Source organism: Notamacropus eugenii, chromosome 4 (assembly GCF_028372415.1).
Source record: "Notamacropus eugenii isolate mMacEug1 chromosome 4, mMacEug1.pri_v2, whole genome shotgun sequence".
NCBI lineage: Eukaryota > Metazoa > Chordata > Mammalia > Diprotodontia > Macropodidae > Notamacropus > Notamacropus eugenii.
In genome coordinates, this window is record NC_092875.1 from 78,814,496 (window position 1) to 79,043,828 (window position 229,333).

The 229,333-nt window shown below is 39.5% G+C and overlaps 1 protein-coding gene across 14 annotated transcripts; it reads right to left on the reverse strand.

Moving 5' to 3' along the window:
* Window positions 1-62,833: 62,833 nt before the first annotated feature.
* On the reverse strand, window positions 62,834-190,978 carry SMARCA4 (SWI/SNF related BAF chromatin remodeling complex subunit ATPase 4). 14 transcript variants are annotated; one of them, XM_072602333.1, is made up of 36 exons: window positions 190,546-190,596; window positions 173,836-174,095; window positions 169,803-169,953; window positions 151,740-151,872; window positions 150,849-151,253; window positions 150,389-150,487; window positions 125,490-125,748; window positions 124,832-124,958; window positions 123,641-123,814; window positions 122,935-123,108; window positions 122,645-122,812; window positions 122,473-122,523; window positions 121,636-121,766; window positions 121,313-121,370; window positions 108,421-108,539; window positions 107,426-107,576; window positions 106,360-106,523; window positions 97,517-97,583; window positions 96,626-96,736; window positions 93,114-93,356; window positions 91,074-91,187; window positions 89,535-89,642; window positions 88,730-88,816; window positions 88,049-88,095; window positions 86,348-86,514; window positions 84,862-85,025; window positions 83,391-83,618; window positions 83,022-83,117; window positions 82,663-82,740; window positions 81,490-81,717; window positions 79,079-79,332; window positions 66,924-67,032; window positions 66,367-66,468; window positions 65,737-65,869; window positions 65,101-65,240; window positions 62,834-63,350 (listed from the first exon to the last, which is right to left on the reverse strand). In XM_072602333.1, the coding sequence occupies exons 3-36, from the start codon at window positions 169,827-169,829 to the stop codon at window positions 63,318-63,320; spliced, it is 4,749 nt and encodes a 1,582-aa protein (XP_072458434.1). In that variant the 5' UTR covers window positions 169,830-169,953; window positions 173,836-174,095; window positions 190,546-190,596; the 3' UTR covers window positions 62,834-63,317. The 14 variants fall into 14 exon arrangements, with proteins under 14 accessions (XP_072458434.1, XP_072458433.1, XP_072458425.1 ...); XM_072602332.1 differs by lacking the exon at window positions 190,546-190,596 and adding an exon at window positions 190,009-190,165; XM_072602324.1 differs by lacking the exon at window positions 169,803-169,953 and having other exon boundaries at window positions 173,836-174,092; window positions 190,546-190,978.
* Window positions 190,979-229,333: the final 38,355 nt, after the last annotated feature.

The following is a 229,333-nucleotide window of genomic DNA, read 5'->3' on the forward strand; positions in this document are numbered from 1 at the left end:
GGGGGCATGGGGAGTAAATGTTTGTTGAGTTGAATGGACAGCCACACTCTCACTTATGAATGCCTTTTTTCTTCTAGGCTGGAGAAAGAGTTTAATAGTACAGAGTGTATTTTAGTTTCTATTTCCATAAATGGCAAACAGTAAGGAGATGAAGTTAATTCCTCCCCAAGAGTTGATTCATTCAGCTCTTCCTCCCTTTCATTCAGTGTGCCCGGAGCTACTACAATCCTAAAGTGGTTTTGATTTCATTTCCGTCACTTAAGAAGCATCTCAGGATCAAAAAAAAAAAAAAAAAAGTAACCCCAGAGCATGCTCCTCCCCCTTGCGCCTCTCAGAGCATTTGTTCCACATCTCCCTATTGTACTCATCACACGATCCTGTGGATTATAGCTCTTTTTGCTAGAGTCTTAACCCTCTACTAGAGTTCAACCTCAATGAAGGCAGCAGTTTTGTCGCATTTGTTTTGGACCTTGCCTGGCATTTAGTACAGTGCTTAACACATAGTGGACGTTTATTATTTTCTTTTTGAGTGAATGAAAAGTAATGGCAAACTTAAGGCAAAGTAGTTACAGTGCAGATTCCCAGCCTTTGGCATTGCTTCTCCTTTTCCTTTGCGCAAGAATCAGGCTAAGAAAAAAAATGGAAGACAAGTAGATAAGCTTTGTTAAAAGGATTTAGTTTATCTTCTTTATCCCCTCAGTGTGAAGGATTTGGAAGGGAGAAGGGGGGATAGTGTCAGGATTGCCAAAAAGATAAAGAAAAGAGAGTCCTTGATGCATTTTTTTAATGAACAGAAGAATCCAAAAAGAAGGAAACACAAGCAGGATAGTTTGAAAAGTTATGTGTTGATTTTATTATATACTTAAAAGTAAAAGCAAAGTGTATGTGATAGAGATTTGCAGTATCATATATAAAATCCTTTTCTGTTTCACTTGGTGTTTGTTGAATTGGCAATGAAAAATAAGTAAATAAAGATTAAATCTAAAAGTGTTGCTTTCACTTGGTAGAAAGGAAAGTATACTGGTTCATAGGATAGGAGACCCGAGAGCTACTGGCAACTCGTGATGTGTGACCTTGGGTGAGTCACAACCTCTCAGCATAGTCGTAAAATCTGTCCTTCCTTACCTCACAGAATTGCGTTACAGCACTAAGAGCACTGGATTTGTCAAGCATCAAAAGACTTGCCTCAAATCCCAGCTCTGCTTCTCAGTGATTTGGAGCAGGCACCAACTTTGAGCCTCTGTTTCATCATTAGGGGTTTGGATGAGATGATCTCTAAAGTCATTTGGAGCTTTAAATTTCTAGGATTTGATCTCCTGAGGTCCAAGTGAGATAACTGTCATGAAAGCCTTTTATCCCAAAGCATTATACAAGTTCAAAGGATTAATGTGATCTTGTTGATTATATAGGATCAAAAAATTAATTCAAGTCCCTATGTCAATGGTTCTTCATAATGTGTACTTCACAGACCTGATGTTACTGACTGCAAAGGGTCCAAGATACATGTATGTTCCCCAAACATTATCATTTTGATCTTTTTTTTTTAGCTCCAGAAAAATTTGAAGCATGAATAATGAGTTTCCATATTCAAATTTTATGTGGTGCATATATCAATGCTTAGTTTGATAATGATACACATAGATCCAGTCCAGACGTTTCAATTAGCTTTGCTCACAATACCTGAGTTAGCCAGTAAGTGGCTATTTACTTGAACCCTCATCTCTCTATGGGTTGCACATGCAGAATATGCTCCCCCCTTTTTCAGCAGACTGCAAAACTCACTCCCACCCACACTCCTACACTCATACACACCACTGGTTTGTGATCATTTTTACCTTTTCTTTTTCATCACTGCAGTACTGACCCAAAAGCACCCTGACCTCTTGCATAGTGCTACATTTTTACAATGTTACCATTTTCTAGGTTCTAGTCTTAAAGAGGAGATGGTAATAAAATATTAAAATAGAGAAATTATTATAATTTCCCTAAGAGTGATTCATTCTTTTGGTTTCTCATCTTCTTATAGTCATTAAATCTGACACACAGTGAAGAGTTCACTGCAGTTTTAATATATGTGTTAATATCCTCTCATACTGGTGGGTTGGGTACGCCTTTGGCAGCAATTACCTCAGGTTCTAGGATAACCTGTAGGCGTCTTCTTCCAAAACTCTCATGACACACACACATACCCTCCCCACAGTGGTATACATACCACTAATAATCAGTCATGGGAATAAAGCAAGGAGGCTCACCCTCCCCACTATTATTTGATATAGTTCTGGAAATGCTTGCAAAAGAAATAAGATGAAAGAAAGGCATAAAAATAGATAAAAAAGAGATAAAAACTACAGTAATTGGCTGATGACATGATGGTATACTTGGAAAATTCTAGAAAACCATCAAAAATACTAACTGGGACAATATCTTCAGTAAAGTTGTAGGCTTCAAAATAAACTCTCAAAATCAACTGCATTTCTATATAATTGTAACAAAATCCAAAAAACAATAAAAGAAAGTAAAATTCCATTCCAAACAACACAAAATCCATAAAATATCTGGGGATAGATCTACCAATGCACACAAAAGACTTGTTTATTTTCAATTACAAAGTGCTACTTAAAGAGATAAAGAATAACTTAAAATAGTAGAAGGAATATTCAGTGCTCATGGCTAGGCCATGCCAATATAATAAAAATGAAAATACTACCAAAGTTAGTTCACACTTTTAATGCAATGCAAATGAAATTATCAAGGGGATAGTTTCTATAACTCTAGAATAATAACAAAATTCATTTGGAAAAACAAAAGATCTAGAATATCAAGGAAAATGATGAAAAGGAGTGGAAACAAAGGGAGAATAGTACTCCGGACTTCATACTATATTATAAAACAAAGGTCATCGGAACTACCTGTTATTGTTTACAAAATACGGAGATAGATCAATGGAACAGACTAAACAGAGGAGAATCAGAAACAATAGAACTCATTAACCCACTGCTTGATAAATTGGAAAACAAATTACTTAGGAAAGAACTCCTTATTTAATAAAAATCGACTGGTGAAACTGGAAAGCAGTATTGCAGAAATTAGGCTTAGACTGACACCTTATATCATATTCCATAATATAATCTAATATATAGATACATGACTTTAATATTAATGACTATACTATTTTTAAAAATTAGAAGAGAAGCAAATTATAAACCTCTCACAGTTATGGGTAGGAAATATATTCTTACCCAAACAAGAGATAGAGGCAGTTACAAAACTGAATCATGAATGATGTATTTCCACATTCAAATTTTATGTGATCCCATGAGGCATTGATGCTTGGTTTCATCATGTTACACACTGATCCAGTCAAGGTGATAAAAAAGATAAATTAGATGACTTTTATTACATGACACAAAAAAGCTTCTGCACAAGCAAAATTAATGCACACAGGATAAGAAGGGAAGATACATTGTTGGTGGAGCTATGGAAGGGTACAGACATTTTGGAAATCAATTTTAAATTATGCAAATAAAGTGATTAAACCAGAGACTCCATTACTGGAATTATACTCTAAGGAAGCCATTGATAAGAAGAAAGTCCCCATATATACCAAAATATTTATAACTACTTTTTGTGATTGTCAAGAACTGGAAGCAAAGTAGTTGTCCATCAGTTAGGGAGTGGTTAAACAATAGTTTGTGAAAGCAATGAAATATTACTGTACTGAAAGAAATTGTGTATATGATGTATATATACAGGGAAGTATGGAAAGATCTATATGAACAGATTTGGAGTGAAGTAAGCAGAGCCAAGAAAACAACAATGTACTACAACAATGTAAATCCAAAGAATAACCACACAGACAAAAATATGATATAATAAAATGAATATAATATAAAATTAACATAAGAAAATTTTAGAGATCAAACATAACTCTCATGAAGAAATATAAGAAGATACTCCCAACTTCATGGAGGTGGGAGGTCTACAAAATGTTATACATTGCATATGTTTTTGGACTTTTGCAATATATTGATCAATTGTGCTGGGGACTTTTCCTCTTCTTTTATTGTCTTTAAAAAATAGTATTTATTATATGGGATGACTCTCTGGGAAGGGGCGGGGAAGGATTACTGGGGATAATCATGATGATATAACAAACAAGAAGACAGCAATGAAAACTTACTTCAAAATAATAAAAATTAAAGGAAAAAAACCACAGCCATCCAGTAGATGCATCTTGCTCTTAGCAAAAACAGTAGCTATAAAACATTACCACCAAAACCCCATGGTGCACTGTCCCATAAATTCACACAGTTTATTGTGGGGAGGAGAGTAGATACAAACTTAGAATATGATGGTAGCTGTTGATAATGTTTAATATAAAATTTTGGAATAATCTCTTTGTTCTCTCTGAAGTAAACTCAGAGAGTGCCTCTTCCTATGTCAGCAAAAGCCAGCCAAGGCCGACTCTACACTCCTTAAGGAGACCTTTAACCTAAGACACTATATCTTGAATAATGGGACTTTCCTTTGATCTATAGACATATACTATGTTATGGCGTATTAATGATAAAGAAAATATAGACATCTTAGATCATAATTTCTATTGAACATTGTTTACCCTTTCCTATGTCAATTATCTGTTTAAGGGAGGAAGCCTGCCACTTACTAGTGGTGGGGTTTCTTTCCTTATCACCGAGACATATGCTTACCCAGCTTGGAATCTCAAGGCCTGACTAACATTGCTTTGTTAATTGTCCTGTCTTACTGAATTTATGATTTGCTTAATTAGGAGAGTTTCTTTCTCATGGCAAAATGTACTTAAGACAGATGATTTCTGTACTAGATAGTCAGTCACCTCTGACTCCATAGCGCTATGTAACTGTTTTCTTTATGGGGAATTGATTAATTAATTAAATCATAAAATGTATGCATTTAGCCATGTTGCCTTTTCTCTAACCAAGTTTTCAGGTCAACACTGTGTTTGTCCTTTGTTTTCCAAGAGGACCATAACATCAAGATGATGACATGGCTTGCAGTTGACTTTGATTTGAGTGAGGGAGGGCTGTGCAAGGTCACCAACCTCACTTTCTTCTCCTGAGCCATCTGGGTGCAGTGGTCTGATATTCTGAAGCACACATAAAGGGAACAAATGTAGTCAAAACTGTTCTCTGAGTACATACTGTCTGCTGAGCTCATCTTCTCTCCACAGTTTAACTCAGTTACCAGACTGGCCCTTTCAGTTCCAAAACTGGTTTCCTTGGCCCCTCTCTTAAATACTTGCTTGGCCTCTCTGGCTGCCTTTAAATGACAACTAAAATTTCACCTTCTCCAGGAGGCCTTCTCCAGCCCCTGCTAATTCTAGTGCCTTCCCTTTGTTAATTATTTCCAATTTATTGCACTTGCTTTGTATGTATTTGTTGGCATGTTATCTCTGTGTAAAGTAATTTGGAAATATATTCAACAAGATTGAAGTCACCCGATTGGTAACGGGTTTGTTTCAAGTTTTAGATTGGTAAACTTTTGTATTAGTAATGTCAAGCAATTTTTCATAATTTGGATGTTAGAGTGTGAAATGAGAGAAACTAAAAAGTCAGTGGAAAAATTGTTTCCCTATTAACCTTGTCTTACAATGCTTTGTAATGGCCATTTAGAAAACTGGGAATTTTCACCTTGGCCTATAGTTAAGAGGAAGTTGCAGCTAAAACAATTTGGTTTTTACTTATGAAAATTATGAGATCGTTAACTAAGATATTTGGGTTATTTTTAACGCTGAAACTGAAAGCTGGTCATTGATTACTGCGTGTATGAAAAGGAGGGGATGAGGTGAAAGCCTGATCCAGATGAGTTCTGCCCATTCAGAGCAGTCCTCAGGGCTAGTCAAAAGGCACAGTCCACAGCAACTCTAAGGGTAGATGGGGTGAATAAGTGGCCCCTTCTCTGGGATCTCTGTCCATCTTCCATATTTTATAAACTGTCAGAAAAGGTTGTTTGGGTTTTGGAGTTCCTAAACAATGAACTTGGCTTGCTGAGAATTTGCAAATATATAGAATTGGCTTTTATACCAGCACAAATTTAAATTTGAGATGAAAGTAAATTTTCATTCAACCTGGGATTAGTGAAAAGTGCTGTCTGAGGTAAAAGCCCTTGGTACTATAAGTGATTTTGAGTTGTCTGATGGATCATAATAATCCATCCATAATCAATAGTCAATAATTCATCATCTGAGAGAAATGTCACAAGCTACTCAGATAATATGATATCGGTAGAGGTCTTCAGCTGGAAGAGTTGAGAGGACAATTCTAGCCTCAGTTTAAGATGGGATCCTCCTGATTCAGTTTCCCCATTATGTTCCTTTGAAGAGGAATGTTACCCATCTGGCTATTCCTGAGTCGGGCTATGAGGTGGAATTGATGAATCATGTCACTGCTTTATTCATTCATAGCAAATTTCTTTAATCAGAGCAAATGTTCAGTAAAGTAGTACTCGGGCTTGTCATCTGTCTGCTGGCATAGTCATGTAAATTATTACCCCAAAGACTAAGGCTGGTATAATAAAATGTATGTTTAACATCTGAGCTATTCAGCCTAAAATAATATTCCTTTCCATATCCTAGACAATTTAGTAATTAGGTATTGCTCTTAATTACTGAAATTAAATCAGAAACCTCTTCAGTTTGGTTTGGGAAAGGGAATTTCAGTGCAATCAGTTTTCTTAGAGGGAAACCTATTTGGCTTAGTCTTTTGTTATAATTGGAGTAAAAATCAGTCTCTGACAATTTCATTTGTGTAACTACTGAACTCAAGGGTGGAAAGCTTCTACCTGCAAAAGTGTTATTACTTCCCAGTAGCATCTGATCCTCCTAAAGGAACTGGAGTCAAAGTGGAAACTTTTGAGAAAGTAACAAGATCAGATAACCCTGTATGTCCAATGTAAATGATTATAATGGGGCTCTAGCTTTCTCTTTGTCTTCTCCCATCATGACATCGCTTTTCTCCCTATATTTGGGCCCTACATCTTGAACTTTCTTGTCAGATTTCTGCTTTCTAAACTACTGACCATTCACTTACAGTTGGTAGCAAAGAGTGGGTACCAGGCTATGTCCACCCATTGTCCCCTGGATGCAGTCTGTGGTCTATTCCAGTCAACCTCCTCCCTAGGAACTCCTCCAGACAGGGACAGTTTTACTGCCCTAACCAGCAGGAAGCCAGTTCAGAAGCCAAGATCTTTGCCCCTCACCCCAAAAGGTTTCTGATCCCTTTTGTTTGAGGGTAGAATGATGGGGTGATGAGACCTAAACCCTGAATCTTCCCACACTGGGAAAAGTCTTTGCCTTGAACTTTCCCATACTGGTGTTTTCCTGGGTCATATGGCTTACTTAGATACTGAATAATCCCTTTAACTCCCCTTTCACTGTGGTTCTCAGACTCAGTCCACACCACTTAACTCATTGCATTATCTACACCTGGCCAACCTCCTCCCCCCACCTACTCCTTAATCCTGTCCAGATCTTCTCACAGTCTTTATTGTATATAAGTAGCAATCCCATCCTCTAGGAATCTTACCCGCCTAACTGTTGTTATAATAAAACCTTGCTGCTCTGACTGAAAGAAGGCTGGGGTGGTTGAATTCTTTCAAGGCAGGCTCCCTCTACCTTTGCATTTCTCAGTTCCCAGCACCCCAAACCACAACAGTGCCACTTAGCTTAATAAATGTTTGTTCATTGATTGACTGATTATTGATTGAAAGAGAAACTTTCTCTCTGTATCTGTAATTAGAAATTGTCTCTGCACCTTGCTGGTTGAGTAGCTCCCCTTCAAAGCAACATAGCCAAGGAGGAAGAGGACAGAGAAATCCCCTTTGTCTTCTCAGAAAGAAATTCTCTCTCAGGAGCTAGAGCCCTCCTCCACTTCTGGCTCAAACTAATGAACTCTGCCACGGTTTAGGTAAATTAAAACCTTGAAAAAGTGTGTCCAAGTTTTTGTTTATCTAAGGAAGTTATTCCCCAACATTTTTAGTCTATAGGAGTAAGAGGTTAGTGAGGTATAGCTTAATTTTTACCAATAGTTTAACACCTTGTTATCACACTAAAGCCTTATCATCTTTGACTAAATCCTCCTAATACATCAACCAAGCTTGGGAGATCCCATCTCTCCCTTCCCTTCCCCATAGAATTAAAGTAATCAGGAAAACAAACAACCCTTTTTTTTTAACACAGGTCAGAGAGATAGGTTTTGCTATCTCTCCTTTTTCCTTATCTGTGTGGCTGGGGAAAGTCTCTGTAAACCTTCCAGGCTCATAAAGCTTGGGGTTGGGAGCTTTTGTTCTTTTCCTTAGGAATGAAGGAATTCAGATCAAACAAAAAGTCTTTCCAGCTGATCAGTCTGATTATTGCAAAATTTGGAGTAGTTCTGATCTTGATACCTTCCCTCAACTCCTACCTGCCTGAGAAGTTCCAAAGGCATGAGGCCAAAAACATAGCCTATGGTAGTCTTAGTCTTATCAGTTTATCTTAGTTTTATCATCTCTGTTAGATTGGGTATAGTATGACCTCAGGGCAAGTAAAAGTAGAATTTCTTCCACCTTGTACTCCTGAATTATAGACAGAAATTGCTTTATTTTTTTAAAAAAAATTATTTATTTATTTAACTTTTAACATTCATTTTCACAAAATTTTGGGTTCCACATTTTCTCCCCTTTTGTCCCCTCCCCGCACCCCAAAACACCGAGCATTCTAATTGCCCCTATCACCAATCTGCTCTCTCTTCTATCATCCCTCTCTGCCCTTGTCTCCATCTTCTCTTTTGTCCTGTAGGGCCAAATAACTTTCTATACCCCTTTACCTGTATTTCTTATTTCCTAGTGGCAAGAACAGTACTCAACAGTTGTTCCTAAAACTTTGAGTTCCAACTTCTTTTCCTCCCTCCCTCTCCACCCCCTCCCTTTGGAAGGCAAGCAATTCAATATAGGCCAAATCTGTGTAGTCATTTTGCAAATGACTTCCATAATAGTCGTGTTGTATAAGACTAACTATATTTCCCTCCATCCTATCCTGTCCCCCATTACTTCTATTCTGTCTTTTGATCCTGTCCCTCCCCATGAGTGTTAACCTCAGATTGCTCCCTCCTCCCCATGCCCTCCCTTCCATCATCCTCCCACCCTGCTTATCCCCTTATCCTCCACTTTCCTGTATTGTAAGATAGGTTTTTATACCAAAATGAGTGTGCATTTTATTCCATCCTTTAGTGGAATGTGATGAGAGTAATCTTCATGTTTTTCTCTCACCTCCCCTCTTTTTCCCTCCACTAATAAGTCTTTTGCTTGCCTCTTTTATGAGAGATAATTTGCCCCATTCCATTTCTCCCTTTCTCCTCCCCATATATTTCTCTCTCACTGCTTGATTTCATTTTTGTAAGATATGACCCCACCCTCTTCAACTCACTCTGTGCACTCTGTCTCTATGAGTGTGTGCATGTGCATATGTGTGTGTGTGTAATCCCACCCAGTACCCAGATACTGAATAGTTTCAAGAGCTACAAATATTGTCTTTCCATGTAGGAATGTAAACAGTTCATCTTTTGTAAGTCTCTTATGACTTCTCTTTGCTGTTTACCTTTTCATGCTTCTCTTCATTCTTGTGTTTGAAAGTCAAATTTTCTTTTCAGCTCTGGTCTTTTCATCAAGAATGCTTGAAAGTCCTCTATTTCATTGAAAGACCGATTTTTCCCCTGAAGTATTATACTCAGTTTTGCTGGGTAGGTGATTCTTGGTTTTAGTCCTAGTTCCTTTGACTTCTGGAATATCCTATTCCACGCCCTTCGATCCCTTAATGTAGAAGCTGCTAGATCTTGTGTTATCCTGATTGTACTTCCACAGTACTTGAATTGTTTCTTTCTAGGTGCTTGCAATATTTCTCCTTGACCTGGGAACTCTGAAATTTGGCCACAATGTTCCTAGGAGTTTCTCTTTTTGGATCTCTTTCAGGTGGTGATCTGTGGATTCCTTGAATGCTTATTTTGCCCTGTGGTTCTAGAATCTCAGGGCAGTTTTCCTTGATAATTTCATGAAAGATGATGTCTGGGCTGTTTTTTTGATCATGGCTTTCAGGTAGGCCCATAATTTTTAAATTGTCTCTCCTGGATCTATTTTCCAGGTCAGTTGTTTTTCCAATGAGGTATTACACATTATCTTCCATTTTTTCATTCTTTTGGTTTTGTTTTGTGATTTCTTGGTTTCTCATAAAGTCATTAGCCTCCATCTGTTCCATTCTAATTTTGAAAGAACTATTTTCTTCAGTGAGCTTTTGAACCTCCTTTTCCATTTGGCTAATTCTGCTTTTGAAAGCATTCTTCTCCTCCTTGGCTTTTTGAACCTCTTTTGCCAATTGAGTTAGCCTATTTTTCAAGGTGTTATTTTCCTCAGCATTTTTTTGGGTCTCCTTTAGCAGGGTGTTTAATTGTTTTTCATGCTTTGCTTGCATGTCTCTCATTTGTCTTCCCAGTTTTTCCTCCACCTCTCTAACTTGATTTTCAAAATTCTTTTTGAGCTCTTCCATGGCCTGAGCCCATTGAGTGGGCTGGGATACAGAAGCCTTGACTTCTGTGTCTTTCCCTGATGGTAAGCATTGTTATTCCTCATCAGAAAGGAAGGGAGGAAATACCTGTTCACCAAGAAAGTAACCTTCTATAGTCTTATTTTTTTTTCCCTTTTCTGAGCATTTTCCCAGCCAGTGACTTGACTTCTGAATATTCTCTTCACACCCACTTCACCTCTGGATCCTCCCAGCCTGTGCTTGGGGTCTGAGATTCAAATGCTGCTTCCCAGCCTCAGGGCTTTGGACAGGATCGGGGGCAGCTATTCAGTGTGAGATTAAGTTCAGGTGTTCAGGTGGGGGCAGAGCCGCCTCATGGGCTCAGTTCCCTCAGGGGGTTTATGCAGAGACCTTCAACAATGGATCCAGGCTCCTGCCTGCTTGGGGAGCCTCTGTCTGCTCCCTCCTCAGCTGCTGCCTCCCGAGGGGGCTTGAGTTATGGGGGCACCTCACTCCCCTCTCGACCCGCCAGAGAGACTCTCTCACCGACCCTTGTCACCTGTGAGTGCAGGGACCTGCGCGGCCGCTGGAGATTCCGTCCCTGAAGCCTGCTCGGATCTACTCCTCTCGGTGCCTGTGCGGCCAAGGAGGGCTGGGCTCTGGGTCTGCAGTGCGAGGACCTTTTGCGAGAGGTTTTCAGGCTCTCTGTAACAGAAATCTCGTCTGCTCCATTGTTCTGTGGCTTCTGCTGCTCCAGAATTTGTCGGAAGTTCTTTTTTACAGATATTTTATGGGTGGTGGGTTCGGAGCTAGTGTATGTGTGTCTATCTACTCCGCCATCTTGGCTCCGCCTAGACAGAAATTTCTAGGAACCATGAGGGCAAAGCAAAATTCCCCACAGCTTATGAGTATTTCAAAGGATTTTTTCCTGGACTTTCAGAATGAAATATCAATTTTTATTTTGCTTTTAAGATGAAAATTAATTTAAGTGAAATTAATTTTTAAAATTTTGTTAAATTTATCTTCTTTTGTGTCATGTATTTTCTCAACCTTTTGTTGTGATTTAGTTGTTTTGATCTTGTCCAACTCTCTATGACCCCATTTGGGGTTTTCTTGTCAAAGATGCTGGAGTTGTTTGCCATTTCCTTCTCCAGCTCATTTTACAGATGGAGACACTGAGGCAAACAGGATTAAGTGACTTGCCCAGGGTCACACATAAGTGTCTGATGCTATATTTGAACTGTGGTCTTTCTGTCTCTAGGTCTGGTGCTCCACATACTTTGCTACGTAGCTAGCATTTTTTTCTCAACCTATCAATACTAAGAATGCATTGAAAAGGGGTCTTCATTTTTAAGAAAGGTTGGGAATCATTGCCCTTGCACTATTTTTATTGAAAAAAGACTTAGTGGGCAGCTAGGAGGTAGATATAGTATATAGAATGCTAGTCTTAGAGTCAAGTAGACCTGAGTTCACGTTTGACCTCCGAGACTTACTTGCTGTGTGACTCTGTGGTAAGTCACTTAACCTCAGGTTCCTTGTCTGTAAAATGGTGAAAATGATATCATTTTCCATAAAAAGTAGTTATGGAGATCAAATGAGATAGCATATATAAAGTGCTTCCCAAATTTTAAAGCTTTCGATAAATATTAACTTTTATTAATTGTTGTTAATTAAAATAATTAATAAAATAATTAAATTAATAATTAAAATTCAAAATTGTTAATAATTGAGAATAATGTCTTCATTTCTTTATAGAAAAGTTTTAAAATTTAAAGTTACTTTTGGGAAAAGCACAGTATTTGAGTTCCTCCATCAGATGACTAAATTTAATTATTTAACTTTAATTAAATTGTTTGATAGTAGACTGTGTGACTATCTTAACCTGGTTGTTTTTTTAATTTTGTTTTGTTTTGTTTTAAGTCCTGTACTTTGTTGGGACCCAACCTTGGAATTCCTGCCCTGGAACTGAGTCTCCTTGACTGATGACTGAATGAGTGTGAAATTACCTAGGCCACCATACCTAGCTGGCCCCAGATCAGAGACACCAGGTTTCATTTCACACCTAATGATGTACCCAGGTCAACTGGCCACATGCACTTCTGCTACATCCCTTCTTCTACCCAATGAACTTCGAGATTTTCTCCAAGCTTCAAGGAAGTTAATCCATTTAGCTTTGGAGCTATTGACCTAGGATTGAGATTTGATTGAGTGACTGAGTGATAGTAGAGTGATAGATTTGCCTAGCCTGGCCCCATCAGTCTTCCAGTTAGGCTGTCTTACCAAATGGTTTATTACCTCCTTGCCCACTCATATGCTGTAAGTATTTCAGTTGGGCCCTCTGTATCTTGCCACTAGAGCCAGTTGGCTCTGAAGGACAAAGTGAGGCTGGTCACTTTGCACCACCCTCCTTCACTTAAATCCAAATCCCTTACAAGTCATGGCATCTTCTTCCTGATGTCATGGTCCTCTTCAAGAACGAAGGATGAACCACACAACAGTGTTTAATAACTGGCTTAGGTGGGAGTTTGGGAGGCCTGGAATTTGTGCATAACACACTTTTGAGTTTAATCTGAATTATAAACATTTTCTTCATCACTTCCTTAAGTTTAGACAATCAACAAAACAATGTCAAGTCCTAATTTATGTTTGCCCTTTTCTGAGGTGTAAATGTTCACACTGATAATTTAACAATCAGTGGGGCTGATTCCAGCACCCTGTCCATGCACACTCCTTCCCTACCTCTTAACTATAGACACAGTAATCAAATCAATGCTACCATAGCTCCTGAAAAGGGCATATCAAATGACTGCCCTATGTATCAATTACTCTGTCTTGTGACTTCCCAGACCAAAACTCCCTTCCCTGACTACCAAATCCCTCAGTGTTGTTTCCCCTTTAGAATGTAAATTCCCTAATTGAAGGGGACTGGAGGAGGGGCAGGTGGAAGGTAGAGAATGTAAAACAAAGGTAGAGCCTGAAAACAAAATCGAATTAAAAAGATAATTTACAACATTTAATCCCCAGCATTTAGTACAGTAAGCACTTAATCAATTTTTTATTCATTTATTCACTCACTAAAATTTATATAAAATAAATATTTGTTGAGCAAATGGAAAAATGAATGATCATATCTACACAATGAACTCCTAGGATGTCAGGAAACTAAGGAAGTTTTCTTTTTCTTGTTAAAAAATGTTTTATTAATACTATTTAGAAATAAACATTATCCTCATTTCACAATTATCCCCCCCATTCCACCCTTGTAAAAAAAAGTACAATTAGTCAAACAGAATGACACATAAATTAATTGTGGAATATGAAGAAGGGAGAGGTGAGAGGGAATGAGTAAACCTTACTCTAATCAGTGTGATTAATCTAATCTAATCAGCATGTGCCTCAGTCTGTACCTCTAGTACACTATCTCTTGACCTGCTTTTGCAGAGAGGTAGTTACATCATCAGACCTCTGTAGTTGATGATCAATGCATTGATATTAGTTCTGATGCCTTTTAATGTTATTTTCCGTTATATTATTGTGGTTATTGTTCTCTTAGTTTTGTTCACGGTTCTCTATCAGTTCATACAAATCTTCTCAAGTTTCTCTGAATTCTTATTCATCAGTCCTTACACATAATAATATCCCATTACATTCATATTCCACAATTTATTTTTTAGTTAAGTCTTTTGTTATTGTTATTATTCCTATTAATTTATTTTTATTTTCACTTTCCACATTCACTTCACACAAGATTTTGAGTTCCAAATTTTCTTCCCATCTCTCACCTCCCCTCACCCCAATGTACATTCTGATTACCCTTTCCCCCAATCTGCCCTCCCTTCTTTCACCACCCCCCTTTTCTTATCCCCATCTCTTCTATTTTCCTATAAGGCAAGATAGATTTCTATACCCCATTGCCTATGTATCTTGTTTCACAGTTTCATGTAAAAACAATTTGTAACATTTGTTTTTAAAACTTTGAGTTCCACATTCTCTTCCTTCCGTCCTCTCTACCCACCCTAATTGAGAAAGTAAGCAATTTGTGTAGGTTATTGTCCCGGCCTAATTGCCATGGGCTGCCCAAGTCTTCTTACCTTAGTCCAGGTCTTCGGTGGCCAGGCAGATAAATGTATCGAGAGAAGAGACTTTCCAGAGTCAAACAAGGGTTAGGCTTTATTCAGGGTCTTGGTTACATGTCCATAGGCATGTGAGTTCTCCCCCTGGAGAAAGAAACCCCCCCTCCTCTTTTTTTTTTTTTTTTGTTGGTTAAGAAATGTGACTTTTTTTATTGAAATGATAGATACTATAGTTGTCCTTTCTCCTGAATGCATCTTGTAGAAACTGCTAGTTTCCATACTCTCTTGTGTAAATGTGTATCTTACTCTGCAAATAGCCTCTCTCTAAATATATATATACTCAAATATATATCCATATATGTAACTACATTGTACAGCACTATACATAGTGAGATTTCCTATATGTAACTATTTTCCATATACCATTGTGCCATTTTTATATATCCTATTATCCTGTACTAGAACAATATGGGGATTTGTATACCCATCTGATGATCCAAAGAAAACAGGAGACCCTTCCTATTGGCCTGAGGATCACTGCATATACTGGAAATAAGCCTAACATGGAGTTAACATAAAAGTATGCAACTCAAAATTGAGGACTCCTTAGAAATTGATCAATAACTACTATAATAAATTATTTAGAATTAGTTGATGCAACTTTCATGGATACCTCTTTCAAGTAAGATTATAAAAACAATGAACAATGAAGATGAGCAGAATATCTCAATCTCAATCTTTGGCTCAAAAGGTGCTAGATTTCCCTATTAGAAAAACCTGCTGCATACCCCAGAGTCAAGCATAATGGAACCCCTAAGTAGCTAAGCAGCTGATGAGGCTTGACTATTTGTAGATCCTTCTATTATCTTCATTAAATGGTGCAAGCTTTGTAGGGAGTGTGTCAAGATTTTTCTTTCCCCAGAGGATTGGGGAAATCTCATGATGATACAGAAAAAAATCTCAACTTATTCAAATCTGCATCTCCACTCTGTGATTATACATCTTGTCTTCTACGTAGCAGTGAAAATGATGGGGTGCTTGGGTAGCTGTGCTTGGACCCCAATTCCAAGACCACATTTCTCCCTAGCCTCAAAACACTATCCCTGACAGTTTCTTCCCAGCCCAAGGACACTATACCTGGCAATTACTCATGAGTGAACCCCAGAAAAACTTCTCTCTCTCCCTGGTATGGTAACAAACTGCACCTGTAGGAATTATTTTGAACTGGCTTTGTACTAGCTCATAAAGATATTCAGTACCCACTGGACTACCAACTCCCTACTTCATTATAGACAACCTGGACTTCTCATAATGTGTATCCTAGCCTTAAGAAACATGTATACTCCCTACATCTATCTTGTCAAACAAGACATTGATTGGTGGCAGACTTGGCAATCCTCAGTGGGCCCTAATCACTAGTTAACTTAGTGACATAGTAGACCTAAAAACCATACCTCCCTGTAGCCCTGTCTTGGGCTTTTCCTAGTGAACTCTGGGTAAAACACCTGTGCAGTAGATACATAAAGTACATATTCTTTTAAGAACTAACCACTCCTTACCACTCCCTAATCCTGACCTGAATCACCTAATTAGCATATTTGGCAAATGTTTTACTATAGTTTATCCTATATAAACTTCAACTTGTACCCCCTTAAGGTTGCATGTTCCTTAAGAACTTTTTGCCCATTGAAAAGTGTAAAAATAAATCTTTGCCAATTCCGTTCCAGACAACCCTGTCCAGTATTCCAGTCCTTTAGGGGTACCCAAATGCCCCTCAAAACCACATCAAAAAAAGCATTAGATTTGGACTTAGACTCTCTTGGTTTAAATTCTCTAGTTTATTATTTACTATCTATGCAAACTTAGGGAAGTCACACAGTCTCTATTTCAGTCATCTCATTAGTAAAATGAGAATGGAAAAGTTCAGAATAGACTGGATCCCCTTCAACTCACAAACTGTATAGCTGTATATAGAAGGGAAACATGCCACTAATGCTATAGGATGATATGTCATTTAGCGGTATAATTAATCTGTTTCCTACTGGTCCAATGTGACATAGAGTCTTTGCTAGATAATGCACTACTGGTTATGCAGCTGCTGCTGCTGCTGGAAGGTAGTCTGCTAGTCATCTGATCTCTCCTAGGCTTCACTAGTTACATGATTGTGGAGCTTCCCTCACTTTCCAGTTTTAGGTCAAGTCCTTAGCTGAGGCACTACCTCTACCCCCACTTTCACTGTTCATTCATGCTTACCTTTTTATTTTTCTCTATGGTGTTTTTTATTTTTTTTTTTATTTTTTTTTTTTTATTTTGTAATGTTTAACAATCACTGCCATACAATTGTGATTTTATCCCTCCCACCTACCCCCCATTCCCCGCCTCCCTCCCCACGACTGCATACAATTCTGTATAGATTCTACATATACTTTCCTATTGAGTATATTTTCACTATAGCCCCCTCCTCTTTAAGGAGCAAGGATCACACAGTGAGAGTAGGGAAGTGGAAGAGGGGAGGGACCCCCAAGAGGGACACCCCCCCAGGCTTTCCTGCCCCCACTTAAGCTCTCCCAGCCACATAGTCCGCACATGGATACCGTGCATGCTCTCAGCCCCTAGCTAATCAACAAAAAGGTGTGCTCAGACCATGGACCAGTCTCAAGGGTGGGATGCTCTCCCCAGCAAGTTTCCACTGAGAAGAGGTGGAGAAACAAGAAAGCTCGAGTCTCACTCCTCACTTCCCAGCTGTTCCCTGGGGGGCCTCTTGAGAGCTTGCAATCAAGAAGCCCTCATTTTTACCTGCCCAAAACCATTCACATGAGAACTGAGCTTATACCCCAACATCTCCCCTTTTTTGTTTTGCTCAGAGAGCACGTGATCCTAGAGCGAATAGTGGCTGGTGGCTAAGTGGGTTAGGGAGGCCTTTAACATGTGGATACCTCACGACAAGAACTTCATTTACACAGAAACCTGCTGCTAGCACAACTGACAAAGAGAGGCATCTCCCCATCACAGGGAATCAGGTTTGTTTCCAACAAAGCAAAGATGGAACTAAATGGCTGAATTTAAAGGATTACAACAAGAGGAAGTGCAATCACGAATTCCAAAGCATAATCTATGAGAGGTGGTGCAGTGCTGGCGCCTATCACTCGACCACCCCCCCAGGCATGCAAAATGGACTACACAGCCGAGCCTGTGGAGTTCAGGTGAAAGTCTGTCACCCCTGTGCGTCCTGGATCCATGATGTCAAAGTCCTCCTTCAGCCACTGGGAGGAGTTGCTTTGATGGATAGCGGGCGGCAACATATCAGTCTGCTCAACGAGGACTGGCCATGATGGATTTGGCAGGAGCACCCAGTACTATGGCAGCGTGGCAGTGGTTGGAATCGGTGCTGCTCCTCCTCTGGGCAACAAGGTCAAGGCTGTCAGCAATAGACTCAGGTGGTGCATGGTCCTTTTCCAGGGTCTCTGGCTCGTAGCTTCTGGTGTCTCCGTCATCTCCAATGCTGGTTTCCACCTGTGGATCCTTCTGATGGGGATCCACATATCCCCTTTTCCTGTGGAGATACAAACATACCCTGGACCCCATATTAGTATCTTATATGGACCTTGCCATTTCCCTGAGGCCATATCCTTTACCATGGCCCATGTGTCCTTATTTCCAGCCTGGGTATCACTTTCCTTCCAGGGTTTTCATGGAATAGTCACAAAATGTCTCATAGCTGGAGCAGTGTGCGAATTTTTTGAGAGATGCAAAAAATTGTGTGTATATACAGCTATGTCGAGCTCTGATTGTGTTAGGCGACCTCTTCCCCTTTTTTGTTTAGCAAGGATTGCCCTTATGGTGAAGTTGGCCCTTTCCACTATGGCCTGGCCTTGTGGATTATAGGGGATTCTTGTAACATGTCAAATCCCTAGAACGTGGAGGAAGTGTGCAAAGATTTGAGAAGTATAGGCAGGACCGTTATCTGTCATAATTTCTAAGAGTAAACCTGAAACAGAAAAACAATGCCAAAGATGTTGAATTACTTTAGCACTTGATTCACCTGGCTGCAAAGTTGCCATAAGGAATCTGGCCCTTAAGATGGGTGACATCCATTTGCCAAATTTCACTGGGTGCCAAACCACGAGGATTGACACCCTGGTCTGGAGGTGGGTAGAATGGGATGCATTGGAGACAACTCTTAACAATTCTTCTGGCTTGTTCTTGGGTTATCTCATATAATTTGCAAAGGACTTCTGTGGCTAAATGGAACCTATCATGAGCCTTTTGGGCCCTTTTCTGCGGTTCCGTAGTGTACCCTACTAGGTATAGTGAATTGTCTGCTACCTGTTTTCCTTCAAAAATTGGTCCTGTGCCATCAGTATGTGAGCGCACATGTAAAACATAGAAGGGGTGTATTCTGTTATTAATTGTGGTCAAAAGCCACTTACACTGTGAAAAGACATTGGACCAATAATCTATAATAGAGTCCTTGATCCATGAAATTAATAAGGATGCATACTGACTGTCAGTAATGATATTGATGGGTATGTCATTATATATTTGGAGAGCTTGGACTACGGCTTCCAACTTGTTCTGTTGTGTAGAGGTGTAGGGTGTGTTAACTATATGTATCTCTTGAGTAGCTGAATTATAAATGGATGCCTTGTGATGTTTTGTGGCATCTGTAAAAATGTTAGGCCCCTCTACTGGGTTTAGTGAGTACCTTTTTATTAGTGCTGGGGCCCACTGCAACAGCTCTTTGAATAGGAAAGTCGATTTGGTTTCACCTGGGCCCACTGGAGTATAGTGGCCCAGGAAACATGATTCTGAGCTAACTCTTCTACATCCTTAGTGGTGAGTGTAGCATAGAGAATTGGCTGTTTTTGGTATATGTGGGTAGCTCTTTTCACTGCCTCTAGTGCTAGCCATCCTACAAATTCCCATTTGTTTAATAAACTGCTTTCTGTTTTACTTAGATACACCCACTTTAGGGGCTTCTGTTTTTGATGTATGATGGCATAGGGAGGTGTAGTGGAGATAATAGATACCTCCACATCCTTTTCTGGGTCCCATCGGAATGTGATGGACTCTAAAAATTGTTTCTTTATTGCCTCTAAGGCCTTGGCTGCTTAAGGAGTCAATGTTCGAGGGGAATTTAAAGCAGAGTCTCCTGTCAGTAGTGAATATAGAGGTTGCATGAGAGGTGGGGGTATGGGCACCTTTGATCTTATCCATTGGATAGCACCTACCAGTTTCTGAACATCATTAAGTGTTTGGATCTTTATATCACATTTTGGGGGTTCCAACCGAATGATAGTGCCTTGTATTTGATATCCCAGATGTTTGTAACTGGGTCCTCTCTGTATTTTTTCAGGTGCGATGACTAATCCTATTCCTCGAAGATTCCTTTCTACTGCTTGGAAACACTTCTCCAGTTCCTTAAGCTGGGATGCAGCTATAAGGATGTCATCCATATAATGGATGATTTTGCATTGGTATTGCTGCCTGGGGCTCTCTAATGCTTGATTAACATACCATTGATAGATGGTGGGGCTGCAACTCATGCCTTGGGGCAGTACCTTCCACTGATACCTCTTTGCAAGTCCTTCATTATTAGGGTGAGGTACTGTAAAAGCAAACCAGGGACAATCTATTTTGTTTAAAGGGATGGAAAAAAAACAATCCTGAATGTCAATGATTATAAGTGACCAGACATCCGGGATGGCATTAGGAGAAGGGAGACCTGGTTGCAGGGCTCCCATGGGCATGAGAGACTGATTTACCTTCCTTAGGTCTGTGAGGAACCTGAATTTTCCAAATTTTTTCTTTATTACAAACACAGGAGCATTCCAGGGTTCAAGTCCCTGTTTGGGCACCAACTGTCCCAGCCTAATTGCCGTGGGCTGCCCAAGTCTTCTTATCTTAGTCCAGGTCTTCGGTGGCCAGGCAGATAAATGTATCGAGAGAAGAGACTTTCCAGAGTCAAACAAGGGTTAGGCTTTATTCAGGGTCTTGGTTACATGTCCATATGCAGGTGAGTTCTCCCCCTGGAGAAAGAAACCCCCCCTCCTCTTTAAGGAGCAAGGATCACACAGTGAGAGTAGGGAAGTGGAAGAGGGGAGGGACCCCCAAGAGGGACCCCCCCTCAGTCTTTCCTGCCCCCACTTAAGCTCTCCCAGCCACATAGTCTGCACATGGATACCATGCATGCTCTCAGCCCCTAGCTAATCAACAAAAAGGTGTGCTCAGACCACGGACCAGTCTCAAGGGTGGGATGCTCTCCCCAGCAAGTTTCCACTGAGAAGAAGTGGAGAAACAAGAAAGCTCGAGTCTCACTCCTCATTTCCTAGCTGTTCCCTGGGGGGCCTCGTGAGAGCTTGCAATCAAGAAGCCCTCATATTTACCTGCCCAAAACCGTTCACATGAGAACTGAGCTTACACCCCAACAGGTTATACATGTGTAATCATGCAAAAGATTTTCATAGCTGTCATGTTATGAAAGACTATCACTTTCCCTCCATCCTGTCCACTATCTCATTTATTCTATTCTCTGCTTTGACTCTGTCCCTCCTCAAAAGTGTTTGTTTCTGATTACCCCCTCCTCTTATTTGCCCTCCCTTCTATCAACACCCCCCCCCATCCCCTTCCCCCTACTTTCCTATAAGGTAAGATAGATTTTCCTACCCAGTTGAGTGCGTATGTTATTCGACCTTAAGCCAAATCTGATTAAAGTTTCGTCATTCCCTCTCACCTCTCCCTTCTCCATATTTCACAATTTATTTAGTCATTGATCATATCTGGGCACCCATTCTGTTTTTGCTTTCCTTTCTGGTACCACAAAAAGTACCACTATAAATGTTTTATAAATATTTAGGCATTTGTGAGAGCTTTCCCTCTATTATTGATCTACGTGGGGCAAATGCTCAATGTTTTATTGTTGGGTCAAAAGGATATGACTAGTCTTAGTCATTTTTCTAGTACAATTTCAAATTGTTTTCTAGAACAGTTGAACTGATTCACATCTGTGCCAGTACAGTATGAGTGTACTTATCTTCCCATGGCCCCTCCAACATTAACTAGATCTTTCTTTTATCACCTATGCCAATTGGATGGCATAACCTCAGAATTGCTTTAATTTACATTTCTCTTCTTGGGGATTAATGATTTGGACTTTTTTCACCACTGTTGTTGTTTTTTTTTGTAATTTATTTGCATTTTATCTCTTGAATTTGTTCCTACTCTATGACCACTGATTTCCTGGAGATAGGCTCTTGGTTTTATATTTTTCTATCAATTCCCTATGTATCTTAAATATTGAATCTTTATCAGCAGTATTTTATGCAATTATGATAGGAAGATTAGCTTTCAAATGAGTAGAATTACTGGGAGTGGGACTATGGACTTATTAGGGAGAGGGGCAGCAGCTATGGCTGCCTTATTTCCATCAGGCCTTCATGTGACCCTAAGTGCATGAGGTTTATTTCTTAATGTTTATTCTTTCCTGATCTTAGGTGGTTGAGTATTTAAAGATGTAATGGACCAAGTCATGACCTTGTAAACTTTGCAAGATTGGAAAAGTCATCAAAAGTACTCTCACCTACTAAAGTCTTTAGCAAAGGGTAGCTGTTGAATCCAGTGAGAAGGTAGTCCTGAGGAATTAACTCAGGACCAGCAATCAATTGACCTGTCAGCTGAACTATTAGGAGCTAGCCCAGCTGAGCAAGACAATGACTGATCCACAATCAATGCTACTTCCTGAAGAGAATTTGATAGAGTCTTCTAAAAAGTAAAAGGACTTCCAAAGCCATGTATTCCAAAATAGTTCTTGTCTTTCCATCATCCCTCCATGTTTTGCCTCAGTGTACCTTTGTGCTTCAAGCTTGATATACCTTCTCAGGAAACATCCCTTTGTAAAAGCAAATTGATGTCAAGTAATTAATCATTTAAGGGAACACACCGGATGTGGGCTCATGAATATAGTATTATTATCCCCAGTCCCTCAGGCTTACTCAGTATTAGAACTCTGATGGCAACTGTAGGCAATTGTTTCCTGGGCCCCAACTGGCCAATTTCATCATGATATACCTTCCCAGGTGACAATTTTTCTTCTTATACCAAGTAGGTTTTTTAGGACAGAAGACAGTTGTTGCTTTTTGTCAGTTACAGCTCTGACCACAGTCCATCAGGAAAGTGTCCATGTGCCCTCTGAGATATTCTGACCTGCATTAGAGGAGGAAATTAGACAAAACTTTATTAGCTAAGCCCTTATAGTACCCTTCATCATGTACTGTCTTGCTCATATATTACTCACTGTATAAAAATTGCAACTTTGACAATTTACTTTTGACACAGAGACACTGTTTCGTTCTCCTCCTGCTGTCTTTGCATGTGAATTAATGGCTTTAGTTTCTCCCTAAGCCTGAGTCTTTCTTAGTGAAGAATTAGACCCATGTTCAGCCCAGAAGCTTATGAGGAGTAGGGGATGTATAATTATTCATTGAATGAATGAATCCATGTAATTTGGTGGCAAATTTAAAAGATCTTTGTTACCCAGATTGGTGTAATGTAATCCCAAAGGCAGTGGCGGGCCACTTTCATTCTTGCTGATGAACCACTTGCTTTGTTCTGGTTTTCACATCTACAATTATCCAAGAAACACACAATGTGCTTGGCCTGAATCAGCCTTGGCTGGTTCAGCAAAAGCCAGGCTAACTGTGAGTGAAGTAATCCGACCTTTGGCTGTATAAAGAATGGGAAATACTCAGTAATTTCAACTGTCCTGAAGATCGCAAAGGGAGCTGGGCCTCTCGGAATACAGATCTGAATTTATTTGGCTTTCTCTTCATCATTTTCATAAAAATAAGAGGTTATCTCCTGCATGAATTGGAGAGAAACCTCCTTTCTGTAACTCAACCCATCTGTGGAGATTAGAAAGTAAAATGTTGTCTCCTCCTTATCTCATCATTTGTCAGTTTATATTTATAATGCAAATGATCAAAATATGGATTATTAAATGTCCGATAAATTAAAATCCAACAATGAAAAAACTCCAGCTCTGCTGTTCCCACCATTCTCTTCCAAAAAATTAGGTCAGAAACCAGAATGGGAAATAACTTAAGGACTTCCAGGGGAACAATCATGATAGCTTAGCTTCTCCTCTGATGTAAGAGCCTACAAAAAAAAGAGACATTTTTGGGGGCAGCTAGGTGGCACAGTGGTTTGAACCTGAGTTCAAATCCAGTCTCAGGCACTTACTAGTTGTATGACCTTGGGCAAGTCACTTAACCCACGACTGCCAAAAAAAGAAAAGAAAAAAAGAAGTATTTTGAAGTACAGCAAAGAGATAGTTATATCTTTGCATAAATTTTCCCTGCCTCCACCTAACATGCCTAGAATACACTTCTTCCTCAACTCATTTTAGAATTCTTAGCTATCTTCAAATCCCAGATCAAAGGCTCACTTCTGCATGATTCCTATCTTGTGTTCCCTTCTTCTCTCCATCTACACAGCTACTGGTGCCTTCTGTGCTAAACGCACCTAAAAAAAATTAACTTATGTTTCTTTCATGTATATTTTTGTCTTTTCATATGTAAGTTCTCTCTTCTCTCACTCCAAAGAAAGGCACACTCCTTCAGGGAAGGGACTAGGTTCATCTCTGTTTTTGTGTCTCCCAAGACCTGGCACATAACAGGCTATTAATAAATGTTTGTTGATTAATTAAAGAATAGTTCAGTCATGAATCCATCCCTCATATTAGCCCTGCTGAAACCCAGCTGTGTTGTCTTACTTATACGTGTTATCTCTCTAGCATCTTGACCGGTTGCTCTGCACATAACAGGCATTCAAAGTAAATATTTGTCGGTCTGAAGTATAATCTTCCCAGAATGTTGATTATTTTAAAGAAGTGATCAGTGTCTTTGAAATATACTGAAAGAATTAGATGTAGATTAAATAACTGGGTCTTGAAAAGTCAGAGTGGCAAATACCCTTTTTTGGTGAGAATGGATGAAGGTGGGATTTGCTTTGGAAGAAACCACTTTGAAAATCAGCTTTTGACTTGGTAATTGAGAAAACCAAATAAGGTTTATCCAGTCAGTTTGCGCTATGTTTACTTTTATGATATGTTACCAATTTAGAGACTCAAAACCGGTAGTGGATGTTATTCCTATGCTGGTGATAGTAACCTAGTTATTATTCATTTTGCATTTTATGTGCTAATTATTTTAATTATATGATTTCTTATTTGTTGTTCAGTTTTTTCAGTCATGCCTAATTCTTTGTGACCCCACTTAGGGTTTTCTTGACAAAAATACTGGAGTGGTTTGCTATTTCCTTCTCAAGCTCATTTTACAGATGAAGAAACTGAGGCAAACAGGGTTAAGAGACTTGCCCAGGGTCACACAGCTAGTAAGTGTCTGAGGCTGGATTTGGATTCGTCTTCCTGACTCTAGGCCCTGTGCTATATACATTGTGCCACCCAGTTCTGTGATTTCTTATTATATCTATTATTTTATATTTAGAGCAATTAATTGGCTAATTAATTAGACAGTTTTTGAGTATCTACTCTGTGCCTAGGCATGTGATGGACTATGCTGTTGGGGAAAGGAATGTGAATACAGTACATGTGTCCCTGTCCTCTCCATAAAACATAATTGGTATTTTCTCCAGGGAGAGAGAATGAAGGCTGAACATGTTGGCAATAGTTTTTATAGCTTATGCAGAGGGTGCATTGGTTATCTGTCCTCTACACCATCAGCTTTATGTACCATACCAGTACAGGATGTGGTGTAAGGGTGTTCAGGAAAGACTGGTGTGAGGGCTTCTGAGCCCCTTTCGGGGTTGCTTTCCACCTTTGGTATCCACCTGCCACTCAACTCTAACCTTGTGGCTCCAAGAATCTGTACCATGTGCAGTGGCCCCACTGGGGTAATTTGTTTTGGCAGAGGAGCTAATCCAGGTTGAAGGTAACCAATGATGAGTTGGGGGGGTGTCTATCCCAAATATGTGAGGGATGTGATGTGAACAACTTGTGCCAATGGACCATGAAGGAAATGGAAGCAGGTGCTGTGGGTACTTGGAGCTTGGATAGACATTGAAGATGCCAAAGTCATCCACTTCGTCCCAAGGCATTGCCAGGCATCTTAACTTTTATCTTGCCACTGGACTCCAAAGATGTCAAAGAGAGAATGAGACCAATTGAGGTCAATGACTTCACACAACTCTGTCTCACTTAAATTCAATTAATGCATGAGTCAAAAGACAGCACCCATACCATTTTACCATTTTGAAAGTCTATGAAGTTACTGTGCTGACTTCATTGTTGTATGCCTGAAGATTCTGAAGATCACCTGGCAAGAGAAGTTTCTGGATATTGAAGTGTTTTCTCAAGCTGAACTGCCAAATACTCAAACTCTACCATAGGGTGTAAATCTGATGCGCTGGTCTTGTTCGAATGCCTAATATATGTTGGCCTAAAAGATTTTATAGAGAGAGCACACAAGGCAAGTGCTCATGTGGATGTCAGAAGAAGTGCTACAACGACATTCTCAATGTTTCTCTAAAGAACTTTGGAATCAGTTGTGAGACATGGGAGACACTGGCACAGGACCTTCCAGCATGGCATGCCTGTGTCAAAGAAGGTACTATACTCTTTGAGCAAAGCAGAATTGCAGTAGCTCCAATGAAATGTGAGATGCACAAAGTTAGAGCTGTCTTTACTCCAAATGTTCATGTGGACTATTTGTGCCTGATCAGTGATAGAACCTTCTGAGCTCATATTGTTCTGATCAGACACAGACACACTGTACCTTGACCCCAATGATGTTATTTTGGTCCTCTTTGAGCACAAAGGACAACAACCACTAACAGGTCCAGGATAGAGGGACTGACTTTCTAGGGACCCTGCTTGAGTGCTTTCCCCTTCCAGGCACAGCTTCAATCTATCTATCAATATATATCTATATTTGAACCTGAGTTCAAATCTCACCTCAGACATTTGACACTCACTGGCTGTGTGAACTTGGGCAAGTCACAATCACAGTTGCCTCTTCCTGGGTCACCTCCAGTCATCCTGATGAATATCTGGTCCCTGGATTCACATGGTTCTGGAGGAGAAGTGAGGCTGGTGACCTGCACAGCCCTTCCTCACTCAAAACAAAGTCAAGTGCAGGTCATGTCATTATTTCTCTGATAGCATGATCTTCTTTGGCAACAAAGGATGAACACACACATATAACACACACACACACACACATATATATTTATATATATATAAAATTTATTTTTTAGTTCTCAACATCCAGTTCCACAAGAATTTAAATTCAAACTTTTTTTCTTATCTCTCCCCACTGCCCACCAAAGGACAACATACACCCCATCCATCCCTTCCTCCAATCTGTCCTCCCTTCTTTTACCGCTTTTCTTTCAACCCCTTCCCCTCTATTTTCCTGTAGGGCAAAATAGATTTCTATACCCCATTGCCTGTACATCTTATTTTCCAGTTTCATGCTAAAACAATTTTTAGCATTCATTATTCAAGCTTTGAGTTCCATATTCTCTCCCTCCCTCCCTCCCCACCCACGCTCATTGAGAAAACAAACAATTCAACATAGGTCATACATGTGTAGCCATGCTACACTTTCATAATAGTTATGTTATAATATAATATAACATGATAGCCACTTTGATAATAGTTAGGCTGAGAAAGACTTACCACATTTCTCCCTGTCCTATCCTGCCCTCCATTTATTCCATTTTCTCCCTTGATCTGTCCTCCTACAATAATGTTTGCTTCTGATTGTCCCTTTCCCAAATTTGCCATCCCTTCTATTATCTTCCCTCTCCTGTCCCCTTCCTCCCTGCCTTCTTGCAGGGTAAAATAGATTTCCATATCCAATTGAGTGTGTGTTATTCCCTCCTTAAGCCAAATCCCATGAGAGTAAGGCTCACTTATTTTTTTCATCTCCCTTATCTTCCCCACCATTGTAAAATCTCTTTCTTACCTCTTTTATGTGAGATGATTTGCTATGTTATAATTCTCCCTTTCTCTTATTCCTAGTATATTCCACTCAATAGTAAATTTTATTTTTTAGGTATTCTCCCTTCATAGTCATCTCACCCTGTGCCCTCTGTCTACGTATACACACACACACACACACACACACACACACACACACACACACACACACACACACAAAAACAACACAAACACATATACATACCTACACATATATAACATGCATATATACATATGTATACATACCCATACACACCTACATATACATATATATATATTCCCTCTAACTACCCTAATACTGAAAAAGGTCTCATGAGTTATAAATAACATATTTCAATGTAGAAATGTTAAGCAGTTCAACTTTAATGAGTTTCTTAAGGCTTCTCTTTCCTCTTTATCTTTTCATGTTTCTCTTGATTCTTGATTTGAAAGTCAAATTTTCAGTTCAGTTCTTTTCAACAAGAGTGCTTGGAAGACTTCTATTTCATTGAAATTCCATTTTTTTCCCCTGAAGTATTATACTCAGTTTTGCTGGGTAGGTGATTCTTACTTTTACCCCTGTCTCGAGGGCACAACCAAGATGGTTAAGTAAAAGGACAGACCTTCTCTAGCTCTACACTTATAGCCCATAAAATACCTGTAAAAAATGACTCCAAACAAATTCTAGAGCAGCAAAAGCCACAAAACAACAGAGTGAAATAGATTTCCAGCCCAAGACAGCATGGAAGGCTGACAGGAAAGGTCTATTGCACCAGGCTCGGAGCATGCAGCTCAGCCTTGGCTGCACCTGCCTAGCAAGGACAGAACTGGAGCAAGCTTAAGTGTAGGGAATCCTGGGTATCAGCTGTGGTTCCTGGATTTCTCAACCCACAAGCACCAAAGACAACTTTGGAGGTCAGTGAGAAAGCTCTTTCACTTGGTTGAGAAGGGAGCAGGGTCTGGTCCTAACCCCAGGCCCAAGGTGGTGGCAGCCACTGTGGCAGCAAGGTCTATTTTTGGAGCCCTCTGCCTAAAGACCCTGGGGGATTGATTTTAAGCTGTCGATCTGGGTCTCAATTCTAAGTGGCAGCCCTGGGGTCAGGAAGAGGACTGGTGTGATGGAGCTGGTAGTGACTATGGATAGGGAACCCTACTTGCAGTTCCAGGGCAGAAAAAAATTGTAGTTTCTTCCAGACCAGAGCACAGGTCAGGAGAGGAGTAAACTCCTCTTCCTTGATTGTGCCACCTTGGAACAACTGAGAATTCACAGGTCCCTAGAATATACTCTCCACTTGATAAAGGACTCAAAAGTCAAGTACCTGGCTGGAAAAATGCTCAAAAAAAGAGAAATAAATGAGACTACTGAAGGTTACTTTCTTGGTGAAAAGGTATTTTTTTCCATCCTTTTGGATGAGGAAGAATAAAGCATACCATCAGAGGAAGACATCAAAGTCAAGACTTCTTCATCCAAAATCTCCAAAATAAATTTGCAATAGTTTCAGGCTATGGAAGAGCTCTAAAGAGATTTTGAAAATTAAGTAAGAGAGGTGGAAGAAAAATTGGAAAGAGAAATGAGAGCAATGCAAGAAAATCATGAAAAGCCAGTCAACATCTTGCTAAAGGAGACCCCCCAAAAATGCAGAAGAAAATAACACGTTTAAAAATATACTAACCCAGATGGCAAAAGAGGTCCAAAAAGCCAATGAGGAGAAGAATGCTTTAAAAAGCAGAATTAGCCAAATGGAAAAGGAGGTTCAAAAGCTCACTGAAGAAAATAGTTCTTTAAAATTTAGAATGGAGCAGATGGAAGCTAATGACTTTATGAGAAACCAAGAAATTACAAAACAAAACCAAAAAAAAAGAAAAGTAGAAGACAATGTGAAATATCTCACTGGAAAAACAACTGACTTGGAAAATAAATCCTAAAGAGACAATTTAACCCTATCTTCTTTGACCTCTGGAATATCATTTTCCAAGCCTTTTGATCTCTTAGTGTAGAAGCTGCTAAATCCTGTGTTATCCTGATTGTGTTTCCACAATACTTGAATTGTTTCTTTCTGGCTGCTTGTAATATTTTCTCCTTGACCTGGAAACTCTGGAATTTGGCTACAATACTCCTAGGAGTTTTCCTTTTGGGATCTCTTTTAGGAGGTGATCAGTGAATTCTTTCCATTTCTATTTTACCCCCTGGTTCTAGAATATCAGGGCCTTTTTCCTTGAAAATTTCTTGGAAGATTATGTCTAGGCTCTTTTTTTCATCATAGTTTTCAGGTAGACCAGCAATTTTTAAATTATCTCTGCATCTGTTCTCTGAGATATCTTTAGGGACCTGTAAATTCTCAGTTGTTCCAAGGTGGCACAATCAAGAGAAAGGAGCTTACTCCTCTCCTGGCCTGGGCTCTGGTCTGTGAGCAGCCACAAGCACTCTTTTCTTCCCTGGAACTGTGAGTAGGATTCCCTTTCCACATCCTCCACCAGCTTTACCATGCCAATGCTCCTCCTCACCCCAGGACTGTCACTGAGGACTGAGACCCAGATCTGCTGCTTAATTCCTCTATAGACTGAGGGCTCCAAAAGTGGAGGCTACTGCCACCCTGAGGCCAGGGCTGGGGCCTGACTGGGCTCCCCTCTCACTCAGGAGAAAGAGCTTTCTTACTGACCTTTGAAGCTGTCTTTGGCATTTGCGGGTTGAGAAATGTGGAAACTGCAACAGCTACCTGTGTTTCAGCACCCTGAAACCTGCTCCAGTTCTGTCTGTGCTGCGTGGCCCACATTGCGCTGTGCTCTGCTCTGAGCTTGGTGTGATAGACCTTTCCTATTGGCCTTCCAGGCTGTCTTGGGCTGGAAATCTCTTTCACTCTGTTGTTTTGTGACTTCCGCTGCTTTAGAATTTGTTTAGAGCCATTTTTACAGGTATTTTATGGGCTATGCGGGGAGACCTAGAGCAGGTCTGTCCTTCTACTCTGCCATCTTTGTTCCACCCGCTGTCCATCCTTCTTGAAGGGGACCATGACATCAGGGGGGTGATGCTATGCCATGAAAGTGAGTTGGATTTAAGTGAGGCAAGGCTGTGCAAAGTCACCAGCCTCACTTTCTCCTCTGGAGCCATCTAGGTCCAGTGGCTAAATATACATCAGGACAACTAGAGATGACCCCAGATGCAAGGGGAGACCTTGACCTTTTCCAGCTAAGGTCTTTGACAGCTCTCAATTTGATTCTGGCTTTGGTCATTGTTTGGACCCTGATTGGCTGAGAGTAAATGTAAATAGTAATTGCTTCTGTTTTGGCCAGAAATCCTGAGAGTCTTCTCCGCCCAGATTGATTTTTTTTTGACTAGGTAAAGAGGACTGTGCCTCATTTCTTATTAAGCCTTAATCACTGAATGGGCTTTGCCTAGGACAGTACTGTAAGTGTGGAGGAATGAAAGGTCCCTGGAGGAGGGAAAGAGGAGAGGAGAATCTTGATTGTTTATGGGGCTAAGTGTAGGTCCTCTGTTTTTCTGTTGGGTTAAATATACCTGTCCTACATTTATTTAATAGTTTGCTAACCTGTGAACATACACAGAAACTAACAGACCTTTACTTTATGGAGGCCAAGATGTATCAAAATTGAATATTCTCAGAAGAAACCCTGTGAGCGAACAAAACAAGCTGTTGTTGTTCCCAACCGAAATGGGATTTTGAGAGAAGTTCCCTAGATGGAATCCAGTCCATGTACACATACACACACACACACACACACACACACACACACACACTCACTCACTCACATGCAAGGAAAAGCATAATGCCTTGCTCCAGGATCAGTATTTCAGAAATCTCCATCCTAGACATGCTTCAGTAGATATTCTTTTGGTGTTGGTCTGGCCCTAAACAGAAACTCCAATCTATAACCTCATAGTCAAAGTTCTAACGATGAAAACTCTCTAAACATGGTAGGCTCAGTCTCCCTGCCGCATCCTAGAAACCTTACCAATTTGACAGGAGCTATCAGAACTTGTTCGTGCAGGTGTGGCCTTCAAGAACCCACAGTTATGTCAATGAGGCATCCAAAGGGGGGAACTTGGTAAAAGTTCTATAGGAGGATCTACCAAGTAAGTATGTAATGAAATACAAAGGCACAGTCTCAGAGTCCTGGGAAAAATACCACCCTTTGTTTACCCATCCCATAAAAAAATAAATCTCAGGTATATACTTACTGCTCACTATTGCAGCCTTGGTGCCAATTTCATTGTTTTGGGGAAAGTTGATATTGAGAAGTTAAGAGGCCTACATCACTAACCAGGAAATGCTGCCTCTTCATCACCCTGCCCCCACCCCCTTCCCAGTGAGTTTTGGTCCTTACCTAGGGAACTATTAATTTGTGTCAACCTTTGTTATTAGACCTTCGCTGCTGCTGAATCTCCCCTAGGGCAAAGGATCTAGTCCTTGGATTAGAGAAACTATTTTAAAAAATAAATTTATTATTCATTGTTAATACTCATTTAAAAAAATTTTGAGTTCTGAATTCTCTCCCTCCCTCCTGTCCCTCCCTCCCTCATTGAGAAGGCAATCATCAATTACACATGTGAAATCAAGCAAAACATATTTTCATACTAATCATGTTGCAGAAAGAAAAGTGCAAGAAAAATAAAGTTTCACCATGTTTTGGATGAGTTGAACTCACCCTGGTGTTTGTCCTCCTTTGGATTAGAAAGAGCAAGTATTTGTCAGGGATTATCAAGTGCTTGTTTCTTCCATTTACTTGCTAAGTGGGAAAGAAGGCAAAACATGAATAATAATGGATAAGTTTAAAAAACAAAAAAACTAAAATTAGTTTTGGGCTCCTCCCTCTTCCTACATACTCTTACAGAATACCTTAAAGAGTCTGATTCTGACAGTTTTTGGTTAAAATGAGTCAACCACCAAGTCTTTATTTGAATGTTGTTCTGGAGAGACAAGAAGATTTGTAGATGGGCCCCTCTGATGTCAAAGAATTTAGTTTTGTGAGAAGAGTCGTAGGAAACAAGGTCACAGCTGGAGTGTTATGTTCTGTCCTGGACAAGACATTTTACTGAAATGGACGGACCGAGACAAGCACAGGCAAGAGTCAATTGAGAATTTGGGAGCATCTTTATTAGCCGGCGGCTGTCCTCAAAAGAGGCAGCCCTGAACAAAGGTGTGTGTGCCTTTTAAGCATCTTAGCACCTCCCGGTACAGCCTTGCGGTTCCAATAGCACACATTTTTCACAGAACAGTTTTGACAGGGGTTCCTAGGTGCTGCTAGGCAAGGGCGCACAACAGAGAGGGGGGTCCAAGCAGCTGCCAGGCAAAGGGGTACAACAGAGAGGTGGGCCCAAGCAGCTGCCAGGCAAAGGGGTACAACAGAAATGGGGGCCCAGGCAGCTGCTAGGCAAAGGGGTACAACAGAAATGGGGGCCCAGGCAGCTGCCAGGCAAATGGGTACAACAGAGAGTGGCTGCTAGGCGAAGGGGCACAACAGAAAGTGGCTACTAGGCCCAACCCTGCCTAGAAACTCAACAGACATTATCTTGACCCAGGGGCTCTGGGGGGGGGGGGGGGAGGGAATAATAATGTCCACTTCATTACGAAGGACAAAGACAAGCTGTGTTGCGTTTACAGCAGGGTAAACGGGAATGGTAGAGAGGGCCCTGGTTATGGTGTTCTATCAGCCTGATAATGAGCTGGGGAGGGGTAGGACCCCAGCTTTGCACTTGGAAAGGTCACTTCCTCTCCCATGTGGTTTCCAGAACTATCCCATTCCCCCCTGCCTTGAACATCAAGGCATGAGGAAATAGGAAGGACAGGGTCAAGCACAAGTGCTTATGAGAAATACGATTAGGTCAGCCAGTTGCAGTCTTTTACAGTATCAAAGGACAGACTGAGAAAAGAGCACCCAGCCAGGCAGGGGCTACTGACAGCTAGTTTTCCCCTATCTGTTTTTTTCCTCAGAGTTTATGCAACTTGAGTGAGCACATACAACAAAGCCCAGAGTCTTCTGTATTATTTCTTGCTCCCTTTATCCTTTATCGCTTCTGTTTCCCCAGAGGCAAAGGTTTGAGAAGGGGAGCTATTAAGGTCTTATATCAGCTAAGGCTGGGCTGGTACTCTATGTGGTGGAAGTCCCCCTACCTCCCTCCTTTCCATGCATTTTTTTTTTTCCTCTCTACAGATTAAAAAATAAAACATACCAATAACTGTGAAAGGCAACTCCACCTTTCCATTCCAATCACGAATCAACTTGTTCTCTTTCCAAGCTGGGAAGAAATACAACTCCCAAGGTCTTTAGCAACTTAGGACCCCTCCCAAGGCAGTCAAGTCAAGCCTTCCCAGGACTGTTAAACCAGGATTCGTTGAAAGAACTGTGAATGCTTGTCCTAGAGGAGAGATTTAGGATTGTTGTAGCTGTCTTCATGTCCAGTCACATGGAAGACAGGTTAGATGTGTTCTTCTGGAAACCAGAGGGCACAGCTAAAAGCAATGGGTGGAAGGTAGTTTTTTAGTCATTTTTCAGTTGGGTTTTCTTGGCAAAGATACTGGAATGGTTTGCCATTTCTTTCTCCAGCTCATTTTACAGATGAAGAAACCAAGGCAAACATGGTGAAGTGACTTACTCAGGGTTACCCAACTAGTGTCTGTGGCTGGATTTGAACTCAGGAAGATGAGTCTTCCTGACTCCAGGCATCACTTAGCTACTTGTAGAAGGTAGAGAGAATCCAATTTGTGGTTCAATATAAGGCAAAACTTCCTAATAATTAGAACAATTAAAATTCAATAAACATTTATTAAACATCTACTATGTGCAACACTTGGAATAAAAAAGACTGGAGAAAAAAAATGTCCTCAGACAGCTTTCCTCTTATAAGATGGAAACTGGGAAACACAAACTAATTTGAAGAGGAAGAGAATGCTAATGGAGTTGAAAGTAGATCAGAAAAGGCTTCCTGTAGCAAATAACCCCTAAAACTTAGCAGAAGTTGAGGATCCTAAGGGAGTGGGGGAATGAGGAGAGGGTACATTCCAGGCATGGAAGACAGCCTGTGCAGAGACACAGATATGATCTGTTGGGAGTTCAGGAAATATTTAGAAGGATGGTTCACAGAGGTGTTGTAGAGAGGATTTCTGTTCAGGTAATAAGTTGAACGAAATTCTCTCTAAGGTCTCTTACAGCTCTCTGAGATTCTGAGACTCTTGAGAGTAATATAAGACATTAGGGCTAAATTGTGTGGCACAGACTAGGTACTACAGGAGGGCAGAAAAAGAAAGGATCAGTATGAAATGGACTAGTCACGGTGGTCTTCTTTGGGGAAAATGAGACTTGCAGGCCTTGAAGGTAGGATTTGTATTGGCAGAGAGCACAAATTAAAAACTATAGATGAGGGACTGAGCCTGGTGTGGGTCGGATATAGTAATGATTCTGGCAAGTCTGTGATCTCAGGGTGTATCAAGAGTCTTAGTGTCCAGAATGACAAAGATTTGGGGGGAGCTTTAACCTCTCTGAGAAAAGGAATTAAGTTTGTTCCATTTAGAGCCAGAAGACAGAACTTGGGATAATGGAGGGAAGTTGTATACAAGCATATATGTATATATACAAATATAGGTATACACACATACATATGTGTGTATTATACATATGTAAAGGAGGTATTAAAGAGTCTCCTAAAACCTCACAACAAGGTGCAAAAAGCTCTTCAAAAGTTTGAGAAGATTATAGGAACCTGGTCATTAGATAGAAGCAACTGACACAAGTCCATTCAAGACAACAGAAGGCAAGGTTGAGGAAGTAGATACATCTATACTAGGCAGATGAGGATACAGACGGGTTCCTTACCTTCCTCTCAAGACAGGAAACTGTCAAGGAGTATGATCCATGGCCACAGAGAAGAGAGCTGGCAATGGACTCAAGAGAAATCTGGCTGTGGTAGTTGAGAGCTGAACTTTGTGAAGACTCCACTAAGTAGAAAATGACTTCAAGATTCCGTAGTACCAAAGGAGAGAAAGCGTTGGCCACACATGGTTGCTATATGTTGTCTTATGTTACCATTTCTTCCAAGTTGAACCTATTCTTTTCACAGTCAAGTCAACAAGTATTGATTAAGGACTTACAATGTACTAAATCAGGGGTGGGGAATCTGAGACCTTGAGGCCACATGTGGCCCTTTAGGTCCTCAAGTGTGGCCCTTTGAATTGGATTTAATCAAAGGGTCACACCTGAGGACTTAGAGGGTCACATGTGGCCTCAAGACCTCAGGTTCCCTACCCCTGTATAAACACTAGGCTAAGCTGTGGAAATACAAATAAGAGTAAGAAGAAAGACCATCCCTGCCCTCAAGGAGATTACATTACTTTTTTTAAAAAAATTGTTTTTTATTTTTTCTAATTACATGTAAAGATAACTTCCAACATTAATTTTTGGAAAGATTTTGAGTTCCAAATTTTTCTCCTTCCCTCTCCTCAAGATGATAAGCAATCTGATATGGGTTATACTTGTGTAATTATGGAAAACATATTTCTACATTAATCATGTTGTCAGGGAAAAACCAGGAGAAAGAAAAAACCAAAAGCAAAAAAAGAAAATAGTATGCTTTGATCTGCATTCAGACTCCATCAGTTCTTTCTCTGGATATGGATAGCATTTTCTATCATGAGTCTTTTGTGATAGTCTTGGATTATTGTATAACTGAGAAGAGCTAAGTCAGTCACAGTTGATCATCACACAATGTTACTGTTACTATGTACAATGTTCTCCTGGTTGCACTCACTTTATTCAGCCTCAGTTCATATGTCTTTTCAGGTGTTTCAGCAGTCCACCTGCTCATCATTTCTTATAGCACAATAGTATCCCATTGCATTCATATACCACAACTTGTTTAGCCATTTCCCAATCGATGGGCAAGGGAGTTTACATTCTAATAAGGGAAGATGGCACATAAAAGGGAGCCGAAAATCCAGGTGTTGGTAGTGGGAAGGGAGAAGTTCAGAGAGTTAGGAGCAGATGCAGGAGAGGAGTGAAGGAGTGAAGGTGGCTGGCCAAGGCACTTTCTCAAAATGGAGGTTCTGGAAGAAATTCAGCACCCAGGAGTTGAGCTCCCTGCTCAACCCTGCCTGCCTTCCTCCCTTCGTGGTGGGTAACAGGAAGAATGGCTCCTTCTCTCCCTTCCATTTTCTTTCTCCCAGAAGTCCTTCAAAAACATAGTCCCAGAAATCTGGAGACAGATTTTTGGCACAAGAAATAGAGTTCTAGACCTGGAATCAGGAAGACCTGATTTTGAAACTGGCCTCAGATACTACCTAGCTGTGTGACCTTGAGCAAGTCACTTAATCTCAGTTTTCTCATCTGTAGAATAGGAATAATAATACCACCTACAGTCCAAGATGGTTTCATGGGAGGAAAATGAGATAATATTTGTAAAGTACTTTGAAAATGTCAAAGCATTATATAAATGCTAGTTATCATTAACATCTAAATTTAAGCATTTTATCAATTGGCAAATGCTGAGATGGAGTCTGCTTGAATTCTTCTCACCATATAAGCACTTCCAATACAGGTGCCATATAAACACACAGGTGTATTCACACATATAAACAGATATATGTCAAATCAACAAGTATTTATTAAGTCATTGCTAGGTTCCAGATACCATGCTAAATGCTAGGGATACAAAGAAAGGCAAAAACAGCCCCTGCCTGCAAGGATCTTCCATTGTAATGGGAAGAGAGCATACAAACTGCTACGTACAAATCTATGTCTGTCTATATCCATGACTGTGTCTGTGACTCTCTCTCTCTCTCTCTCTCTCTCTCTCTCTCTCTCTCTCTCTCTCTCTCTCTCTCTCTCTCTCTCCATGTATAGATATCTATATCATCTATCTATCTGTCTGTCTGTCTGTCTGTCTGTCTGTCTGTCTATCTATCTATCTTTACAAACAGGGCAGCCAGGAGGATGAGTGGATAGAGTTCCTGGGGTTGGTGTCAGGAAGACTCATCTTCCTGAGTTCAAATCTGATCTCAGACACTTCCTAGCTGTGTGACACTGGGCAAGTCACTTAACCCTGTTTGCCTCAGTTTCCTCATCTGTAAAATGAACAGGAGAAGGAAATGGCAAACCACTCCAGTATCTCTGTCAAGAAAACCCCAAATAGGGTCATGAAGAGTTGGACACAACTGAGAAAACAAAACATCACATCTCTGTAAACATGATTTTAACTTGGTTCAACAAGAATTCTTTTTCTTGAAAAGGCAAGGAATGTATTTGAGTTGGAGCTCAGATGCTACTTGGGAGGTAGTAGGGCCCCCCACCCCCACCTTCTTCCTTTTTGCGTCAGAGACAACAGACCAACTCAGTCAAGGACAGAGATGTCAGTGCCTTTTGCCAAGGGCATTGACTAGAATGATCTTCTCTGGATAAAGCTGTGTGTTAGCAGGGATACAAATTCTGCCTGTGGGAGGCTGGGCAATGAACAGAAGCTAATTTCTTTCAGAAATGGTATCTCAGGGCCTCAGAGTTACCTTTTGACTCAAGTCAGGCATGATCCCTCAGGAAGCATCAAGAAGGCAAGATTTAGACTCTGCCAGTGAATCTTTTTTGCCAAATCAGAAATTTCCTGGGTTTCCCATTATGTGGCTCCTGCTCTTGGAGACTGAAATTGACAGATGCAGTTTACACCATAACTGCCTTCTTGTCTGGTGTGTTTTTACTTTTCCATTTTCTTGATGTTCTGTTGGTATGTGGAGGTTGGGGAAGGAGGGAATGTAGCATAACTAATTCCTGTATATTTTTTCTTTTTTAAATTAAACTAAATTTTCTTTTAATGAACAAAAATCTATTTTCTCTCCCTTCTAACTGCCCTGGAAAATAAAATCAGAACAAAACCCTTGTAATAAATTGGCAGAATCAAGGAAAAGAAATCCGCATACAGGCCATGTCTGAAAATACATACGTTTTCTGTCTTTAGCTTATCACCTCTCCACTGGGAGGTAAGTGGCATTCTGTGTCTTCGGATCCCTGGATGCATCTATTGATCATAAATGAGAAGAGAGGGGAAGAGAAGAAAAGGGAGAGAAGCAAGAGATTTGAACAGGGATTTGGGGGCAACAGATCTGTGAAAAATCTAGTGCATGGGTATGATAGATTAAATATTTCTTTAAGGGATGGAGTACTGGACTTGAAAATTTCAACCTGACTGAACTGGCCTCCAACCTGTGGATAGCCAGAGACAAGCAGACCAGGCTAAGCACAAGAGAGTCAGGCAGGAAGCAAACAGAAGTTTAAATTCAAAGTAAGGGAAACAGCTTCCAAGAAAGGAGGTAGACCAGACACATGTGTGGGGGCCCTGCCCCTAGTGGAGGGACCCAAGGCCGTGGGGATGAACCTTGATGTATATATTTGTGGCTAGCCAAAGAGTCAAACAGCGTAGTGTAGCAACAGTGGTGAGACACAGCAGCTATAGTGAGTTTGTATGGAAACAAGAAGTCCGTTCATAGTCAGACTTCATGTCTGGTCCTGTTGGTGCCCAGGGACCGAGCTCAATTGTTTTCATACCAAACTGGAAAAGAGGGTGTCTCCTAGTATCTTGACAAAAGAAAGACCTGAGTACAAATCCAGCCTTAGGCATTTACTAGCTTCTGGACCCTAGGCAAGTCATTTAACCTCTTTTAGCTTTAGTTTCTCCACCTATAAAATGGGTATCTACAGTAATAATAAATAAATCAGGAAAGGGGGGAGGGGAAGGAAGAAAGGATAGAATATAGAACTCAAAATTTTTAAAATGTATAAAATTGTTTTAATATGTAATTGGGGAAAATAAAATATTATATTAAAATGTAATAAATAATAAGAACTCACATTTAATTTATATAGCATTTATTATGAGTCAGGCATTCTGCTAAGCATTTCACATCTATTATCTCATTTGATTTTCACAACAACCCTGGGAGGGAGCCACTATTATTATTATCTCCATTTCAGAGGAAACTGAGGCAAACCGAAGGTAAGTAACTTATCTAGGTTGACACCCTTCGTCAGTGTCTGAAACTGGGTCTTCCTTTCTGACTACTGCCTAGCTGCCAACTTTACAGGGTGGTCACCATGATCAAATGAGATAATATAAGTGAGATTATTTGTGCATGCTGTATAAATATTAACTCATTATTATTTCTCACCTCTATCCTTGCAAATAATACTCTTCCTCTGGATGGGCCATTCAGATCAGGGGACAAGAGCCAGAGGGAGCCAGGGAACAGCTTTTGCTGCTGAAAGTTAGATGCTTATTCCATATATTATCTCCTCTGGTAATTCCTCCTCCTCTACTAGTGACTGGAGGAGTTGAGACCAGGAATCTGAAGATGCTGTGAAGGTCAGTCAGTGAACAAACATCATTAAGTGCCTTCTATGTGCTAGGCTCTGTGCTAAACCCTGGAGATAGAACCGAAGACAAAAAAACAAAACAAAACAAAACAAAACCAAACCACTCCCTGCCCTCAAGCAGTTTACAGTATAAAAAGTAAAGACAAAACTGAAAGCCTCAGCAGTTGATAAGAAGGCCTCTCTGAGACCTCCCTGCCTTTCTCTCCTGCCTGCTTTCTTTCTTATTTACAAAGATTAGGTGGGATCCCATGAGAGGAATTTTTTGTTCTTCTGACATTCCAAAAAGGGAAGCTGGGAGAAAATTTGGGAGATAGTGGCCTTGATTTTTCCACGAGAGAAGTACTTAACAATTGCCTCACAACTTTGCTATGCTTATAAACTGTCTGGCTTCACAAAGTGGATTGTACACAAAGTGTAACAACATAGACTTAAAGGGTTGTGATTGAGGAGAGGTCCTCGTAGTGGGGTAGTAGCTAGTAGGAGTTACAGGAATCATTTCCCATTTCTTACATCTAGATTTTAGAACTTAGAGTCTTCTCTCTGGTCCAGCCCCTTTCCAGGCCAAAGCTTGGTGGGTTTGGGTGTCTTGTGCACTAGCACAGAGATATCTCACTGGGTAATTCCATAGTCAGAGTGGCAACGAATTTCCTACAGAACTTTCCAGGTGACTCCTTCTTCCTGGGCAGTTCTGCTTGGGTTCAATGGAACAATATGCCTCCTCCAGGATAAGCTGGTACCTAAAAATCTCATCTTCATGCATATGGATGCAGGTTCTGATACTCTACACCTCTTTCCTCTGATTGGAGGGCTTGAGGTAAAGAAAGCAACAAACTCCCAAAATCTTGTTTTGTGAATGAAGGTCTCAGAATGTTCCAGATAACTTCATTCTCAACTCCACAGAACATCATACTCCTGCCCAGGTAACTCCTTTATGACTTCCCACCCTGATCTACTTCCTTTTGTGTGTCTCCTCCTATTAGATTATAAACTCCTCTGTATCCTAAAGAGAGCAAAGAAAAAGGGAAAGGACTACCCATGCAAAAATATTTATAGCAGCTTTTTTTGTGGTGACCAAGAATTGGAAATTGAAGGGATGCCCATCAACTGGGGAATGGCTGAACAAGTTGTGATATATGAATATCAAGGTATTCTATTGTGCTATAAGAAATGATGAACAGGAAGACTTCAGAAAAACCTGGAAAGACTTATATGAACTGATGCTGAGTGAGGGGAGCAGAACCAGGAAAACACTGTATACAGTAACCACAATATTGTATGATGAATAACTGTGAATGACTTAGCTACCCTGATCAGTACAATGATCTGAGACAATTTCACAGACTCATGATGAAAAATCCTATCCACCTCCAGAAAGAGAACCGATGAACTCTGAATGCAGATCAAAACATACTGTTTTTCGCTTTATTTATCTTGCCTTTTTTTGGTGACATGGCTAATACAGAAATATGTTTTGCATGATTTCACATGTATAATGGTTATCATATTGCATGCTTCCTCCATGAGTGAGAGGGGACTGGGCAGAAGAAGAGAATTTGAAACTCTAAATAAAAAAGAATATAAAAGATAAATTTAAAAAAATTTTAATACAATGATCCAAGACAATTCTCAAGGACCTATGATGAAAAGCGCTATCCACCTTCAGAGAAAGATGCAGATTGAAGCATACTTTTTTAAAACTTTATTTTTATTGAGTTTTTTGTCTGTCTCCTTTGACAACATGACTAATATGGAAATATTTTGCATGATTGCACATGTAGAACTTACATCAATTTGCTTACCACATCAGAGGGGGAAAAGAAAAGGAGGGAGAGAATTTGGAACTCAAAATTTTAAGAAATAAATGTTCAAAATTATTTTTACATGTATTGGGAAAAAATAAAACATTATTTGAAAAAAATTTACAAAACAACAACAACCAGTGGATTTAGATGAGAAATGTTTCTTTTTTATCTTATTTAATATTTTATTTTTTCCACAATTACATGTAAAAACATTTTAAAACTTTTTTTCAAGTTTCAAGTTCCAAATTCTCTCCCTCCTTTTCCTCCCCTCCCATTGAGAAGACAAGCAATTTAACATAGATTATACATGTGTAGTAATGCAAAACACATTTCCATGTAAATCATTCTGTGAAAGAAAACACAGACAAAAAAAAAACCAGGAAAAATAAAGAAAAAGTATCTTTGACCTATATTCAGGCACTATCAACAGTTCTCTCTCTGGACATGGTCAGCACCTCTCATAAGTCCTACAGAATTGTCTTGGCTCACTTTATTGCTGAGAATAGCTAGTTTATTCATAGTAGATCATCATTGCTATTACTATGAACAATGTTCTCCTAGTTCTGCTCATTTCACTTTGCATCAGTTTATGTAAGTCTTTCCATGTTTTTCTGAAAGCATCCTGCTCATCATTTCTTAAAATACAATCATATTCCATCATAATCATATACAATAAATTGTTCAACTATTTCATAATTGATGGACATCTCAATTTTCAATTCCTTGCCACCACAAAAAGAGCTGCTATAAATATTTTTGTACATGTAGGTCCTTTTCCTTTTTTAAAATATCTTTGGGATACAGACCTAGTAGTGGTATTGCTTGGTGAAAGGGTATGCATGGTTTCATAGGCCTTTGGACATAGTTGCAAATTGTTCTCCAGAATTGTTGAATTAGTATACAACTTTACCAATAGTTCATTAGTGTTTTAATTTCTCCACATTTCCTCCAACATTTTCCTTTTCTGTCACATTAGCCAATTTGACAGATGTGAAGTAGTAGCTCAAAGTTGTTTTAATTTGCATTTCCTCTCATCAATAGTGATTTAGAGCATTTTTACAGGACTATAAATAGCTTTGATTACTTTGAAAACTTCCTGTTCATATCCTTTGGCCATTTATCAATTGAGGAATATTTCTTATTTCTATAAATTTGGCTCAGTTTTCTATATGTTTGATAAATGAAATTTTTATCAGAGAAACTCATAAAAAATTTTTTCTTCATAATAATTACCAACTATTTACCTCCGTCCTATTTTTCTTCTGTTTATCCTGTTCTCTCTCCATTTACTCTGTCCATTCTTGAAAGTGTTTTGCTGATAAAAAAAAATGTTTCTAATGAATTATTTTGAAAATTATGTATTTCCTCAGAAATAATTTTTTTAAAAAGTTCCTTGAGGGAAGGAACTTTTTCTGTTTCTTATGTGTATTCCCAGGTCTTAGCAGAGTTCCTGGCACAGGGTAGGCACTTAATCAATGTTTATTGAGTTGAATTAAATTGGATCATGCTTGCAGAAACTGGGGGAAAAAAGGAAATACTTTTCTTTTTCTTTTTGTGAACTTGAGAAACATCAACAAACATTAGCATTTCCTTATACAAAGGCAGTGCTTTATCGGCTCTAGGCATCCAGATGTCCTTCTCCTGATTCCCAGGGCATTGCTGCATTCCCTTAGGACTCTAGAGGGGTTGAAAGGTATTCCAGTGCCCATCCCCACCCTTGTATTTTCCACTATGATTATCAGTTGATATCAGTCTTAAATAGTTTTTAGAAAAAATATTTACTAAGGTGTGCAGTAAGAACAATTGGTACAAATATCGCCCCAAAAGCCTTTGCCCCACTTTCTCACCAGGACATATAGCGTTTAAGACAGGGGTAGGGAAGCTGCGGCCTTGAGGCCACACATGACCTTCTAGGTCCTTGGGTGCGGCCTATTGACTGAGTTCAAGTTTGATGGAACAAATTCTTTTATTAAGGGGATTTGTTCTATGAAGTTTGGCTTCAGTAAGAAGACTGCTCTCGAGGACCTAGAGCACCACATGTGGCCTCAAGGCTGCAGGTTCCCCACCCCTGGTCCAAGAAAAAGGAGCCTCAAGCTTATTATGGAGGTAAAGGGAGAACTCACAGCTCTGGACAGATCTTTGCCTGCAGTCCTGAAAATTCTCTCTTTGAGAACATGTAGCTCTTCTTTGGGGTTCTTTCTAGATCCTTGGAATCTTTTCCTCATAGCATCCACTTTGGTCTTCCAATGCAGAAACTACTGACAGCCCATGATGCCCCATAGTTGGAAGATGGGAAAATGACAAGTCCGGAATCCTCCTACCCCTTTGAAATGGAAAGATCATCTGGTCAAGGTCAATTCCTTTTCAGGGATTTGGCTGGAAAGTTCTCTTTTGGGCTGCCACTAGTTCCCATCACCAATTCTGTCTAGCCTGGGAGGGCATGACCAAGTTACTCAGACAATCCAGACAGACAGTTGATCTAAAAGAGGTATCCAGTCCATATTTACAGTTCACACCTAATAGACAACCGATACATGTTCTCAGTTGATAAATATGTCAAGGTGTGGCATCTCGTCATTTATTTTAAGTGGTTTGGGGTTATTGTCTAGGCTGACCCCACCCGTATACAAAGAATGGAAAAAGAAAATTGTATGTGAAACAGTGAATGCTATTTGTAGTTTGTGTGTGTGTTTTAAAGCATATATTAAATTTAACTCTACTCTGCTTGTCTTTGTCCCCTTCTGAACTGTCTTCTTTCTTGTGTGTATTTTTAAATGTTTTATTGATGCTCTTTTCTGATTTTTTCATTATCACAATCATTGCCCCCCAATTACGCTCAGAGCACTCCCTTATTTCCCCCAGCCCAGTAAATGCCTTTCCATGTAACAAATTAATATGATCAAATAAAACAAATCCACATGAACTATGCCAGGTCTTTTAGTCTTCTACCTCTTTATCTAGTGATGAGAGGCATGGTTCCTCATCAGTCCTCTGGAGTTATTATTCACAGCTGAACTGAGCAGAGTTCTTGGGTTCCTAAGCAATACTTTTAAACAATGAGCTGAATAAGAAATCGTCACCTGAGGCATTTCACCAGAGAAATTGGAACCAATGAGAGGTCATGTATGTGGTGAAGGTGATGCACTGATCAAAGTATGGCCAAATCACTCATCATCATCATTGTCATCATCATCATCATCGTTGTCGTCATCATCATCATCATCATCATCATCATCCTATATTTTCAAAACTCTTTACAATACCTTATCTTTTAGACAGGGTTCCACTCTAATTCCACATAAGAGTTCATCAGAACTCCTTCTTCCACCTTCTTTTATACATTCCATCCCACTCAGAAACAGAGGTTCTCTTCCTAGTCTTGGTTGACAATTTTTGAAGGAAAGAACCTTCTCTTTTCAGTCAGTCTCCTACATCTCTTATTTATTAAACAAAACCTTGGCCTGTCCTGTTCCATTCAGACAGTTAATCTTTATTACTTTCTTCCTTATTGGTATCTCATCTACAAAGCTTTCTTTACTGGTGACTAAGATAGTTGTTAGAGCAATGCCCTCAAGTCAGGACTGCTGAATGTTGGTAAGCATTCCAGATGGATGCCTGCTCCTTCCCCAAGATGAAAGGGGAAAATAGGGCTACTTTGATTGAGACAAAATTAGGGTAATATTTGGTCTTTGTTAAATAAATATCCTCAAATGGCAAATTTAAAAGCAGTCCTTGAAAGAAGAAACATAAACTTTTAATTAATACCTTAATAAGTGTTTAAATGAACTATTAATCAGAGAAATAAAAATTAAAGCAATTATGAGATACCAGATACAATTAATCAACCAATCAACAAGATTTATTAAGTACCTATTATATGGCAGGTATTATGCTAGGTCCTGGGGACAGAAAGACAAAAATGAGACATATACTTCTGAAGGAGTTATGTATGGATAGTGTGATCTTTTTGGAAAGCAGTATGGTAATATATTAGAAGTACTACAAAAGTCTTCATAGCCTTCAACTGTGTAATTCCAACACTAGGACTGGATCTCAAGGATGATGTCAAGGGAAAAAATGACTTTTCTCTACAAAAATATTAATAACAGATTTATTTGTATAATACTCTGTAATAAAGTTTGCTCATTTTGAGCCCATGGGACAATAAGGTCCACATGGTCCCTTTCTTTTATTGCTTTAGGGAGTTCAGTTTTGAGAAAAATTATGAGTTCAGTCACAATCTCTCTTTGAGGCCCCTTTAGGGAAATTCTTAATATTTCAGCAGAGGTTGAACTTTCTGCCTAACTTCACAATTACAAATATCTCTAGTTAACCCCTGACTTCTTAGTGATCAAGGAAAAATTCCATTTACTGAAAACAGTTTTGTAATGAAACAGCAGACTATATTATAATGTCTATACACAAGAATAAGGAGGGGAAATTGGAGAAAGAGCCAACTTTTTTCTCAGGATTTCTATCAGTCCAGGGCATCTGCTCCAAGATGCCAGTAGAACCCATGACTCTCCCTGACTTCCCTTCTCTGCCACATCTCAGGCCCTCAGAGGTGTACCAGAACACCATACTTGCTCCAGCTTCCATGCTTCCAGAACCTCAGATTCAGTCTGATTTTCAAGATTGCTCATTATTTTACATTAATTCCTTATGGTACAACCAAGTCTCTCACACAATGGCTTTGATTGGTTCAAGAAGGTGTACAGGTCCTGTTTATACTTGATGGACAGACTCAATGAAGAAGTGCTCTCACCTAACAATGGCAATTATTTTTAAGTGGGTAGAATAACCAAGTACTATGAGAGAGAGACAGAGAAAAAGACAGACAGAGAGAGAGAAGTCATGGTTTAAAAATGTTTGAACAAATTATGGCTTACAAATGGATGAGATATTAATGTGCAGCTTTGAGTTGTGCTAAGTTTTATAGGGATGGGGAACCTATGACCTCTAGGACAGCTGTGACTCTCTAGTGGCCGCACTTGAGGATCTAGAGGGCCATGTGTGTCCTTGAGGCCACAGGTTCCCCAGCCCTGTAAAACTGTGCCAGACTTATCTTGATTTGTGCTTCACATCTTTCCTTTAACAATTTTCATACTACTTTTGCTCCCATTGGGACAGGGATTCTAGACCTTCTTTGTGCCCTAGTCTGCTTTGGAAGCTGAGTGAAGCTGATGGATCCCTTGTCAGAATTTTAATTAATAGATTTACTAATAAACAAACTTATCAGTGTTTAAGTGAAAGGAATGCTTTCAGTTAGAGTTTAGTGAAAATCAAAGCATATTTTTTTTTCCATTGGAGTTTGCAGACCCCTTGGAAATATGTTCGCAGACCCCAGATCAAGAATCCCTGCATTACAGCAATTGAAAAACTAAAGAAATGTATCTTGGTTTGATTACTCTGTCAACCACAAGGCTTCTGAAATGTTTTTCTCTTTTTATACACGTAGGTACAGGGACAACCCTTCTTCCTAGGGGAATTCTCTGAGTTTCTAGGCCACACTGATTTGCTAAGACTTTGTAATTTTCTTGTTGTTGTGAGCTGCGGGTTAGGCAGAAAGGAATGAGGTTGACTGAGGGATGAAGCTTGGGAAATGCTCAGAAACATGGCCTGGAAGGAGACTGCCCCAGGAATTAGTCTGAACACTTACTAGATCTTGTTGCCATTTTACTATAATCTAGATTTGCCTTAAATCCAAATAATAACTAGAAGTAGAGATAATGGGAGGAAGTCAGGATTTATACAAAGCTCAGAGGGGATTTGAGGTCTTCAGGCCTTATCTACAATGAGCAGTTGAATTCCCTGAGGTTCCTAGGAAATCATTCACATTCCTGCCTTGAGGGAAAATATCAGATGGGATGGATATCACCAGCTGAGGGCTCTGTCCTTGGCTTTGTTGAGTTCAAGATTTTTTTTTTATTTTGTTTTATCAGTGATTTCGCTGAAGGCATAGATGGCAGGGTTGTTGCTGCGTTTGTCCTTCGTTGCTGAAAAAGAGCATGACATCAGAGAAATGATGACATAACTTTCCCTTGACTTTGTTTTGAGTGAAGGAGGCCTGTGCAGGTCACCAACCTCACTTCTCCCCCGGAGCCATATGGATCCGGGGACCAGATATTCATCAGGATGACTGGAGATGGCCCAGAATGCAATGGGAAATCTTGGCCCTTGTAGGCCAATGCCTATTCGGTACTCACCTAGGGTGAGGTAACCAAATGGCAGGGTTATAATAACCTTGCTGATGGCCCAAAGCTGGAAGGGACAGCTAGTATTTTGGACAGTAGGATCAGGATGAGACTAATGCCAACAATTTGGTAGTTCTTGGATGACTCAATCAGGATGTACAAGGATCAGCTGAAGGAATGGGGAATGTTTAACTTGGAGAAGACACTGAGGCTGTCTTCTGATATTTAAAGGTCTATCATGTGAAAGAGGGAACAAATTTATTCTGTGTGCTCTGTGGGGGCAGAATTAGGATAAGCAAAAGGAAGATGCAATTAGGATTGATGGATGTAAGAGAAAATTCCCTAACACCTGGAACTACATGAAAGTTTAAAAATCAGTCTTGTTACCTCATGGTCACAACTCTCATGTCTATTTGGAGAGTTCATACACAGTGATAGGAAGTGAAATCTAGGCTCAGTCATCCACTTGGAGAAGTGAATTCTTCATTACTGGGGTGGGAGGGTCTTCAAGAGAAAGCTAAAAGGTGACTTGTAGGGTATGCTTTTAGAGCTGATCCCTAGACTAGATGACTTATGAGGTTCCTTTCAGCTAAAAGATTCTATAATTTTATAGGAAACAGTCACCTTTTTATAGTCGCTATCCTTATTTAGGCAGTTAGGTGATGCAGTGGATAGAGTACTGGGCCTGGAGTCAGGATGACTCATCTTTGTGAGTTCAAATCCAGCCCCAGACACTTACTAGCTGTATGATCCTGGACAAGTCACTTAATGTCATTTGCCTCAGTTTTCTCATCTGTAAAATGAGCCAGAGAAGAAGTTGACAAATCACTCCAGTGTCTTTGCCAAGAAAACCCCAAATAGAGTTATGAAGAGTTGAATACAATGGGGAAAAAAATCCTCCTTTGGACATTTTCTAGTTAATTACTATTCATGGAGCTTCTCAAAGACATTTCCAGAAGTTTTTGTGTATTAGCAAGAGCAGGTGCTACAAGACCTGTTGAGGACTTGCTCTGTTTTTCTCTTTGTACCTTTATCCAGAATGTAGCAAGAAGAAGGGATTTTCTTCTTTTGTTTCCCTACCAAAGAGTGACAATGGCTACTTATTGCAGAAGCACCTGACAGGGGTCACCATATGCTTACACCCACGTCCATAGAGAGGAGGTTAAGGACTCTGTTTCTGAACACTCAGATCTCCTTTGTAGAGGAGTATAGGGGATTTTTGATTCCTCAGGCAACATGATGCCAGAATCCAGCCTTCGAGCAAAGATTCACTGGGTAGCCTCAGCTTGGAGAGTCTTCTTGTGGTTAATCACAAATTCTACCTCCTCCCCACCCGTGTTGGGTGAAGGAGCTGAGAAGTCAGCTCCTACCTAGCTATGTTAAGTCCTCTGATGTTCCTGGCCTACTTTCTCTGTCCTCTCATGCCCCATGGTAGCTCTGTTTAATTGTTAACAACATTCCTTCACATTAGACTCATGTCTTTCTCCCTGAATGACTATCTATATTTTGTGTATATGTCAGGCTCCACTCCTACCCTTTCCCCACCAAAAGAATATAAGCTCCTTGAGGGCAGGAATGGGTTCATTTTTGTCTTTGTGCCCCCAGTGCCTAACACACCACATAGCACGTAGTAGATATATAATAAATGCTTGTTGACTTGAATTAAATTAAATAAGAAAATTCGATAGTTGTTTCCTTTCTTAAAAAAAAGAATGGCCAGGTGATATTAAAATCACCAAAGAGATTTTCTGGCAAAGGCAGCAAACTGAATGGGCTTTTCGAGGTCTGCTTCCCCTTCCCCCTTTCTTACTGGACTTTGATCTAAATTAAATAAACACATTTGATTGTGTCAGCTCTCATGAGTCTGTATTTGAAAGAACTTTTGTCACATTGTTCATGTTGTCGATTGGTTATAATCAGCCATAGGCAGATGAGGCAGGTGCCCACCTGGTGTGGTGTGATGTGGTAGGTAGGAGGAGGCTCCCTCCCAGCCCACCCTCTTGCCCCGTATGTCTCTGTTCGTATCATCCTGCAATGCTCAAAATTCCCATCATTAGAGATTCTCCGCAGGTGATTGCCTATGGTATTCCCTGTGCCTTCTTTTAAAAACCAAATACTCCTGAGAGGTGTCCCAAATTAAGATGTTAACAAGGTCTCCAATGGGGAGGAAATCTTCTTCGGAAATAAGATGGCCTGGGAGCAGTAGGTGAGTGGGAAGAGACAGGGCTGAAAGAGTGGGAGAAGGGAGAAGACAGAAGAAAAGGGAGAAGGCGAAGAGGAAGAAGATAAGGTGAAGGAAAGTGAGGAAAGAGGAGTTAGTAAAAAGACATAACTGTCTTCGATTATCTAGAGAAGTTACTAGAAGCTGCGGGTGGGAAATGTTGGAAAGGCAGGTATCTTAATATGGCTTTTGGAGGAATGAGCTCTCCGTCACTACTGGAGGCCTTCAGGTGGAAGCCAGAGAGCCCCTTGTCAGGGATGTTGTCGACTGAACTGAACCAGTCTCTGACCTGTGGATGGCTGTAGCTGAACAGAGCAGGTTAGAGATGAGAGTCAGGAATCAAACAGAAGTGAGGGACAAAGCTTTTAAGCAAGGAGGGGACCTAGACACATGTGCCTGGGGCCTGCCCCTAGTGGAGCGACCTGTAGTGCTGCCAAATCTCAATACTTGTACTGATGGCTGCAAGGTGAACTGTCGCCCTGATGAGGAGGGTGACAGGAATAATGTGACAAGTTTGATTCATAGTAGGGCTTCACGACCAGAATATGGATATGAGCTCAGAGAACACTTGGTGATGGTCAAAGTGATACAATAATTATATGAAACAATTCTGGGATTTTGCGTGACTGAGATTATCCTGAAGTGAGCTCAAAGGATTGTTGTTATGCCAAGCTCAGGGAACCGCCTGCTTGCTGGGCCTTAACTCTGGAAAACAGGGTGTCTTCTAATTGCTTGACAATGTCCAGGTGATTCTTGCCCATCTCTGAATTGGACTGGATGCCCAGCCTGCCAAAGTCCTTTCTAGTTTGGAGACTGAGATTCAGAGTTCAAAGGAGAAGGAGAGAAAGGAAAGGCAGGAGGAGAAGGAAGTAGAAAGAGGAGGAGAGAGAGGAGGATGAGAAGGGGTGAGGAGAGGGTACAAGAGTCAAAGAGAAGAAGAAGAGATATTAGGTAGGAAGAGATGACTTGATGAATCCTTTCTAAGGTAGTATAACCCAGGTAGAGAAAGGGCTCAGAAATCTGAGCAGAATCAGCAAAGAAAGCCCAGAGGGTTCATAGTTCAGCTATGTACCTGCCCCAGGGGTCTGCTTTGCTCCATTCCTAACAGCACCAAGGAATTAAAATCCTATCATGACTGTTTAGCCGTATCAGTACCATAGGGTTCCCTGATCCTGTAGAACAGACCCCCTAGAGAAGGAGTTAACATGGTACCTCCTAGCCAGGGGAGCTTGCTTGGCTATGTCATCTATTTGTGTCCAGAGTACACCTTGTGTGTTTACCCAAAAAAGACAGACATGGGTACCTAACACCACTGAACACAGTCTGTTGGCATTTAAAGAAGATTTCAGTTGGTGTTCTCCAGGGAGAATTTAAAGTCCATGTAATCATGATCTCAGACAAAGTTAAAGGTAAGATAGATGTAATCCAAAGTGAAAAATAGAGAAACTATACTATGTGTAGGCAATATTATTCATTATTGCTTTAGGCCTTTTAAAATATCTAGATGGTATAAAATAATTGAGTGTAAACCTGCCCAAAAAGACACAGCAAATATGTGACCATAAACATAAAGCATTTTATACAAATAAACTCAGATCTAAATAATTGAAGTAATATTACTGTTCATTCATTGTAAAGTCAATATATTTTTTAAAATGACAATTTTACCTAACTAATCTATTTAGTCAATGTCATTCCAATGATGTTACTAAGGAATTATTTTACTGAGTTAGAAAAAATAATACCAAAGTTCATTTGGAAGAGCAAAAGGTCAGAAACCTCAAAGAAACCAGGAAAACAAGATTCTGTAAAGGAAGTAAATTCAGCAGTATCAGACCTTAAACTGTATTGTAAAGGAGAGCATTGTTGAAACATAAAAAGGATAATTTTGATTATGTTAAATTAACATTTTCTTGTATAAATAAAACCTATGTAGTCAAGAACAGTAGGAATGCAGAAAATCAGGAAAAACTTTCATGGACAATCTTCCAGATAGGATGTGATGGGGTTTGGCATATTGTTGTAGTATGGGAAATAATGAGCTGGTTGATTTAGAAAAATATGGAAAGACTGGGACTTATGAAGGAAAATGTTATCCACCTTCAGAGAAACGGATGATAGGAGGAAGTAAACATTGTACGGTTTTACGTATATGAGGATGAGTGTATATGTGTATACATGTGTATGGTTATAGACATCTATGTATGCGTGTGTATATCCATGCTTAATTGTAGCCTTTTTTAGGGTGGTGGGGGAGAGAGGGGAAAGCAAAGTAAAAAGTACCCAGCAGAGAATGAAAGAAAACCAAAGAGGAAGCAAAGAAAAGCTGGTCAGCTTTGAAAACCATGTGTAGTATCTATTTTATAGGTTTTCTTGAAATAGAACTTGATTGCTTTATGTTGAATCCTCTCTTATGGTCTGTTGTGTACATGGCAATTTTTTTTTCTTTTCTCATTTTATATTTAAGTTTAAAATAAAATAATTTATACCCACCCCCCTAAAAAAGAAATGAATTTAAAATCCAACAGAATCCTCCCAACTCATCTCTGAAGAAACCACAAAGCTGTGACCCCCTCTCCCAACTGGTCTTACAGACACCTGGAAGGAGACTTTTCTATATGGCGGCCTCAGTCCGTCTTTAGTATGAGTGGTATCCACTAAAGGGTCTTCCTAATCCGATGGCAACTCACTTTCAGCTTTGTCACTAATGTATTATTGTATGGTCTTGACTATGATATTTTTCCTCACTGTGTCCTGGTTTCCTTTTCTGTGAAATAAGCACCTTCCAGTCTCCAAACTAGGAGTCAGCCTTTGCATACTTACCGGTATTAATAGAAGCATATTGTCCCAAATAAATAATGGACAGTGCTACCGTACTCTACCCTCATCAGGACACATCTGGAGCCATATTTAAGGAAAGACGTCAACAAGGATGTTCTACGGAGGGTCACCAGCATGAGGATGTTTAGAGGAGATTTATGGAGGGATATAAATCTTCAAGTATTTTGAAAGGCTGATACAGGAAAAACATGTGGAGACTACCTTCCATAGGGTTATTATAAGGAGGCAAGTTTGTGGAAAAACTTCCATATGACGAGACTGAGGCCAATCTAACTCCCTGAGATTCCCCGTTTAGTGACTGAGTCAGAAAAAGCTTCCCACTCTTTGGTCTATGTGAGAGCGTGGAGAAATAGTTTCTAATGTTTTGATGGAACATAGCCAAAGTCAACTCTTCCTCTTTGGGAACAGTTCTGTTGACGACATGCACGTGGAAACAAACAACGTGATTGTGTAGGTAACCTGGAGACAGGCCTTCAAGCCCTGACTGTTTTCTGCTTTGTGTTTCTTTCCCTAAGCACAGGTGACCAAACCATAATCCCTGGAAGGATGTTTCTAGCCTTGCTGGCTACCTTCTGAGCTTGAGAGTTTGGGAGTGCCATACTGCTGCACCTCCTTGCCAAGAAAAGTCATCAGAGGTGAATGTCAGAGGTGTTGCTAAGGATGCACTGGTGAAATAAGGGATGCTATTGATGATGAAGGTGTCCTCAGGGAAGGGGGATGAGACAGGGATACATATCATTAGGATATGTAGCAAGGATTTCCTAGAAAACTCTGGGACCCTCCAATACCTTGGGTTCCTATGGGGTTTCAGGTAATTATAATTATTCAAATAATGACTCAGACATTCTTTGTTCACAGGTCAGGAAGAAATCAGACATCAAAGAGTAATGCATTTAATGAAGACAAAATAGTAAGATGGCACAAAAGATAGAGTCATTTAAAGGTGTCACTCTCCTATCCCTAGAGCTCAAGCCCCCAGATCACACCACAGGAGGAGCTGCAAACAGCTGTATCCCTGACAGATTTATAGCTTCTTTGGCAGGTCTGAGAGCAGAGACATTCAAAATCTCTGCAGAATACAATGGCTGGAACTTGGAATCCCCCCCTTTTTTTTTTTGTGGGGAGGATGGGAGGGAGGTGATCAAATCTGGTATAGACTTGATCACTACAATCAATAAATAATCCTTGAGTTTTTCCCTAATTGCTTACTAAGGAAAGTTCAAACTGTCTCTGGCATTCAAGGCCTTCCATAATCTGGAACCACTTTACCTTTCTAAGTCATTTTATCTCAGTCCCTTCCACACACTTTCTGCTGTAGTCAAACTGAACAACTCTGGTCTCCCAAGTGACCACTGGGTTCTCCTGTCTCTGAGCCTTTGCTCATACTCTTCCCTCTGCCTGGAACACCCTCCTTCCTTTCTATTAAATTCCTACACATTCTTTAAAGCTCAATTCCATTTAATTATCCAATTTCCATTCTTGGCTTTATCTCTCATGGTTGGGAATTACCTTCCCTTTTGTACTTTACATGGAATTTTTTTTTCCTTTTGGGCAATTAGGGTCATAGGTTTATAGACTTAGTCTGGAAGGAGCCGAGCCTTCCAGAAGTCAGTAAGTCCAACCTTCCCATTTTGTAGATGAGAAAACAGCCTTTCTCAAATGCACCTATCATGTCAGTGTAGTTATCTGTATTTGTGTCTTCCCCTCCTACATCCTCGTCACCTGAAGATCAGATAAAAGAACTGGGAATGTTTAGTTTGGAAAAGAGAAGACTCAGAAGACACAAGCCATCTGTCTTTATCAAGAGCAGGAGAGATTAGATCTATGCAAAGTAGACAAATTAGACTGGATATCAGGAAAACCTTGCTAACACTTTGAACTGTCCAGCAGTGGCCTGGACTACCCCTGGAGGTGGTAGATTCCCCCTCTTTGAAGTATTCAAGGAGAAGCTGAAGGACCACTCTTTGGGTAGATTATCATATTGGTATAGGTACAGTGTAGGTAAAAGCATCTTTTTTTGCATGGATTGTAAAAGAACTTTCCAATTCTTTGGTTTTGTGAGCTCTGGGGCTGGAATCTCAGGTCCTGTTTTCAAAACCCTCCTCTGTGTGACTGGACAAATCACTTAACTTCCCTGTGCCTCAGTCTCCTCCTCTGTAAAATGAAAGATTAGGGTTTGATGACTTTGATGGATCCTTTTTGCCCAGGACCCTGAAGGCTCTGCCAGAGGAACACAGGCTGTGGAAGATTCTACCAAGCTGGAAGGGCTATGGGACCTGGCTGAGCAGAACAACCCATTTATGTCTGTCCTCCAAGGAGTGGGCCAGCTTGTCTCAGAAAGGCTTATTCCTAGACCCTTCGCTTCATGGTGATATTTTTTATCCAAAGCAACTCAGGAAACCAGACTCAGAAACTGCATATTAATAAAAGAGAGGAACTGGGCCCCCACCTGGATGAATTTGGGGATCTTTAAAGTATTAGAATGTATTCCAGCGTGAAGCATGGGATCCTTCCTTCAGGAGATGCTTAGTAATAAATGTATGAGTTTAGTTGGGTCAAGGACAAAGAGGCTTCCTTCAATGTCACTGAACACACTGTTTGGATAAAAAGAAAACTTTACCAGTGAATTGGGCTACAGCCAAGGTGTACCCTGCAGATGCTTCTGGTGCAGGGGACTTCCACTCTGGGGTGTGTGTGTGGAGGGGTAGGAATGGACATCAGAAGCTTGTCAAGTGGGTATGGGAATATTTGGTAAAAACTATGTCATCCTGTTGAAATATTCCAACAGTGAAAATGACAACAAATAGCTAGCATTTACATATATATGTATGCACACATATATGTATATGTATACATATACATACATGTGTGTATATATATATGTATAGATATCCTTTAAGGATGGTAAAGCATTTTGCAAGGTAGTTTGGTGGTTTAGTAGATAGACTGCCTCAGTTGGAATTGGGAAGACAGATTCAAATCTGAACTCAGGTACTTAGTAGCTGTGTGACCCTGGGTAAGTCACTTAATCCGTTTGCCTCAGTTTCCTCATCTGTAAAAATGGGGTTGATAGCACCCCTCCCCCCAGGGTTGTTGTGACGATCAAATGAGATAATATTTGCAAAGTGCTACATAAATGCCAGGTATTATTATTTCATTTGAGCCAAAAAAATAAAAAATAAAAACCCTGGGAGGTAGGTACTATTATTGTCCTTTTACAGATGAGGAAACTGAGGTAAACAGGTTAAGTGACTTGCCCAGGGTCACACAGCTAATAAATGTCTGAGGTAGGATTTGAACTCAGGTCCTCCAGATTCCAACTCAGACCCTCTATCTACCGTGCCACCTATCTACTAAATAGAAGTGCTAGTTTGAGGGGAAAACGTGTCTCAAAGGTTTTAATAGCTTACAACTTCACTAAGATTATATTATGTACTGGATAAAGTTTTCTTTATGAAAAATGATTTACTCACTTTATTTTTCTGCATGCACATGGGTGGTAAACTCTAGATTTCCTTTCACATTGAATCGAGGATGAAGGAGAGTTTACTGAAAGGTAAGGCGCACCCAGCTGGGGAGAAATAAACCATCAGTCCCCTTCATTAGGCATTGCTTTGCGCCTCTGATTCTGTGCTAGGTGCTGTCCTAAGAGCTGAGCAACGGAATGATGCAAAATGCACTGGCCCCAGGGAGTCAGTCACCCTTGACTGGGAGCCCTAGGTGTGGGGAGGATGTCTCTTCAAGCCCATTTGACACCAGCTTCCACTAAACTAACCTGTCTGCTGGACCTGTGCCCATGTTTACATATCCCCAGATCTCTCTCCCTGAAACCTTTCTCCCAAATCACACACCAAGCTGGTGAATGTTCCAGCAGAGCCCACAACAAGAGTGGTTCGCTTCCCCTTAACGCTCTGATCCTTCAACGTTACCAGAAACCTGGTCAGCTCTCCCGGGAAGACATCATGCCCCCTGGCCATCTCCAATTCTCAGGGCTTCTTGTTTCAACACCCTGCTCTGCCCTCTCCTCCCCCGCCAACACACGGTCACATACACCACACTCATACAACATTATTATTCAATGCCCGTGCACTAGAGCACACAGCTTGGAGGAGGGAGAACCTTCTTTGCTTTCCACTGCCAAGTCCTGGCTCAGAAACCTCTCCACCTTCTGCAACAGCTTGCTCCATCCTCTCAGATCGGTCAGTCCAGTGGTCTGTCTCTATTATCTCCTGGACCCTGGCCACTCTCCCTCCTTTCTCAGAGTTCAGTACCTTGACCCCCAGCCTCTGGCTGAGGTGAAGTTCAGGTTACCCATTTGAACCTTGGGCAACAGTTTTCTTGCTAAATTCTGAACTTTGTCTCCATAACCACAGTAAAGGTAAGATAAAAAAGGGAGCAGTCAGACAGGTGGGGTTGAAGACAGACGCAGATAGAAAAGGAAAGAAGGGGACAAAGAAAAAGAAAGATTAAATAGGTGAGAGGAGAGAAGTGAGAGGAGAGAGACAGAGACAGAGATAGAGACAGACAGAGACAGAAAGACAGAGAGAGAGGCCCATCTCAGGGAAACCAAGGGAGTAAAGAATGTAGTGGAAACCGGGAGAGGGTGACTAACAGTGCAGAAGGATGAAAGAGCCTATGGGAAAAGCCATAGAAGGTTCAGTGGTGATCCTTGAGACATCAGTAGTGTTTGAGAGGCCCAATGTCTGGAAGACCTTGAGAGACATTCAGGAGTAGGTAGGTAGTAAGCAAGTGGAGACAGCTGGTGTAGACTTTTTAGGAGTTTATGAAAGGGATGAAGAGATAGGATAATAGTTTGAGGAGATACAGAGTCAATGAATCTTTTAAAAAAAATAGGGGAGACATGAGCATTAAGATTATAAGCAACTAAGCAAGAATCTTTTGAGAAATATTGAAGATGAAACACAGGAGGATCACTCATTGATTGAACAAAATCCTGGAGGAGACAGGAGTTGGGAAAACACAAGTGGAGTGGATTCTTCCATCTTGATCTACTTTCCTTGCAACATTAGATCAGAAATTCAGTTGGGACCTTGCCCTCTACCTTCCTTGCCTACTTAGCCAATGTCCAATCACTGCTTGAAGACCCTTAAAGGGGTCTCCCCCCTACTCCTGAACTCTGTTAGCTCTGATTATTAGCAAAGTTTTTAGGGCATGAAAATAGCTTCCTTATAGCTCCCAGATTTGGCCCATGAATCCAAGCCCAGTTCCTCTTCTACAAGACAACTCTACGTATTTGAGAATAGCTACCATGATTGAAGGAAAGAGTATTTAAGTCCAAAGACACTTGTGTCTTGGTTAAACGTACACAGGCAAGGTTGCTTGTGTGGAGCCATGCTTACGTCACATGGTATTCTCAGCCCCATCTTTGTACAGATTGCTGAGCAACCTGCATCCTAGATATAGGATGCTGTGATTTGGATATGGACTGCTGGCTGTTTCTGCCTTATACATACTCTCTTCTACTGAGATAATGAAAAAGGTTTTAGGCTTTGATTGGCCCGAAATAGGGGAGAGTCAGGGAACTGAATGGTCCCATTTGCTATATTCTGTGAAAACAGGAAATGCCAGATTCTAGTATCTGAAGTGAAGATGTGCCTAACAGATTCAGACTTGGAATGAAAGCTGTGAATTTGCCAGACAGAGCTTAGGGGAAGCAAGCTGTGCTGGCCAGGGTGGATTGTGTGTCTCTCAGGCCTCCTCACTCCACAACAAAGTGATAAGGAGCTGAGAAAGGGGCAAGAGTGAATTTATCAACACCTCATCAAAAGTGAATTTGCCAAAATGCCTGCTTCTCTCAGTTCTGTCCTATTTACCGCTGCCGGAGGGAATGGGTAGCTTTCATGGATTTTTAGATGGAAACATGCACTTTTTTTTATTTCACTGAAACTTGGATGGGATTTGGGTAGGAAAAGTAGCATTTTTATGGAATGTTTACAATTTTTAAAAATGAGGTTGTATTGATAATGCACATTTTGTTTTAGTATAATCAAGTGCCTAATTGAATGTGATTAAAGTAGATCCTTCTCACCCATTAATGGGCCTGGAAAGATTTGTAGGAAGACCCACACCTTTGGTTAAGGAGGCACTGGTGCTCATGGTGGCATGTTTGCCCAGGTTCTGGATAAGGGACAAAGCTCTTGTGCCTTCCCAGTCACCAGTGGAGTCAAACAGGGCTGTGTGTTTGCTGCCATGCTTTTTAGCATGATGTTTTCAGCCATATTGACAAATGCTTTCAGTGAGGATGAACATGGCATCAAGGTCAACTACCGTACTGATGGTAAGTTCTTCAATTTGAAAAGGCTACAAGCCAAGACCAAAGTGGAGGGAGTGTTGGTGCATGATTTTCTGTTTGTAGATGATTGTGCATTCAATGCAGCCTCTGAAGCTGAGATGCAACAAGGTATGGATCAATTCTCTGCTGCCTGTGCTAATTTTGGCCTAATAATTAACACTAGAAAAACACGGGTGCTCCATCAGCCATCACCACACCATCCATACATGGAACCATCAGTTACAACAAATGGAGAAGTTTTGAGTGCTGTGGATAAGTTCACTTACCATGGTAGTGTACTTTCCAGGGATGTACACATTGACAATGAAGTTGATGCATGCATTGCCAGAGCTAGCTCAGTGTTTGGGAGGCTCTGAAGAAAGGTTTGGGAGAAAAGAAGTATTAGACTGACTACCAAACTGAAGGTCTACAGAGCCATTGCGCTGACGTCATTGCTATATGCTTATGAAACATGGACAGTCTACCAGCGCCATGCCAGGAAACTGAATCACTTCCATTTGAACTGTCTTAGGAAGACTCTGAGGATCACCTGGCAGGATAAGGTACCAGACAGAAGTCCTTGCTCGAGCTGAACTGCCAAGCATTCAAACTATGCTTCAGAGAGTGCAACTCCGATGGGCTGGCCACGTTGTTCGAATGCAAAATATACACTTGCCAAAAAGAACTTGCATGGGGCAGGCGGATCACATGGTGGCCAGAAGAAGATACAAGGACACTCTCAAGGTCTCTCAAGAACTTTGGATTTGATTGTGCAACATGGGAGACACAGGCGCAGGACCATTCAGCATGGCATGCCCACACAAGAAAAGGTGCTGTGCTCTTTGAGCAAAGCAGAATTGAGACAGCACAAAGTAAACACAGGATGCACAAATTTGGGATATCCACCCAAAATATTCAGACTATCTGTGCCCAACCTATGGTAGAGCATTCCGAGCTCATGTTGGTCTGATTAGTCACAGTCTGACACACTGAAATTTCACTTTACAATGGTGAAGTCATTTTGGTCCTCTTCAAAGATGAATAACAACCAACAGGTGCTCAAGGGTTGTGATGCCCTCTGGCTCTAAAAAGTATATAAATACTGTGACGTGAGGTTTTGCTTTGGGACTCACTCATTGGAAGAAGGCTATTTGGCCAGATGAGATTTTGGGTAGCCGTTGAGTCCCAGATGTTGGTGCTTCCCTCTCTGGTAACTACAGTCAGACAGTTGGACGCCTGTCTGTTGGTCTATTTCTCTTCTTATATTGGTGAATGATATGCTTGATTAAAGGAGATTGTTAACCCCTCAAAAGTTGCCTTTCCTTTTAGAAAAGCAGATCAAAGAACTTGTGATAGTAGGCCCTCTTGTGTATGTCGGGGTGCTTGCTTTTACAGAGGTCAAGTACACCAGCCATCTAAGGAACACCGTTGAGTGCTTTCAATGCTGCCAAGAGTGAGACAATGGGGTCAGCCATTCATACAAATACAAAAATAGTCTTGAAATAAAGTGCAATGTTTGTTGGTCCCTGCTCTGGTGTCTACCCTGGGGACATTCATCACATTTAATGCGGGAAGATATGATGCTGAACTTGGGATCCGAAGGCCCAAGTTCAAATCCTGCCTTGTTCACTAGCTGTGTGACCCCAGTTAAGTTACTTGGGTCCTCTCAGTCTTTCCTCAGCTGTATAACAGGGATAATGACAGAGCCTAGCTTGCTGCTGGGAAGACTGAATGAAGTAACCTGGAGTAAGGAGCTCCAGCAAATCCTTAATCCAGATATAATGCCTGCTAGTAGCATTTAGTAGCTATGGAAGGTTATTTTTGTCTTTCCCACTGTAATTAATACCTTTGTTAGCCTTTTTCATATGTATATGATAAAGAGTATTTATATATATAGCACTTTTAAGGATTGCAAAGTCCTTTAAATGTGATATTTCATTTGATCTTGAAACAACCTGAGGTGGCTATTAATCCCATTTTACAAATGAGGAAACTGAGGCAAACAGAAGTTAAGTGATGTGCCCAGGGTCGCACAGCTAAAGTGTTTAAGATAGGATTTGAGTTTAGGTCTTCCTGACTCTAAGTCTAGCACTCTATCCATCACACTATCTAGCTGCCAAGGTCAATGCTGTTATGTCGCCACATCAGCTCAATCCATTTAAGTGCTAAGTGGTCACCACGTGTCAGATGCTACGCTGAAAGACCAGAGCTCACAGTAATATCAAAGTCCATTCCTTACAACCCTGGGAGGTCATGTATTTATCACCACCATTTCACCTATGATTCAGAGGGCACAAGGTGTCTGTAAAGACTAGAACCCAGGTCTCCTGAATCAGTCCTTCACCACTTCTAAGATCCTTTTCTTCTGCTTGCCTTAAGTATGAACATTCCCAAGGTCTTCCAACCAATCCTTCTAAGATCTGGTTTCAAGTCTTACTCCCTGTCCTGGGCATCCTTCTCTGAACAAACTCTAGCTTGTCAATGCTATGACAAGGACAGTCACCTTCCTAAAGGTCAAGGACCACTGAACAAAGACCAGCGGGGGAGGGATGCCAGAAGAGAATGCTGGTCTACAGTTGGTTCTCAGCTGAGGTTCTAGAATGGGAAAAGGGAGGTGGATCCGTGGAGATCTAGATGTCAGCTCCTTTGATTGGGGTAAAGGGATTAAGTTCAGAAAAGGCTGATGTGTGAAAACCCTCAAAGAGAACTGTCCCAATAGCTTGTTGCGAAGCTTGAGAAATGAGATGACTTTGTAAAGGTCAGTCCTGACTACCTGCCTAAATCCAAACTCCTCCATCCAGATATGCACAGCCATCCTTTCTATCCTTAATACCTGGGGCTTGGCACTGTCCTCATTCCTAGTCTAGCAACTATGTGTGCCTCATGAAGCATGACTCCTTGTGACCATTATTACAAAGGGGGCAATGAAGGGAACATGTCAAGTACAGCCCCATTTTTCACTACCAGTTTTGAGTGGGCAGAAGTGTCCTGGATCAATATATCTGGATGGAGGTTCCAGGATCTTAAAGGATGTTGAGTCTACAGCAAGAAAATATATCCCGAAAGGCTGACTTCTGAGTTCGAAACCCTTGATCTTATGACTCTCCCAAGACCTAAAGTTGGTAGGTAAATACCAGTTGGAGGGTGGGGAGAGATCCTAAGAAGCTGCTTCTCTACTTTGGGAAGGGCCAAAGTGACCAATGCTTTGGATTGAAGGGCACTACACTGGACATAGAACAGTCACCTGTGTGGTCAAATGGAGACTTGATGACCATGTGCTTACAGGAAGTAGAGAAGATTCTCACTCAGGCAGAGGTTGGACTCCCATCAGGCATTGCTGGGCCAGGAATATTATCCTCCTGGTCAGGCAGTGGGTCTCCCTCCAAGCTCAAGGTCTTCAGCTTGTGACTAAGACCTCAGGAAGTATGGCTTGTTTTTCACATTAGGAACCAGGCTGGGGACCATGGAGCAGAGTGGAGGGGGTGGTTCTCATAAATCATCAGAAACTGGAGAGTTACAGAAATGATCACAACACGTGAATATTGTGAAGATAATAAGTTCACCAGAGAGTCTTTTTTATTTAATTTATTACTGTCTGAAATCCAGTGACGCTGACACACACACACTCACGAGGGCCAGTGTCCCCGGTGGACAGGTGGCACCTGGTGACTTTGACCTGTTGAATAAAATACAGTACTAGTAGTGGACGGCTACACACATGCATCCACAGTTTAAACTACAGTGATTCAATACTGCAAATGAAACAGTACTGCCAGAAAAAGAAAAATAGATATCAAGTGTTCCCCAATTCATAATTCTTTTTTTTCCTTTTTAAACAGTTAATGCTGTTACAAACGCTACTGATGTCAGGACAAGGCAAGACACAAACAGTCCTACATCTTCTCTGCAGTATAAATATGGGAAATTTTTATACAGTTTACTGAAGTCGGATACTACATTTGTTGCTACCCGTTACAGCTAAAGGAAGAGGGACTCTTGGGGTCTACACCGTGGAATGTCCGGCTTAGTCTTCTTCACTCCCACTTCCAGAACGGTCCTAAAAAGGAAGGCACAAAGAAGGCTGGGTGAGAGCACAGGCGTGCCAGCAAGGAGGCGCGGGAGGCTCATGCTACTGCATCATTCCTGTGGTTGGAAGGGACCTGAATGTTATCTAATCCCATGTCTTCATTTAAAGAGTGGTCAGGATTCAGATCCAGGCTCTGTGACTACACGTCAGTGCTCTTGTCATTAAACGAGATGCCACCGCACCAGCCTATCCATCAAGGGAAATGGGCCAGGTTATGTCTTCATAGCATCAATTCTCTGTCACTATCAAACCCAATGGTAGGAAACACTTGGCTAATCCCTGCTGAAGGGTACAAATGCTTGTTTGAGCTCAGGCACCCTGAGATGATCACCTCAGATACCAGACAGGAGTTCACAAAGGTAGGTGTCTTACACCTCTGTGGCATGGGCCATCATATTTAGCACGCATATTCATGGGAGGCAGAAATACAGAGGCTAGACTAAAAACTGGTTGTGCATTAGGACATAACCACAGATTGGATAATTAGGAACCTAATTGTCTGCTAATCACCATTCCCTGAAGATCAGTTGAAGTTCAGGTCTGTGACATATACATGCTAAGGTCCAGCACCTGAGATTCTTATCCTAAAAGCTTCCTTATTCAACAGGGGTTGCTACCTTCATCAGAGGCTCTTGGCTCTTCTCAGCGACCTAGTCTCGGCTTGACACAATAATCAGCTGCTTTAGCTCTTAAGGTTTGTATTTTAAAGACCCTTTGCATGTAATGACATCATCAGCATGGATAATGCAAACTAGGAGGACATAACAGGAAATCTTAGCCTGGAATAGTGGGGAAGGTAGGAAACTTACTCTGTAGGAACTGAAAAGAGGGACAAAGAGGCTTAAATAAGAATAAATCAAGAAAAAACTAGGGGATGTTGACATCAGTGAGGTTCATCATAGCTGCCTCTGCTCATCTTTGCCAGAAATGGTCCTAGGACCAGCTCCAATCAGGTGTCCCAATATGGTAATGTGGGGTAGTCCATTACCTTGGGAATGGGGCTTACTGCATTCTTTGTATTTATATGAGCACTGTCTGGCAAATGAGGAGGTGGTAGAGGAGAGAAGACATGCAGGAGGCCAGTGGCCCTTGCTCCTCCTCACTACAGAGCTCTGTGCTTACTGTAGTCATTCTAAGCTCCAGGCACAGAAGATGCCACAGCTTTGCTGCTGCCCTATGTGATGATGTCCAAGGCCCTTTCCAGTTGTAAGATCCTACACTACAGAATGTGAAAGTTACTCCTGTTTAGTAACCACAGCCCATACTAGGAAGGGCCCAGATTCTTACTCATAATAAATGTTTGTCGAAGGGGGAGGGAATCTTGTTTATAGGATAACTTTAAATTTTAGGTACTTGATTTTCACCCCTGTTAAAAGTGGCCTATTATCAGCATTTACTTTCCACCCCTCTCTCTTACTGCCTGTTCATGTCCTTGGGAAAGTGGTCCTCAGTTTCGTTGCTTGTAAAGTGACAGGGAGGACTAGGTGACCTGAAAGGTTTCTTCTGGCTTTAACCCATGAGCCAGTAATGAGTTTGAATATGAGTTTGAAAAGAGTGCAGCTGAGAGGAAAAGGCTTCAGTGGAAGCATCACCAAAGTGGGGTCTGGCTGACTCTTGGGGGCCCCTGCTGTGTCTATCTCATGGCTAGGCTAGACAGAACTCTACAAGTTTTATCTTTTGGAAATAAGCTCCTCCCCCCGCAGTTCCCTCCTGCCTTTACCTCCTCCTGTTCTTCTTCACTGTCATCGTCGCTCACTACTGGTTTGGCCCGGGATCCCCGACTGGGGCGCCTTCGGCCCTTTAACCGCTCTTGGGCTTTCTCTTTTCGGCCAAGTTTAATCTTCACTTTGACTGAGCGAGCTGAAAAGGTAGAGAGAGAGTGTGAGATTGTGGGGGTTAGGGTTAGGGCTGGGCTCTGAGGAGGACCAAAGGGGAGAGAATGGCTCTGGGCTTGGGGGTCACCGAGTGCCTCTTGCGCTCACATCTTTCCCCAGTTTTCAGTCATCCCTGAATCCTTCTCTGGGATTCCTCTTCCTCTCTGGGCCTCACCCACCTCCTGATATAGATAACGTGGTAGCAAATGGGCCTGCAAGACACATGGTACCCCAAGCAACCTCCCTAGGACCCCCAACTTGGTGCCAAGCTATATCAGAAAAGAGGAGAGCCTGTGCTCCCCATAGCTAGTGACACAGGACATGGAATCTAATGTGGCTCATCCCTGTGCAGACACCAACTGCTCTCCAGGTTTCTCCCTCTGCAGAAGGAGTGCCTGTCTCTCTGTTTTCCCAGGAGCAATTCAAGTTTCTCTTAGGAAGCTGTCACCCCTAGGTCCCAGGAGGCCTCAGGGAAGACTTACACTCAGATTCAGATCCTTCCTCTTCTCCTTCTTCTTCCTCTTCACTTTCTTCTCCTTCGCTATCATCCTCTTTCTCAATTTTCTGTCTCACACTTGTGAAAACAGACTGGAGGACGATTGAATCTTCATAGATCTAAGGGAAGTTTGGAAGATGGGAAAGACAATGAGCCTGAGACTGAACAAATCTAGATGAAGTCACAACATCCATCAACACGGCGGTGTTGGGGAAGAGGAAATAACATTATAAAAGAATTCATGGGGGAGGGGACACAACTGGGAATATGTATTTGTAAAGAGAATTCTCCTACTGTATGTGGACGTATTTGATTTACAGACAGCTTTTTAGAAGCATATCCACCATGTGAAGTGAGTCACTTCAGTAGTATGAAAGCTATTTTCTGAGAGATCAGTGGCAAATGGCCTAGATTTAATGAGTGGGGTCCTCTCTCTTGGGCATAGATAACATCAGCCCTACAGATGACCAAGAGACCAAAAAGAAAAGTGTTAAAAACACTGCCATGGTTGGCCTCAATTGTTGGCAGACGGAGGGAAGAAGGCAGTTTTGGCATCTGAAACTGGGGGTGGGCTCTCCTAGCTGTCCCCTTCTGGGGAGTTGTGCTGGGTCCTTACCAGGGAGCCTTCTAGGTTGAAAGTCTGGGCATTCTGACACAGCAGCATTACATCCTTCTCTAGATCATTGAGGCTTCGGTACTTGTGGTTCCGGATCCGTTCCTGGGAAAGAAGGGAGTGGGGATAGGGTCAGGTAGTATATAATAAAAAGATTTAAACTATAGAAAATCACCCCTTTCCCAAGGATTGTCCTATATACAATCTACTCTATTAAAAGATTAACTGTCCTGTTGAAAAACTTAGTCATGCTAGTATTTCATAGGGTTTAAACTGGGTCTCATCCCAGCATGTTCCATAGTACTATGTTCTACATGATTGTCAGCCATGGGAAGAAACAAACCTCCATTCAATTCAGACCATTCTGAAGTCTTTGCCCATCAGGCTGAGATCCCCTGAAGTGACCTTGCACGATCCAAGATATAAAGGTTTGCTAGTCAAACAAGCAGCATGAGCAAGACTGGGGGATAGGGATAAGCATGACATCCACACAGGCCATTTTTAAAATGTTTCATTAAGAAGCCTGAGAACTTCTAGCCCACAAAGAAGGCAATGCTTACCTTTATTTTCTTGAAGTCCACAGGTTTTCGGATGAGCTCATAGTACTCTGGCAGCTCTTTGCGGGAAGGAAGCTGAATGAATACCTCGCTCAGCTGGCGTCCACTACTACTACAAAACAAGGGGACACACACCCACCAAGCATGAACTATGGGCACAGTCAGGCACCCACCCCAAAGCTGGCCTTCCCCCTCCCCACCAGAGCCCCTCCTGGGGAGCACAAGCTCCACAAAACAAACAAAAGGATCACCATGATACCAGGGGTTTCACAGGTGTGGCCTATGTGAACCAGAGGGGAAGGGGAGGCAGGACCTGAGCTCAGTCAATAGCACTAAAGCAGAGAAGAGAATATGGCAGAAACCTGATGCTGCTGGAGGAAAAATAAAGTATGTCCGTATATTCTGAAGTCATTGGGGCAAGAGACAGTGGGATGGGCCACAGAGTGGGAAAAGAGGAAATATGTACACTCGGGCATATTAGCCCTCTCACAGATTATGATTTTAAGACAACACAGGCAGAGTTCATTTTGTTTGAATTTGGAATATTAAATAAAAAGTATATGATTTATTCAAACAAAAATTAGAAACTCAATAATGCATTTAGCTTTTGAATATTTTTATTTTTTGTTACAAACGAAGGTACCAGTGGCTAGACTTCCACAGAACTGAATATCTTGCAGTTTCTGTCAGTTTAGGAGAAGCAGGCAAACAACAAAGTGTTAACATAGGACACCATTAGAGTAAAACAAGGCAGTTTTGCATTCTAAGGGCACTGGATCCTGTCCAGCATCAGGAAGGCTACAGCAAGCGCTCAGTTCCACAGAAGGCATGGATTTTCATAATACACTAACTTTCCAAACTCACTGATTACACCCAGGCTCCTCAGAGTCACTTTATAAGATGCTAGCAGCAGCTACTTCTGAAGCTTTTCCCTGGACTTCGAGTAAATTGAAGGTATGCCCAGACTGAGACAAATTCCTCTACTGTTTCGTGTTTTTATTTCTTGACTTAAGAGGAACTTACTTCCCAACACAGACAAATTGCTTTCATTTGCTTCAGTTACAGGTGAGAAACAAAAAGAATCAGAAGCTACATGTAGTACAAAGGCCCTGCTTACACACACTATGCCAAGCAGTACACCCAGGCCAATTATTTGAAGAGGTATGGCTTCTTGCAAAATCTGTCAGCCTTTCCTAGCCTCAGTTTCCCTTACCAGTAAAACAGTCCTTTCCAAATAATAACAGCAGCCATGCTTTAAGGTTCCTAAGGTGGTGCACATATTTTATCTCACTTCATCCTCACAACAAGCATATGGGGCAAATACGATCTATCTCATTGTGCAGACGGGAAAACTGAGGAAGAGAGCAGTTAAGTGACTTGTCCAGTGTCACACACCTGAACACAGGTTTTCCTGACTCAGTCTAGCTTCCTGGTCACTGTGCTAAGGCTTCCTCTCTAAGGCTGCAATGACTTACATGTGAAATTCACAAGAGTAGGAAGAACATAAGAGAGGGGCTGGTTGACTGCTGATGCTGCCATACTTTGTCCCTTCTTTGGGCCTCAGTTTCTTCCTCTGTGAAATGAGGAAGGTGGACTAAGTGATTTGCAGTGATTTAGCTTACGTGTGTTGCCCTTCCTTACTGCTCCAAATCTTGGAAATGAGATTTACAGCAGCTTGTATTGACAATAAAAATCTTTACATTTCTTCATAAAATCTTAGAAAAAAAATGATTTTTTTCGACGTAGTTTGTTTCTGATACAACAATCATTCCCCAACAAAAACCCTCCTCCCACATAGAACCATCTCTTACAAAAGAGAGATTAAAAAAACAAAAACGCAGTTAAATCAAACTGCCCGATTAGTGACTGAGTGGCCGAGTATGTCCATCCCGTCCCGGTGGTGAGCAAGTTAACGTGTCTGAGCTTCAGTCAGAGGTAACTGATGTGGGTTATTACTGCAGGTGTTTGAATCTGGACCCCCTTCTAGAGTGGTCTTCGTTGTTCACTTGACTGTAGTCCTCGTGTAACATTGCTCTCCTGGGTCCACTCTCTTTACTAGGAATCAGTTCACATAAATCTTTCTCTGAATCACTCACATTCTTCGTTACTTACAATGCAACAGTACTGTCCACTAAGTTCATATACCATTTACAGCAGCATGTTAACAAAATTCTTTCCATTCTGTAATAAATTCTTTCATGTGATTGTCTTTTGTACATAAACTGAAATAACTTACATTTATAGAATGCTTTAAAAGGTTCACATACCTACATTTTCTTGCATTTGATCTTCAGACCAAGAAAGTTGGTCTGAGGCTTGAGGGTGAGTGTTACTGTGAGTTCCAGCCCATCCACTCTGGGGCTGAAGGTCCTCATTTGTAAACTAAGAGGTCTGGCAAGGGGATCTCTTCATGTTCCCTTCTAGTTCTCAAAATCTAGGAGCCTTTTCCGTCCGTTAGATGACAAAAGTGGAGAGGGTGAAGAGTTCAGTGATGACCTTACTGTACAATAAGGTCAAGAACAGAATGCAAACCCAAGTCTTCTGTGGCCAAGTCCTCTCTTTTCCACTGGAGTCATACTGCCTTAAATTCTCAGCAAACAGTCGCTTTTGTCTGGGCTCTCTGGCCAGAGGGCATCATCTGATTCAGAGGAAGCCACTGCTTTAGACAATGCAGGGCATTCTGTGGCTGAACATCCTGTCTAGTGTTCCTTAGACTTATAGTTTAGTATCCTCAACTATTAATTGCTTCCTAAAGATGCTGGAAGCCTTCTCCAGTGCCTCTCTGCCCTACCGGACTGTCCTGTCATCTAGGTGTTGTAAGCTTGTCATCTTTTGTGCCTGCTTCTGAGTTAGCAGCTACAGAAAGAGCAGGGGCCCCACGGTGCCACATTCCTTGGCTCATTTGTCAAGTTTCCGACTCATATGCCATAAGGACATGTACAAAGGCCACAATAGGCTTCCTGCCCAACAGGGACCCTGACTTGCTTTACATTTCCTACATCTTCAGTTAACAAGGCCAGGGCTTCATCAGGCCTTGGTCTAGTAGACAATCCCGTGTTTTTCAGTCAGTATGTTCTGTAGTGATCAAAGCTCCTATGAGAAAACAGAAAAGCTGGGCTGTTCCTGAAATACGCTCTGGCTTCTTTATCCCCGGGTCTGTCCATGAGCAGTTTGCTGGTACTTCCAATTGTCTTAAGAAGGTTCATGCTTCCAGTCTGAAAGATATTTGGTTAGAGATCGCCACCTTCTGGTCTCAGTCTTATGTAGTTTAGCCGTATTTTCAGCTGCTAACAATGGTTTGCTAGCAGACAATATGACTCTTGCAATAGCTCAGAACAAGGGCTGCTGGATCCCTGGGGAAGGGCGAGAAGGGAATCCTGCCTTCAAAGGGGGCAGCTGCTATGACTCTTCATGAGTTGTAGCTGTTTGGCTGAAGATGATGTTGATGTCACAGGAGATGGAAGGAGAATTAGACCATACTGAACTTCAATAAGGTCCTTTTCACTTTTGGCCAAGAAGGATTTTTTAATGTTTGTAGAACATTTCTTACACGTGAGGACAAGTCTGGCCATTTTAACAATATGGTGCATTTGGAAATGGCTCTTCCATAGTTCAACAGTTATAAGTCATGTTGTTTTGGGCTAGTGTGGAGAAGCTTCTACACATTATACACTGCTCGTCATTCTGCTGCAGGGAGAAATAAGAAACAAAAATAAAGAGCAGTTTAGTGGGCTGCTTCCAATACTACACTACCTCAAAGACAACTGTTCAGTGACTGCTGGACTGCCTGGCGGGCCCCAGGCCCCAGCCTAGCCACAAAGGAGGTGGCAGGTGGGCTGCAGAGGGAGGCAGCTTTGCTACAAAACATCAGATCATTAGGAATAGGTTGTGGAAATGAGTTAAGATAGAATTGGATGATTCTGAATTCAGATAAATGTAAAGTCTTACCTTCCAATAGCGAAGGGCACTTTCAGGATCTATGTGGAATTCCAGGTCACAGGCTCAGGAAGTAGCTGTTTTCAACTTCTTTTCAACTCTACCCCCTTAAGACTTGCTCTCATGCTTCTCTGTCCTGCATATTTTTGGCAGGGCAGGGCAGGGTAGTAAGCTCCTGATTCCTAATCTCTACAGGAAATGCATGGAGGACTGGATGCTGAGGCCAGCGTCCCCTACATCCCAAGGAGCTGCTCCAACCCCTTCTAGCTTTGGGACCAAGGGCAAGTCATTTCCTCTTCCTGAGCCTCAGTTTCAGCTGTAAAAATGGAGGTAATGATACTGGCTCCTGCTGCTGTGTGTCCACAGGAACCCATCTCAGTCAGTCCCTAACTCAAGGGCAGGTTGATGAGGTCCATGAGCCATCAAGGCAGACCACAGTGCCCCTTGGAGGTGCATGGGGTTTGTTTATGTCTATGAGAGAGTACACTCAGGATACAGAAAAGAAAGATAATACTCTGAGACAACAGAGAATCTTGAATTGAAACCTGCCGGTTGCACAAGCGCATACCTGACCTTTCCACATTCAAAATGATATCCCACAGTGTTTCATCTTAAAGGTTTTATTCATCACGGGTAGGAAGAAACAAACATTACATTTCCCCCTCTGTTTCTCTCCCCCACCCCAGAAAAGTGTAAATAGAAGCCTGGATTCTCCAAGGCCAAGCAGGTAGGGCCTATAAAGATGGCCTAGGCTGGGTGATTAGGTCATATGCTCTCTGAGAACCAGCCCAGCTGAAGTAAAGGGAAGCTTCAAACCAGAGTTGGCCAGCACGATGGACTTTTTTGGCCATGGTTAACTCATTAAACCTTTTTACTAAGGTGTGGAAGTGGCTACGACCTGCCTTAGGAGCAGGACTATCCACAGGGAGGGAATCGGAAATCCTTCAAGTTGCCTCTTGCCCCTGCAGTCCTTGGGGCTTCACATTGATATTATGCATGCAGGTAAACAACAGGACAGAGAATGAGAATATTAGCCTGCCCAGAAACCAATCAACACTAGAACAAAAAGAACAGGGAAACTCCCAGAACTGCCAGCCTAGGTTTCTTCCTCAGATACTTCTATATGAAGTTATCCTGTGTTCCTCAAAAGTGTATCCAATTGGTCCCTTCTGGGGCAACTAGGTGGTACAGTGGATAGAGCACCAGTGCAAGAGTCAGGAGGACCTTAGTTCAAATCTCACCTCAGACACTTGACACTCACTAGCTGTGTGACCTTGGGCAAGTCACTTAACCCCAACTGCCTCATCCTGGGTCACCTCCAGTCATCCTGATGAATATCTGGTCGCTGGATTCAGATGGCTCTGGAGGAGAAGTGAGGCTGGTGACCTGCACAGCCCTCCCTCACTCAAAACAAAGTCAAGTGCAAGCCATGTCATCAGTTCTCTGATGGCATGGTCTTCTTCGGCAATGAAGGACGAACACACACACATCCAATTGGTACATGATAATACACCCAGCTAAAAAAGCATTGAAGTAGAAGCCTTGAGACACACTGCTGCCAAGGACCATGATCACTAACTGCAGAGCATCTTGTTACTAGGAGTTTGGCTCCTTTCTCCTTCTGCTTTGACAACAACAGGAAAGGAGGCAGACAGTGGTTAGAATCATAAAGGCTGTAGATCATCTAATAAACCTGAATCTAAATACTCGTTTACTTGACTTGATACTCAAAAGGGGGTTCTCAGGATAGCTGATAAACTAACAGAGGAACTAAGCCACATCTATACTGACATTTTCATTGTAAGTTAAATTGGAAGATACAATCAGAAAAGGCAGTGGGATAGTCATTTAGCAAGGAAGGACAAACGGATAGCCCAAGTGCTACACTACTCTGTGTGTGTGTGTGTTCGTCCTTCGTTGCCAAAGAAGATCATGCCATCAGAGAAATGATGACATGACTTGCACTTGACTTTGTTTTGAGTTAGGGAGGGCTGTGCAGGTCACCAGCCTCACTTCTCCTCCAGAGTCATCTGAATCCAGCGACCAGATATTCATCAGGATGACTGGAGGTGACCCAGGATGAGGCAGTTGGGGTTAAGTGACTTGCCCAAGGTCACACAGCTAGTGAGTGTCAAGTGTCTGAGGTGAGATTTGAACTAAGGTCCTCCTGACTCTTGCACTGGTGCTCTATCCACTGTACCACCTAGCTGCCTCATACTACTCTCTAGAAAATGTCAGAAGAACCAGAGGATGTAGAACCTCAATGGAGTAATTATACAAAGGTATGGATAAAAATCACACATGATAAAGAGGCATGGAAGGATGAATGGAGACCTATGCCCTGGGAGGAAATGTCTACACAGATGGGCTCATAGAGCCACCAACATAAGCAATCCCTGAAATCCTTTCCCTGGCCCTGGGGAAAACTTTCAAAACCCAGAAATCCATATAACCAAAATTCAGTGATTACCATGTATTAGGTATACACACTACTAATCTTACTAAGTGTCCCTCTCTCCAGGTCACTCCCTTACCACATACCTTTGATAGCTTTCATGATAGCTTGGGATAAAATATAAATTCCTTAACCTGGCATTAAAGAACTCCCACAATCTGATTCCAAGTAATCAGTGAGCAGAACTAAGGCCAATATGCAGAAGATCAGGCATGTAGGTTTCATATCAACGTTAAGAAAGAATTTATATATAAAAAAAAATGAAATAGGTTACTATGGGAGGCCTTCAAACATAGGCCAAATGATGACTTGAATGGTATGTAATAGTAGTAACAACAACAACATATTATTATGTAAGGAAATGGTAGAGACAATGTAATATCATGGCTGGCTGTAAAAATTTTGTGCTACTACCTTATGAACACCTAGAAAAATGTGACCTAGTGGCAAGAATTATACACCAGAAGCTCTTAGGAACTACAGATGTGGATCTCAAAATAACCTAGGGAACTCAATCAATACACTATATTGTAGACTATTATCAGAGATTGAACTACTGTCCAAAATCACCTGGAGAGAAGTTAAGGAACAACTTTTAAGATAGACCTCATCACACTGGATATTCAAGTTCCAAACGCTATAGAACAAGAGGCTTTCAAAGCCTAGAGATACGGGCAAAGAGAGATGGAAATCACATGGAACAGGATGAGGTATATATCATCCTATCTTTTCTGCTATACTGAGGATACTTTTAGTAGGTATAGGAAGGATTAGCTTATATCCAAGTATAAAAAGTACATCTGAACAAAAGTTCAAAAGGATACTGATGGACAGTAACTTTTCCCAGGACCATTTAAAAAAAATTTCATCAAAAACGGTAAGACCAATAAAAATAATTGAATAGTATACATATTTACACAAATTATCCCAAGTAGGCTTCACTACAACTCTAGATTTCCTTCTGAAAATGTGAACCCAACTTTAAGCTCAGAGTTCAAGTGATTTGTACCTGATCATGGTGGCAGAGGCTGGTTTTGACTTGTCTCCCCAACTCCCTAGTTCAGTGCTCTAACAACTAGACCACCCTATGGGAATGTCACCCACCTAGCATCCAAGGCATGCTTTGCCCGTAGTAGGTAGGTGCTTAGATGTTTGCAGAACTGAATTCCTGACACCAAATCCTAACCATCTTTTCAGATCTTATTTGAATCCCTTCTCCTTGGTGAAGGCATCTTAGCCTCAAACAATTTCTGCCACTCATTCACTGGTGATAAAGAGATACTGTTTTTACCCTCCTTGGCACAAAGTACCCTCTTGCCTTTGTACCTCCTGCCCCATACACCAGGCTGTCCTACCAGTGCAGGGCTACCTAGCAGCTCCAAGGGAAGTTCTCAGGCAATGAAACAAAACCATGATTAGTACTGAGACTTGTCTGCAAACCTCTCCAAGTCCCCTCAGATGTTAGCGATTTCCAAGTACTCTCCTGAAACAGTACATGTTCTAAATACAGTCTTACCGAGGGACTTAAATAACAATAATGTAACTCCCACATTTTACGTATGAAGTAAAGGAGCCCAGAAAGGGGAAGGGCCTGAGACTTCACAGAAAGTTAATGGAAGACCTGGGACTGAAATCAAGCCAACACATGCCCAGCTCAGGGCTCCAGCTGTGGCACTTTACTGTTTACACTTTCCTCACAAGCTGATGAGGAAAGCAGTACAAACGTTATCATCTCCACTACCATTGTAGATTGAGAGTGTAAGCCATCCTCTCTTTGTAGATGATTCCTTGATCTAGCCTTCATCTGTCTTCCACATTCTAGTTCTGTAACATGATTGCAGGGCCTGAAGGCATGTATCTCAAATTCAATCGGAGTCCATTTTGGACACATCTGCCCCCAAGACATTCCATTTTCTCAACTTTCTGACATCTGCTTCTTTCTAGTCACCCTGTGGTTTACATCATAAAGAATGATCCTGGACTCTTCTCCCTCCTCATATCCAATCAGGAAACAAGTCCGGTCCATTTTACCACTATAAGATTTCTTGCACCAGTCTCCTTTTTTATGCTTACACAATCATCACCAGAGTTCAGGCATTTCAATTCTTGGCTGGACTACTGCAAATGGCCAGAATTCTAATTGGTTTCCCTGCCTCCTCTCTCCCTCTTTTAGTTATCCTTGACAGCTGCCAAAGCAATATTCTTAAAGTAAGGTATGATCATGTCACTGCACTGTGTACTCAACTTCAGGGGCTCCTTTCTGCTTGGAAGATAAAGTATCTAACTCCTTTGTTTAAAACCCTTCACAATCTGACTCTAGCCTGTGTTTCTAGCCTTCTCCTTCACTCACTTTACGTTCTAACCTATGTTATGTTCTAGCTTGCCTGTGTTGCATCATCCAACTCTGGATCTTTGTATATGCTCCTTGCCCTTCCCCAGCATGGATTCCCTTATGTCTGATTCATATGATCCATTGGTTCCAGGCTTCTCACAAGAAGCCTTTCCTAATCTCCCCAATTTTTAAGGCCTTCCTTACCACATGTGTATGCACATGTATATGTATGTGCAAAGACACACACCCACCCCTCCATATGCTGTGCTTTTTAATCTGTGTACATTTTCCACTCTACCCAATGGGCTCCCTGAAAGTAGAAGCTTGCTTTTCTTTTTGTATTCCTAGCCAGCCCTAGCATGTACTTATGATGCTGAATGAATGAATGGATATATGTTGGGGGAAAGTGGGGGAAGATGTGTGTCCCTTCCTCTGGCACAATATAGACTGCACTCTGTCTGTGCCTTCTCCTCCCTCAGGTTCTACTTCCACAGAGGAGCTCCTGAGTAGTCCAGACAATGTCCTTTTGGCCTCATTACATTCTGTGAGCACCAGTACAGCACCAAGGCTGTCCACATTTGCTGAGTTTGCTATGAGGAACCCTCACTTTGCTTCTCTCCTAATCATTAATTTCTATCTCTAACTTAATTTCCAATAATAACTCTTACGCCAGTTCTTGACCCTTGGTCATGATTCTACTTATGATCAGCATATTTCTGCACTTACAAGGAAACTGAGGCTCAGAAAAGGCAAAGTGATTTGCCTAAGAATCCACACCTTCCAACTCTCAGAAAATACTTGTTCCCAATACCCCAGTGACATCTCCCTTGGCACACACTCCCTATAGTGATTATTTCTAATGTGCATATTCCACAAAGACAGGCACCATTCAGCACACTTGTCAGTGTCCCAGGTCCCCTGAGCACATTTGAGTACACAGTAAGTGTTCTACCAATGTTTGCCAATTAAAAGGTGGCTACCAGGGGAAAATAACAAGAACCCAATACACCCAATAATAATCATGAAAGATAAAGATGGAATAGATTAGTTTCACCATCAAAAAACCAATTCCCGAAAGGTCAATGGGCCTAAGGAGGCATAGCAGAGAAAAGAGTTGTTACATGGGGCTGCTCCAGCCCAGGGAAGATTGTTTGTGTCCTAATCACAGACTCTCTGAAATGGCTAAGATCTCACTGTCTAGCCCAACCTATCCTGGAGCAGGAGTCTTCTCTACAGCTTCTCCTTAAGGAATTTTTCTAAGCAAAAGAATGAGATCAGGGAGGCAGCTCATTCCACCTCTGGTCAGCACTCATCACTAGGAAGGTCTGCCACACACTAAGCCAAAACTCTGCTTCTGAACAACCTCTCCCACTGCTCTTAGTCCTGTTCATTCTGTCCATCTCATTTTGACAATGAGCCAAGACACTTAGAGATAACTACTGTGAGTATGGGGAAAGTACATTCAAGGCCACCTGCTCCAACCACTCACTTCACTCTCCTAAATAGAAACACTGCTCTGGTGAGCACTTCTGAAGGAACCAACACTCTAGGGTTGGCAGCTGTGTTTTACTGAATTTTGAATTTCAATGAAAAACATTCTCTAACATCATCCCTCTTTACTGTGCTTCTGCACAGTGTCCTCCAAGTAAAGAAGGTAAGATTCTGCTTCCAGTCACTATCTGTAAACCTCAACCCCTGGGCTTTTTGGATTTACTGAAAACAGACATACAAGAGGCCAGTTCTTCCATTTGGTTCCATGGGTATTTGAAAGAAGCCTACAAAGGCACACTGTGAGCCCGACACTTCTCATCTTCCCAGAAAGAGGCATTCAATGGGCATAGCTTGGGAGCATGAAAAGCCAGGAGGTTCCCCCTCTCTTTCACTGCTTCTTTCCCTAGCAGAGATCCCTACATAGGAACCGTTGACCTCACTGGATTGAATTCCATTGGAGATGACAAGAGGTATGGATGCAGAGGAGGTGTGCTACAGTAGAAAGTGCTGGATGTGGAGTTATGAAACCTGAGTCTAGATCAAAACTCTCTGACACTTCCTAGTGGTGTGACCCTTAGCAAATCACTTCATCTCTGCAAGCCCCAGTTTAGTTCTCTTTAAACCAGTGACAATACTTATACTGTTTGATTTACAGGATTATTGTGAGAAAAGAGCTTTGTAAATTTTAAAGCCATAAAGAAATGCACACTATTATTACTGTTATTATTAGTTTTGCCAAATGTAAATGTTTGGAGTAATATGTCCATTGTAAGATGGCAGCCAGGGTCTCTCAATGATAATATTCTGTAGTGATATAATAATGTCTAGACTTCTGCAACTTTCCCTCACCTGTCACATCTTACAAAATCTGTTAAAAATTATGGAAGGTAAACCCACACAAGAATTTATCAAATGACATTTTGTTTCAATAGGGTAGCATGGACTCAGTTTACAGTATATATCCTGTAGTTATGCTGTCAAATCTGGCCAAAGGAAAGTAACAGAATAGAAAATGCTAATCAATCAAAACCAAATGAGAGAACCTTGTCTTTGCTTAAGAATAGAGCCTATTTGAACTTTCATTGCATATTATTTTTTTACTTTTAAAACTGCCATTTCTTGGGGCCTATTCCCTCCACCTTTTTAGCTATCATTTTGCTGGTGTTTGGGGATTGTAAATGGTGCTCAAGACATCAGAAAAAGGCACCTCCTTCTGAGGCTGCTGTGCCTGGCCAAGCAGTCAAATGGGGCTAAAGCAAGGTAAGAATTTTTCCTATTGTACTTTCCAGTTTTACACAGAATCCTAAGCCCCTCCAAATGTGGATAATACACCTCCTCTAATCCAGAGGTATGCTTCAACTGAAAATCCAAGGATACACCATACCACCCTAGAAATAACTCAATGCAATGGGTCTCAAATGAGGAGGGCCTGTAACCACCTAGGGAAAACATGAAATTGAAAGGCTGCAGATATGTAGCAAATCAAAGCCTAATTGGTCCCCTGGCCTCCCTCCACAAAGTTTGCCAGAAAACTAAGGAGGCAGCAAAGAGCTACATACAAAAGGGAAAAGCTTGTCCTGGTGCATAGCAGGGAGTGGTTTTGGCAACCAGATGTGAGAGGGAAGATGCCTAGTAAAAGGGCCTGTTCAGCGTTACACCATTTAGAATCTGTGTGCCTGTCTCAAGAAGGGGTACATAATGTAGACTTTTAACTACTGTGCATAAATCAGAATAGCAATCTGGACATTGAGACTTTCCCTTCTATCCTATTTTTTTTGGCAATATCAAGGAAGCACAGAGAAAATAATTGTCCTTCAGCACAAGTGAAGACACTCTGTCTTAGCTGTGAAACCCACTGGGCTCAGGCTACACCCCATCCTCCAGCTCACAGCCAAGCCACCAGTCACGGAGTGAAGGGGCTGCTCTGTCCCTTTCTTCACTTACCTGTCTTTGTATTTGATCACAGCATCCACAATCTTCTTCATCTTCTTGGTGAGGTTTGGTGGGTTGGGGGAGAGTTTTTCAGCAGGGGGTCTGCCACGTTTCTTTTGCTTTTTGCTATCATCATCCTTGTCACGGCTGCGAGTGCTGGTCGTTGGTGTTGAAGAGCCAGCATCACTGTCCCGTTTGCGCTTCCGAGATGACTTCTTCTGCCGGACTTCTTCCTCGATTTCCTCCAGTGTACCTTCCTCTATGGCCTTCAAGGTCAGTGGTAGTAAAACAGAACAACCACCATCCAGATTATTTAGGGAGAGGAATACAACAGAAACAACAACTCATTCATACACAAAAGCTAAGGGAAGGGAGGGCAAACTCTATGCCATATACCCCAAATCTGGCTCAATTTGCTTGCTGTGCTATCTAAACATTGCTATACTTGCTCTTTTTAATTTAATGAGTGCTACAAATGAAAATACCCTGTGGACAATTTCACCCTTGAAGGAGAAGTAACACTGGACTGCTAAGAGTCAGGAGACTGAGCTAAGCTCAAATCAGCTCCTCGAGTCCAAGTTTTCTTATTGGTAAAATGAGGGGGTTGGAACAGATGAACTCTGAGGTCCCCTTCCAGCTCTAAGACTATGGGTTTGAAGAATCTCTGTTAATGGACATTTCCTGCTCAGGAAGACAGGGGACTTCATGGCCCTTCAGCAGAGGCCTCTCCAGGAGGTGGTAGCCTACTTCCTCAGGATTTCCTTATAAGACAGTTTCCTTGTTAAGAGCTGAATTTGTTTCTCAGGGTTTGCCACTGCACCTAGCAGTCATGCAGCAGATCCTCAGGCTTGTCTATGGGAAAGTGGTTTCTCTTTGCAGTGACTTTCATCACAGCTCTAGGCCTCTTGAGCTCAGATGCTTCAGAGATATAAGCTGCTTCACCTTCATTTCATACCCACTGTTCTAACCTAACAGGCTTGTTTAATCGTTCTCTGCATCTGAAATCTTTTGAAGCTATAAATATGGGTGTACGCACTTCTGCAAAGCAATAGCCAACAACAACTCAGAGTTATTTGGAAATGAAATATAGCAAGGCTGTGATCTGGTGGGACAGGTGAGCTGGGCGGTTCTCTCATTACATGATCACATCATCTGCCTGCCCCTGCTTCTTGGATATCAAATCAGATCCACTTCAAAACCATTTGTTTCCTCTGATCTTTTTTTTGGGGGACAGTATTTGCACAGAAATCAACAGCTGCAACATAGTTCTCTGTGAGCCCTGGGTTCTTAACATGTAAATGGAATTCATCAGCTGAAAGAGTGAGAGAGAGAGAGATGTTCTGACTAGGGAGCTCCTTCTGGCTGACTTTATGACCAAAAGTGGGGCCACACTCTGATGTTGGGTTTCTTTAAAAATCATTTTTTTATTGAATTTTTGGTTTTTACATCATTCCCAATGTCCAATATTTCCTTTCATTCTGCCTTCTCTAGTAAGCCATCTCTTTTAACAAAGAATAAAGGAGAAAGAAAAGTAGGTGAGTAAAAGTAGTCAACATGTCAATTGAATATGCAGTACATGCGATTGCACGCCCATAGTAGCTTACTCTAAAGAAGGTTAAGAGGAACATTTTCTCATTTCTTTGGATCATAGACTTAAGAGCTGAAAGGCACCATGGAGCCCACCCCATTCAATCTACTCTCTTACAGATGATAAAACTGGGGCCAAGAGAAGTTAAATTGTCTTGCCCAGGGTTACATAGCTAGGAAGCATCTTAGGCAGAACTTGAACTCAGGGTTTTCTGATTCTGAGCCCACTGTACAGGGCTGGCATTAGAATCCAGTCTTCTGGTCTCTCTAGTCATAGTACAGATTTTAATTTATTAAACTCATTAGACTTTTTATTATTTAAAGCAGGATAAACTAGTTTACTGTCTCATGTATAAGCCACTTTAATAACAGAAAGGTGGCATTCTGAACAAAATATGCATAGAAAAAAGGACAGAGCCAGTATATAAATTTGTCAACTTTTCATTACTGTCCAGCTGAGGACACTTCTTCCTAGAGAGAAATATACTTAGATAAACTCATTAGTTTTTACATCCTCAGAGAACATCTGTTAGGCAACACAAATCAAGGTGGCGCTTGTGGAGAATATTACAGGTATGACATAATCAAGGGAACCTACTTCTGCAAAGAAACTACATTTGTATTAACATCTGTGCCACTTAAGCCTCACTGACACTGAAATAAAAATAAACTTGAGTAAGGACTGCTGGAAGCTAGTCAGATTTCAGATAAAATTCTCACTCAAGACTGTAACCCACTGGGCAGGAGACTAGTTTCTCAGCATAGACTAAGGTCCCCCAGGACACTAACAAGGGTACTCTGAAAAAAAATCAGTGCAGAATGAAGCCATCACCTACAGTATATACCTTGAGCCACTGCTTCTCGGTCAGTGAGTCGCTGTAGTCGACTTCTTTACGGTGGCGGGAGCCTCGCCCAAACATCTTTTCTTCTTCTTCCTCACAAGTCAGCCTCTCAACTTCGGCATCATCCTTAATGATCCAAGATGGAAGCTCATCTTCTTCCATCAGGCGTGGCTTTCTTTTGGGGTTTCGAGCTTCCTCTCGCCTACGATCCAAATCCATGCGCTAGGATACAGTAAGAGGAAGTCAGGGGCCAATGGGAAAATCAAGAGCAAGGGGGTAACTGACTATTTCTATTCCTGCTACAAAGTCCTTGGGTGATAGTGAGATGAAGTATCCCAATATGCATCCTAATCAGCTACCCAAGTTGTGTATTTTAGCTAGAGAGGCTTTCCATAAGTACTAAGGAAGAAACTACAGCTCATGAAGTAGCTTTATCCCTATTCCAGCATGGAACACAGTCAGGTGCGGATGCAGTTGGACAGTTTTACTCTAACGCACCATCCTGTTGCTATGTTCCAGAACAAGCCTCTGGCTCACTCCATGGATGCAAGGACACCAGGGCTTTAACTTTCCTTGAAGAAACACATCATTTTGTTCTTCCAGGGGCTAAGCTGACAAGGTAGCACAGGTGGGCCTAGGAGCTATGTTTGGATAAGGTTATATAGTCACCACTTCCATTCTGAGAGAAGATGGAGTTAAGAAATCCACAACTATTGAAGCAGTAAGCAAATTCTATTTTACTATCTCTTCTTCAAACCCATTAGCCTTTAATGGACTGAATTCTCCCTGCAAGAGAGCCATTCAGGTTCAGCAAGTCAACATAATGAAGTGAAGACCACAATTACTGCTCTGTTCAGCACAAGACAACACCAACAGGAGAGATGAAAGTCTAATTCTGGTTTACCCCTCAGACTCCAACTCTTTATCAAGAATGATGGGGCTCATTGTCTCTCCAATCAAATCCTGGGATCTGCCTAATAATATTAGTATTTTACTAAAAATTAACTGTTACAAAACAATCTTGTAGATGCATACAAACCATTAAAAGCATCCTTTTAATATTCATATTCTTTGTGTCTCCTAGTGAAGCTCCTCTCAGCAGAAAATATGACATTGCCTATGACCCTCTCTATTGGCTGTAACTACCCCACTATCTTTGATGCTCACCATGAAAAGATCAAACTCCTCTTCATGTCGGGCGATCATCTGATTAACGGTCTCATCATCTGGAACTTCATCTTCTTCCTACAAGATTTTAAATACTTAATTCCACTGTGGAGACTCTAAAAGGAGCTGAAGTGAGTGGATTTCAACACCGACAGTCTTTACCACCTGAGAGCTATTCGGTGGTCCATGGGAAATGAGGTTGAGGTTTCAGTCCAGTTTCCAGTGGACAAGTATCCACATGGCAACAGAAAGCACACACATACACACACACGCACATCGTCAGACCTGGCCCTTTGCTGGCCACCTCAGCACAGAAGCCAAGGATTGAATGGGCATGGAGACTGAACTACCCCTCTCACCTTTAGAGGTGGTTCCTCCAAGTCAGGGTTGAGGCACATTGGCGGAGGGGCAGTGTGGGCGAAGCTTGCACTGCCGCTGCCCGTGCTGTGTCTGCTCTGTGGATAAATAGAGGACTTCAGTCTCCAGGGCTGTCAATCCGGCATCTTTCACCAGCACTAAAAGTCACTTTAAAGAAAAGCAAGTACTCATCCTCTTTCCTTTCAGCCCACACTCCCTTTATTCCAGGGATGTAAAAAACATAAGAGAGCAAAAAAAAAAAAAAAAAAAAAAAAAAGGAAAAAAGGAAAAAAGGAAAAAAAGGAAAGGCATCCATGCATTCACCATTCACACTTGGAAAGAGAGAGGGCAGGGTCTGTCTGGCCTCTTACCTCATCCTGTTCCTCGTGCTCTAGGATCGCCTGGAGGAAAGCTCTTCTCTCATGGCTGGAGGATTTCTGGTCAAACATACCAGCCTGGATAACCTTCTGGTCAACATTAAGCTTGTATTTGGCTGCAGCCAAGATCTTCTCCTCCACACTATTAACTGTGCAAAGACGGAGGACCCGGACTTCATTTTGCTGCCCAATACGATGGGCACGGTCCTGCGCTTGTAAGTCCTAAAAGAGGAAGTTGTTTGTCATTTCAATTCAAATTTCTCTAAGAAAAAAATTAGGTTCTTAAATGTCACTTAGAAGGCTGGGCCTTTGTGAAAAGACATGCCTGGGATGAGAGATACCCCCAAAGCCAAGCATGAAGTTGCCTAAAAAGCTTTTGCTATTAGAGGAAATTATATCACTAGAGAGAGAAGCTCAATTAACAGGCCAGTTTTGCTGATGGTTTTTAGTAGAGCAACTGGGAAAATCAGCTCATTCTTCTAGGAATCATAGATGAATGGAGCTTCTGAGGCCAGGGCCGTTACCAACTCTGGAAGAGGCCCTAGAAGGAGGACATACCACCTCAGTTTTCCTTCTACCTGCCTTGAGATTCAAGGCTATGGGAAGAAGGGTCAGATTTTATTACTTTGTTCTTGGGAAGATCTGTTTTTCACCATAAACATTTTCTTTCATGGTTGCCTCGTGAATATAGCAAAAGCAACAAATATTTACTGAGCATTTCCCATGTGCATGACACAATGCTAGGCATACCTTCAGTACAAATGAGAACACTGGCTTCTAGCGCTGGTGAGCTATCAACAGCACATGACCCAGGATAGTTTCTTGCTTAATCTGTCTCTGGGTTTTATCTGGACACACAAGTAAGGAACAAAGTGAGCAGAAGTAGATAAATAGTCAGCAACTAAGTTAGATGAGGAAAGCAGTCCTTAAGTCTCCACGAGGGAGGGCGCACACTTTGCATTTATGTGTCCTTGGCGGAAAAAATGAAAGACAAGTCCCTTGTGGTGACTTTTTTCTCTTTAGCTGAGTTAGTAACCTCTCATTTTGCATAGAATGAGAGCCTGAGAAAAGCAGCTGTTTTCAGGTGGAAAAGAGGGAGGTAACATGCCTTCTATATCAGACTACACCTCAGTGCTCATGGAATGAGCCATACTTTGGTTTATCTGTGAATACTGATAACATGTCTGTGCTTCTAGAGGACTGGCATAAGAAGGGATCACAAGAGGCCAGTCAGCTCAGCTACTTGTCTCCAACTGAATTCATACTTACACCATCCAAACAGATGGTTTAAATCACCTCTAGAGAAAGAGATTCCATAGGTTCCTTTTGTAGTTCACGTGTCAAACCACTCAGAATAACTGAGATAGGAAGGAAGTTAGTATTTTAACTTAAGATGGGGGGACAGCTTTTTCTTGCTTGTGGAATCTATCAAGAGTCCTTTCATTTAGCTCCATTTTTCTTTTACCTGGTGAGGATTCCAGTCACTGTCAAAAATTATCACAGTATCTGCAGACTGGAGGTTCAGCCCAAGACCCCCGGCCCGAGTACTCAGGAGAAAAATGAAATACTCAGAGCCTGGTTCATTGAAGGTTTTCAGCAACATACCACGGTCTTCAGCTTTCGTGGTTCCTGATGAGCACCAAAGAAGAAAAAGGTTAGGAGTTTTGATATCATCTAAGAGTTAGAAGTCTAAATAAAATGACCAGCCCAGGAAGAAATAAGCACCTTGCCCAGCTTCATACATAAATTTTGTAAAGTTCTTTATATAAATCAAGTTCTCAACATGGTTATGGGGTCATTTTAATCAAAGTTAATATTTACTTAAGGAGATGTGTACAACATATGAAGAACAAACACTTTTAAATTCAGCTCAATTAACTTTATTTTTATTTTTTATTTTTTAACATTTTTCACAAAAACAAAAAAGCCCTAAACAACTGCCTTTAGTGATTAGGTAAGAGTGTGACTAGAAACACTGCCCCCAATACTCAGTGGTGTGTGCAGGTTATGGGGCATGGTCCTTTGTATGAGGCATAGTAACTATGGGCAAGACTGACCCTTCCCCCCCAAAAAAAGGATTCAGATATGTACCCTATGAAAGAAGATATCAGTGACCAACCAGGCCACCTCAGAGTGCCAGGTGTGAATGAAGTACTAAATTACTGTTTTCACTAACCTGAGAAATAAAGGCAGGTAGCTTGGGCTGTGGAGTCCTATATAATAACTGAGGCAACTTCTTGCTTTGCAAAGAGAAACATTTCTAAGGGTAAGAATACAAAAATCATGTTTCTCTGGCTCCAGTGAATAGTAAACCACTTGCTTTGTAGCAATCCTCTTGGGTAGAAAGGAAAGGCTCTCTAGACAGGGGAATGCAAGTACTCTACCCAAGGAACTGCCATGACCATTTCATTTCTTACATTCATAGCTAAGTAATCTGCATTGCAGGAATAGAAGAGAGCTTTCCAGGCCTCTCTGGTCAGTCTCAACTGTGATCAAAGGAGCTCTCAGCAAGATTCAGGTTATTTCAAGTCATCAAATGCAAATTAAACACTTCCTGCCAACCTTCTGGATGTAATGAAATAGCCAGGAACCTTAACTACCAACTAAGCTTGGATTCAGTCACTGAACAATGGCTAATCTGAATTGGCCCCAACAGGGAAGAGGGCCAGCAGGCATTTCACCTCCACCCTGGTTTAAGCACTTGACAGGAAGGCAGCAGAATACTGGGACTACAGCTGGACCTAGGTTTAAAATATGCTTCTAAGAGTCTGAGGTCCTATGAACCAGTTTTATCATCTATGAAATAGAAAAATCATCCTCTGAAATCTTTGCTTCCTTCACAGGGTTTTGTGAGGATTAATTAGGAAGCGGAAATGCTTTCAGTAACTCAGGGAAAGGAATAACTAAATTATAAGACAGTTTTCAAACAAAAAGTTCTCTGTTAAACTCACCATCAAGCCTGAGGTATTTAAAGCCACGATATGCAAAGTAATCTTCCATGATGGTCATGAGAGAGGTCATTTGGCAGAAGAGCAGCACTTTATGGTTGGTGGCTCGGAGCTTGGGAAGAATTCGATCCAGGAGCTCAAATTTTCCAGAAGCTCGGTATAAATCTAGGCTGGTATGCAAAAAAACAAAAAAACACATGGTATGTGAAAAAGAAGATGCTGAGACAGTATAAGGAGGGAGATTTTTATGACTCCAAGCTAAAACACTGGAAAAGTGGCAAGTAGGTCAAAAATGAGAAAAAAAGACTTATATGTACAGAAATATTTAAAGGAGCACTTCATGTGGTGGCAAAGAACTGGAAACAAAATCGATGGCCATCATTTGGGAAAAGGCTACAAAGTAATGGAACGGAATTTCATTGTGCCAAAAGAAGGGAAGAACATTATGGATTAAGAGGATATAACTACACACACATATATAACACACACATATAGTTAGAGGAAGTGTTGAAGAATAAAATGAACAAAACCAAGCCAAATGATACCCAGGAGGATCATAATAAGGAGGAAACTACTTGGATGTAAAACAACTGATGATGAAAGACTCTCTCCTCCTCTTGGCAGAAAGTTGCTGGACTAAAGGTACAGCATCAGGTATGGCTAATGTATTCATTTGTTTTGCTTGCCTATGAATATTTGTTAAAGATAGACCTCTTACCAGGTGGTACTGGTAGACATGAAAAAAGATGTATAAAGCATTTTAGACAATGAACAGAAGAAAATGCAAGAGGGGGAACATAAATAGAGCAATTTTGTTACTGTCTGGTTGAAGTTAACACATACATAAATATATACAAAAACCTCTGTAGCAAGTTCAGTTTTTTATACGGTACTCTTCCCTTTTCTTCTATGTATCATAAAATGTTTGCTTTTGTTGAGGATTGTTAAGTTTATTATAAAATATATTAAGAAAACCCTCAAACTCCAAATCCAAACAAGAGAGGAGAGGGGTGGATTTCAAAGTATTCCTGAATTTTTTTTTTTTGTGGCAGCAAAGAACTGGAAACAAAGTAAAGGCCCATTGATCAGGGAACAATTTGTTTAAATGGTAGTTGGTGAAAGTATTGAAATACTACTCATCTGCAAGAAGTAGGAACTGATTTAATGCAAAGTAAGCAGAAACAAAAATACAATATATCCAATAACAACGTAAATGGAAAAGTACAAAAAAATAAACAAACAAACAAACAAAAAGAAATGTAGTGATATGTATCATTATAATGATGACTTAGCTTGGCTCCAGAGATCAGAAAATGCACCTCTATCCCTTCTTTGTAAGGGTAGGGGACGATGGGTGTGGAATACTGTATATCCTATGGGATCTGGATGATATCATGATTGGTTTTGTCAAGATGTTTTTTTCTTTCTTTTTTAACCTACTACAAAGGTGGCTTGCTAGGTAGAGGAAGGGAAAGGCCATATTCAGAAATAAAAGTGAGGTAAAAACAAAAGACATTAATAAAATTAAAATGTATATATAATGGTAGATTATATTCATAATAATAAAGATGACATCAAGTAAAATTATGTGCATTTTGTTCTAATACATAAAGGTTGGAGATTTTTAAACAAAGGCACATTATAAAAAGCCCATCTCCATCTGGATCCTCAAAATGAGAAATCTCAAGTCAGTGCTGCTCTTACCCTTGCACAATGCCTCCAGTAAATCCCAAATGCTCAGAAAATGACTCCTGCAAACAAAACAGGACAATTATTTACGTCCAAGAGATTTAGAAGTGCTAAATCAGTGCTATCAAACTTAATAAGAAACGGATCCTTGTGGGCTAAGAACTCAGAAAAACACAGATTCATATTAACTACATTGTACTGTATTTTTATTTTGTTAAACATTTCCCAATTACATCTTAATCTGGTTGGGGCTTCACTGAGTTTTGGAGTATTCAGTCCCAAGTCTAACACTTCCATTTCACTATACACTCCACAACTGTTTCTGGGATGTGAAAGCCCAGAGACTGGCTATTTAATCAAAGTTTTGCAGTTGTGAAAAGCAAGTCTTTTTGATAACTCCGGATAGGAAATTGCACAAAAATGAACAAGACGTGGTGGCTTTTGTCTTTTTAACAGTACTTGTGCATCTCTGTGAAATGACAAGGCGGCATATTTGGGCAACACAGGAATAATTACTTGTTTGTTTGCACCAAATACCTAAGGGTTCATCATTTTGACATGATGGGATCATGAAGACCCATGTCTGAGCCCATCCTGAGTACTAAGAAAAAGCTCTCCTAACTGGAAGCGGGAGTTCTACTGTAACCTGGTTAACTCATTCTCCCTCTGACAGGGACTCCTTGGCATCTGCCTCACCTCTATGTGCTGGAACATGTAAGGATGGTTGCAGATCTTCCTCAGCTGCATGATGGTGTTCATCAGTGTCTTGGTGCCACCCTTGCCCTAGGATAACAGAAGATTTCTCAGTCAGAACCCTGCTCTAAGCCACAGGATCAGCTCAGAGAGAACCCTGTGAAAAGGGACCCATGGGCTCTCCTCATTAGCTGACAGATGACTGATTCACTCTGAATACCAAGGCATTACAAAGGGTTATTTTTCACTTTGCCACATGGGAAAAAAACGTTCTCACATACTCCACTGATAAGGATTTAAGGATTTATTTGAGCTCTCTCGACTTCATATTCAGATAAAGCAGGTGAGGAGACACAATATCTCTGTTCTGAAAGATAGGCTGGCAAGGTAAGGTACACACAACTCATCAAAAGGCAGAAAGACATGAGTGAGGAAATGTTTAAGAACCTCGCAGACAAATGCTCCCAAGGAGATTATGGGGAACTATGTTCAAATACAGGATCAGCACCTGCTAGGGAGGACTAAAAAGTGCAGTGTCACAAACTCTCATGTACTGAACCATGCTGGTCATTATCACAATGATTAATTTTAAAATGCTTGGTAGACACTAGTTTAATGCCCTTCGAGGCAAGCCAAGTCAAAAATAGTCAAAATGGCCAGGAAATTTGTCAGTTAAAGTGCCCAAAATGTTATATTCCAAATAAAACTGAAAGCAAGTAAGAGAAATGAATCCCAATCAACTTTCAGGCTCAAGTCTCTGAATCCCTGGTGGAGAGGGAGGAAGGATGGGCGAGGTTCTGTGCCAGACCTTCTTGTCCTTCTCTGAGCCATCCGTCAAGAGCACGCCCTTGGCCTGCATGTGCCGGTAGAGGACTCGCTGCAGTGCAGACATATCGCACTTGATCACATATTCCACCTGGAAAGTCACAAAAGACACCACTTATGGAAAGCAGTTGTTTTGATAAGGCAACAAGATATTCTTAGATATTCGGTACCCAGAATCCCCCTTTCTCATGGCAGGGCACAGTGAGGAAGACAGTGGGATAAAAATGCAGACTGAAATTAAGGGTCTGGCTGGGAAGAGAACCTGCTAGGCCTGAGACCTCTAGCACCCTTGGCTTGTTACCACTAAGTCCTGTTTTCTAGAAGGGTTATCATGAAAGAAAGAGAAAATTCAGTTATTAAGTACCTACTATGTAGCAGATACTGTGGTGGGTGCTTGGGAGAGAATGCTGAAAAAATGATAGTCCCTGACCTTAAAGAACTCGTAATTCAGTGGCGGTGGGGGGTTGGGAGTGGGGAAAAGGTGGGGAATGGACAACTAGGGGAGATGATATTCACAAGTAAACAGAGGATAAAATGTGATCTGAGCAAAGGAGATATCCAGGCCAAATGCTTTAGAAAATGCGGAGGGGGAAAGGGGAGAGAAGAATGGAGAAAAAGAGAACCAGGAAAGGCTTAATGGAAAGAGTAGCACTGAAACTGGGCCTTGAAGGAATCAATAAAAAATTAACAAGTCTTTATTAAATGGCTACTATGAGCCAGACACTGGGATAGGTGCTGGGCATATGAAAGACAAGGCACTTATTTATGTTCTATTAGAGGAAATAATATACATACATATAAATACAAAACAATGGGGTGGGGATGGGATGTCATGAGGAACACCAGGAAGTCTTGTGCAGGAGGCAGCCCTTGAACCAAGCTTTGGAGGCCGAGGGTTCTGAGAGGTGGAGGTGAGGATGGATTTCTGAAAGCAGAGATGAGGAGGGGGAACAGCATATTCTAGATACTGACTCATGCACAAATGGCTGAAGGCAGGAGAGGCCTGGGGGATGCTGGAGAACAGGTAGTAGTCCATTGGCAAGGATGACAAATATGAGAGTAAGTCTGGAAAGGTGCATCTGAAATCAACTGGTGGAGCTCCAGGGTCAGTGTTTTAGCACAGTGGCTATGAGTAACATGGTCAGTCCTATGCCTCATGCATTTTGACAGAGGTGGGTAGGATGAACTAACAAAGCAAGAAGGCTGTTTCAATTGTCCAGGAGAGAAGTGATAAGAACTTGAACAAAGGAGGGGCTGTGTGAGCAGAAAGGGTAGCAGTGTGAGAGGTGCAAAGTTGTGACCTGGACTCAGCGAATGATTGGTTGTGGAGAATAAGGGAAGAGTCAAAAATGATTCTACAAGTTGAGTGGGAGGTAAGCTTAAAAGAACATGCCAAATTACATCCTGGACACACTGAATCTGGGATATGAGTAGGACACTCAGGCATATCCCAAGACCAGAGTAGGGTCAAGGGAGACATTGACAAGGTGGGCTCAAAATACCTAAAGATACCTATACACACCTTTTCAGGTAACTGGGCTTCAACTTCTTTCTTTAACCGTCTGAGCAGGAAAGGACGTAGCACTTTGTGTAAACGTCGGATAATCAGAATAGTTTCTTCTTCATTCAGGTCTACCTATTTTTTACCAATTAACACAAGAAAAACAAAACCATTATCTTTGAGGAGATGGAATTTTTGCTAAAATGCAAACACAGAAATCAATCAATCAATCAGCATGTCAGGCAGCATGCTAGATGTTGGGGATAAAAAGATAAAAGCTTTTGTTTTTGTCCTCAAGGAGTTTACCTTCTACAGGAGCATACAATATTCACACAAATAGAAATATATATGAAAATACCATCTAACTTGGCAGAGAGGCACCAGAAGCTTAGGGGGACAGGAAGATAGGCTTGAGTAAATGAGAAGCTAACCAAAGCAAACAATTTCAAGAGATGGAGGTGAGGAATACATTTCAAGTACAGGGCAGACACAACCCAAACTAGAGATGGAGATGAGCAGCGGGATGCTGTGTGAGTGCAAGAAGGCTAGTTTGGCTGTTTGGACTATGCAGGGTTGCTTGTGGAAGGGCTTAAACAGCCAACAGAAGGGTCTGCATTTAGGTAATAGGGGCCTTGGGAGTTTACTGAGCAGCTTGGTGACATGGCTAGACCTCTGCTTTAAGAATCATTTTGACAGATATGTGCAGACAAACTGGAAAAAGGGAGAGCCTGGAGGTGGGAAGACCAGTTAGGAAGCTATTGCAATAATCATCCAGTTAAGAGTGGATACAGGTCTGCTAAACGGATGAGGCTTTATAAGTGAAGAAGGGAATGGATCTGAGGACTATTGTAGAAATGGAATCGACAACACCTGGCAAGTGACTGGAGATGTGGGGTGAAGGACAGCAGAGAACTGATGACTTGAAGGTTGTGATCCTGTGCAACTGGAAGGACAGTGGTGTCCTTGAATGAAATAGGTGTAGTTTGAAAGAAGGTTGAGTTTTAAGAAAAAGATAGTAAGTCTGAGCTTTAGGCACATCATGACACCCCAAGACTGGAATTCAGAAGAGAGACTAGGACAGGAGAGAGAAAGACCTGGAAGTCAGCTGCATGATATTTGAAACCATAGGAGCTAATAAAGTCACCAAGAGAGTGTAGGGTGAGTAGAGTGAGAAGAGAAGGTGGTTCAGGGCAGGTTGCCCTAAGAAAACATTAATATTTATTCAATAGTCATATAAGATCACTTTTCATAGCTCTTAATCCTTTAAAACTACTAAGAAAACTAATTCATCACTGGAGGCAGAGTGGTAATGAACAAGTCAGGCGAAATCTGTATTCAAATTCTGCCTATGTTACTGATTAGTTATAAGTTATTTAACAGTTCTAAGTATTATGTTTCTTATCAATGAAACAGGGATAGCACCTACTTCACAGGATTGTGAGGGTGAAATGAAATAATGTATATGATTCATTTGGCAAAACACAAAGCAATATACAAATGCCAACCACTGTTATTATTATTCTAGAACTTGTACAATTCACCTTTTATGAGCACTTGCAATAAAGTATCTCTTCTTAGCTGGCTGACACAGAAAGGGAGTTCCAAGTCGGCCAACGGTGGTTGTGTGACTCTTGGCCAGCACCTTACCATCTCAAGCTGTTACTGAGGCCCTTCCTTTCCAAAGAGCTTTTGTTTATGTGAGTGATATCAACTGACATTTGCCATATGGAGGGTCAAGAGTCTCAGCAGTAAAAAACTTTTTCCCCACTGAACCCCTGGCAGGATCTGTTTCCTAGCCCCCACCCAAGAACCTTTGCTCTATATTTTACTCCACTACACTATCAAGATACTGTACTCTGCACATACAGGAATTTTATCTACTATTAACACAATAAATAACCTTTCTACTTCCTAGCAGCTTATGTTATGTCACTTGATAAACTGACAGATTGTACCTTGAACTGGCAGTTTTTGTCTTTTTTGACTTTGACGAGTTCCCACCTAATAGCAGTGGCTCTCCATGCACAGCCTGCATGGGACTCCTGGCTTGGGCATACTTACTTTTTCTCCTGTCATGGCAAAGGGAGCGTTGAACCACTGCTCAAATGTACTGCAGCTCTTGAAGATGGTCGGGAGGAGGAAATTGAGCAGTGCCCATAGCTCAGGTAGCTTGTTTTGCAGGGGCGTCCCTGTCAGCAGCAGGCGCCGTGGGGCTACGTAGTGTGTGTTCAGGACCTGTGTTAGCTTACAGTGGTGATTCTTCATCCTGTGACCTTCATCTACAATCATGTACTTCCAGCGAATCTGCAGATGAGACAGCAAACCAATTTAGGAAAAAGGAACTACCTGACTGTTGAAATTTAGGAAATGTCCTCAGGAGAGACAGTTTTATCCTGAAGATACAAGTGAACGTTTTCTGTGCTAAATCTCATTCAACTGTAACCAATCCCCACAAAGGAATGCATTTTTCCTTACTTCTTGCCACGGTAAGACAACCAGTACAAGGTAACAGAACATCACCCTACCTCCCCACCTCCCCTCTCTCTAGCCAATCTGATTTACTAGCATGGTATAAACACTCACTCCTGAGTAGATGATTTCCATTCCTGTGTCTCCAAGTCTGCCCTTTGCTGTGTGTCCTAGACCTGTGCACCTGCCTGTCAGCTCACACTCAGCATGTGTGAACCTCAACACACACCCTTCTCCCCAAACCTGGTTCTCTCCTCCTGACTTTACAGATGTTTCTATCTGGGGCACCACCACTGACTCTTCCTCACATTTTCACAATCTTGTGGTTATCTTTGACACTTCTTTAAACACGTTGTTCATCCTCTATCTCTTCCTCTTATACCCAATCAGGCACCATGAGGTTTTTTAAATTTTGTCCTTTATTCTCAGCAGCTAGAATAGCACCACACACATGGTAGGTAGTTAATATAATGCTTGCTATACTGGACTAGAAACCTCCTTCCCCTCTACCCACCTGTCACCTACCATCTCCAGTTACAGCGCCTTATGGGTCTTCTCACTTCTGCCCTTCCCCTATACTCCAACCTCATCTGCAAACTCCTACCACAGCAATTTCTGATGCAAAGATCTGCTAATGTCATGCATATGTGCTAAAATCTTAAGTTGCTCCTATGGATCGCTAGTAGCTTTCTCCCCGAGAGACATTTCCCATCTTACGGCCTGCTCATCATCTATTCTGTGGGCTGAATCATCATTTCATGATTCATGGCTTCATGAGCATGAAGCCATGTTCACTTCACTCCTACCAAGTACTAGACTTGGACTCCTCCACCCACTTTTCTAGCTATTATTATTCGAATGCCAAAAGTATGTCTGACTAAAAGACTATTTTATGGAGAACTCACAAGGCAAATGCTCACATGTAGAAGCAACACAAAGACACTTCCAAGACTTCTCTTAAGAACTCTGGAATTGATTGTGTGACATGGGAGAGACTGGCACAGGATTGCCCAGCATGGTATGCCCTTATCAGAGAAGGCTCTATGAGCAAAGCAGAATTGAAGTAGAGAATCCATCCCAAATGTTCACATGGACTATTTGTGCCCAACCTGTGGTAGAGCATTCCAAGCTTGTACTGGGCTGATCAACCACAGTTGGATGTACTGTAACTTGACTCTAACATAATGATGTCATTTTGGTTCTCTGCAAAAATGAAGGACAACAACCACCAATTATTACTATGGATTGTTTTCCCCAATTAGAAAGAAAACTCCTTGAGGGTAGGGACTATCTTTCTTGCATTTGTAGCCCAAGTGCTTAGCACAGTGCCTAGTACATAATAAGCACTTAATAAATGCAAACTCTTCTTCCTGGTCCTGATGTCCCTTCAGCTTTATCTCATATGACTTCCTGTCATACATGCTAAATACTTCAATTCAATTCAATAAACATGGAGACATAAAGATAAACATGAAAGAGTCCCTGTTAACAAAGCAAGCAACCTCTTGCCTGCTGAACACAAGGAGTCCTCTCACATTTCTTCGCCTCTGCCTGTACTATTACCCTACTTTGTTTTCTTCCCCACTTAAATTCCTAATAACCCCTTAAAACCCAACTCAAATACTACCTTCTTGTTCATTGTGGGTTGAGGGGGGGGGGGGGGGGTCACATCTTACCCAAATCTGGCATCTCTCCCAGAATACTGCACAGTGCACTGTACACACACGGTGCTCAGGTGCTCAATAAGCACTTGATATGTTGTCTCAGGCCTAGCCATAGACAAACAGAGTAGATCACCTATGCGGTGATTTTAAGAGCATTTGCTTCTCAGACATCATCTTGAGTGAAGTCATCTGAATAAGATGCCAGAGTGACATTTACAACTAGCATCATTCATAAGGGATACATGATTTCTCTAATGGTGGGGTGTTCACTATTCTGTACACAATGCATCTCTCAACAACTTAACATATATTTGAGAACTTTTGTGGAGGACACAGACTGTAAATTCAGGAAGAGTCTGTGGATAACAAACATCTTGACCTGATTCTGACACTCAAAAAGGTCCATTTGGCTTTCTCCCACTCAGAGCATGGGATTTAGATATAGGAGTGGAAGAAACCTTAGAAATCAACTATTCCAATCCCCTACTCTATAGTAGGGTTTATGAGAATAAATTATAATACATTAAGACATGGAGGAGTCAAGTGACGCCCCACCTAAGTTTGGATCAGTTTCACATGAAGGATGGGAATCCTCTTTCATTACACTAATACCCTGGAGATGAATAACCACTAATATCTCCTGGAGTATTAATTTACCTCTTTGGTGAGAGGTAGGAGGTACTGATAGGGAAGACTGAAAAGCTCCAATTATGACTATGACCCACATTTATCTAATGTTTTAAAGTTTACAGAGCACTTTCCTTTAACATCCTGTTGAAGACAAATATTATCCTCCTTTATATAGGAGCAGTCCAGGGCTCTTAAAACAATGCCATGCTACCTCTTTGGACACTGCCACAATTTTCCTGAGGATTTGCTTACAATTTCTAAAGAAGGTTGAAACACAGATTAAAAGATCATAGTATCAGATCTACAACTAGATGAACCTCAAAATAATCTAGTCTGATCTCTTCATTTTAAAACTAGGAAATTAAGGTTGACTGATTTATCAAACCAGTGATCTTCCCATTGTACTAAGCTGGGAATATTAAGAGAAAGCAGAGAGTGAAGAAGGTTTCTGCAAGCTAAATAACTAGGCTGGGTAGGTCCAACTCTTCTGGCTTTTGTTTTTTCTACTGTGTATCATCACAGAAGTGGACAGAATGATAGTGTGAGGACACAGAATCAGGAAGGGGCCTTGAAATCTGAGCTCTAATCAAGGCACGGCTGCTTACTTCTTGTATGACTGTAACAACACTATTATTTCTCTTATGCAAAGCAGTTTCCAAGCTTCTGACCATGGTAAAGTATGCTTTAAGATAACTGCTTAGGAAATACTTGGAAGTAAGACAGAGAATGATCAGTTATTAACATTTTTGTCAGCTATTTCACGACTAGTCTGGGTTTGCAATTGAAGAAATACAGTGACAAAAATCTTACCTTGGCAAGAATGTGCTTATCTTTTATAATATATTCATAAGTAGTTAGCAAGACATTGAATTTTCCACTCCGAAGTTGAGGTACAAAAGCTCGTCTTGCAGCTGGAGAGCCCTAGGGAAAGGAAAGCAGAAGCTGCTTAGTGGGGTGCACAGAAGAATCAGTAGGGTAATTCTAACTAATAGGGAGAGTAAGTAGATACAACAGGTGTCAGCTGTACTGTCTTGATAAAGAATAAAACACAGACTGTCCAAACAAGTACACACCTGCACCTGACTTTGAAAGGAGTAGCTCATACTGAATTACTACCCTCCAACCTAAAGCTTCCCCCACAAGCTAGTCCAGGGTCAGAGCTCCAGATCATACTCTTGCCCCAGGAGGCCTCTGGCATGTGAAGAACCAGCTTGGGAGGCTGGTGAACTTGAGTATGCAAATAATCAACCTAAAATGTTGAAGGACCTGAAGGGAAAGGAATGATTTTGAAAATGTTTCCATTTTGCTTCTTCCTACTCAGGATATAACATTTAGACTCAGCAGGAAGAAATCACAGACATCACATAATTCAATCTCCTCATTTTGAAGGGAAGGAAAGTACAATGCAAAGTGTGAGTAGCTTCCTCAAAGTCACAGAGAACAAAGGTTGTAAAATCAAGATCTGAACCCACGGTATCAGATGCCAAATCTAGGGCTCCTTTCACCAGACTCTGTTGACAGTTCTTGGCTCCGAACATATAATGACTTCTAACATATGTGTGTATGTGTGTATATGTGTATGCACACACACATATATGTATATGTGTACATATATAAAACACATATAAAGACTTTTCATTCCTTTGCCTTAAAGTATTTTATGAGCAAGAAGAACTTTTGAAAGAATAAGCTATAACTTACCTTGTAGGAGACCTTCACCACAGAAGGAGCCCACTTATCAAATTCATATGCCCAATTTGACAGAGTTCTAGGGAAAAAAAAGGAAAAGAACTATCAAATCACATTTCTCTAATAAATTATCCAAATCTACAATATTCACAAGCAGTATGCCCAGACCTGTGTTAGGTACTATGAGGGAGGCAGTACAATCCACAAAGGTCATCACAGTGGCTAAGGAGTTCAGAGGCTAGCTGGAGAGGAACAACCAATGGACACATCAAACAACAGCAAAACAATTCATGCCAGTAGATAGTAAAAAGTGCTGCACTGGAATAGAGGAATTCAAGGTAGAGGAGATCAATGAGGGCTGAACAGTGAAGGATTCCTAAGAAGAAACAGGATGTGAGCCAGGTCTTACTGGAGACAGGGCATCTGGACAGGCAAGAACCAAGTCATGTCATGAATGAATGTAGCATGCTTACTGTCTGTGAAAAGACTGGCCTGACTTTCCTGATAGAAGAGCTGTTCTGAGGGAGTAGTGAGAAGTAAAGACGGAAAGGGCAAAGGAACACCAGAACATGGCAGGGAATCAAAAGCTGGGCAGAGGAACAGAAGACTCGACTCTGTTTGACAGTAGTTCTCAGGATGAATTGGAATGACTAAAGTCTAAAGTAAGGGAAGACAGGAGGTTTGTACAGTAAACCACATGAGAAGTGATACTTTTTTAACTTTATGCCTGGACTACAATGGTGAGGGCAAGAAAAACCACAGGCAAGGTTTCAAAAGAAGAATTGACAGGACTTAGTGACTAATGGGATATAGAGGAAGAAGGGACAAGGCAAGAATGACAAGTTTGGTGCCTAGGAGTATGTCTGGAAAGAAAACAGGTTTTGGAAAAGACAAGTTTATTATTGGACCTACCTTGTTTGTCCTTCTAGCTCACCTTTCAAGTACAGTACACTAGACACATCACCTGTCCTGCTGCTTCCCTTAGTAACCTCAATGATATCTGTTGGTAATATTTATTGATGACAACAGCTTGGCTGCTGCATTTTAAGAACCAAGGCCCTTTCCATCTGACTGGCAGCTGAATCCTCTTACATGTTATCTTTTTCCATTAGAATGTAAGCTCTCTGAGAGTGGGGACTCTCTTGGGTTCTTATCTGTAGCATAGTACTCAGTGCACAGTAAACATTTAACGAATACTTTTATTTTCTTCTCACTCATTCATTCACCCCTAATCACCCCCCACCCCCCAGTCCCTAGTTTACTATCTACCTAGTCCCTGCTCCCTTCTACTGTGCCCAATTCTCTTAAAATAAGAGGCCATATTTGGATAGTACCCTTTAAGGTTTCCAAAGGCTTTCCTCAAAATAATCCTGTTAAGTAGGAAGTAACAAGAATTATTTCCATTTTGCAATTAGGAAAACTGGGGCTGAAAGTTAAGTAATCTGCGCAAGGTCACACAGCTAGTAAATATCAGAACCTGAACTTGAACTCTGGTTTCCTTGGTCTTAAATCCAGTGGTCTTTCCATTTTACCTTTTGCATCTCATTAACAAACTCATCCTGGATCTTTCTTAAAAAACAATATTTAATAAGAATTTATAACATGCTATCTCATTTGATCTCTCACAACAATCCTGTAATGTATGTCATGTTACCTGACTTACTGTACAGATGAGGAAACTGAGGCTAAGAGACTTGCCAAGGATCAAACACTAAGTATCTGAGAAGAGATCTGAAACCAGGTCTTCCTGAATAAAAGACCAGTGACCTACCCACTATGGCACTTTTCATAATAGCAAACAACTGAAGAAAGAGTTGCTGGATTGTGCTATAAATAATAAGATAAATTCAGAAAAGTATTGGCAAGCTCTTGTACCAACAAATACAAAATTAAGGAAAATGAAGAAAGTATTTACATAAAGACAACAGCATAAATGCAAAGATCAACAAAACAATGAACATGGATGCTGTGAAATTGTAATGACCATGTTTACTCCCAAGGAAGAATGTACACCCTTCCCTTCTTCGCCAAAGCTGCGAATAGGCTAGGGAACACTACATGCTGCTATAGTACTTGGATGATATTTTGTTTAGTTCTGTTGAAAAAAATTCCTCTGAGAAAGGAAAGAGCAAGAGATAAACCAGCAAATGTAAATGATATAAAACTAAAATACAGCAATAAAAACTTTACAAAGGGATAATCTGAAGAGGAGGGTTAATCAGCACGGTTATAGAGGACACAGGCAGAGGGTCAGCTTTCGAGGAGCAGAAAGGTATCTCGCAGACTAGAAGCAAGCATCACACGGTAGAAGTAGATCAGGTCAGAGTTCCTTACTGCTGCATTGAAATCCTACTTTCTGACTCACTCTCTGTCACTATCTTTACCAATATCTGTTTCAAAACTTTTTTTTCCTTAAACCATCTAAAAGAGTGGGGTCAAACTCAAACAGAAACAGTATTGACTTAGGAAATCACAAATTGATATTATGTATGCAGTATTATATTTGTATTTATTTTGTCAAACATTTTCCAATTGCATTTTAATGTGGTTTAAGCAGGACTTCCGGGTTTTGCTGCAAATTTCACACCCCTGATCTACAACACTGTTCCTATTTCCTCTCTGCAGAGGACCTTGACTGGAGATGCTAAAAGGTGGGGGTGGGGAGGGAGTATAATCCAAGTATGGTGGAACAGCTTATACAAAAGCAAGGTGACGAGAGAGACAGTGTTACGTGTGAGGAACAGCAAGGATACAGAAAGAAACTAATATACTTTATGAAGAAAACTAAGCCACACATAAGGAAGGCCATCCTTTGAGCTCATCTAAAGGTTCAAGCTGCATGATCAAGAATGCTGGCATTCCTTTCAGGCCACACCCTCTAATTCATCCATCTCTCCCTTCACCTCACTCATCCTAAATGTATTCTTTCTCCCTTTCCTAACTGCTTCTCGACCACTCCTCCCAGCTTTCCTAGTAAATCACTTCTGCTCTGGTCTAACTTTACTCTCATTAAAGTCTGACCCTATAATTAACTGGTTCAATTTTACACTCTCCTCTATCTTTGAATCCTTTGCTCTGCTGTTCTATTCTAACTCACTTTTTCCCAAACTCTCACCTATTTCTTCTCCACTTCTACTACTACTGAATGCTGGAGGAAGTCATGTAACTGCAATTACTTGGTCCACTACAAATTTTTTATTCCTTCTCAAATGGACCTTCACAGCTAAATGGAAATCCTTTTATTCTTCCCTGATAAAAGTCACCCTCCCTGAAGTATAGATTCCAAACCTTCCAAGCCCATCTAAAGTCTTTCCCTGACACAGAGACCCCCACCTCAATTTTACAGAGAAAAAAGGCCCTAGATCTTGAACTTGCTCTTTGCCTCAATTCCTATCTCTTCTGCTTCTCTCCCCATCCTGTTTTCTTCTGCTCCAGGGACAGGGGAAGGGCAGGCCCTATGTATGGGCCCTTGATAACATCTCTTTCCACTTCTCCATCCCAGCCTCCTCCTATTTATCGATCTCTTTTAACCCACTAGCTCCTGTCTGGATGCTTATAAACATACTATTGTCCTGTGCCTCCACCTCTTTCCATAGCCCAGATCCTAGCCTCATAAATGGGAGCCCTTTACTTCCTGCTCACCACTTGGCAAACTAGATTCTGATTCTACTATGCAAGGGTGACTAGTGAATTTTTAGCTGCTAAATACAATGGCTCTTTCTCAGATGTGCTTCTTGAGCTCTTTGAAGCGTTCTCCACTTCTAACCATACCCTCTCCTCTTGGATATTCTTTATCTTCACATCACCACATATGTACCCTTCTAATTCAAGTCCTCACTACTGCTTGACTGGTTTGTTACAATGATGATGATGCTAATAAAAATAACCGCTAACAAAGAGCCTGAAGGTTTGCAAATTTCCTTACACATCTCATTTGATCTTCACAACAATCCCTATGAGGTAGGAGCTATGACTACTCCCATTTTACAGATGAGGAAACTGAGACTGAAAGGGCTACGTGATTTCCTACACATTATTCCTAGTCACACATTCTTTAATTTTGTGACACTGGCATCCCTGCTATTCCATGAACAAGACACTCCATCTCTGGCTATCTGCCATGCCTGGAATGCTCTCCCTTCTCATTTCCACATATTGCCCTCTCTGGCTTCTTCTAAGTTCCAAATCCCATCTTCTACAGGAAGCCTTTGCCAACCCCTCTTAATTCTAATGCCTTCCCATTTATCCTCCAGGGTTTTCCACATAGACAATGAGGTTGATGCTCATACTGCCAGAGGTAGCTCAGCTTTGGGAGGCTCCAAAAGAAGAGTGTGGGAGAGTAGAGGTATCAGGCTGCTTACCAGCTTACCAAACTGAAGGCCTAAAAAACCACCATGATGACTACACTGCTTCATGCCTGTGAAATATGGACTGCTTCCATTTGGATTATCCTGGGAAGATCCTAAAGATTACTTGGCATGATAAGGTACCAGACACAGAGGTCTTCTCTAAAGCTGAACTGAGAAGCATTCAAACTCTACTGCAGAGAGTGCAACTCCAGATGGGCTGGTCACATAGCTCTAAGGCCAAAAGACTATTTTATGGAGAGGACTCGCACAAAGTAAATGCTGGTGATGAGAAGAAGCAGTATACAGACACACTCAAGGTATCTCTGACTGTAAAACATGGGAAATGCTAGCAGAGGAGCATCCAGCATGGCATGCCTGCATCAAAAAAGGTGCTGTATTCTATAAGCAAAGCAGAATTGTAGAAGTACAAAGGAAATGTGAGCTGCACAAATCCAGAGCCACTCTAAAAGTTTTAACAGACCACTCGCACCTAATCTGTGGTAGTTAATGCCTTCCAAACTCATATTGGTCTGATCAGCAACAGCTGAACACACCATACCAGACTCCAACATTGTGACGTCATTGGTCTTCTTCAAAAATGAAAGATGAACAGAGCCTTTGGCACTGAAAAACCCTTCGCCGTCTGGCTCTAATTTATCTTTTCCTAATTTCATATAACCCTCAGCGCATATTCAACATTCTAGCCAAAATGCCCTCCCCCTGACTTCCTCCTGGCCAGGGACTCAATGACAATTTCCTTTAATGCCTAGCACAGAACAGATATTTGATGAGGTCCTGTTGAAATAAACTGAGGAGAAAAAATGGGAACTCCCAGGCCATATACTCTGATATTCGCACTTAAGTAGAAAGCATCTTTGTTGAGAGAATGGATGGCGCTTGGGGTATACAAGACAGGAATACAGTTCTTTATTAGTAGAAACTAATGAAACTGATGTTCAATGTTGCAAAATGAATCTTTTTATACTACCAAATGGACTTTAAAAATGAAGGAAAAAACAAACATCTATAAAAATTTCTACAAAATAAATTTAGAGTTACAGAGGTAATAAAAGTATCTACTTCATATCCCCATAATTCATCTTGAAGTAATGGATACCCATTTTCCCCAGCTTTAATATGACTTGTTTCCTGCAGGTTCATAAATTGCTTAAAATTTGGAGTACGTTTTCCCAAAGAGATAAGATTAAAGATTAGCAAATATCTAGGCTAGCCTAAAAAAAAGCCCATTTTATCATACACACACATTCACATATGCATGTATGTGAAACAATATTTACAGCAGCCTCAAGTTCTAGCTGCTGGCCCTTCAAACTTGACAACCATAACCCACTTCTTATGACTCAAATGAAGACAAATGTATGGCCCAAAGAAATCTAAAAAACACTGCTGGAGATTACGAAGAACTTTGGTCAAAAGGGCTTTAAATTGGAAAACAGAGGGTGAGGGATAAAATAGCTGTTAAACAGACCAATACAGATAACACAGTGAGTAATGAGTATGACACAGGGGGAAAAAGTATCCATAGAGGGGACATAGGAAGTAACAACATCCAAGATGAGGAACAGTAATAAACCTATGGTCTCAGATGTCCATTTACAAATGTAAAAACTATGGGTCAATTAAAAAATTCAACTACAATTCTTAATAAGAGAAGAGAAATCTGACCTCAAAGACATCACTTAGACTTGTTAGGAGGGAGACTAATGAATGCAACATGGACATGGAAGAAGGAACCTTGCTCAAAAGGACAAGAAAAAGTTGTATGTAAAAATGCCAAATCTTTTCTCATATAGTGGCCCTAAGCTGTTCAGCTTCCAAATCAAGTTTCTCTGAGTCCCTGTCTTCAATGGCATGGAATGAAAGAGTTGTCCTAATTTCCATTTCTTCTAATTCTCCTCTTGAACCATTTAAAAATATTTTTTGAATATTCTTATGTTGATTACTTTCACAAAGAATTCTTTCATTAGAAAATCTCCATTCTCTGGACTCAGTGCTTGGCTCTCAGACTTTCTTTCCACCACAACACCTGCTTTCATACCATTAAGACTTCTCCATCCAGTTCCTCAGTTTACCTAGTCCCTATACTTCTCCCCTCTACTCCAATTACACAGAGGTAGTTATATTCCTGATCTTGACATCACTCACAACTGTTCTACTTCCATGTTCATTATCTGATCATATATATTTTTTTTAATCATTCCATCTTTCCTTGTGTCTCACAGCCTGTGTCCCTCTTCTTTATCTTCCTTGTGACCCCAAAACCTCCATCTCTCAATTTTCTCCCCAAGGCCATCATCACTGAACTGGTTACACTCTTGTGTTCCCCATCTCGGGGAACCAGTTCAGCTCCATCTACACTTCCCCATACTCTTGAATCCCATGTTCCTTTGTGCTATTGCCAATGATTCTGAACCAAAAAATAATCCTCTCTCATTATTATGATTACTCTCAATATTCTCCTCCCTTGCTCCTATTCAAATGCTGCTGAATAGAGGTGGAGAAAATTACAAAATCATGCACAAAGAGTTCACTACAAATTTATGTTACATAATTTCAACTGGGCACCCAATGAAGTAAGGTAATCCTTTTACGCCTCCCTATTGGTTCACTTTCTCAGTGATCCCAGCAGTTATTTCAAACCTTTTCATTCCTTCTCAAGTCTCCATCACTCTCCTCCCTCCATTCTCTCAGGATCCCCTTAATAAAAGGATTTGTTCTATAAAACTTAGACTCAGTCAAAATGCCATACCCCAGGACCTAGAAGGCCATATGTAGCCTCAAGTTGGCAGATTACCATCCCTGATCTAAATCATACTCACACTCAGGGACCAAGGATATCCCCCAAGGCTCTGTCTTGAATCTTCTTTCTCCTTCCTCTATACTGTCGTTTAGTCATCCCATCAATTCCCAAGGATTCAATTATTATCTCTATGCAGATGCTTCCAAGATCTATATATCCAGATCTATTCTCTTTTTAGTCCTGTATCACCAAAGCCCTTTAGGACTTCTTTAACTATATAGGTACCTCAAACTCAACAAGTCCAAAAACAATCTCATCTTTTCCTCTAAACTCTTTCTCCCAATTTTCCTTTTACAATAGAGGGGAATATCATCCATTACCCACAATCAAAACGCTTCAGTATCAGCTTTGACTCCTTACTTGCCTTAACTCCACATATACAGTCTTGTTTCTACCTTCACAACATCTCTCCTTTGAGTCCCTTTTCTTTCCAGTCTTGCAACCAACACTAACTACCCTGGTATAAGCCCTCATCACCCCAAGCCTTGACTATACTGCAATATCCTTCTGAATGGTGCCCCTGCCTCAAGTCTCTCTCCATTCCTTTCCCAGTAGCCACCAAGGTCACTTTCCTAAAGTACAGGTCAGGCCATGCTAGTCTGACTACATCCATAAACATTAATGGCATTTTATTACCTCGAGGATCCAATATCACCTTCAATATCCTAGCCTTGTCCTATCTTTCTAAGCTTCTTAATACTTTATTCTGCTGCATGAATTCTATGATTCAGCTATAACAGCCTACCTTCTAGTCTTTGAACATAATACTCTATCTCTCAACTATGTGCTTTAGCATCGATTGACTTTTCCTGGTCTGTCTGTCCCAAGCACCTGCAGCTACTAGAGCATCTGCTCTGAAATTACCCTCCATTTACTCTGTATAGAACTTGTACTCACATGATGTCAACACGAGCTCCTTGAGGACAAGGTCAATTTTTCCCCCTCTCATTCTATCAGTAGCACTTAGAACAACAATGGGGGCTACCTTAGACCACAGTTAACATACTGTGTTCAGCTTGCAATGTCATAGTTCAATAATTAGACAATAACATAATTAGTAATTGGCAAAGAGACAGTAATTAGTTCGAACAAATACAGAAAAGATAAGCAGGGCTTTGAGGGCTCTGGCGTGAGGTTATGACACATAAAAGTTAGTTGAAAGAACTAGGAATGATTAGCTTGAAGAAGAGACCATGGGGAAAGAACAGAGATGGGAGATAAAGAAAATAGAAGACTACAATAAGGCTCCACTGTCTTGTTTTATTGGAAGAAAGTTGTGAATGACCATTAACTTATTAAAGCAAGAGACATTATCTTGCTACAAAATAGTACCCTTCTCTTTTCTTCTTAGGTCTATTTTGTAGGACAGTCACTAGGATTTATATGAGCTGCATGCTAATAAAACACTATCTTTTCTATACTACAGAGGTGTTAATGATATACCCAAAATTATCTTTCCTATAATGTTGATGAAGTTACATCTTTTCCATCTATATTCTCTCACTAAGACCCTGGTAAGCAATGGAATAGATGTCTATGAATGCCAGCCACAGTTAGGGGCTTAGTATATAGTTAAAGAAAAAAGGTCCTCCCACCCACCTTAATCTGGTCTTGCCTTACTGTCATTTTATTTTGGACACTAAGCTAAATACAATCCCAGGGAGCTTTTACTTCTGCAAACTTACGAAAGAGGTACTATGATGAGGAAAGGTCCATTGATACGCTTGTGTTCCATGAGGTATGTAATTAAAGCAATTGTCTGGATAGTTTTGCCAAGGCCCATTTCGTCTGCCAGGATTCCATTCAGATTATTATTATATAAGGACACCAGCCACTCCAAACCCTTAATCTAAAAAGGACAAAAATGCGAACATAGGTAAGTAACATTAAGTTGATGAAAGAGAAAAATTTACTCTGAAAAGTATCTCAAATGACAGAGTCCCCTTTTTAAGAGTACATTAATGAAGTAGGAAGTAGGTAATAAGTTGGTCAAATAATAATGAATCACCTTCCAACTTATTTAACATAGAATAACACACGACTCTTTAGAGATTCTGGGAATTTTGAGAAAAAAGATACAAAAAAGTATAATTATTTTTAAATGGAATATGATATCTTGCTCATGGAAATTTGGGATCTCATCAAAACAAAAAAATAATTCCTGCAACTTACATTCTACAGGGAGGAATAAACATTTTCATATCTAAGTGAAAGATAATTTGAGGTGAAAGAGAATACTAACAATTATCAGGTTCAAGAAAAACTTTCTGTAGGAGGCAAGACCTCAAGGAATACAAGGGCTATAAGTGGGAGAGATGAGAAAGTGCATGGCAGACATGGAGGACACAGTTAAAAGGCATTTAAAAGGAACTGACAGACTCTCTATCTCTCAGCAAACTATCTTATGTAATGAATAAAGAAAACTTAGCCTACAATTAGTCTAACAAGAGGCATGTGCAACATAAGGTGCCCACTATTCTGTCTCTCTCTTGGAAGAAAAAAAACATTTTATCATGTGTCCACCAGGTCACTGCATTCCATTTATAACTATTTTAGCAGCTTAAAAAGTAATCATGGTGCTTTTGGCTAAAGAGAAAAATTATTTGTATCTAACATCTACTTGGGAGATGATGATAAGTATGGCATTTTTCAACTGCTGTTAATGAACCCACTTTTAAGGATATATGTTAGAAAAGCAAGAACCCCACTTAACTGATACTTGGAAAGGTGTATTTCAATTCTTTCTCTTACCTGGTATTGTTTGAGTACACCATTCACCATGAGTGTAGACTGTTTGTCCACCCTTTCAGTGACTGCATGGGCCACAGCATAATATGACTGCAGACCACGAGCAAGGGCCTGGGAGACACCATACTCATCATCAACATCTTGTTTGGCATTCCTATGGTTTCATAAAAAAAAAGTCAGGGAAGAGATGCTTGATCTTTGTAATAAATATTCTATCAAAACAAATTTCTTTGGTTATGGTAATACTAGACTACACCATTGTTTTGTAATTTAGAAAATTAGATGCCTCAGTATGGCACCGTGGCAAGAGCTATGGGCTAACAGCCAGACAACCTAAGTTCCTTCTCTACTACCTTACTATGTCTCCTGAGACAAAGCACTTCTTCTCCAGTTTGCTCAATTGTCACAGGAGCAAGTTTTGGATAAAGAGATCACTTAAGGTCCATTCTAAAGCCTCTAATCTAACTGTTTTGTAAATTCTTGGGCTCTCAGGGTTTTGAAATATGATGCAGCAGGTCAAGGACAAGCCTAAAGTAAGTTTAAGACTTAATTCCACCAACTGCTACCAGCTCACTTTGGCATAACTATCTTTCAGTTTCTCCATTTGTAAAACAATGACTCATCACCAGTATTGAGGCTAAATCCACAAACTAAATATGGGAAATAGCCCAATGTCTCCAATTTTAAAAAATTCACTTCTAGGTAGAAGTCAAAGAAACGTGGGGGCTTTCATGTAAAAGGAAACGAACCTATAGTGAAGAGTTTCTGCAAAAAATCTCTACAGAAACAAATGGATCTGACTTTGGTTTGCACGTAAAATTTTCCAGGACTATTACTTGAGATTGTACTTATGTCCTGTGATGGAAGGTCAGAAATTGCTGGGCTTCCCTAGGGTCTGGTACAAGTTAACTATGAATCCAAAAAGATGACTTATTAGGCAAGATCTCCATTCACACTCCTATCATGCTTCTCAGAGAGTGGTAAAGGGTGCCTCTTACTCAATAATATGTCTTGCATCCACTTCAGAGACATCATCACTATCTGGATCTGGGATCTTTTTCTTTTCATCCACAGGGAGGGTGGGCTGTGCTGGTTGTGGCTGCTCTTCTTCTTCTTCCTATCAATTCAACAAAAGTCCCTCTTAGTGAGAAGCCATTTACAGCATGTGTGTATATAGACATTAAGAACATGCTATGGTTTCTGTAATGGCCACCAGCTCTACAAAAAAGAATTCTCTAAGAGATCTGTGCTCTAGGACACAAGAGTGGTGGACTACAGTTCTCAATACTCAGTACTTAAGTGAGAATTCTGTCACTCAAAAACTCACTTTAAAGTGGTAGTGTGTTCTTTTCATCCCTTCTGAATAATTTTAAACTTGGTATTATTCTGAAGTTGACAAACACCGACAAACATGAGCATTTACTCCCAAACGCAAAGAAAAACAAAGATGATATAAATGAAATTGCAAATTTTATCATCTACAATTTTTTATGTGTGATAAAATCCAACAATTTAAGTTTTAAAGTTGTCCAGCATATCTTTGTGATTTTTCTGAACTTCTTTCTATGCATTAAAAAAAGCTTCAATAATCTTCTTTTCTTTCTTTAAATTTGGCACCACTATCATTAGTTTTGTTTTCCTTGCCAAATCCCAACCTTCTGAAATTAAAACAAAAAAGCCTTGTAACAAGTAAGCATAGGCTGAGAAAAATGAACTCATGGACTGACCATGTGTCATGATTTAGGTTTCATCATTCTGCATCTTGAGGCCACCATGTATTTGTAGGTCAGGAAAACACAGACACACAGACACACACACTTTTAATGACTACTGAGAGCTAAGATTTCTTCCTTTGAGAAATGCTTGTTTCTAGGCTTTGAATTTTTGCCTATTGGGAAATGCTCTTCTTATATATTTGAACTGGTCCTTTAAATATATCTTGAGAATCAGGGCTTTATCAGAAAAAATTTCTGCAAAAACTTTTCTCTCAGTTAACTGTTTTCCTTCTAATTTTAAATATGCTTGTTTTGTCTGTGTAGAAAACACAACTGTTGATCTTATGTCCTATGAATGTTCTTCTTCCTTGTTTCATCAAAACTCTTTCTCTAACCATGGTTGTGAAAGGAATCTCTTTCCTTTCCTCTTCCTCTAATTTGTTGAAGATATGATCTTTTACATCTAGATAAATGGAACCAACATGAGATACTGGCAAAAACCTAACTTCTGCCAGACTGCTGACCAGTTTTTGTTAAATACTGAATCCTTACTGTAGTAAATGGGGTCTCTGGAGTTGACTTAAAACTTGTAACATAATGTTCATTTGGTTTTGGATTTTGTGCACCAAATCTACTACAGTAATAACCTTTCCTACTATTTAACAATACCAAGTAGCTTTGATGATTATAGCTTTGTAGTACACCTAAAGAGCTGGAAATTCTAGGCATCTTTCCTTCACATTTTTTTCATTTTTGATCTTTTGTTACTTTAGAATTCATGATTTTTTCTAGCTCTATATAGTAATATTTTGGCAGTTTGATTGGTATGGCACTGAATAAGGTAATTTGGGTAGTAATGTGATTTTATTATGTTGGCATGGATCAAACACAAGTAATTATTTTTAAGTTATTTGTGTTTGTTTTTATTTCTATCATAAGTGTCTTATTAGTTGTATTCATATAGTACCGGCGTGTGTTTTGTCATGTAGACTCTCAAATATTTTATATATTTTGCAATTATTTTGAATAAATTTCCTTCTAGGTTTAGTTGGTAATTTACAGAAACACTGATGCTTTATGTGAATTTTATATCCTGCTACTGGGTTACTGTTTTAATTAATGCTTAAGTTGAATTTCTAGGGTTATCTAAGCAGACTATCATATACAAAGAGCCGTATTTTTTTTCCTCTTTGCCTATGCTTATTTTTTGTGGGGGTAGGTTCTTGCTATATTCAGCAAGTATTTCAATCATCATATTAAATAACAGTGCTGAATTGGCATCCTTATTTTAACCCTAATTTTACTGGAAAGGCCTCTTGCATTTCTCTATTACGTAGATATACCTTATTATATTAAGGAAAAGTCCATTTATTCCTAGGCTTTCAGTGTTTTTAACAAAAATGAATGCTGTATTTTTGTCAAATGCCTTCTCTACATGTACTGAAACAAACATAACAATTTTTATTGTAATTAATATAATCCCTTATGTTTGTAGTTTTCATGACACTGAACAAAGCCTGGCTCTCTAGTACAAACTCAACTTGGTCATACGGTAAAATCTTTTTAATATGTTGCTAAGGCATTTCTAATAACATATTTAATATTTTGTGTGTTGCTCTTCAATAAGGATACTGATCAAGAATTTTCTTTTTACATTTTGTTCTTCTATGTAAGTATTGAGTTCATATTTGGGTTGGGCAGCTACGTGATGTAATGGATAGAGTGCCAGGCCTGGAGTCAGGAAGACTCATCTTCTTGAGTTCAAATCTGGTCTTAGGCACTAGCTGTGTGACTCAGGACAAGTCACTTATCCTATTTACCTCAGTTTCCTCATCAGTAAGATGACCTAGATAAGGAAATAGTAAACTACTCTGGCATCTTTGCCAAAAAAAACAAAACAAAACCAGATACGGTCACAGAGAGTCATACATGAAGGAAATAACCAAACTACTAGCACTCTTTTTGTGTAAAGAAAGAAACGGGAAGGATCTTTTCTTTGGCCATTTTTGCAAATATGTATATACATAATTTTCTTGGAAGATTTAATTTGTTGTTATTGTTGAACTGTTTTACAGTCACTCTTCATAACCCCATTAGGGATGTTCTTGGCAAAGATAAAAGTTTGTTATTGCCTTCTCCAGTTGATTTTACAGATGAGAAACTGAAGCAAACAGGGTTTAGTAATTTGCCCAGGATCATAGAGAAAGTAAGTGTTTAAGGTTGAATCTGACCACAGGAAGTTGAGTTTTCTTGACTCCAGGCCTGACACTTTATTCACTGTACCACCTAGCTGCCCTACTGTTTAACAGAATGTATGTATAAATCCAGCTATTTCTGGTTGTTTTTTTTAATTTGAGTTAATTTTGTTTTTGAGCTTGTGTTATTTAAATTCTTTATTTTTTGTTCTGTTAACCTGGGCATGTTACATTATTATTAATATTCAAAATGTTCTGTTGCTACATAGTAGGGGGCAAAGTAGTTTATAATTAGTTCCCTTATTCTTCATTTGTTGAGAATTAAAACTTTTTTGTTATTGATATTGGCAACCGTATTTCCTCTCTTCAAAAGTCAATTAGTTAACTAGTCTTTATTGTTTGTTTTTTTAATTTAGGGGGAAACTCCCAATCTCCTAGCATTCATTTGTTAAGCTCTTCTTTGAGTTTCAGAATTCCTACTTTGGTGCTTATAGTTGTGGTTTTCACAAAATCTTTTGCTTTCTTAGTTTTCTTAGTTGCTTATCTAATTCACTGATTTGTTCCTTCTCAATTTTTCAGGATCTATTAAGTATGAGTACTATTTGTTCTTTAAAAGTTTGATACAAACTCCCTTATGAATATCAGGGTCAGGCATTTTTTCTTTGGTATTTCCTTTAAAGTGAGGTCTATATTCTTTTCTGAGACTGGACAATTTAAGATCTCTATCTGGTCTTCTGATAGTTTTGAATACATTTTTCAATTCCTCTCATTCTTTTGTGTTCTCAGTTTTGTTAGCAAATAACTGCACAGTAAGTTATCATTAATATTTTTATTTCTTCTGGCTTTGCTGTCATTTTACCTTGTGCTATTTTACTGATTTTTGCTCTCTTTTTAATCAGATTAAAGAGTTCATTGATTTCATTAGTCTTTTCAAAGAACCAGCTTTTAGTTTTATCAATCATTTCTATGGGTTTTTTTTCCTGTCCAACTTAACTACTTCCTCTCTAATTTTTTGTCTCTTCTTTTGTGTTTTCTTTTTTAGGTTGTTTATTTTCTCATTTTAAAAATGTATGTTAGGTTAATCTCCCCTTTATTTTGTTATTGTATGATTTTAAATATATGATTTCACCCTGAGGACTACTTTAACTCCACCTCAGAAATTTTGGTATGCTGTTTCTTTGTAATTTCCCTTTATATAGTAACTTCTATGGTTTGTTCTTGGACTCACTCATTATTTAAGATCTCATTATTAAACCTCCATTTGGGTCTGTATCATTTGCTTGTGGTCCTGGAACCAGTTTCTATTCTTGTTGCACTATAGACTATTTCTGCTTTTATGGTACACAGAAACATGTATATTCTTTCACTGTTCCATTTAGGAGACACCTGAAGTCTTTTGATTCTAGTTTCTAAAGAAATTTGTTCAGAACTACAGTTTGCCTTTCATCTGTTAAGATTTATCCAAAACTGATAACGTGATGCTGAAGTCTCCTGTCACTATGTCTTCTCATAGGTCAGATAGTTTCCTTTGTGAATCTGGATGCTAAGACATTTGAAGTGTGTTAAATTTATGACTGATATTAGTTTACTGTCTATGGTTCCTTTTCATGTAACAGTTTCTTTGTTTACTCCTTATTACTTTTTGAATGTTTCTTTTTGCTTTATTTAGAGTATTAACAACTCCTGTTTTTCTGGATTGACTTGTTGCATAGAAAATTGTTTTAATCCTCTCATTTATTTTGCTAACCCCTTGCTTTGACCTTGGTGTACCACTCATTCCTCTCTAGCCTCCATGTACCCTCTCATGTTGCAATGTAATCCCATGAAAGAAGGATTCACCTGTAGGCAGGGTGATGTTCATAATACCCCCATCTGCCCCTTAACTGGTACCTCACTCAGATTTCCACCTTTACTTGTTTCCTTGTGTACATACAGAAAGAAGGATCTTACTGGTCTTTCTATTGCCATTCTGTTGCTTCTGCTGTCATTTCAGTTGTCTGAAGTGTTCAAGAAGCAAAATCAATTTCTTCAGTACTAGTTTTCATTCTAAAATATATTAAACTCTTCTTTTTTAATGAATGTCCATCTTTTGTTCTGGTTAAATTCAGATTTGCAGGATAAGTCACCTAAACATCCTGAGTTCCAAAGCACTATGGAATATATTATTCCAGTCCCTCCTCCTTCTTATAGCTGGTGAATAAGAGTCCTGTGTTATCTGAACATCCTTTGTATTTGAAGGTTTTTCACCTGATGCCTTGCAGAACTTGCATAGGTTAGGTCCTTGATACATAGTAGTCAATAAATATAGCAATCTACTGTTTGATAAACCCAAGGACCCCAGTTTCTGGGATAAGAACTCACTGTCTGAAAAAAACTGCTAGGGAAACTGGTTAACAGTGTGGCAAAAACTGGGCATACAACAATGCCTGACACCGTACACAAGAATAAAGTCCAATAAGTGATATTAGATATGATTGAGGCATAAAGGCTGATACTATAAACAAATTAGGAGAGCAAGGAATAGTGTATGCGTCAGATTTATGGAGAAATTTATGAGCAAACAAGAGATAGAGAACATATGAAGTGCAAAATGGATAATTCTTATTACATTTAATTGAAAGGTTTTTGCACAAACAAACCCAATGCAACCAAGATAAGGAGGGAAGCAGAAAACTGGGAAAGAATTTTTGCAACTAATGTCTGTGATAAAGGCCTCATTTCTAAAATATATAGAGAACTGAGTCAAATGTACAAGAATACAAGTCATTCCCCAATTGATAAATGGTCCAAGGATATGAGTGGGCATTTTTCAGAGGAAGAAACTAAAGCTATCTACACTCACATGAAAAAATGCACTAAATCACTAATGATTAGAGAGATGCAAATCAAAACAACTCTGAGGTACCACATCACACCTATCAGATTAGCTAACATAACAAAACAGGAAGATGATAAATGCTGGAGAAGATGTGGGAGAATTAGAACACTAATTCATTGTTGGTGGAGCTGTGAGTTGATCCAACCATGTACAAAAATATTTATAGCAGCTCTCTTTGTGGCGGCCAAGAATTGTTGGATGGTCATCAATTGGGGAATGGCTGAACAAGTTGTGGTATACAAATGTAACGCAATACTATTGTGCTATAAGAAATGAGGAACAGAAAGACTTCAGAGAGGCCTGGAAGGACTTATACGAAATGATGCTGAGTGAAATGAGCAGAACCAGGAGAACATTGTACACTGTAACAACCACAGTGTGTGAGGAATTTTTCTGGTAGACTTAGCCCTTCACAGCAATGCAAGAACCTAAAACATTCCTGAAAAGATTCTTGGGGCAAAATGCCATCCATATTCAGAGAAAGAACTATGGAACTGGAATGCAGAATGAAGCAGAACATTTTCTCTTGTATTATGTTTTGTTTCAGTTTGTTTTTTTCTCATAGTTTCCCCCATTCATTTTAATTCTTCTATGCAACATGACTGATGTGAAAATCTGCTTAATAAGAATGTATGTATGAGAAACCATATAAGATTGCATGCCATCTCAGGGAAATTGGGGAAAGAGGGGGAGAAAATCTAAGACATTTGGAAGTGATTGCAGAAAACTGAAAACAAATAAATTAATAATAAAGAACAAAATAAATAAAAGAACTTGTCTCTTAAATGAACTGTTAAATTTAACTACTCCGTGTTTTGGAGTTTGTAGCCTTGGGGTTTTTTTTTCCTGGAAGCAATCTGTGAATTCTTTCCACTGGAATTTCATTTCCTACATTCAGAAGATCCAGGTGATTTTCTTCATCATGGTGTTAAGTTCTTGATTTGTGGGTTTTTTTCGTTTATTTTTGGTGGGAAAAGAGGTTTCCTGTTGTATCCTTCTAGGAGAACTATGATCCTTAGGTTGTTTCTATGCAACCTGTCCTTGAGATCCCTACATTTTGCTGGCATACTAAGCATATTTTCTTTTAATGTTCTTGTTTTTTGCTTCTCTTCTAGGTTTTCCTCCATTTCTGTGCATTTACATTTCTAATCTATTTTCTCTTTTGCTTCTTTGGTGAGGCCTGACAGAGTAGATTTCAGTTTTCTATTCTGTTTATTATTTTTGAAGGGCAGAGCACCTCTCATAATTCTCATTTCTCTTTTATAACACTGAAGAACAGCATCAAGTACTGGATAATTTTCTTTTTATACTATTTATTCATAGATGCCTGAATCTGCTTATTAACTGGAAGCTATATTTTCTTCTGTTGTTACTATTTTTCCTGCTGATTCATCTGCGTTCGGGATTTTTAAGCTTCCTTTTTCCTGAAATCATGGTACTTTCAGAGTCTTCTCCCCACAACTTATTTTCCTTATCACCCACTTCCGGACGCCATCCGTTCTGATTGTGGTTTTCTTAGTAGCTAGATCTTCAAGTATCTTGGCTTCTTCCCACACTGGGTAATTCACTGGCCTCTACCTTCTTCCCAACTGACTTATGGGTAGTCAGAAACGACCCCATGTGGATGCTGCACTCTCTCCTTCAGGCTTGGTGAGGTGCTGCAGAGATCCACATACAGGATGTGCTGTTCTGGTTACCAATTCCACTACCTCTATCCCTTACGTTTTCTGGCCCAATACTGGCAGTTTAGAACGTGCTTTCCCTGGCACCAGCAGTTCAAAATCTGCAAGTGCTGATGGTTCCAGGATGCAGCCCCTACCATGCTTTCACTTCTAAAAGTAAATATGAAAGAAAAGGTAAATGACAAACACTGGAGGTAATGTTGGAAAACTGGAACAATGATGCAGTTAGTGGAGTTGTAAACTTGTCTAATCATTCTGAAGAACAATTTGGAACCTTGCCCAAAGGGCTATAAAACTGTGCATATTCTTTAATCCAGCAATATCACTACTAGGTCTGTATCCCAAAGAAATTTTTTAAAAAAGGAAAATGACCTACATGTACAAAAAGACATATAGGAACTCTTTTTGTGGCAGTAAAGAATTGGAAATAGAAGGGATGCCCATCAATTAGGAAATGGCTGAACAAGTTGTGATATATAATTGTGATACAATACTCTGCTGTAAGAAATAACAAGTAGTATGCTTTTAGAAAAAGCTATCTAGACTTCACACGAACTGACGCAAAGTGAAGGGAAGCAGAAGAAAACTCTACACTGTAACAGCAATATTATACAATGATGAGTGTGAATGATTTAGTTATTCTCAGCAATACATTGATTCAAGACAATGCTGAAGGACTTAGAAAAATTGTTATCCACTTCCAGTCAAAAAACTGACAGGAGTCTGAATAAAGATTAAAGCATACTCTCTCAAAACTTTTTTTGGTCTGTTTTCTTCCACAATATAACTATTACAAAAATGTTTCGTATGACTGCACACATATGACCTATATCATTCTATATCATACTGCTTGCCATCTCAATGAGTGGAATGTGGAGAGGAGAGTTTTTGGAACTCAAATTTAAAAAACAAATGTTGAAAACTGTTTTTACATATAACTGGGAGAAGAAAAAACGGTGGTGCTTAAGCTGGCTGTCAAGCCCTATGCAAAGGTGAGTAAAGGTCTCAATGGCACTGGAAAAAAAGGAGGAGGGAACAGGATACAGGGGTAGGTTGATGCAACCCTGTGTTGTATCCACGGGTCAGTTAGGGCAGCTTTGCTACTGGTAACATGGGAGGCAGGGGAGAGGTACTGAATGAGATCAGGGTCAGTTCCTGGGCTCTAAAAAATTTATTTTAAAAACATTCTTTTGGATTCTGATCATCCCAGATCACGGGAACAGCTGAAGTTGCTTTATCTTTCAGGCATAATTTCTGGTTTGGAGAGTCTGAGAGATCATGGGGATCAGAAAGAATGTCTGGTCTGCCATCCTGTTGCCCATGTGAACCAGAGGTCTCACTGATCTGCTCCTTCCTCTTTTGCTGATAAGGCATTTAAAGACATAAATTTCCCTCAGTACTGCTTTGGCTATATCTCAAAATTTTGGCATGTTGTCTTATTTTCTTTGATTTCTTATTCAGTGAACCAATTCTTTAGGATTAAATTATTTAACCTCCATGTAAGTTTGAGTTGCGTTTTAGAAGGCCCTTCAAAAAATTATGTTTCTATTAAATTTTAGTCCATAAAGGATGTGTTCAAATTTTTTGTTTTCCTCAATCTTTGTATGAAATTTTTATACTCTAGGGACATGGTTAATTTTTACAAAGGTGCCACAAACAGGTAAGGAAATCCATCAGACTTAAAGCTTTTCTAAAAGTTTACTCTGTTCCTTAATATTTTTTTCTTAAAATAAGAATCTTTTTGTGAGATTTCTATGTCTCAAAGGGTTGCATTATGATTCCCATTGTATTTCTGTTTTCCTTTTAAATCAATTATCTTTTTCTTTACTTAGATGCCATGTTATCTGGAGCATAAAATATTAAGTACTGATACTATTTCTTTACTTATGATACCTATAAATACAATGGAGTTTCATGGTTTATCCTTTCAGTCTCTATTTTTATTTTTGCCTTCTCTAAAGTAATGTTTTGTATTCACTTGAAGCATCACAAATTCTTCTCCAGCCCCTTGGTTTAATTGTAAGAACTTTTAATGTTTCAAATATGTTTCTTGTAAGCATTTTGTTGAATTCTGCTTCCTCATCTATTCTGTTACCCTATTCCATTTTAGGAGTGAATTAAACCCATTTATGTTCATGGTTATCATTATGTATTTCTCTCCATCATATGCTCTTATAATTTTCCGTTTCCTTACAAAGAAGGTGGTGAAAGAGAAGGAATATGATAAACCCTAGTGATTTATAATTGAAGCAATGTGCTTCTGTTTCACTCTTCCCCTTTTTCTCTCTCACAAATGGCAATCCCATTGGTTCTTACCCCTCTTTCTTTTATTTTCCCTTTCATAATCTACCCTCCGAAGCTTACATTCATTTTCCCTGGGACTCTTTCTTTCCTAATACTATCCTTTATGTTAAAACCCATTCACTCTTCTCCACATCTCTATTTCTTTTCAGAGTTTAACATATTTCTACACAAAGCTATACACATGTGTGTTTTCAATCCTCCTTACCTTTTCTGTCTGATTCAGAGATAACAGTGGTATTCACATTGGCGCCCACTTACACTAGCATTTCCTCTGTGCTTGTATCCTCTTCTTGCTTACTCCAATTATAAGAAGATGATAAATTACAGTGTATTTTTTTTCCTTTTCTTTCTTCTCAAGGCCACCAAAACAATACAAAGACACCCTCAGGTCCTGTTTATCTTCTCTTTGTAACTTTTGAAGACATTAAAGTTTTGAAAACATACTGTTTCTTCTCCTTCTCTTAAAATATAACCACTTCATGTTTCTCTTGATTTCTCATTTCATTCTGCTCTATTCTGTTCCATTCTGTTCTTTTCATTAGGAGTGCTTGAATGCCCTCAACTCCATTAAAAATCCATTATTTCTCTCTACAGGATTATTGTAAGATTAAGTTATTTTGCACTGTAAGCCTTTATATTTTGCTTTTAGAATATCATATCAAAAGACATCCTCTCCTTTATGGCAGTAGATTTCAATTCTAATATGATCCTGACTGATTCCTTGGTACTTAAACTCTTTCATTGTGGAAGCTTGAAATATTGAATGGTAAATGGAGATAGAAGTTCTTCTGTATTTCAGTGCAGGCCTTGCACATAGGCTGTTGTGTCCCCTAAGTGAACCTGGACCTTGAAGACATGATAAATCCCATACAAACATGGAACATCTGGTGCCTTGAGAACCTAGCCAGTTCTCCAAGGATGAACATCACATATGTACTCCATTATGAGGTTTGGCTACCCTCTCGATGGACAATGTATGGGATAGTTGGCAATTAGTCTCTTTGTTGGCAATCAGCCTTCTTTGTTTGGAAGGGTTTACTAGGTCTCTGTTCTGAGGAGAACTTTGGAACCTCACCTATGGAGAGGATGCTCTGCTTGGAACCCCTCACTCCCAATTCAGACCCTGAAAGCTATTATCCCAGGACTCCCCAGCTGAGAAAATTCAGGAGTTGGTGCCTCCCTGGATTGGTGATGTTTTTCTATTTCCTCTTATATCTATATTAATATTGCTACTATTATATTAGTATTAGGATATATTAATTATTGTTGCTATAGCTCTAAATTGTCCATGCATTTGCCTTCCCTATAAATCAATTAAAATATCCAGCTTCTTCTCAAGTGTGTCTTACTGTAGGTGTGAATCCAAACCATAAATTTCCTTAATCATACAAATATATATATATATATATATATATATATATATATATTGACCTAGAAGCTCTGGATTTTGTTTTCATTTAGGAGCTTCTTTCAGGAGGCATTCTGTTATAATGGATCTGGATAGTTTTCATTTATCATTTGTTTAAAATGGTATCATAGGTTTTTTTTTGGTCTTGGTTTTCACAAACTCCAATGATTTTTAGTTTATCCCTCCTTGACCTGAAGATACCTTCCATTTTCTTCTATTTTTCCAGCTGCTGATTTTTTTCTAAGATCTCTTGTCTCATGGAGTTACTGATTTCTGTTTGATCCATTTTAATTTTCAAGGAGTTCATTATTTGGGTAAGGTTTTTCACCTTTCTGCTGTAAACTGTTTGCTTCTCCTTATAATTTTTTATTCCAAAGCTCTTAATTTGTAATTCATGTTAAAAATTCCTTTCTTCATTTCATCTATCTAGTCGTATAGTTCTTGTGATCAAGCCATTTCTTCCTCTGAGAGACTCTGCTTCTATTTGTTAAAGAGTTATTCTCTTTAGAGTTGGACTTTTGGTTGTCTTGAAACGCACAAAATTTCTTTATCACAGTTGGTATCTTGTTTTGTTTATTACCTCTACCCTCAGTTCCTGAACTGGGATTTTGGGCTAGGGGATTTCTCCCCTCCTCCACTTTTGGATGGGGTAGTTAGGGTCTTTTGGGTCTAGATCTCAGTTACCCAAGCTGTGTCCTTAACATTCAATACACCTCATATCTACCCTCTTTAGTATAGAAAAATTTCAGGCATTCCAGAATAGTTCAAATTGAGAGACTGGATGTTTAGGGATTTCTGGAGAGTCATGGACTTCTGGAGCCCCATACACAATGTTACAGTATGGGCACTGACAGCTCCTAGCCCATGGCTGTAATCTGAGTAGTGTGAGTTTTCAACTGCCCTGGAGCTTTCTTATCTAAGTCTTCTGGTCTTCCTGCCCCTGAGTACAGAGCACTGCAAGATTTAGATACTCCTGGAACATTTCTGATCTATACTGGCAGACTACCATCTCGTGTGCCTATATTCACAACTGGCTCTTCTGGAAGGACCACTTTTCTATAGCTTCTGATTGTCTTTTTGTATAAACCGAGGCCAGATAAAGACAATTACTATAGCTTCTTTTTGGATTTCTTGACCATTATTTGGTCAGGGTACTATTTCTAGGTCTTTGCTGTAGTAAATGCATGAGAGTTAAGCTTCTTTGTGACCATTCACTCAGCCATCTTAAACTGAAGCTTAATGTATTGAACTTTAAAGCCAAATCTCTCCACAAAAGAAAAGCAGGTTCTAGCTTTCTATACTTTTTCCCCCAAAAAACTTAAATTTTGTTTAAAATTTGTTTAAATGTTGTTTTCCAGAAAACACTGTGGCTTCAGTTCTAATGCCAATCGGTTATTCAACCATTCCTTAAGTTTAATGACTGAATGTAGCAAAGAATTGTGGCAAACTCTCTGGTAATAACATCCTTCAAAATTTCAAAGAGAGTGGTCCTTAAATGACAGGCACTGTTTGTCACCAGGCCAATACTTACATTTTCCTGTCTGTCCTGCTCTAGCTTCCACTCCCTGCTGGTAAAGTCCCTGAAACCTAGAGATTGCTCACTATCAAAATGAAACAGTAAGGCAGAACTTTTGTAAATGTCAGTTCTACAATCCAACAATTATTTTAAAGAGCCAACAGATTTAAGTTTTAAGGAACTAATTCTTACCTCGTCCTCCTCTTCTGAACCACTCTCTTCACTGTCAGATCTTGGTGCTACTTCATATCTAAACAGGGAAAAACGTTCATGTTATTATACACACACACACACATATATAGATGAAGATATCTATCTATCTATCTATCTATCTATCTATCTATCTATCTATAGATAGATAGATATAGATATAGATATCTTATTACAAATATTAAGATAAACTGATTCAGGTACTTATGGTATTTATGAATGTGAACAAAACATCTTATTAGAATAAGAGCGATAAAACAACTCAAGGACTAGTGAGTGCTATATAGATCTGTCTTCTTACATACCCTGGATTCATCTCAAGCCACGCCTCCAACTGTCCTGCTTTGGGGGCATCTGTGCCAGTGAGGATTTTCCCACTTTCTACATGGATCACTTTCACAGGGAGATCACTCATCTGACTGGTTTCATCCAAAGGCTGAAAAAAACAAAACATAAAATTTTGAGTTTCCACATCCACCTTAAAATATCCAGAAGTGACAAACTGAACTTGAGTAATTTTATTCTGAAATATTCTTTCCACATCCAACTTTTTAACAAATATTTTGTTTCTAATTTTCTATTAATTATTCTATTGTTATTAAAATATAAAGTATATTTATAGAACTTCCTATCACCTATATACAACCTACTCAATTTCTGAAATACTACTGTCAAACTTCCTCAAATTACACTTATTTCTAAGAAATGCTTATAAATGTCCCCACTGTTTACTGCAGAGCCAGTCTTCATGACAAGGCCAGACAAAGTAAATTCTGAAAAGGTACCCACCCTTTGAGTTGACTGTAAGTGTTCTCTAAGATTAACAAAGTCCATAATAGCCACTTTACTTATTGCTTAATTTATTACTATTGCTAAAGTATGAAAAAACTACTTTGGTTACTATTTATAGCATTTTCCTCTAGTCTCCCCAAAAAATGGAAAAGAGGGATTTTTTTTTTTACCGCAGCAAAATGCTGACAAATATTTTTCTAATGAAAAATTTAATATCATTATATGTTTAACAAAATATATTGTTTTATTAAAGAATTAGGTTAGGTCAAGTTATTTTTTGTAAAAATAAAATAGACCCAACTTTCCAATGTTGGCTGATAACTCAATTTTCTAAAAATCTATTTCCTAACCTCGCCATCTGGTCCAATTGCAGGTGTTTGTCCTTCTGCATTCTCTGCCTTCTGGAATGAAAAGAATAAAATTGATTATAAAGCACTGCTGAGGATTCAGGAAAAACAAATACCTGAAAATAAAATATAACCAAAATAACAAATAGAAAAATTGATACAAGGTCTATTTTACCTTCTTTTTCTTTTTCTTCTTTTTTTCCTTGGCAACCTGTGCAGCCTTGTGTTGTCGGACCAATTCTGTAAGGTTAGCCACATATTCATCTGTCTGCTGAAGGAGGTATGCTAGGCGCTTATCTTTCTTCTGGTCAATAAGCTTCCTATATCCTTCTTCATCTTCAGCCTACAGAAATTATAAGTTAGCTACTCTGAGCTGCATTTGCAAAAAGAAAGACTCCATTATGACTGAAAATGGTAACATAAGCCAAAGAGACTCCACTCCCTTTCCCCACCCAAGACTTTTACCATCAGTCTTCGCATCCTCTCCTTCTCAATTCGCTCGTTCTCTTTCTTCTGCTCCCGCTCAGTATTGGCATGGTATGTAGCCACTGCTTTTGTAAGTTTTTGGATTTTGCCAGTGACAGATCGATGGTACTCTTTGAAATCCTTGGCATGTTGAAGAATGCTATTGAGGTATTCCTGAAATATGAGACCAGGATGTTTAAAATTCTACAGAAATTCTCAGACTCTGACTTATTCAAGTTAGGCAGAGAATAAAGTGATAATAACTAACATAAGGTGAGTGAACCTTTGCACCAGGCACCAATATCTGGGGAGTGTGCTTCTTATTCCCAGGGCACTGATGCTGGGAATATGGAAGTAAGGAAGAGGTTGTACACAGGAAGAGTAAAGGAGGAAGCACCTATCACATCTTATTGCCTGACCTCAGGCCATTATCTTCCAAGAGCCCACTAATGTTATACCCTTCTCTCTCTCAAGACTACACCTGAGTGGGCTAAGCTGGCTATCCACACCACAGAGAATTCAGTAATTTAGAGTTATGACTATAACACAAACCAATATTTCCTTTTCAGGGCAGCTTATTTAGAAATTTTCATTTCTCTGAATAAGTTTCAATAACTGCCAAGATGCTTGAGTAGGACACATAAAGCAGTGGTGCTGATCCAAGGAAACACATACAAGGAGATACGGGATTGTTTCTAAGATTCACCTGGTGCTTTTGCCGGCGCTTCCGCTCTTGTTCAATCTTTTGCTGCTTCTCCAGTTTCTCTGTTATTCTAGCCTCACGAAGGGACTGCCGCTTACTGCGTTTGTAAGCCTTGGCATTCAGTGCAGTTTCCAGGGCCGTGTCTCTTCTCATGCATACCACAACTTCCTGACGTAGCTTTTAAATAAGTGCCCATTTTAAAAAAATTAGATACAGTAAGTAAATACATAATAGTCATAATTATACATTACATAATAGTCACAATGCCACCAAAGATTGGAAATATTATTTTTTCACTCCTAAAGCATCAAATTTAAGTTTAGATAGGCTCCTGGTAAATAATTAAAAAGATTACAAATATAAATTAGGAGCACAGTATGTGTACTCAAATGAGAAAACAATCTTAATTAGGATGCCAATTTGTTTTTAGCACCACACAATTTTTTATTACTTATATCACATTTCTGAAATATTATAAAAAAATAGAGAGATCTAGAACCAATTTTTAGACTTCATCTCTGTCCTAAATCTGACATTACAGGGGAAATGGTGTAACTGCTCTTCACCAATAAAGAATATTTCTAGAGTGAATGCTAAAAGAAAAGAAGAGTCAATACAGCTAACAGCTGAGCATGTGTGTTGGGGGCATGTTTTAAAAGGTTAATTATCATTGTTTTATTTCACTGTAACGCCAATAATCTACATGCAACTATTGCCTTTACTTGCAACATGAATTGAGTTTTGGTTTGGTTTTTTTTTTTTTTTTTTTACTGTAGGGGGATTTAGAGGGAGAAGGAAGGTAGACATAGTGTTGAGTCACCACCACTACCCACCCAAAAAACAAGAGGGTCACTGAATCATTTTTTAAATGCACAAAAGATAAAGGAAGAAAATTCACAAGGAAACAGGAGAAGCAGGACAGTTTTGAAAGTAATATGATTAATTTGTTAAATACTTTAAAAAACCCAAATTGTATGTAATAGAGTTTCATGGTTTCACATACATAACCCTTTTTCTGTTCTACTTTGTATATGGAAATGTTCTTTTGGAGGGAGTTTGTTGAATTCAGTATTTTTAAAAAGTTTAATGCAATAACTTGCCCTCTTTCCTCCTCTCCCCTTAAATTCAGGTTCACTCAACACTGACACAATGGCTCAGTCTCAGGAATGTTTCATTTCTGGGGTCTGTCCCTACCTGTCTCTGGAAGTTTAGCAGTCTGAGTGCTTTGAGTTCAATGGTTGCTTTTGTTCTCAAGTCTCCAGCTAGGGACCCAGGAAGGTTTTCAAGCTCCTGAATTCGATGGGCGATCCGGGCCTGTAATCTGTTGAGGAGAAACCAACCCATTTACATATGGAGTGAAGACATAAAAATTATTTTTGCTATCAATATTTACTCTTGCTCAAATAATCTAAAAAAGGATTTTCCAAAAATACAGTTCCTTAAATTTTGCCCTTACTGAGTGCAAAAAATGCTTTAGAAAAACATGTTGTACTATGAATGGATTGGCACAACATAGTTCACTTTAGAAGGACTCAAATATACCATCAAATTATGGCTTTGGAAACAAAATTACATAAAGTAAAAGCCTTATATACTATAGCACGGTTTGCTCTTAAGATGGTTATATAAGATCAGTTAAGAGGAATTTCTTCAATATGCTACTTTAATACTGAAGTGTTCAGTGCTCTAACATTGGAACTCTTCTGACTGCAAAAAGCATAGATTTCCCAAGATAATGCCACTGCAAAATAGAGTATTGTGTAAGATAATACTAAAGACTCAGAAATTAACATTTTCATAGCTTGGTAAAGATAAATACAACCCTGAAGAATGAAAACCAAAGGAGGCTTACCTATACTCTCTCTCCTGCAAAATCTCTACTGGATCAAGTCCTCTTGGCTTCTGGATTGGAGTGATTCGATTCTGTTTCTGATGGAGTTGAACCATAGGGGCAGGCTGGGCTGGCTGCCCAGGGGACTGTGTCTGTGGTGGCATGACAGGAGAAGCTGCAGGAGGTACTGCAGGGGGTGCTGGTGAAGGGCGCCCAGTTGGCTGGGGAGGAATCAGTTTCTGAGGTGTGCTAGTAGGGGCTGCAGCATTTGCCATGGGTCCTATTTAAGAGTCAAAATAGAAAAAAATGAACTATTTGTGACTATTTTCATAACCTAAAAATCTTTAAATGCAACTAAAACAAAAAATGTGATTAAAATCCAAATATATAACAATCTAAATTTATACTGAAAGGAAAAAATAAAAATTGTAATAAAACAGTAACAAATTTATGTTAATAAATTTCTATTTTTGTTATGATCCTTCAATGGATCTGTGTGATCTAAGTGGGTGCAAACAATACTGACTACAACCCTCCCATGGCAGTTTCTCATTTTGTGAAACTCTTGTCCAAAACTTCATAGAATCCTCTTCAAAATGGTAATTCAACATATTTGGGCTTTGCTGTAGGTTTCTCTCTTTTCCTCTTTATTAGCAGAACTGCATTTTTTTTTCTTTTTTTTTTTTTTATTTTGTAATGTTTAACAATCACTGCCATACAATTGTGATTTTATTCCCCCCACCTACCCCCCCCCTCCCCACGACTGCATACAATTCTGTATAGATTCTACATATACTTTCCTATTGAGTATATTTTCACTATAGTCATGCTATGTAGTCAGACTAAGATAAATGAAAGAAATCGTATAACAAATCAGAACATGATACACAAACACATACACATACACAAACATGATCTGCTACAATATGTGAGTGACTTCCATATTTCTCTCTCTGAGTGTGGCAGGCATTTTGCCTTGAGATCCTCCATTGGGATTTTTTTTTTTTTGGTAAGAAGTTCTTGTGTTATTACAAAAATCTAAGTCTACCAGAAAAAACTCTCACACACTGTGGTTGTTGCTGTGCATAAAGTTCTCCTGGTTCTGCTCCTTTCACTCAGCATCAGGTCATATAAGTCCTTCCAGGCCTCTCTGAAGTCTTCTTGTTCATCATTTCTTATGGCACAATAGTACTCCATTACATTCATATACCATAATTTTTCAGCCATTCCCCAATTGATGGACATCCCCTTGACTTCCAGTTTTTGGCAACTACATAGAGTGCTGCTATAAATATTTTTGTACATGTGGGACCCTTTCCCATTTTTATGATCTCTTGGGGATATAGTCCTAGTAGCGATATTGCTGGGTCAAAGGGTATGCACATTTTTGTAGCCCTTTGGGCATAGTTCCAAATTGCTCTCCAGAATGGTTGGATGCGCTCGCAGCTCCACCAACAATGAATTAGTGTTCCAACTTTCCCACATCCTCTCCAGCATTTATCATTTTCTTGTTCTGTCATGTTTGCCAATCTTATAGGTGTGATGTGGTACCTCAGAGTTGTTTTGATTTGCATCTCTCTAACCAATAGTGATTTAGAGCATAGAGATAGCTTTAATTTCTTCCTCTGAAAATTGCCTGTTCATATCCTTTGACCATTTATCAATTGGGGAATGACTTGTATGATTATACATTTGGATCAGTTCTCTATATATTCTAGAAATGAGGCCTTTATCCCCAAGCTTAGTTGTAAAAATTCTTTCCCAATTTACTACATCCCTCCGGATTTTGGTTGCATTGGGTTTGGTTGTGCAAAAACTTCTCAGTTTAATGTAATCAAAGTTATCCATTTTGCATTTCATAATGCATTCTATCTCTCCTTTAGTAAAGAATTCTTCCCTTCTCCATAGATCTGATAAATACACTATTCCTTGCTTCTCCAGTTTATTCATGGTATCAATCTTTATACCTAAATCATGTACCCATTTGGACTTTATTCTTGTGTACGGTGTCAGGTATGGCTCTATGCCTAATTTCCGCCACACTGTTATCCAGTTTTCCCAGCAATTTTTGTCAAACAATGAGTTCTTATCCCAGAAGCTGGGGTCCTTGGGTTTATCAAACAGAAGGTTGCTATATTCCTTGCCTACTGCATCTTGAGTGCCAAGTCTATTCCACTTGTCTACCTCTCTGTTTCTTAGCCAATACCAAGTGGTTTTGATAATTGCTGCTTTATAGTACAGTTTGAGGTCTGGTAGCGCTAGGCCACCTTCCCAAGCATTTCTTTTCATTAGTCGCTTTGATATTCTGGACCTTTTGTTTTTCCAAATGAATTTTGATATTATTTTGTCCAGCTCTAGAAAGTAATTGTCTGATAGTTTAATTGGTATGGCACTAAATAAGTATATTAATTTGGGTAGAATTGTCATTTTTATTATATTAGCACGGCCTACCCATGAGCAACTAATGTTTTTCCACTTACTTAAATCTGACTTTATTTGTGCAAAAAGTGTCTTGTAATTGTGTTCATATAATCCCTGGGTTTGTTTTGGCAGGTAGACTCCTAAGTATTTTATACTGTCTACCCTAACTTTAAATGGGATTTCTCTTTCTATCTCTTGCTGTTGGACTTTGTTGCTAATATATAGGAATGCAGAAGATTTGTGTGGGTTTATTTTGTACCCTGCAACTTTGCCAAAGTTGTTTATTAATTCTAGTAATTTTTTACTTGAATCTCTGGGATTCTCTAGGTAAATCATCATATCATCTGCAAAGAGTGATAACTTAGTTTCTTCTTTGGCTATTTTAATTCCTTGGATATCTTTATCTTGTCTAATTGCTACAGCTAACATTTCTAGTACCATATTAAATAATAGTGGTGATAATGGACAACCTTGTTTCACCCCTGATCTTATTGGGAATGCATCTAGCTTATCCCCATTGCATATAATGCTTGCTGAAGGTTTTAGATAGATACTGCTTATTATTTTATGGAAAGTTCCCTTTATTCCTACATTCTCCAATGTTTTTAGTAGGAATGGATGTTGTATTTTGTCAAAAGCTTTTTCTGCATCTATTGAGATAATCATGTGGTTTTTGTTAGCTTTGTTGTTGATGTGATCGATAATGCTAATAGTTTTCCTAATATTGAACCAGCCCTGTAGTCCTGGTATGAATCCTACCTGATCATAATGTATTAATCTCGTGATAAGATGCTGTATTCGTTTTGCTAGAATCTTATTTAAAATTTTTGCATCTATATTCATTAGGGAAATTGGTCTATAATTTTCTTTCTCTGTTTTGTCTCTTCCTGGTTTGGGTATCAAAACCATATTTGTATCATAGAAAGAATTTGGGAGGACTCCTTCTTCCCCAATTTTCAAGAATAGTGTATGTAGTATTGGAATTAACTGTTCTTTAAATGTTTGATAGAATTCACTTGTGAATCCATCTGGCCCTGGAGATTTTTTCCTAGGGAGTTCATTGATGGCTTGTTCAATTTCTTTTTCTGAGATGGGGTTGTTTAAGTATTCAACTTCCTCTTCTGTTAATCTGGGCAATTTGTATTTTTTAAAATATTCATCCATCTCATTTAGATTATCGAATTTGTGGGCATAAAGTTGGGCAAAGTAGTTTCTAATTATTGTTTTAATTTCCTCCTCATTGGAGGTGAGTTCACCCCTTTCATTTTTAATATTAGTAATTTGGTTTTCTTCTTTCTTTTTTTTAATCAGATTGACCAAAGGTTTATCAATTTTATTAGTTTTTTCATAAAACCAACTATTGGTTTTATTTATTAATTCAATAGTTTTCTTAATTTCAATTTTATTAATCTCTCCTTTGGTTTTCAGTATTTCTAATTTGGTATTTACTTGGGGATTTTCAATTTGTTCTTTTTCTAGCTTTTTCAACTGCAAGCCTAAGTCATTGATCTCCTCTTTCTCTATTTTATTTATGTAAGCATTCAGAGATATAAAACTTCCCCTAATAACTGCTTTTGCAGTATCCCATAAGTTTTGGTATGTTGTCTCACTATTGTCATTCTCTCGAATGAAATTGTTGATTGTTTCTATGATTTCTTCTTTAACCCAACCCTTCTTTAGAATTAGATTATTTAGTTTCCAATTGATTTTTGGTTTCTCTTTCCATGGCCTTTTATTACATGTAATTTTTAATGCATTATGATCTGAAAAGGATGCATTGATTATCTCTACCTTTCTGCACTGGATTGTGAGATTTTTATGTCCTAGTACATGGTCAATTTTTGTAAATGTTCCATGTACCGCTGAGAAAAAAGTATATTCCTTTCTATTCCCATTTAATTTTCTCCAAAGATCTATCATATCTACCTTATCCAGAGTTTTATTTACCTCCTTAACCTCTTTCTTGTTTATTTTGAGGTTGGATTTATCGAGTTCAGAGAGGGGGAGGTTGAGGTCCCCCACTAGTATAGTTTTGCTATCAATTTCTTCCTTCAACTCCCCCAACCTCTCCTCTAAGAATCTGGATGCTATACCACTTGGAGCATACATGTTTAGTAATGATATTGCTTCATTGTCTATGGTGCCTTTTAGCAGGATATAGTTTCCATCCTTATCCCTTTTGATTAGATCTATTTCTGCTTTTGCTTTGTCTGAAATTAGGATTGCTACTCCTGCCTTTCTTACATGAGCTGAAGCACAATATATTCTGCTCCATCCTTTGACCTTTATCCTATGTGTATCCCCCCGTTTCAAATGTGTTTCTTGTAAGCAGCATATTGTTGGATTATGGCTTTTAATCCATTCTGCTATCCATCTCCGTTTTATGGGAGAGTTCATTCCATTCACATTCACAGTTATGATTACAATCTGTGTATTTCCCTCCAACCTCTTTCCCACCATTTGTGCTTTTAGCTCTCCTGTCTCCCTTCCCCTCCTCAATAGTATTCACTTTTCTCCCCCTCCTCCTGCAGCCTTCCCCTCCTTCTTTTAGCCCCCCTCCCTTTTACTCCCCTTTACTCTTATTGCTTCTTTCCTCCCTTTTAGCCATCCTCCCCTTTCTTCCCCCTTCCCCTCCTACTACCTATAGAGCTAGTTAGGATTATCTACTTAAGATTATTGTTCCCTCCTTTGAACAAATCAGATGAGAGTACCTCTCAAACAATGCTCATCTCCCTCCCCTCCTTCCCTCTACTATAGTTTTGTACTTCTTCCTGTGATATAATTTGCCATTTTCTGCTTCCCCCTTTCCACACCTCCTATTACATTCCCTTCTCATACTTAAATCATATTTTTGACATGACATCATTTACTTTATGCCCGTTCCCTCTACATATATCCCTTTTATCATAATAGCTGCACAGTTCTCAAGATTAACAGGTATCATCTTCCCTTATAGGGAGGTAAACAGTTTGCCCTAATTGAGTAGCAAGTTTTTGTTTTTGTTTTTTCCCCTCTGTTTACCTTTTTATGATTCTCTGGAGACCTGCATTTGAAGATCAAATTGTCTATTGAGTTCTGGTGTTTTGGTCAGGAAGCTCTGGAAATCCCTTATTTCGTTGAATGACTTTCTCCTTGCCTGAAATGTTATGCTGAACTTTGCTGGGTAGTTGATCCTTGGTTGAAGTCCCAACTCCTTTGCCTTACGGAATATTGGGTTCCAATTCTTTCGATCTTTTAATGTAGAAGCTGCAAGGTCCTGTGTGATCCTGACTGTGTGTCCTTGATATTTGAATTGTTTCTTTCTGGCTGCTTGTAGTATTTTCTCCTTCACTTGATAGCTCTGGAATTTGGCAATATATTTCTTGGGGTTTTGAGTTTGGGATCTCTTTCGGGAGGGGAACGGTGGATTCTTTCAATGACTATTTTGCCCTCTGAGTCTAGTACTTCTGGACAGTTTTCCTTGATGATTTCCTGGAAGATATTGTCCAGACTCTTTTCTTCATCATGGGTTTCTGGCAGGCCAATAATTCTTAGATTTTCTCTCCTGGATCTATTTTCCAGGTCAGTTGTTTTTCCAATTAAATATTTTACATTTTCTTCTATCTTTTCATTCTTTAGATTTTGTTTGACTGATTCTTGTTGCCTCATTGAGTCATTAGTTTCTACTTGCCCAATTCTAATCTTCATCGTAGTGTTTTCTTCAGTTAGCTTTTCCATCTCCTTTTCCATCTGACCAATTTTTCCCTTAAAGGAGCTATTTTCTCCATTTAATTTTTGTACTTCTTTTTCCAATCGACCAATTTTCCCAGTTAGGTTTTGGGTTTCCTTTTCCATCTGATCAATTTTCCCAATTAGGTTTTGGGTTTCCTTTTCCATTTGATTAGCTCTTCCTTTTAGGGAATTATTCTCTCCAGTTAATTTTTGAACTTCCTTTTCCATTTCTTCAATTTTCTTTTTCAGGGTGATGTTCTCATCAGTGAATTCTTTTTTTATAGTTTTAAAATCATTGGCCAGTTTTTCTTTTATATCCTTCTTCAGACGTTCCAGGTAATCTAGTTGTGCTTGCGAGAAATTCATAGTCCCATCTGAGGTTTCAGATGGAAGTACAGTCTCAGCTCTAACCTCTTTGGTGTTTGTGTTTTGGTCCTTATCCCCATAGAAAGATTCTATGGTTTTTTCACTTTTCGTCTGCTTTTTCCGATTCATGATGTTGGCTGAGTGTTGTAGCTTTTGGTTCTTTCAGTCAGAAGGTACAGATCTTTAAGTTGAGCTGATGTGTGTCTGGGCTAAAAGCAGGCTTTTGTTTTTTGTTTCCCCGATCAACCCTGGGGTGAGCTTGTTAGGTGTGTGGGAGGTGTGGTCTGGTCTCAGGCTATCTCCTCAGCTGACTTGAGGCAAAGGCAAGGTCAGGGGATGGTAATCCCAGCTTCCCTATTGTCTTCCCTTTTCCCCTGGAGGGCTGGGGCACGCCTAGAAGCTAACGCGTGTTCCCGCCCCTCCTGGGGCTCGTCTCCCGGCTCTGAGGCTTGCCTGGGTCTCAGTGCGAATTTTCTCTGCCCTGGGTCGTCTGTCCCTCCAGATCGCCTCCACCACAGTAGGAAGAATCCCCCTTTGCCACTTTTCCAGCCTCTGGTGTTATGAGACCACCCGCCCCCTTCTGCTGTTCCCGCTGATCCAGGATTAATCTGGGGAAGAATTTTATGGTTCCCTCAGGGTCATCAGGGGGGAGGAGAGAGCACTTACTGATCACTCTGCCATCCCAGTTCCTGGAAGTTCAAGTAGTGACCCACCGAAGTCCGTCTTCAGGCTGAAGATTTCAAGGGCTGCTGCGCTGATGTCTGGCACTCAGCGGCTCTCACCCGCTCGGCCTGGCTTATCTCCTGCTCCGCTGGTCTCGCCCGCCACTCTCGGGCTCCTCTGGTCCCCTCCGCCCTGCCGCACTGACTGCGCTGCGCTGTGCGCCGGGGTCTTACCCCCGCGGAACAGATCCCTCCCGTGGACCCTCCGGTCCAGCCTGGGCTCCGAATCCGTCAAAGTCCGTCACCCACTGGATTTTACACCTCCAAAGTCTGGTCAGACTCTCCCCCCAGAGATATCCAGAGGAGTTTTTCCAGGAGCTTAGGTGAGTCGTTGCTTTCACTCCGCCATCTTGGCTCCGCCCCCTCCAGAACTGCATTTTCAGCAATCAATTTGACAAGCCATTCACTTGAACCTAAATCTGGTTCCTATAATGGCTGAGCTCCCTAAACATGCAAAGAGTATTCATGAAGTTAACATCAATAATCACAAATTCCCAATAAAATGGAAGAGGAGGAATAATCTCTTCAATAAAATAAGCTGTGGATCAACAGGTAGTTTCTAATTGTACTTTTGATTAGCATGGAGCGCCCCTCTCCCCACCACTCTGGCTGAGATGGCCCTTGTTTTAAGCAGCACCAAATGCTTGCAAAATGTTTTATATGATCTTATTTGGTTCCTACAACAACTCTTTAAGGTAGCTATTTCATATTATATTTCACACATTGGGAAACAGATTCAGGGAGATTAATGTCACATTGCTCAGGGTCACATTACTAGGAGTGGAGGTAGGATATACAGAATATGGATCTTCTTGACTCCAAGACCTCACTTTATTCATCAGAGACACTGCCTTTTACAGTATAATCTTGACTATATAATTATTACAGAGAGATGCAGAGGCAGTAGTTTAAAACATTACATACATACTTAATGAACCAATCAGCTCAATCTATGAAAACAAAAAAATCAGACTAGGGTCTTCAACAGTAACAACAATAAGGGTTTTGTTTTGTATTTTTTAAATGCCTGTACCTTAGAAGACAGTTTCCAAAATGGGAGGGTAGTGGCATTTACTCCTTATCATGAGCAGTGACTCAGTAAAGTTTGTGTACACATGAGAGAAAATAAGCCTGTAAAACTAACTTGGGCCATCCTCTTGGAATTGCACCTCGTCTTACTGTCAGTTTTAATGCAGATTCATTAAGGATTGAGACAATTTTACTTGTTTCTTTGAAAGAAACATCTTGACTCCAAAAGCACTGTGGGATTATATAGTAAGGTCACTACTGCACATGTAACACAACAGTAGGATGAGCAAAAAAAGGGTTCCTTCCTCTCATTCTCTTGCCAGTGTGGAGATTTCAGAGGGGCATGTGAACTCTCCAGTCAGTGTATCTCATCTTCATCACAAGACCACCCCATTTTATTTTCCAGGTAGACATCTCTTTTTTTGCCACTTCTTTCGTGCAATTTTTGGTTGATAATAAATAGATTCTAATCATGACTAAAAAACAATAACAATGTTTTCTTCTAATCCTGCTGTTGTGGGTCTGCCTTACTATCCATACTTCTATGTATCCTTTATACGTGGCATTTTTTTTTAACAATACGTTAATATCTCATTTTTCTCAGTTACTGGACATGTAGATTGTTTTCAATTTTTCACTGCTTCAACGGGATGTGAACATTTTTGTATTTCTTAAAAGCCAGGGCTTTCTCTCATTCTGCCCTTTGTATCCCTTAGAAATATATTTAGGATATGGTCCAGCAGAAGGATCTTTGTACAAGGGAATGATCAATTTTGTAGCTTAATCTAAACTGATGTAAGTGAGAGAAGCCTATTAGACAGATGATGGATTAGGATTCAGCAAGAAGTGAATTTAACTTTTGCCTAAGACATACAGCTGCGTCAGGGGGAACACTCTTCAGTTTCCTCATCTGTAAAATGGGGATTGTAACAATACCTACATCATGGGGATTTGGTAAAGGTGAAAAAGAGCATTGTAAATTTTAAAGTACTATATAAAATGTGGTATATTATTATGTCACCTGAGTAATGATGAAAAAGTAGAAAGATAGATTTAGATTTGATGTAAAGAGAAAATTTTTTTAAACAAGAAATATCCTAAAGTAAAGCAGATGCCTCATGAGGTAATGAGTTGCCTCTCACCAGAGGATTTAACCAAAGACTACACAACCATTTGTCTGGCATGTGGAAAAGGAGATCACTTCTTCCTTTTGCAAAGTTTGGAATGTTTGGGCTTCTGAGGTCTGTTCAACTGGATACCACTCTATTGGTTCACATGAAATAGACAAAGATTTTGTTAAGACCTTTAGCTCACTTTCTGGGAAAAAGACAGAAAAGAACTGCCTGGGACAAGAAGGCACAGAAGGATTCTCAGATACATCAAATGGAGGAAGCGCCTATACTGACGAGGTCGTGGATCCATTGTGCTATTACTACTCATTATGACACTGCTCTTCCAAAATGCGTAGATCACTGGTTTACAAGCCAAGAAATAATATCATTGAGTCCCTGATATCCCACAGGCCATTAACAAAGAATTCTATCATTCTTAGTTATTTTTGCAAATTTAGTAAAATTAATCAAGATTTCTCTAATTATTGGTGAGTGTGAACAATATGAACAATTTTTCAAGTGGTAATTAACAATTTATGCTTTCTCCTTTGAATGCTATTCATAAAATCAACTCACCTTGGATAAGATAAGCTATAACTAGGAAAAAAAAACTTTGCATCAAATATCTCCAATCATCTCTTAGATATATTTCTATATTGAAGCTATATAGGCAATAAACACGAATATGTAAGACCAAGAGCCATTTCCCAACAGATAAATGGACAAAGTATATGAATAAACAAGTCATAAAGTAATAACTGGACACTACTTAATAACTACATTAAAGACTGCTCTAAATCACAAAAAATAAAAGGAATGTAAATCTCTGAGGTTCCACCTCACACCTAGCAAAGACAACAAAGTAAAATGACAAAGACTGACAATCAGTGTTGGAGGGCAGTGAAAAGATAAGTACATTAATACCCACTGCTGGTGGAGCTAAGATCTGGTCCAACCGTTCTTGAAAACAACTTAGAATTATGCCAAAAAACAATCAAAAATTTTGACCCCAAAATACTACTGCTAGGTATATACCCTAAGGGGGCTAAAGACAGAAACAAAGGTCTCGTTTATAGCATTAATTACTGAAGAGAAATGAAAACATAAGAAATACCTGTCAAGTGGGGAAACAAACTGAAGTATACAACTATAATGGAATATTACTTTGCCATAAGAAATTAACAAAGCAGCAAGAAACCAATATACACACTGACAAAAATAATTTAAGGGAACAGATCAAAAAGAAAATCTCTTTCAGTTTCGACGATCCTATGAATTCTGGGTCATTAATAAGGAATAAGACTGATCCAGAAGAACCAAGAAAATGCATCTTCTTTCCTCCTTTGCAGAGGTGGGGAACTATGCTGTGGGATACTGCCAACACTATGAGAATCTGCTGGTTGTTTTATTTTTTTTATTGTTTTATTATTTGCTAAGAAGAATGGCTCTTGTTAGGTGAGGGATATATGTGCAAATGAAGGTGACAGCTGAGCAATTAAAATGACAATTCTACCTAAATGAATTTATTTATTCAGTGCCATACCAGTGAAACTACCAAAACATTATTTTATGGAGCTAAAAAAAAAAAATAACAATCAATCTGGAAGAACAAAATGTACAGAACATCAAGGGAATTAACAAGAAGAAATGCTAGGGAAGGTGGCCTTGCCATACCAGATCTTAAATTGTATTATAAATCAGCAATCATCAAAACCACTTGGTACTGTCTAAGAAATAGAGGGATAGATCAGTGGAATAGGTTGGGTACACAAGACGCAGTAGCCAGTGACTATGGCAGTCTACTGTTTGATAAACCCAAGGACTCCAGCTTCTGGGGTAAGAACTCATTGTTTGACAAAAACTGCTGGGAAAACTGGAAAACAGTGTGGCAAAAACTGAGCGTACATCAATGCCTCACACCATATACCAGAATAAAGTCCAAATGAGAATATAATCTAGGTATAAAGGCTGATACTATAAACAAATTAGGGGAGCAAGGAATAGTTTGTGAGATTTATGGAGAATGGAGGAATTTATGACCAAACAAGAGATAGAAAACATTATGAAACACAAAATAGATAATTTCGATTACATTAAAAAGAAAAGTTTTTGCATAAACCCAATGCAACCAAGATTAGGAGGGAAAGTGTAAACTGGGAAAGAATCTTTACAACTAGCATCTTGTGATAAGGGTCTCATTTCTATAACATATAGAGAACTGAGTCAAATGTACAAGAATACAAGTCATTCCCCAATTGATAAATGGTCAAAGGATACGAACAGGCATTTTAGAGAAAGAAATTAAAGCTATCTATAATCATATGAAAAAATGTTCTAAATCACTACTGATTAGAAAGATGCAAATCAAAAGAACTCTGAGGTATCACATCACACCTTGGCTAACATGACAAGAGGAAAAGGAAAAATATTTGAAAAGATGTGGGAGAATTGGAATACTATTTCAATATTGGTGGAGCTATGAGTTGATCCAACCATTCCGGAGAGCAATTTGGAACTATGCCCAAAGGGCTATAAAAATGTGCATACCCTTTGACCCAGCAATACAGCTCCAAGGGCTATATGCCAAAGAGATCATAAAAATGGGAAAAGGACCCACATGCACAAAAATATTTACAGCAGCTCTTCTTGTGGTGACCAAGAACTGCAAATCAAGGGGATGCTCATCAATTGGGGAATGGCTGAACAAGCTGTGGTATATGAATGTAATGGAATATTATTGTGCTATAAAGAAATGGCGAACAGGCAGACTTCAGAAAAACCTGGAAAGATTTCTATGAACTGATGTTGAGTGAAGTTAGCAGAGTCAGAAGAACATCATACACAGTAACAGCCATAGTGTATGAGGGCTGTTTAGCCCTTCCCAGCAATGCAAGGACCTAAAACATTTCCAAAGGACTCATGATGCAAAATGAAATCCACATCCAGAGAAAGAACTATGAAGTCAGAATGCAGAATCAAACAGACCATTTCTCTTTTGTCATGTTTTGTTTTTCTCATGGTTTCTCCTATTCGTTTTAATTCTTCTATGCAACATGACTAATGTGAAAATGTGTTTAATAGGAAAGTATGTGTAGAGCTCATAGAAGATTGCATGCCTTCTTGGGGAAGGAAGGGGAGAAAATTTGGAGCTTATGGAAGCGATGGTTGAAAACTGAAAACAAATAAATTAATAAAAATAAAAGAATAATAATAAAAGAATATCAAGAGAATTAATGAAAAGAAACTCAAAGGAAGGTAGCACAGGCATACCAAATTTAAAACTGTATTATAAAGCAGCAATCATCAAAACTATTTGGTACTGGCTAAGAAATAAAAGTGGTGGATCAGTGGAACAGGTTAGGTACATTGGACACAATAGTCAATGACTATAGTAATCTACTATTCGATAAACCCAAAGACTCCAGTTTCTGGGATAAGAACTCACTGTTGTTTGTTTTTTTAAATTAATTTATTTTTAGTTTTTAACATTCACTTCTATAAGATTTTGAGTTTTTAATTTTCTCCCCCTCCTTTTTCCCCCCAAGATGATGCGTGTACAGTCTGATATAAGCTCTTTTTATACATTCATATTACACGTATTTTCGCATTAGAAGAATTAGAACTAATGAGAGGAACCACAAGAACAAAGACACAAAATTAACAAAAGGAAAGCAAATAGTCTGCTTCCATCTACATTCAGACTCCAAAGTTGTTTCTCTGGATGTGATTAGAATTTTCCATCATGAATCTTTTGGAGTTGTCTTACATCTTTACACGCTGACAAGAGCTAAGTCTATCAAAGTCAGTCGTTGCACAGTGTGGCTCTTACTATGTACAATGTTCTTCTGATTCTGTTCATTTCACTCAGCATCAGTTCACATAAGTCTTTTCTGCTTTTTCTCAAGTCTGCCTACTAATCATTTCTTATAGCCCAATAGTATTCCATTAAATTCATATACCACAACTTGTTCAGCCACCCCCCAAATGATGGACATCCCCTCAATTTCCAATTCTTTGCCACCACAAAAAGAGCTTCTGTACAAATATTTTTGTACATGTGGGTCCTTTGGCTCATTTTTATGATCTCTTTGGATACAGAGCTAGAAGTGGTATTGCTGGGTCAAAGGGTATGCATGATTTTATAGCCCTTTGGGCATAAAAGAACTCACTATCTGACAAAAACTGCTGGGAAAACTGGCAAATAGTATTGCACAAACTAGGCATAGTTCAACATCTTACACTGTATACCAAGATAAGGCAAAAAAAAAAAAAGACAAAGACTGAAACGATAAGCAAACTAGGACAGCAAGGAATAGTTTACCTGTCAGATCTATGAAGAAGGGAAGAATTTATGAGCAAATAAGAGATAAAGAACATTAAGAAAACCAAAATGAATAGTTGTGATTACATTAAATTAAAAAGTATTTTCACAAAGCCCTCCCCAAATGAAAGTGACATAAAAATGGATATCAAATAAAATGTAGATTAAAAAAGAAAATTATTCACATCTTTTGCAGAGTAGATAATTATACTTACAGACAGATTTGCATCGGCTCCTTAGAGATTTTGGATGTCAGATATAATACTGACAAAAACTTTCCTGAAACTGGGGTTTTTTGCTTTTCTTTCACTTTAGAAGCAACAGCATTCTGCAGTATAAGATTCTTTTATGTTTTGGATAACAAATCTATCAGTTTTGTCTCCAACAATTTCTTCCATTTATTTAAAAGATATATTTTTCTGCTCTCTACAATGAAGATTATATTATATATTATATTATTATTTTTTGTTGTTATGAGTTTTAAAAACATCAGTCTCACTGGAGCTATTCTATCTGGATCAAACATGTCATTACCCTGATATCCAATTTTCCCAATAATTTATATTGAAGTGATCATTTAGCCAATGCTCTTTAATCCAAGTGTATCAAATACAAACTATACACAGGATACTATTTCTGGATTCATTATTATCTCTCAGCATAGCAGTATGCTGGAATGGGAGGGGCAGCTAGGTAGTACAGTGGATAGAGCACCAGTACAGGAGTCAGGAGGACCTGAGTTCAAATCTCACCTCAGACACTTGACACTCACTAGCTGCGTGACGTTGGGCAGGTCACTTAACCCCAACTGCCTCATCCTGGGTCATCTCCAGTCATCCTGATGAATATCTGGTCACTAATTCAGATGGCTCTGGAGGAGAAGTGAGGCTGGTGACCTGCACAGCCCTCCCTGACTCAAAACAAAGTCAAGTACAAGTCATGTCATCATTTCTTGATGGCATGGTCTTCTTCGGCAACAAAGGACAAACACACACACATGCTGGAATGGGTACCAGATGAAGTCAGGAATACCTGGGTTCAATTTCGACCTCTGACACCTAACATCTATGTGACCGTGGGCAACTCAACATTCTCCCTTAGCCTTAATTTCTTCTAGTAATAAAAATATCTGGATTATATACCTAGCAAGATTATTGTTATGCACAAATGAGATTTTATATATGTGATTTGAGAAATTTATTAAAGCACTATAAAAATCAGTTACTACTACTGTTGTTATTTTTCAATGGTTTCTTTTTATTTTTTTATCTCATACCAGAAATAACTGTTATTTTATTATAGTTTACTTTTAAATCTGGCAGGGAGATTTTCTCTTCAAATTGTTCCCACAAATCTTGATATTCTTTCTCACCTATTTAAAATGATGTTGACCTGATGCTGAATGAAGTGAGAAGAACCAGGAAAACATTGTATATAGTAACAGCAACACTGTGTGATGATCAGCTATGACAGACTAAACTCTTCTTAGCAATACAATGATCCAAGACAATTCCAAAAGACTCATGATGTAAAATGCTCTCCATAACCAGAGGAAGAACTATGGAGTCTGAGTGCAGATTGAAGCACACTAGGTTTCACTTTTTTTGGTTGTTTTTTCTTGTGGCTTGCTTTTCCCTTTTGTTCTGATTCTTCTTTCACAACATGACTAATGTGGAAATATATTTAATGTGATTGTACATGTATAACTATATCAGATTGCTTGCTGTCTTTAGAGAGAGGGTTGGGAGGAAAAGAAAAAAATTTGGAAATCAAAATCTTATAAAAGTGAATGTTCTTGAAAATTATCTTTATATGTAACTGGAAAAAGTACTATGAAATGGGAAAAAGGTAACTGGGAAATATTTCACAAGATAAATAAAATACAACATAAAAAAATAAAATGATGTTCACCAATACTTTTTGTCTTTCTATCAGTGATTTCTGGATATAATTCCCAACAACCCTCCCTCCCCACAAATAAGCCCTGACTTGGAAAAAATATAAGACAAAACTAAATGACACAGTGACTACACTTTAAAGCAGAGGAAGCTTTCACAATCAGTTTCCTAAGGAGTTCTTTTTTTCTCACCTCTTCTCCATTTGCCATCTACTAATCCATACTAATTTGGTAATCATTTTATAAATTTTTCTGTTTTACACTCTTAACAGTAAAAAATGTTCAAACATACTCCCAATGTATGTATATTAATTTATAAATTGTACACAATGCACTACTGTACTAATAATTTTGCTGCACAATTTACACAAAAATAAATTTTAAAGGATGAGATAAAGATGAAATAACATTTGACCACAGAGTTAAACAGGAATGCCAGAAGTTCCTAAGTAAGGGAGTGACATGTTCAAAGATATGCTTTAGGAAAATTACTTCGACAGCTATGTAAAAGATGGATTGAAGAATCAAAATAAGGAGTTTTTTAACTAAGCACCTACAATATGCTAGGCACTGTGATAAGCACTAGGGATGCAGAGAAGGGCAAAAAATAAACAGTTCTTGTGCTCAAGGAGCTGATGTTCTAATGGGGAAAAAAACATGCAAACAACTATACGCACACATACATACATAAAAATAAACTGGAAAGAATATCAGTAGGATAGCACTCTTAAGTGGGGCAGTAGAGTGGTGAGGAAAAAGTTTCTTGCAGAAGGTAGGAATTAAAGCAAGCCAGAGAAGCCAGGAAGCAGAGATGAGAAGGTGGAGTTCTAGGCAAGGGCAACAGCAAAGAAAACTCACAGAAGCTGGGAGATGGGATATGTGAGGAACCAACAGCAAAGAGGTCAATGTCATTGGCTCGTGAAGTATGTGGAGGCAAGTAAGGTGAAAGAAAATTGGAAAGGTAAGAAGGGATCAGGTTATGAAAGACTTTAAAACAGAGGGTTTTATATGTAATTCTGTAGGTAACAGGGAGCCACTGAAGTTTACTCAATTGGGGGTAGGGAGAGGACGAACATGGTCAGATCTCAGCTTTATGAAGATCACTTTGAGAACTTAATGGAGGATACACCAAAGTGGAGAGAGCCGTGAGGGAGGAATGGAAACATTCCAGAAGCCTATTGCAATAGTCCAGGTATAAAGTGATAAGGATTTGCACCAATGTGATGGGTATGGTCAAAGAAGGGGGCGAGCTGGAAGGGACACATACAAGAGATATGGCCAATGTAGGACCAGCAGAATTTGACAACAGACTAGATGTGGGGGTAAGAGACAATGAGGAGCTGAGGAAGACACTTGGGTTTCAAGCCTGAGTGAGTTAGAAGGATGATGGTACCCCTCTTTCCTATTACTATCCATGATTTGCCAAACTCCAATCCAGGATTACATTCACTATTTGCCTCCTATGCTTCTACATTCATGATGTACTGAATGAAGACAGAAGTCACACAACTGTGTTAACTGAGTCCACCATAAATTTGTTATCTAATGTCAACTTGGCCTTCACTACAGCAACACATTTTTTTTACTCCTTTGACCCTGAATCCTTATTACATTCTTCACAAAGGTGGTTTCAGCTTTTGAAAGCCTCCACTACTGCCCTCACCCCTAACAGAGAAACCCATCTCCTATTGTTTAAAAAGTTTATTTAGTATTTTATTATTCTCTATTTACACATAAAAACAATTTCGGACATTTGTTTTTAAAACCTTCTTCTCTCTCTTCCTCCCTCTCCAACCCAAGCAATGTATAATGTGCAGCCACACAAAACATTACCATATTAATCATGTTGTAAATGAAAAAGCCAAGAAATGAAAAGTCAAGAAAAATAAATAAAAATATATTTAATATATTTATATTATTTTACATATATACATATATATGTAAAAATAAAACTTAAAAAATTAAAAAAATAAAGTTAAAAAAATATGCTTCAATCTGTATTCAGACATCAGTTCTTTCTTTAGGGATGGACAGCATTTCATCTCCAATTTTAAAGAGAAAATAAAGCCAGCAGAAGTAAACTCCCTCTTCTCCCCTACATCTTAAAATCCCTTGACATCATCTCCCATTATTTAATTTACTGCAATCTCTGATAAAAGTCATCTTTATCTCACTGACAAGGCCAACTCTACTTGTACCCTTGATCCAACGAACTGTCTCCATGATTTCTCCCTCCTATCTCTGCCTCCTGGCTAAAATCCTTTCACCTACAAGAAGGCTTTCCTCATCTCCCTTAACGCTAGCACCTTCCTTCTATTACTTACCTGCAATTTATCCTGCATATATCTTGTTTGTACATATTTATTTGCATGTTGCCTCCTCTACTAAACTATGAGCTCTTTAACAGAGGGGACTGTCTTGCTTTTCTTTTTTTAATCCAAATACTTAATGAGTGCTTTTTCTAAGTAATTTGAATTATTGGAATAGCCACCTAATTCACCCTTCTTTCTATCTTCCATATAAGAGTAGCTAGCATTTATATGGGGCTTTAAGGTTTACAAAACACTTTACATCTATTACCTTGTTTCATTCTGGTAACAGCCCTGGGAAGTGGATTCTATTATTATCACTCTCATTTTAAAGACAAGAAAACTGAGGCAGACAGTACTTAAGTAACTTATCTAAGGCCACACAGCTAGAAGCTGAGACAAGATTTGAACTCAGATTTTCCTCACTCCAGTACTCCATCCACTGTGTCACCTAGATGCCTTTCTACATATAATGCCAAATTGCAAACAAAAGTACGCCCATGAAACTTTTCTTCTAAATAAGTTCAAGTGGCTTGTAATTACCTAAAGAATCCAATACAGTTTCTCTGTCACATAAATCCTTCACAACCTGGATTTGGCTTATCTTTCCAGGCTTATTACCCATTACTCCTCTGCAAAATGGTCTCCTTACTACTATATGCATGACATTCCATTCCCTAGATGTAGGCCTGTACAGAATGTTCCTCAAGCTTAGAATACACTCTTCTTCCCTTTCTTAACCAGATTCCTTGACCAGATACAAGAGATGATGAAGAGGGAAGAATCAAGGATGATTTGAGAGGATGTAAACTTGAATGACTGGGAAAAGGCAATATAATGAATGGCAAAATGGTAACACCATTCACAAAAATAGAGAAGGTTTATAGAATTTAAGAAGACAGAACAAAAATAGTTAATAGGGTTAAGCAGGGAGGTAGAAAGTGCACTGAGCTATTCCCAACGAGTTTAAATCACCAGGCCTAGATAACTAAAGACTTGGGTAACAGAACTGAACAAGAGTACTAAGTCATTGTCTGTGACATCTGAAAAATTGTAGAAAACTGAAGAGAAACTAAAGGTTTGGAAAAAGACAAACATCCCAACTTTCAAGAAAAGGAAGAGAACAGAGCCTGCAAAAATTATGAGCTAGTGAGCCTAACTTCAATGGCATGCTATTAAAATGATGATTTGTGATATGTTTTTAGCTTTTCTAGCTCCAGAAAGTAATAATAGTTTAGTTAGTATGGCACCAAATAAGTTAACTTGGTTAGCTTTAATATTTTTGTTATATTGGTTCATCCTGTTGCTGTCATTGTCATCTTTCCCTTGTGTCTAACCTTTGTGACCCCTTGGGTCACCAACACAGGGAAGAGTAAGGAGATACATGTGCTTAAGCACTTCCCAACGCCTCAGGTGTTAGGACTTAGGGGGTAAATACAGAGGGATAAATTCTGTAGCAAGTAACAGCAATATGGCTCAGATCCCACGACCAGATCAGAATACTGGTTCCAGCCTCCAGCCCAATATAAACAGAACAAACCCTGAGCATGTACAAAAATATTTATAGCTCTTTATGGGGTAACAAAGTAGGGGAATCTGAGAGGGGTACTCATCAATTAGAGAATGGCTGAAAAAGTTAAGAAATGATTAAAAGGATAGCCTCTGAGAAACCTAGTATGACTTCTATGAAATGATGCAGAGTGAAGTGACTAGAACCAGGAAAACAATTTATACAAAGACAACAATATGGTAAAGAAAAAAACTGAACAAATCAGGGAAATCGGATGAGTGTAATGACCAACCACAATCCCAGAAGACTAATGAAAAAACAGGCTATCCACTTAAGTGAAAGAGAAGTGAAGGACTTACAAGTGTAGAATGAGATGTGGTTTTTCACATGATTAGTGTGGAAATTTGTTTTGCATGACATACATGTTTGTTACAAAGATGTTTTTCTTTTGTTCTCCATGGAGTGTGTGTTTGTGGGGAGTGTTAGAAGTGAATTTTTGCTGACTGTAAAAGATAGTTTTTTAAAAAATTAAGGTACGTAAACATGCAGAATACTACTGTGCCATAAAAAATAACAAAGAGAATAATTTCAAAGAAATCTATGAAGGAGTGAAATGAGCAGAACCAATTCATACAGTAACAACATAATAAAAAGAAACAATTCTGAAAGACTTAAAAACTCTGATCAATGTGATGAATGACCATTTTCCCAGAAGACTAATAATGAAGCAGGTTGCCCAGCTCCTTGACAGAAACCTTGATGATGGACTCAAGATGCAAAATGAAGCATACGTGGGTAACTGATTTTCTTGATTATGCATATTTGTTATAAAGGTTTTGTTTTCCTTTTTTAATGGAGATGGGAGAAAAGATAAAATGCTTATAAATGGAAAAAAAGTATTTAAAAAAAAGAAATAATCACAAAGACAGCATGGAGTTATCAAACTAAAAGCTCTTATCAGACTAAACTCATCCCTTCTTTGAGGAATGGTGACTAAAGGGGTTTATCAAGATAATATCTCTATCTCTTTTTGCTGGGCTGGGTTGGCAATAAGCAGAAAAAACAATTATTTACACACGTTTAAATGCCAACCATAGGGGTTCGCACTCTTGCTAGAGGATACAGGGAACCAATGATGTTTCTCAAGTAGGAAAATGATACCATCAGACTTATGCATTAAGAATATTTGCTACAGTGGGCAACGCCAATCAGGCACCTGTACTAAATAAATTAGGTATAAAGATGGTAAGCCTTGGGAAGCAAGAGAGGATGGTAGTGAACTATCCCAGGCTAGAAATGAAATAAGTCAAAAGTTCAGGAGCAGGACTGGGTCTGTGAGAAGCTCCTTCACTTCCAGGCTCAGTGAGATGGAGAGACTCAATCTTAAAAAATAAAAATAAAAAAAAATTTAAATTAAATCTGGCAGCTATGTAGAAGGAGGATTAAGGTTTTAAAGTGCTTTCCTTAACCACAACCCTGTACAATTAGGCTGTGCCAGTACTGCTATCCCCACTTTACAGACAAGAAAACTGAGGCCCTGATAGATTCAATGATTTAACCCAAGATCACAAAGCTATTAAATGCCTGGTACAGGATCTGAATGCATCTTCCTAACTCCAAGTGCAGCCTTATCTAATATGCTATGTTGCACAACACTGTCCCAAATGTAGACCCACAGTACTAAGCAAAGTGGACCACTCTATCCCCTTGACAGTTTTTTTTTTTCCCAATACAAACTTGGTTTTATCTTTGAAGTAATACAAATTTGTTTCTTAAGTATGAACATATTTAGTACGGTTTGATCTCATTTTTGTTGAGGCTGGCATCCTGTGAATCCCTATAGCCTAGACTGTATGAATCTTTGTCAATATAGTCCAATTTCTTAAGATACCCTTCCCCAAGCAGGTGGTTAGTGGTATAGCTTGGGAATGTGCCATGATTAGAGAGTTCTTTGACAGTTCTTTACTGAAGCTGTGAACAGCATTAGTTCTTCTGGCTACCTTTTTCTATGAATTAACTGTTCTGAGCCCAAAGGCTAACCTTCACATCTAGCCCTATAAATGTTTGTTGCCCTAGATTTCTCTCACTGTTCTAGCCTGCTGAGATTTTTTTTATTCTGCCATTCATTGCTATTTCTCCCCCTACGTTTCCTTTTATCTGACAAAGTTAATGGTTTCTTCTAAGTTGTTGATAAAAATATTTCCTAGCACAGGGACCAAAAACAGATTTTGTCCCTAGAATTCTCTTTCTAGGTTGAAACTGGTCCACTGTTGTTGCTGCATTGTTTTCAGTTGTGTCTGACTCTTCATGAGCCCATTTGTGGTTTTCTTGGCAAAGATACTGGAGTAATGTACCATTTCCTTCTTTAGCTCATTTGACAGATGAGGAATCTGAGGCAAATAGGGTTAAATTACTTGGACTGGGTCACACTGCTAGCGTCTGAGGCCAGATCTGAACTCAGGTATTAATGACTCCAGGCCCAGCACTCTATTCACTGTACCACCTACCTGCCCCACTGACCCATTACTAACTTTTTAAATCTAGTCATTCCACCAGTTCTTAATTTAACTGTATTTTCCTGTAGCTCACAGCTATTTATCTTACCCATAATGACAATAAAATAGATTTTGTCAAGTGCCTTGTTGAAATCCAAATACAACAGGTCCACAAGGTTTTATTTTGATGCTAACATTATTTGATTTTTTGGAGCCATGCTTTCTCTCCCTTGTCATGAACTGACAAGGACAAAATACTGCCTTCTTAGCAGTTTATTTACTATCATAAAACTTCAATTGTCAAGTCCTTGTGAAGGTATGACACTGAACATATAACTGTCCAAAACCTGTCTACAAATGACACCCTTCCTAAAGCAGAACAAAATAAGTCTACCCTCATGCAACTTATGGTATAAGCAGCAGCTGCAGCTACAGAACAAAGTGCTTTCAAAGACACCTTGCAATTTATTCTACTACTCAGAATCTCTAAACTCAGATACAGCCACCATAACTTTAGTATGTAGCCCCACAAGCTAAGGCCCTTTATATCCATCACAATGAAGCAACCATTATTAGTAAAAAGAAAATGTTTTACTCAATTATTCCCTAGAAAGATTAAGAACTTTATAATACAATTTGAGATCTGGTAGGGCTAGGCCACCTTCCCTAGCATTTCTTTTCATTAGTTCCCTTGGACCTTCTGTTCTTCCAGATGAATTTTGATATTATTTTTTCTAGCTCTAGAAAATAACTGTCTGGTAGTTTGATTGGTATGGCACTGAATAAGTAAATTAATTTAGGTAGAATTGTCATTTTTATTATATTAACTCGGCCTACCCACGACAACTGATGCTTTTCCACTTACTTAGACCTGACTTTATTTGTGAGAAAAGTGTTTTGTAATTGTGTTCATATAGTCCCTGGGTTTCTTTTGGCAGATAGACTCCCAGATATTTTATAGTGTCTACTGTAGCTTTACATGGGATTTTTCTTTCTATCTCTTGCTGTTGGGCTTCGTTAGTAATATATAGAAGTGCAGATGATTTATCTGAGTTTATTTCGTATCCTGCAACTCTGCCAAAGTTGTTTGTTATTTCAAGTAGTTTTTTACTTGATTTTCTGGGATTCTCTAATTATATCATCATATCATCTGCAAAGAGTGATAACTTAGTTTCTTCTTTGTCTATTCTAATTCCTTCAACTTCTTTTTCTTCTTTTATTACTACAGCTAGCATTTCTAATACCATACTGAATAACAGTGGTGAAAATGGACATCCTTGCTTCACCCCTGATCTTATTGGAAATGCATCTAGCTTGTCCCCGTTGTATATAATGCTTGCTGGTGGTCTTAGGTAGATACTGCTTATTATTTTATGGAAAAGCTCCATTTATTCCTATGCTTTCCAGTTTTTCAATAGGAATGGGTATTGAGATAATCATGTGGTTTCTGTTAGTTTTGTTGTTATGATCAATAATGCTAATAATTTTTCTAATACTGAACCAGCCCTGCATTTGTGGTATAAATCCTACCTGATCATAATGTATTATTCTCGTGATAAGTTACTGTATTCTTTTTGCTAATATCTTATTTAAAATTTTTGCATCTATATTCATTAGAGAAATTCGTCTATAACTTTCTTTCTTTCTCCGTTTTGACTCTTCCTGGTTTAGGTATCAGAACCATATTTGTATCATAAAAAGAATTTGGGAGGACTTCTTTGGCAATTTTCCCAAATAGTTCATATAGTATTGGAATTAACTGTTTTGATAAATCCATTTGGCCCTGGAGATTTTTTCCTAGAGAGTTCATTTATGGCTTGTCCAATTTCCTTTTCTGAGATGGAGTTATTTCAGTACTCAACTTCCTCTTCTGTTAATCTGGGCAATTTATATTTTTTTAAAATAATCATCCATCTCATTTAGATTGTCGAATTTATGGGCATACAGTTGGGCAAAGTAATTTCTAGTTATTGTTTTATTTCCTCCTCAATGGAGAAACAATGAACAGGAAGACTTCAGAGAAGCCTAGAAAGACATATATGAACTGATGCTTAGTGAAAGGAGCAGAACCAGGAGAACTTTGTACACAGCAACAACCACAGTGTGCAAGGCATTTTTCTGGTAGACTTAGTACTTCATTGAAATGCATGGACTTAAAAAAATTTCCAATGCACTCCAGAGGCAAAACACCTTCCACATCCAGAGAAAGAACTATGAAATTGGATCACAGACAGAAACAGATCATTTTCTTTTGTATTACGTTTTGTTTTATGGTTTCCCCCATTCATTTTAATTCTTCTATGTAACATGTTATTTCAACGTGTAGAACCTACATAACATTGTACACCATCTCAGAGAGGGAAGGGGGGACTAAAGGGGAGGGAGTGGAAAAAAAAATCTAAGATACATGGAAATGACTGTCGAACACTGAAAACAAATAAAATAATTCAATTAAAAAAAAAGACTAAACTTTCTTTTAATTGTTTCTTGACTCTATTTATACCTTCGGATTCAGAGTAACCAATTATCTGGAGAACAGTTCTAATGGACTCTACAAGAGGGATTCTTAATCTTTTTCTGTTTCATGGATGCCTTAGTAACCCTTCTCAGAATTATTTTTAAAAATACAAAATAAAATGCATAGGATCACAATGGAAATCAATTATATTGCAACAACAGGGTTAAGAACTCTTGCTCTAAAAGAAAACCTTACAATACCCTTTCTAGGATAATGTCTCTTTACCTAAGTTGCAAGTTTTGGAGAATCCAAGGAACCAGAAACTTACAATAGTTTTAAAAAAAACAACCAGAATGCAAAAAATACAGAAAGCAAATTCTAGGTCTTTTAGAAACTGCAAAGGCTTAACTACTGGAGAAACTAGCTACATAAAAAAAAATTTCACTTGAGGCTGGTTTCACTCACCACCATTTTTCTTTCTATCCAGTCTACATGCCTCCATTATGCTTATTCTTGCAGTAAAAAATTACAATACAAAGGCTTTGTCAAAAGAAGAACACAAGTGTTACCTTCAGGCCAGGGCTTTGGGGGTCCACCAGGAGGCTGTCCAGGCATTCCTGGGGGAACTCCTGAGGGTCCAGGAGGGGGCATGTTTGGCCCTCCCATACCTGTAAATAGTGGGAAGGAAAGATATTTTAAAACTCTATGTATGGGTAAAGTGGGGGCAGCTTTGTTTCCAAATATATATGTGGGCAGATGACAAAGTAACGAATGCAATGGAGTCATAATTCCTTTAACTCTGTGCTGACAGAGCTCTGTAAGGCATATGAACAAGTACCCTTTAATGAGGTCCACTGGAGGGCACTACTAAAAGGCTGCAGGGATTAGCGGTGAATGGATGATTAAACAAACAGCAAAATAAAGACAGACAGAAGCGCTTTTGTTTATTAATTGTCCCCCTTCCCCCACTGTGGGCCATTCTAGGCTATTCTCCAAATAAGAGAAGCAATACAGGCAGTCAACACTCACCATGAGGTCTGTTATAATTTGGAGGTGCGGGTCCTGGACCAGGCCCAGGTCCAGGTCCTGGTCCTTGTCCTGGTCCTGTTCCAGACACAGAGGGTGGAGGTAGTGTTGGCATTTGCTGCTGCATTCCTGGCATTGGTCTTTTTCCCTGCACTGCCATCTGCAGGTGATCTGGTAAAGGCTGCCCTCTGGCCAGCATTTTATAAGCCATAATTTGAGCTCTGAGCTGATGCAGCTGGTTTTGATTAAAAGGCGTTGGGCCACGGTTTTGTTGTCCTAATGCTTGTGGGTCACTACCATCTAACGGTACCCCACCAGGACCAGATGACATCTGAGGGGCTGAAGATGGGCCATTAGCTGGAACAGGACTTGAGGCATGCTCAGAGCCACCCAGAGGAGAGGGATAACCTATGGAGAAATGAAATGCTAAATTCATTCATTCAATGCTAAATTCAACATTTCTCAAGATATTTAAGAAAAACAGTATTTTTTCTAAAATTCTAAAGTATAGTGGGGGAATGACCTGAGTCATCTTTGACAGTTCCTCTAAAATCTTTAATGCTATAAGCATAAAGACGATATTCTTATACACAGGCTATTATTAAATAATATGAAAAAGGTCATTTCACAGACCAATAATTAGTAATGTTTTAATGAGGAGACACAAAACTCAAAATAGCTGTTGCTCAAAACAACTTTATCTTCTATCCATGTGACAAGGTATGGCTATCAAAACCTATATTCAGAAGGAAAATGACAAGCTGAAAAATCTCTGTCATATCAAAATCATCAAAGAGATCTCACTACAGGGTATATACAGCTTTACTATTGTGAATATATAAACATCAATGGGGGGAAAGGTTGAGGGGAAGGGCCTTATGAGAAAAACAGTACCTTGAGAATGCTGATCCATTGGGCTTGGAGGAGGCCCCATCCCTGCATGTCCCCCAGACCTCATTCCCATCCCTTTCATCTGGTTATATCGTGGATCATCCGACATTCCCTTCTCATGCATGGAATCCATTGGCTATAATTTTAAAAAGCAACAAAGCACCATCTTTGTCAGATAAGTCACTTGATATTAAACTGAATCATTATTACCAACGCACACTTCTGGAAGAGCATGATGTAACAGACTGTATGCAAATCTATGGGTGTTCCAACCACAACAGACTTAATAATTATTTGAAAAAGCATACTACACATCTAATGAGGTAAACAATATAAAGCAATATATGATAAATACCAAATTAGTGGCACAGAGGAAAAAGGCTAGTTTAGAAAGAGACAGGATTACTGAGAAGGTTAAAAAAGAAAGTGGAAGCTGAAATCGGTCTTGAAGGCAGAGCCTAGGAAAGGCATTCCTTCCTGGTAGGGAAAACAGTATAAAGAAGCAGAAAAGATTCACGGGGGCAAGACTACAGGAGAATAATGAAGATCCAACCTCAAACTTTTACTGATGTGATCACAAACAACTCTCTTGGAGCCTCATGCTACTTATATATAAAATGGGAATAATACTTGTGCTTCCTCTTCTTAAAGAATTGTGAGGAATGAGTTTTGTGAAAACCTTAAAGCCCTCCCTGATGTGAACTACGAGACAAGTAAGGTACAAATTATGATGGGCACCAATGTCAGGCTGAGCAAGGTGGACTACTCCATTGTCATGTGGAGCTACTAAAGGTTTCTTGGGGAAGAGGAAAACAGGACAATGAGAGTGGATTAATGGCAACATCTACAAAGTAATGATTGAGAAGACAAATATGGCAGCTGTGTATAGAAGGTTTTGAGGGAGGGAAAAAAATGGAAGCAAAAAGATTAGTAAGACTGTTACTACAAGAACGCTTGTGTAAGATAATAAGGACATTGACTGGGATGGTAGACTTGGTGACATAAAGGAGGACATAGCTTCAATAAATATGGTGACAGAAGACAAAAATGAATACAACCGGAATTAAATTAAAAGGAAAGATAAGGGAGAAACTTGTTTTAAGCATGACTATTGAACCAGATACCACATAGGGCAGGAGATATGACATAAAATGAAAGCATCAGATATATGCAGTAATTTGGGGGAGAAAATAATGGGGAAAAGGAGCAGAAATGATACTTGCAAAAATGATACTTACAGGTTTGGATGTCCATATACTAATGCACAGAATAAAGATAATAATCGAAGTGAGCTAGAAATTGTACCTTGGGGCAACTTCTAGGCATCATATATTTGAAGAGATACAATTCATATTGTATCATATTCACAACTAGAACAAGTAACGGAACAGTAAACATTGTTTAAGAAGATGATAATAGGTAGAAGGGAGGGGAAGTGATTGTACACTAAAATTCTACTCATAAATGTTTGTTAATAGAAAAAAAAAGCTTAAAAAGAGGATATTCACCTGTGTGGGAAATCCACAAAGTTGTAAGGAAGCCTGCATGAACATATGACACACAAAGGAAGAAGAAACGAACATAATACAGTACTGTATTATACTACAGGCCACTAGACCCGTTGCAAGAACTGAATGATACATTCTGTATACATCACAAAACTAACACAGATGTGTTAGTTCACTGTGATGAAGATACTTCAATTACCCAGATATATACTGGCCTTTACCTCTACTAAAAGTATAGCAACTGATAAATTCTTTAATTGAATGTCTTAACATTTCATTTTTCAGAAAAGTGACAGAAAATACAAAGATTACTGGTAATGGTAGACTGGTTTCTGACCAAGAATGAAAGCATCTAGGTTGGGAAAAGTACAACACTGACATTGTAAATGTCAAATGATGACAATTTTTTGGAGACAGTTGCTGTTACCATTGACATGATGCATGAAAGATGCTAGGCAGAGTCTGAAATCTTACACACACAGAGCAAGCAGGCATGCACTCTCTCCTGAAGGAAGATTTTTTAAAAAAAATTCAAAAAGGACAAGGAGGACCCCATGGATTAAGTGAAGCTTAAGAAGGGCAGGAAGCATTCAACAAGGAAATTTTGATGAGATACAACTGATTCTGATGAGGAAGAAGAACTACCAAAATAACCAAATGTGGATAAATAAGGAATTCACCAAAGATTTCCTTTTTAACAAGGAAATATAAAAGAGATAGTAGTGAGGCCAGTTAACAGGATGAACACAAAAAAGTAGTACCAGTGAGACATTAGATTTGAATACCATTTACTACATAAGTTCCAAACTGTTACATAACCTTAATATTAAGAGATCACAAATTTTAAAAGTTTGAAGAGAACCAGATCAGGGAAATTTCATAGCTATTGATAAGAGGAGAATTATTTTTAAAAATTTATTTTTCTCAATCATATATAAAAATTTTTTTCAAATATTCATTTATTAAAATTTTGAATTCCAAAATTTCATCTTCCTCCCCTTGAAAAGGCAAGCAATTTGATACTGACTCTAAGTTATGCAAAGCATATTTCCATATCAGCAATGTTGTGAAAGAAAACAGACCAAAAAACCAAAAACAAATTCAAGAAAATAAAGTAAAAAAATGCTTCAAAATGCATTCAGACTCTCTGGAGGCAAATAGTATTTTTCATTCTAAGTCTTTTGGAATCATCTTGGATCAATATATGGCTCAGAACAGCTAAGTTATTCACTGCTGATCACCGTACAGTATTGCTATTACTATGTACAATGTTCTCCTCACCGCACTATACATCACTTCATATAAGTCTTTCTAGGTTTTTCTGAAACCTTCCTTCTTATCAATAAACATGTTCAGCCACTTCCCAGCTGATGGGCATCACCTCCATTTAAAATTCTTTGCCACTGCTACATACATTTTTGTACATGTGGATCTTTGTCCTTTTTCTTTGATCTCTTTGGGAAAGAGATCTAGTAGTGGCTGTTGTTGGATAAAAAGATACGCACAGTTTTATAGTCCTTTGTGCAGTTCCTAAATTACTCTCTCTAGCATGGTTGGTTCCATTCAAAACTCCACCTGCAGTGCATTAGTGTCCCAATTTTCCTATATCTCCTCCAACACTGATCATTTATTTTGTCACATTAGCCAATCTGATACTGTGAAATGGTACCTCAGAGTTGCTTTAATGTACATTTCTCTTATCAGTACTGATTTAGTATATTTTTTCATATGACCATAACTTTGACTTCTTCTGAAAACCGCCTCTTCATATTCTTTGATAATTTACCAACAAAGAAAGGGGAGAGTTCTTAACCAAAGAAATGTTAGAAGCAATCACAAAAAGTAAAACATATAACTTTGGTTACATGAAACTGAAAAGTATCAGTATGCAGTAAAACAGCAATATTGTAACAATGATCAACTGTGAATGACTTCGCTACTCTGAAGTTTAATTTTTTCACTTTATTTTTCTCGCTTTTTGGGGGGCAATACGGCCAATATGGAAACATTTTACACAATTTCATGTGTATAACTGATATACTGCTTGCCTCCTCAATGAGACAGGAAAGGGCTGTGGACGAGAGAATTTGGAATTCAAAATTTTTTTAAATGTTAAATAATTTTTTGAAAAAGAAATGCAAAGAGAGGGGTGAAGCCAAGATGGCAGAGTAGAAGGACCAACCTGCTGTAATTCTTCCCACAACGCCCATAAAATATCTTTAAAAACGACTGAACAAATCCTAGAGCAGCAAAAGCCCCAAATGACAGAGTGAAACAGATTTCCAGCCCAAGGCAGCCTGGAAGGCCAACAGGAAAGATCTATCGCACTGGGCTCAGAGTGGAGTGTAGCCCATGGAGCCAGCCTTGGGCTCAGCATGGACAAGACCATAACAGGCTTCAGGGTGCAGAATCCTGGGCAGCAGCTGCAGTTCCCAGGTTCCTCAACCCACAAACTCCAGAGACAGCTTCAAAGGTCAGTGAGAAAGCTCTTTCACCTGGGTGAGAAGGGAGCAGGGTCCCATCCTAGTCCCAGCCTCAGGCTAGGCTGGAGGCAGTTGTGGAGAGGGAACCCTACTTGCAGATCCTGGGCAGGAAAGCTTGTGGTTGCTCCCAGACCAGAGCACAGGCCAGGAGAGGAGTAAACACCTCTCTCTTGATTGTGCCACCTTGGAGGAACTGAAAACTTACAGGTCCTTAGAGTATACCCTCCACTTGACAAAGGACTCAACAGTCAAGTAACTAGCTGGGAAAATGCCCAAAAAAGGGGAAAAAATGACTATAGAAGATTACTTTCTTGGTGAATGGATATTTTCCTCCATCCTTTTGGATGAGGAAGAATAAGCATACTGTTAGAGGAAGACATCAAAGTCAAGGCTTCTTGATACAAAACCTCCAAAAAAAATCTGCAATGGTCTCAAGCCATGGAAGAGCTCAAGAGATTTTGAAAAGAGAGATGGAGGAAAAATTGGGAAGAGAAATGAGAGCAATGCAAGAAAATCACGAAAAGTGAAACAACAGCTTGCTAAAGGAGACCCAAAAAAATGCTGAAGAAAATAACACTTTTAAAAATAGACTAACCCAAATGGCAAAGGAGGTCCAAAAAGCCAATGAGGAGAAAAATGCTTTAAAAAGTAAAATTAGCCAAATGGAAAAGGAGATTCAAAAGCTCACTGAAGAAAATAGTTCTTTAAAATTTAGAATGGAACAGAGGGAAGCTAATGACTTTATGAGGAACCAAGCAATTACAAAACAAAATCAAAAAAATGAAAAAATGGAAGATAATGTGAAATATCTCATTGGAAAAACAATTGACCTGGAAAACAGATCCAGGAAAGACAATTTAAACATTATGAGGCTACCTGAAAGCCATGATGAAAAAAAGAGCCTAGACATCATGTTTCATGAAATTATCAAGGAAAACTGCCCTGATATTCTAGAATCAGAGGGTAAAATATTGAAAGAATCCACCAATCACCTCCTGAAAGAGATCTGAAAAGAAGAATTCCTAGGAATACTGCAGCCAGATTCCAGAATTCTCAGGTCAAGGAGAAAATATTGCAAGCAGCTAGAAAGAAATAGAAGACTTTCAAGCATTCCTGATCAAAAGACCAGAGCTGAATAGAAAATCTGACTTTCAAACACAAGAATCAAGAGAAAGTATGAAGAGAAACAAAAATGTTTAATTGTGGCAAATAAAGACAAAAGCCCTTTAATAATATTTCTCTACCATCACTGCTCTATGTGTAGTTAAGTGTGAATATTAATTTTTAAAATTAAGCACAAACAAATGTAATTTCATACTAGGGCTAGGATTTATTTGATAAATTATTAGCAATATTTATTTATATTTTAGGACAAAAATATTTTTCAGTTATGGATAAAGTGGCTAAATTTAGACAGAAAAGGCAAAAATAATGATGACAATATGGCAGTCTGTGCTACCAGGTTGTAGTACACCTAACTTGACAAGTAGAAGAAAATATGTCAAATAATTTTTGCAACATGGATTTACTTCTAATAATGATGATGGTGTGGAAAAACCTTTTTGCTTAATTTGTAATGAAGTTTTGGCTGTGGAGAACATGAAACCAGCCAAACTAAAATGACATCTTAATACCAAGCATGCAGCATATTGCAATAAACCAAAGGAATATTTTGAACAACTTTTAAAATCTTCAAATGCGAAACAATGTTTTGAGAAATTTGCTCATCCACAAAAAGTTTTTACCTGTAAATAAACAAGCACATCCATCTATTATTCATATGCAAATTTGCTTGTCTTTAATAAATGGTAAAATCGTATGTAATGTCAAAGAAGTTTTAAAAATAAATTTCTTTATGATTTAAAAAAAAGAAAAAGAAATGCAAAAAGGGGATGGGTGGGTGGAAGAAAGATCTTGGTAATATGTAAAACAAAATACGTGGAAGAAAAGAGAAGTGGTTAAATGGGGGAAAATGTTTGCATCTAATTTGTCTACTAAGGGTGCGTGTGTGTGTGTGTGTGTGTGTGTGTGTGTGTAACTACCTTAAATATGAGACCAACAGTTATCCCTCAATAAATAAGTGGTCAAAGGATGTGAAAACATTTCTCTATAGAACTGCAAATTATTAACAACAATATGAAAGATTGTTCCTACTCACTAATAACAGAAATGTAAATGAAAACAACTTTCAGCTTTCACCTCATACCAACCAAATGAGAAAAATTACATGACAGTACTCAATATGGGAGGGGGGGACACTAATGCATTGCCGATAAACTGATCCAAACACTCTGGAAAGCAAGTTGAAATTATCTGAAAAGAATGATTAGAATGTCCATACTCTTTAAATTCAGAAGTTTTACAGTTAAGTATATACCACTCAAAGAAGTCAATGACAATAAGAATGGCCCTATAAACACCCAAATGTTTAAAGAAGGACTTCTCAAAGTAGCAAAGAACTAAAAACAAAGTAGATATCCATCATCTTCTGACTGGCTAAACAAACTGTGGCACTTGACTAAAATGGAATGTTATTGTGCTATAAAAAATGATAAATGTGATGAATACAATAGGAAGACTCACATGAACAATGTGAAGTAGGCCAAGGAAACAAGAAACATGACCACAATGGAAATGACAAGAACAACAACACAAATCAAAACCGAATACTGGAAAATTATAATGACCAAGTCTGTCCCCCAAGTAGAGTTCTAAGATACTTATCCCCTATATTTTTGTAGAAGTGGGGGCCTATGGATATGTTGGTTAATTCTGCTATACTTTATCATAAGAGATTTCTCTTTGGGAGAGGATGGAAAGAAAAGACACAATGGGAGAAATGTAGGTGATATAAAAATAATATTTCAATAAAAAGTTTATTTTAAAAATGTGAAAAGTAACTCCAAATCTTAGAAATGAAAACTCAAAACTCTTGAGGTTTGACCTTAAAACAAAGCAAATCAGCAAAACTGACAAAAATGAGAAAATTTAAGGTTAGAGGGGCTGTGAAAAGACAGGTCCAATCTTAACGAATGTAGTATTGATAGAGCTGTGAATTGTGATTCAACCAGTGGAAAATCTAACTCACATCCAATTTAGAAATAACTGTAGCATTCCATGTAGCCCCACTGCTCTGGAAAGTAATTTGCATCATACAACTTCCTCCTCTAGGAGATTAAAGACATAAAGAAAGGTCCTATTTATACCAAAATAATTATAGCAGCACTTTCTGTGGTAGCAGAGAACTTGAAACAAAGTAGATGCCCATTGACTGGGAAAGGTTAAACAAAATGTGGTACGTGGATGTAACTAACTGAAGGTAACAATAAATCAGAAAAATGTTAAATTTTTTTTTTATTCTTTGATACAAGAGAAAAGAGAAAGCTTGCTAGGTAGGGGAGGGGAGGATATATTCCGAAATGAAGATTAAAAAAAATGTCAATCTTAAAACAAGAAGTTGTTCCAGAAGGACTTAAATGCCTTTTAGCTAATGCTTATAATTACCTATTTTGCCTGTTTAACAATGCTGAGCTGAAGGAATAAGGATAAGGATCCCCCTACTTGAGAACAGAAAAATGAGCAATGCAGAGAAGGTGGAACTACTTAACCTTTATCTTGTTTCTTTAACCTGGCTTGGAAAGCTAGTTCTTGCAGTGCCAAAATAACTTGTAAACATGACTCCTGAATCCACTGATGGTTAATTCTAAGGAATTGTGGAAAATGGGCAAGATGGAGAAAGGTAAATGTGGTCTTGATTTTCAAAAAAGTAAAGCCTAGTGATTTCTGAGGAAGTGGATCAAACAGGAGAGGTGCTGTTTTACTGAGGTTGGGTAAGTCTAGCAAGGCAGGGTGGAGAAGTGATGCAGTAGATAAGAGTGCCAAGCCTGGAGTCAGGAAAACCTGATTTCAAATCTGGCCTCAGACATTTACCAAAAGAGGGGATGAAAGGCACATAACCTGGGCAAGTCACTTAACCCTGTTTGCCTCAGTTTCCTCATGTGTAAAATGGATCAGAGAAGAAAATTTTTGCCAAGAAAATCCAAATGGAGTCACAAAGAGTCAGATGCAACTGACTAGTACGTAATATACATTCCTGACATGATGCTAGGATAGATCACTGAAAGGACAGCTTATGGATATTTGAAAATTGGACTGGGGGTACAAAGGCAGAAGACAGTAATTCATGTAAAAGCCACCTAGGACTTGTAGTGAATAGTAAGTCTAATGTGTCAGCTATTTAATGAGCCAAATCAAAAGACCAGAAAGAGATCTAAAGTTACATTGGTACAGTAAGGGCTGAATCATGGAGGTGATATCCTGTCATTCTGAACATGTCTGAAGACAGTATCTAACACCAGGTACCACGGCTTTTAGAAGAGACCAGCTTAAGTTTGTGAAGAGAAGGTAACAAAGATCATGAGGAGCTGGAAACCATGCCTATGAGCGTAAGCTGAAAGAACTAGAAACGTTTAGCTTGGAGAAAAGTCATCGAGGGGCAGAGGGAGATATAATAGCAGTCTTCACATTCAGAAGGACTATAATGTGAAAGAGGGATTTAGTTTTCTTTTGTTTAGAAGTAGAGGTCAGAATTAGGAACAATGAATGGGTAGATGTTGCAGTAAGGCAGGCTATAGCTCAACATAGGAGACAAAAATGTCCATTCCAGCTATCCAAATAAAAAGGGGGAAATGAGTTGTTTTAGGACAAAGGGAGTTTCCCTTCTGCATGTCATCTAGCAGAGGCATGATAATAAATCGTCAGGGAAGCTGCAAAGAGAATTACAGGTCAAATATGAATCCATATCATCACAGGACACAGATCTAGAGTTTGAAGGAACCTTAGAGGCTATCTAGTCCAATTCTCTCGTTTTATAAAAGAGAAAATTAAGGTTAAGTAAGTGCCTTGACAAAAATCACAGAAGTAGGATTTGAACCCAGGTCCTGACTTCTGAGACAATGGTCTTTCCACTTTACAAACCTGAAGTTTCCTACAACTCCAGAGACTATACAATTCTCAATGCTATTCAGTTTCTATAATCATGTAAGCACTTTTTTTTTTTTTTGGGAGATAAATCAGAGTTAAAACAGAGGTTGTCCTTTGAAAGATATTGATTCTGAGAGGACTGGAGATCATCCCAGATGATGATCATATATAATATAATAACGTAATAGTAATTGAAGGAAGTGGAAACATTTTATCCAGAAGGAGAAGAGACTTGACTTTAAAATACCAGGATTGTCACATGTGGAAGAAATATTAAATTTATTCTGTTTGGTCCCAGAGAATAAAATTAGAAGTAATAGGCAGATTCCTAGAAGAGAAGCAGACTGAGGTTCATTGTGAGGCCTTTTTATCCAAAAGTAAAAAAAGGGATGTACCAGGAAGTTATGGGGCTGGAGACCTCAATTTAGATTTTCAAGTGAGACAATATTTGTTAGGGATACTGTACAAGAAAAGTCCTGTTCATTGGGACTAAATATCCCTAAAGATCCCTTTAGCTCTGAAAACCTGATTTTTACTATACCCGGCACAAGAAAATCTAAGACCTTTAAGATCTGGGCCTTAAAGAAGATGCCTAGGTACCAAAATGATTAGGTTCTGAAAAAACTGAGACCTCAGGCAAAGGCTTAAAGCAAAGGCTTCAGCAATGAACTTCCTCAAACATCAAGTTTAATAAAGAGCCAAGAATACGTTCCATGTGTGGGATCTTTTGAATACATTTTCCCCCTGCCCCCCTCATCCCTGTGATTCTGCTGAATATCTTTGTTTTCTCCTGAAATCAACCTTTCCCAATCACAAGACAGCTACATCAGAGATTATCAAATATATAGCCCACAACATTCCTGGGTGCAGCCTAAACAACATTAAAATATAGTTGATAAGCTAAAAGAAAAGATATACTAACATGTGGTTTTGTAAGTCACTATGTAACCCACAGGGATCCTTATGGACAGTTCAGCTGCTCCTGTTTCCACTAGAGTTAGATTATCATTACACATAAACCCTCAAAGCCTTCTGTCTAACCTTAATTAGCATAATGAAGCCCCTAACAACCTGCACTATGATCTTGACCACCAAAGATCCACTGTATTTAAAAGCCAGGGCTCAATTTTTCCTCTTTGACAGCTTTCTGGAAGCCCAAGGGGAGAGGTGGTTTATTTGAAAAGTAACCACAGAGGAGTTCTGACATTACAGTTGATAGAGAGATAATGTCTAAGCCTAGCTCCTCTTCACTGCAAAATGGGCCAAATAAAAAAAAAAAGTTAGGAATTCAAATTTCATCAAAAGAAATGCCATTCCCCTGCTCCTTTTCCTCATGATCTCGAACCTACCTCTCCCCAGTACCTTTCCTTCTCTACTCTCTCCTTTACTTTCCATTGTATTCTCTGTAATCCAAGTTCTACTATTAACAAATGTCCCTTCATTTTATATTGCTTCACACTTTTTATATTCTCAGCTCTTTAACAAAAAGCACTAAATTCCTGTACAGTCTTTCCAATGCTAGTTGATAATTCTATCACATCCCTGAACACATATAGGACCAGGAGGAAGAGACACATACAGCTTCTCTGAGATCCTCCTGCCATCACTGCTGAGCAATATTTCTTCCTCTGAGCTTCATTCTATAGGTCTGTATCATCCATTCCACATTGTTGCTGTGACCTTCTTGCCACAATAGATATCCTTCTCCCTTCTTTACAAGTGAATTTGGTACCTGGCTCTGTCTTCCTCTCCACCTTATCCTGATCTCATACTTGGAGATGTCCATAAACCTGCTGACAAATACTCACAGAAGCACAGAGTTGGAAGTGAGCTCAAAGAATTTAGTCTACTGTCTGAAAACAAATCCTCTCTAATAGTTATCTGATAAGCAGTCATCTAGACTCTGAAGACCTCTGATAAAAAGAAACCTCCTCCCTCCTGTCCAATTCCACTTTGGAAGATCACTAACTCTTAAAGAGTTACATAGTAAACCTAAATTTGCCTCTCTCAAACTTCTACCTAACATTCCAGAATTATCATCAAGGAAGAAATGTATCAGAAAAGAGTGCAGCGTGATGACCTATTCTTGACAAACTCATCTTGGTTTGGGATCACTGATGTTTACTAACCATCCTTTTACCAGAAAGCAAAATTGAGCTCATTAGCCCAGAGTTTATAGATTTTATTTTATTTTCCTGAAAATTGTGGTAACATCTGTCTTTCTCCTATCCAGCAGTAACACCCCTGTTCTCCATTATCTTTCAGACATTACTGACAGTGACTCAACATCATACACACATGTTCATTCAGGACACTGGGATACAGTTCATCTGAGCACAGTGCCCTAAAATCACTGTTAACAACATTCATTTCTTAAAATTTTGAGGTCCAAATTCTCAACATTTCTCTCTCTCTTCCCCCTTCAATAAGAAGGCAAAGCGATTTGATATAGGTTATATACACATGTACAGCCATGCAAAACGTTTCCATATAAGTCATGTTGTAAAAGAAAACACAAATCTCCCCCCCATAAAAAACAAGAAAAATAAAGAAAAGTTTCAAAAAGTATGCTTCAATCTGCATCCAGACTTCATCAGTTCTCTTTTCCTGCAGGGGGATAGCATTTTTTTATTGTACATCCTTTTAAATTGTCTTGGATCATCATATTGTTGAGTATAGCTAAGTCATTTACAGTTGATCAGCTTACAATATTGCGGTTACTATGTACAATGTTCTGGTTCTGCTCACTTCGCTCTACATCAGTTTATATTAGTCTTCTCAGATTTTTCTGAAATAATCCTGCTTCCCATTTCTTATAGCACAATAGCATTCCATTACAACCCTATATCACAACTTGTTCAGCCATTCCCCAGTTTATGGACAGTTCCTCAAATTCCAATTTTTTGCCACCACAAAAATAACTGCTATATGTATTTTTGTATAAATAGGTCCTTCTACCTTCCTCCCCCTACAAAAAAATCTCTTTGGAATACAAGTAGTGGTATTACTGGATAAAAGTATGCAGCTTTATAGCCCTTTGGGCATAGTTCTTCTAAACTTCTCCCACTCCAAGAGTGAATTAGTTTCCCATTTTCCCCACAGCCCCTCCAATATTTATCATTTTCCTTTTCTGTCATATTAGCCAATCTGATAAGTGTGAGGTGGTATCTCAGAATTGTCTGAATTTGCATTTCTCTAATCAATAGCGATTTAGAGCATTTTTCATTACTACAGATACCTTTGATTTCTTTTTCTGAAAACTGATATCCTTTGACCATTTATCAATTAGGGTATGATTCTTATTTTTTCAAATCTGACTGAGCTGTCTATATATTTGAGAAATGAAGGCTTTATCAGAGACACTTGGTATTAACATTTTCCCCCCAGCTTTCTGCTTTTCTTCCAATTTTGGCTCCACTGGTTTTGTTTGTACAAAAACATTTTAATTTAATCAAAATTATCCATTTTACATCTCATAATGCTCTCTATATAGAGAAGCTAGGTGGTACAGTGGATACAGCAATGGGCTTGGAATCAGGAAGACTCAAGTTTTATCAGTTCAAATCCTCCCTCAAACACTTATGAGTTGCGTGACCCTGGGCAAGTCACTTAACCATGTCCATCTCAGTTCCTCATCAAGTAAAATGAGCTGGAGAAGGAAATGGCAAACTACTCTAGTATTTTTAACCCCAGAAAAAATCCCAAATGGGGTCATAAAGAGTTGTGGACATGGCTGAAAAAGGACTGAATAACAAAATATGCTATGTCATTTGGTTATTAACTTTTCCTTTATTCATAGATCTGACAGGTAAACTATTCCATGTTCCCCTAATTTGCTTATGTTACCCTTAATGTCTAAATCATGTCCCAGGAATTACTTGTATTTTTAAAAATCTAACTCACTTGTCTATATGAGAAATGAGGCCTTGATCAGAAAAACTTGCAGTAAAAATTTTTTCAGTTATGATTATTGTATATTTCCCTCCATCCTATTCTCCCTGCCACCCTGTCCATCCAGAAGTATTTTGCTTCTGATTACCATCTCCCCCAATCTGTCCTTCTATCAACACTTCCTTATCCGCTATTTGCTTTTCTTGTAGGCTAACATAGATTTCTATACCCTGAGTTATTCTCTCTGAGACAATTTTTATGAGTAAGGTTCAAGCACTTCCCCCTGCCTTCTCTTCTACTTTTTAAGCTCTTCAACACCTCTTTTATGTGAGATAATTTACCCCATTCTACCCTTCCCTTCCCCTTTTTCCAAGTGCATTTTTCTTTCTTACCCCTTAATTTTGTTTTTTAAGATATCATCCCATCATATTCAACTAAGATCTGTGCCATCTATGTATTCTCCTTCTAACTGTCCTAATGAGAAAGTTCTTAAGTATCATCTTTCCATATAGGAGTCTAAATAGTTTAACTTTATTGAATCCCTTATAATTTTTCTTTCCTGTTTACCTTTTTACACTTCTCTTGAGTCTTGTTTTTGAAAGTCAAATTTAGCTCTCATCTTTTCATCAGGAATGCTTGGAAGTCCTCTATTTCACTGATTATCTATTTTTCCCTTTGAAGGATTATACTCAGCTTAGCTGGGTAGGTGATTTTTGGTTGTAATCCTAGCTCCTTTGCTCCCCAGAATATTATATTCTAAGCCCTCTGATCCTTTAATGCAGAGGCTACTAAATCTGGTATTACCTTGACTGTGCCTCCACAATACTTGAATTCTTTCTGGCTGATTGTAGTATTTTCTTCTTGACCTGGGAACTCTGGAATTTGGCTATAACATTCCTAGGAGTTTTCATTTCATCTCTTTCAAGAGATGATCAATGGATTCTTTCAATTTCTATTTTACCCTCTGGTTCTAGAATATCTGGGCAGTTTTCCTTGATCATTTCTTGAAAGATAATGTCTAGGCTCTTTTTTTGATGATGCCTCTCATCTAGTCCAATAATTTTTAAATTATCTCTCCAAGATTTATTTTTCAAGCCAGCTGTTTTCTTTCATTGAGATATTTCACATTTGCTTCTATTTTTTTCATTCTTTTGATTTTGATTGGTATCCTGAGGTCTAAAGAAATCATTAGATTCCACTTGCCCAATTCTAACATGTAAGGAATTAGTTTCTTCAGTGAGTCTTTATATCTTCTTTTTCATTTGGTCAATTCTGCTTTTCAAGGAGAGGAGTTCTCTTCAGTTGATTTCTGTACTTCTTTTACCATTTGACCTACTGGGTTTTAAAAAAATTTGGGGGGGGTTACATTTTAAGTTCCAAACTATCTTCCTCCTTCCCCACACTGAACTAGAGAAGGCCACCATTTAATACAGATATATATGTGTAGATGTGTATGTGTGTAAAATTATACTATGCATACTTCTACTTATCAGTTCTTTCTCTGGAGATGGATAGCATCTTCCTTCATAGATCTTTTTTATTTGATTTAAATACTTACTCAGAACAACTTAGTTGCTCAGTTATTCTTCAAACAATATTGCTATTACTGTATATAATGCTCTCTTGGTTTTTCTCATTTCACTCTTTATTATTTCATGCAAGTGTTTCCATGTTTTTCTAAAATTAACCTGCTCATTATATGTCTCATAGAACAACAGTATTCCATCATAATCCTATACAACAACTTGTTTAGATATTCCACAACTGATGGGTATCCCCTCAATTTCTAGTTCTCTGCCACCACAAAGTGCTATAAATATTTTAGAACACATAGATTTTTTTCCTTCTTCCATGATTACCTTGGGAAACAGATCTAATATTAGCACTGCAGGGTCAAAAGTATATACAGTTTTATAACTCTTCAGGCATAATTCCAGATTGCTCTCCAAAATGGTTGAATCAGAGCTCATAGTTCCACCAACAGCATATTAGTGTCCCAATTTTTCCACATCCCCTCCAGTATTTGTCATTTTTCCCTTCTATCATTTTAGCCAATCTGATAAGTGTGAGATATCTCAAAAGTTGTTTTAATTTGCATTTCTCTAATGATTCAGAGCATTTTTTTCCAGTATTTTTTTTGGGCCTATTTATCCAGCTGCTGATCTTTTCTCCCATGATTTTCTTGCATCATTCTCATCTCTTTTCCCAGTTTTTCCTCTAGCTCTCTCTCATATTTGATTTTTAAAATCGTCTTTGAGCTCCTCCAAGAATTCTTTTGGGGCCTAAGACTAATTAACATTTCTCTTTGAGGCTTTCAATATAACAGTTTGGACTTTCTCTAATTCTGAGTTTGTTTTAATCTTCCCTATCACCATAGTATTTTTCTATGATCAGGTTCTTTTTCTGTTGTTTACTCATTTTTCCAGCCTATTTCTTTACTTTAAATTTAAGTTAAACTTGGGCCCTGCTCCAAGGGCAAAGGCAACACTGTCCCAAGCTTCAGGGTTTTTGTATAGCTGTTTTCAGAGGTAGTTCTCTGGGGATTTGTAAGTTTTCACCTCTTCTAAGATGCATAAGATCTGATGTGCTAGCTCCTCTTTGTCCTAAGACTATGACCCAGTTCTGGACATGGGCAGTGCAACAGAGTCCTGAACCCAGGGTTAGCAAAGAGATACCTGTAATCTCCTTCTAATCCCCTTATTGTCTGTGGGATGAGAGTTCCAGAAACCACCACTGCTGATTCAGTTGCTTCCAAGATCTGCTACTGGCTTGTCTACACTCCACTCTCAGCCCAGTGCAACAAACCTTTCCTGCCAACTTTCTAAGTTGTGTTGGACTGGAAAACTGTTTCATCCTGTCCTACTGCTGCAGAATTTTGAGGCATTATTTTAAAGTTGTTTAGAGGGGAATTTGGGAGACTTCAGGCAAGTTCCTCCCTTTTCTCTCTCATCTTGGCTCTGCCTCCTTATCCGATATTTATGATCAGAGGATTACATTAACAGGGGTATTTTTCTACTGTCTTATCTTTTAAGGCACTATGAATTATTTTGACATACAGATGGGAGACACCTTGTTGGAAAAGAGTCTTTAGGGTGCTCTTCTGCTCTGACAGACAAATCAAATGTTTTTTTCATTATCCAAAGACATTAACCATAGTAGTAGGTTGTGTACTCCCCATTTTTCAGTAAACAGCAAAATATTAAAGATGTGGTCCATTTAGAACATCACTTACAAAACTCTGGTAATTTCCTGTTAATACCCTATGACCTAGATTCATGTAGAGATAAATCTCAAAAATTTTGAATTCATGGTAAAGCAGAAATATAAACAGGTAGTTGTTGAATATCACATGAGATAACATTTAAAGTGCTTTGCACATCTTAAAGTGCTATATATATATATATATAAGGATGGTAATGGTACTAGATTTGGTGGTGGTGGTAGTAGCAGAACTAGTACTAGCAATACTCATTTGATCTTTTCTGTCTCCATTAGTCCTCACTCAAGTGCCCTCCATACCATGTTTCTCCACTTTGGTTTCTGGTTTTTCTCACATGAATATATCTTTTTAAACTCATATTTTAATGTTACTCTACCTCAGTTTTTATCTACTCCATTTCCATTTCCTTCAAATAAGGCTCATCCTTTCAGAGATAAATACAACTCATGAATCTCAATCCACCAAGTATCAGTGATAGCTAAGAGGTCATATTTACCTCTTTCTGTTACAATTTCTAGTTCAGTGCCTCTCAGTTCCAATTTCTATATCTGTAAAATGGGGATAATATAATAGCATATATCTCACAGGGTTGTCATAAGGACCAAATGAGATAAAATATGTAAAATATTTTGCAAATCTGTACACTACATACATCTTAGCTATTATTATTATTATTATTAGCTATCATCATCAAACAGTAGATAAAGTAAGCAGTTTTCTCCCCTCCAACACTTTTAATTTAAAAACCCTTATGGTATATTTCCAAGACACTAGGCAAATATATTCATGGAATCCCAGAATTTCAGATCTGGAAGAACCCTTAGAAGCCATACAGTCCAGCTAATAAACTGAAAAAGGATCCCTACTATAACATAAAAACCTCAAGTGAGGGAAATCAACTTCTTCCTGGGCAGCCCTTTCTGCTTCTGTTCTAGGCATCAAGAAGTTTTTGTTTATGACATCACACCTAAACTTGCCTCTCTGAAACTTCTACTCATTGTTCCTATTCCTTTTCCTTGCTGTACATTCTCTTCTACAGTCTAAACAGCCCTAATTCCTTCTCAAGTACTGACTTACTGATTAAATTTCTTGATTCTGGTTTCTGAGAAAGAGGTGGCTCTTCTCCTTGCCAAAGCCAACCTCTTTACTTGGTCTTTTGAACTCAATCTTTCCAGACTCTTCCCAGAAGCTTCTCAACTATTCAATCCCACCTTCCCACTACACATACACCTCAATCTGCACCTATATCATATCTATGGCCTCCCCTTCCCCAGTGCCTACAAATGTACTTGTCTATCCCATCCTGGAAACTCACTTAACCCTTCAAGTTGCTGCCCTATACTTTTCTCACCCCTTTCACTGCCAGAGTTCTAGAAAGAGAAAGCAATATTTGCTGTACCCACTTTCCTTCCCACTATTTTCTCCTCCCCTTATTATTTAGCTTTCAATGTGATCACTCTCCTGAAAATGCCCTCTCCACAGTTACCAATCATCTTCTAAATGCTAGATCTAATGGTCTCTTCTTAATTTTCACTGTCCTTTACTTGGATCTTTCTCCACCCTCCTCTCTCCTCTTGGACACTTCCTTAGCTTTTATGTCACTGTTCTCTTCTGGTTCTCCTACATTTCACTATTTCTTATCAGTTTCCCCTGATACATCATCATACACCTCTCTTATCATTCAGGTCTCTGTCCTGGACCCTCTTTTCTCTTGGTGAGGTCATCTTCTTCCAAGGACTCAAGTCTTATTTCTATTCAAATAACTTCCAGCCCTACACCCTCTCATGAATTCCATTCCTTAAAATTAACTGCTTGCTGAACATTTCCTGAACATCTCACAGACATTTTAAATTCAATATGTCCAAAACAGAACTAATTATCTTTTCCCCCATCCCTATCCCACCCCCAAACCTGCCCCTTGTCCAACTTCCCTATGTCTGTTGAGGATACCACCATTCTCCCAGTCACCCAGGTTTGTAACCTTGGAGTCATCCTTGAGAGGCAGCATGACGTAGTGGAGAGAGCGCTGGACTTGGAGTCAGGAAGACCTGGGTCGAATCCCGCCTCAGACACTTACTAGCTGTGTGACCCTGGACAAGTCACTTAACCTCTCTCAGCCTCAGTTTCCTCATCTGTAAAATGGAGATAATAATACCTGTAGCACTTACCTCACAGAGATGATGTGAGGATCAAATGAGATAATGTATAGAAAATCTTTTGCATACCTTAAAGGGCTATATAAATTTCAGTAGTTGTCATTATCCCCTCTCCCTCACCCCCATATCCAGTCAGTTATCAAGTCTCATTGAGTCTACACCTTCATGATACTTCTTTTATCTGTCCTCTTTGCTCTACTCAAAGCCTTCAGATTAGTTCAGGCCTCATTACTTTTAGCTTGGACTAAGGACTTAGCCTCTTAATTGATTTTTGTTTCTAGTCTCTTCTCTAATCCATCCTGAAGAATTTCTAAAACAATATTCCTAAGACAGGTATCTAACCCCTTGTGCAAAATCCTTCAGTGGCTTCCTAGTGCTTCTGTAATACAAATGCAAAGGCCCCAACCTAGCATTTAAAGCTCTTCACAGTCAGGCTTTGCAACCCAATTTTATACTACTTTACCTACTTGGCTTTCTAGTATAACTGGATACCTGGTGTTTTCCTGAACTCAACATTGTCCCTCTTTCACGTCCATTCATTACGATAGGCCTGGAACACTCTCCATTCTTTTCTTAGAAGCCTTATCTTTCTGTAAAACTAATCTATGGTACCCTTCCTCTAAGAAGTCTTCCTTATCCATGTAACTGTTCATGCTTCCTTAATTTTCCTTGAATTATAATTATTTCTGTACATGCTGCAGTCTTTCCCAGGAATGTAAGCTCTCTGAGGACAGGGCCTGTTTCAGTACAAAACAAAATGGAAGTGTAGAGAATAGGCATTGAATATCTATTTGTTAAACTGGACTAAAATGATTCTGCTGCCAGCCGTCACGCCATTTGGCATTATTTATTTACATAAGCAGTCTCCAAAAGGCACGGGTGGGATGACATCGATATATAAAAATAGTTGTTGGTGTAGTAATTGTCTTGTCCCTTCCGTTCATGTCTCAATCAATCCTTGAGTTTTTACTGCTTCCCAAATTAGAGTGTCAGTATGAAGACTACTAGTACAATGTGCACTCCTTTTGCCTTTAGTTCTTACAAAAAGGCAAGGAAATAGTTCCTGAATTTTGTGCTTCTTTAGAAGCAAATGAAAACTTACCTTTTAAGAATGCAGAATGTGCAACAATGAAAATCATTTCTTTATGCACCCACAGTTTAGTAGCCTCTCCTTGGGGAATGACTCATGGAGATATTCCTTAACACTGAACATACATATATGGACTATCTGTAACATACAAGGGGCTTTGCCAAATACAAAAGCACACAAAACATAGTCCCTTGTCCTTAAAGAACTTGTAATCTACATCAGGAGACAAATAAATGAAAAGTGAAACAGAACAATTGGATAACATTAAAAAATAAAACAACAGATGCCACAAAACACTATGTGATTACATGCCAAATTAACTGCTGTACACATAGTAACACTACAAGTTCAGAAGAAGACAGAATCACCATGGGGCACAAGATCTCAAAGAAGTAGGATTCAAAGCTGGACCTCGAGGGATGGGAAGATTTGGAAAGGGAGAGGAAATGCCATGCATGAATAAAGATCCAGAAGAAGGAAAGCCCAAGAAACGCTCAAAGGAAAAGAAGTGATGCAGTTTGACTTGTAGAAAGAATTCAGGTCCTAGAAAACTGATCCCAGAAAGAGAAGCCAGGGCCAGACTGTGAAAGGCCTGGAACATGAGCTGAAGGCTCTGAACCAGCTTGGAGGCAACAAGAAGCTATTTAGAGAGTATGAACTCGGGAATGATATGCTCATGCAAGAAGTGATTTGGGAAACGATACTGCAGGTAGCATACAGATGAACTGTGGTAGAGAGAGAGGCTAGAGGTAGGAATGTCAGTTATAAACCTATTATGGTAGTCAAAGTGGAAGGGTTGGTAGCAGTAGGAATAGAACGAAAGGACTAAAAGAGACAAGAGGAAAAAAGAATGAATAAGCCTTGATAACTAAACAGATGGGCTTAAAGAGGAGTCAAAGTTTTGCTCCTTAGCAATTAAGACATCAAGAAGTGAAACTGATTTGGGGAGAAAATGATGAGCTCGGTTTTAGATAAGCTGAATATAAGGTAACAACAGAATATCAAGTAGAAATGTCCAGCACTCAGTATGGATGCAGGGATAGAACCTGAGAGAAAAGAAAATGAAGGCTATGCCAAAAAAGTACTATCAATTAAAACCCAGGTGTTGTGTTATTGAGGTCTCCATTTCTGGATGATTGTCATCTACAGTGATAGAGACGAGGCAGTAACTAAGTAAAAAAAAAAACAACAGAGAATAAAAGTAAGATTGGGGAGAAAAGATGGGGATAAGATTTTTCCTGAGGAAGCTAACTGGGTAAGAATTGGAAGAGGGAAAGAAGGTGTAACTAAAGAAGATATAATTATTTGTGCAAGATTGACCAAAGTATAACTAATTGTCTTGTGAGTAGCAAAAGGAAAAGAAAGATGAAAATATTCTGGGGGGGAGGGGGGGGTTGGGGGAAGAAAGTAAAAGAAAATACTTTTCAGACACTGGCTCTCCATCACCATGTGACCATGTAGCCTCAGAAGAGGTTAGCTGTTGTCTGGAGAGCCTTGAGAATGGGTGAATGGGGGGTGTCAGGGAAAGGCAATGTGTAATCAAACATTTATATTCACAGCTGAACACCTGTTAAGTATCTGTAACTTAAGAATTGCTTTAGTTTTCAAAGAATCACATTGGCACAGCAGTAAAATGTCTCCCAAAAGCTAGTCAACAATGACCCTTCTAGATAATTCATCCACGTAGCTGGGAATGACAAACTCAGAATGGTTTTCTTTAAGATAAGTATAACTCTTCCCTACTTAAAAAAAACAAAACCTAGAAAAGAAAAACATATATCTATAACAAAGAATGGTCCCCAAAAGGGAAAACATGCTGGAAATGTGCAAATGTCATTTCTAGAAGCAAATTACTTACAAATCATAACCAATAAGTAAAGCAATGGTTTTCATATCTGGTTTTTTAAGGAAAAAGCTTTTCAGTCTTTGACCTTTCCCCTAAAGCACCAACTGCCTCATCACTAAAACCACTAAATTTCAAGTTTTTACTTAATTATCTTATGGGACCCTGGAGAGATTCACCTATTTAACCTATACACTGTTTCTCCTCCAGACAGAAAAGCAACCACAATAGACACTGAGCCAGTTTATCACCAACAGTATTATTATTTTAAAGGTGTATAATGCCTTATGCTAAGTACTGTGTCTCATCTCATTTGATCTTCACAATAACTAGGAGGCAAGCCAAATTCTACTTTCCTCATTTGACAGATGAGGAAACTGAGGAACTTCAGTTAAGAAAATTGGCCAAAGTTACAGAGCAGGCCAGTGGTAGAGCCAAGACCAACAACAGCAACAAGGTTTCCTGGCCTCTCTTCCAGGACACTTGTCCCCCCATTGTGTGCCACACATAATCAGTCAAGCTCTAGATTCACATTCTACCACAAGGTACAATCACTGTTCAAAGCCTCTCTAGAAAGTGAAATTATTTTGTCCATATTCATTTCTATTATAACTAAGGTCTTTTCTCCAAAAAGAGGAAAATAATTTTTCCACATCAAAATAACCCTAATGGCATTTACAAGGAAATTAATGAATTAAAGAATGCCTATTTTCCTAAGTTCTTAAGTAATCAAGACTGCCAGTATGAAATTAGTAGACCATTGACAGAGATGTAAAGGAATTAAAAAAAAACTTTTTAAGACATGGCCCATCTTTTCTTTAGATATGGGAGGGTGAGAGAGAGGGAAATGGGATTAATCTGTTAGATAGGGGAAATAATCTAATGTATATAAATGAATCTTGGAATGGGAAAAACAACTAGTTACCTTATGCATTTGATGCATATTATCTTGAGGATAGCCTCCAGGACCCTGAGGAGGTATGGGATGTCCTGCTGAAGGTGGGCCAGGGCTAGGGCCCATCATACTGTGTGCAGAACCAGGTGAGGGTCCCGGACTAGGGCCCAGCATAGCACCAGGAGATGGGCCAGGCCCTGGAGAGGGTCCTGGCCGAGGTGTTCCTCCCAAGGGTGGATCTGGAGTAGACATCTTCAAAGGAGTTGCTCAAAATTGTCTCTGACTGCCTACTGGGAAAAAAAAACCTAGGGTTAGTTGGTGAGTACAGCCATTCAAGCCTTAATTCAAGAAAAATACAGGGTTTACCACAAAGTAACAGTATTTAGCATTAACCAATAGGGTTTGTGATTCTGATAATTTTAAGTGAAAACTAAAGAAAAGTGATAAGGATTATTAAATGCAATATCAAAAAGCATTACTCTTTGCCTGATGAATACTTTATCAACATATGATAAAGAGCAAAATTTGTATTAACTGGAATCTTCAATTAATCAGAATGGTTATTAAAAAAATTATTATATTTTAAGGAAGAGATAGCAATTTAAAAAAATGTTTATAGCAAAGATTCTTCAAACCTTTTATTCAGTGCTACTGATGCTGAGATAGGAATTGGGCCTATTATTTCACTTGTACAAGGAAAAACATCCTCTAACCATGTAGTCTTGGGGATATTCACAGACGATAACTTAAAATAAAGGTGGGGAAAAAAGAATTACTAAAAATTGATTCAAATAAGAATATCCAGTTCTTCAAGTATTTTAATTATTTAAAACTCAGCATATATCTTTATTAGAAAAAGCAGTGGGGAAAATGTTCTCCTGTGTCTTGAAGGTCTACAAAGTAGTTTTAAAGTTCAAACTGCTCAATATGGGGTTGGTAGAATTATAACAGAGGCCATAATAATGTAATAATTGTGAGTTTAAAAAATACATTGTTTGATGTTGTTAGTGCAAGTGATAGCTCTCAAATATGGAGTAATTTAGACTAAGTGATCTTAATTGCCATAATCATATTAGCAATGACAGACAGAAACTTCCATGGCCATGACTCATTCTGACCCTGTGTCAAACATGTAAATGATCACAGCTCCTGACTGGACAAAGTTCCCAGTCACTGCAAGCATGTCAACACCCATTTCAGGGATCCCTGATTACGATTTGGGTCCTCATCCAATTTATGGTACCTATTAGTAAACTTACCCACCTAAATCTGTATGGATAAATGACCCAAAAAAATCTCCCTTCCAAATCTAGGTCTTATTAGGAATTTCCCCTCCAATATTTGGCACTAATTACCTGTTTTCAACCAAACCCATCTTTAAAGTATAAAAGTTCCCTGCTCAGATCCTACTCTGAACATGTATTCCCACCAAGATTTTTCCATTGTACTCATCTCCTTCACATGGCTGAATTTCTTTGTGTTGTCACATAGTGTATATTTCTTTAGTTTTTGCACCTCCTTGTTGAGTTACACAATAAGTAATAAAGTTGATGCTTATACTAGCTTCCAGACTGCTAATCTTCTACAAATTCTCAAACCCAAACCCTTGTTTGGACCTGAGCCACGAGGTTAAATTGGGCATATAAGATCTGGGATTAAAAGTGGTATGGTCAATAGCTTGCATATTCTCTTCTGTATAAGTGGGAAAGTTGGCTTGTAATCAGGAATAGAGCACATATGACCTGTGTGGAATGGTGCTAACCACAACCAAAAGAATAGATGGAAAAAGGAGAGAAATGTCACAGCACCACTGGTACTTACCATTTTTAATCCAAAGATCTTAACTTTACTGAATAAAATCACACAGCAGCAATCCCTGGGGAACAGTATTCACATTTACAGATGGAAGAACTAAGGAGTTATGTCAAAAGTGAAAATCACTCACAGAGACTGGCACAGAAGGGCACGGAGTACTAATAAGTATCACCACTGACACAAACTATAAGATCATGAGAAAGCACTTCAATTTTTAGAGCCTCAGTCTTGTCATCTATTAAACAGAAATAATATTTCTTATACTCTTTACCACACTGGGTTCTGAGGAAACTATTTTTAAGAACCACAGAATTATAAAAACATCTGATTAGATCTCTTAATACCCAGGCTCTCACCTTCAATGAGAGTGTATTTTTGCAAAGCACTTTGTTGAAAATGTTATGTAGTCAATTACTATTATTAATGCCATGTTCCCTCTCGCACACAGAGAGAAAATTGCAACTGAGAAACAAAGAGAAAATAAGTAGTAATTTGAAAGGTAATATTGAGAAATGAGTGAACACTAAGCTACAACTATGGTTCCTATACCTTCAGAAGATCTATGTTATGCTGAAAGTCAAAGTCTTAAATCAAGAGCCAGCTTGACAACTCAGATCTTTAATAACAAAGTATATCACAAAGAGAAAATATTCCATAGGAATATGACCTGGCTATCATTCCTAGCATGCAGTTGGACAACAATTTCAAAAAGATAACTTGGTTTGTATTCTCAGCAGTCCTCTTACTCCTCCCCATCAAAGGGAGGGAACGCTGTCACTGATGAAAGGCGCACTTTACAGGCATATACTACAGAAGTTCTGGGAGAGGAGAAGGGGGGTTGCTCACTATGGATATTGTCAATACAGATTTCTTTTCTCAGAGATAAAAAAAAAGTGATAGCAGTTTAAGGAACATGGATTCCCATGAAAGATTTTTTTAAAATGCTATTTCCAAAAAGAAGCTGCCATTTCCGAACTGTCAGGCCACACTAGAGCAGGGAAATAGTTGTTCACCATATGAGAAAGCCTATTTCTTTCCAGCTATAATGCTGACACACTGCATTTTTGAAAACATACACACACAATTATAAAGGAAGAAATAAAGAACTAGAACATAAAACTCTTCTGATTTGGAAAGCCTAGTACACTTAAACTGTTGGGCTTGGCTTCAAGTACAAGTTTTAAATTCAGGACTCAGGTGCTTCATGTAAAAACAATCATTACAAGGTATGCAGGACTTAGGGAAGGGAAAAACAAAGATTTGTATGAAGACTGAATGCTTCATGTTTCCTTGGAGATGAAGATGAGAGGGCAATTCTTAAAATGGAATACTGAAGTAATTTTGAACAATTTCCTAGCCTCCCATTACTCAACCAAGAGAAAGAAGTACCTAGGATTGGAAGGCTAGACGAGACTTCAAAGGTTACCTCAACCCTTGCTTTTAAAATGAACTGCACTTAACCGATTCCTAATCATAAAAACTCTCCAGAGAAGATAATTTCACAATCTCCTTTAGTGTTAAGTTTCAGCATCCAACAATCTATAGAATCAATAAAATCTTCATTCTAACTAACTAATCTTCATTCAGAAACTGGAGTCCACTGCCCACTGTTTAGCCTTTCTTTTTCCTGGATGGAGTGAAATTTATCATCATTACCATAATAACCTTTTAATATAAATATGGCTGTGAACCCCCCTTGTGCCTCCCAGCCCCATTCACTAACCCTGTTCTCATGTACTTACTTCACATTAGGGATTTCAGGCATCTATTGTCTGTTCCTACATAGGCAGGGACCTACTGATCAGGTGTTACTATATTCCTCTAACCCAAAAGAAAATTTCTAATTAAAGGAAGTATAGCTCATAGGCTCAGAAGCAAGGTTTTCTCTAACCTTTTAAACACTTACTGAGTGCCTACTTACATTTTGCTTAAAGGGATTCAAAAGTATACAAGTAAATAGTTTCACAATTTCATAGATTTAGAGATGGAAAGGATCTCAGAGGTCATGCAGTCTAAACTACTCACTGTACATTTGAAAAAACTGAAGGTAGAGAGATGAAATTCTTTGCCTAAGGTCACACAAGTAGCAGCACAAAGTATGTACAAAGATGAAAAATGTATCTTCCACAAGCTGCCAAAACAATCTTTCTAAAGTCCAGTTCTGACGTTGTTACTTTACTGGTCACAAACTTTCTGTGGCTGTCTATTATTCCTGGAATAAAACAGAGACCCCCAGCCTAGTTATTTATGATCCTCCAGAGTTTCCACCAACTGAGCTTTCCCATTTTATTTCATATGTAAGTTCTCTTAATGCATTCTGTATCTGGCCAAAATGGGCTTCAAGTCTTCCTTGAGATCAACATTCTAAAATCCCACTGTCGTGCATCTGTACAAGCCTCCTGGCTTCCCTGAAGCCCCAGCTAAAATCTCATCTTCTAGAGGAAGCTCTTTCCCAACCTCTCTAATTATTTCCTATTTATCCTGTACATAGTTCATTTGTACATATTTGCTTGCTATCTTCCCCATTAGACTGTGAGCTCCATGAGGGCAGGGAATATCTTTTCTATCACCAGCACTTAGCACAGTGCCTGGTACAAAGCAGGTGCTCAACAACACTGTTACATGACCAACTTTAATAGATTTAGCTCTTCTCAGCAATCCAGTGATGTAAGACAATTCCCAAAGACTCATGACAGAAAATACTATCCATATACGGAAAAAGAACTATGGAGTCTTAATGCAGACTAAAGTATAGTATTTTTTCTTTTTTTGTTTTTTCTTTCTCATGGCTTTCCCCTTTTATTCTGATTCTTTCACAACATGATTGATGTGGAAATATATTTAATATGATTGTACATCATATGTCTGCCATCTTGGGGAGAGAAGGAAAAGAGAAAAAAACTTGGAACTCAAAACTTACTAAAACAAATGTTGAAAATTATCTTTAAATATAATTGGAAAAAATAAAATACTATTAAGTGGGGGGGAACCCAAAGTAGGTGCTTCATAGATATTTCTTGATTAGACTTGACCCCCGAGTTCTTTAAGAGCCAAGATAGTCTTCTGCCTTTTTATACCCAGAAAACTTAGCACAGTGCTACCACATAATAGGCACTTAGCCTGGAATACTCTTCCATGTTAATTCCACCTTTCAGAATCACTTTTCACAATTCAACTGGCCTTTATTAGACCACGACTATCTAAGCAACCAGTAGGAGTCAGGCACTATGTTTACCTTTCTTCAAGGCTCAGCTGAGGGCTATCTCGGGCAGTAAGTTTTCTCCATCTCTTTTCTCTACTCAAATTATTTTCCATTGAATTGTGAGATAATGCATACTCCCAATAGAACGTAAACTAGTGGAAGGCAGAGTCGTGTCCATCTATACTTGGGTGCCCAGTAGCTTTTCGAGGAATCTTCAGTACTCTCGGGAATATTTTGCAGTATCAGACAATTAAGTTTGCTGAATTGATTCTCACCATTCCTTGTATTATCATTTGTATGTCTGTCTTTCCTCCCTAGTAGATGAGAAGGTCCCTGGGGATAGGATGTGAGATATATCTATGTTTATACTCCCAGTACTTAGCCTAGTATCTTGCACACAAGAAGAGGCACTTAATATATGGCTGTAGAGAATAATCGAAGGAGGGTCATCCTGTTATTGAAGGATTAACCTAGCATGTGTATGCTAATTCACTTCCTTTTTTCAAAGGTGGTAAAACTGAACTTGATGAACATTTGCTGGATTTTCTCATCATCCTAGGTGACAGACCTTACTCTATATTTCAAAGGAACAGTATTTCAGCAACTAGGAATGCTTGTTATGATAAATTATGATGTTTTCCAACCTTGAAGGAATAAAATGTCAGATTAACAGATACAAAATATGTTAATGTATTTAGCACCGGGAACTTTTGTTTTGTATAGAGGTTGTATAGTCGGACCCTTAAAGAACGAGAACTGAGAAATGGAGCCTAGATTCTAGTAAGTAGGATCAAGCACACCCAACTAGACTAACTGGGAGAATTGGGAAAGGTCTTCCATAAGAGTTTAGACACGAGCTGAGCAACAGACATTTGATACTGTGCTCCTCTGACAAATGATGGTTGAAGAAAGAAACATCATTCATTGCCTTACTGCCACCTGCTTCTTACTTAGGCCAATGGTCCATGACATAATAGTAAAATAGGAACTTTAAAACACTCCAAGGAGTAATTTGTTTCCAGCCAACAAGTATTTAAGTACTTAACAATGTATTCTAAACTATGGAGTTACAAAAGAAGTAGGAGTCAGGATATAATTCCCTTTCCTAAAGAGCCATTTTTGACTCTTCCTGGTCTAAATATTCATGTTTTACTCCTTACCACACTCCCAGATGTTAAGGAACTTGCAAATAAGGTAGGATTTATGCTTAATATAAGTGGTCATATATACAAAAATACTGAGGTGCAAAGTATATTTTCCTCTTAAAATAATGGTGATAAGTCACAATGCTAAGAGTTTGGAAATGCTATACCTTAACTGTTTGCTAAGTCCCCAAGAGACAAATGCAAATGCAAAGTGTATTATTCTCTTCTCAACAACCACCAGTTTTCTAAAGTACTTTCCCTTTTACATGCAAATTGATGAAAAATCAGTCCAAACCTTGGAGCTCTCCACTGACAAGTTAAGAAAAGCAGTAAACATTCTTTTAAAAAGCAGTTACCTCACCCTCTGCCTAGAGTCTAGGGGATTTATTGAGGAATGACTTACATTTTTATAAATTTGACTCAGTTTCCTGTATGTTTGAGAAATAAGGCCTTTATCATAGAAACTTGCTATAAAAATTTCCTCCACTTTCCTGCTTTTCTTCTAGTTTTGGCTGCATTAGTTTTGTACGTGCAAAATCTGTTTAACATCATGTAATCAAAATTATCCATTACATATCCCATGATCTTCCCCATCTCTAGTCTGGTCATAAATTCTTCCCTTACTCATGGATCTGATAGCTTTCCTTTCCTTTCCTCTCCCAAAATCTTAAACCTACTACACTCTGAAGCTCATACATTGGAGGACACTAGGCCCCTGCCTAAGGGCTGGCTTCTGGACTCTCCCGGCTTAAGAGGGATTATCAATGGTAACTGTAGTGGTTTCCCTTCTAGCCTGATGGGGTTTTTTTTTTCCTATGCTTCACTAAAGGGACCATCCCCAGGCTACTTCTTAAAGAGGTCTATTCACTGAATGGGCATTACCTCACCCTAAGTGAGTTCCTGAATAGATCTTCGCCTAAAAGAGCCACGGACTCCCAGTGCATCCTGGGTCATCTCCAGTCATCCAGATGAATATCTAGTCACTGGATTCAGATGGCTCTGGAGGAGAAGTGAGGCTGGTGACCTGCACAGCCCTCCCTCACTCAAAACAAAGTCAAGTGCAAGTCATGTCATCATTTCTCTGATGGTACAGTCTTCTTCAGCAACGAAGAACGAACACAATTTTTATTAATCCTTTTATTAAGGGATTTGTTCTGTGAAGTTTGGATTCAGTCAAAAGGCCACACTCGAGGACCACATGTGGCCTCGAAGCTTAAGGTTCCCCACCCCTGGCCTAGGCTAATGGGAAAATTTCTTTTCTATATGTAGGTATCTTTCAAACTCATCACAAGCTCATATAAAAATCAAATCCATAATTTAAAAATTACCAGTGCAACTGGTAAGGATGAAATCTATAGAAATAAGTAGTGGATAAAATTTAAATCAAGCAAATCATCATTTTAATAAGATGTTCGTGCACAAATCCTATATTTATAAATAATACTGGGGGAGAGGGAACTGAATACAACTCTTCATTCCTCAAAATCTAACTGCAGTATAGTTTTTCTAATAGTTCCTTCTATGTAGCTTTCTGCTTCATTTTCTCACAGCTCTTAAATTGGTGCATTTTTTTTTAACTAAAACTGTCTCCTGATGTTCTGAACAAACTCGTAATGAGAAAATTTATGTTTATTAGAATATGAAATGTTATATATTTTAAAACTAACCTTATACTCTCACCTCTTTCTAATGCCTTATGGCAAAACTATGAAAATAAAAGACTTGAAAATTAGAAAATGAAGGTGCTATGGGAAAACATATGAAATGGTACAAAGTTAAGCAGAAATAGAGACAGTGACTACAACAATGCAAATGGAAAGAACAAGAAAACTAAATTGACCAACATGTATTATAATGATTAGGAGAGGTCAATGAAGCCCTGAGAAGAAATGAGAAAATACATTGCTTTCCTTTTTTCCCAAAGGTGGAAGATTACAGGTGAAGGACATTACATATATCATGTCAGCTTGGGTTGATGTGTCTGTTTAGCTTTGCTGAACTGCCTGAACCCTCCCCTCCTTTTAAATAATCTTTTATTTTTTCCTCAATTACATGTCACAAGAGAATTCATTGTCAAATGTCAAAAGCCATTGGTCTTTTTTTCTTAGAGTTTCAAGTTCTAAACTCTATCCCTCCCTGAGGCAGTAAGCAATTTGATGTAGGTTATACATATGGAATCATGTAAAACATTTCCATATTAGATATTTTGTGCAGGAAAATTCAAATAAAAAAATAAAGAGAGAAGGAGGGGGTGAAAGATGAAAGAAGGAAGGGAAAAATAGTATGCTTCAGTCTCTTTTCAGATGACATTAGTTCTTTCTCTAGAGGTGGACAGTGTTTTTCATCATGAGGTCGCTGGGACTGTCTTGGACCATCATGTTGCTTAGGATAGCTAATCTGGGGTGGAACCTGCAGCCTGGAGGTCATAAGTGGCATTCTAGGTCCTTGGTGCGGCCTTTTGACTGAGTTCAAGGGAATTTGTTTTGTGAAGTCTGGATTCAGTAAAGGGTGGCACTTGAGGACAGAGAGGGCCTCACTGCCGCATGTTCCACAACCCTCAGTTAAGTCATTCACAATTCTTCATCGTACAATATTGCTGTTGTACAATGTTCTCCTGGTTTTGCTCACTTCAATTTGTATCAGTTCATGTAAGTCTTTTCAGTTTTTTCCAAAATCATCCTGCTTGCTATTTCTTATAGCATAATAATATTCCATTCCAATCATATGCCACAGCTTGTTTAGTCATTCCCCAACTGATGAGCATATCCTCAATTTCTAGTTCTTAGCCACTACAAAAAGAGCTCCTATAAATAGGTCCTTCCTGAAATTATCCTGCTTGTCATTTCTTATAGTACAATCATTCCCCAAATGATGAGCATTCCTTTGATTTCCAATTCTTATTCCAATTCCAACAAGAGCTGCTATTAATATTCCAAAATGTATTCTTAAATGAATGTGCTAATTATTTTGCTAACAAACGGAAAACAAAAATACTTATTATAGCTTAATAATCAAACTGTACAGTTTTATGTTTACATGTATTTCATGAAGAGAAGCTCTATCAAATTCCTGTATTTCAAAAACATACTTTGAAAGGTCAGAAACCCACGAGTGTTTCTTCTCTAACAAAAGAGATCTCAATCCATCCATGCTTTCTCTGAAGCAACAGGAGCCAGAAGTCACTAGAGATGAAATCAGGAGGGCCCTGGGTTTTAATCCTGCTTCTGTCACTTGTTCCCAACTTGCACCTGGCCAAGGCACTTCACTTCTCTCAGTCTCAGTCTGCCATAAAATGGAGTTTCTGAATTACCTCCCAAGGTAACTGTGAGGAAAGTGCTTTGTAAACCTTAAAACTTTGGAAATGTAAGTATTCTGATACTGAAACTATTTCATGGAATCTTTAGATTTACATGGTTCAATTCCCCTACTGGTATTATCAACCAGATGGTCATGGATACTAAATGGTTACATAGATGGTTTAAAAATCTTATCATTAAAGAACATGCCCTATGAGGGTAACTTACTATATCATTTTGTATTTTTGTGGACTTAATGGATTGCGGTGGTCAAATAATTTATTGTCTGGTGGTGAGTGCCAATCTGTTAGAGAAGAATTTCTCCTCTTAACTTTAACTGTTTCTCAGATAGTAGTCTCTGGCACTGTATTAGAAGGCACTATATTATTGGCTTAGCCACCAAAAAGCTAACTGTCACCTTCATGCCACTGTGAGGCATAAAAAAGTAAGAGTTTTGTGGAGGTTCAAAAGCATAACACTTGCTTTAATCACATTAACTACACAAACTAATGACAAAGCATTTAAAGATAAGGAATATAATTTGAAAAGGCTCTTGTAGAGGGAAGGGAAAAAAGAGATACCCAAGAATTGAAAGTAGACCTGAACTTGGGAGGTCACTGTCTTGATGATTTTAGATGTATATGCAAAAAGACAGAAAAAGTGATACTTATAGAATGTTCTTTGAGCCAAGCTTATCAACAACATTAGGGAATATTCCACACAGCAACTTTTACATCAACATTCAAAAATGAAGTTCAAAACATATAAGGTAACATGATTTAATCAATACTAGAGTAGTCTAACTCAGTGGTATCCAAGTTAGGGGCCAAAACCTGACCCCAAAGGTCAACCAACTGGAAGGTGAGAAATTGAGCTTATCACATCCCACCCTCCCAGCTATGGCCAATCATAAGACTTATCTGAAAGGAACAAATATGCTCTTATTCACCAATATTCCCTCCTTCTACTCTTCTCTCAATGCAAACTTCCAACTCCCTCTCCTGAGGCTGGCATCTGGCTAAGAAGCTCTAAGAAGAGCAGATACGACCTAAGTTAAGGAGACATCTTTCAAAACAGCAGAAATTGTGCTGGGATCATTGAGAAAATCCAAACTCCAGAAAACTCATTTTGTTTCCCCAGATGAATTACAGTATCTTTCCTTCAGACCTATGTCTCTTACTTCGCTATCTGTCCAAAGTATCATCACCCTTTCAGTCACCTAAGTTCACAACTTGGGCATCCACTCACCACATAACCAAACAGCCACCAAATCCTGCTGTCTTCATCTCTAAAACAACTCTCATATCCATCTCTTCTCTACTTACAAAGTCACCACCCTTGCCTGGACTATTCCAAAGGTCTTCCTGACTCAAGTCTCTTTCTTCCATCCTTCACACAGCTGCTAGGGGCAGCTAGGTGATGCAGTAGATAGAACATGAGTCAGGAGGGCCTGAGTTCAAATCTCACCTCAGACACTTGACACTCACTAGCTGTGTGACCTTGGGCACGTCAATTAACCCCAACTGCCTCATCCTGGGTCATCCCCAGTCATCCAGATGAATATCTAGTCACTGGATTCAAATGACTCTGGAGGAGAAGTGAGGTTGGTGACCTGCACAGCCCTCCCTCATTCAAAATAAAGTCAAGTGCAAGTCATGTCATTATTTCTCTGATGGCACGGTCTTCTCTGGCAAAGGACAGAACACACACACACAGCTGCTAAAGTCATTTTCCTGCGGAGGAAGTTAGTGGCAAAAGTGACTAGTATGCAGCATTTGAAGTAAGAAAGACCTGAGTTCAAATCCTGTGCCAGACACTAGCTGTATGACCCTACGCAAATCACTTCCCCTGTTTGCCTCACTTCAGTTTCCTCAACTGTAAAATGGGGATAATTAAGAGCACCTACTTCTCAGTGTTGTTGTGAGGATCAAATGATTACATTTGTTAAAAGCACTTAGCACAGTGCCTGGAACATAGTAGATGCTATATAAATGTTTTCCCCCTTTCCTTTAGCATAGGTCTGACTGTCATTCCCTTACTTAACAAACTCCAATGGCTCTCTATTAATTCTAGGATTAAATATTATTTCATCTTTATCTCATTCTTTAAAAATATCTATTTCTGAGTAAGTTTTATGATATACATAATTAGTAGCACAGAAATACATGTATACAAACTGTTCCATTAAAATATACTCATACTATGTGGAACCCATATAGAACTGCATGCCATCTCGAGGAGGGAGGGCGGAGGAAATGTGCAGGGAGGGGGAGAAAATCTAAGACTTATGGAAGTGATTGTAGAAAACTGAAAATAAATAAATAATAATAAATTTTTTAAAATATACATGCACTGAAGGTAAGAGCCAGTTTGTTTTTTTTTACTGGGTGGGTGTCATTAAAAAAGTTTAAGACAGCATTATCAACACTGAAATCAATCACAAATGATCTAGGAAATTAACATGTCTATGCAGTTTTCATTTTTAAAATAGATATCTTGTATATGAACATGTTATCTACCCCTACAGAATGTAAGCACCTTGAGAGAAAAGGATTTTATTTTTCATCTCCCTAGTGTCTATTACAGTGCAAGGCATATACTGATGAAATAACTGCCTTATTGATGTACTTTTCAAAAAAAAAAAACTAACATCTCGTGATTTTTCCCTCATTATAGAGAAAATTTTTGTCGAACTTCTAATACACAATACAAATGGACAGGCACAGTACTTTATGCCAGAAGCATAAAAAAGAACTGTACTAACCTGTCTCACTAAATCAGGGCCTTAATTTTCAGCTATAAATTATTCGATCTAAGATCACAGATTTAGAATTGGAAGAGACCTTAGTTCAACCCCCTCATCCTGTAGATAAGAAAATGGGCCCCAGAGAGGTAAAATAATTTGCAATAGGAGGAATGAATTCAAATGACTATCAAGTGTTTTATGAACTAAGTACTATACAACTACAATACAATAAGCTGTGATGCTCAGTAAAAATTACCCTGGTATAGGCCTGCACTTATACTACAACCCACCTCATTTCAACAGGAAAGAAATTATAAAATAAATTTACAGAACCCTAAAAGCACATTTAGGTGACAAGAATTTAAAGGCAACATGGCAGTATAGAAAACACTGGGGAAAAAACTCCAGGCATCCAGACTCTCACTTGTGAGCAGTGACTATAAACAGGCAAATCAGAGTACTGGACCCCTTTTCTATAAAAAAGAAAAAAAATGGAGATAATAATAATAACGAGGCAGCTAGTGGCACAGTCAATAGAGTGCCAGGTCTAGAGTCAGAAAGACTCATGTTCCTGAGTTCAAATCTAGCCTAAGCTACTCAATGTGTAACCTCAGTTTCCTTATCTGTAAAATGAGCTGGAGAAGGAAATGACTAACCGCTCCAGTATCTTTTGCCCAGAAAACCCAAAAACGGGCCATGAAGAGTTGCATAGGAGTGAAACAACTAAATGACAACAACAATACTCTCTCCTTTTTCTCTTGGGTGTGTGTGTCTGTCTGTCTGTCTCACATACAAATCCAGGAAGAAACTGGTATTATTTGATGGTTAGTTAAGCGGATAATCTGTGCTCCCTAATTTATCCAGCATCACTGAAAAATTTTAAATCGATCATGTTACTTATTTGTGCAGTGTCAGATTCATTTTAACCTTTGGATACTGTAACAGTTTTTATTTCCTTGTAACTGAAAACAGTTAGCCAGATGTGCATGTTATCTGTGATATCTTTTACTGTGACATTTGCAGAACGAAGGCATTTACACAAAGGACAAAACCAACAAATTATGCAAACTAATACCTGATTCTTTCAAGAATCTAAAAGGAATATGTCATAATATAAATTATCTAACCGTGATTTGATCTTATGATGCTGCAATGAAAGCCGAACATAAGAAAACAGCGATATTCTCTAGCTGATCAACTTAAAAGTGTGTAAGACAAGTACACCACAGACTGACTGTAGTTAAGGTGACAGATTTGAAGCTTAAGTTGAGACACTTAAAACACCACTTAATCGAGGACTAGGTTGATTTTGCTCCCTACTACCTTGAGTAGTTTACAAGTGCAAAGACAACTAGCATTTTTTTAGAAGCTTAACTTTGGAAAGAAAACCAGATTTTTAAAACAATGGAAATTGCTGAAGCCAAAGCAAAGGAAGGAAAAATAATATCACTCTCTGAACTAAGCATTATTCATCCATACAATCAAACCAAAGAGTCTTTGTTGTTCAGAAAGAACACTGGCTAAGGAGTCTGGAGACCTGGGATCTCTCTCAATTCCGACCAATGTCTCCTGTGTGGAACCTTAGGCAGGCACGTCATTCCATGTTAGGGGCCCACTCACCCAGTCTAGAAATCCAAAGACTTCTTTGATAGTTCTTTATTTCCCTTACACAATTAGTTATCACGTTCTGTTGATTTTATCTCTGTGTTGTCACTCCTAGCCTTTCTTCTTTTTTCCATTCCCATAGGTACTGGCTAGTAGGCTCTCATTACTCTTGCCCAGACTATTACAATAATAATAGCCCAATCAATCCACTGTCAACAATACTCTAGGTTGTGACTCTTCTAACAGACTGGATTCCTCACAATATCTTTTATAGCTCCCATTAATGCCTACAGAATAAAGGACTAACTCCTTAGCATGGTATCATAAGCCTGTTCCAGTTTGGTCTCAACCTACTTTTCCACCATTATCTAATACTATAGTGCATCAAAACCAGAATATTAATCATTTCCCAAAGGAACCCTGAGTTTTTCCACCTCCAAACCTTTGCTCAAGCAGGTCACCCTCTCTAGAATGTCCTCTTTCCAATATCTGCCATAAGTTTATAAGTTCTTCAAGGCTCAGCTCATATTCTACCTCCCCAAGATATTTTCCTTTCTCACTTGGGAGCTAACTCTCTTTTCTCTGAACTCCTATAAAGTTCCTTGTATCTTGTATCATAGTTCTACCATGTCTTACTTATGCGTTTATCCTCAAACTATCTAGACTTTAGTAGCTACACATTAAAAACTCGTCTAGTGAATGAAGGTGTTGCAACAGATTATATCTAAGGCAGACGTTCTTAACCTTAAGTATTAAACTTGTTATAAAAAATTTTTTTGATAACTGTATTTCACTGTAATTGAATTGAATTTCTTTGTAATCCTACGTATCTAAAAACACTATTCTGAGAAGACAGAATGCCAAAAAGGGTCCAGGACACAAAAAAGGGTTAAGAACTCCGGCCCTAGGCCTGTTCTAGTCTTAAAATTCTCTAAGATGATCTATCACTTCAAAAGGAAATAAAAAATGGACAAGTAGTAAGATTTTCAGTTTCCTCATCTGTAAAGTAGGAGGGTTAGTTTACTCTATATGATCTCTGAGGCCTTTTACAGATCAAAGTTCTGTATGTTGCAAATTTATATAGTCCCTATTATGTGCAAAGCACTGTGCCAAGAGTTTTTTATAAATATCATCTCACCTACAAGTTGAACTTATGTTTTTACTCTTTCTGAAAGAAACAAAAGATCAACGGCGCCTTAAAATGAAAACTCTCACGAAAGTAAAACATTATACCTAAAATCTGGGGCATCAAAGCACTCTCATAGAATATTTACATTTCTTTAAAAAAAATTACACAGAACATAGTCTTGGTGAACAAAGATTTAAAGACACCAAAGTTCTTTCTTTTACCTTTCGGTGACCCATTCTCGTTCTCTTCATCTCACAATCGAGATTCTGAAATAACTTCATTATTATGGCCATTCGAAAACGTAAAACAAAATTTCTTTCCACAAAAAAAAAAAAAATGGGGTGACACGAGCTGATCTTTTTAGCTTGGCTGACTCAACACCAAGGGGCTCAAAAAGCCCTTGACTCCGCAATCATCCAACATGTTCTGGTCTTTCTACTTTATTTTTTAAAAACCACTGTGCTCTTGGAGAGGAGGTGCGGCTCACTCCCGTAACTAGAAGAGCAAGCTCCCAAAGTGTTTCTAACAACAGTCTATTGTTAAGGAAGAGGGAGGGCTCAAACAACAAAGGTCCTGGACCCTTCCCCACGCGGTGTTTGTTTGGAAATCCTCCGAGAAATTTCCCGCGAGGCGCCCGCTCCCCATTGCCTCAGCTCTCGGGCCCACGCGAGGGAAGCACTTCGGGCCGCGGAGCTCCTCACCCGGCGTGCTCTCTCTCACAATCACACGCGCGAGCGCGCGCACACACTCTCTCTCTCTCATTCTTCTCGCCCCCAGCCCCTCGGAAGGAGGGACCCTCTGAGCCAGCCGGAACGACCGGCGCTTAGAGATCCGGGGGTGGGCACGTGGGGGTGGGCAGAAAGGACCCGCGAGGCTCAGAAAGGTGCCCACGGCGGCGGCGCCGGGGGGAGGGGAGGTGTGAAAGAGGAAGCAGAGGGAAGGGGGGCCGCAGGGTAAACTGAGGAGGCCGGAGGCGGGGGCTGTCCGTGAGGACCTCGGTTATAAGCGGCCTCTCCTCCACTCTCCCGCTCGCCGTCCCACCCCCCAGGCCCTGCCCAGGCCGGGCCTAGCCTGGCCAGCCCTTCCAGCCCGATCGCAGACTAAGAGCGAGCATCGGAGGTTTCTTGACCCCGCGGCGCCACCGTAGACCCCGTGCGACCCAAGGCGACTGTGTGGTCCTCCCCCTCCCCCGCTCCCCCCTCTCCATTCAAACCAACCGTCCCCTCCCTTCCCCCAACGCCCATCCCTGGGGCCTGGTTCCTTACCCGGACCTGGGAGGAGCCGCCACTGCCGGCAGCCCCGCGTCCCCAGCGCTCCCCCCTTCTCTACCGGGGCCAGGGCCCGTCGCTGGCTTTCGAGTCCTCCCTTCTCCACACGGAACAAAGACGCCGCCACCGAGCGAGGGGAAGCTGGTGCGCGCGCCCGCTTCTATCCCGCGCTCGCTCGCCCGCCGGACGCGCCTCCGAGGCTGCACCCCCCCCCCTCCTCCGCGCGCACTGGCCTGCCCTTCCCCCACCCGGCCCAGCGGCTCCTCGTGCGCGCCTCGGCTACCCAGCCTATCTTCCTTCTCCTCCTCCACTTCCCACCCTTCCGTATCAGGGAGGCGGGCTGCGCACGCGCGCCCCGCCTCCTCGGAGGCGTCGGGAGGAAAAGGGGCCCTAATCGGAGGAAGACCGACCGAGGAAGAGGGCGCGCTCCCGCACACGCGTGCGCGTCCGCCATCCCTTTGGACAGTCTCTCCCCGAGAGGCACGCGCACGTGCACGCGCACGCTCCCAGAGCCTCGCTTCCAGTACCCCTTACCTTGCCTCCTTCCCCTTGGTGCCTGGGCCCCTCCCTCACAAACGCCACCTCTGGCCACGCCGGGGAGCATGCGCTCTGGGGGCGCCACTGCGGCGAAGGGAGTGGGGCGGGGCGACCGGAGGAGGAGGAGAAAGGCGGGGAGGGGGAGGGGGAGTGAAAAAGAAGGGCCGGAGACTCGGATGGGGGGGTGAGAACGAGGGAGGGGCAAGGAAGGGGAGCAGGAGCATGAGGAAAGGACTGGAAAGAGCGGGGATTGTGGGGAGGGGGCAGCGTGGCCTTTGGAGTCGGAGGCCCAGGCTGTGCGCCCCACCCCGGGTGACCTTGGGCCAGTCACAGCCTCCCTGAGACTTGGTTTCCTCGTCTGTGGAATGAGGGAGTTGGACTGGCCTGGGGGAGGGAGGTGAGAGGGGGCCGAGGGAGCCGTGGCCCAGCCGGGGCTCGTGAGGGTGTGGAGAGGGTTCAAAAGCTTGTGGGTGGCCGGGAGTTAGGAAAGAGACTGCCCCCAGGAGGGTTTGGGATAGTGGCTAGGGTAGATTTGGGGTAGATCTGGGAGAAAGAGGGAGTTAGGAAGTGTCTGCGCAGCTAGGGGGTCAGGACTTGTGGGGAGTTGTTATGGAGGTGTGTGGGATCAGGGTGGATCCAGCTGGAGTTTGTGAGAGAGCTTGAGGCTACGTCTGGAATGCGGGTAGAATTCTGAAGAGGCTGGGGGGTGAGAAGTTTGGGGATGGCAAAGGAGGGAGGACAGGACCTAGGGAGCCATGTGGGGTGGATGGAGCAGAGGGAGAGGGAGGGCTCACGCAGAGAATACTTTGTTAGGTCCATCAGTGGGAGGGAGGCAAAAGAAAACGGGGGAATGGACAGAGCCTCCTAAGAGGGCTTTGCCAGAAAGTTTCTGAAGGTGAAAGGACTCTGGACAGTGGTAGTTGGCAGGAGGGAGGGTAGAGAGAGCAGCTGTGGGAACTGCAGGAAGGCCCTTTGGGAGTGGGCAGAGTGAATCTAGGGATACTCCTTTTGGTTTGAGAAGTTTCAGTCATTTTAATAAGAGGCATGCCAGAGGGGAAGAGAGCCCCAGCACAAGAGAGAACAGGTGGGGTTTCTTGGAGAGAGGCGTAGGAGAGAAGAGAAGCAGCTTTGGTAACAGGTTTTGTCACAAGTTCAAACAAATCCACTCTGAACTGAATTAATAGTGCCTGACGCCTTGTACTTAAGGGTGTGTTTCAGAATCACCTTTATCTCCTCTCATGGTGTGAGAGATGCTTATTTAACTAAGGCACCAATCATCCGCTTGGCACCCCTAGCACATGCACCTGCTGGAGCAGGCATCCAAGGGAGCTCCTATCACAGCCCCTCCTGAGTGGGTGGAGTAGGACGCCTCAGAAGTGTTCAGTGACAGAACCCTCTGGTGCAACCTATCTAGCCAAGTGTTTGACAAGCTGCCTCTCCTCTCAACAGTATTTTTAGTAAAGGTCTCAAAGGAAACAACAACAGAAACTACCTCACTGAGCTGCCAGGAGGATCACATGAGACAGTGTGTGTGAAGCGCTTTACAAATCCGAAAAGCACTGTGAAAATGGCAGCAGTTGTTAGGTCATCGAGCTTCAGAGCTGGAAGGGATCTTGGAGAAGGAACATTTAGGCCAACCCCCTCATTTTACAGGTGAAACCAGTACAGAGAAGGGAAGTATTCCTTTAGCATTCCTTGCCTTTTGAAATTGCTTTGTGTGTGTTTGCTTGTGTACATATAGCATGTCCCCTCCTTGAGAGCAGAGCTCACTTCAGTGTTGTCTCATAAATGCCTAATAAGTGATATTTAATAAATGTTGGGTTGCATTGAAAGCATCCTGAAGAATTTGAAGCCGTACTTTAGCACAGGTTCTACCTGCACATATTGGCTATCCAGTTTGGGAGGGAGTTGTTGAAACGCTTTCCCAGCAAGTTAGCAGTGCCCAGGAGAATTGATAGATCTATCTAGAGCTTTTCGTACATTCAGTGTTTAGACTTAAAAGACATCCTGGATGGCCTCATTAATTGTTCTGATCTTTCCTTGCCTTAGTGGGGAATACAATGAGAGGTAGCTCAAATTGAATGTGAGGTAACTAGGACACCACACCTCAGCAAGGTTTCCTGCTTCCTTCACTGTGGGTAGTTCTGTCTACACAGGTTGCAACCTCCTCTATGCTCTAGTAGACTTATTTCATGAGTTGCTGTGACCAAAAAAAAAAAAAATAGGTCACCTCGTGGACAACCATGTGAAAAATAACCCCTTCCATACTCAGCTGGGCTGGCAGTTGGATGAGACTGTATTCAAAACCTTCCCAATATGCTCAGCTGGCATATCCTCACCATGATGACAGATTGGAATAGGACTTGAATAGAAGACTGGACTCCTACCTTCCCCACAAAAAACTCTTATTAGTTTATCAGAAAGCAGTAATCATGCTGGAATGTTTTTCATTTATACTGGTGAAAAGTTGACCACCTGAATAATTAACTTCAGGGGGAAAGTTTTGAAAGTAGAAACTGTCTCCAAGACCTTTTTTACTGGGAAGACTAATCATTTAATCAAGCTCTTCCAAGCTTCTTCTGCATAAGAAGTTCCTAGCTTATATATCTAATTTATATTCATTCATATTGCTGTCCTCAGAGATGAGCCACAGCTATTGAGTCCTTGCGCAAATCACTTTATCTGTTTCCTCTTTATAGTGATGGGGACTACTAATTAGAATGTTGTATATATTTTATGATGTGGTCACTATTTGATGTTTTTGCTTTTCCATAGGGGAGAGAAAGGACCACTGGAAGAGTAGGAGAGACAGTGAAATGGTAGACATAAAGACAAAAACCATTAATAAAATATTTACAGTTAAATAAAGGAGAGTCTTGGACTAGGCAGATGACATTTACATAGTTCCTTCAAGTGTGCAAAGCATCTGAATATATATTCTCATATGAACTTCACAACTGTCCAGTGAGGGAGGGAGAACAAGTCCCCATTTTATGGATGAGAAAACTGAGGGTCAAATCACCTGGATGACTGGTCCATAGTCACAAAGCTACTGGGATCTGAGGCAGGTTTTGAACACGTCTTTCTGACACTGGGCCAACATACTAGCCACTGTTCACAGTATCTCACTGTAGCTTAAGGCCCTTGTCAACACTAAGTCTTTTGATCCCATTTCAGCTACTTTGTTACTCCATTTCTTCATTTCTATAATTTCTAACATTTTGAGAAGGGAGATTTTTGAATATTTTCAGGTTTCATGCTTTCTAGTTAACGAGAAGGGCCTATGCTCTTTTCCTGTCTAGTAAAATGTAAGTTATGTGAGAGTAAAGGCTGTTTTTATTTTGGTTTTTGTCTTCCCACTGTCCTGCAAATTGATAAATAAAAGTTTGTTGGAGAGAGGGAGGAGGGGAACGGTCTGTGGAATGTGTTGCAAGAAACCTGCAGTAACTGTAATTGAAGTACTCTTTACTTGTTTCTAAAGCCCAGAGCAATAGAGGTATTAGGATATAGCTCTGTATTATTATTGAATTACCAAGATGTCAACTTAAAACTGACAGCTAGGTAGGTGGCTCAGTGGAAAGAGTGCCAGATCCCAAGTCAGGAAGACTCCTCTTCCTAAGTTCAAATTTGACCTGAGACACTTACTAGCTGTGTGACCCAGGGCAAGTCATTTAATCCTGTTTGCCTCAGTTTCTTCATTTGTAAAATTAGCTGGAAAAGGAAATGGTTAACAATCATAGTATTTTTGCCAAGAAAACCCCAAATGGGATCACAAAGAGTTGGAAATGACTGAACAACTTAAATTTATACTATTACTTTTATACTATATGCTATGAGCAACTAACTCTAAAAGAAAAAGTTTATCATAAATTTTATATTTATTCCTAACTAGTACATTTAGGGTGAATGTCAGGCCCTTCAAGGTACCATCTCAGGATTATTAGCAATTATCATATTTAATTTGGCTTCAGTCTGGATAGGTTAACACTCTCTTCATGAATGAGTTTGTTACTTATATTTTTGAGTAAACATTCCATTTTCTTATGCATTTACCTATTAAATTTATATAAAAAGCAAGTGTATGAGCAACTGATCTTTACAGCATCATGTATTCTGAATACAGTATTATTTACTTTGATTGATTGTCATAATTTTTTTTTACACTGAGATTTTAAATGCTGGCCTTGGGATAAAAATTATGATAAACATTCATATGGAAATGAGATTAAATTCTACAAAATTACAACATTATAGTGATAACTGGCATTTATAAGGTGTGTTCTATGTGTCAGATATTTTATAATTATCTCATCTGATCCTCACAACAGCCCTGGGAGATAGATATGATTCTCATCCTCATTTTATAGATGAAGAACCTGAAACAAACAAAGGTTGGTTTACCCAGGGACACACAGGTAGTGAGTTGTCTGAGGTCAAATTTAAACTCAGGTTTTCATGACTACTGGACTGGCACTCTAATCCCTTAGGCTCCCGAGCTGTCCCATCAGGAAATTTTGCATTTTCTCTGATATCTTTAAGCTGCCATGTAGAGAAGGCAGAAAGATACTCTAGGCAGTATTTAGGAGAAGCAATGGTTAGCATATTAACCTAAAATTAATTCTACTATTATGTCTACTATTGAATTTTTTACCTTGCTTTTTTTCTCTAATGGGCTTTCTAATTATTTGAATAGTTGTAGATTGCATCATACACATTTTTGAAATGTAGTTTCTAATCAACAGTTTTAATTTTCTTAAACCTTCATCATCCTTTTCACCTTGGCTTTATTTTTTTAAAATACATTTTATGGATACCTTTTGTTTTTCCATCATAGTAGTTTCCAAGTATCTTCCATTTTAATGAACCCTCCCTTGTCATAGTAACCAAAAATCTTCAGCAAAATCAACCAACACAGTGACCCCATCTGATATCATATACAACATTCTTTACCTTTTACTCTTTATTCTTCTGAAAAGTAAGAAGGTACATTTCATCATCATACTAACATAAGATGTTCTTAAAGCCTAACCTTGACTTGTAATTGTATCCAATGAGTATGTGATCTTATTATCAATGTGAGCATTCTCTTCAAAAATACAGATCAGAACTTCTCAATAACTGACCTTTCTGTGCCCTTTTGTCTCTGCCCCCCAAACTCTCAGTTTGCCAAAGGGGTTAGTGATGAGGGCTCCCAAAGTGTTGGAGGCCTTCCTCACTTTCTCTTGATATGGTAAGAATACTAACATGAAACATACAGGAGGAATTGATTTCCCCAAGTGACCCTCACTTTTTCATACCCCTTTAGTAGCCTGGTGAAGTCTCTGCCCTCTTACTCAGAATAATGTTTTTAAATGTATAAGAAAAAATACATGGGATTGCAAAGAAAATCAAGTATACTGAAATGTAGTTGTCAAAGTTTAAGCAAACAACTAAGTTCATGGACCTGGTCTATGGCCCTAGGCCACCTCACCTCTGGGAAACTTCCTACTTCTTTGTTGACCCTCTATTATTGATCATTCACAGGTAATGACCTGGTGTGTGGACACATAGTTTATTAAATATACTAAAATGATGTTTGGAGGGTTGGAGTCAAGATGTCAGAGAGAAGCCAGGAAGTTGCCTGAGCTCTCCCCAGTTTCCTGCAGAAATAACATTAAATCAAGCCTCTAAAAGAATTCTAGAGTGACAGAATCCACAAAAAGGTGGAGTGGAACAACTTTCTAGCCCAAGATTAACTTAGAAGGACTTCAGGAAAAGTCTGTCTCACTTGGGTAAACAGGAAGTGCAGCCCAGCACAGATGGTGTCTGGGCAAGAAAGTGGGATGCTCTTAGCCACAGCACAAAGATCAGCAACCAAGGTCTCATGGTTCTAGCTCAGTAGGCCAGTGGTACAGCAGGCCAACTGTGAGGCCTCCAACCCCAGCACAACAGGCAAACTGCCAACCCCCAAACCCAGGGCACAATAGGCATGAGTAGGCTGGGCCACGGTAGCCCAGTGGGCAAGCTACCAGCCCCAGAGACCCTAGCACAGAAAGCCAGTGACCAGACCCTTGGCCCCCCAGTACAAGAAGCTTGGGACAGTGTCCCTGTGCTCCAGAGTAGTGGTCAACTTTTAAAATGAGCAAAAAAAAAAAAAAAAAAAGAGCCCTGATCATAGCAAAGCAACTATAGTGGCAGGGAAGATCAAAACACAAACTCAGAAGAGGAAAACAACATCAAAATGCCTACATGTGAAGCCACAAAGGGGAATATGAATTAGTTTCAAACTCAAAAAGTCATTTAGGAAGAGCTCAAAAAGGATTTTAAGAATTGAGTTAAGAGAGACAGAAGGAAAACTGGGAAGAGAAATGAGAGTTATGCAAGAGAATTGTGAAAAAAATCAACAGCTTGGAAAAGGAAGCACAAAAAAAAAAAAAACTGAAGAAAACAATTCCGTAAAAAATAGAGTTGGCCAAATTGGGGGAAAAATCCTCTGAAGAAAAAAACTTTAAAAGTAAAATTACCCAAATGGAAAAAGAGGTACAAAAGCTAACTGAAGAAGATAATTCTGTAAAAATTAGAATTTGGCAAGTAGAAGCCAGTGACTATAAAACATCAAGAATCAGTCAAACAATATCAAAAGAATGAAAAAATACAATAACATATAAAATATCTCATTGGAAAAACAACTGACCTGGAAAATAGATCTAGGAGAGGTAATTTAAGAATTATTGCACTACTTGAAAGCCATGATCAAAAAAAAGAGCCTGAACATCATCTTTCAAGAAATTATCAAGGAAAACCTCCCTAATAGACTAGAACCAGAGTTCTAGTCATTGAAAGAATCCACCAATCACCTCCTGAAAGAGATGCCAAAATGAAAACTTTCCTGATGAAAAGACCAGAGCTGAAGGGAAAATTTGAGCTTCAAATACAAGACTCAATAAAAATATAAAAAGGTAAACAGGAAAGAAAAACAAACATGGTATTCAATAAGGTTAAACTGTTTATGTTCCTACATGGGAAGATGATACTTGTAACTCTTAAGGACTGTATCTGTATTAGGCAGTTAGCAGAAGTATACTTAGACAGAGGGTGTGGGTATAAACTGACTTTGATGTTATGGTAAAAAAAAAATTTAGGGGTTAAAAAAGATTGTACTGGGGGAAGAGGAAAGGGGGAGAAAGAATGGGATTAATTATATTACATGAAGAGGCGTGAAAGAGCTATTACAGTAATGGTAAAGAAGGGAGGGGATGAGCATTGTTTGAACCTTACTCTCATTTTGGATTTGTCTCAAAGGGAATAATATACATGCTCAGCTGGGTAGAGGAATTTATCTTACCCTTCAGGGAAATAAGAGGAGAAAGAGGAAAGTAAAGGGAAGGCTGATAGAAGGGCAGATTGGGGGAGGAAGTGGTCAGAAGCAAACCTTGGTGAAGAGGCACAAAGTGAAAGAAGAGAGAAAAGTATAAAGGAGGGAAATAGGATGAAGGGAAATACACAGTAATTATAACTGTGAATGTGAATGGGATAAACTCTCCCATAAAACAGAAGTGGATAGCAGAGTGGATTAAAAACCAGAATCCTACAACATGTTATTTACAAGAAAAACATTTGAAGCAGAGAGACACAAAAAGTAAAGGTAAAAGACTGGAGCAGAGTATATTATGCTTCAGCTGAAGTTAAAAAAACTGCAGTAGTAACCCTGATCTCAGACAAAGCAGAAGCAAAAATAGATCTAATTAAAAGAGACAAGGAAGGAAACTATATCTTGCTAAAAGATATCATAGACAATGAAGTAATATCAATACTAAACATATATTGTGTTCTTTGTTGCCGAAGAAGACCATGCCATCAGAGAAATGATGACATGACTTGCACTTGACTTTGTTTTGAGTGAGGGAGGACTGTGCGAGTCACCAGCCTCACTTCTCCAGAGCTATCTGAATCCAGAGACCTGATATTCATCAGGATGACTGGAGATGACCTAGGATGCACTGGGAGACCTTAAGCCCTTTCAGTAAACATATATGCATCAAGTGATATAGCATCCAAATTCTTAGAGGAGAAATTAAATGAGTTATAGGAAGAAATAGACAGCAAAACTGTACTAGTGGGGGGACCTCAACCTTCTCTTCTCTGAACTAACCACAAAAGAAACAAGAAAGAAGTTAAGGAGGTGAACAGAATTTTAGAAAAGTTGGATATGATAGGACTCTAGAGAAAACTGAACAAGGAGAGGAAAGAATATAACTTTTTCTCAGCAGATTATGGCACTTACGCAAAAATTGACCATTAGGGCACAGAAACCTCACAATTGAATGCAAAAAGACAGAAATATTAAATGCATCATTTTCAGATCATGATGCAATAAAAATTACATATAAGAAAGGGCCATTGAAAGACATTAAAAATTAGTTGGAAACCAAAAAATCCTAAAGAATGAGTGAGTCAAACAACAAATCATATTAACAAGGTGGAACCAAGATAGCAGAGAAAAACCAGCAACTTAAGAACTTACAAAAAAACAGAGTGAAACAATTTTCTAGGTTAAGATCATTTAGAAGGACTTCACTTGGGTGGAAGGGGAGCATAAGCCAGTGGGAGGCTTTTAGCTATGGCACAGCTCAGCAACTAAGGCCCCTCAGTCCTGGCTCAGCAGGTCAGTGGCATAGCTGGCCAGTTGTGAGCCCTCCAACCCCAGTGCAGAAGGCAAGTTGTCAGCCCCAGGAACCAGACAACAACAGGTGTGACTTGGCCAGGCCACCCCAGCACAGTGAGCAAGCCTCCAATACCTGAAGCTCCAGCACACAAAGTCAGTGACCCAGCCCCTGGCCTCCAGCACAAGAAGTTTGGAACAGTTCCCCCTGCACCCCAGGAGGAGAACTCAACTTTAAAAGCCACAAAATAGGCCCCCCCAAGATGAGAAAGAAGCAAAAATGGACATTAACCATAGAAAGTTACTGTGGTGACAGGAATATCAAAACTCAAACTCAGAAGAGGACAGCATTGTCAATATATCTACATCCAAAACCTCATAGGGGAATGTGAATTGGTCTTAAGCCCAAAAAGTCTTCTTGGAAGGACTCAAAAATCATTTTAAAAGTCAAATAAGAGAGGTAGAAGAAATATTGGGAAAAGAAATGAGATTTATGCAAGAGAAAGTCAATAGCCTGGGAAAGGAAGGACAAAAATTGAGTGAAGAAAATAATTTCTTAACAAATACAATTGGCCAAATTGGAAAAACAATCCACTAAAGAAAACAACTCCTTGAAAAGTAGAATTGGCTGAATGGAAAAGGAGGCACAAAACCTAACTGAAGAAAATAATTCCTTAAAAATTAGAATTGGGCAAGTGGAAATTAATGATTCCATGAGACATCAAGAATCAGTCAAATAAAATCAAAAGACTGTCAGTGGACTGGGAGCTCCCACCTAGTTACCATAGCTTTTTTTTTTTTTTTTTTGCCCTGTTTCCAAGTAACTCTTAGGAAGCTTCTCTCTGTCAGTAGCCACCATGGTACAACAGTCCTGATTCTCAAGATCAGCTGCTGTCAGCCTACCTGGTACTTAAGTCTCAAATACCAGCAGCCAAATGCCTCCATTCTTTCACATGAAGAGAAAGGCAGATACAAATTTCAAGGGCAAAAGAGAGGTAGGAGAGAATGTCCAAGCCCATTACCCCAGTTTTGTCACTATCTCAACTTCTTATGCAGTTCTCGTGCTGGCACGCAAAAATTGCTCTGTTGTTCAGTCATTCTGAACAACAGGATTCTGTGTCTGACTCTTCATGACCCCATGGATCATAGCACACCAGGCCCTTCTCTCTTTCACTGTCTCTGAAAGTCTGTCCAAGTTCACATTCCTTGTTTCTGTGACTATCCATCTTCTGTCATCTCCTTTTGCTTTTGCCTTCAATCTTTTTCAACATTAGGGTCTTTTCTAGTAAGTCCTATCTTCTCATTATGTAACCAGAATATTTAAGCTTCAGCTTCAGTATTTGACCTTCCAGTAAATAGTCTGAATTAATTTCTTTAAGTTTTGACTGACTTGATGTCCTTGCTCTCTAAGGGACTCTCAAAAGTCTTTTCTAACACCACAATTCAAAAGCGTCAGTTCTGTTGCACTTGGCTTTCCTTATAATCCAGCTCTCAGAGTCATACATTGCTAGTGGAAAAACCATAGCTTTGACCACGTAAACCTTTGTCTGTAAGGTGATGTCTCTGCTTTTCAGTATGCTGTCCAGATTTGCCATAGCTTTCCTTCCAAGGAGCAAGCGTCTTTTAATTTCATGGCCGCAGTTGCCATCTGCAATGATTTTTAAGCCCAAGTATGTAAAATCTGACACTGCTTCCATTTCTTCTCCTTCTGTTTGCCAGGAAGTGATGGCACCAGTTGCCAAGATCTTAGTTTTTTTGATGTTAAGCATCAAGCCAGCTTTTACCATCTATTCTTTCACTCTCATCAAGAGGCTTCTTAATTCTTCTTCACTTTCTGTCATTGGAGTCTTCTCGCAATTTTTCTCTGTTGTAAACAAGCATGTGCCTATGAAAAGTAAGCAAAGTACATCAGGCCTTTATCTAAAACTACAATTACCTGGGGTACTAGGGTAAGTAATATTTGGGGAGGGGGTCAGGGAAGAGAAGTGGGCACTAGTAATGTAAACCTTTGATATACGCATGAGACTCCTTGTTCCCATTTTGCTTCATGGTATTCTCAGGTTCTTTCAGTGGGTTGGGAGTTCCCAACTCCTTTTATCAAGTGTTTTCTTGATTTGTGTATAGATTATTCTAATAAAAATTTTATCTAGATGGAAAAGTAGGTAGATAGTTATTGATGAAGTAATAGAAATTCACCCCCCCTTAATATTCTTAAACCTATCCTTTACAATAGCTGAAGAATCGCTCCCCCAATGCCCTTACCATTGTGTTGGTTCCAGAATGGACCTCCTCTGGCACTTGGCCCTGTTGCTTTTACCATCTTTGTTTTCTTCACTTCTGTCTCCACATCCAAGATTATAGTTTTGGAGTCCTAGTGTGATGATTCCACCATGGTTGGTAATAGTTGCAACTACATTTATAGGACAATGAAATCTAAGAATCAGAAGGAGAGGTCATCTAGTCAAACTTGTACCTGAACAGAAATTCCTCCAAGAATTCCCAAGTAGTCATTCAGTTTCCAGCTGAATAATTTTGGTAATGGAGAACTAACTTTTATAAAAACTATTTTTCCCTTACTAGTATTTTACATTTTCCCAATTACATATAAAGATAGTTTCAATATTAATTTTTGTAAAATTTTGGGTTCCAAATTTTTTTCCCTTCCTCTCTTCCCTCCACCCCTCCCCAAGACAGCAAGCAATCTGATATAGGTTATACATGTACAATCACGTTAAACATATTTCCACATTAGGCATGTTGTGAAAGAAGAATCAGAACAAAAGGGAAAAGCCACAAGAAAGAAAAAGCAAAAAAAAAGTGAAAATAGATGCTTTCATCTGCATTCAATCTCCATAGTTTTTTCTCTGGGTGTGGATAGCATTTTCCATCATGAATCTTTTGAAATTGTCTTGGATCATGGCATTGTTGAGAAGAGCTAGTTAATCATTGTGCAATGTTGCTGTTGCTATTTATGATGTTCTCCTGGTTCAGCTCACTTCACTCAACATCAGTTCATGTAAGTCTTTCCAGGTTTTTCTGAAATCTGCTTACTCACCATTTCTTATAGCATGATAGTATTCTATTATATTCATATACCACAAGTTGTTCAGCCATTCCACAATTGATTAGCGTCACCTCAATTTCCAATCCTTTGCTACCACAAAAAGAGCTGCTATAAATATTTTTGTACATGTGGGTCCTTTTTCCTTTTTTATGACCATTTTATGGCCTACAGACCTAGTCGTGGTATTGTGTAAAACTCCTATTAGGAAACTCAGAGTGCCTGGCATGGAGTCAGGAAGACCTGGGTTCAAGTCTGAAATCTGACACATGCTAGCTGTGTGACCTCCTCAGAGGAAAATACCTAACTTCTTAGTACCTCAGATAATTCTAAGGTTTTATGTTGCAGAACAGACATCCATCTTCAACTTTTTAAGTACCTTAATGTGAGTTTCCTTTATAGATGACTTCGAGCAATAGAATTGCTGGTTGAAACAAAAAATAAATTAATTAATTAGGAAAAATTTGCCTCTAGGCAACTTCTACTCATTGTGCCTCATTGTCTCCTCTGGGGGCCAAGCTAAACAAGCCTGTTCCTTCTTTCATATAACAGCCTTCAAATACTTGAAGCTAGCAGTCATGTTGGCCTTGAACTTTTTCCAGACTAAATATTCCCTGTTTCTTCTACAGAATCTCAGAGGGCAGGTTTTCTACTCTCTAAGTACCCTCATCAATTCAGCAACAATGAGTTAAATTACTGATTGTAACAAGACTGAATTTACTCTCATACAGGCAATAGCAGGTTTGGTTTCTGGAGTATCTCCCCATCAGAATTCCTCAGTCTTCTAATGCTGTTAGTTTGACCACTCCTTTGCATAGGTGAGGGATTCATGGGGTGGGACATTGCATAGGTTACCAAATCCCCCTTCCCCCAAAGAATCGATTAGCTTTGCTCGGTTTTTTCTCTTTAAACTCTCCCCAATCCAGCCTGTCCTCTGCTCTGCAGACAAAATGAGGTTCCTAAAGCGCAGGTCTGACCATATAACCCCTCTATTTAATAAATTCCAGTCACTCTCTATTTCCTTTAGGGTCAAATAAGAAATGATGTTGGGCTTTTAGACGGCTTTATTACCTGGTATCTTCCCACCTTTCAGTTCTTTTATAGCCCCTTCATATTCTAAAATCGAGTTACACTGTTCTCCTTACTATTCCTCACACATGGTGCTGTTTTCCAAGTCTGTGCATTTTTTTAATTAATATTTTTTAAACCAGCAAAATTCTGCTTTCTCTTAGGACCATTCCTTCCCTTATCCTGACCTCTATTTTTATTCTCCCCTTTCTTGTCTCCCCTTTCCCTTCTGTTTTCCTAATAGAATGTATTTCTGTACTCAGCTGTGTTAAATGGAGAGATAGGCATGTGCATGTTCCCCTTCTTTGACCAGTAAAGATGAGAATGAGGTTCAAGTGTTGCCCTCTCACCCTTTCCTTCTTGCTTGTCTAGACTGCTACCCTGATTATGTGAGATAATTTCCTCTTTCTTCATTCTTTTGCTAGTGTATTACTTTTCCCTTCCCTTTCTGTTCTTTGTAGGATTATAATACTATAACAGAACTACTCCCAAGTACTCTGTCTACACTTCCTCATCTCTCTTTGACCAAAGATAACTCATGGCAGTGGACTCACAGTTTATATGCCCTTGGAAAAGGGGGTACACCTGAGGATGAAAATCAATGCTGATTGGTTAACAAGTAATGAGAGAGTGAATATTTTAATGAGAAGTAGGCTTATTCCAATGAGGGTCTTTAGGTACTTGATACTGAGACCCCAAATCTTGGTGAAAGAGATTCATCAATTTCCATATCACCCATCTGACATGTGAATCCACATTTTCTCCACACCTTAGTAAACATAATGAGCAGCAATCCACCCCTCTGCTCAAGATTTCCTGCACTGGTTGATTTCTGGCTGAGGAAGTAGAAAAGAGGAAAAACCTTGGTCCTAACTCAATAATTAGTTATTAATATATGAAGGAAATAATCATTTCTCTCATGACTAAATGCAAAATCATTTCCTATTTTGAGCCTGAGTGTCTGGGAAAATGATGGCATATTTGATGAAGTAATATTCTGGGAAAGGGCATGGTACAGTGAATGAAAAGCCAGACCTAGAGTTGGGGAGGGTTCTGTGATTTTTCAATCATGTCCAACTTTTTATGACTCCATTTGGATTCTCTTGGCAAAGATATTGGAGTGGTTTGCCCTTTCCTTTTCTAGCTTATTTTACAGATGAGGGAGCTAAGGCAAACAGGGTTAAGAGGCTTGCCCAGGGTCACAGAGCTAGTAAGTGTCTGAGGCCAGATTTGGACTCATGAAGATGAGTCTTCCTGACTCTAGGTCTGGCACTCTACCTCCTGCACCACCTTGATGCCCAGAGTCAGGGACATTTAGGTTCAAATCCCACTTCTGTCACTGGCTGTATGATCACAGATGAGTCAAAGCCTATTTGAGCTTCATTTATACATAGCAGGGGTGATGGGAGTCGGGGGGGTCTTACTGAGAGATATGCACTTTGAGATAGCAAGTCCTGATTGGTTCCCTCATTTCTATGATTCGGGGTTTGTTTTAAACATGATGTGTGAATGAGTCAGGAGAAGCCATGCACTCTGTGGCTTCTGTTTCTATAGGGGGGGTTTTCCCTCTACAGAAGTCTTCAAACAAAGACTGGGGGATCACTTGTCTGGTATGTTTTTAAGAGGATTTGTTAAGTTCAGGCATAGGTTGGTGTAGATAGCCCTTGATGTTCTTTTTAGCTCTGAAATTCTGTGAAATAAATTCATCAATTTCCATATGACCCATCTCACAAAAAGAAGGATCCACATTTTTCCCATACCTGTGGGCTGCAAGAGGATTGAGGTGAAAGCCTAAACTTCTCTGTTTTGGGGCTCCTTAGTTTTGGGACTCTTCCAGTACTTTTTCTCCCTAGACTTCTTCTCACCCCACCTATTGATAACAATGGTTACAAGTGCATGACAGTGGGAACATGAGCCTGAGTATTTGGTCATATTTTTCTGCCTTTGTGTTTCCTTTCCTGAGCATAGGGAGTTGACTAGAGATCCTGAGAAGTGAAATTTTCCAGCCTTGGTGGCAAACTTGTGGATTGAGATTTCTAGAGTTCTGTAATCTTGTGACAACTGACCAAAAGTAGGAGAGTTTCTCAGAGGTAATAACCATGGCCAGGTCTTCCTGTAGCTAACTGACCAGAGAAAGGTTACACTATGTCCTAGATGACCAGGAGACCTGGACCTTGTGACCTGCCTGAACAGTGCAAGTCTGAGGTAAATGCAAAATACTCTATATAGCTGTTCATCAGCCCCACTAAACATCTCTATCTTTCTTAAGGCTATTTTATGTGTTCTCTATTTATTAATATGAGTTTGGGAGCTTTTGCATCTTGAGTATTTTCTGTGACAAAAAAACACCAGACTTTGTTGTCCTAAACTTCATATTCATAAGGTGTCTTTCCTGGAAGGGACCCAAATAGTCACATTTTGGGACCTGGTCATCAGCTGTACCTAAGCTTTATTTTAGAGATTTCCCCAGAGTTTTATCTTGGAGTGGGTACATAATGAACTAGAGCACAAGAGAAAGCCTGATCCTCTCCCCTTCTCTTTGTAGGCAATTCTGCAGTCCCCTTATTTTCACCCCTTCATACCCCTAGATGAATCCAGGTCCATGTAAGAACAGAGCAAAATCTTTTATGGGAATGGGCCTCCTAGGCTGTGGTCATATGTAAAATGAGGTAAATAAAACCTGTCATCCCTATCTCACAGGAATGCTGCAATGCATTGAAATAAGGCAAGCGAAGTCCTCTGTAAACTTTAAAATGTAATATAAATACCAGTTGTCATTATGGAAATAGGTTTTTTTTGAGGTGGGACTAGTTTATTATAATGTAACCTGGGATTCCCTGGACATGCCCAGTTCTCCTAACATGGAGAGAGGGTTTTTAGAACATGCTCAGTATGCCTTACATAGAGTGCATCCCCTACCATGTGGGTGGGAGTAGCTTCCCTTGATCGGCTTTAAAACTGGTGAGACTGAGCCTTCTCTTTTCTTTTTCATGACTCTTATCTGTTGTGTCTTTGGCTCAAAGTGAGCATAAGTAGCAATTGTTCCTGTTTTGACCAGAAGGGTCTTCCTCTCCCAGATTAATTTTTATTTTTTTTTTGACTAAGTAAAAGAGACCATTCTTTGGCTCATTTCTTACCTAGCCTTAATCGCTGAATAGGTGTTGCCTCAGTTACACTGAGACCTGGGAAAGACCTTAACTCAAAAAGACCACAGTCTCCCACTGCATCCAAGGACACCTCCAGTCATCCTGATCTATATCTTGCCACTGGACCCAGAAGGTTCCAGAGAATAGAGTGGGGCTGGTGACTTTGCACAGCCCTGCCTCACTTCAATTCAATTCACTTGCATGTCATGGCATCACCTTTCTGATGTCATGGTCCTCTTCAAGAATGAATGACAAACAACAACCACCACCTGTTCTTTCTAGAGTATGAAGATCCCAGTTCACTCCTAGCATTGGCACCATAAATTGAAGGAGAGGAAAGGGAAGGAAAGTCCTCCCCTTGTTCTCTTACCCTGGCTTTGAAAAATGGGCCTGGGGTTGTTCATTTCTGTTCTGTGTTGTTCATCCTCTTCAGTTTCAAGTGCCACACCTAACAAAGACCACCTTGGTCTCCACCACCTCAAGGCTGGATGTGTTAGATTTTAACATTTCTCTCAGGGTTCTCGGGTACTTTTAAGGGGATATAGGAGCATCTAGGCTCTCTACAAATAGCTTTGCACCCTCAATTGTAGGGAATGGTCCCCTGTACCCAGTTCCATCAGCCACTGACAGTTGGATTATCTTTTACACAGAAATATTTATTCAAAAAGTATAATCCCAAATATCTAAACTTTCCTCTCCTAACATATATAGGATATAATCCTCCTCTCTCCCTATACTACCTTACATAGCTTAGCTCTGTTCCCATTGAGCCCAGTCGTAGTTCCAGGTCCAAAAACCCTTAGGAGTATGATGACAGGACACACCTGCTTCTCAGGGTTTCCATGTTTGGATGATATGTGGTGCCCTTCCACCTGTGATCCTAGCTCCAAGGTCATCATGGCTCCAAGGCTGCCATGGCTCAAACTCCCTGCTCCCTTGAGGATCACCTTTGACACCTGAAATGGAGGATAAACAACACAGAAGAGAAACAATGCTCCCCAGGTTCATTACTCAGGAGTCAGGGTAAAAGAGAGGGAGCTGGGGAAGGAAAGTCTTTCCCCTCTCTTGGGTTCAGTTCATCTTCACTTCTTAACCCAGAAGATAATAGTTGCTGAAAAGGGTGTGGCAGAAGGAGAGTGAATAGCTCAGTCACATCAGTTTTAAAAATGAAAACAGCCAATTAAAGGAGGCTACTCCCACCCATAGAGGAGGGGTTATAGTGGTTTCCATGTTAGACAAACTGAACTTACTCAAAAGATCCCTCAAGAGTGTCTCTAGGTTAGAGCTGGGCATCCTTAGAGAAGCCCAGGTCATTGTTATTATATAATATAAAGCATCTAGATAGTATAGTGGATAGAGTGCTGGGCCCAGAGTCTGTGTGACCCTAGGCAAGTCACTTAACCTTTGCCTTAGTTTCTTCAACTATAAAACATGTATCATAATGGCACACACCTCACAGGATTGCTGTAAGGATCAAAGAAAAATAAAGTGTTTAGCTCAGAGCTTAGCATATAATAGGTACTTAATAAATGCTTGTTTCCTTCCCCTTAATAACCAGAATAGCCAACATTTAGTGCTATAGCGTTTGTAAAACACTTACAGGTATCTCATTTGATCCTTATAACAACCCTGTGAGATGTGCTATTATCATCCGTAGTATATAGATGAGAAAACTGAGGCTGAACAGGAGATTAAGTGACTAGCCCAAGGTCACACATCTAAGTAAGTATCTGAGTCAAGTCTTCCTGTTTTTAATTCTAATATTCTACCCACTGTGTCACCTAGCTGTCTAATTTAGGGGGAAATGAATTTCATTTCGACTTAGCTGACAAAAAAAGAACAGAAATATATAGAGTCTGGAACCTAGGAAAGAGATCAGGACAGGAAATACAGAATTAGGCATCACTCTCATGGAAGACTTGAAAATAAGTTTTAAATGTGGGAGTCCTTGTGACAATACTTATGTGGACCATAGTTTAAGTCTTTCTTGTGGGTGCTTTCTATTTCCAACTAGGTCATTAATTGCTAAAGGACAAGGATCTCTCATCATTATTTGGTAATCCCCTTAGTACCTAAGTGCTGTGCTTTGGAACTTTAATTGGGCTCCTTACAACTATAGTATCATTGGATCATCAATTTAGAGCTGGGTATGGCCTAAGGAATCATCTAGTGAAACCTCATTTCTCATATGGGGAAACTGAGGCCCAAAGGTAAAGCAACTTGTCCAAAGTCGAAAGGCAGCATGCGTGAGGTAACACTAGGATTCAAGCCCAAGCCCTCTGACTCCAAATCTGGATACTATGTTCACTGTACCACCCTTGCTTCTCTATTTCTGATTGCTAAGCAACTTGAAAGGTAAACACTTTGTGGTCTCTTTTTTCCCCATGCCCTACAATCCCTCAGTAAAATGTTTTCCATTAGTGTTAGGAATGGGGATTGTTAAACTGTTACAAGGAGAACTAGAAATGTAACATGTTTTTCTTCTCTATGTGTATGGAAATTAACCCACAAGCTTCACAACTGTAATGATTCTGCCACATTTATTCATTTTATAGTATCTGTCAGAGAGTAACAGGGTCATTTGTTCTTTTTTAAAAATTAATTTAATATTTTATTTTTTCCCCAATTACATATAAAAACAATTTTTAACATTCCTTTTTTTTTCAAATCTTGAGTTCCAAATTTTCTCCCTCTTTTCCTTCCCCTTCTCTTCTCCCCTCCTCACTGAGAAGTCAAGCACACAGTTTGTTTGTTTGACACAGGTTATACATGTATAGTCATACAAAACATATGTCCATGTAAGTGATGTTGTGAAAGAAAACACAAAGTATCTTTGATCTGCATTCAGGCTCCATCAGTTCTTTCTCTGGAGATACACAGAACCTTCCATCATAAGTCCTTCAGAATCATCTTGCATCATTGTACTACTGAGAATAGCTGTTATTCACAGTTGATCATACAATATTGCTGTTGCTGTGTAAATGTTCTCCTGGTTCTGCTCATTTTACTTGGCATCAGTTCATGTAAATCTTTCTAGGTTTTTCTGAGAGCATTCAAGATCATTTGTCAAGACATTTCCCCTGATAAATCTAATTTGCCCCAAGTCCAGGGTTCATCTCTGGCTAACTGACTTGGAGTGGCAAGTACCAGAGCCAAGTCAGAGCACCTCTAGGACCAATGATGCTGAAGGACAGTGGAGGGAATTATTAGTGGTACTATAGCCCACTCCAACATACATACAAACATATATATGTATACACACATACATATATAGTCTCCCTCTGCTTTCCTCTTCTCTTACTATGCCACCCCTTTTCAGTGTCTTCCTCCCTTTTGTCTTTCCTTTTTCCCCTGCCAATGATGTCCATTATCCTAGACCTCTCAGTAACCTCCCTTGGCACTGTGGGTTTACTTAGTCCCATCTGTGGTATTCCAGGTTCGGAACACAGACTAGAATCGTTTTCAGGATTCATGCATGCCCTGTTTTCCTAGCAGAGATCTAACTAATAATTCTATGTTAAATGCCACAAAATGCACCAGGGTGGGGAAAAGGCTCAGGGAAATCTCAGACCTTGGAACACAAAGGTTGATGGAAGGAAGACAGAGACTGGTATATCCTGAAGTTGTTGCTGGGACAGAGAGGTTGTGGAGCAAGGTGGGGCCTGAAAACAAGTAGTACCTGGCCTGGATGAAGGAGGCCTAGCCCCAGGAATAAGAACTACACCATCTTGAAGCTTCTTATGCTTGACTAGATATTTTTGTAGAGTACATGTACTGTTAACACTACATTCCAGTACCTTGGGTCAAAGTTTGGTCTGCCCTTTCTTAGTTATAGCACTGCTACAGTGGCCCTCTTCACAATGGAAGAATCCCTACTTCTACACTCTCCTGTGCTGACTTTGTCCCCAAACCTCCATTTGAGAGAGCACATATACCAGCCCTCTTACTCCAAATCAGACTCAGCCCGTGAATCCTCAGCCACCATTTAGATTCTGCCCTCACTTGTGCCTCCCTCTACTCCCTGCCTTTTAGGTAATGTCTTCCCCTATCAGAAGGCAAGCTCTTTGAAGGCAGGGACTGTTTTACTTTTTGCTTGTATTTATCTTCCCAGCTTTTAGCATAGTTCTTAGCACATAGTAAGTGTTTAATAAATGCTCCATCCATCTATCTATCTGTTTATCTGTCATCTATCATCTCTGTATCACCTATCTGTTCATCTATCATCCCTATATCTCTAATCTATCTGTTAATCAGTCTTTTTTGAAATCCTACTACCCCATCTTAGTCCTTTTACATTGCTTCTGCCCATGATCTGATGACCACTTGGGGCTGTGATGGTAAAATACTGCCCCATTTGATCAGTATTCCATTGGAAAGAATATAAGTCAACATTTAGGCAACATTTGGTAGGAGAGAATTTTGCCACACACCAGGTTGTTTGTCCTTTGTTTTTGAAGAGGACCAATCACATCATAAGGGTGATGTCTTGACTTTCAGGACAGTTGGATTTAAGTGAGGCAGAACTGCACAAAGCTGTCAGCCTCACTTTCTCTTCTAGAGTCATTGAAGTCCAGTGGCAAGATAAAAGTGAAAGTGACTGGTGATGACCTGGGATGCAATAGATAATGTTGGCTTCTTCTGTGTCTGACCACGCTCTAAGCACTCCACAGAGTCTGCTTCAGCCAACTTCATGGCTATTGGAACAAATTATTCTCACCCACCCATTCTGCCATGAGAAGTCTTTACATGTTTGGGGTAGATGTTCCCCTAATTTACTGATGGGTTTGAAGCCTGTAGGTTACTCTCAACCTGGTTTAGCCCCATCTGCTAAAATGGTTTACGGGGGTGTGGCCACTGTGTGTGCTACAGTTTCTTGGAGGCACAGGTGAGAGTTGGTTGCCAGGTGGCACCAAAGGTGGATCATCAAGCCTTCGCATCAAAGGTGATAGCCCTCTCTAGAAACCCCATACACCCCCACATGCTAGGAAATGCTATACTTGAGAGCATGAAGGTCACAAACTGTTGACATTTCTGGCTTTTGTTCCCATTCACAAGTATAGCATTTTCACTTTTTGAAATAAAAGTTACATATCAGCAGTGAGATCTCCCATTTTCAAATTTGCTTTGACTCTTCATTTGACCCAGAAATATCATCTGCTAATCTCTCCCCTCCCCCATGTTATTTTCTATAAAGCTGCTTTTTGCCAGGTTAATCTTTAATTAATTGGAAGCTTTCTCTAACATGTATTTATGCTCATCTCATCCCTCACCAATCCATCCTTCAAAAAACTGCAAAAAATCATTGTCCCAGGTACAGGTCTCATTATATCTCTCTTCCTGAAAACCCTTTAGGGGACCTACAAGAAAACATAGACTTCTTAGCTTGGCATATAAAAACCCTCCACATTTATTCCAATGAGATATTTCACATTATCTTCCATTTTTTCATTCTTTTGGTTTTGTTTTGTAATTTCTTGGTTTCCCATAAAGTGATTAGCTTTCGTATGTTTCATTCTCATTTTCAAAGAACTATTTTCTTCAGTGAGCTTTTGAACCTCCTTTTCCATTTGGCTAATTCTGCTTTATAAAGCATTCTTCTTCTCATTGGCTTTTTGGACTTCTTTTGCCAATTGAGTTAGCCTATTTTAAAGGTGTTATTTTCTTCAGTATTTTTTTGAGTCTCCTTTAGCAAGGTGTTGACTCACTTTTCATGATTTTCTTGCATTGCTCTCATTTCTCTTCCCAATTTTTCCTCCACCTCTCTTACTTAATTTTCAAAATCCTTTTGGAGCTCTTCCATGGCCTGGGACCATTGCATATTTATTTTAGAGGTTTTGGATGCAGAAGCCTTGACTTTTATGTCTTTCCCTGATGGTAAACATTGTTCTTCCTCATCTGAAAGGATGGGAGAGAATACCTGTTCACCAAGAAAGTAACCTTCTATAGTCTTATTTTTTTTCCCTTTTTTGGACATTTTCCCAACCAGTTACTTGACTTTTGGGTCCTTTATCAAGAGTAGGGTATACTCTGGGAACCTCTCAGTTTCTCCAAGGTGGCACAATCAAGGGAGAGGAGTTTACTCCCTGGCCTGGCTTGCAGCTGAGATTCAGATCAGCTGCTCAATTCCCCCAGGGGCTTTAAGCTGAGGCTTCAACAATACCTGCTACCTGGGCTAGGGGAGGATCCTACTCCTTTGTCACAGAGGTGAAAACCCCTCTTGCTGACCTTTGAAGCTTCCTTTGTCACTTGTGTGTTGAGAGATCTGTGAACCTCTGCTGCTGCTGCCGCCACCAGGGAGTCCACCTCCAAGGTCTGCTCCAGTTCTGCTCCTCCCAGAGCATGTGGCCAAGGCTGGGCTGGACTTTGCTCCACATCTGGTGCAACAGACATTTCCCATCAGCCTTACAGGTCACCCTGCTCTGGAAATCTCCTCCACTCCATCGTTCTATGGCTTCTGCTACTCTAGAATTTGTTGAGTTTTCTTTACAGGTATTTTATGGGCTGTAGGGGAAGAGCTAGAGTATGTGCATCTTTCTACTCTGCCATCTTGCCTCCACCCCTTCCTCATTTGTTGATGGAAAGAAAGACTCCATCTACACCAAAATATTTATGGCAGAACTTTTATGGTAGCAAAGAATTGGAAACAAAGTAGATACTGATCAACTGGGGAACTGTGGTACATAAATAAATTATAAATAATTTACATATAAATTATTGTGGTGCATAAATAAATTCCATTAGGAATATTTCCATTCTGTAAGATATGATGAATACAAAGAAGCATGGAAATATCTAGATGAACTGATGCAGAGCAAAATAAGCAGACCCAGGGTAGTAATAGATCATAACAATGACTACAACCACAATATCAATGGAAAAAACAACCACCATAAAACAATAAAAAAAAAAATTGTGAAATTACAAAGATCAAATTTGACCCAAAGAAAAGATATGAGAAGATACCTCCCCCCACTCCTTTGCAGATGGTGAGGGCAATTAACAACTACAACACAGCATAGATAATGTTAATTTATGCTTTTCTAAGTCAATATGTTGGTGTCAGGAATCTCTTTGGATTTGAGTTTGACTTTAATGCTTCATACCATTTTATTTTGTGCATTTTTTAGCGGTGTGTTGTAGCCAACTCCCACTCACTATGCCCTCATTCTTTGCCATTTAGATATTCCTCAACTTTATGATTCACAACCATACAGCATGCCTGGAAAAATACTGCTGTTAAATAGATGAGTCTCTTTTGGAGACCACAGCTGGTTCTACCAAATTGGAAAGGTTTTCAGTAGAGGCCCAGGCATGGACTTTCATCTAGGGAGAGTCTTGGTTAAATGCAGAGACTTCCTCACTCCATAGCTGGCCACAAGGCGATGAGTCTGAGGACCTCAATAACTCATCATACTGTCTACAAAGCTGTGGAACAGCTATGATCTATGTTAGTTGAAGAAATACCAGGGAGATTAAGGCCCAGATTGTTTCACAAATGAAAGCCAGGGAAGTACAGCTCTTCAGGGGGTGTGGGTCCCCATGGTCAAAGGTCATCTTGTTATGGTCATATCTAAAAGTTACTTCTAAATGCTTCCCAGCAATTCTGATAATTCCTAGTGCTAATATATAGTACTGAGATGTGCAGTACAAACAATTGCTCAAAATGCCAAAATGAAGACCAAAAATAGCCCCCAATTTCATCTTATCCACTGATTTCTACTTCTCTTTTAAAGTCAGTTTGAAATGGCCATTTTATGTTTCAGCCTCTCAGTTCAAGTATCACCTCCTAGAGGAGGCCCTCCCAGGTCTCTGCCATCCCTCTTCCCTCCCCTCCCCCCAGCTACTCATGTCTTCTCTAAGGCTACTTTCTATATATGTACTGATTTGTATATGTATATGTTGTCTCCTCTGTAAGAATATGAGATCCTAAGGGGCAGGATTGTTCTTGCCTTTCTTTGTATCGCCAGTGCCTGGGGAGTGGAGTCAGTTAGACCTGCGTTCACATCTGGCCTCAGACACTTACTACCTATGTGCTCCTGGGCAAGTCACTTAACCCTGTTTGCCTCAGTTTCCTCATCTATAAAATGAGCTGGAGAAGGACATGGCAAACCACTCTAGTATCTCTGCCAAGAAAACCCCAAATAGGTCACAGAAAAGTTGGATGCAACTGAACAAGAAAAACAACAAAAGTTGATCTAGTCTAACCCCTGCAATTTACAGAGGACAAAACCAAGGCTCAGAGTTAAGTCACTTGTTCAAGCTGATCTGGTCCAGAGAAAGTAAAGGACATCAATAATTCCCACACTGGAAAAATCTATCTTGGATAACTGAGGATTAACTGCCTCAGCTATGAAGCTAAAGCCTGACAACTGTTTTCATCTGATCAAGATAATGACAGCTGTATTTACAGGGACATTTTAGAATTATGGTAAATGGAAAGGTCCACACCCGTGTTTCCTCATATTCTGCCAGTCTGGGCTAAATACCAGCTCCCACTTGGTGTGACAGGATAAGGAAGCCAACAGCTGAGGAATGAGTCACAATGTGCCAGAGATAATTAAATACCAGGAGACAATGTTCTGGGAGTGAGGGAAGGGAGCATTCGCCCTTCACACAACTGGATGATGGATTTTTCTTTTAAAGAGTATTAAAACAGAACAATTTTTACAATCACAGCAATATTACAAAGGAAAATAACTTTGAAAAACAAAAGCCTGGTCAATGAAGTGACCAATCATGACTCCAGGGGAAAGACCATGGCTCCTGCTTCCTATCTTTTGGTGAGAGGAGGGATAAACTAGAGATGAAGAATGGGGCTTACATTTATAGACATGACCACTGTGTGTTTTACTTGATTATACCTATTTGTTACAAGAGAAGGATTATTTTTGTGGGGGATAGTTAGGGAGTAGGAGGTGACAGAGATGCAAAACAAAAAAAAAAGGAGTGTCAATGAAACATTTAAAAATACACAGAAGAGAGAAGGAACACGCAGGGCAATGTTGATACTATCATGTTAAATTTAATATATATTTCTTAAAAACCAAAGTGGATGTCACAGAGATATACAACACACAGTTTCATATACAAGTCTCTTTTTCTGTTCTTGTATATGGAAATGTTTGTATTGGTTGGTATTTGTCAAAGGAATAATATAAAACAAGAAAAAACATTTTAAAGCATAGTTTCAGATCCTTCCATTATATAAGGTTTTTATCCCTGCTTTCCTCTTCAGAATATGATTGAAATTATTTTTCTATTTCATGTATGCCCTTCTAAGGGGAATTTATCCCCAATTTGGTAATCCTCTGACTTCTCACACACATCATTCTTGTTTATAATTTCTCATGCACTTGCCATGTTCCATTTGGTAAGAGAATTATTTTTGTATGTTTTCTATATTCTCCTAAATGTAAGTTCTGTGAAGGGAGGAATCGTACCACACTTATCTTTGTATTTTCTGTATCACCTAAGACACTAGTAGGTGCTTGATAAATGGGTTCTGTGTGTGTGTGTGTGTGTGTGTTCGTCCTTCGTTGGGAAGAAGACCAGGCCATCAGAGAAATGATGACATGACTTGCACTTGACTTTGTTTTGAGGGAGGGAGGGCTGTAGAGGTCACCAGCCTCACTTCTCCTCCAGAGCCATCTGAATTCTGTGACTAGATATTCGTCTGGATGACTGGAGATGACCCAGGATGAGGCAGTTGGGGTTAAGTGACTTGCCCAAGGTCACACAGCTAGTGAGTGTCAAGTGCCTGAGGTGAGATTTGAACTCAGGTCCCCCTGACTCCTGCAGTGGTGCTCTATCCACTGCACCATCTAGCTGCCCCAAATGTGTGCTGAATTGGAAGTGGAGAGGACAGTTGTAGAGAGATAAAGTATTTCAGGTGGAATGATGGAAAAGCATAAATATTCATTCATTTATCTATTTAACATTTAACAAACATTACTACATACTGTACTAGGCCGTACAGTTTATAACAAAAATAAATAGGATTTGGTCCCTGCCTTCACAATTTAAATTGTTCTATGTTCTATGTTTAGAAAGAACATGTTCTCTGCTGGTTTAAGACCAACAAACCCAGGCTTTACTAATGACTTGCATATTATAAAGATAGGGCTTTAGGATAGGTGATGAAGAACTCTGACCCTTTGACCTGACTTTGGTTATTTCCCAAATTCATTTGTAACTCATCCAGAGAGGATCTTGGGAGTGTGTCAGATTGTCTATAAACAAAAGACTTTGACCTCAGACCCAGACATTATGGTCTGAGGAGGAAAGACCATTGTAAGTAGATGGGTTGGAAGTAAACATTCTTCTGGCCTTTTGTTAGCTAAGTGTCTTAGCTAGCTAAGAGCTACATGTGTTTTCAGCCAAGTTGTGTTAAAATGCTGTCAGACAATCCTTTTCAGATAGAGGTTTTAGTCACTCTACCCTCTAGACTGAAGTTGAGAGGTCTGAACCAGTTCAACAGAAATGTGGTATTACAAAGAATAGGCTTAGTGAGAGCAGAGCAGTGGTCTCATCAGAAGATTCCACAGGATGTAGATTACCCCAACACAATAGTGGCTCATGGGTGAGTCCTATACTTGTTCGTTCTCCTTAGTGATGGTGTGCGTATCTGGGGGAGGGTGAGCCCTTCATTTATCAGAGGAATGCTTTATTGCAACTTATCTTGCCTTGTTATTTTGTTAAATGTTTTTGCTTTGAACTAATTGCACCCTTTGGTCAACTAGAGAAAAGAAAGCAGAAGATAATGAGATGTCATTTTAAATGGATGTGGGTTCACAAAGTACTTCAAAAGTAGGGGTGGCTATTCTGGGGATCCCAAGTAGGAGAAAGAAGTATCCATGTACAATATATATTTCTGAAATAAGAGCCAGAGTACTTTTAGTATGAACCTGGGGTTTGGACCAATTGCCTAATCTGCCTGAGCTCAAAAGAACACTGGTTCTTCTCATTTGAAGGGTTCTGTTCTATAATAGAACAGGGCAAGAAACCTTCAAGCATTATACGTTGTGGGTTTTCAGTTGTTTTGGTAACAAAGAGTATTACAAAACACTTTAATAACAAAAAAAATTCCTCTCATCGGAACTCTTTCAGGATTCCCTAAGTGCAAGGGTTTTGCATCTGGGGTCCATGAGTTTGTTTTTAGAAAATAATTTGATAAGCATATTCATACATATTTGGTTTCTTTGGTAATCCTATGAATTTTATTTTATTCACTCAATAACAGTCTTTGGGGAGGGGTCTCTGACACAAAAGTGGTTAAAGACTCCTGCTTAGAGTTAAGCTCTTTCTCTCTTGAAGTCACCCAGTATTTTCAGAGAAGTAATCTTTATTTACAAGACTATCCCACCAGGAAGGTGATGTATTGACTTGCAAGTGAATTGGATTTAAGGGAGGGAGGGCTGTGTAAAGTCACCAGCCTCATTCTCTTCTGACCAGCCATCTGGGTCCAGTAGTAAGATATATATTAGGATGACTGGAGATGCCCCCTCCACCCTCCCAAGATTACATGGTCATTAATAGATATCCCAGAATTTGAACTTTGGTCCTCTAAGTCCAAATCCAGAATCTGTAGATGACACCAGACTGCTTCTACCTAAGCCTTTGCTCCTCTTTTTGGCCTTCAAGGACCTCAGTCCGACAAATCATTCCCTTTCGTGTACTTTTTTTAATGTACTTTTATTTTTAATGAATTGTATTTATTTTATCTTGAACTTAAGAAATAAAACAAGCTTTTCCATAACAGTAGAATAGAAAAAAAAGTGATTGTCCATGAAACTGCAAATCTATTATGTACTACTTGCTATCCCTTTTAAATATATAATAAAGTTATCCTGTAAGTTTTTTCTTCCCTCCCATCCCCATCCTAGAGATGGCTACCATTAGACACAAATGTGTGTGTGTGTGTGTGTGTGTGTGTGAACCATTTTATACATCTATTTTTCAGTTCTTTCTCTGGATCCACATAGCATCTTCCTTCATATGTCCTTTGAAGTTAATTTGGGTATTTACAATAGTCATGCATTTTCATTTATTTTCAGTTTCTCTCTCTCTTTGTCCCCACCCTGCTCCTTGAAACATGAGCTCCTTTTTATTTGCCAACAAATGTCTCTTCCTAAGAGAAAGCTTTTTTTTTACCTTTCTACCCTATTTAGCCAACACCTTTTCTTTCCCTTTACCACCAAACCTCTTGAAAAAATGGTCTGCACCTGTTCCACTATCATGGATTCTTCTCTCCCCCTTCCAAACACAGCTTAGAAAACGTTTTTGGTGTCTATGCCATCTTCTACTGAAGAGCCTTTGGTCAGTATCCCCTCTAAACCTATTTGGAGTTTGGTCGTCTTGGCTTTGTTTTCTGGCTTAGGTAGTTGGAGTCAATGTGTAATTTGCTCCGATCCCATTGATCTCACATGGCATCACTCTGTATACTCATCTTTCCCTATTTTTAGGGGAAAACGTCCTTTCTCCTTTTCCCCTATATTATTTTCCTTGTTCATAGTCTTCACACTCACCATTTTTAATACCAATGGCTCTTATTTTTTTGAATCCTTCCTTGATCCTGCTACAACATTTAGCACTTGCCCCCTCCACTGCTTCTGGATACGTTTTTCTTCCCTGTTTTAAAACAATCTGGTCTCCTAGTTCTCTTGTCCCTCTAGCCTCTCAGTCTGTCTCGGCTCATTTCCCATACTTTCCCCATTCCTTAAGGGGGTTGTTGCCCAAAGCTCTATCCTTCGCCTTCTTCTTTGCCCAAATTTTCTTCCTTGGTAGTTTATCAATTCCCATGACTTCAGCAATCACTTCTTGAAAATATCTCTCAGCAATTTATCTCCAGCCCTGATCTCTCTTCTAAGTGCTAGATGGATTTTGGAAGCTGTCTGCGGCACCTTTTCACCTTGATGTAGTGGCAACTAGGATTGATGAGGTCCAAAGACAAATATATCTTTTCACCTAAACGAGATTGTTTTGTACTTAGCTACTCCTCCAAATGGCATCACCATTTAACCCTCTTCCATATCTGAAACCATGGAGTTATCTTTGCCTTTTCCCTTTGCCTCTCCTCTCAAATTCAATCGGTTGCCAAATCTTATTGATTTCCATTCCACAATATTTCATATTCAGGAACGTGGTGGGACCAGCATCAGGCTTGCAAGAGCCTACTGTCAAGTTTTCAGTGTGAGAATTTACACCTCAGAAATCAGAAATTACTATAAATAAGAGCTTGATTTATTGTTTTATTAGTTGTCTAGATGTAGGTAAGTGATGGAGAAAATGTAAATAATACAGATTAAACTCAAATATGGGCACAAACAAGAGCTGGTTATTAAACATTGACTTATACCTCCTTGTGTTGCTTTACAAAAATTGCTTGAGCTCAGTAGGAGGGCAGCAGAAGGCTCAAGGGATGACATTACCACGAGGCCTGGTGTCTTGAGGTGAATAATAATAATAATAAATAGTAATAAGAACAATGACTGGTGTTTACATAACACTTTAAGGTTGACAAAGTGCTTTACACCCATTATCTCATACAAACCCTAAAACTTCCCTGCTTGCATTCTATCCCCTCTTCTCCAAACTGCTTTTCTACTGTATTGTTTGTCTCGAGAGACAGACATAGGATCCTTTAATTTCCAAGATGAGCCCATTAGACAAAAATTCTCAGAGTCGTTAAACATGGATTAAAATACTTGCACTGGCTGTGGAATGCTCTTCTACAACCTCCACCCACCTCTTTCCCTCCCCAGCCTTCCCCTCTACAGTTGCCTTCCACATACACTGTCTTTTGTCTGTGCCTACTGATACATATGTTGAATCTCCAACAAGCTCTTTAAAGGCAGGGATTGTTTTCACCACTGAGTACAATGCTCAGCACATAAATTAGTGCTTGGTGATTGATTGTTGTCATCTGTCCATCACTTAGTACAGAAGTCTGAAAGAGCTATCTGGGGGCATGTAAGTGTTGCCCAATGTCACATAACTTCAGTGACAGGATTTGAAACAAGGTCTTTAGAATTCAAGGGCCAGCCTGCCTCTAGCAGATTTGACAAATAATGGAAATAGTTCTCGCCATGCTTGTGGGAATTCATGTTAGTAGTTATGGGAAGGACACCATTAGTCAAGCGGGGTATCACAGAGTTGCCCTGTCAACACTGCCTGTTGTACCATACTTATACTTATGTACCATATAACAACATCTCTGTTATACCATACTTATCCCGGGCTTTACCTGTCCATTCATCTGTTCCTGGCTCCAACACAAGCCTAAGGCAGGTGTTTCTCTAGAGAGGAGAAACACCTGTTACCTTACACCACTTACAAGGGCTTTCCCATCATTACCTCATTTCAGTGTCCCAACAGTCTTGAAAGGGAAGGAGGGAGACCAGAAAAGGAGGGACTTAGCTGAATCAGGAAAACTCGTGTCTAAGAATCCTACCTCTGATGCTTACTAGACTGAGTTACTTTACTCAAGGGCCTCAGTTTCCTCATCTGTAAAATGAAGAGAGTGACGTTTGTAGTGCTTTCCACACAGGGCAATGATGAGGCTAAAATGACATAACATATACAGTGTACTTTGCAAACTTCAAAGTACTACTTAAATGTTGGTTATTGTCATCATGACATGGTTTTGTAGTTGAGGAAACTGCAGCTCAGAGGAGTTAAGTAACTTACAGCCTCACAGTCAAGAAGTAGCAGAGCCAAAACCCAAATCCAGCGTTTGGAACCTAATTTATGTTTGGACTGTAAATTGTGGGGATTTTGGATAGTTCTGACATTCAATAGTGGCAATGTGTTTGCTTAAAAGTGTTATTTTAAAAATTATTTTGGTGGTCCTTGTAGAGCACCGTACTTGCCAATGCCCACTTCCCTCCCCCACCACACCCCACCCTAGAGCTCTCTTGTAATCAAGAGAATTGAGTAAATAAAATGATACACTAGTCCACATGGCTGCTTGTTCCTAAGCCATGACACCTGAAGCCATTTCTGCAGGAATAACGCTTCAAATCTATGAAGAGGAGCCCTAAACCATCTGCTTTGCCTGGAAGGCTGAACTCATGATTGTGTACTTCCTGGCCTTCCTCTGAATTGTCCAAAGCTGCCTCTAGTTGTTTACAGAGCCCCAGGCAGGTGTTAGTTGCTGCAAAGAACAGATGATGGTATCCAGAGAGAAGCTAATGACGGTTATTTTTTTTTTTTTATTCAGAGAGAAAGAGGAAGAAAACAACGCCCTACTTTGGTGAGCACAGCTGTACTCCTATCCTGGGCACTGATGTTTGCTCTCAGCTAAGGATTAGCTGTGGTTGTGAAGCATTCTGTGGACACTGGAAGGTAGGTTTTCCTTAGAATTTAGCTTCAGGATTCAGAACTTAGCCAGCTCAGATGTCTCGCTCACAGAAACTCTCTCAGGGCGAGCTCAGAGCCCTACCACTTGGAGTTAAGGCAGGACAATAAGACGGTAAGATTTTGAAGGATTTAATGGGGAAGCCCACTGAAGATTTAGGCCCAGTATGAAAATCATCTCAAAAATGGTAAGAAAAAGCCACCGCTTGCCCTCATTTGAATACTCTGACTTAAATAAATGCAGTATTCTCTCAACTTGAGCTCATGTGCACAGCTTGGGTTCTCTGAGGTGACGGTTCCCTCAGGAGCTAGAGCAACAATAATAGTAAAAAAAAATGGCATTTATATAGTACTTCAAGGTTTGCAAAGCATTTGCAAATACTTCTTCGTTTTCCAGTGGGGTTATATACTTCTAGTCCTATATCTTATAACCCCTCCTGGTTTGCTTCATATTCACAATCGGCCAGTAGACACAACTAGCTCAGAGCAAAGACATTTATCAAGATGGTATAGGATGAACACGAGTAAAAATAATCCCCACATAAAAATGGAATGTACTCTTCACTAATACACCCAGCATAAACAGAAAGAACGGGCTCAAACTTAGAGTATGATGATGATCAAACAATATACCCAAATTATGGAGAAAAAGAAACTCACAGCAACAGAACCGCAGGGCATCAAAGTCCTCTCTGTAGGCTTTCTCTTGATTGCCAGAGCTAGCTCTCTTCTCTCTGCTCCATAGCTGACTCTTCTCTGCTGCCAGAGAAGTTGCTTCTGTTCTAGTGACTGTCCTGTCTTCACATCTATCTAGAGAGTATGTCTCCACGTCCTCAGCTATTCCTTGAACTCTTTCAAACTAACTCTCCAGCTGCTGTATAGTGCAGCTCCTTTGGAGCTGCTAATTGATAGAGGCAAAGGTGAAAAAAATTCATTGATTCTCCTCCTCCCAAGTAAGCTTTAATACTTTATATATCAAGCTTTAGTTGCTTAAAACTACACTAAGATTTTTTGAGATACCCTGTATCTATCTATTAATTGTTTACATATATTAGGTTTAGTTATTTTTCAGTCCTCCCCAACTCTTTGTAACCCCATTTGAGGTTTTCTTGGCAAAGATGCTGGAGTGGTTTGCCATTTCCTTCTCCAGCTCATTTTACAGATGAGGAACTGAAGCAAACAGAGTTAAGTGACTTGTCCAGGGTCACACAGCTAATAAGTTATCCAAGGCCAGACTTGAACTATTAAAGATGAGTTGTTTCTGATTCCAAGCCCAGTGAGCTACCCACTGTGCCACCTAGCTGCTTTACCTATATTGGGTATCAAACCTTTAGTAGAGAAATTTGTAACAAAGATTTTTTTTTCCCCTTATTGACATGTAACTTTCAAAGTTATGCTGATTATACTTCTCTTGCTTTTTGTTCTGTTTTTGTCTGTGCATTTTAAAAAATGCTTCAATGATCCTCTTTTCTATTTATTTTTGTAACCTCATCCCCCAGTCCCTTCAGCTTCCTCTGACTCCTACTTACCCCTCTCATTGGAAAAAAAAAAGGCAAACAAAACTCTTGGGAGAAATTTCCACATTGCCCATGTCTAAAAGTGTGTCTTCATAAAACAGATAAAAAAAGTCTTGTTCAGTGGAGGAGAAAAGGGAGAAGGGGAGAGGGGGGAAAGTGAAGCTACTCTCTCCACATATGGCTTAAGGAGGGAATAACATGCTCACTAAATTTGGTATGAAAATCTATCTTATACTACAGGAAAATAGGTGAGGAAGCAACAAGTTGGGTGAGGGGATTTATAGAAGGGAGGACAAATGGGAGAAGGGAGTAACTAGAAATAGCAGTTTTGGGAAGGGACAAGGTCAAATGAGGGAATAAAAAAATAAAGGGGGATAGAGTAGGATAGAGGACAATATAGTTAGTATTACACAACATGATTATTATGGAAGTTTTTTGCAAAATGACACATATATAGCCTGTATTGAATTGCTTGCCTTCTCAGTGAGGATGGGTACAGAGGGAGGGAGGGAAAGAAGGTAGAATTCAAAGTATTAGAAATGAATGTTGAGAATTATTATTGCATATACCTGGGAAATAAGAAACACAGGTAATGGGGTATAGAAATTTATCTTTCCCTACAAGAAAAGAGAAAAGATAAGTATAAGGGAAAGGTGGGGTGTGATAGAAGGGAGGGCTCATTGAGGGAAGGGGTAATCAGAATGCAAGGTATTAGGGGGTGGGGTTAGGGGAGAGATGGGGAGAAAAATTGGACATGTTACAAAGTGATGTAAAAGCAATTAGCATTAAAACAATTGACTGAATTAATTACTGAGACTAAATCAGAGACATCTTTAGTTTGGGGAAATGAGTTTTAGTCTAAGTCTCCTAGAGGCAGGTAACTTCGGGTAAAATTTGGCATTAAAGGAAAAGTTAAGATGTTAATGGTAAATTTGATTTTATGATTGTTAGTTAAGCAGGAACTAGAACAGGTATAGAAAGGCATGTAAGCCACTTAAGCCTTGCCTCAAAAGATGTTCCTTAGCCAATGTGAAATTATAGTCATGTCTGAAATCTGGTTATTGGAACTTGCTATTTTAAGATGCTATGGGACTGTTAAGTGACTGTTCTTCTGAGTCTAACTCCAGGTATGGATAGCGACAAAGGCAGTCTGAGCTTCCAATCCGTGATTCCAGTAAGCCTGTGAGATTCTGGTATGAACTGAAGAAGGTGATCTCATGGGAAGGGTGGGAGAGCTGAACAGCCTGGACTGAGGTAGGATTCTCCTGACTCAATTTCTCCACTGACACATGGCAGACTCTAAGCCTCACTGAATGCAAGTTGACAATCTACTCCTGCCTGGAACTGACATGAAGTTGGGGAGATATTGTTTCCCTGCAATGCCCCTACTCTTAGTGGCAATTTTCTATAGTCAAAAGGTTTGTAAGCTTAATACCAGATCTACTAAATTATAGATTGTTGGTAGGGGAACATCTGAGGTCAAGTCTAAAATTAAGCTATTAGGCTTAGGACTTTAGACCAACAACAATAAGTTAGGGTCCTTTAATTCTTAGTAATAGTGTGGAGACAATTAGGTCAAGGGTTTATGAAGTTAGCATATATAGTTACTATTTGTGTCTCAGTTGGTTAATGTTAAAAAAAAATCCATTTGTGGTCTATATTGTAAATTCTTTAAAAGAAATATCACTGGGGGCGGAGCCAAGATGACAGAGTAGAAACACACAAATACGCTAGCTCCGAACCCACAGCCCATGAAATATCTGTAGTAAAGAGCTGCCAATAAAATCGGGAGCAGGAGAAGCCACATAATAGTGGAGCAGATAAGATTTCTGTTCCAGAGGGACCCGCAAACCTCTTGCAAAAGGTCTGTCGCGCTGCGGACGTGGAGCCCAGCCCAGCCCTGCACCGGCCCCGGCACCGAGGGGAACAGATCCGAGCGGACTTCAGGGACGGGATCTCCAGCGCCGCGCGGGTCCCTCCACCCACAGGTGACGGGGGTCGGTGAGAGGGTCTCTTTGGTGGGTCGAGAGGGGAGTGGGGTGCCCCCATGCTCAGGCCCCCTCGGAAGGCAACAGCAGAGGCGGGAGCAGACTGGGGCTCCCCAAGCAGGCAGGAGCCCGGTTCCATTGTTGAAAGTCTCTGCATAAACCCCCTGAGGGAACTGAGCCCATGAGGTGGCCCTGCCCCCACCTGAGCACCTGAACTTAATCTCACACTGAATAGCAGCCCTGCCCCAACCCAAAGCACTGAGGCTGGGAAGCAGCATTTGAATCTCACACCCCAAGCGCAGGCTGGGAGGATCCAGAGGCGAGGTGGGTGTGAGGAGAATATTCAGAGCTCAAGTCACTGGCTGGGAAAATGCCCAGAAAAGGGAAAAAAACCAAGACTATTGAGGGTTACTTTCTTGGTGAGCAGGTTTCTCCTCCCCTCCCTTCTGATGAGGAAAAGCGGTGCTCACCATCAGGGGAAGACACGGAAGTCAGTGCTTCTACATCCCAGCCCACTCAATGGGATCAGTTCTGGGAAAAGGTCTTAAAGAGCCCAAACAATTTTCAAAATCATGATAGAGAGGTGGAGGAAAAACTGGGAAGAGTAATAAAAGACTTGCAAGCAAAGTATGAACAACAAATCAGCACCCTGCTAAAGGAGACCCAAAAAAATGCTGAAGAAAATAACACCCTGAAAAATAGGCTAACTCAATTGGCAAAGGAGGTTCAAGAAGCCAAGGAGGAGAAGAATGCTTTCAAAAGCAGAATTAGCCAAATGGAAAAGGAGATTCAAAAGCTCACTGAAGAAAATAGTTCTTTCAAAATTCGAATGGAACAGATGGAGGCTAATGACTTTATGAGAAACCAAGAAATCACAAAACAAAACCAAAAGAATGAAAAAATGGAAGATAATGTGAAATATCTCATTGGAAAAACAACTGACCTGGGAAATAGATCCAGGAGAGACAATTTAAAAATTATGGGCCTACCTGAAAGCCATGATCAAAAAAAGAGCCTAGACATCATCTTTCATGAAATTATCAAGGAAAACTGCCCTGAGATTCTAGAACCAGAAGGCAAAATAAATATTGAAAGAATCCACCAATCACCACCTGAAAAAGATCCAAAAAGAGAAACTCCTAGGAATATTGTGGCCAAATTCCAGAATTCCCAGGTCAAGGAGAAAATATTGCAAGCAGCTAGAAAGAAACAATTCAAGTACTGTGGAAATACAATCAGGATAACATAAGATCTAGCAGCTTCTACATTAAGGGCTCGAAGAGCATGGAATAGGATATTCCAGAAGTCAAAGGAATTAGGACTAAAACCAAGAATCACCTACCCAGCAAAACTGAGTATAATACTTCAGGGGAAAAAATGGTCTTTCAATGAAATAGAGGACTTTCAAGCATTCTTGATGAAAAGACCAGAGCTGAAAAGAAAATTTGACTTTCAAACACAAGAATGAAGAGAAGCATGAAAAGGTAAACAGCAAAGAGAAGTCATAAGGGACTTATAAAAGTTGAACTGTTTACATCCCTACATGGAAAGACAATATTAGTAACTCTTGAAACTATTCAGTATCTGGGTACTTGGTGGGATTACACACACACACATGCATACACGCACACACTCATAGAGACAGAGTGCGCAGAGTGAATTGAATAGGATGGGATCATATTTTAAAAAAAAAATCAAGCAGTGAGAGAGAAATATATGGGAGGAGAAAGGGAGAAATGGAATGGGGCAAATTATCTCTCATAAAAGAGGCAAGCAAAAGATTTTTTTTTAGTTTGGGGAAAAAGAGGGGAGGTGAGAGAAAAACATGAAGCTTACTCTCATCACATTCCACTAAAGGAAGGAATAAAATGTACACTCATTTTGGTATGAAAACCTATCTTACAATACAGGAAGGTGGGGGACAAGGGGATAAACAGGGTGGGGGGGACGATGGAAGGGAGGGCATGGGGAGGAGGGTACAATTTGAGGTCGACACTCACAGGGAGGGACAGGATCAAAAGAGAGAATAGAAGTAATTGGAAGCAGGATAGGATGGAGGGAAATATAGTTAGTCTTATATAACACGACTATTATGGAAGTCACTTGCAAAACTACACAGATTTGGCCGATATTGAATTGCTTGCCTTCCAAAGGGAGGGCGAGGGGAGGGAGGGAGGAAAAGAAGTTGCAACTCAAAGTTTTAGGAATAACTGTCAAGCACTGTTCTTGCCGCTAGGAAATAAGAAATACAGGTAAAGGGGTATAGAAAGTTATTTGGCCCAACAGGACAGAGGAGAGGATGGAGACAAGGGCAGAGAGGAATGATGGAGAAGAGAGCGGGGTGGAGATGGGGGCAATTAGAATGCTCGGTGTTTGGGGTGGGGGGAGGGGACAAGGGGGGAGAAAATTTGGAACCCCAAAATTCTGTGAAAATGAATGTTAAAAGTGAAATAAAAAAAAAAAAGTGACCATGAAAAATAAATAAATAAATAAAAGAAATATCACCTGGCCAAAAGTTGGAATTGTGTTATACGATATGAACTGTTAAAAATGAAAAATAAAAAATTATTTACAGAAAAAAAAGAAAAATGAGAAGTTCCAAGTACTTCATGATCAAAAAGAGATGAGCAGCAACATTCAGTTAGCATTTGCTTAAAGATGGTTGAACTTAAAAAAAAAGTGTCTTATTCTGCATCTTGAGTCCATATATGCATTCATTAGAGCGCTTAAGTTTTTCAGCGTTGTTGTTATTGTATGAATTCTGCTCCTGGTTCTGCTCAATTCACCCTATTCATTTCAATTCAATTCAATAACCATTTATATATTATTAACATATATGTTAACATAAACATTATTAAATATTATTAACATATGCCGATCTAAACATATATTAAGTTCCAAGCATGTGTTGTGTTGGAGATACAAGTAATAAAAAGAAATACAGTCCCCTCCCTCAAAGAGCTTACAGTCTAACGGGTGAAGACAACACGCGAAGATGGGGCGGGGGGAGGCAAAGGGATAACACCAGGGGGTATTACAACGCAGTAACATTGTGTGAAGTGGAACAGAAACCAAGCAGAGTTTAAGAAAGATAGTTCTTCTAAGTCTTTTCTGGTTCCTCTGAAACTGTCCTCTTCATAATTTCATGCAGTACAATAGTATTTTATTACCTTCATATGCCATAATGTGTTGAGAGCCATTCCCCAATTGATGGCCACACCCTTAGTTTCCAGTTCTTTGCTATAAAAATGCTGCTACAAATATTTTTGTACAAATGGGTCCTTTTCCTTTTCTGTTTGGTCTCTTTGGGATATAAGCCCAGTAGCAGTATCACTGGGCCAGAAAGGCATGCACAGCTTAGTAACTCTGAGGGTGTAGTTCCAAGCTGTTTTCCAGAATGGACCAATTCACAGGTGTACAAATGGTATATTAGTATACCTGTTTTTTCTACAGCCTCTCCAACAATTGTTATTTTCCTTTTTTGGTCACCTTTACCAATTTTATAAGTATGAGGTAGAACCCCAGATTTGCTTTAATTAACATTTCTGTAATTACTGGTGATTTGGAGCATTTTTTTATTGGGTTATTGATATTTTGGATTTTTTATTTTAAAAAACTTTCATTAAGTTATTTGAATAGATGTGGAAAAAGCTTTTGACAAAATATATCACTCATTCCTTTTTAAAAAACACTAGTAAAATGACAGAAATTTTTTACAGTAAATTTCTCTGACGAAGGCCTCAGTTCTCAAATATATAGGGAATTGAGCTAAATTTATAAAAATATGAGCTATTCTCCAATTGTTAAATGATCAAAGGATTTAGACTGGTAGTTTTCAGAAGAAGAAATCACAGCTATCAATAGTCACATAAAACAAATGCTCTAATTAATTACTGATTAAAGAAATGCAAATTATAACAACTCTGAGATTCTACCTCACATCTATCAGATTGGTTAACGTGAGAGAAAAAGAAAATAACAAACGCTGGAGGTGAGGTGGAAAAATTGGG

Bases quoted from the DNA above. Each gene is read 5' to 3' on its own strand.
- SMARCA4 (XM_072602324.1), bottom strand. From the start codon at position 174,057: ATGTCTACTCCAGATCCACCCTTGGGAGGAACACCTCGGCCAGGACCC. The intron at 91,188-93,113 runs GTAAGTATGCCC...GGTAAAAAATAG, and splicing joins TTGCCATGACAGGAGAAAAA to GTAGACCTGAATGAAGAAGA. The intron at 65,870-66,366 runs GTAAGGACCCAG...AACTTCCCTTAG, and splicing joins TCAACCTAGAAGGCTCCCTG to ATCTATGAAGATTCAATCGT.